This window comes from Falco biarmicus, chromosome 19 (assembly GCF_023638135.1).
Source record: "Falco biarmicus isolate bFalBia1 chromosome 19, bFalBia1.pri, whole genome shotgun sequence".
In the NCBI taxonomy this organism is placed as follows: domain Eukaryota; kingdom Metazoa; phylum Chordata; class Aves; order Falconiformes; family Falconidae; genus Falco; species Falco biarmicus.
Genome location: NC_079306.1, coordinates 2,777,828 through 3,019,094, shown reverse-complemented (window position 1 = coordinate 3,019,094; position 241,267 = coordinate 2,777,828). Strand labels below are relative to the sequence as shown.

General features: G+C 54.3%; 22 protein-coding genes across 40 annotated transcripts; 10 read left to right on the top strand and 12 right to left on the bottom strand.

Annotated features, from left to right (window-relative positions):
• The first annotated feature begins 1,851 nt into the window (after positions 1–1,851).
• EFNA1 (ephrin A1) lies at positions 1,852–5,467 on the top strand. Of its 2 annotated transcripts, none has more exons than XM_056322469.1 (5): positions 1,852–1,983; positions 3,638–3,933; positions 4,016–4,081; positions 4,349–4,399; positions 4,595–5,467. In XM_056322469.1, exons 1-5 carry the CDS (start codon positions 1,883–1,885, stop codon positions 4,711–4,713), a joined length of 633 nt encoding a protein of 210 aa, XP_056178444.1. In that variant the 5' UTR covers positions 1,852–1,882; the 3' UTR covers positions 4,714–5,467. The 2 variants fall into 2 exon arrangements, with proteins under 2 accessions (XP_056178444.1, XP_056178445.1); XM_056322470.1 differs by having other exon boundaries at positions 1,863–1,983; positions 4,598–5,467.
• An 859-nt stretch (positions 5,468–6,326) lies between these two features.
• SLC50A1 (solute carrier family 50 member 1) lies at positions 6,327–9,896 on the top strand. The gene is given in 7 exon segments (XM_056322468.1): positions 6,327–6,482; positions 7,827–7,904; positions 8,037–8,160; positions 8,238–8,283; positions 8,286–8,398; positions 8,473–8,592; positions 9,343–9,896. Coding segments are annotated over 7 exon segments (645 nt in total). The 5' UTR covers positions 6,327–6,420; the 3' UTR covers positions 9,445–9,896.
• Positions 9,897–12,390: 2,494 nt separating this feature from the next.
• On the bottom strand, positions 12,391–13,053 carry DPM3 (dolichyl-phosphate mannosyltransferase subunit 3, regulatory). The gene is made up of 2 exons (XM_056322473.1): positions 12,905–13,053; positions 12,391–12,698 (listed from the first exon to the last, which is right to left on the bottom strand). Exon 2 carries the CDS (start codon positions 12,690–12,692, stop codon positions 12,414–12,416), a length of 279 nt encoding a protein of 92 aa, XP_056178448.1. The 5' UTR covers positions 12,693–12,698; positions 12,905–13,053; the 3' UTR covers positions 12,391–12,413.
• Positions 13,054–13,798: 745 nt separating this feature from the next.
• On the bottom strand, positions 13,799–15,666 carry KRTCAP2 (keratinocyte associated protein 2). Its single transcript, XM_056322475.1, has 5 exons — positions 15,355–15,666; positions 14,754–14,908; positions 14,618–14,681; positions 14,267–14,333; positions 13,799–14,007 (listed from the first exon to the last, which is right to left on the bottom strand). The coding sequence occupies exons 1-5, from the start codon at positions 15,356–15,358 to the stop codon at positions 13,887–13,889; spliced, it is 411 nt and encodes a 136-aa protein (XP_056178450.1). The 5' UTR covers positions 15,359–15,666; the 3' UTR covers positions 13,799–13,886.
• A 238-nt stretch (positions 15,667–15,904) lies between these two features.
• On the top strand, positions 15,905–21,917 carry TRIM46 (tripartite motif containing 46). The gene is made up of 10 exons (XM_056322476.1): positions 15,905–16,037; positions 17,400–17,655; positions 17,773–18,116; positions 18,223–18,366; positions 18,485–18,580; positions 18,700–18,953; positions 19,050–19,171; positions 20,388–20,687; positions 20,776–21,073; positions 21,213–21,917. The coding sequence occupies exons 1-10, from the start codon at positions 15,975–15,977 to the stop codon at positions 21,586–21,588; spliced, it is 2,253 nt and encodes a 750-aa protein (XP_056178451.1). The 5' UTR covers positions 15,905–15,974; the 3' UTR covers positions 21,589–21,917.
• A 2,860-nt stretch (positions 21,918–24,777) lies between these two features.
• MUC1 (mucin 1, cell surface associated) lies at positions 24,778–30,076 on the bottom strand. Its single transcript, XM_056322656.1, has 7 exons — positions 29,586–30,076; positions 27,535–28,688; positions 27,248–27,321; positions 27,003–27,142; positions 26,609–26,724; positions 26,225–26,371; positions 24,778–25,168 (listed from the first exon to the last, which is right to left on the bottom strand). The coding sequence occupies exons 1-7, from the start codon at positions 29,629–29,631 to the stop codon at positions 25,097–25,099; spliced, it is 1,749 nt and encodes a 582-aa protein (XP_056178631.1). The 5' UTR covers positions 29,632–30,076; the 3' UTR covers positions 24,778–25,096.
• Positions 30,077–32,083: 2,007 nt separating this feature from the next.
• On the bottom strand, positions 32,084–40,966 carry THBS3 (thrombospondin 3). The gene is made up of 23 exons (XM_056322636.1): positions 40,023–40,966; positions 38,796–39,002; positions 38,372–38,628; positions 38,186–38,288; positions 37,898–37,924; positions 37,498–37,580; positions 37,338–37,389; positions 37,106–37,254; positions 36,774–36,914; positions 36,516–36,593; positions 36,281–36,433; positions 36,039–36,149; positions 35,808–35,915; positions 35,406–35,565; positions 35,192–35,310; positions 35,011–35,063; positions 34,633–34,826; positions 34,379–34,557; positions 34,220–34,268; positions 33,842–34,038; positions 33,587–33,759; positions 32,560–32,699; positions 32,084–32,360 (listed from the first exon to the last, which is right to left on the bottom strand). Exons 1-23 carry the CDS (start codon positions 40,117–40,119, stop codon positions 32,302–32,304), a joined length of 2,889 nt encoding a protein of 962 aa, XP_056178611.1. The 5' UTR covers positions 40,120–40,966; the 3' UTR covers positions 32,084–32,301.
• Positions 40,967–41,935: 969 nt separating this feature from the next.
• On the top strand, positions 41,936–44,971 carry MTX1 (metaxin 1). Its single transcript, XM_056322602.1, has 8 exons — positions 41,936–42,042; positions 42,137–42,206; positions 42,775–42,854; positions 43,006–43,098; positions 43,460–43,642; positions 43,828–43,904; positions 44,339–44,493; positions 44,573–44,971. The coding sequence occupies exons 1-8, from the start codon at positions 41,962–41,964 to the stop codon at positions 44,797–44,799; spliced, it is 966 nt and encodes a 321-aa protein (XP_056178577.1). The 5' UTR covers positions 41,936–41,961; the 3' UTR covers positions 44,800–44,971.
• Positions 44,972–46,715: 1,744 nt separating this feature from the next.
• On the bottom strand, positions 46,716–50,551 carry LOC130141569 (lysosomal acid glucosylceramidase-like). The gene is given in 13 exon segments (XM_056322592.1): positions 46,716–46,824; positions 46,904–47,029; positions 47,121–47,284; positions 47,364–47,588; positions 47,669–47,906; positions 48,010–48,182; positions 48,358–48,491; positions 48,669–48,815; positions 48,904–49,095; positions 49,253–49,371; positions 50,250–50,458; positions 50,460–50,524; positions 50,527–50,551. Coding segments are annotated over 13 exon segments (1,926 nt in total).
• A 2,123-nt stretch (positions 50,552–52,674) lies between these two features.
• LOC130141568 (lysosomal acid glucosylceramidase-like) lies at positions 52,675–56,133 on the bottom strand. Its single transcript, XM_056322591.1, has 10 exons — positions 56,061–56,133; positions 55,653–55,844; positions 55,423–55,569; positions 55,155–55,288; positions 54,642–54,814; positions 54,315–54,549; positions 53,315–53,539; positions 53,074–53,237; positions 52,866–52,991; positions 52,675–52,780 (listed from the first exon to the last, which is right to left on the bottom strand). Exons 1-10 carry the CDS (start codon positions 56,131–56,133, stop codon positions 52,675–52,677), a joined length of 1,575 nt encoding a protein of 524 aa, XP_056178566.1.
• A 3,784-nt stretch (positions 56,134–59,917) lies between these two features.
• LOC130141190 (lysosomal acid glucosylceramidase-like) lies at positions 59,918–63,269 on the bottom strand. The gene is made up of 10 exons (XM_056321928.1): positions 62,783–63,269; positions 62,435–62,626; positions 62,214–62,360; positions 61,949–62,082; positions 61,694–61,866; positions 61,356–61,593; positions 60,960–61,184; positions 60,708–60,871; positions 60,421–60,546; positions 59,918–60,302 (listed from the first exon to the last, which is right to left on the bottom strand). Exons 1-10 carry the CDS (start codon positions 62,880–62,882, stop codon positions 60,200–60,202), a joined length of 1,602 nt encoding a protein of 533 aa, XP_056177903.1. The 5' UTR covers positions 62,883–63,269; the 3' UTR covers positions 59,918–60,199.
• A 185-nt stretch (positions 63,270–63,454) lies between these two features.
• ENTREP3 (endosomal transmembrane epsin interactor 3) lies at positions 63,455–69,644 on the bottom strand. Of its 4 annotated transcripts, none has more exons than XM_056321924.1 (12): positions 68,620–69,642; positions 67,891–67,947; positions 67,609–67,719; positions 67,315–67,440; positions 67,109–67,216; positions 66,763–66,923; positions 66,541–66,640; positions 66,371–66,455; positions 65,698–66,276; positions 65,342–65,410; positions 64,866–65,128; positions 63,455–64,329 (listed from the first exon to the last, which is right to left on the bottom strand). In XM_056321924.1, the coding sequence occupies exons 1-12, from the start codon at positions 68,827–68,829 to the stop codon at positions 64,138–64,140; spliced, it is 2,061 nt and encodes a 686-aa protein (XP_056177899.1). In that variant the 5' UTR covers positions 68,830–69,642; the 3' UTR covers positions 63,455–64,137. The 4 variants fall into 4 exon arrangements, with proteins under 4 accessions (XP_056177899.1, XP_056177900.1, XP_056177901.1 ...); XM_056321925.1 differs by having other exon boundaries at positions 65,342–65,407; positions 68,620–69,641; XM_056321926.1 differs by having other exon boundaries at positions 63,455–64,308; positions 68,620–69,636.
• Positions 69,645–69,823: 179 nt separating this feature from the next.
• Positions 69,824–73,330, bottom strand: SCAMP3 (secretory carrier membrane protein 3). Its single transcript, XM_056321932.1, has 9 exons — positions 73,196–73,330; positions 73,023–73,100; positions 72,788–72,928; positions 72,575–72,695; positions 72,357–72,485; positions 72,003–72,162; positions 71,632–71,733; positions 71,406–71,523; positions 69,824–71,259 (listed from the first exon to the last, which is right to left on the bottom strand). The coding sequence occupies exons 1-9, from the start codon at positions 73,241–73,243 to the stop codon at positions 71,113–71,115; spliced, it is 1,044 nt and encodes a 347-aa protein (XP_056177907.1). The 5' UTR covers positions 73,244–73,330; the 3' UTR covers positions 69,824–71,112.
• Positions 73,331–75,270: 1,940 nt separating this feature from the next.
• Positions 75,271–84,040, bottom strand: CLK2 (CDC like kinase 2). 2 transcript variants are annotated; one of them, XM_056321929.1, is made up of 13 exons: positions 83,835–84,040; positions 82,059–82,228; positions 81,658–81,892; positions 79,808–79,904; positions 79,394–79,460; positions 78,890–79,006; positions 78,490–78,656; positions 77,920–78,014; positions 77,429–77,558; positions 76,991–77,073; positions 76,677–76,756; positions 76,366–76,456; positions 75,271–75,932 (listed from the first exon to the last, which is right to left on the bottom strand). In XM_056321929.1, the coding sequence occupies exons 2-13, from the start codon at positions 82,226–82,228 to the stop codon at positions 75,750–75,752; spliced, it is 1,515 nt and encodes a 504-aa protein (XP_056177904.1). In that variant the 5' UTR covers positions 83,835–84,040; the 3' UTR covers positions 75,271–75,749. The 2 variants fall into 2 exon arrangements, with proteins under 2 accessions (XP_056177904.1, XP_056177906.1); XM_056321931.1 differs by having other exon boundaries at positions 79,808–79,901.
• Positions 84,041–84,170: 130 nt separating this feature from the next.
• HCN3 (hyperpolarization activated cyclic nucleotide gated potassium channel 3) lies at positions 84,171–94,535 on the top strand. Of its 2 annotated transcripts, XR_008818999.1 has the most exons (9): positions 84,171–84,787; positions 87,435–87,864; positions 88,013–88,174; positions 88,638–88,856; positions 89,320–89,466; positions 89,571–89,811; positions 90,421–90,585; positions 91,140–92,392; positions 93,955–94,535. XR_008818999.1 is itself a non-coding variant. In XM_056321923.1 (8 exons), exons 1-8 carry the CDS (start codon positions 84,477–84,479, stop codon positions 92,273–92,275), a joined length of 2,811 nt encoding a protein of 936 aa, XP_056177898.1. In that variant the 5' UTR covers positions 84,171–84,476; the 3' UTR covers positions 92,276–94,535. The 2 variants fall into 2 exon arrangements, 1 of the variants encoding a protein (XP_056177898.1); XM_056321923.1 differs by having other exon boundaries at positions 91,140–94,535.
• A 2,055-nt stretch (positions 94,536–96,590) lies between these two features.
• On the top strand, positions 96,591–99,271 carry FDPS (farnesyl diphosphate synthase). The gene is given in 12 exon segments (XM_056321933.1): positions 96,591–96,802; positions 96,804–96,900; positions 96,977–97,117; positions 97,194–97,274; positions 97,375–97,497; positions 97,734–97,788; positions 97,791–97,826; positions 98,099–98,166; positions 98,311–98,388; positions 98,468–98,602; positions 98,877–99,024; positions 99,027–99,271. Coding segments are annotated over 12 exon segments (1,053 nt in total). The 5' UTR covers positions 96,591–96,761; the 3' UTR covers positions 99,077–99,271.
• A 131-nt stretch (positions 99,272–99,402) lies between these two features.
• RUSC1 (RUN and SH3 domain containing 1) lies at positions 99,403–106,747 on the top strand. The gene is given in 11 exon segments (XM_056321922.1): positions 99,403–99,477; positions 100,004–100,504; positions 100,506–101,632; positions 102,306–102,407; positions 102,913–102,989; positions 103,137–103,311; positions 103,421–103,526; positions 103,616–103,662; positions 103,917–104,934; positions 105,262–105,390; positions 106,027–106,747. Coding segments are annotated over 10 exon segments (3,381 nt in total). The 5' UTR covers positions 99,403–99,477; positions 100,004–100,073; the 3' UTR covers positions 106,196–106,747.
• A 1,670-nt stretch (positions 106,748–108,417) lies between these two features.
• On the bottom strand, positions 108,418–172,674 carry ASH1L (ASH1 like histone lysine methyltransferase). Of its 5 annotated transcripts, none has more exons than XM_056322512.1 (28): positions 172,516–172,674; positions 164,222–164,744; positions 151,108–155,857; positions 144,562–144,663; positions 140,533–141,274; positions 139,219–139,398; positions 132,316–132,410; positions 129,582–129,655; positions 127,963–128,008; positions 127,615–127,723; positions 127,040–127,246; positions 125,886–126,032; positions 124,829–124,937; positions 124,483–124,644; positions 124,163–124,257; positions 123,746–123,903; positions 122,108–122,260; positions 121,583–121,637; positions 121,348–121,480; positions 120,639–120,887; positions 120,112–120,198; positions 119,826–119,916; positions 115,160–115,298; positions 114,375–114,547; positions 113,726–113,892; positions 112,525–112,565; positions 111,495–111,796; positions 108,418–110,744 (listed from the first exon to the last, which is right to left on the bottom strand). In XM_056322512.1, exons 2-28 carry the CDS (start codon positions 164,642–164,644, stop codon positions 110,653–110,655), a joined length of 9,081 nt encoding a protein of 3,026 aa, XP_056178487.1. In that variant the 5' UTR covers positions 164,645–164,744; positions 172,516–172,674; the 3' UTR covers positions 108,418–110,652. The 5 variants fall into 5 exon arrangements, with proteins under 5 accessions (XP_056178487.1, XP_056178491.1, XP_056178492.1 ...); XM_056322516.1 differs by having other exon boundaries at positions 152,266–155,857; XM_056322517.1 differs by having other exon boundaries at positions 155,794–155,857.
• Positions 172,675–172,760: 86 nt separating this feature from the next.
• On the top strand, positions 172,761–187,653 carry DAP3 (death associated protein 3). Its single transcript, XM_056322532.1, has 14 exons — positions 172,761–172,860; positions 174,300–174,378; positions 175,045–175,091; positions 178,563–178,682; positions 181,873–181,974; positions 182,760–182,868; positions 183,326–183,418; positions 183,927–184,057; positions 184,450–184,530; positions 184,939–185,097; positions 185,490–185,549; positions 186,244–186,333; positions 187,012–187,129; positions 187,536–187,653. Exons 3-14 carry the CDS (start codon positions 175,050–175,052, stop codon positions 187,619–187,621), a joined length of 1,191 nt encoding a protein of 396 aa, XP_056178507.1. The 5' UTR covers positions 172,761–172,860; positions 174,300–174,378; positions 175,045–175,049; the 3' UTR covers positions 187,622–187,653.
• Positions 187,654–187,688: 35 nt separating this feature from the next.
• MSTO1 (misato mitochondrial distribution and morphology regulator 1) lies at positions 187,689–192,053 on the top strand. The gene is made up of 12 exons (XM_056322590.1): positions 187,689–187,840; positions 188,160–188,274; positions 188,360–188,668; positions 188,865–189,003; positions 189,110–189,227; positions 189,316–189,450; positions 189,551–189,703; positions 190,255–190,386; positions 190,538–190,722; positions 190,955–191,053; positions 191,149–191,267; positions 191,526–192,053. The coding sequence occupies exons 1-12, from the start codon at positions 187,766–187,768 to the stop codon at positions 191,762–191,764; spliced, it is 1,818 nt and encodes a 605-aa protein (XP_056178565.1). The 5' UTR covers positions 187,689–187,765; the 3' UTR covers positions 191,765–192,053.
• On the bottom strand, positions 191,751–223,895 carry LOC130141518 (GON-4-like protein). Of its 8 annotated transcripts, XM_056322520.1 has the most exons (32): positions 223,872–223,895; positions 222,991–223,360; positions 221,027–221,188; positions 220,086–220,282; positions 218,575–218,649; positions 218,189–218,239; positions 217,748–217,798; positions 217,001–217,096; positions 216,649–216,753; positions 215,943–216,113; positions 214,909–215,101; positions 214,034–214,135; positions 213,303–213,343; positions 212,909–213,012; positions 210,471–210,669; positions 206,499–206,585; positions 205,803–205,974; positions 204,951–205,095; positions 204,586–204,736; positions 203,791–203,907; positions 201,060–202,802; positions 200,236–200,479; positions 199,051–199,232; positions 198,335–198,532; positions 197,652–197,795; positions 197,030–197,173; positions 196,593–196,712; positions 196,194–196,307; positions 195,494–195,701; positions 193,786–194,572; positions 193,220–193,322; positions 191,751–192,621 (listed from the first exon to the last, which is right to left on the bottom strand). In XM_056322520.1, the coding sequence occupies exons 2-32, from the start codon at positions 223,346–223,348 to the stop codon at positions 192,472–192,474; spliced, it is 6,714 nt and encodes a 2,237-aa protein (XP_056178495.1). In that variant the 5' UTR covers positions 223,349–223,360; positions 223,872–223,895; the 3' UTR covers positions 191,751–192,471. The 8 variants fall into 8 exon arrangements, with proteins under 8 accessions (XP_056178495.1, XP_056178493.1, XP_056178494.1 ...); XM_056322518.1 differs by lacking the exon at positions 223,872–223,895 and having other exon boundaries at positions 222,991–223,805; XM_056322519.1 differs by lacking the exon at positions 223,872–223,895 and having other exon boundaries at positions 193,786–194,569; positions 222,991–223,805.
• Positions 223,896–223,961: 66 nt separating this feature from the next.
• On the top strand, positions 223,962–235,785 carry SYT11 (synaptotagmin 11). Of its 2 annotated transcripts, none has more exons than XM_056322531.1 (4): positions 223,962–224,123; positions 227,543–228,366; positions 231,014–231,134; positions 232,706–235,785. In XM_056322531.1, the coding sequence occupies exons 1-4, from the start codon at positions 224,090–224,092 to the stop codon at positions 233,014–233,016; spliced, it is 1,290 nt and encodes a 429-aa protein (XP_056178506.1). In that variant the 5' UTR covers positions 223,962–224,089; the 3' UTR covers positions 233,017–235,785. The 2 variants fall into 2 exon arrangements, with proteins under 2 accessions (XP_056178506.1, XP_056178505.1); XM_056322530.1 differs by having other exon boundaries at positions 232,703–235,785.
• Positions 235,786–241,267: the final 5,482 nt, after the last annotated feature.

Genomic DNA, 241,267 nt, shown 5'->3' with positions numbered 1-241,267 from the left:
TGCTCCCCCCACCGCTGCTCCCTGCCTCAGTTTCCCCAGGCACACAGCCTGTCTCTGCCGGTGGTACCGGAGCTGTGCCAGGACGCCGAGGAGCAAAGCAGCTGTGGTGCTGCCCAGCTCCCACCACTGTCCAGCTGCGCCCATCCCTGCGGGCTGCGCGTGCCACGCTCCGGCTCTCTGATCCTGGCAGGCTGCAGCCCCACGGGTGTTCCCGGGAGGTGCTCCCCTGTGCAAGCCACGGCAGCGCCGGCTTCCTGGGAGCAGGAGGCCTCGCACAGTCATTACGGCGCAGGGGATGATGTCAGGCCTGGCCGCAACCAGGGAGGATGAAAGGGAAGAAGCGGGTTCCCCTCCCGCAGGAGCCGAGTGTGGGGAGCGAGGCCGGGATGCGGGGAGGACGTGGGGGATGCGGGTGGGATGCGGAGTACCCAGCCCCATAGCTTTGACCCTGTGGGAGCCTTTCGGAGCCAACAGCTGCTCTCCGGTTCCAGCCACGGTGCCGGCGCCTGCCCGAGCCCCTCCAGCGTGCCAAGGGAGCGCTCCTCGCACGGCTGCAGCGGCGGGCATGCAACATTACCCACAATCAATGGATCATTATGTAATAAACAAGAGGAAAGTTGTTTTGCAAATGCGGCTGAGTTATCACTTCACAACACGGCGGCGAAGCATCTCTCTGCCGGGCTTAACAAGGATGGATCGGTGTTGGGGGCAGATGGGAGCAGATAGCGAGCCGCCGCGCTCCCCGCCAGGCAGCCGGCAACGCGCCCGCTGCACCCGCTGCGCCCGCAGCCCCCCGCCCTGTGCCGGCGGGGGTCACGGGCCAGGGGAATTTCACAACATGGAGCAAACAGAGTAGGGTGGGGGGGTGGGAGCGAGGTGGGGGGTGCGTGCAGGGTTTGGCCAGTGCTGGAGCAAAGTCTTGGGCAAGCAGCGGCAGCTGATAAGGGCAGGGAGGAGCGAGGGGGGTGGGGGGTGGGGGGTGTGTGTGCTGCCCCTGCTGCCACCAGCCCCTCCTGGCCCCCAGCCCCTTCTCAGCAGCCGCTGCGGCTGCCCAGGCCCCACTCACCCAGCAGAACAGATAAGGGGGTCCCATGGCTCGGGCTGGGAGGGGACAGGCCTGCAGGGTACCCCCTCGGCAGCTGTTGCACCCCAGCAGGGAGGGGACGCCCACAGCTCCAACGCTTTGCCCCGACCCCCCCGGGGCTCACACCGCCGCGGTGGGGAACAACCCCGGCCTCACCCCATCATCACCCCACTGCTGCAGCGGGGGGGGGGGACCCCCTGCCCACACCCAGGCAGGATCACGGGTGCCAGTACCACCAGGCAGGACCACACTGCTGCCATTGACCCCTCTGCATCTCACTCCCCCGGTGATGGGCTGTGGGGGTCCCTGGCCCTGTGCCGCTGCCACGTGGGGGTGCCGCCCCACATCTCGCCCCCCGTGATGGGGTGCGGGGGTCCCCGGCAAGTGTCACTCCAGCGTAGGGCCGCCCCCCCGCATCCCAGTCCCCCGGTGCCGGGGTGTGGGGGTCCCGGCCCGGTGCCTCTCCCGCGTGGGGCCGCCCCCCCCCGCATCTCGTCCCCCCGGTGACGGGGTGTGGGGGTCCCTGCCCTGGGCCGCCCCCCCGCATCTCATCCCCCCGGTGACGGCGTGTGGCGGTCCCTGCCCTGGGCCGCCCCCCCGCATCCCGGCCCCCCGGTGCCGGAGTGTGGGGGGTCCCGGCCCGGTGCCGCTCCCGCGTGGGGCCGCCCCCCCCGCCCGTGTTGTTGTTGTGTCGCGGCCCCGGGGCGCGGGGCGGGGCGGGGCGGGCCGGTGGCGGGGCCGTACTTAAGGCGGGGGCCGGGCACGGTGCCCGCCCGGCGGAGCGCGCCCGCGGAGCGCATGGAGCGGCGGTGGGTGCCGCTGGCCCTGCTGGGGCTGGGGCTGTGCTGGGCGGCGGCGGCCGACCGCCACACCGTCTTCTGGAACAGCTCCAACCCCCGGTGAGTGCCGCCGCCTCCTCCCGGTGCCGCGATCGGGACCGGCCCCCCACCCCCCCCACCGGGATCGGGACCCGACGGCGCGGACGGTGCCGCTCCCCCGGCGGCCTTTGTCCGGGACGGGCGGCGGGGCCGGATCCTCCGCAGGGTTGGGCTGGAGCGGGGGGCGGCGGGGCTGGGGGGGGGGCCGGTGCTGAGCCCCGGTGCGGGGCCGGTCCAGGTGCGGCCCGGGGGGGCCCTTCCGTTCCCAGGGCCGAGCGGCAGCGGGGCCTCTTCCTTCCCCGCGGGGGTGGCGCGGCGCCAGCCCCGGCGCCGGGCACAGGGAAACGTGTTGACAAACACCGGGCTGGCCGCGGCCCCCGCCGCCCGGGCAGGATGTGCGGGGGGGGGGGGCTGGCCGGGGACCGGCGCCCCCCAACCCCCTTGCTGCCTCGGTGTGGGCTGGCGCTGCGGGGTGGCCCCGTCCCGGGCCTTAGAGCCCCCCTTCCCCGCCCCGCCGCCCCCTCCCCCCCGAGCTCTGACCCCCTGATTGTACGAGTGCCCCCCTCACCTTGGCGGTAGGGCTGCCCCCCCCCCACGTTCTGCCCCCCTGGTTGTACGAGTGCCCCCCAGGGCACACCCCCTCCAGACTGTAGGAGTGCCCCCCTTGGCTTTAGGGGTGCCACCTCCACTGGGCACCCCCCCTTCCAAACTGTGGGGGTATGGATGTCCCCCAGACCATGCCCCCTAGACTACAGGGGTGACCCCCCCTATGTGGGCCATGATCCCCAGGCCGCGTCCAGCCTGTATCCAGCAATGCCCCTGTATCCAGGCATTGTCTCCCCAGGCTGTAGGGGTGCCCCCCCCCACCCGGGCGCCAGCTCCCCCAGGCTGTCGGGGGGTGTGTACACCCAGGCCATGCCCCCTAGACTGTAGAGGTGCCCCCACACCCAGGCCATGCCCCCCAGCCTGTAGGGGTGCCCCCCCTGCCATGGGCCATGATCCCCAGGCTGTAGGGATGCCCCCACACCCAGGCACCAGCCCCCCAGGCTGGAGGGATGCCGTGTCTCCCTACCTGTAGGACCCCCCCACGTTGTAGGGCTGTGTGTCCTTCCCCCCCTCCGCCCCCATCCCAGGGTTTCCAGAGCAGGGGCTGGCCTGGGGGGTGGCCATCCCTTTCAGAGGCCACTACAGCCAGCGAGGTGAGGGGTCCCTGCGGTGGTCCCCGGCCGGCTGCCAGCCCCCCTGCCATGGGTGAGGTGGGGGGAACAGCAGGCGCTGGAGCCAGGCTGGCTGCCCCACGGGCGAGAGCTGCCGACGCCGCCTGGCTCCGGGAGCGTTGGGACGGGCAGGGCGCGCGTCCCAGTGGGTCCCCTCCCTGCTCCCAGGGAGCACTGGGAAGGGGGTTGCGCTTGCCAGCTGGGGGGGGCGGGGGGCTGCTTTGGGGGGTGGGGGGGCTTTTCTTCCCAAAGCCAGCCTGGGCAGCCTGGGACTCAACATGGGGAAGGGTGGACTGAAGGTTGCCCTGTTGTGGGCTCCGAGGAACTACTGTGGGCTGGAGGCTGCGCTCCCTTGACCTTGTTAATCGGGGGTGTGTGTGTGTGTGTGTGCAAGGGAAGGGACCCCCCATGCCTCTCCCCGCTGGAGCTGACCCCTGCCTCCCTCCATCCTGCTGCAGGTTCTTGTGGAGCGACTATACAGTGGAGGTGCGCCTCAACGACTACCTGGACATCATCTGCCCGCACTATGAGGAGGGGAGCGTGGACCCCCGCACCATGGAGCGCTACACCCTCTACCTGGTGGAGCTGGAGGAGTACCAGGCCTGCAAGCCCCGCTCCAAGGAGCAGATCCGCTGGGAGTGCGACAAGCCCAGCGCCTTGCACGGCCCAGAAAAGTTCTCGGAGAAGTTCCAGCGCTTCACCCCCTTCACACTGGGCAAGGAGTTCAAGGAAGGGCACAGCTACTACTACATCTGTGAGTACCTGGGGGTCTGCCGTGGGGCTGGGGTCCCTGCCAGGCTTCCCCCACGCCCCCTTACCCACATTCTCCCTTGCAGCCAAGCCCATTCACCACCACGGGGAAGCATGCCTGAAGCTGAAGGTGATGGTCGCTGGCAAAGGCAGTGAGTATCACATAGACCCCCACACACCTCCAGGTCCCACTGGTGCCCCCCCGGCTTCTCGCTCACCACGTCAATGCCCAGCTTGGCCTTTCCTGAGCTGAGTCACGGCCGGGCCGTGGCCCCCTGCCAGCCCCGGGCTGTGGGCACACGCCTTTGGCCAGGAAGGTGCCAGTGGCTGCCGGGGGGGCACACAGCCCCCGGTGGAACCTGGCTGCTGGGGCCCCGGGAGGTGCCTTTCGCTGCTCTGACCCCGTGTTTGTTTTGCAGCTCCGGCACCGCCTGTCCCTGCCTCTACCCAGAAGGGGAGGATCCAGGCAGGTAGGTTGGTGGCTGCAGGCAGGCAGGCGGGTCTGGGCGGCCATGGGGCTTGCAGGAGAGCCGGGCTCAACCCGGCTGCTCTCCTTGAGGGGGGCATGGGGGACCGGGCTGGCAGCAGCCCCCGCGTGGGGTGATGTGCTACTGGCTTGGGGCACGGCACCTCCTGCAGGGATGCTCACAGCTCCTCTCTCCCAGCAGATGATGCAGCTGCACATGTGCTGAGGAGTGTGGGGCAGAACTCGGCAATGCGGAGCAGCAGCCCCATCACCTTCATCAGCTTCCTCCTGCCACTCCTGGTGCCGCAGGGACTGTGAGCCGCCCTGCCGTGCCTGGACAGACCAAGGCTGTCACCGCTGGGGACAAAGCTAGGATGCTTGGGACCCCTGTGGTCCTCACGCACACCCGGGGGGCGGTCTGCCCTGTGCACACCTGGGCGAGGAAAGGATTTCTCAGTATTACAGGGCTGGAGGGCCCAGAGCCAGCAGAGCAACCAAAGCCTGGAGCCGCCTCTGCTCCCCCGGCCCTTGCAGGCAGGATGGTCTCAGCAGCTGGAAGCTGAGCGCGAGCCTGGGGCCAGAGGGTTTCTGTGTGTCCCGGACTGGAGGAGAGCAGGGGGCTGGCACCCCCTGCCCCAGAGGCTGAGCTTGCCCATGGATGGGCCTCGGTGGGCTTAGACTGTGGCATGTCCCGCAGGCGGGGATGCAGTGCTGGCCCCGTGGCCGGCCGGGTGCCACTGGTGCTGGCTGCGGCAGCACCCTGGGGCTGCGGTCCTTCAGTGTCACTGGCTCTGGGAGCCTGGATGTCTCGGGATGCCCAGCAGCCAGCGGAGCGGGGCTGTAGGAAACATCCCCCTCCACACTGTGCTGTGCCCCTTCCCCATCCTTCATCCCACTGCACGTGGGGGTGGCGAGAGCAGCCCCCACCCTGGACCCCCCATCCCCTCTGCTGGGTGCCAGAGGGGCACCCGCAGTGGCACCCTGCGCGGGGTGCTTTGCCTGCCCCAATTTGTACAGCTTTCTAACACAGGAGTTTTTATACGATTGTCTTGAATAAATAACCAAGACCATGTGGAATGTGCATGGGGCTGGGGGTGGGGGGGCATGAGGGGCTGTCCTCTGCTCTGTGGGTCTCATTTCCTCTGGCCTTGGAAAGAGGAATGGCCCATGCAGGGTGTTTGTGCTGGTTAATTAATTAATTGGCTGGTGTTTGCAGAGGGCTTGAAAGTGGAAGAGTGCCACAACGTGCTGGCACTATCAGGTGTTTTATCTGGTGACACAAAGCCTGGCTGGGGGTGGTGGTGTGGTGCCCCTCTCTCCTGGGCACAAGGGTGAGGGTCCCCGCCTGGGCCAGCAGCTGTTCCATGGGTGCAGAGACACACGTGCACACACACCCCCAGCCCCAGGAGGGGGTTGAGGTGGGCCCAGAGCCCCTGGGGCTGGGCAGGGGGCACAACCTAGCTGGACCCTGTTGGGGGGGGGGGGGGCCTGGAAATGGGGCGTCACAGGGCAATTGGAAACCCCCACCACCACCACCAAGGTGTGAGTTAGTGGGGTCACAGGGATGTAGGGGTGCTGGGGAATCGGGGGTCACAGGGATGTGGGGTGGTGCTGGGGAGGTGGGATGGAGGGGGGTGGGGTAGGGGGGTGGGGTGCTGGGGAGCAGGGAGCATCCAGGGATGCAGGGTGCTGGGGAAATGGAACCTGGGGGGTGCTGGGGAGGGGGAGTGGGTGTGTGTCCAGGGGATGCAGGGGGGGGGGGGGGTGTCCCTGCACGGGAAACCGGGGCTGGGGGGTGGGGTGGTGTCCCCCACCCCGCTGTGGGGGGTGCCCCATGGGTTCGGACCCAGCCCATCGCGGTGGTGTCGGGGCTGCTCGGGCCGGTGCGCCGGGGCACGGCGCTGGCCGCCCGCTCGGTGCCCGCCCGGTGGCGCGGCTGGGCCCGCCCCGGTAGTGCGTCCCGCCCCGCCCCGCCCCGCCCCGCCCCCCTCCCGCCGCTGCCGGGGCCCGGTGGCGCGGCCCGGCATGGCCCCGCTGCTCGCCGCCGCCTGCCTGGGCTGCACCCTGGCCATGTTCGGGACCGGGCTGTGAGCGGCGGGGGCGAGCGGGGGGCACCGCGGCCGGGTTGGGGGTGCAGTGGGGTCATGGGGGGGTGGATGGGGTGCAATGGGGAGGGCACCGGGGCCAGTTTGGGGGTTCAATGGGGGCCATGGGGGCGTGAGGGGTGTTGCAACAGGGAGGGCACTGGGGCCAGTTTGGGAGGTGCAATGGGGGGTTTTGGGGGTGCAATGGAGAGGGCACCGGGGCCAGTTTAGGGGTGCAATGGGGAGGGCACTGGGGCCAGTTTGGGTGTTCAATGGGGACCATGAGGGGATTTTGCGGGTGCAATGGGGAGGGCACCGGGGCCAGTTTGGGGGTTCAATGGGGGCCATGGGGGCGTGAGGGGTGTTGCAACAGGGAGGGCACTGGGGCCAGTTTGGGAGGTGCAATGGGGGGTTTTGGGGGTGCAATGGAGAGGGCACCGGGGCCAGTTTAGGGGTGCAATGGGGAGGGCACTGGGGCCAGTTTGGGTGTTCAATGGGGACCATGAGGGGATTTTGCGGGTGCAATGGGGAGGGCACCGGGGCCAGTTTGGGGGTTCAATGGGGGCCATGGGGGCGTGAGGGGTGTTGCAACAGGGAGGGCACTGGGGCCAGTTTGGGAGGTGCAATGGGGGGTTTTGGGGGTGCAATGGAGAGGGCACCGGGGCCAGTTTAGGGGTGCAATGGGGAGGGCACTGGGGCCAGTTTGGGTGTTCAATGGGGACCATGAGGGGATTTTGCGGGTGCAATGGGGAGGGCACCGGGGCCAGTTTGGGGGTTCAATGGGGACCATGAGGGGATTTTGCGGGTGCAATGGGGAGGGCACCGGGGGCAGTTTGGGGGTGAAGAGGGGGCCATGGGGAAATTTTGGGGGTGCAATGGGAAGAGCGCTGGCGCCAGTCTTGGGGATGCAGTGGGGGGCTGGTGGGGTGGTTGGGGGTGCAATGGGGAGGGCACTGGAGCCAGTTTGGGGGGGTGCAGTGGGGGCCATGGGGGGCTGGTGCAGAGGGCTGGGGCTGCAGTGGGGCAGCACAGGGTCTGATGTGCAGTGGCAGGGGAGTTGTGAGGTGCAGTGTCGCAGCCACTGGGGCCGGTTTGGCGGGGCTGGGGTTGGGGGGGTGACAAAGCTGAAGGCAAAGGACAGGGAGGGCTGGGCGTGCAGGGGGCATTGAGGGAGTAGGGGCTGGAGGAGGGGTGGTCACAAGTGCAGTGGGGGGGCCTGGGAGCATTTCAGGGTGCATGTTTTGGGGGTTGCCTGCTGTCCACAGGGATTGTAGCCCCCCCAGCACTGCATGACCCCCCCGCCATGGCACTGGCACCCAGGAGACTGTTCCCTTCCACTCTCCCTAGGTCCGACCTCCGCCAGATGTTGGCAACCAAGAGCGTGGAGAACATCCAGTTCCTGCCCTTCCTCACCACCGATGTCAAGTACAGTGGGGTCAAGCCCTGGGGGGGTGGGGTGGGGGGTGGTGTCACATGCAGACATGCAGGCTGGGGGGGTTACATGGCAATAGGGGAAGGCAGAAGCCCCAGGCGAGCGCCCGGCTGTTCGCCCTGCAGCAACCTGAGCTGGTTGGGCTACGGCTGCCTGAAGCAGGACTGGACGCTGATCACTGTCAACGCCATCGGCGCAGCGCTGCAGACCCTCTACATGCTGGCATACCTCTACTACAGCCCCTCGAAGGTGGGGGCCAGCTTGCCTGGGTCGGTGGGTGGTCAGGGGAACCCTTGCCCTGACTGTCTACCCCCTCCCCACCCCAGCGCCCCGTGCTGCTGCGGAGTCTGCTGCTCTTGGCCGTGCTGGCTGCTGCTACGGCTACTTCACCCTCCTGATTGCTGACACGCAGACACGCCTGGTGCGCCTGGGGCTCTTCTGCAGCGTCTTCACCATCAGCATGTACCTCTCGCCGCTGGCTGACCTGGTGTGTGGGTCTGGGGGAGCCGCAGCAGCACCGGGGCTGCCAGGCCAGGACCAGCCTGACATTTGCTTCTGCAGGCTAAGATTGTCCGGAGCAAGTCAACGCGGTGCCTGTCCTTCCCACTGACTGTCACCACCTTCCTGGCCTCCACCAGCTGGACGCTCTACGGCCTGCAGCTCCACGACCCCTACATCACGGTGGGTTGGGGCAGCGGGTGACCAAGGGACGTTCTCCTGTCCTGTCCGGTGCTATCCCGTGTTATCTCATCCCATTCTATTCCATCCCATCCCATGCTTTCCCATCCTATCCTGTCCCATGCCATCCCATGCTATCCCATCCTGTCCCATGCCATCCTGTTTTATCCCATCCTGTTCCATGCTATCCCATCCCATTCTATCCCCTCCCATCCCATCCTGGCCTACCCCATGCCATCTCATGCCATCCTGTCATGTTCTATCCCATCCCATCCCCTCCCATCCGTCCCATGCTATCCTATCCCATCCATCCCATCCTGAACCATCCACCCCATGCCATCCCATCCTGTTCTATCCCATCCCATCCCATCCCATCCCATCCCATCCCATCCCATCCCATCCCATCCCATCCCATCCCATCCCATCCTGTCTTACCCCATCCCATCCTGTCCTATCCTGTGCCATCCCGCACTATCCCGTGCCATCCCATCCCATGCCATCCCGTTCCCCACCCCGTGGTGTTCAGCCTAGCGCTTGGCACCGGGCCGACCCCCATCCGGCGTCGTGTGTGTCACACAGCAGAGCCCGTGACTAGGCTCAGCGAGATGAGTATTGATTTTAATTAATTAGATGGTATAAGGCCAATAAATCTCCCCCAGCAACGCAGGGCTGGTGGAACGGGGTGGGGGAGGGCAGCAGTGCCATGAGCTGGGTGGACCCACCCCCTGCGCCCCCTGCCACGTCCTCCTGCAGGTCCCGAATGTGCCGGGGATTGTCACCAGCGTTGTGCGTTTCTGGCTCTTCTGGCGGTACCCGCCGGGCCAGGACAAGCCCTACAGACCCCTGCACGCCTGAGGGGGCCCCGCTGCGCCCCGAGGAAGGAGCCCACACCATGAAGGAATCCCCCCAACCCCTGCCAGTCTGTTCCAGCGTGGACCAGCCGCAGGCACCGAGCTCCAGGTGCCACCGTGGCACTGCTGTCCCCCTCGGCTAAGGGCTACCTGCTCCCGGCAGGACTGGGGCCCTGGGAGGGCACCTCCTGTCCCTGCCGCCACAGCGCACCCTCGCCACCGTTCCACCAGCCCTTGGTCCTTTGGTGATGGTTGGGTTGGTCTCAGGGATGTCTTTGGGGTGCCAGGAGCCCCCACCCCCCCCATCCCTGGGCACCCCGCCTGTCCCTGGGGACCCCTGGATGATCTTCCATGCCCATGGCTCTGCCGCAACGCCGGGCTGGGCTGCCGGGAAGCCCTGCATCTCTTTTGTACGAATTTAAGTGCCTTTTAATAAATCAGAGACTCTTCCCAGTGCCTGGTTGTTGTTCCCTCCCTCCTGGTCTGCTGGCTTTGGAGTCCGGGATGGCTTTTGTCCCCACATCTGCTTTGTCCCCAGGATGGTGGGGGCTCATTCCGGCACCCCCTGGGCTCTAGCAAACCCTCCTCCAGCAGCACCCACTTTCTGGCAGCGAGGAAACAGCATCCCAGGGGAGAGCCAGCACAAGGCTGAGTTGGGGCAGGGAGGGGGCACCCAGGACAGCAGCACTGCTGGGGGAGGCTGTTCTAACCCCCACCCCACCCCCAAAGCAGCAGCCTGGGGATGCTGGTCACCACGTGGCAAGAACAGTCATTCTGCAGCTTCGACACGAGGCTTGCTACCGGCCATCACGCCAGCAAATTTATAATCAATTAAAATCCTCACTAAAACCACGACAATTGAGTGTGCACAAATCAGGCAGCCATTGGCATCGACCCAAACTCAATTAGCAAATTGACAATGATCTGGAATGAAGATATCAGGCAAGCGCATCAGCAGAGGGATAAGAGCGCATTTGGGTGACCAAATTACACAACAGACACCGGAGCCTCATGAAAGGCAACCCCCAGCGGGGCAGGAGCCCCATCCCTGCGGCTCCGTCGTGCGGGCAGGTCCTCCAGCCTGGATGACGCAGGCCGGATTAAGGAAGCGGTGACGAGGACTTTGGCAGAGCCTGTGCTACGGCTCAGACGCTCGTTTACACCTTGCAACGCGGCCTGGGAAAAATCAATAGGGAGGCGAGCGGCAGGAACGGGGCTGGGGTGAGAGCGGTGGCTGGAGGGGGAAGGCGAGCTCCCGCTGCGCTGCGGCACGCAGCCCGAGCTGGCGTGGCTGCCGGGCTTGCCTGGCATGCTCCATCTTGCTGCCACGGCCGCGGAGCTGGAGCTCCCCTTACCTGCACTGGCTGCGCTTGCAGGTGTCTCTGCCGCAGGGACTCGCCCCGGGCCCACGCTCGCCCCCCCCCCCACCGCAGCACCCGCGTTTCCCAGTGGTGAGGAGCCCCCCAGCAGTGGGGTGCAGCTCCCAGCCTGGGTGACGGTGCTGCTGAAGGACCGACTGCCTGGGGAAAGGGCAGCTTTCTCCGCTGACGCACCGGGCAGAAACTTGGCTGCCGACCGGTCACTCCGGCTGGCATGTGCCGCAAGCGGCTGGCGGGAGTGGCCACGATGTGGCCCCGTGCGCGAGGCCAGAGGTGAGCAGAGCATCCCCCAGGGATGCAAGCGCTTGCAGCAGGCATGTCTCCATGCAGGGAGAAGCTGCTGCCTTGCTACTGCCTACCGAGCTGCTGGAGGGCTATGAGTAGCCCCTGGATGGTCCCGAGTAGCCTGCAGAGGGCTGTGAGTAGCCCACACAGGGCTGGTTGCCCTTGCCCTGTGCCCAGGCTGCGGTCCCTGCCCCAGAAAGGCACCATTTCGTCGAATCCAGTGTGGTGCCACCTCACAAACAGCCGTGCACAAGTGAGACCACGGGAGCTGCCCACCCCTGCTCTGAGCTGCCATTGTTGCTCAGGAAACAGCTAATTAGTTGCTCCTGCTAATTAGCTGAGTCCTCCCTCATGATACCAACTGCTCCTTTTTGCAGAAGGATGCGCAGCCGATAATTAAAAACAAGAAAGTCCTTTGGCTGGTATGCGAAGAAGCCGGGGAGGCTGCCAGGAAGGCAGGCCCTAGCATGTGTCACCATCAGCCGCGCAGCTCTTCCAGCCGGGCCGGCAGCGTGGGTCTGGGGCCCCCCAGGACAGAGGGGCACCCCCGGACAGAGCCCCTCCTGCCCACAGCTGGGACGCCTGCGCTGCAGGGCGCCCGTCCCGGTGCTGCGGCGTGTCTGCCTGCCACTGCCCACGAAGGTGAGGGCAGAGGAGTGGCAGCTGCAGCCGCTGCGCCGGCAGGAGCGGGGAGCAGCCCCCCGGCGTGGGCTGAGCCACCCCAGCAGGCTGGGGGAGACCACAGGCTCTGGGCACTCTGCATTTTAAAGGCTGCGCTGCCTGCTCCACCCAGCCAGCCTCTCTCCTCCTTCCCCTGGAAACCGGCCAGCGAGACCGAGATGAGTTTTCTCCAGCTCCCACCTGACGGGGTGAACCACATCTGAAGGGCAACCGGGAATGTGCTCTGCCCACAGTGCTACCCAGCGCCACAGGCCTTCGGGGCAAGGCCCAATCCTGCCCTCGCCACCTCGCATCCCTGCCTCTACAGCCAAGCTCCAAGAAGCCTGGAGAGGGAGAGGCCAGGCTGGGCTGGGGGGGGGGGGCTCCCTGCAGGCTGGGGGGAGTGCTGAGAGGGGACCCGGGCCTGTGTGGAGACCCCTCCCTTGTGTGGAGCTTCCCAAGCACCAGTCTCATGCTGGGGAGATGACTGATTCCCCACGAGTGTGGCTTGGGGTGGTGTCCCGAGGTCTCTGGCTGCCTGCGGCCCCCAACCCGAGCAGCACCGCCCAGGGGAGCCCCAGCCCGGGCCCCCCGCCCCCCCCGGGAGCACCAAACATGGCAGCAGCCACGGTCCCTCAGCTTTATTGGGTCAGAAGCGCAGCCCTCGCCGCCGCAGGTCAGCCCGCGCCGCGCTGATGTGCTCCTGCAGCTCAGCGGCCGCCTCCTCGCAGTCGTTGAAGGTGGCCAGGCGGTAGCCCACGGTAGCCAAGGAGTAGCAGCCAAAGGCCACCAGCAGGTAGACAGGCAGGGGCAGCAGGGCCTGCCGGCACGGGGCGGGCAGCCGCAGCCCCGGCGGCGCCAGCGCCAGCGCGGCCCAGGCCGAGCCCAGCAGGGCGAGTCCACACAGCCACTGGCCCAGCTTGGTCATGGCGGCCTGCGGAGAGAGCGGCCGTGAGACGGGACCGGGTCGCGCCCGCCCCGAGCCCCCCGCCCCAGCCGGGCCGGGCCCATCCGGGGCCTCCTGTACGGAACCCGCCCCGAATCCCACCGGGCCTTCGCCCACCTGCCCCGGACCCCTCGGAGCCCTCCTGAGCCAGCTGAAGGGCTGCCCCGGCCCCAGGTACCGGCCCCCGCCCCCACCTGAATGGCTCTCGCGCCCCGCGCCCGCTCAGCCCCGGCGCGGCGATGACGTCAGTGCAGCGCGCCGCAGCGCGGGGGCCGCCGGGAGCTGTAGTGCCAGGCAGTGCCACGTCGCCCCACGCAGGCGCAGTGGGAGGCGGCGGGGCTCCCCCTGGCGGCGGGGCGGCGGCAGCCCCGGGCCAAGGCTGGCCCCCGTGCCGCAGGAAGCGCCGGGCTCTGGCGGCGGCAGCCGGGCGCAGGAAGCATCTGGTTTCCTCCGCGTCCGGCCTTGGCGGGTGGCGGGGAGCCGGCGTGGGAGCAGGCCCTGCCGGCCCTCCCACGGCTCGCGGGGCCTGGGCCCTTCCCACGGCTGCCCCTGCCTGGTGCAGCCCCGGTGCCTGGCCGTTGCCCCCTGCCTGTCCGGGGGAAGGCACGGACAAACTGGGCTGCACCAGGACGGGGGCCCGGGGGCCAGCTGGGGCCAGTGCTTGCCCCTCCTGCCACAGCTCCCCCTCCCCATCACTCACTGGAGCCCCGAGCCACGGGGACCCCCCAGGCCCCCACCAGCTCACTCCAGCCGGGCCAAGCCCCTGTGGCATCAGAGCCTGCTCTGACCCGCCCGGCTCTGCTGGGATTTTCCTCCCTTGCAGGTCCAGGCAGACGAGACGCTGTCAGCACATTTTCCCTGCAAAGCGGCAGGGGGGGTCGGCAGCTGCTTCCCTGCCCTGGCTGTGCTCCGCTGGCCTGCACCGAGCTCCCCCGGGCACCAGTGAGGTGGGGAAGCCACCCCAGGCTCCGCTGCAGCTCAGACGAGTGAGCAGGAGCACTCTCAGCCATGCTGGAACACAGCGGTGCGAGGAAACCAGGCTGAGAGCCAACAGAGGAACCAAACCTGCGACAGCTGCGGACAAAAAGTTATAAAGAAATGGCTTTATTGGGCAGCTGAGAGCCACAGTCCAGCCTGGTGGGGAGGGGGCTGCCCCACAGAAGGGGCAGCAGGACATCAATTCCTCTTCCTGCCTTTGCCAACAGCTTTGGCGGGAGCAGCAACAGGCACTGTGGACTGGTAGAGCGTGGAAGAGATCTTGTTGATGTAGTAGAGCCCAATCATGGAGAAGATGAGGCTGCAAGGAAGGAAAAGGAGAGGCTACTCAGCTGCTGACAGACAGGAGTACGCTGGGGTCAAACCAACCCCTTTTCCCCCTTGATCCCACTGCACTGTGGTTTCTAACACTGGCCACCCTGGGGGTCCCCAGCCAGCCTTGGCCCTGCCTGGTGCTCTGTTTCCCTCCCCACAGCAAGCACAAGCCATCAGGGTCCCCAGCAGCAGCCAGAGCAGTGCAACTGCTGCTCCCTACCCTCTGGGGCAGGCTCTGGACTTACCAGGTGGTCACACAGACTCGGTGAATGAGGCCAGAGGCAAAGAGAGCCAGCAAGAGGCAGGTGAGGACTGCAGGGAAAAACCAGGAAGAGATAAAAGATGCAGCCACGCTGCCCCAACACATCAGCCTCTGAGCAGCAGGGCCCAGGGCCGCAGCAATGCAGCACAACATAAAAGCTCAGGGGAACTGCCAGGGTGGACCCTTCCTCCAGGGCAGGGCTGGGACCCTTCAGTCCCACTGACAGAGCAGGGCCCCACCGCAGGCCCATCGCAGACCCAGCCCTGCCGCAGGCTGGCACACCTGCTGCCTTCAGCTGATGGCACACACACCCGCGCCCTTCTGCAGTGCTTACTCTCAGGGAATATCTTGGCCTGGAAGCCCTTGCCAAAGACGAGGTTCTCCAGGTTGTTGAAGGCCTGGCTAGAGGGTTAAGGGACAGAACAGTGCACTGCACCCCTGGCCCCACTCCCTGCCACCCCAAAGGATACGGTGAGGGAGCAGACAAAGAGCGCGGAGCCCAGCAGCCCGCCCTGGATGGTCAGCCACTCGGTAGAGGCCAGCTGCCGGCTGTACATCTGCATCCCAGCGAAGAGCAGCAGCGAGAGCAGCGAGGAGAGCGCCAGGGAGGTACCCGTGCCTACAGCTGGGGTCGCAGGGCCGCCTCAGCAAGGCCACTGGGACCCCCGCTGGCACAGTGAGGGGCACTGCTGGGCTGTGGCTTCACCCCAGACCCACCCCACAGCCCCCAGGCCCGGGACCCTCCCCGGATCAAGGTCCGGGTCCAGGCCCACCCCGCAGGCTCGGCGCGCCCCCTGGGCCCGGGCCCACCCCGCAGCCCCCGACCCCGGTCTCCCCCTGGGCCCGGACCCGGACCCACACCGCAGCCCCCGGGCCCGGACCTCTCCCCGGGGCCAGCTCCAGGCCCACCCTGCAGGCTCCGAGCGCCCCCCGGGCCTGGACCCATCCCACAGCCCTTGACCGCTGTCTCCCCCTAAGCCCACCCCACAGCCCCCGGACCCACCGCGGCCGCCCCCCGTTAGATGCCAGGGCCACCTTGGCCACCCGGTACCGCCCCCCCGCCCCCGTTACCCATGGTGCCCCGCGGCGTCGCCCCCGTCCCCGTCCCCGTCCCGTGCCGGTGCGGCGCGCCCGCGCAGGCGCACTGCGGCCAGGCCGGCGGGACGCGGGGTGGTGTCAGTGCGCATGCGCGGCGGCCCCGCCCGCCCCGGGGGCGCAGCGCTCCGACGGGTTGGGGCGCCCCCTGGCGGCCGGGCTTGGCGCGGCGCTCCCCGCTGTCTCGCGCGCCCCCCGACGGCGGGGAGGGGCGCGGCGGGCGGCCCCGGGGCCGGGGCCGGGTGGGGGGGCGGTGCGGGAACCCCGGGAGCTCCAGTACCGGCTCCGGTCCCTCTCCTAGCGCTTACGCTCAGCCCGCCCGGGGTCCAGCCCGGGCACCGCTCCCCGCGCTGCCGTTCGCACGGACCCGGCGGGGGGTGCCCGGGGGCGCGGCGGGACCCTCCCGGTGCCGCCCCCCTGCCCCCCGCCGCCCCCCCGCCGCCGCCGCCGCCGCCGGGGAGGGTCCCGCTGAGCATGCGCGCCACCGCCCCCCGCCCTCCCCCCGGCTCCGCCGCTCCCTGCAACAGACCGGGGCGTCCGCGGCCGCCGCTGCTGCCGCCGCCGCGGGGACCGGCGCCGGGAGCGGGCGCGGAGCCATGGCCGAGGGCGAGGACCTGCAGACCTTCACCTCCATCATGGACGCGCTCGTCCGCATCAGCGTGAGCGGCGGCGGCGGCGGGGTGGGGGGGCACGGCGGGGCGGCCGGGCCGGGTCGGGCTCCCCCCAGGCCCGGTGTCGCCATGGCAACGCGGCGGGGCCCGGCGGCGGGTGCGGGCGGGGCGGCGAGGGTGCCCTTGAGCGCCGGGCGGGCCGCGGACCCGCGCCCCGACCCCCCGCGCAGCCATCGCAGGGGAAGGCCGGCACCGGCCCTCCCCCCGTCGGTGCCACAGCCGGGGCCCGGAGCACCGGGAGCTGCTGGCACACCCCGGGGCGGGGGGGCTGGGCCCCGGCCCTGGTGCCCGTCCTGGTCCTTGCCCAGGTGCTGGTCCTGGCGCTGGTCCCAGTGCCGGTCCCCATCCTGGCCCAGGTGCTGGCCCCAGTCCCCATCCTGGTCCCAGCTCTGGTCCCCATCCCGGTGCTGGTCCCAGTGTCAGTCCCGATCCTGCCCCTGTCACTGGCTCCAGTCCTGGTCACCATCCTGGCCTTGATCCTGTCCATGCTGCTGCTCCCAGGCCTGATCCTGGCCCTGATGCTGGTCCTCATCCTGGCCCCAGCCCTGGTCTCCATCCTGGCCCTGGTGCTGGCCCCAGCTCCAATCTCCATCCCAATCCCAGCCCTGATCCCCATCCTGGTGGTGCTGCTGCTCCCAGGCCTGGTGCTGGTCCCGATGCTGGCCCTGGCCCTCGTGCTGGTGCCAGGCCTGGTCATGGACTTGGTGCTGGTCCTGGCTCTAGTCCCAGTGCTGGTCCCAATCCTGGTCCTGGTGCTGGACCCACCCCCAATCCCCATCCTAGTCCCAGTTCTGGTCCCCACCCTGGTGCTAGTGCTAGTGGTGGTCTTGATCCTGACCATACTGCTGCTCCCAGGCCTGATCCTGGTCCTCATCCCGTCTCTGGCCCTGGCACTGGTCCCCGGCCTGATCACAAATTTGGTGCTGGTCCTGGCTCTCGTCCCAGTGTCAGTCCTGATCCTGGCCCAGGTGCTGGCCCTAGCCCCAGTCCCCATCATGATCCCAGCCCTGGTCCCCTTCCCCATCCAGGTGCTGGTCCCAGTGCTGGTCCTTGTCCTGGTCCTGCTGTAGGCTGCGGGCTTGATCCTGGTCCCAAGGCCTGATCCTGGTCCTGCTGCTGGTCCTGGCCCCAGCGCTGACCCCAGCCCCAGTCCTCATCCCAATCCCAGCCCTGGTCCCCATCCCCATCCAGGTGCTGGTCCCAGTGCTGGTCCTTGTCCTGGTCCTGCTGTAGGCTGTGGGCCTGATCCCGGTCCCAAGGCCTGCTGCTGGTCCTGGTGCTGGTCCTGACCCCAACCCCAGTGCCCGCCGTGCCCCCGCTGGCAGGTGACGCTCCCCCCTCTCTCCCCAGACCAGCATGAAGAACATGGAGCGGGAGCTGGTCTGCCCGGTGTGCAAGGAGATGTACAAGCAGCCGCTGGCCCTGCCCTGCGCACACAATGTCTGCCACGTCTGCGCCAGCGAGGTGCTGCTGCAGCACGGCTACCTCTGCTGCGACCCCACCTCCGAGCCCTCCTCGCCTGCCGCCACCCCCTCCACCCGCAGCCCCCGCCTGGGGCGCCGGGCCGTCCCCAAGCCCGACCGCCTCGACCGCCTCCTGAAATCAGGTGGGGCAGCCGCAGGGGGACGGGGATGGCACCTGCGGGCTCCCCCTGCGCGAGGTGGAGGGGTCTGGGGTGCTGTGTCCCCCCGCCCCTGATGCCCCCGCTGCCTCCCTCCCGCAGGCTTTGGCACCTACCCGGGGCGCAAGCGGGGCACCGTGCACCCCCAGACTGTCAGCTTCCCCTGCCCGGCCTGCCAGCGCGACGTGGACCTGGGCGAGCGGGGTCTGGGCAGCCTTTTCCGCAACCTGACGCTGGAGCGGGTGGTGGAGCGCTACCGCCAGACCATCAACATCAGCGCCGCCATCATGTGCCAGTTCTGCAAGCCCCCGCAGCTGGAGGCCACCAAGGGCTGCACCGAGTGCAAGTCCAGCTTCTGCAACGAGTGCTTCAAGCTCTACCACCCCTGGGGCACCCAGAAAGCCCAGCACGAGCCCACACCCCCCACCCTCACCTTCCGCCCCAAGGTACGGCCGCCCCCGGCTCAGGATTTTGTGGGTGCTGGGGGGAGGGATCCTGGGGAGGGGGGCAGGAGGCACGGAGCCCCGCTGAGCTCCCCCGTGCCCCGTGCAGGGGCTGATGTGCCCGGAGCACAAGGAGGAGGTGACTCACTACTGCAAGACCTGCCAGCGGCTGGTGTGCCAGCTCTGCCGCGTGCGCCGCACTCACACCAGCCACAAGATCACCCCGGTGCTCAGCGCCTACCAGGCTCTCAGGGTAAGGGCTGCGGCCGCGCCGGGAGGAATCGGGGGCACCGGCGGAGCCCCGGGGCGGGGGGGTTGCACGTGCATGTTGGGGGGGTTGCCAGCACCTTGCCTCATCTCCTCCTCTGCAGGAGAAGCTGACAAAGAGCCTCGCCTACATCTTGAGCAGCCAGGACACGGTGCAGACCCAGATCGCTGAGCTGGAGGAGACGGTGAAGCACACGGAGGTGAGGGCGGGAGGTGCCTGCCTGTCCCTGAGCTGCCCCCAGGCGCTGGGTGGCACTGCCAGCCCGGGCCCCTCTCCGCCCCAGGGCGCGCGGTGTGCTGACCCTGCCGCGCTCGGCAGGTGAACGGCTCGCTGGCCAAGGAGGAGGTGTCGCAGCTGATCCAGGGGCTGTGCGCCATGCTGGAGGAGAAGCGGGCGACCCTGCTGCAGGCGATCGAGGAGTGCCAGCAGGAGCGGCTGGCCAGCCTGCACTGCCAGATCCAGGAGCACCAGGCCATGCTGGAGAACTCGGGCATGGTGGGCTATGCCCAGGAGGTGCTGAAGGAGACCGACCACCCCTGCTTCGTCCAGGCTGCCAAGCAGCTGCACAACAGGTACCGGGCTGGGGGGACCCTCAGGGGTGCGGGGCTGATCGGAGCCAAGGTGGCCACCGTGTGCCACCCTGATGTCCCTGCTCTCCCGTGCTGCAGGATCCTCAGGGCCACTGACTCGCTGCAGAGCTTCCGTCCTGCGGCCACAGCCTCCTTCAGCCACTTCCAGCTGGACGTCAGCAGGGAGCTGAAGCTGCTCACCGACCTGGCCTTCATCCGAGGTAAAGGCAGCAGGACCGGGCACCGGCTGTGCCCTGTGTGGAGGTGCAGCCCCTGCGGGCAGAGCGGCTCCCTGCCCGCCTCGAGCCAGAGCTCAGCCACGGCCGCAGAGCGCTGGGCGGGTGCTCGCGGATCTGCCGGTGCCCCCTCCCCGTCAGGGACGGCCCCCGCCCCAGCAGCCCCCAAAACAATCCCTGCCCCTGCCCTGCCCTGTGCCAGGGTGGCCGGGCGAGGGGGCAGGACAGGCAGGGCCGTGGTGCCAGGTAAGGGCAGCAGGAGCGCCGGAGGGTGAGTAGAGCGGAGGCTGCCCCGCTGCAGGGCAGGTGCTTCCCCACAGGGCAGGAGCCGCGTGGCCCTGCCGGACCCGCTGGCAACACTTTTCAGACCTGCTTCTACCTCTCTTTGTTTATAGGCTGCGGCCGCTGCTGAGTCGTCACTGAAGTAACTGAGGCAAGTCACATCCCTGCCCCAGAGCCAGCCCCGCTCTCTCTGTCCCATCCCTCCATCCCCGCTCCCGCCCCATCCCTCCATCCCCGCTCCCACCCTGTCCCACTCCGCTGCCATCCTCCATCCCTGTCCTGCCCGCTGGCAGTGGCAGGCAGCGGCTCTGCCCCTCCTCCATCTGCTGCTGCTCCTCCTGCCCTCCTGCTCCCTCCTCGCCCCATTTCTGCCCCATTTCCGCCCCCCCTCCTCACCCCATTTCTGCCCCCCCTCCTCGCCCCATTTCTGCCCCATTTCTGCCCCCCCTCCTCACCCCATTTCTGCCCCCCCTCCTCGCCCCATTTCTGCCCCATTTCCGCCCCCCCTCCTCGCCCCATTTCTGCCCACCATCCCCTCATCTCTCCACCCCTCCTCCCCACCCTGCCTCTCTGCTCCCACTGCACCACCAGCATCTTCACACCACCCTGCCATCCCCATCTCCTCCCCTCCTCTTCTGCTGCCTCCATCCTCTCTCTTTCTCTCTCTCTCTCTCCTCCCTCCTCGACTTGCACTCAGCCTGTCTGGTCCCTGGAGCCTCACAGCAGCGAGCTCCTCTGTCTCCCTGACTCTTGCTCTCCTCTGGTGCCTACACACGGTCTCCGCAGTCAGATCCCCCTAGACTCCTGCTGGTTGTGCGTCCGTGCGTCCGTCCGGAATGCCCCCTCCCTGCGTCTGGCCGCCTCCCTGCCTGCCGGGGGGGGGATGCTGCCTGATGCCCGTCGGTGCCTCTCCCCGCAGCACCCGAGGCCCCCGTCATCGACACGCAGCGCACCTATGCCTACGACCAGATCTTCCTGTGCTGGCGGCTGCCGCAGCACTCGCCACCCGCCTGGCACTACACGGTGGAGTACCGCAAGACGGACGCCAAGGCCAAGGGGCTGAAACTGTGGCAGCGGCGGGAGGAGGTGCGTGGCACCAGCGCCCTGGTGGAGTACCTGGACACCGACAGCGTCTACGTGCTCCGGGTGAAGGGCTGCAACAAGGCGGGTTTCGGGGAGTACAGCGAGGACATCTACCTCCACACACCGCCCGCCCCAGGTGAGGAGCGCCGGGGGCTCGCAGCACTGATCGGAGCACCCGGCCGGCTGCTTGTGCCATCCTTCTCACCCTCTGCTCTTCCCTGCAGTCCTCAACTTCTTCCTGGACAACCGCTGGGGCTTCAACCGGGACCGGCTGGCCATCAGCAAGGACCAGCGCGCCGTGCGCAGCGTCCCCGGCATCCCCATGCTCTTTGCTGCCGAGCGCCTGATGACCAGCTGCCACCTCTCCATCGACCTGGTCATCGGTGACGTGGCCATCACGCAGGGCAAGAGCTACTGGGCCTGCTGCGTGGACCCCAGCTCTTACCTGGTCAAGGTGGGCGTGGGGCTGGAGAGCAAGCTGCAGGAGTGGTTCCAGGTGCCACAGGACGTGGTGAGCCCCAGGTGAGCGGGGGCTTGGTGGGCGTGGGGGTCCTCTGCCTGTTCCTGCCTCCCCGCCAGGCGCTGGCTCTGGGACGCATAGGGCAGCCCCAGCCTGTCCCTCCCGCGTTGGCGCTGGGACTCACCCACGCCCCTGCCGCAGGTATGACCCCGACAGTGGCCACGACAGCGGGGCAGAGGACACGACGGTGGAGGCACCCCCGCCCTATGCCTTCCTCACCATCGGCATGGGCAAGATCTTGCTCTCGCACGGGTCGGCACTCACCTCTCGCGACCCCAACGGCTGCACTGTGCCCTTGCCTCCGCGCATCGGCATCTGCCTGGACTACGAGCAGGGCAAGGTGAGCTTCTATGATGCCGTCTCCTTCCGCGAGCTCTGGGAATGCGGCGTGGACTGCTCGGGGCCCGTCTGCCCTGCCTTCTGCTTCATTGGAGGGGGTGCCCTGCATCTCCAGGAGCTGGTGGCCAACAAGCAGGAGCGTAAAGTGACCATCGGGGGCTTCGCCAAGCTGGACTGAGCTGTGCCTGCGCTCCCCGTGCGTGTGCCGGCCATGGCCCCCCATTGCCCAGCGAGCTCCAGGGCCCTGGGGGGACATGGGCCAGGGCCAGGGGGAGCAGAGCACAGGGCAGCCCCGGCCCTGCCGCCACTGGGAATGGGCCAGTTGTTTGGTTTATGGGATGGGTGGGGATGGGGACAGCTCTGCCGTCCCCTCCTCTCCCTGTCACCTTGCCCCTTGCCCCAGCTTGGCTGGAGGTTGCTCTGAGCTGGGGCCTCGGGCAGGGCTGGGCAAGGGGTCAGCTCTAGAGATGGGGAGCGCGAGCGGGATGCGGGGCTGTGCAGGGAGGGGGGTGGCAGGTGACAGTGGGGGTGACGGTGGGGGGGTAGAAGCTGGGTGCTGGCTGGGGTGGGGGTGGCAGCTGGGCTTGGGGAGAGAGGGCGGGGGGAGGCTGGGCTGGAATGAAGTGTGAAGACTTTTTTTTAAAATGCCTCATTTTCAACGTGGCTCACCCGGCTGCAGCGCCATGGCCGGGCACAGCCACCACGGCCAGGCACAGCTGCCATGGTCTGTGCCGCGGGCTGCCAGGCTGTGGGATGCTGGTGCCTCCCCCCTGCTCTCCCCTGGGGCTGCAGAGTGCCGCTGGCTGTTCTGCCTTGTCCCCAGCTGAGCCACGTGCCTGGCCAGCCCTGCCCGTGTCCCTGCCTGCACGTGCTCTGGCAGGACACGCTCGGCCCCCGTTACACCGCTCAGTGCCAAACCGCGGGCAGCCGGGGCTGGCTGGGGCCGCGGGGTCGGGACCTGACCCAGCCGGGAGCTGTGCCGCGCTGCCATCCACCACGGGGGCCCGTGCCAGCGGTCCCATGCTGGGATCTGTCCGAGCTGCTGTCATTTCTCCTGGGTTCTGTTACAATTGCTGTATTTTCATGGTTTCCTACAATAAACTGCGATGCCAGACTCCTCTGGAGCTGCTCTGCGGTGGAGGGCAGCCGCCCCACAGACACTGGCGCTGTGGGGTGCTGGTCGGTCTGCGGTGTGGCCATGGGGCTGAGCTGTCCTTCGGGCCATGGCCAGCAGGGGCCAATCCTGCCCAGGGAAGGGCCTGGGGCAGCGTGGGCAGTGCTGACGTGTCTGGTCCCTGCCCGCGCCCTGCCTGGCCACGTGGCTGCTGCCACCCGGTCTCGGGGTGTCAGTGGACCAGCCGCCAGTGGGGTCTAGAAAAACCCCGCTAGCATTAGCGAGGGGTCCTAAGGGTGGCTGGTCCAGCCTGGGGGGCTGCTGGGCACTGGGGCATCCTCTCAGGGTAAGGGGGTCTGGACCCCCACCCGGGTACCCCCATCCTGCAGGGGAGCAGCGTGGCAGGTGGAGGAGCCAGTGACTGTCCCCGGGGGTGGCTGGGCCGGGCTCCCCGTGAACAGGCGGCTCTTTGTGGGGCTGAGCCTTGGCGCTGGTTTCGATTCCTGCGGGCCCTGCCCAGGGCTGGGGGGGGCTGGCACAGCCCTGCCTTGGCATGTGACCCCATCCCTGGGGGGGGGGGGGGGGGGGATGTGATGCTGTGCCACAGCTGACCCTCAAGGCTGTGCTTAGCTTTGCCCCTTCCTCCTGGCACACGACAGCAGAGCCCGGCAGGCTGTGGGTGTCCCCCACATCATCCCGCTGTTCATGTGCATGCAAAGACCCCCTCCCAAAGCCCTCCCTGTGCCAAACCCCCCAGCTCCTGCCCTAATCCCCCATAGGGTGCACCCGATCCATGCAGCCCCCCGCATGCAAAGACCCCCCAGAGCCTTCCCCGTGCCAAGCCCCCCCAGCTCCTGCCCTAACCCCCCCATAGGGTGCACCCCATCCCTGCAGCCCCCATCCCCGCAGCCCCCCCCCTGCCCCCTGCCTGCCAGGCTGGAAGGCTGCTGGGTTTTACTGTTGCTGTTGGCAACTCTGGCTATCGGCAAAGCGTAAAGGAAACCAAAAGCAGCAACTACACACCCCCCCCTCCACAGACGCACGCAGCTGCACACACCCTCCCCCCCCCCCCAGCCTCCAGCCCCTCTCACCGAGCAGCCCCCAATCCCCCCCCCCCAGCACAGCCCAGACACATACTGGGGTCCGCGGGCACCCAGCACGGCCACGTCCCCCACCCAGAGCCCACGTGCCGCGGCCACAGCACCCACCAGCCACACGCTGCCGGGCTGGTTCCCAGCAAAGCGGCTGGCTCCGCGCCTGAGCTCACAAGCAATTTCTTTCGGGAAGGTTTGTTTCCTTGTTTTTTCTGCCTTTTTGGTAGTTGCCAAAACCCTCCCAGCCCCCAGCATGGGCCCAGTCCAAACTGGGGCTGCCAGGGGAGCCGCCCTGCGGCTCAGGGCACAGCAGTCCCAAAGGCATGTGCCTCGGCACAGCCTGGCACGCGGCTGGCCCCATGCTGGGCACGGTCCTGTTTCGGTCCCCGGCCCCCACCCCGCTGCCCCTCAGCACATCCACAACCCCTTCCCCCTGGCAGCCCCCAGGGCCCTTTTGGGGCTCACTTGGGGTGTGGAGGATCCTGAGCCTGGACCAGGCAGGGGAGGGAAGTGGGACCAGCAGCGTGCGTGCCATGCGGTGATGCACATGGTGATGCACATGCAGCCTTTATGGCCCCACCGTCACCTTTACACTCTGCCTGTGCAGCCGCACCGCAGAAGAACCGGTTGCGTTGCCTGAACCGTGTTTGTTCACAAGACAGAAACCGAGAGTGCGGGACAGGCGGGTGGGATGTGAGCGAGAGGGACAGTGTCCTGGCAGGGCACAGGCACACCCTGGGGAACGCAGCGGATGGGGACGCTTGCCCATGCCCAGGCAACTGTAGGTGCAATGGCAGCGAGGGCAAAACAACCCCAGCACCAACCCTAGGTCTGCTCAGCCCCAGAAAGGAGAGCAGCCCCCTCAGCTGGGGTCCCCTGGGTGGGTGACAGCCGTACCATGGCAGCCACAGAGCCAGAAGGGGAGGCACCCGGATGGAGCGCTGGGGAAACCCCCGCAACATCACCAGGGCTGACGCAGCCCTGTGGGACACTGTGCCCGACTGCGCCCATCTTTTTATTGTGAAATAACGTAAATATACTGCGGCTGAGGACCCTGCCACCCTGCTTCCCTGTCAAGCTGAACCCGGCACCGATACCCTGCACACACACACATATATATATATATATATTTATTTATATAAAATAAGACCACAAAACCAGCAATTGAATCCCTAGGGGTGAGCGCAGGGGGAGCACGAGTCTGGACACCCCCCCCCAGCATGGGGATGGTTGCAAAGCCAAGCGAGCGCGGGGAACAGGGGGTGTGGGGGACCCTCCCTCCCGCCACGAATCTTTGCTCATCCAGTTCTGTCATGCGCACGAATCCGGCTGCTCCAGAACCATTCAGCTCCCGCTGCCCGTGGCAAGGGGCCGAGCAGCACCGGGGGACGTGCCCAGGGCCGGTGCTGCTCCCCCGGGAGCAGGGGGGCACGGCCACCCCCTGCCCTTAGCAGCCACCCTCTGTCCCAGCATGTCCCTCAGAGGTTGTCGGAGGTGGCAGGGTTGGTGTAGGTGAAGGTGCCGACCCCCGCGCCATTGCTGCTGGCCACCTGGGGAGGGAACAGTGAGGGGGTGTCAGAGCTGGGCTGGGGAGAAGCTGGGCTGAGCCCCCTCCTCAGCCCCCGCCGGGAGCAGTGGGGGGACCCCCACATCCTCACCACAGGCACCACGGGCATTCCCGTGTGCTCAGCTAAGAAATGCATCTGCCCTGCATGGTGGGCAGCTGCCCCCAGCCATGGGTAATGCGGGCACCCACAGCCCCCTTGGGCCCCCCCCGAGCACCCCGGGGTGCAGGAGCTGGTGGAGGAGCTGAAGCGGCTCTGGCCATGTTCCTCCCCTGCTCGATAAGCCTGCCCAGCAAGAGCAAAGGTAAATATTTACCCAGGCCCCTGGTATTTGAACAGGGTGAGCTGCTCGCACACAGCCAAGCAGCTGGATAGGGCCCCAGCCCACAGCGTGCAGGGGAGTGCAGTGCACCAGGGACTGGGGCTGAGCCCCCAAACCCCACATCACTTGGAGGACCCATGCCCTTTGCGCATGTGAGCAGCTCCTGATGCTGCACCTGCAGCTCTGGCTTCAGAGCCACTGGTGTGGGACACGGGGTGCAGGATACGGGGATCAGCACCCCCGGCCCCAGCTCCAGCCCCAGCCCCACTCCCCATCCACGGCAGAAGGATTCTCTGATGCCAGCAGATGCAGGGGGCCGGCTGGGATGCAGCCGAGCCTGAGAAGGGCCAGTGCGGGGCCGGCAGCAAGCCCCCCACCCGCTTCCCAGGGCTGGGCACGGGGAGCCGGCATCCAAGGTCGTGGGGAGCTCCCCGGAGCTGGGCCAGGTCTGCCAGCGCCGGCCACGCGCCCAGCGCCGCTGCTCCATCCAGGCGTGAAAGTTACGCTCACCTCCCAGCTGGGAGGGATTGGTGTGGGGCGGACACCCAGGGCCACCGTCTGTGCCCCACTGGTTCCATTAGCCATTAACCCAGCAGCCAAGGGACCTGCCCAGCTTCCCAGCTGCACCGAAAACCACCTTCCCCTGCCCTACCCCAGCCCTGCAGTGGCTGGGATGCCAGGCGCAAGCCGCCGCGGGGACAGTGGCACCCGGCTCTCACCTGGCTGTAGGGGTTGGGTTTGCTGTTGGGTGAGACGTAGCGCCCGTGGCTCTGGTACAGGGCGTACTCAGCCATGGGGTGGTAGGAGTCCTTCGTGCTGAACAGGTCCAGCTTCCCTCGGCTTTTCCGGCGGCAGGTGCAGGTGGCCTGGGTGGAGAGGGAAGGGGTGAGGGGCCTGACGGCAAGGGGATGGGGACAGGGCACCCACCAGCAGAAGGCAGGAGAGGACAGGGATGGGGATGGGTGATCCACCAGCAGAAGACAGGCGAGGACAGAGATGGGGACAGGGCACCCACCAGCAGAAGGCAGGAGAGGACAGGGATGGGGATGGGTGACCCACCAGGAGAAGGCAGGTTAGGACAGGGATGGGGACAGGAGACACACCAGCAGAAGGCAGGCGAGGATGTTCAGCAGCAGCAGGATGCAGACCAGGACCAGCAGAGCAATGGCCCAACCTGGGACTGCAGGCACCGGTGCCGGGGACATCACCTCCACAGTGCCTGAAAGAGGACCAGAGCCATGTCTGCACCACTGGGCAGAGCCGTGGGGCTGGCTGGGACAAACAGCCCTGAGAGACCCCCCCAGGATGGGGTGTAAGGGGATGAGCCCACCTCCTTGGGGTCCACTTGGTCTTCCCAGTGCTGCCCGTCACAGGCACTGGGAAACCACATCATCTCCACCGGCTGCAAGCCCTGAGCCTGTTACACTGCCAAGGAGCCTCCCCACCCTGGCGGGGCTCTGCCCACCCTCGTGCCCCCAGCCCGAAGCTCCCGCTCACTCTGGATGTCGGCCAGCTGCAGGTCCATGATGAAGCCCTTCGGGTCCAGGCTGCTCCTCAGCCGTTGCTCCATGGCCTGGCTGGTGGTTTCATTGCCATGTGCAAAGATGAGGGTGGACTGCACCTGCACCGAGCCTGGGCTACCCACGAGAGGAGGCGTCAGCGCCCGGATCACCGCCCCCCGCAAGGGGGTCTGCCCTGTGCGGCCAGGGCACACCGGCCTCGGCAGCCACTGGCCCGCTCACCTGAAACGGAGCTCGCTGCACCCCTTGTAGGTCTGCCTGCCCATGCAGCTCGCGCAGCCGAAGACATGTTCGAACTGGAACAAAGCACAGGGGTGACAGCCACCTCCCCAGCAGACACCTCCTCCCTCCCGTCCCCTTGTCACTCCACCTCACAGGACTGCCAGGGCTGCTGAGGCAGCTGGCAGAGAGGATGCTCGGGGCACTTTCACGGGAAGCCTCCACGGGCAGTGGCTCCTTCCCAGCACAAACTGGGGGTCATCACTCGCCCAGGCAGGGCCACGACTCACCATGGTCAAGACAGTGTGGCTCAGGCTCCCGTACTCCTTCGACGTGGGGTCGCGCAGGCTCTCATTGAAGCTCCTGTTGAGGATGTGGAAGGACAGCTGGACGTGGGTGAGCAGCTGGACCATGCTGGGGTTGGGAGCACCGCTGCTACCCAGCGCAGCCATGGGGGTCTGTGTGGGAGCCGTGCTGCCCTGTGTGGTGGCAGAGGTTTTCCGTGTGGGGACAGCCCGAGTGCTGCTGCTCCCACTGTCTTTGGTGGTGGAGATAGGGATCACTGTGCCACCACCTGTGGTGGAGGTGGGAGCCACAGAGCTGCTGTTGGTTGTGTTGGTGCCGAAGGAGGGGACCGAGTTGCTGCTGTTGGCTGTGGCATTGATGTGGGAGATGGCAGTGCTGCTTGGGGCAGGCACCGTGGTGCTGTTGGCAGTGGCGTTGATGATGTGGGAGATGGCAGTGCTGCTTGGGGCAGGCACCGTGGTGCTGTTAGCAGTGGCGTTGATGATGTGGGAGATGGCAGTGCTGCTTGGGGCAGGCACTGTGGTGCTGTTGGCAGTGGCGTTGATGTGGGAAATGGCAGTGCTGCTTGGGGCGGGCACCGTGGTGCTGTCAGCAGTGCTGTTGATGATGTGGGAGATGGCAGGGCTGCTAGTGATGGGCACCATGGTGCTGTTGGTTGTGGCATTGATGATGTGGGAGGTGGCAGTGCTGCTAGTGACGGGCACCATGGTGCTGTTGGTTGTGGCATTGATGATGTGGGAGATGGCAGTGCTGCTAGTGATGGGCACCATGGTGCTGTTGGTTGTGGCATTGATGATGTGGGAGGTGGCAGTGCTGCTAGTGACGGGCACCATGGTGCTGTTGGTTGTGGCATTGATGATGTGGGAGGTGGCAGCGCTGCTCAGGGTGGGCACCGCAGTGCTTTTGGTTGTGGCATTGCCTCCAGAGCTGTTGCTGGACTGGAAGTTTGTGGTGGTGGGGACCGTGGCATGGGAGAAGACAGAGGATTGGGTCCTCTTCATACTTGTGCTTTTGGAGTTCATTGTGTTCAGAGTTGTGATCGTGGGGGTGATGGTCGTCTCAGTGGTCATCGCTGTGTCAGTCGTGTCAGTCATGGCTGTCACTGCAGCAGTTGTGTCAGTCTCCATGTTATGTGCACCTAGAGGAAACACTAGGAGTGAGCAGCTGGAACAGCAGCGCTGGTTTGGGAAGGTTTTACATAACACAGCTCCTCAGCTGGATGGTCCCCTGGGCCACAAGGCACCAAGAAGGACCATGACCTCCAGGAGCCGACCACTGGCAGCTCCCACTGCCCACAAGGCTGACAAGACCTTCAGGAACATGTTGCAACCAGGGCTTGTGCTGGGCACATATGGCACCACTGAGGTTGCAGGCAGTGCCACCTGGGCGGCTGGCACCGGCCCCATGCCCAGCCCTACAGACCCCCCCTCATCCTGGGGTGACCCCACCACACCGGGGGGCTCAGGCACAGCCCTCCCACCCCAATAAAGCCTCCTTTGCCATGGGTTGCCAGCTGGGAGAGTGGGGTGCCATGCACCCCACCAGACACGCATAGCCTGGCCGCTGGCCAGCGCAGGAGGCTGCCGGGCGGTTTCCCAGCAGGTGCCACCGGAGCCAGCGGCACTGGAGGAGAGCCCGGGGTCCGGATGGCTCCATGAGACACACCTGCATACCAGCCTGCAAACCCCGGGTGCAGCCTGCTCTAGCTGGTCCCAGCACAGCCCGGCTGCCTGGCCCCAGCCGAGCCTTTCGGACACGGCTGAGAGGGGCCACAGGCTGAGCGAGGTCCCCAGACCCCAGCTTTGGGGGGGACAATCTGCCCTGGGACACTGCACTCCAGGGCCAGACCAGGAGGGACAGCGAGGTCCCTGCCACTGGGGTGCTGAGGGCCACCAGCTCTGGTGTCCTCTGGTCCCCGCTCAGAAAACAGCCCAGGGGACCCTGCCCTGATTCCCCCTGTCCTGTCACCTCCCCACCTGCCCATGTCCCAGCCTGGTCCGTCCAGCTCAGGGTGCCACCAGCCCCAGCCCCTCACCTGTGCTCAGCAGCAGCAGCAGCAGCAGAAAGGCAGTGAACGCCATGGGGGTCGTCCTGGGGGGTCCTGGCACCTCTCAGGGCTCTGCGGCGGCTGCTCTCCCGTTAGCCGGTGGCACACGCCGCAGCCCAGGGACCAGGAACTGGCGGCTCGACAGTGGCCGGAGCTTTATAGAGCACCTGGAGCAGGTGGGGACGCCCCACCCTGCTGCCGGCCCCAGGAAGGGGGGGTCCTCTGCCCCACTTGGCACTGGGCACAGGGGTGCCGCCTCGCCGATGGGGCCCTTGCAGCATCCTGCCCCCACGCTGGGTCCCCCATGCACCTCCAATTCGGGGGGACATCGCCAGCAGCATCCCCACGCCGCGGGTGGACACAGCCTCAAGTGGGGGCACCAGGAAGGGGCAGTGGCTGGGCATCCCTGGGCAAGGGCGGGGGGCAGCGTCTGCCCGGCCCCGTGGGCTGAGCCACAGCCCCCAGGACCTGGTGGGAAGCACGGCGGGGGGGGGGGGGGGGGAGGGGATGGAGCCCCCCCAGCTCCTCGAGCAGGGAAGGGGCCTCATCCTCTGGCTCAGCCTGGGGTTAATCATTACCCGCCAGGCACCGCCTCGCCCTACATTCAAATAAACGCTGGTGTTTCCCCCGCGAAATGCTTACGCAGGTGGGGTCCAGGGCCCCATGAAACCCCAGCACCTCCCAGTAACCCCCTTCCCCAGGTCCCAGGGTCCCCACCACAGGCACGAGTGCCCCAGCAAGCACAAGACCCTCTTCCCACTCAAGACCAGCCCCTGGCCCAGGCTGACGCCCGCTGCCAAACCCAAATGCCGATGCTCCACCCCGGAGATACCAAGTGCCACCCATGCCGGGGCACCGAGCCCCCGTCGTCCCCCCCCCCGGTGACGTGAGCTGCTGGCACGGCCACACCTCACCAGCCCTTCCGCCTCCCCCCCGCCCTGGGGGATGCGCCCCAGTTTTCGGGGAGGGCTTGGCAGCACCGCATGCCCAGCATCCTGCCCAGTCCTGTGTGGAGCCAAGCGGGGGGGTTCCAAGGTGTCAGTGCAAAGGGGAGCAGAGAGGAGGGGACCCCCCCTCACTGCGGTGACAGCGGGGCAAGGGATGCATGGCCTGGGCGTCAGCACGGGGTGCAATGGGACCCACAGCACCCAACACCCCCCTCCCCCTGTGGGGGTCCCCAGCATAGTGCCAGCCAGGGGCTGGGCTGCAGGCTCTGGGTGACCGTGGCCCCACCGGGAGCCCTCAGCCGTGGGAACGCTTCGGCAATGCTGACCCCCCCTGCGCCCCCCCAGGTGGCTTCGCCCTCCCACACCGGCCATGTTCTGCCCTTTGTGCCAGCCACGGCGCCGGGTTCGGTTTGGCACCGGGGATGCAGCTCCCGGCCCGTGTCCCGGGAGCCCCCCCGGTCCACGCGGGGTTTAGGGCCTCGCAGCAGGGATCCACGGAGGTCGCGCTGCGTGGGGGGAGCTCAGGAAGTGGAAGGGCCAGGACGTGCAGAGGCGCGTCCCCATCCCCCCGAGGGCACCCCACGGCACCGGTCCGGGGCTCGGTGCGGCCAGTCCGGCGGGTACCGGGCCCCACGCGTGCCTGTAGGGCTGAGCGGGGCCGCCCCCGCCCCACGCGCGGCGCCGCTTGAGCTACGGCGCCCCCTGGTGGGCGCACCCCCTCACAACGCTCCCCCGCTCCCCGGCTCCGCCGAGCGGCACCGGACCGGGACCGGGAGCGGAGCGGAGCCCACGAACACCGCTCGCAGCTGCGGGGCGGGGGGGGGCGCACGGTTCCCGCCCCGCCGGGCACCCCCCGGAGGGCTGGGGGCGGGAGGCTTTCGGTACCCGAGCGGGGATTCACCTGCCCCAGCACCGCCGGGATAAGCCGGTACCCCCCTGGGCAGCGGCCGCCCCGGTCCCGCTGCGGCCGCCGGGGTGGGAACGGGCAGCGCTCACCCGGCCACCGGCACCGGCACCGGCGCGTTGCCCTTTTAAGAAGGGGGCCCGGGGCTGCCCGCGCCCATTGTCGCCGCCGCCGCCGCGGGGGGGGGGCCGGGCCGGTGGCGGCCCCGCGCGCTCCGGGGCGGGAGAAGGAGGGGGGGGGGGGCACATTCCGCCGCGTTGCCGGGACACCCGTCGCCATGGCGACCGGGCACTGCCGCCGGGGCTCGGAGCGCGCCGCGCAGTTCCCACGGAGCGGGCCCGAGCGGCGGCGGCTCAGCTCCGGTTCCTCCGGGGCGGCGGGAGGGACGGGATGCGGTGCAGTGTTGTGCTCTCGCCTACCAATATTGCACTCGTCCCGGCCTCCCGCCGCCACGGGCTCCCGCCGCCGGCACCGGCGGGCACCGGCTCCCCCGCCCCACCCCCGCGACGGCCACCGGGAGGACGGCGAGGGACGGAGCCGAAAGCACGGGACGGGGGGGGGCGGCGGGCAGCGCCTTCTCGGGGCACCGCCCCCCCCCCAGGAACCGGGCGCGCAGGCTAGAAAACACTCAAAACTTTATGGCCAGACATGGGGCAGGGGCCGCAGCGCCCGGGCGGGGCGGGGGAGCAGCCCCCCACCCGCGGGGCCCCGCTCGCCCCGGTACCGGCAGTGCAAAGTCCGCGGGGGGCCGGGAGAGGGGCCCGGGAGAGGGGCCCGGCCGGGAGCGGCTGCGGGGCCCGGGGGCACCCCGGGGTGCCACTGGCTGGGGGGGGCCCGGCCCGGGCGCGGCCGCTCACTCGCGTCCCTCCAGCAGGAACCGGCGGAACGGCTCGAAGTCGGCGGGGATCGTGTCTGCGGGGGGACAGCGGGGGATGGGGGGGGGTGTGTCAGGAGTCGGGGGGGACCACACAAGCCTGGGAGACCCCCCCCCCTCCGGCCCAGGAGCGACCCCCCGCAGCGGGGGCTCTGGAGATGCTCCACGAGCCCCCGGTTCCCAGGCCGGTGCGGGGGTCCCCGGGCCGGTGCGGAGGTCCCCGGCGGCCCCGCTCACCGTTGCAGCGGTACTGCAGGTTGGACCAGATGATGTTCTCCTGGGAGAAGCAAAAGACCCCCAGCCGCCCCCCGCGCATGGTGGTGTCGATGATCACCCCGGAGTCGGCCACCAGCCGCGGGCCCTCGTACAGCCGCACCCTGCGGGAACGGAACGGCCCAGTCGGGCCCGGTCACCGGGGAAGCAGGGCCCCACCGGGGCCAGCGCCGCGCATCCCGGGCCGGGGGTGAGGGCGCCGGGCTGGGGACGGGGCATCCCGCCCCGGGGGGAGGGGATGAGAACACTCGGGCGGGGCACCCCCCCGGGGCCGGACCCCCGGAGCGGGGCCCCCCGGCGGGGACAGGATAAAGCCCCCAGCGCCGCCCCCGGCCCGGCCCCGCCGCCTTTGTCGGGCGCTTTGCATGTGAAAGGCGCCGGCGGGGTCGCCATGGCGACGGGACAATGGCCACGGGGGCCCGGCGGGGCGGACGGGGCGGACGGGCCCGGCCCGCGGAGCCCCCCCGCGGCGGCCGCCCCGACGGGATCCTTAAAAGGGAAACGCGCCCACGGCCCCACCGGGGCAGGAACCCCTCCCCAAGGCCAGCATCCCCCCACCGGTGCGGCCCCACCGCGGCAAGACCCCTCCCCCGGCTTGGCACCCCCCCCTCCCAGGGCTGGACCACACCGGGGCTGGATCCCTCCCAACGACTAGCATCCTCCCTACCAGGGTGGCCCCACCGAGGGGGACCCCCATCCCAGTCGCTGGCATCCCCCCACTGGTGTGGTCCCACCAGGCCAGGACCCCTCCCCACGGCTGGCATTCTCCACACCGGGCTGGACCACACCGGGGCTGGATCCCTCCCAGCAGCCGGCATCCCACCAGGGTGGCCCCACCGAGGGGGACCCCTATCCCAGTAGCTGGCATCCCCCCACTGGTGTGGTCGCACTGGGGCTGGACCCCACCCAACGACCAGCATCCACCCCCTGCGCCGTGGCCAGAGCAGCCCCCCCCTAACCCTAGCAGCCTCCATGCCGGACCCCCGCTCACCTGATATAGCCCACCTGGGGCCTGTGCGCCAGCTGCCAGCGGTACGACGTCTTGTCCCGCCAGCCCACGTTACGTGGGTCCTTCCAGAGCAGGCGGACATGGTCGGGTGTGTGGCCCGTGTGCCACAACGCGTTGCGCAGGTGCTCCCCAGGGCCCGTCGAGGACTTCACTGCCTGTGGGGGGACGGGGCATCAGGGGGGACCCAGCTGGGGTGGGGTGGGGTGCGACCCAGCCCATTGGGTGGCCAGCACCCACCTTGAGCTGCAGCCCCGGCTCGGCCACGGCACGGAAGGGGGTGGCCTGCCAGTATGTCTGCTCCGTTTGCTTCCACATCACCACGTAGAAGCTGGCGCTGTCCTGGTAGCTGAAGATGAAGCCGGCGTAGTCATCATCGGTGACAGTGTTGACGTGGAAGGTGCCCTCGAAGTCCACTCCGTTGAAGGCTGTGTAGCCTAGAGGCAGGCAAACGCTGCGAGAAGCCCTCATCCCCAGCACGGGACCTCGCACCCCAGCTCCCTCCAGCCCACCCTTCACCCCTCTGGGAGGCAAAGAACAGCCCTCGCCCCCCAGCGCAGGGGGACAGGAGCAGGGGGGCTGCCTCAACAGGTCTGCACGTGGGCCAGCATCTCTTACCAACAGCCAAGCCTGGGTCACTGTTCATGGTCTGCACGATCTCCATGCCCTGTGGGGGACGGCTGGGTGAGGGGCAGCCCCAGGGACCCAGCCCCCCTCTGCCTCCCCCCCCGCCCCCAGCAGCACAGTCCCCAGAAACATGGGGGGCAGCACCCACACCTGGTTGAGGACAACCCAGTTGGGATCAATCTGGGCATCTCCCTCGGGGTCCAGGATGACGGTCTGGTAGGCGCGGAAGTCAGTCAGTGTCACCTCGGCGCTCTCGGGGCACACGTCCAGCTGGTCCACCACCGTGTCGTTGTCGAAGTCCTCCTCGCACACGTCACCCACGCCGTTCCCTAGGGACACACGCTCCAGTCAGGACCAGGCTGAACCCACATGGCTCTGCCTCCTCCTGCCTGCCCCACGCTCACCGTCCGAGTCCTTCTGGTTGGGGTTGGGGATGAGGCGGCAGTTGTCTGGGCCAGGCGCTGTGTAGTCAGGGATGCCATCGTTGTCATCGTCATTGTCACAGTCATCCCCCAGCCCATCGTTGTCTGAGTCCAGCTGGGAGCTGTTGGGGATCTCAGCGCAGTTGTCCTTGGTGTCCTGATGCCCATCCCCATCGCTGGGAGCAAGAACAGGGTCAGAGCAGTGCCGCAAACTGGGGACCCAGCACCGTGTCCCAGCACCCCTGAAGACCCTGTTGTCGCCCTTCCTGGGTCCCTGAGCTGGGAACCCAGCTCTGCCCCTGGGGATGGGACAGGATGGGACGGGATGGGGAGGTGACCCCACAGCAGTGTGGTCCCCACCTGTCCTCGTTGGTGTCACAGATATCTCCTACCAGATCGCTGTCCATATCTGTCTGGAGGAGACCAGAGCCCGAGTTCAGTGGACACCCTGGGGTGAGCGGGCCCACCGGAGCCCCTGCTTCCCACCGAGCAGGGCCCTGCGTGCCCCCAGCCCCCCGCCCCAGCCTGGCCCCAGCCATACCTGAGTGGGGTTGCTCATTTCAGGGCAACTGTCACAGGCGTCCCCAACACCGTCCTCATCCCGGTCTGTCTGCAGAGGGTTGGGCACCTTGGGGCAGTTATCCAGCATGTTGGGAATCCCTGCAAGGACAGCGCTGGGTGGATGCCCTCACCCTCCCAGCATGGTGTGACAGCCCCGGCCCCGTGCAGGCGGGCCAGACCCCAGAGCCGCTCACCGTCCCCATCGATGTCGTTATCGCAAGCGTCCCCCTCGCCGTTGCTGTCTGTGTCCCGCTGGTCGTTGTTGGGCACGTTGGGGCAGTTGTCACAGGCATCCCCAAAGGAGTCAGTGTCTGAGTTCTGCTGGTCCTTGTTGGGGAAGAGCCGGCAGTTGTCCTGTGGGGAAGAGGACGGGGATCCTGTGCTGCAGTGGCTGGCAGACGGGAGGCCACAGTCCCACACGGCTCAGGGCAGGACACCTCCTCCGGCATGCAGAGCAAGACCACCCCAGAGCCACAAGCCTGCTGCTCCCCAGGAGAAGCATCTTGAGGGTGTCAGCACCAAGTCAAAGGCAGAAGCCCTCTGCTCAGCATGGCCCCCACAGCCACAGGCACATCCCGCCTGCCCAGCACAGCCACCTCCACATTCTTGATGCCATCACCATCAGCATCGTCATCACACTGGTCCCCAATGCCATCATTGTCGGCGTCCTCTTGCCCTGAATTCGGTGTCAGGCGGCAGTTGTCCTGCAAGTGCAGACAGCATTAAAGGCAGGGAGGAGGTGAGGTCTGCAGCAGAGCCCTGCCACGGGCTCCCTGCGTCCCAGCACCCCCTGCCTGAGGATGCTGCCCTCCCCCCTGGGAGCCCACCTGCTTGCAGTGCTTGTTATTGTCGATGCAGGGCAGGGGCTCATCTGGGTAGCCATCGAGGTCTGTGTCTTGCCCGCACACATTGCCATTGCCAGCCCAGCCCACATTGCACTGAAGACAGAGTAAAATCAGGGGCTGCGAAGCAGGGAAGGGCCCCGGGTTGGGCAGGACCAGCTGCTGCTTGTGCCGACACCTCCTGCACCCCCTGCTTCGCCTTCACCTGGCCCCTGGACCCCGCTCACCGCGCAGGAGATTTCACCGTTCCTCTCGAACATGCAGAAGCCATTGATGTCGCAGGGGTTGGAGGTGGGAGTGCTGCAGGACCTCTGCGGGATGCAGCCGGACGTTTGGTTCCCCACAAACCCTGACTTGCAGGGACCACACTTGTAGGAGCCCTGGGAGAGAGAGGGTAGGGGCAGGATTAGGGGAGCAGAGTGGCCCCCGATGCCAGGCAGGGGAGTGGGCAGCTCTGCTCACCAGTGTGTTGGTGCAGATGGAGTTGGGGTCACAGCCCCCGTTGTTCCCATCGTTGCATTCATCGATATCTGTGCAAACCTGTGAGCAGTGGGGGAGAAACCATCACCCGGTGCCTTTCCCTGCCTGTAGCTCTGCCCGTCCCTGCCCCAGGAAAGCGGCCCTCCTCCGGCAGGCACAGCATCCTCCGGCTGTCCCCACAGCTCAGGAGCCCAGAGCACCCACAGGGATGCGGCCAAGTCCCCTGTGCACTGCCCTCACCTGCTTGCTGGCCCTCGCATAGTCCGCACCCACACCAGAGACGGTGTTGCCCCGATAGCCGCGGGGACAGGGCTCGCAGCGGAAGCCGGGGGCCGTGTTGATGCACTTGGAGCCAGGGAAGCAGGGGTTGGCATGAGCGCACTGCGGCATGAGGAGAGAGATGGGCTTCACCCTCGGGCACGGCACCCCCCACACCAGGGTGGCCACTGGCCCGAGTGTCCCGGTGGGGCCTTTCCTGGCTCGGGGATGCATCCGGAGAGAGGAAGCATCGTCTGCCCACACTGCTCTGGCAGCACTAGGACTGCCGACCCCCACCCCAGGAGTGTGCCCACCTCGTCGATGTCGGCGCAGTGTGTGCCGTTGCCCTCCAGCCCCGGCGGGCAGGGCCCACAGCGGTACCCGGGGTACTCGTACGTCTCCATGCAGTCCACGCCGCTGAAGCAGGGGTTGGGGTTGCAGCGGGACCGGTGCTCGTGGAAGCCTGAGAAGTGGAGGGCCAGGCAGGGGGTGAGACAGGGCAGCCCTTGCCTCCTGAGGTGGGAACGGAGCTTTGCCAGCACTCACCGCAGACCTGGCACTCCATGATGGTGTTGCGGATCAGAGACATCTCCTTCACCTGCGAGGCAGCAGAGCATGGCGTGTCAGGGGGATGCAGCGCACTGGCTGGCACTGTGCCTTTAGGAAATCCAGCCCGGGGAGAGCTGACGCTGCCCCACCACCTCACCTGGTCCCTGATGTCCTCCCGCAGCTCGGTCAGGACCCGGTTGAAGAGGGTCAGCTGTGTGACCAGTGCCTTGGTTTGCTCGCCTGCCAGGGCGCAGAAGGGACATGGTCAGCCCCAGGACAGACACAGCCTGCCAGGGCCGTGGGCTGGGACTGCTCTGCCCTCTGGCACTGAACCGGGAGGATGAGACAGCCAATGGCCCATCCTCATCCTCCTCCCTGGTCCACACAGTGTCCCCCCTCTGTAGCGCATCCCATGCCCTCTGATCCTCCCCATCCTGGGACCCTGCAGGTGCCTGGGGCACTGGGGTGGGCAGCGGAGGGTTTCCTGCCTCTGTAGAGCCCCGGATGCTGCCGTCAGCCTCGTGCCGGGGAAAGGGACAAAGAGAGCAGGGACTTACCCAGGATGGAGGCCAGCACGCTTGTCACTGCAAGGAGAGAGGCGAGATATCACCAAACGCAGCCACCAAAGCCCAGTAGCACCACCTTGCACGGCTGCTCCCGGTCAGTGTGCCCACAGCACAGGGGCTCCCACCCACCCAGGGCTCCCACCCACCCACACCTGGGCTGGGAGAGGCAGGAGCACCCCTCTGTGTGGCACGCTGTCACCTCCTGCCGCAGACACATGGGTGACCACAAAAGCCCCCCGCGCTGCCCCTGCTAGGCACAGACTGTGGCTGTGCTGTCACCTGCACTGTGAATGGACTCGTCTCCTTGGAAGGGACACTCGCTCAGGGCCCCGACGCGGCTCATGGAGCCTCCCAGGATCAGCTTCATCGACTCTACGTACCCCTGAGGTATGAGGGGAGACAGAGTCAGTTGTGGGGGGCTCTGCCTGTCCCTGAGGGTGCAGTGGGGGGGTCTCCAGCACTCACCTGCATCCTCTGGTAGGCCTTCTGCCCCGTGCGCACCTCAATGGACTCCACCTCTGCCAGGGGGATCTCCGACAGCTCGGGCAGCCCCACGCTGGAGTCTGTCTGCTTGCAGTCGATGTAGAGCTCCACGCTCAGCATGTCCCCGCGCAGCCCACTCAGGCGCACGATGATGGTGTGGCTCTGCCCATCCGCCACGTGCGCGTGCTGCAGGTTGACCGAGTGCAGCTTGTTGTCTTCCCGCAGGTAGCGCACCAGGACTGCGGAGGAGCGGGAGGGGGCCATCAGCTCTGCCCCCTCCCAGCGCCAGCAACCCCCTGGGTGCCCCCGTCACTGCCCCTTGGATGGCAGGAACTTGGTCCCCCGTTTCTCCCTGAGCATCGGGACAAGAGTGGGGCCAGCATGTCCCAGCGCAGCAGGCACCCACCTTTGTTGATTTTCCCCACTATGGAGACCTCCAGCCACCTCGTGTTGTCCTTCTTGGAGTAGAGCCCGAAGAGGGTCCCCCCTTGCTTGGGGGGCAGGCGGAAGGTGGAGAGCAGGTAAATGTCGTTAACCGTCAGGAGCTCCATCCGGATCTTGTGCGTTATGCTGGCCATCTGCCGGGCCTCACTCACCATCAGCAGGTCGATGACTGCAGGAGCCAAGCACGGGGGTCGCATCCTGACCGGCCGCAGCACAGCAAAGGTGCCCAGTGCAAGGCGCTGCGGGCCGGCCCGCTGCAAGCCAGGCCGGAGCCGGGCCACGGGGCGCTGCGCGGTGGGGTGGGTGGTCTTGGGACTACCGGACCCGGGGGGGGGCCGGGGAAGCCCCGAGGGCTCCGGCCCCGCCCAGCCCCGGCCCCGCGCGGTGGCGCTCCAGGACCGGCAGCGCCGCGAGGGACCGGTGGAGCCGCCGCCACCGGCGAGCCGGGCAGCGTAGCGGGGTCCCCGGCCCGGTTCCCCCGCGGGGGCGGCCATTGCGCCCCGCCGGCCCCGAGCATCCCGCAGTGCGCCGGGCCGGCCCCGCAGGATCGCGGAGCAGCGCGGGGACGCAGCGGGGGCAGCGCCCGAGCTCCCCCCCCCCCGCGCTCCGGGGCCGGCCTCGACGGACGGCGCGGAGCAGCCACCGGCGGCCGCCCCGCCGAGGCGCAGCGGGACCAGGAGCCGCCGGGGCGCTCCGGGGAAGCACGGAGAGCCCGGTCCCGCCGCCGCACGGCTGCCTGCCCGCTCCACACGGCACGCACCGGGCGGACCGGGAGGAGCCCCGGCCCGGGGCGAGCCCCGGCAGCCGCCGGTGCCTCGCGTGGCGCGAGCGGAGCCCTCCCGCCGCCCCCGGGAGCGGCGTCCAGGCGGGGCTCCCTGCCCCGAGCTGCCCCCGGGGGGTGCCGCCGGCCGCCCCGGCGATGAATGTCCCTCTGTCCCCTCCGCCCGCAGCCCGGCTGCCAGACCTCCCAGGGCGAGCCGAGCCCGCTGTCAGCGGCCCCGCGCCGCCGAGCGCAGCCGGGAACCGGCACCGGGGGCCCGCGGCTGGAGACAGCGGGGCCGGTCCCGGAGGAAGGGGGGCTCCCGCCGCCGCCTCCCGCCTGGCAGCGGGCCGGGCGCCCCGTCCGCCTCGCCCCGTCGGGGCGGCCCCGCCGCCGCTGCCCCGCGGCCCCGGCCGGCAGCAGCCTTACCGTGCAGCCCCGGGCGAGCCGCGCCGGCGGCGGCCAGCAGGAGCAGCGCCAGCAGCGCGCCCAGCGCCGGGCCCCCCGCGCCCGCCGGTGCCCCCATGCCGCCGGTGCCGCCGGTGCGGAGCGGAGCGCGGCGGGGCGGGGTGGTGCGAGCGGGGAGGGGCCGGCGCTGCCGGCGAGGAGGAAACAAAGAGCCGTCAATCACGGCCGCGCATCCCGGGGACCCCGGCGGGCGCTCGGCCGCGGTGCCCCGGCTGCAGCCCCGCCGGCCGGAGCGGAGCGGAGCGGGACGCGGCGTCCCGGGCCCGGGGCTGCGGGTGACCCGCCGGCCGCCCCGCCGCTGCCGCGGCTCCCGGTCAGAGAAATGGAGTGTGGCAGGCGCCGGTTCACCGGGAGGTCAGGCAGTCTGGGGCCGCCTCCCTGCGAGCCAGAGCCGCCCCAGCAGCGCCGGAGCATCCCAGCCCGGGGGATCCGGGGATGCGCTGCCGGGGGTGCCCCCGGCGAAGTGCCAGCCGCCGGGCCGGGCGGCGCTGCCCGGGCAGGCGGAGCCCCGGGGCCGGGCGGTGCTCCCGGGGCGGGAGAGGGGCGAGCGCAGCCAGCCCGCCTGGAGGGCGCTCAGCGGCGTAAATCAGCGCCGGGACGCGGCCCAAGCGCCGCAGCAGGAGTGAGCTCATCCCGGGAGCTCCTTCCCCCCGCCCCGGGCCGCGGGGAGGGGGAGCGGGGGTTCGGGGGTGGGGGGGCTGGGGATGCCCCGGGCCGGCAGCGCGGTGCCCCGCGGGCGCTGCCCGTACCGCAGCCTCCCCCCGCCGCCCGGGATGCTCGGGGCCGGCCGAGCCGCTCCCCGCTGAGCCCCGGCCAAGGCGGGCGGGCGGCCCGGGACGGCCCGGCCGTGTTTACTCCTGTTTCCCCCGGCTCCATAACAACGGGCCGGGCCCGGCCCCGGGGCCGCCCCAGCCCCGCTCCCCCGGCCTCAGCCCCGCGCCAGCGGCTCGGCGCGCGCCAGCGGCCCCGGGGGCCGGGGGGAGCGGGGGGGCGGGAGGCCGGGGGAGCGGGGCTGCTCCCCAGCCGCAGGCGGGGTTTTCCGTCCCTCCGCTGCCAGCGGGCTCCCGCCCCCGTGTTCTTTCCATGGAAACGTGCGGAGACGGGGCTGTGGAACCAGGGATGCGGGGATGGGGAGCTGGGAATGCGGGGGTGGCATTGCGGGGTGGGGGTGTGGGGCCGGGGATGGGGAGCCGAGGCTGCAAAACCGGGATGTGGGACCGGGGATGCGGGGGTGGAGATGTGGAACCCGGGATGCGTGGACCGGGATAGGAAGCCGGGCATGCGGGACTTGGGATGCGGGGGTGAGGATGCGGGACCGGGGATGCGGGGCCAGGGGTGCGGAGGTGGAGATGTGGGACCGGGGATGCAGGGACTGGGATGGGAAGCCGGGCATGTGGGACCAGGGATGCGGAGGCAAGGATGCGGGACCAGGGATGCAGAAACGAGGGTGCCTAGGTGGAGATGTGGGACCAGGGATGCAGGGACGGGGATGGTGATCGGCGGCTGCAGGGCCGGTGCTGCGGAGGCAGAGATGCAGGACCAGGGATGTGGAGACAGGGATGGAAACCCGGGCATGTGGGACCGGGGATGCGGAGGTGAGGATGCGGGCCGAGGGTGCGGGAACGGGGATGCGGATGGAAGATCCAGAGCGTGGTGCGGGTCCGGGGGTGCGGGACCGGGGATGGAGATCCGGGGCTGCGGGGGCGAGGATGCGGGCGGGGTGCAGAGCCGGGGTGCAGGGCAGGTCTCGGCCGCAGGGCCGCGGCGAGCGCAGCCACCCCCGCCCGGGCTCTGCTCGCTCGGGCACGGGGCCGGTGCGCCCGGTGCTGCGGGGGGGCGGGCGGGGCCGCGGGGGGGCGGGGGCGGGGCCGCCCCGTGTGGTTCCGGGTCGGGCGGGAAGATGGCGGCGCCCATGGAGCTGTTCTGCTGGGCGGGGGGCTGGGGGCTGCCCTCGGTGGACCCCGACTGCCTGGCCGTGCTGGTGAGCGGCGGCGGGGCCGGGGGCGGCGGCGGGGCCGGGCCGGGCCGGGGGGTCCCGCCGGGCGACCCCCACCTCCCTCTCTGCTCTCCCGCAGACCTACGCGCGGTTCACGGGGGCGCCGCTGAAGGTGCACCGGGTCAGCAGCCCCTGGCGCAGCCCCTCCGGTAAGGGCCGGCACCGGCGCGCCCCGCCACAGGGCACCGGCAGCCCCACGGCACCCCCCCGCCCCACGGCACCCCCCCGCCCCATTGTCCCCCCCGCCCCACTGCACCCCCCCAGCCGCATGGCACCCCCTCTGTCCTATGGCACCCCCCCCCCCCCATTGCACCTGCCCGCTGCACGGCACCCCCTACCCCAGCGCACCCCCTGCCCCATTGTGTCTCCCCACGCCATCGCTTCTCCTTGTCCCATGCCCCCACTGCCACACGGCACCCACCCATCGCATGGCACCCCCAGCCCCACTGCACCCCCAGCCCCACTGCGCGCCCCCTCACCCTGTTGCACCCCCCTCATCCTCGCGCACTCCGTGTCCCGTCACACACAGCTTTCATCCTCTCACCCGCACCCCGCGCATTGCCGTGCCCCCCTGCCCCACCTTATGCACCCCCCACCCCCCCCACGTGTACCTCTGCCTCGCGCCCCCTCCCCGGTGGAGCCCCCCGCACCCCTCGCCCGTGGCAGGGTGGCATCGCGGGCACCGCTGCCTGCAGCCGCCCCTCTCCCTGCCCTTAGGGCGCCTGCCTGCGCTGAGGACGCGGGATGAGGGCACCATCTCCAAAACGCAGCAGATAATAACTCACCTCAGGAAACAGGTAAGGGGGGTGGGGGTGGGTGAGGGGCATCCCCTGTCCCAGGTTGGGGCTGGAGGGCACTGGAGCCCCCCTGGGAAGGAGAGGGAAGAAGAGGCGCAGGTGGGATTTGCCGCTTCCCTGCCGGATCACACCCGTTGCGCTTGCTCTGCAGAAGTACAATGCCGACTACGACCTCTCAGCTACGCAGGGTGCAGACACGCTGGCCTTCGTGTCCCTCCTCGAGGAGAAACTGCTGCCAGTGCTGGTGAGTCTCCCTGCGGAAATATCTCGGGGGGGCACGTAGGCAAGGTGGTCTCACCGAGAATGGGACCCGCTCCCCAGAGCTGTGCCGGTGAGCTCGGGTGTGCACCCACCTGCCCGGAGAGCCAAAGGACGTTGCAGGCAGCAAAATCCCGGTGGCCTGGAGCATCACCAGCAGGGATCAGGGTGCTGAGGGTCTTGTGTGGCAGTGGTGGGTTGTGCAGCCAGGGCTGGGGTCTTGCCTTGATCCTGAGGCTCCCCCAGCCCCTCGTGACCTCTGGGGCAGCCAGCCCTGTGCTGGGCACCTGCCACAGCAAGAGGCTGCGCTGGCGCCGTGGCCTGGGTACGGATTGTTCTCTGTGCAGATCCACATTTTTTGGGTGGACGCAAAGAACTACGTGGAGCACACACGGAAATGGTACGCGGAAAACATTCCCTTCCCCCTGAACTTCTTCCTGCCCAACTGCATGCACAAGCAGCACCTGGAGCGGTTGCAGCTCATGTGGGGAGATGGCTACATGGAAGATGAGGAGAAGCTGGAGAAGGAGGTGAGGGGATGTGGTCTGGGCACGGCAGGTCCTTGGCAGGTGCCCATGGGGGCTCACGTGAGGCCGAAATCTTAATTGGAGTCCGGGGTTCTTCCTGGCTGAGCACCCCCTTCCCACTCCCCTTCACACCATGGCAGTCTGCCACGTGGCTGGGTGGGTGACAACCCCCTGTCCTTCTTCTCCAGCTCTACCGGGACGCTCGGGAATGCCTGACACTCCTGTCCCAGCGCCTCGGCTCCCAGAAGTTTTTCTTTGGAGACTCGTAGGTGGCCGTAGGGAGAAGGTGCTCTGGGGTCTGCGAGTCCCCTGCACCCAGGCAGGACTGAGACCCCCTGGTTTGCAGGGAAGCTGCAGCCCATGCACGTCACTTTGGGGTGGAACAGGCTCGCAGGGGACAGGGCTGTCCATGCAGCATGGAGCTATGTGGGTGGCAGGAATTAAGGCTGCAGGAGGTGCCACCAGCCCTGGAATCTCTTCCCTGTCTCCTGGAGCCGGCAGAGCTCCTCTGGGCTGGGATCATCCTGCTCCCCCTGTCAGGGGCTGGAGGCAGAGAGCCCCCCCAAGGAGGGGTAGCCACTTGCCATCCCCTGGGGCACAGGGGGCTGGGGGTGGATGATGCATCTGGGTGGCTTTGGGTGGGGATGGTGGGAGGAGGCGGGAGGGACCGTGACCCAGTCGCAGGTCTCTGTGCCCCAGGCCGGCCTCCCTCGACGCCTTTGTCTTCAGCCGCCTGGCGCCGCTCCTGAAGGCGAAGCTGCCCAATGGGAAACTGCAGCAGCACCTGAAGTCCCTGCAGAACCTGTGCAACTACTGTACCTCCATCCTCAGTCTGTACTTCCCCTGGGACGGAGGTGAGATGTGTTCCCCTGCCTTGCCCCGCACGCTTAGGGTGACCTGTCCCCCCTGCACACCCTGGCTCTGCCCCCCCAGGTGAGCCCCCAGCCAGCGCCCCACGGGCTGCAGGCACCAACGGCAGCGAGGTGGAGGAGGACCCCCACAAACGGCGCAACCAGCTGCTGTCAGTGCTGGTGGGGCTGGCAGCCATGCTGGGCTATGCCTTCCTGAGTGGCATCGTCTCCATCCAGCGTGGTGGTGCGGGGCCGGCTGGCCGCCAGCCCATCGCCCTGGAGGAGGAGGAAGAGGAGGAGGAGGAGTGAGGAAGAGCTATGCAACTATTCCTCCTATGGTCCCTGGAACTGACTTTTTTTTATGCCAGGAGCCTGGCAGCATCGCTCCCTGTGGGTGCTCCGCTCTGCATCCCGCTGGGAATCACAGTCCTCTCCACGGGGAGCGCGTCTGCCACGCCAATAAACGTCTCTCTCTCTGCCAGTGCGCTCTCGTCCTGCCAGCAAGCTCAGGGCCCTTCCCAGTTTCCCCAGTTACACGGGCTGGAGGACTGCAGTGGGCACTGGTGTGCCGCCCTGTTGCCTGTCCTGCTCTGCCCTGGCACCACACCCTGCGTCCTTCCTGCAGCTCTGCCCCTCATCCCCAGCCTCGGGGCTCCCTGGGGGTGAGGCCAAGGGGACACTTGCAGATTTTTAGGTTCCTTAAAGCATCTGTGCGTGTCTCGCCAGCATCCCCCATCCTTTTTCCAGCAGCTGTGGGGCTGAGCCTTGGCATCCCTGCCCTCCAGCTGCCAGGCAGAGCAGGAGCAGGTTCTGTGGGGCTGGTCCCCCTGCCACCATGCTGCTGCCAGCCCGGCTTCCCCGAGAGCCATGGCATGGCCGGGGATGGTCCCTGGCCAGCTGCAGAGGACATGTCCCCAGCACAGGAGGGCACAGAGGACACGAGCACTCCCCGTGCTGGAGGGATGCCTGGAGCCCAGCTCCCGCAGCGGCACAGGCAGGGTGGCGAGCGGCCATGGCTGCAGCAGGAATCCCTCCAGCGCTGACAGCTGTTTGCGTTCCTCCGTGCCTGCTAGCGATGGGGAGTTCCTTGCAGCTGGCACTGCCAAAAGCGCACTGCGCGGTCAGCGTGGCTTCACGGTGACGGCCGAGGGCACATGGGCTGCAGAGCGGGACCAGGGGCCGAGGCAGATGCTGGGGGCCCATGTGCCCCAGCTGCACCACGGTGCTCCCTGGGACACCCTGGGAGCTGGCTGCGCCGCCGCGGTTTCCTCTGGCCGCTGCTGGTTTATGAGCGCGCAAATGGAAAAGCGGCGCCTGGCCAGGCTCGCCTGCGCGACGGCTGCCGGCGACACACAGCCCTCGCTTGTTCGGCCGCTGGCTGCTGCTGCCACCGGCATCCTGACACTGCTGCTGCGGGCACCCTCGGGGCTGGCTGTGTCCAGTGTCCTCAGGCTGAAATCCCTGGGTGCGTCCCCCCTCCGCCCCCCGTGCCCCCTGTGTGCGTGTGATGGTCAGGGGGCCCTCGTGTTGTGCTGGGAGCGGAGCCACGGTGCTGGGCTGGGGCCGGCTACAGAGCCTCCCCCACGCTGGCCCCCACTGGGAGGGGGATGACTCAGTGCAGCCCCCCCACCCCCCCCCGTGCCCGCTCCCCCATAACGTCACTCGGGAAGTATGTGCCCGATGCTCCCGGTTCCCATTAGCTGGGGGGGGCTGATGGCTGCTCCGGCAGGAGAAACCGCAGCACGTGGCCGCCTGCTCCGGCCGGGGAGAAGCCGCGGCTGCTGACACCACGGCCCTGCGCTAAATCCCGGCTGCGGGTCCTGGCTGCTGCCGGCCCCGGTCCCTGCTAGATTCTGGCCCCTGCCCTGCGGGGGGGCTGCTGCAGTGAGCGGGGCGGGGGGAGCTGCCGCCCCTCGGGTACCAGCCCCCTGCCTCCCTGCAGCACAGATCCTGGGCACAGGCAGGATGGGACCCCATGGGGCTCAGCAGGTACCACTGCCCCACAGCCTGCCTCCTCTGGCTCCTGGTGTGGCCCTGCCCGCTGAGTGGGCACGAAGGAGGGCAGAGGGGCCGCAGGCGAGGCTGTAGAAAACTGTTTATTTTATGAAAACATCTAGAAAAGAGCAGGCATCGCAGCCCACCGATCAAACAGGTCCCTGGGGTGTCACGGGGCCGTGCCCGAGCCCTGCACCAGCACCATGCTCCCGGTGCCGGCCACGGCTGCGCTAGGCTGGCTGCCTCCACAGGAACGTCTGGATGGAGTCGCTGGGAGCTGTGGCCTCGATGAAGCCCACCCGTGGGTCGGAGACGCCGAAGGACACGTCCACGGGGGAGCTGTGGGGAATGCAGGAGGGGCTGCGGGTCAGGGGGGGCAGCGGGCCTCTGAGCTGGGGCACAGGGCTGAGCCACTCACCGGTTCAGGACCACCAGGACGATGGCGCCATCCGGGCGCAGGAAAGCTGAGTGCTCCAGGTCACACCGGCGGCACTTCTTGGAGACAGCCAGCCCCACACGCTGTGAGCCCTCGGGGATGAACTTGCTGCGGGACAAGCAGGGAATGAGCCTGGACATGCCCAGGACTGCAGCAGGAGCCGACAGCCTGTTGCCGGCCACCCCCGGCCCCAACCCACCTGAAGTGCCCCAGGTGGTAGAACATGGGCTGCTTGTAGAAGACATCCTTGCTGCTGTCCACGATGATGGGGCTGTCCACGTAGTTCTTGCTCCAGTTGGGGCCCCCCTCCAGGTCCAGCGCCAGGTTCCAATCGGTCCAGCCCGTCACGTAGTTGTTGAGGTTCTGGGGGGCAGGGGATGCCGCTGAGCTGCGGGTGGGTACAGGGGTGGCCAGCGTGTCAGCGGCCCCTGCCCAGCCCTACCGTCAGGATGCTGTGGCTGTACTTGCTGCCGCGGTCCCAGCCGCCCAGCACCACCCTGGGCTCCCAGAAGTAGGAGCCAGTGGAGGCCTCCGTGGAGAGGAGGAAATAATCCGGGAAGAGGTGGTGGGTGATGGAGAGCGTGAGGTCGATGGGTGCCAGGAAGTCCAGGTACCAGTGGATGCCGATGCCGCTGATGTAGCTGGCAGCCACGGGGTCTTTGAGAACCTGGCAGGAGAAAGGAGTCACCAGTGCCCAGGGCTGGGGGGAGCCGCAGTGGGGCTGGGAGAGCCGCCGTGGGGACTCACCACCTGGGCCCAGTAGGGCAGCATCACCCTCTGGTCATCCAGGATGATGAGCTGGACGTTGCGGTGGGAGCTGTTGGCCAGCGCAGGGCCCAGGTCCTGTGCGATGAAGTCCCGCTGGTGTTCAGGGGAGAAGCCCAGGCACTGGAAGGGGTAGAAGATGATCTCACCGGCCGTGGGCTCATTCCCTGCCGTCACTGCCCAGAAGGTCAGGTTGTACTTGGCGTATTCATCCAGGAACCTGGGTGCGGGGGCAGATGGTCAATGGCCCCGTTGTGGCACCACCAGCCCCGGCCCTGGGCATGGTGACCCTGGCGCCACACCGCGCTCCCGCAGCTCCTCACCGGATGAAGTACTTGGCCCAGGCCTGGTGGTACTTGTCCCCGGGGCTGCCCTTCAGCGTCCCCCTCCCCGTCATCGCGCCGTTTGTCTTCATCCAGACTGGAGAGGTCCAGGGGCTGGCATACAGCGACAGTGGCCGCTTGGCCACCGCCTGGGCTGCCCGAAGGATGGGGATCTGGGGGGAATCAGGATGGTAGCAAGCTCTCTGGGTCTACCCAAGCATCGGCATCGCCAGCAGCAGGATGAGTCCTCTCCTTCCCCATCAGCAGGAAGGTGGTTCCCGTCCCCAGCCCAACCCGTGCTAGCCCGGCTGCAGCCCTGGTGCCTCGGGCTCATCCCGTGGGACTCACCTTCATCCGTGTGTCCTCCTCCGTCAGGTTGAAGTGCTTCAGCTCAAAGTCGCCCTCCGCATCAGCATAGGTGTACAGGCGGATGGAGAAGTCAGTGCTGGCCATGGGGACGCGCACGAGGTTGTACTCAATGCCTGGGGACAGGGTGGGTGGTGATGGGTGTCCCTGGGGTGTATTTGGGGGTACAGCCCCACGGCTTCCAGCAGCCTCCCAGCCCCTTGGCACAAGTCTCAGTAGCCAGATCTCAGCAGCAGGGGAGGCTGGACAGACCGGCCCCACCAGCCAGCAGCATCGCCCTGCCCCAGGCTCACCTTCCTCGGAGAAATAGGAGCGGAGCAGGTGGTTCTGGGCATCCTTGGACAGGGACTGGATGTTGATGGCAGCCGAGTCTGTGACAGAACCGCCAAAGCCCTTCACCTTCTGGTATCGCTGCGCCGTGTCCAGGGTGAGATGGAAATCTGCAGGGGACAAACGACATCGCAGCCGCCACACGGGGACAGACCCTGCTCCCTGGTGTGCAGGCAGGTGCTCAGCTGCAGCGGGTACCTGGGGTCTTGGTGTTGTGCTGGAAGCTTCCCTCGCTGCGCTCCAGCCGCTTGCCAGCCTTGCTGCTCTCGTACTTGACGTAGGTGCCCGGGGCCGGCAGGACCACGGGGTCCAGCGTGTCGCAGTACGTGGCGCTGCAGGCGCACACCAGCGAGCCGTGGCCGAAGTCCTTGGCATCGCAGGGGCGGCCGCCTGCAGCAGGAGGAGGGACCGGGCAGGCACCCAGGGTTGCAGCAGGAACCCAGCTCACCGCTTCGACCCACCACCGACACCGAACCCCTGGCTTTGCCATCCCGAACCGCTGACCTCTGCAGCCCCCTCTGCTCGAGGACTTGGTGCCAGCACTTACCTGCTACCCGCGATGCTGCCTGCGCCAGCAGGAGCCAGCCCAGGACGCTGGCACACCCAGGCCCCATGGCACCTCCGCTGCAGCACGGCTCGGACGGACGCCGACGGCAAGCACCAGGGCTGGGAGCGGGGCCGTGGTTGTCAGCAACCAGCTCCTCTCACCCTGTCTCAGCCCCACACCAGGCCACAGACCCAGGGCAGGGACAGCCCCAGCATCCCCCTGCACGGGAGCCTCGGGGAGCAGCAGGACCCTCCCAGCCAGGGCTGAGCCCCCGCTGCCCTGCCTGCTCCCCACAGCCCCAGCCCAGCGCTTGCCTTCCCTCCCATGCTGCCGGTGCCCACGGACAGCTCAGGCCGCGTGCTGGCTGGGGGTGCAGCTCCCCGGGCACGTGCTGCCCCACGGCCACCAGCCTGGCACTCCCAGCCGCCCACGCCACTGTACCCAGCAGCTCGGTTCACTCCCATCACCTCCCTCCCACTCCTACCCCCTCCTTGCTCATCCCACAGCTGTGCTGTGCCGCTCCACAGGTCCCTGGTGCCTCCCGAGCCGTGGCTGGGAGCAAACAGCTCCACACTCCTGACCCCACGAGCATGGCAGTGGGGGCTTACCCAGCCAGAGTGGTTTGGGGCTGGAGCCCCCTGGGCAGAGGGGTCCCGCACTTCCCTGCTCCCACCCTGCCCTGTCCCTTCTGTGATGCTGAGCAAGGAGCTCCTTGACGAGGGCATGGGAGGACCCCCCCCCAGTGCCTCGGGACCACAATGCCAGGCTGCTGCCCCCAGGCAGGGGGAGGTGAGGGTTGGACAGTGCCAGCTCGCTGCTCCCCGACACCGTACAGGACAGGGACCAGGGCCAGGTGGGCTGTCTCGCACATATCACCTCCCACTCCCTGTGCGGGGATGATGCCCAGCACCGTGGGCATGGCCTCAGCATGGTCCTGCTGGCTGGGCCCATCTCCACCCTCCAGCTGGTGAAGCTGCTCAGGACCCAGGGTACTCACCCGCTGCCGAAAAACCCTCCTGCCGTGTCTTGCTGGGTGCAGGGCAGCGGGGCGGCAGGACCTGCTTTCTGGGGTGCGTGGTAGGAGGTGACGGTGTCTGGTGGAGCAGGAAAGGTGAGTCCAGGAGAGGACAGCTCATGGGACTGTGCAGCTGAAGAGGAGCCTGAGGAAGGTTTTGCAACCTCGCTCCAATGAGAGCTTTCTGTACTCACCGCAACATTTGCAAAACTCTCCTGAAACCTGTCCCAGTGGCCAGAGGCAAGCTGCAGGGGGATGCTCACCAGTCCCCCAAGTGCCTCCATCACCCCAGACAGGACCCCTGCGGCCCCCTCTGCCCAGCCACAGTGCAGTGCTCCCCTTGAGAAGAGCCCCGTGAAAGCAGCCTGGTCTCCCCAGGGCACCCTCGGGCAGGGGTAGGGTTGGCCGTGCCCACCAAGGTGTCCCTGCTGGGGTCCCGTGGCCACTTGGCCTTGAGTCCCAGCTGGCAGCAGTTCAGCTCGCCGCAGGCATGGGCCAGAGCTGCCTGCAGCTGGTGTCGCAGCTGCGACCCCTGCCCCACTTGTGGCTGCACCAGCAACTTTCCTGGCAGAGGCTGCCAGGGCAGAGGCAGAGGCAGAGCCCGGGCAGAGGCTGCCAGGGCTGCGGGCGATGCCACGAGCAGCTGGGCACGGCAGGGGTGACTGCAGCCCATTCCTCGCCACCCAGCTGAGGAGGCGATGGGCACAGTGGGGGGCTGCAGTGCTGCCCACTGGGACCCCGCTCACTCCTGCCGTGGGGCTGTGAGCCCCACGCCTGAGCCCCACGCTGGCAGCTGGGCTGGGTGGAACAGGCTGCCGCAGTTTATCATCTGCAAAACAAGTCTGGGCTCTGCACCTTCTAATTTGGGATCCTTCCTAATTGCAAGCACCTGCCCGTCAGGAGAAACAGGAGTGGGGCAGAGCCATGGGAGAGGCGGCATCTGCCCAGCCTGGCCCCGGTGTCCCCCCGATGCCACTTGTGTGGGTGGCCAGGGAGGCAGCCCCTCACCCAGGGACCACTCCTCCTGCTGTGGCCAGAGCAAGGACCCCCCAGTGGGGACAATGGGGGTGACTCCTCCAGTCCCCCACCCCGGCCCCCCACCCCCACTGCCAGGGATGTTGCATCCCTCCTTTTCTCTGTCCGCTTCTCCGCTCCAAGGGAAGGTACCAGCCCTGGCAGATGTGTTTCCAGATGGCCAGGGAGCACGGAGCCCACCCAGAGGGGCTGTGCTGATGCATGTCCTTGCACATGCATCCCTCGGCGCTGCTGAACATCTGGGGCTGTGGGCTCTGTGTGCACCTCCCCTGCCCCGCGGAGCTCTGGTGTTCCGAGCTGCCACTTGTGCTCTGGGAACAGGGCTGAGATGGAGCCCGGTGCCACCTTTATGCTGCACTCCAAGGAAACAGCTGTTAAACCTCTTTTTTTTTGGTAAAAACTTTTTTCCCCAACATCAGCAACTCTGCAGCTCACACACGAGGGGAGTTTGCCAAGGAGCGCTCTGGCTTTCTCATTCCAAGACTTCAAAGATGCTGGTAACTTTCCCGAAGGCTGGAGCAAGCAAATACTGTAACTGGTATTTAAAGAGAGCAAACAGGATGGCCAGGTAATTGCGGGCTGCCAGCTCGGTGTCAGCCACGGCAGAATAGAGGGGACTCTGTCCGGAGGCCACACCGGCAGAGGGTGGCTGGATGCTGCCAGCACTGTGAGCCCTGGAAGAGATGGGATCAGCTTAATTTGTCTGTGAGGTTTGGTGGACGGGGACATCGATGTAATTTACTCGGCCTTTTCTACAGCAGCTGCCCTGGTGCAACAGGACATTTTGATTAAAAAAAAATAACAAAAATGGAAAGAAAAATTAAAAAAAAAGTAGTTTGGGGAAAACCAACGGCACATATGAAACGAATCAAGAGCTGGCGAGCGGCTGAGGCTCCAGCTGCAGCGATAAACAAGGCAGCCACATGTGGGCCGCGGGGCTGGAGCCCTCCGGGGCACCCCTCGCCCTTCGCCGCCTCTCTGAGGAAAACCGAGCAATTTCCGAGAGCGTAGAGGAAACACTGACGGGGATGGCGCATACCGGAGGGAGCACGTCACAGCTTTACTTGGCGCCCGAGACACACGCGAATGTTTCAAGGAAGCCACGTGTGGAAGCGTGGTCCGGGAGACGGCACAGCAGGAGCTTTCAGGGGGCTTTCAGGGGGTGCCAGGGAGGGAGGGGGGAGGCTGGGAAGCAGCAGCAGCCCGGGCGAGACCCCAGCGCTGGGAGCGCACGCAGCCCCTTGCACGGGGGCAGGACCCCTGGTTCCTCCCGTACCCCCAGCAGGGTGTCACCACCCACTTCCCCCACTGAAGGATGCTGGAAAGGGTGGGGGAAGCTGAGCCCTGGGGACGCCCAGCCCTGCCCTGCCCATCAATGCTGGCGCCACAGGTAGGTCTGGATGGAGTTGGCCGGAGCCACAGTGTTAATGAAACCAACGGCGGGGTCCCGGATCCCAAACGGCACGTCTAAGCCAAACCTGGAGGGGAACAGGAGCTGAGCAGGTCGGCAGGGCCAGGGCCAAGCATCCGCCCACATCCCCCCACCTGGGCTGCCCCATTGACCTGTTCAGGACCACCAGGACGAGGGTCCCATCAGGACGCAGGGCGGCCACGTGCTCCAGCTGACACAGGAGGCATCGGCGGCTGCTGTGCAGCCCCACGCGCCGCGAGCCCTCGGGGATGAACTTGCTGGGGGGAGAGGAGCAGGAGAGGGGTCACGCCCCTGGTCTCAGGCTGGTGGCAGCACCCGAGCCCCCCAGCCCCAACCCACCTGAAGTGCCCCAGGTGGTAGAACATGGGCTGCTTGTAGAAGACGTCCTTGCTGCTGTCCACGATGACAGGACTGTCCACGTAGTTCTTGACCCAGTTGGGGCCCCCCTCCAGGTCCAGCGCCAGGTTCCAATCGGTCCAGCCGGCCACAAAGTGGTTCAGGACCTGGGCAGGCAGGGAAGGGGCTGAGTGGGGCTGAGCCAGGCCCCCAGCCCCGGGTGGGCAGTGTCGGGGGGCCGTACCGTCAGGATGCTGTGGCTGTAGTGGTCCCCTCGCTCCCAGCAGCCCAAGGACACAGAGGAGCGGAGGGTGAGGAAGCCACTGCAGGCCTCCGTGTAAAGGAGAAAATGGTCAGGGAAGAGCTTGTGAGTGGCATCCAGGCTGCAGCTGGCTGGGACGATGCTATCCAGGTACCAGTGAACCCCCACGCCAGCCACATAGCGGGCACCAGTGGCGTTGCCCAGGATCTGGGGGAGCAGAGGAGACACCTCGCACCAGGGCCACCAGTGCCCTGAGCCCTGTGGGGACGCACACACAGACCCCACACACCAGTGGGGTCTCCCAGGGCCACTTGCCTCCCCTCTTGTCCCCTCCTGTGGGCACCGCAGGCTCCCGCACCTGCTCCCCAAGCCACGAGCAGCGCCCCAGCATGGCTCCAGCACCCTGATGGGTACAGCGCTGTGGCTGAGGGTGGGCTCCTCGCTCCCCACATGGCTCCTGCTGCTGCCTCATCCTCCCTCCACATCCCCCTCCTGGGGTGGTCTCGCACCACAGCCCCGCCTGCTCGCTGGGCGCTGCGTTCGGGGCGAGGGAGGGACGTGCTTCGCCCCCCACAGCACCAGCCTCAGTCGAGGTGGGGGCAGGAACACCGTTTCTTTTCTTTCCTTTCCCTTTAAATTAATTCCTACCAGCAGCTCTCCAGCATTGCAAAGGGTAAACCACATCAGCCAAAGCTCTGCCTGGAGAAGGTGCTGGTGTGCCGCCAGCAGCTCTGCGTGCAGGAACCCGTGCCACGGATGCCACCTCCCATCCCTGCTTTCGCCAGGCACACGCGGAAGCGGCTGCTACCGAATTAGCCGGCTCCGGCATCCCCGCCAGCAGACCCGGTATGCCTCCTGCTCTGTCTAGGGCTGGGAGCGGCTGCTGGCTTCGTGTGCAGCTAAAACCCAAGGCGTGGGTGGGATACGAGGTGTAGGGAGAGGAGCCGGGCACAGTGATGGGCTTCAGGGCTTTGCTCCTCACCGCTTTGGCCCAGTGTGGGAGGTGGATGCGCTGGTCGTCCAGGATGATAAGCCGGGTGGGGTGGGGGCTGCGGGCCAGCGCAGGGCCCAGGTCATGGATGACAAAGTCCCGCTGCTGCAGGGCGGTGAAGGCGATGGTGGGGAACTGGGGAGGGGTGAGGAGCGCTGCAAGGGGCTCATTCTGTGCTGTCACCGCCCAGAAGGTCACATTATGTTTGGCGTATTCGTCCAGGAACCTGGGTGCAGGGAAGGGGGGGCAGAGTCAGTCACCCCTGCCCAGCCCAAGCCCCCAGCCCTCTGTGGTCCAGCCCAGCCCCAGGGACGGTACTTGACGAAGTAGTTGGCCCAGGTCTTGTGGTACTTGTCCCCCGCCTGCCCCTTCAGCGTGCCCTTCCCGCGGACGTCCCCGTTACTCTTCATCCAGGCCGGGGAGGTCCAGGGGCTGGCATACAGTGACAGCGGCCGCCTGCTCATGGCCGAGGCTCGGTGCAGGAGGGGGATCTGCAGGAGGGGGCAGAGGGACCGGCTCAGCTCCAGCTGCAGCCCCCTGAAACCACACAGCCCAAGGTGGGAGGAAGGGCACTCAAGGGACCTCTGCCGGGAGCAGCAGGCTGCCAGCACCACCCCATGGCACAGTGCCCTGGCTCCGTGCCCTGCCAGTGCCAGCCGGGATGTGCCAGGACGTGCCCTGGAGGAGGTGCCAGCTCCCATGGGCTGGCCCCACGCAGCCTGCCACGATGTGTGGGACTCGGCAACACCTGGTTGCGGGGGTCCTGGCATGCACAGGAGCTCTGGTGTGAGAGGGGACAAGGTGCTGATGGCAGTGGCTTCAGCCTCCCACCTTCATCTTCACGTCCTCCTCTGCCAGCCTGAAGTGCTTCAGCTCGTAGTCATGGGGCACATCATCATAGCTGTAGGGACGCACAGAGAAGTCGCTGCAAGCCATGGGGAGCCGGACGAGGTTGTACTCAATCCCTGTGGAGCATGAAAGGCATCAAGCAGCACCGGAGCAGATACCCAGGTGATGGGTGTCCCTGCAGCAGGGGTGGGCACAGCTGGATTAGGGACCCCACGAGCCGCCCCATGCTGCTGGTGCCCACAGTGCTCACCACTCTTGGAGAAGTAGGAGCGCAGCAAGTTGTCCTGGGCCGGTGGCGACAGCGCCAGGATATTGAGGGCAGCAGCGTCAGAGAGGGACCCACCGAAGCCCTTCACGTGCTGGTACAGCGAGGAGACATTGAGCGTCAGCAGCAGGCCTGCGAGGGAGACCGCGGCTCAGCTCACAGTGCCCGGGGGTCCCGCAGTGGCACCTGCCCCCCCACCCGGCCGCAGCGGGTACCTGGGGTCTCGGGGTCATGCTGGAAGCTCCCCTCGCTGCGCTCCAGCCGCTTGCCAGCCTTGCTGCTCTCGTACTTGACGTAGGTGCCCGGGGCCGGCAGGACCACGGGGTCCAGCGTGTCGCAGTACGTGGCGTTGCAGACGCACACCATGGAGTCACTGCCAAAGTACTTGGGGCTGCAGGGCCGGGCACCTGGGGGGTACGGGCAGGGTGGGGGGCAGCTGCCAGCTTGGGGACGGGTCCCTGCCAGAGCTCCACTACCTGCCCTGGGGTGCTGCCGCTGCCCCCGCACCCCATCACTTCCCCGGGCCCCCTGGCTCCGGCGCTGCCCCAGGCTGACCCTGTCCCAGGGCACCTGGCGCCCAAGCCATGCTGTCATTGCCACCCCCGCCAAGTCCCGGCGCTCACCTGCAGCCCAGGGCACCGCCTGCAGCAGCAGCTGCAGCAGCCAGCCCAGGATCAGGATGCTGACAGCCCCCATAGCCTCTCTGTGTCCCCGCAGCTCCGGTGGGTCACGGGGAGCAGAGCCTGCAAGCGGGGGCACCCTCAGCCAAGGTAGGCGCGGGTGCAGGAGGGGACGGAGGGCCAGGCTGTGCTCCCTGGTTGGATCAGCGCTGTCTCCTCTACCCCCGCTCCTCCTGCTGCTGCTCCATCCCCCCTCCGGCAAAGACCCTCGCCTTGCAGGAAGGTGAGGTGGGTCCATCCCTCCCGGGAGCCCGCAGCCCACCCACCTCTGCCCCGGCTGCTCCCTGACCTGCGCTGCTGCCAGCCCTCCTCCTCCTCAGGCAGCTCTAGCCTCCCCACCTCACCTTTACAGGAGCCACTCGGAGACCTGCCTCCGCAGCACACCCCCTGCCACCCCCACAGCTCCTCCTTGCTCTCCTCCCGGCCTGTACTGGCCTTGGACCCACACTATCTTACATCTCCTCGCCACAGGGCTGGGGCCGGGGAGGGCTGCGGTCCCCCCACCTTCTGCTGCTATGCAAGGGTGTCCTCCAGGGAGGAGAGATGGGGGCATCACCGTGGAGCTCTGGCCACGTCAAAGGTCCCACCAGCACAGGGAGATGCAGCACGGGGCAGCTCCCAGAGCCCACTGCAATGCCCCAGAGAAAGAGCTGATTTCTTTCCTCTGTCAGGGAGGTCTGGATGAATCCCCGGAAGCACATCAGAGCCCACAGGCAGGCTCACGGGCACCATAGTTCTGTCCTGCTAATGAGCTCTAACAGCACCGCGGGCGATTCACCCCAGCCCATCATCCCAGCTGCCCCATTCTCCCCCGAGCTGCTGTGGCCATGCACCCATGGGGAGCACCCAGGACCCTCAGGCAAGGATGGCAAACGTGGCTGCACTCCCCGCTGCAGCAAAAGGACCCACCCGGTGCAGCCACACGGGAGCTGGGGCCGCTGCCGTGCCCTGCCCAAGCCCTTTACATTGCTCACCCCACCTCAGCACGCATATGGAAAGCGGCAGCAGCAGCCACAGCAGCAGCAGCTACAGCAGCAAGCTGGCAAGTGCCCCAGCTCCTGCACAGCCAGGGCTGCGCGGCTGAGCCAGACCCATGGAGGGAAACCTGCTGCCCCCACACCAGCTCTGTGACCAGGACAGGCCGTTCCCGCGGACACAGCACCATCGCCGCAGGGATGCCCTCAGCATCTCTCTGCAGGGGTGACCCAGTGGGACAGAGCGGCAGCTCCCAGTTTCCCTCCACAGGGTTAAACCACTCCGTTAGCTCTCCCTCTCCGGGTGGAGCAGCATTTCATGACTAATTTTCTCCTTTTCTGGCGTATCAGATGCAGCTGTGGGGCAATTCAATCCATCAATGTTCCTCCTACCTTCCAGTGCTGCCCTGCTGGGTCCCACACCGGGGTGACACGTGGGGCTGAGCCATGGGGCACCCCCACACCTGCACTGGGGAAGGGGCAGATGGGACCCAGCAGCCCCCAGTTACGACTCATGGGGCAAACAGGCAGCCTAGAAGGAAGCTGCTGATCCCATTGCTGTGCCCCACGGCTCTGCCACCCCCAGCTGTGACTAAGGTATCAGCTGGCTGCTACACCCAAGGCTAATAACCCCAATTTTGGGAAAGGGTTGATAGGTCGGTCCCTGCTGCCCCACGGTTAGCAGCTGCCTCTGGCTTGCTGCCAGCTGCTGGGGATGCTCCATACGTCCCTTCTCTCCCTGTTTTTGGGGTCTGGCTCGGGTCCCCACAGCCCCCACAGCTCCTGGGAGCAAAAACACTGCGGAGGCTGCTGGAGCTTGTCCCTATCAACGCCAACTGATAAGAGCTTCCTGCTGAGCAGGAAAAGTGAGACCCAGGGGAAGGGTAACGCCTCGGAGCGGGTGGCATGGGAGATGCTGGGCAGCCCCACCAAATCCTCTCAAAGCTGCTTCTTGCTGCCTCTCCCGGCACACAGGTCTTCTCCCAGCATCGCAGACCTGCCCCGCAGCAGGCAGAGGAGCCTGGGGGGTGAATTTTATTCTTTGGCCAGTGGGGATGGGGAGCCCAGGACCACGGAGCTGGGGCTGAGCTGCCTTTACTGGGACCACGACTCCAAAACTACCGATGCCAAGGCAGGAACTGGGCATGCAGAGCCTCAATGCAGCATCGTGGCACCAGCTCTGGCTCCAGGGCCCTGCCAGGCAGCTGGACCTCGGCCCTTACTGGTGGTCACTGGTTCCAGGCCAGATGCTAGGAGGGTCCTATCCTGCCAGTCCCAGCAGCCGGTGCATGCCCCAAAATGAGCCAATGCTTTGCACAAGAATTAATGAGCCAAGCCCAACGCCATCGGAGGGTTTGCCCCTTCTCCGCTGAACCTGGAGCTAATCAGCCCTTCGGAGCCAAGCGGAGCACAGGGACAGGGGCACGTGTCCCGGGATGATTCAGCATCCGGCCACTGGCTTTTACTACCGGGGCCCCTAAAACGTTAAAGGAATCCGGTAAGTGAGAACCTGGGAAAGAAGCAGCAGGTGGAGGAGCAGTCCTGCGCCCGGGTGCAGGGATGCTGGGATCACTGCGATTCTGGGGAAATATTTCCCTCTTGTGGACAAACACAAGGAGCCTCCGGGCAGGATCAGGATGCTCCTGCCCCTCTGGCAGCCAGCTCTCCCCAGGACTCAGGCACCCCCGGGTGCTGCAGGGTCCCAGGGCTCCTGCCTCAAGAGCAGTGTCCCGGTGGCACCGCAGTGCAGGATGTGACCCTGTCACACACCTACCCACTGCCCTGGGCACTGCCAGAACCGGTGCTGGGCTGTGCCCAGCCCACACAGCATCACTGCTGTCAGCCTTGACAGCATCCTTGGGCTGCATCCTGCCTGCCTTGACCCAGCTGACCCGGCTCAGCCCAGCAGCCTCAGCCTCCCTTCCTTACCCTGCCTGCAATCCTGACCTCCCTGCCCTAATCTTCCGCTCAGCACACCCTTGGATGTGATGGAACCTCCATCCCTCCTTCCTGGGTGTGCCCGTGCTCAGCGCCCACTCCTGCCCACACCCACTTGCTCAAGCTGCCCTGGCTCCACTGCAGGAGCTAAGCCCCTGCTGCACCCCGAGCCTCCCCGTCGCAGCAGGGGCTGCTCTGCCCCATCCCCGCAGTGCCAACATGCTCCCCTGTGGGGCCACCATGCCTCTCCCCACAAAGCTGCATGAGAAGCTTGTGGGGGCCCTGGCCCCATCCAGCGCCAGCTCGTACATGGAACCCACGGTACTGTGCTGTTCCTGGAGCTGGTTTGGCCTCCAGCCCCGACTCGGGGAGCACCCAGCACCCTGGGCCGGGTGGGATGTGATCCATACACCCCCAGCCCAGCATCGGGCTGTGAGCAGCTTCAGCTTGGTGGGAAAAGCAGGACAAGCTGAAGCTTGGCCACAATCCCTGCCCCGGGCTCCCACCCAGGTGGGTGTCCAGGCGCTTTGTCCCCACGCCTGCTGCAGGACCCAAAGCATCTGTGTGTGGGATAAATCCCGAGCTGCCTGCCAGCTCCCAAACCTGCCCGCAAAGGTAGTGGGACAGCACCCGGGCTCGGCTGACCCCCCTGCCGGGCAGCACATGCCTGAGGCTGGGAGCGGACCGGTGCCTGGAGCCCCCCCCCCCGGCAGGGTAAGCCCCGCTGTGAGCTGGAGGGGGAAGCAGCACGGGGGGGGACAGGGAGAGTGGCCACCCCGCAGGGCTCCAGCTCTTGGGACTCCCACGGGCTCCGTGCCCAGGCGGCACCCAGCCATGGCACCCGGGAGCAGGGGTGGGACCTGGACGTGTCTCTTCCAGCCGCAGACATAGAGGCAGCATCAGCGTTTAATGTCGGAGCAGCAGGAAACAGCGTTCACAGCCTGTGGGATCTCCACCCCGAGGGGCACCGGTGCCCCCGGCCCTCCTGCACACACATGGTGCTCCCCGGCCCGGCTCTCTCCTCCAGCCCAACCGAGTGCTCGGCTCCATCGCGACACGGAGAGCGGTGAGCCACCTCCTCACGCGCCCAGGTCCGAGCCTGTGGGCAGCGCGGAGCTGCTATCCCGGCTCGGCTCCGTCCGGCCCCTGGCCATGGGCATCCCAGCCCTGTCACTGCCGCTGCCACAGGTAGGTCTGGATGGAGCTGGCTGGAGCCATGGCGGCAATGAGGCCAACCGTATCAGCCAGCCCGAAGGTGATGTTCTGTGGGGACCTGGAGGGCGAGGAGCAGGGTCAGACCCGCAGCAGCACCCCAGCACCAGCGGGACGAGCCACATGCAGGGCCTGGCAGGACAGAGTGCCGTGCTCACGGGTCAGGCTGCATCGCTTACCGGTTCAGAACCACCACCACCATGGCACCATCGGGGCGCAGGAAAGCCGTGTACTCCAGGTCCGTCTTCTTGGACTCTTTGGAGGCAACCAGCCCCACACGCTGGGAGCCCTCAGGGATGAACTTACTGCATGGGCATGAGCAAGAAGCAGCCCCAGGAAGGAAGTCAGACCCCAGAAAAGCTCCCCTCCTGACAAGCCTGCCCTGCTCCCCTCCTGACAAGCTGCTACTGCAACCATGGAGCTGGAGCCCAGGCAGCTGAGAGCGTGTCGGGGGGCCCTGACCCACCTGAAGTGCCCCATGTGGTAGAACATGGGCTGCTTGTAGAAGATGCCTTCACTGCTGTCCACGATGACGGGGCTGTCCACGTAGTTCTTGACCCAGTTGGGGCCCCCCTCCAGGTCCAGGGCCAGGTTCCAGTCGGTCCAGCCAGCCACAAAGTGGTTCAGGTTCTGCAACAGGACAGCCCAGACGTCTGCCCAAGGAGTGGGGTGCCAACAGGAGAGGGAGCACACCGGCAGGGTGATGCAGGAGGCTCACCATCAGGATGCTGTGGCTGTACTGGTTCCCTCGCTCCCAGCAGCCCAGGATCACATCTCTCTCCCAGAAATGGGCCCCGATGCATGCCTCCGTGGCCAGGATGAAGTAGTCGGGGAAAAGCTCATGAGTGGGCACCACCGTGTCCTGTATGGGACCAATGAAGTCCAGGTACCAGTGGATGCCGATGCCATGAACATAGCGAGCTGCCTCTTCATCCTCCAGGACCTAGTAGGGAAAAAAGTTGGCTACCAGTGGGTCCCGAGGGGCAGAGAGCCAGCGCCCCAGCCCTCGTGCTGCAGGATAGAGCAGCCAAACCCTCCATGGGGACATGCTGCGCCAGCAAGATGGGGTCTCTGCTCCAGCTTGCCGTGCTGGTGGACCCCACGCCACTCTCACCACTTTGGCCCAGTGTGGGAGGTGGAGCCGGTTGTCATCCAGGATGATGAGTCGGATGTTGCTGTGGGAGCTGTTGGCCAGCGCAGGGCCCAGGTCCCGTGCGATGAAGTCACGCTGCTGCTCGGCTGTGAAGCCCAGGCACTGGAAGGGGTAGTTGTTGATGAGCCCAGCCGTGGGCTCGTTCTCTGCCGTCACCGCCCAGAAGGTCAGGTTGTGCTTGGCGTATTCGTCCAGGAACCTGGGCACAGGGGAGAAGGGTGAGGCGTGGGTCCTCCCCAATGCCACTGCTGAGGGTCCCTGGGTGCCTCCCCCATCCCTTCGCCCCAGGTGCTCCTTACCGTATGAAGTAGTTGGCCCAGGTCTTGTGGTACTTGTCCCCTGCCTGCCCCTTCAGCGTGCCCTTCCCTACGAAGGACTCACTGGTCTTCATCCAGGCCGGGGAGGTCCAGGGGCTGGCGTACAGGGACAGCCGCTGCTTGCTCATGGCCAAGGCTCGGTGCAGGAGGGGGATCTGCAGGAGGCGGGCAGAGGGACCGGCTCAGCTGGGCCCCTGCACCTCCCCACATCCTACCCCGCTCCTTCCCACCACTCACTTTCAACTTCGTGTCCTCGTCTCGCAGGCTGAAGTGGGTGAGCTCATAGTCAAAGGGAACATCGTCGTAGGTGTAGGCATGGAGGGAGAAGTCGCAGCTGGCCATAGGGAGCCGGACGAGGTTGTACTCCAGCCCTGCCAGGCACAGCGGGATGGGACGGGCAGAGGTGGGCAATGGGACAGGAGGTCTCCAAGCCCTGCCAGTGCCCAGGCAGAGGCCTGCAAGGTCCCTGTCACCATCCCTCCCACCTCCCCGACATTCTCACCTTCCTCTGAGAAGTACGAGCGCAGCAGGTGATCCTGGGCTGCTTCTGGCAGGGAAAACACATTCATGGCAGCAGCATCAGTGACAGAGCCGCCGAAACCCTTCACCTTCTGGTACCGCTGCGTTGTGTCCACCGTCAGGACGAGATCTGGCAGGAGGGAAGCGGTGTGACGGCGGGTCGCAGGTGGGGTCTGGCCCATTTCTGCCTGCCACAGTGGGTACCTGGGGCGCACAGGCTGCGCTGGAAGCTTCCCTCGCTGCGCTCCAGCCGCTTGCCAGCCTTGCTGCTCTCGTACTTGACGTAGGTGCCCGGGGCCGGCAGGACCACGGGGTCCAGCATGTCGCAGTACGTGGCGTTGCAGACGCACACCATGGCATCACGGCCGAAGTACTTGGGGCTGCAGGGCCGGGCACCTGGAGGGATACGGGCAGGGTGAGGGGCAGCTGCCGGCTTGGGGACGGGTCCCTGCCAGAGCTGTGCTGCCCACCCCAGGGTGCTGCTGCTGTTCCCGCACCCCATCACTTCCCCGGACCCCCGGCTCTGGCGCTGCCCCCACCCCCCCTGCTCACCTGCGGCCCGGGGCACAGCCAGCAGCATCAGCAGCACCAGCAGCACCAGCAGCATCAGCAGCGCCAGCAGCCGCCGGCCCGGGGCACCGGCAGCCCCCATGGCCCCGCCACTGTCCTGTAAGCGCTGGACCTGTCAGCGGCGGCACCGTCGAAGCCTCTCTCGTCCCGGTGGCACCCCGAGCCGAGCCGGGCCGCGCTCCCCGACCTGCCCCGCAGCACCGGGCCCACCGCCAGCCTCGCCTTTAAGGCCGCCCAGGCTTCCCGTCCCGCCCACGCCCGGGGCGCCGGTACCGGCAGGGGGCGGGCCGGGCCCCGGTGGGGCAGGGCAGGGGGCGCGGGCCTGGCCCTACCCTGGCCACGGTAACGGGGCCGCGGGGCAGGGGGACACGCGCGGGCACCGGGAGGCGCAGGCGGGCACCGGGCACCGCGCCGCGTCCCCGCTCCGCCCGCGGCAGACGCCGGTACCGGCCGTCCCGGGCTGCGACCCCGGCGCCTCCCCGGGCCCCCGGCCCCGCCCCTCACATGACCGGTCAGCTGAGCGCGCGCCCCGCCCCGCCCCGGCCCCACCGGCAGCACCGGCCCCACGGCCCCGGCGGGCGGCACCACCTTTATTCGGTCTTTAGCGAGGGGCTGCGAGCGCCGCGGCACCGGCACCGGCCCCGCAACGCGGCCCCGGGCGCAGCCGGGTGCGGGGGGAGCGGGCGGGGACGGGGACAGGCACGGCCGGCGCGGGGCACCGGGCACCGGGCACGGCCGGTGGGGGGGCGGGGCTGAGGGGCTGGGCAGGGGACAGGCACGGCCGGTGCAGGGGACAGGGCATGGCCAGCGAGGGGGACAGGGCAGGGGACAGGCATGGCCAGCGCAGGGGACAGGACAGGGGACATGGCTGTCCTTGGGGCACAGGCACAGCTGGCGCAGGGGACGAGACACGGCCAGCACAGGGGACAGTCACAGCTGGCACAGGGGACGGGGCAGGGGACAGGCATGGCTGTCCCAGGGTACAGGCACAGCCGGCGCAGGGGACAAGGCATGGCCAGCACAGGGGACAGGCACAGCCATCCCAGGGTAGAGGCACGGCTGGCACAGGGGACAGGGCAGGGGACAGGCATGGCCATCTCGGCCCCCAGCGGATGCCCCAGGGGACCAGCCCCTCGCCCTGGTGCTGCCTGGGGAAGGGGCCCAGCAGAGACCCCGCGGCAGTGGCGCAGGACCCAGCCCTGCTGGGGCAGCAGCAACGTCCAAGCAATGTCCACAGGCCCTGGCCCAGAGCGGGACCCCCTCTCCACAGTGGGGCACCCACACCAGGCCACTGGGAGGGTCCCAGTAGAGGCTGCGCCGTCGGTGGGGGTATGCTGTCAGAGGATGCTCTCCTTGCAGGTCCCGCTGAGGCTCCGCGGGCGGCTGCGCTCCAGGCGGCGGGCAGACAGGAGCCGTCGCAGGGACGAGGTGGAGCTCAGGTCCCCGCAGCTTTGCAGGTGGATGCCTTCATGGGGCCGCTCTGCTCCCGGACAGGCGCTCCAGGGCACCTGCAACACCGTGGGGACAGGCTGCAGCCACGTGGGTGGCACCCCGCGTGCCAGGGGGAGCTGGGTGGGCACGCAGGGCAGGAGGGAAGGGGTGGCAAGGGGTGGCAGAGGTGAGCATCATGCGCCTATGCTGTCATTAAGGACAAGCCATGAGGGCCTCCTGGGCTGCGCAAGGTCTCCAGCATCCCATAAGCCACAGCAAGACATCCCCGTGACTGCCTGCAGGCTGCGGCGACTCGGGGACAAAGCCAAAGCTGTTGTGACACATATGATTTTCCCACATGCATGATTTTCCCACTGGTGGCTACGGTGGGGACCGAGGGGAAGGGGCTGCCGTGCCAAAAAGGGCTGGGGACAAGGACAGTGCCGCAGGAAGGAGGCTCTGCCTGCAGCCAGGGTGCCGACACCATGAGGGCACGGCAGGGGAATGGGGACCCTGGAAGAACCAGCGTGGAGGTGCTGGTAGAGAATGCAGGGAGGGAGAGGGTGTGTATGGGGCTCCCTGGGAAAGGGGGGCTGCCCCCATCCCCTGGGGCACCGTGGCTGCCGGAGCCCACCTGCTTGTGCCCCTGGAAGCTGTGCCCAGACACCTCCACACCGGCTGCCGGGCTGCGCTTGGGTCGCTGCAGGAACCTGGCCACCAGCCCGCGGGTGCCCCGGCAGACCTTGAGGTCCCCCAGGGAGCGGGTCGTCGTCTTTGACAGCTGCTGCGGCACCTTCTTGGAGGGCAGCAGCTTGCTCTTCCCCACAGATCCAGCCCGGAGCAGCAGTGGGGAGTCACAGTGTGAATGGCGGAGCAGGCAGGCCTCCGAGCACAGCCCTGCGGGGACGCTGCCATCAGATGCCAGGACACTGCTCCAGACACTGCCCCCGCAGCCCCTGGGGGTCCTGCTGTCTCCCCTCCCCAGCCACCGGGAGCGGTACCACTGTGGGTCCTCCTCGTCCCAGCCCCGACAGGGTGAGCCTGACCCCAAAGGGGTGCAGAAACACCCCCTTCACCTCTTTGTATTCCAGTACATCCCAGTGCTCTGACCTGTATCCGCAGAGGAGTTGGACGTGGTGTCCTCCAGTGCTTTGGTATAAAGTACTTCCCTGAAATCTGCTGGGAGCAGAAAGAGCACTCAGGCTTCGGCTGCGCCCCGTGCCACTGTGCAGACCCCCAGCACCAGCCCAGGCAGCATGACCCACCTGCCCCCGCCCCGTCCCGCCAGCCCAGCAGCCCCCACCTGCTCCCCCCACTCCCCTGGTGCAACCACCCACCTCAGGCCTGCTCTAATCCTGCCCCCCCCCCCCGGAGAAATGCAACCAAAACCCGCAGCGCATCCCAGCTGCAGCATGGACAGATGCTGCTGCGCGCATGTCCCTGTCCCGGCAGCCACCGCCACCTACCAGTGTGGCTGGCCATCAGGACGCCGGGGTCACTGTGCGACCTGACGAGCGGGTGCTGGCTCAGCCCCGGGGCCGGGGATGAGGGGCAGGAGGTCTCGCTGTTGCGCCGCGGGTGGCAGAGACGCCCGGTGTTGGGCCCCGCAGTGCGGCCGCCCCCGCGCCCCTGCAGAGAGCCCTTGTCCTTGAGCCGCACCTCGGGGAAGCAGGGCCCCATGCAGCGGGCCAGCCCCTCCAGGCGATTGCAGCTGTGGGTGACGGCTCCCCCCACCAAGATGCCGTCGTGGCCGGGCTCTGCCGTGGAGCAGGAGTAGGAGCGCTCCCCCCGCACCCGGGGCTGCGGTGTCTCCTCGAAGGGTCCCTGCAAGCCCAGCGTGGGGCTGCGCGCGTGGTGGCTGCACTGCACGCAGTCCACACTCAGGCAGTAGTCCGCGCGGCTGCGCTGGATGGAGCGGAAGAGGACGTAGTCGACGGAGCGCATGGAGCCCTGCAGCTCCAGCAGGCACGAGTCCTCCGAGGGGCTGCTGTCCCCAGGGATGTCCATGATCTCGGACATGATCAGGGACCCGCTGTCCATGGACACTGTGAGAAGCGGGGCAGGCGTGAGCGAAGAGCTGCCGGGAAGGGCTGGTCCCCTCGTGGCCCCTCTGCTGCCCCACCGATGGAGCACGCTCACCTTCCCCACTGAGCACGATGGAGGGGACGCGGTCGCAGGTGCAGGCATGTGAGCCGTCCGTCAGCTGCGAGTCAAACAGGGTGGCCTGCGGGGCAGCACGGTCAGCGCAGGCAGAGCAGGAGCCCAGCCCTGCCTGGCTGACCCCAGCCCCCAGCCCCCCAGCCTCCCACCTGGCTGTCTCCCCGCAGCCCCATCACGGTCTCGTAGGAAGGGGGGAAGTCAGTCGGGTAGAGGGGCACAGGGCTGTCCATGGAGCCGTTGTAGGTGATGCTGCGGAGGCAAGACCAGAAAAGCCACATCAGGTGGGACAAGCCCTACTTAGGGGCAAAGGGCCCACCCTGCTCCTGCGGCACAGTGGCCCTGCTCCACCAGCCTTGCTCCCAGCCAGGTACCTCTGCGCATCCGTCTCGGAGCTGCAGGTGTACTCGGGGGGGTAGTAGGGGGGCGGCGGCACTGGGGGCACAAACTCCTCGAAGTCCATCATGTTCTGCAGAAAGGTGTCAGGGGGGGACGTGCATTCCAGTGTCATGGAGCTCGAGCGCTGGGGGACCAGCTGCAGGGAGAGCGAAGGAGGGAGAGCTGGGACCCCCTGCCCAGAGATCCAGCGAGGGATGTGCATCCTGGGCCTTAATCTGCACCTGGCTGGGCCCAGATCTTGCCCTGGCACCCCAGGACCTTCCCAGTCTGGGAATGCTGCTCCTCAGCCCTGTCTGCTCCTGGGCCAGGGCTGGGACTCACCACATGGACTATGTCAAGGGAGAAGATCTGGATGCAGCACACAACAGCGGAGAGCGTACAGATGATGGTGGAGAAGACAGTCAAGCCACAGACACTGAAGAGGAGGTCCTGGGGAGGAGTGGGGTGAGCTGTGGATACCTGCAGAGCATGGCAGGGTACACAGCCACTCCCCCAGAGAGATCTTGACCCCCCCCCGGGCCCCCCACCTTGAGTGCTACACGGATGCTCCGGCAGTTGGGGTTGGGGAACATGGTCAGCATCTCGCTCTGCTGGCTGCAGGAGGCAGGTGGGGGCTCTGAGCGGGCCTGGCAGCAGACACACAAGTCCTTCTCCTGGGGACAAGGAGCACTGTGAGGAACCTCGGGATGCTGTGCTCTCCCTTAAGAGCCACTGGCACATCCCACCAGTAGACCCCTCCCCACAGCTCCCCATGTCCCCAAAGCCCTGCAGCCAGGGACCCAGGTGCATGGGGGGCTGCAGCAGCCCCCGGCCAGCCTCACCCTCTCGCAGGCCTCCAGGGACTTCACCAGCTGCGCGTTCTGGCAGGACAGGATGGACCCGGCAAGGCTCAGCATGATGCCCAGCACTGACAGCAGCGTGAAGAAGGTGATCTGCAGCAGGGAGGAGAGGGGCTGCCAGCTGGGCAGGGCTGTGGAGCAGGGAGCCGACATACACGGCTGTGTGTGCAGGAGCACGTGGGGCTGCTGGGCCCTCTCACGCTGCCCTCCCCACCCTGGCCCCCTCCTGCAGCCGGGTATCCACCCCCCCCCCCCAACACCTACCACCAGGGTGAGCGGCCGCTTCCAGGAGACGATGCCGACAAGCCCAGACAGCGCCAGCTGCAGACGCACAAGCCCAGGGGTGAGGATGGGGAGGGGTCTCTGCCAGGCAGTGAAGCCCAGAGCATCCCCCGCCCTTGAGCAGAGCCCCCCGAGCCCTGCGGGCCCAGAGCTGGCCCAGGAGCACCAAGGCCGGAGGGGCAGCCCCGGCACCACAAGCCAGGAGAAACTGCTGATTCAGGGCACTGGGGAGCCTGGGACTGCGGGCAGCTCCGTGCTGGGCAGCGAGCCGGGCCGGGATCCGTGCCGCAGGGTCACCTCGGGGGACCCCAGGTCCTGCCCACACCCCACGCCCGCAGCACCCCACGGTGTGGCTGGGGAGCAGGGTGGCCCCCACCCTGCCACCACCGCAGCGCCCCCCGCATCCCCCCCCCGCGCCTGCGGCCGCACAAACCTGCCCGCCTCAGTGCGCCCCCTCCCCGCCTCAGGGGTCCCCATCCCTCACCGAGTGACCCCGGGGGAACCCTTGGGATTCTCCCACAATGCACCGCGGCGGCCCCAGGCAGAGGGTGGGGGGAGCAGCGGGGCCACACTCCCCTGGGACTGCCGGCAAATTCAGCATCCAGGGAAAATTCAGCACCCGGGGAGAACCGCTCGGCAGGCGGGGAGCGGCCGGGAGCCGCAGGGCAGGGCCCCCACCCCCTCCGCGCACCGCCCCGACCCCCGACTCACCGAGAAGCCGGCCCAGGACGGGCAGGAGTGGCGGATCCTGGCGGAGGGGGTGATGGTGGCCGCCACCAGGCTGAAGGTGACGATCAGGACGCCCAGGATCACCTGGACAAAGCCCAGCACCAGCAGGATCTGCAGCCAGGTGCGCTGGAGGCGCAGGCGGGTGAGGCTGCGGGCCGGGCGGCCGGACAGCGGGCGGCCGGGGGCAGGCATGGCTGCCGGGGGCGGCGGGCGGGGGAGGCCGGGCCCGGAGCCCCGAGGCAGCCGGCGGCACCGCGCCAGGACGGGGCCGGCCAGCGAGAAGCAGGAACGGACGCTCTGCGGGAACTGGCCAGGCTCCACCTTTCGCCTCCCGGCGGGGGCTGGCGACAGCTTCTCCCGGCCCCCCGGGGGGACCGTGCGGGACCGGGGGCCGACGGCGGCTCCGCGGCGGGTCCCGGGCGCAGAACCAGCCTCACCGGTACCTCGGCGTCCCGCAGGCGGAGCGCGGCCCCGGGGCTTCCTCCTCTCTCGCCGTCCCTGGAGCGCCGGGACCCCGCCGGGGGATCATCCCGTCCTGCGGAGGCCGAGAACCGCCGCCCGGGACGCGGCGCCCGGCCCAGGCCGCTGGCCCCCGGGGCAGCACCGGCAAGCGGGAGCCGCGGGCCGGGCAGCGGGCGGGGGGCCGGCCGCCGCCCAGGAGCATCCTCCGCGGGAAGCGGGCGCAGGGGCCGGGGCGCCCGCGGTGAGGGTCGAGGGGAGATCCCGCTGCCGGGAGCGGCGGCGGCGGGGAAGGCTACCGACGGGCTGGCCGCCCCGCGGCCCCCAGCCCCGGCGCCGCGCAGGGCGGCTGGCGGGGACGCCCGTGCGGCGGGATGCTCCGCGGAGCGCTGCCAAGCATCCCCCCCCCCCCCGCCCCGCTTCCCCGCGGCGGCCTCCGGGATCCCCGCTCCGCCGGGGCCGCAGCCCGGTGGCCGCGCCCGGGGCAGGAGGCGGGCGGCGGAGCGGAGACGCAGGGCAGCTCCGGGCTCGCTCCCGCCGCAGCCCGGCGGCAGCTCCGGCCGCGCCCGCCCCGGGGCCACCCCTCCGCTGCACGCCGGGAGCTGTAGTCCGGCCCGCCCCACCGAGAGGCAGCGACAGCAGCCCAGGGCCCCGGCCCCGCCGCCCGCCCCCGGTTCCTACCGCTCCCTGCCCGCCCGCGGCTGCCAGCGCACGGAGACGGCGGAAGCACGGAGTGAAACTTCATTTATTCCTTAAATAAAACCTGAAGGCGGCTTGGCAGCGGGCAGGGCAAGGGGGCCACGGTGGGGCAGGGACCCCCCGCCAGCCCCCAGCACAGCAGGGCAGGGCAGAGCCCTCGCTCCCACCGGCCCCGCGGATGAAGGCATGGACCCCCTCACTGGCCCAGGAGAAGCAGGGACCAACCTGGGAGATGGGGCAAAGCAGATGAGACCTGTCCCAGGGAACGGCAGGGAGCCCCAAGGACACTGGCACAAGGGACAGGGGGACACCAGGGGCTACTGGGGGCACGTACTGGGCAGTACTGTGCACGGGGGGGGTGGCTCAGCGCCCTGAGAAGGGGGGCAACGGCCCCCGGGGGAGGCACAGGCTCCGGGTGAGGAACACCAAGGGGTGGGAGGAGGCACAGGCTCCAGGGCAGGTGGAGAGGAGGGAGGGAGAAGCTGTTCAGCCCCTGCTGGGGGTGAGGAGGGGGCCCAGGCGGTACCAGGATCCCTCCTCAGCACCCAGCCCGGCTTTAAGGCTCGCCGTGGCTGAGCGTGGGTGCAGGCTGAAGGCAGGAAGGCCCACCAGCAGCACCAGCACCCCTGGTGCCTGTCCCAACCCCACTCTCCTTATCCCTGCACCCGGAGCCGGCTCAGCCCAGCAAAAGAGGACAGGGAAGGGACTGGAGGAAGGGGCTGCCTCCCAGCTCAACACCCCGAGGGCAGAGCCAGCCCCTGCCCCACCCCAGAACAAGCCCCTGGGGGAAGAGGGGGACGATTTTCTTGGCAGGGAATTGGGTGCCATGTCAAAGGGAAGGCAGGCAAAAGCCTCCAGGGAAGAGCTGGCCTCTGCACACCCTGGCACTGAGCACAAGGGGAACCCTTCACTTTTCTGGGCACACAAGTGGCATCACTAGTCGAGGAAACAGGAGAGCCCAGGGAAGGAGAGTGGCCATTTCGGTCCCTGTCACATGTCTGGAGGAGGCTCCTGCCCCCAGCAGCCAGTGCTGGAAGGGAGAGCGATGACAGGCGCAGGGCTGGGCCACAGCACCCCCCCATCCCACTCCTTCCCCAGTCCGCTGAGGGGAAGGGACCAGCACAAACCAGAACAGCCTCCATCTGTGAGGAAACGGGTTAGAGCAGCAGACAATTCAGGCACCAGCACTTTCAAGCTGGGATGAGGCAGCCTCTGACAGCTGATGCAGACACACGGGGATCCAATGAAAGTGCAACTTGGATTTCCTCTTCCTCAGAAAGAGCCCACGTGCGATGAGAAGCTGGGGGCCCTGCCTGGCTAGGGTGCCCGGAAGGCATTGGTGGCGGCACCCGCAGCAGCGTTGGCCGCTGCGGTGCGCACTGCCTGGTTAGAGAAGACCCCGGCAGCAAACTCCTCCTGCGCTTTCTGGAAGCTGGCACCTGTCCGGCGATACAGAGAGTGGATCTGGAAGAGAGGAGCAGGGTCAGGGTCAGGGCAGCAGCCCTGTTCCAGGCTGCCAGTGAACAGAGCTGTGTCCCTGCCTGTGCCAACACCACCACCCTCATCCTCCCCAAGGGACACTCCAGCCCCGAGGTTGGATCCAAACTCACCTTTTTGAGCATAATGATGCCCAACACAGCCACTGCTGTGAAGACCAAGGACACCAGAATCATCATCACAGCCACGGCCGTGTTCTTCCGCAGCGCTATCAGGCTCAATATCCAGCCACTGCAAAAGAAGAGGTGGTTGCCCACGGGTTCCCTCTTCCCCACCCACCTCCTCTCTTTCTGGGGTACTCAGCCAGCCAGGGCTCCTAGCGGTCAATCCAACACACACCTGAATCCCCAGTTTGGTATGCCGATCGCCTGCAGCACATACATCACATTCTGGGCAAAGAAGACGAAGAAGAAGACAAAGAAGTTGAAGGAACTGTCACTCCTGAGAGAAAGAGACAAGTGCAGTTAGGCCACAGAAAATTCTCAAACCTTCCTCAAAGTAGGGGGACACAAGGAGAAGATGAAGCTCAGTACAGGATTACCACATCCCCCAGACCCAAAGGCCACAAAGGAGCCAGGACGCTGTCGATGCTGCACTTGGGGCAAGGGCCTGTTCAACTGAGCAGCCGGTTCTCCCCAGCTTCAAGCACCAGCCATGCAGTCCCCCCACCCCGCTGCTTTGCTGGCCTCGGAACTGAAGCAGATACACACCTGAAAGCTTTGTACATCGGCCTATACCAGCAGACAAAGGAGCAGGGCGTGTAGAGGAGAGCCCAAAGAATGGAGAGGCCGAACCCAGAGCCAGACGAGGGCTCCACACAGAACCAGGCCAGCGAGGACAAGAAGTTCAGGAAGAGAGCAATGGTGCTGGCTGAGAGAGAGGGCAACGGTCAGGCAACCCGAGCGAGGGTCCCCCCTCCCCACACCAAGGGCTCAGCCCCCCCAGACCTGGGCGCAACATCTTAATGGTAACTTCTCCCAAGCAGCAGTATTTGCTTGCATGCCGGACACTTGTTGCTCTACCTCCTCCCAGGATCTGCCCTTAGATTTCCCCCTGGGACTCACCCATCCAGAGGTAATACATGGTAGAAACGGTTTTCTGGAAGTCAGCAGGGATCTCCACGGGGATATCTTGGTAGAAGCAAGGCTTCACTGGGCAGAAGGACGGCAGTGGGGGCCAGTTGTTTGGCCTCGCTGTAGAGGGAAGGAGAAGGCAGCAGTGCCCGTGCAGGGGGGCCGAGGGCAGGCTGCCGCCATCCCGGCCCTGCCCGCAGGCCACTCACTTGCCGCACCGCCCAGGGCCGCGTTCTGCAGCTCCCGCTCCCGCCGGTCCAGCTCCTCCGCCTTCCGGTTCAGCTCCTCCTGCCGCTTCAGCAGCTCGGCTGTGGCGGCTGCCGCCGAGGCCTAGGGGGACACAGGCCCTGGGGCTCCCGCCTTCTCCACCGGCCCGGCTCGGCCCACCCCGCGGCGGCCAAGCGCCTGCCCGCCTCCCGTACCTGCGTGCCGTAGGAGCCGTAGTTCCGGGGCTCCGTGGGGCTGCCTTTCCGCGGAGGCTGCGCGGCCCCCTGCGGCGGGGCCATGCCGGCCGGGGACAGGGGCACCGGAGCCGCCGACGGGGCCTGGTACGGCGGCGGCGGCTGCGGGAAGAAGAGGGGGATAGTGAGGCGCCGCTCACCGTGGGGCAGGCCCCGGCCGCCGGGAAGCGGCCCCGCCGCGGCCCGCCCGCCTCACCGTGCCGCTCTCGAAGGGGTTGTAGGCGTCCAGTGCCGATCGCTCAGAGCCGGGCCAGGCCTGCACCGCCGCGGGGTCCTGCAAGAGACACAGCCCGTGTGAGGTGCGGCCCAGCCCAGCCCGGTACCGGGGCCCCCAGGGCCACCGCCACACTTGCCCCGAACGGAGCGCACCTGGAAGGGGTTGTCCGGGAGCACGGCGGGACCGCCGCGCTGGGCCATGGCCGGGTCAGGACCAGGACCGGGACCGGGGCCGCCGCCGCCTCAGCCCCTCAGCCGCCCGCCCCGCCCCGCCGCCGCCGATTGGCTGCCGCCCCGTGACGTCACCAGCCCCGCCTGCGGTCCGGGGAGCCTCACTGCAGGGGGCCTCCGCGCATGCGCGGGGCCTGGGCACGCGACGCGCTCACGTGACACTTCCCCCGCGCAGGGCCCGCCGGGAAGTGCGTTCCCATGGCAATGCCGGGACCGGGCCCGTCCCTGCCGCCCCGGGCCGGGCCACGCCGTCGCCCCCCGAGTCTCTTTGGGCCTCCCACACCCCCGCGGGGCTTCGAGGCTCCCGCCCAGTGCCGGCTTCGCTGCCCAGCGATGGCTCCGTTCAGCCAGGCCTACCGCCACAGCAGGCCCCTCCCCGAGGCCTCGCATCTGAGCCCCTCGACTGGGCCCCCGCCTCTTACCAGGGCCGTCGCGGTGCTGCCCGCCTCCGCCTGCACGGAATCCCCTGGGTTTTGCCCTCGGGAAGGCCAGCGGGCACGCGGTAGAGCAGCTGTTCCACTGGGCCCACCAGCTGTATAGCTGAGCCCATGCAAGTAAAAGACTCAAGGAAGAATCCGTGGCATGACGAGCAGCGTGGGGAATTTAACTTTTGTGACTCCTGGACCAGTTATTTATAGGGATCTCTGATTCCATCAACTACCAGCTGCATATGGACAGCATGCCGACACCCACTCTGGAGCAGGGATTCTGCAGCATCCAGAGCGCGGCACAGGACACCTATCCATACCTGCCCCTAGCTCCTAGGCCCAGCTCTCAGTGCTTAGCAGCAACTGCTCCTCTCTGCTAAAAATATTCCTTAGCCTCTGAACAGAGTCTTACAAAGTTACACACAGATCTGTGAGCTCCCACTTCAACCCAGGCAGCTGGCAGCTTGAGTTGTGCTCTCTGTGGGGAAGGTAAGAGCTGCGGAATCAGGTTTGGGGCATGGGTGTGGGTTATTGTTTTTTAAGTCTGACACAGACCACAGGTGTGTTATTTGGTCAGTCTGGCTCTCCTCCAGACTCACCTGGGGGCTGGCTATACACGCAGCAGGACATGGTCTTCCCCTGCTCCATTCCCTGGCACACAGCACTGGGCTGGCTGCTGCCAAGCCAAGTGAGACTGCAGGCAGCAGGTGAAAGCTTCCAGCCCAAGCTCATGAAGATGACTCAATGTCACCCCTCCTGAGACTCCCCCATGCTAACTCCCCACAAAGCCAGACTTTTTCCTTTATCCCTCTGGCATGACAACAGTCTGCCAGAGCCAGGACAGAGCCTGCCACAGACTGTGCCACAGCAAAGCGATAAGCTCCTGCAGAATGTATCATGTGTGTCTGCTCTGTTACTGACACTATCCCAGTGAGACCCTTCCAGACATGCTGACAAAGCATCTATGCAGAGCTGCCATCAGGTCTGAAACATCCCCAGCAATTTCCATGGGAAAAGCCAAGCCAAGGCCCCAGCCTCACTGCAGAGCTGGTGAGAGCGAAAAAGGCGCAAAGACACCGCATATGTGTTTGACAGCTGAAAGCAGGCACTTGGACACCCCTTTTCCAACAGCCATCACCAGTAGCCACTGTTCCACCCCATCCAGGGAGCAAGAGGTTTCTCTCATAAAGAGAACATGTATCTTGAAGTACCCACTGTCCTCCTGTTTCTACATCCCACTTCAGCGTTGATCACAGGGCACAATGAAGGAGACAGCCTGTGTTCCGCTGCCCCTCACACCAGAATCTGCTCAGGTCCAGCTGCAGCCCTCAGATGGTCAAAAGCAGCTCATACCTGGCGCAAGCTCAGGCACTAGGCCAGCATCCAAGCTTGGGAGAAGTGGTGGAGGTGGACTGAGCTGGCTTTGTTACTGAAGTTTCCTGGACCACAAAGAACCTCTCATCCCAAAAGGGAATGCACCTTCCTTCCCTCTGCAGGGCACACAGAATGTAACCAACCACCAGATCAGCCCCAGGAGGGGCTGCTGCTGGTCCAAACCCAGACCAAGTGGTTTATTCACTTCATATTTATTTTTCACAAAGACTGTACAAAATTCTTATAAAACTCTGGTGTGGGGATGGGCTATGACATTGATCCAAAAAATAATTCCCATGCAGTCCCACCAGTTTCATAACTTACAAGGAAACAGATAAGCTACAGAGCGCTGCAAGTTCTGGAGTATTTACACCAAGGAGGGCAGGAGAAGAACAGGAGACAAAGCAACACGTGAACAGAGGTATTTACAATATGGACATACAGGCCCCCTCACCTCACAATAACGGCAGCAGCAACAGCAGGAGGTTGGGCCCACGGTGCTCAGAGGCCAATATAGAATATGGGCTATTTACAGTATCTCACATATTAACAGCTTTACAAATGTGTCCAGGGAGTTCTTCTCATGTATAAAAAAAAAGCACCAAGTGTCTGAATAGAAATCACACAGGCCTCCACGGGGGCTAGAATCTGAGGGCAGGCTGGCACCTGTGGCGTCACCGGCTGATGTCTCTGCTAGAGTCCCACATTTTTGTGCTCGGCTCCACCTCCAACATGTCAAAGAAGGGGTGCTTGAGGGCTTCGGCCAGGGTGATCCGCTTGGACGGCTCGTACTCCAGCATGCTCTCAATGAGGTCAAAAAGGCGGTGATGGTCCTCAGCCTCAGAGGTCAGGTATCGCTGGAGAAATGGAGGGGAGAGGTTAGGGCCAAGGATGCTGTGCCCTGTCATGGTCACAGTAAGCTCCCTGGGCTGAATGGCTAAGCTCGGGGAGGACTGGTTTGCTCAGTCACTCATCCTAGACCTGAACCCTGGGCTGCTTTCCCAAGCATCAAACTGCTGATTTTTCACACCCTCCTGCCATCTTTCCCAGGCACTTCCTGAGGTCTCCATGCCCTCCTCCTCCTCTGCTTCAGACTAAGCTCAGGCTGCTGCAGTCTTCCTAGTTTACGTCTGGGACAGCCAAGACTCCTTCAGGAAGACACTGGTCTAACCCTTTCGCTGGCCTAACCTTGCCCACAGGAACAATCTTCACAAATGGGGGCAGGCACTATAAGACTCTGCAATGAGAAAAGGATAAAGCAACCAGGTGCTCTTGCCCACCCCACCTTACCCGCAGCGGCTTGCAGTTTTCCCTAACGTAACGGCCAGCGGAGGTGTTCTCGTCCCAGTCCAGGCGGCCATGGTAGAAATATTTCTGTTTCCTGTCAGAGCAAGAGGTGGGAACAAGTTACACACAAGCACAAAATGTCTTGCAGCAAGAGCAACGCACCAGCCCTGACAGTGCACGCTACTGAGGACGATGCAGCAGCACAGGCAACCGGCTCAGCAGGCAGCTTCAGAGCTTGACCCCTCAGAGAGAACAGCTACACATGAAGTGGGAGAGCACTGGAAAGCCCATGGTGCCCAGCCAGCCTTGCTCACCTTGTCTTCCGGATCATCCGAGAAGGAATTGGCCCCAAGATCCTCTCCATCATGGCCAGGTGCTCCCGGTTGTCATGTGTCTGAGAGATAGAAACGTAAAGGGAAGGCATGGAAGAGATTCTGGTCCTTCAACTTCCAGCCCTGGGTACTCCCCCACTCAGAACCCCTGGCTGGGCAACACCTCAGTCATCTCTACAAGACTGCAGTGATGGAGGGAACCCCATCAGTCCCAGAGGCTCCTGGCTGTACTGGGACACAGCCAGCATCCTTTTTCACAGCAGTTGTGAGGTAGCCATACAGCACACAGTTCTCACCTGAAACAGGGTGAAACCCACATAATACTCAAAGATGATGCAGCCAATGCTCCACACATCACAGGGCTGGCTCCAGCCAAGCTCTAAAAAACAATGTTTTTTAAGTAAAAGATCCAGTTATGGCCTAAGATTCCACACCTCTCTCCCTTACCCTTTTAAAAATGTAACAACTGGAAAAACAGTTCTCATTCCAGCCAGGCTCCCCGATACGCCAGTGGCAATATACTTCCCAGCTGGTAGTAATGCCAAAACACCAACTTTTAAACTGTTGGCCCTCCCAGAAAATAGCACATTAAACAAAACACTTCTCATCTCCCAGGGTAAACCCAGGACAGCTACTGAGTGACGTGGAGGCCAAATGCTCCTTAATCCAGCAGGCAGCACCCAGTGCCCTCGAGGTGAACACCTGCCTCTGCAGAAAGACAAAGCGGTACCTACCCAGTATGACTTCTGGGGCCCGGTAATGCCTGGTGGAGACAATCGTGCTGTGATGTTCATGATCAAATGTGGCACTGCCGAAGTCCACCACTCTGATGGCTGTGCTCTTCACACTCCGCTCATCCCGCTTCTTCGCGAGGGAGAATGGCACGTTACTCAGGGGTTTTGAGATGTGGACTTAGCCCCTTCCTTACACAACTGAGGCTTCCCCACAGGGCACCGTGGGAGGGAAAGACTTCAGAGGGTACATTAGTGCTGGCACAGCCCCCAGACAAACTATCACCATCAGCCAGGTAAGCCTGTGGTTCCTATGGCTTACTTACAGATTACACAGGCAGGTCATGCAAGATATGGGCCCTGAGTAAGTGCAGGAACGTAGTCGGTCAACCCCGTGTCTCCTGGGGCCTTGTTCCGACTCCTCCCACCTGCTGATAAGGTCAGGAATACCAAGAACCCAAGAGAAGAACTCTAACACAAGGCAGCGCTGTTACCTTTTCCAGGTTATAGGAGAGTTCGTAGTCAGAGTTGACAAAGAGGATGTTCTCTGGCTTGAGGTCAGTGTGAGTGAGTTTATTGTCATGCAGAACTGAGGAAGCAAACAAGAGTCGGGGTGACCGAACAGAATCAAAGCAAGGCTGCACCCACCCGCAGAGCGGACGTCGTTCATTCAGTTTGCTCATACTGGCACCAGTTTAGCCCACATTTAGAACTGGGTGTGAACAGTTAGGCTAGTCCAGGCCATGATGCTTCAGCAGAAGCATGAAGATTTATTGTATTGATCACCAGAATGTGGGGGGACGTGGATGCTGAAGTGCCCTGAGCTACTGCCAGCCCACATGCATCGGAAAACATTAGAGTCAGGAAAATAAAAAGGATTCATTCCAAACACGCATTCACTGCTGGAGGGGCAGGAAGGCTCAGTCTCAGAATTGGCACAGCAGCACCGCAGCAAAAACTCACTGCTTTGGGCCACCTGTCGCAGAACTGGCATGGACATTGGGAGCTGCACAGCTCTCCAGGTCAGTCAAGGACCAGTGGAGAGAAGAGCAGTGAACACTTACATTTCACAGCCTGGCACACCTGGTAGGCCATGTGCCGTACTTGGTGGATGGGGTAAGGCAGATAGTTGTTGTCCTTCAGGAAATCAAAGGTGCTGAGCCCCAGCAGTTCGAAGGAGATGCACATGTGGCCATGGTAGTCAAACCAGTCAAACATCCTGACACAAAGACTGAGAGAAAAACTCTGATTCGGGACAGATCTGCACGCACCACTCGGCTATGTCATCCCTGCGTCAGGCTCCTCCTTTCCTCGCTCAGTCTGTATCCCACAGCAAGCCAATACGCCTCAAAAAACTAGCTACGAACAAATCTGGTCACACAACAAGTAACTCTCTCATCCCATCCCTGTAACTGCGCTAAGGTGATCCTTGCCCTTCCATTTTAACACCAAAAGCACACTCACTTTGTGTTCTCAGGATCCTTCTCATTGATTTTCTCCAGCACATTAATTTCCAGTCGAGCAGCCTCTTTGTATTTCTCCACATTTTTAATGATTTTGAGAGCAACACGTGCACCACCCCTGCGGGAAAAACAGGAAGAAGGTGTAAGATCACCCCACGCCTGCTCAGATAGCCTGTGCCCTGCAAGAAGGACTTTCCAAACCAGCTTCACCCTCTGCAGCACAGCCTTCCGCCACCCTTGCTCAAGCCAGAAGGTGGCTGTTAAGGGATGTCCACCAAAGCAGTGCCTTTCCCCTCCCTATGAACAGCCCCGAGGCTCCCCCCGACCCCTCTCCAACGTGCCCAAACTGAGGAATTCTGGAAAAGGACATCCATTTTCACCCCCAGGCTCCCACGTTAAGTGTGAAAGGCTCCGTCACCAGCTGCGGTCTCTCCTTTTCCCTCACCACCATGTCGTCCGTCCCGTCCCCGTCCGTCCCCCCCCCCCATCCCAGGAGCAGACATACCTCCGGTGATCGATGCACTGCACCACTCTGCCGAATGTGCCTTCCCCTAAGGTGCTAATAATCTCATCTGGGAGGGAGAGAAAAAGAGGAAGGCAGATGAGAGAGTGAGCACGACCTGGATGCAGCGCATACACAAGGCAGAAGAGAATGCATTGCAACACCTAACCTGCACACAGCTTGAGAGACCGGAGCAGCGGAAGGCTGACACCGGCTGCACAAGGCAACTGCCCTAGTTCCCTGGCACTTCAGTAACAATACAAAATATAAACGTAGCTTTAACAAAAGGGGAAGGAAAAGGAGAGGGTTTCTCTTTAATAAACAATGAAAATAAAATGAAACAGAAAGATAAGACAGATCTGCGACTGCGATGGGAGCTTAACTAGAGAGCTAAATTATGTTACGATTTGGCTGTACATCTTTCTTGTAGCCAGTCGCCGACGCGATAGATCAGATGCCCCTCGTCGTCGTCCTCCACACTCTTGGCCCTTCTGCTGCTCTGTCGACTCCGCTGCTGGCCCAGGCAGACAGGGAATTCATCATTCACCAATCAGATTTTCAAACCAGCGCAGCAGCCAGCGTCACGCATTGGTTGGTTTGGAAATTCACATGGTTGTTTGAGGAGGGGTTGCAGGAGGAGATTCCCAGCCAATTCATACGGCACAGAGGAATATATAACGATAGGGATATTGCAAGGGAACATGTCAAGATACAACACACTAGCTCAGAAAAGAAAAAAACAGTTTGCTTTTCGTTGTAGCAAAAAAAAAAAAAAGAAAAAAAAAGAAAAAAAAAAGAACCTACAAACAGCCCCACCCGAACCAGTGTGAGAGCAGAGATGGTCAGAACAAGGACTAGCGGAGGGGCAGTGGAAGGGGCCAGCTGCTCTCGCTCCTAGGGGGCTCGGAGAGGAATGGCACTGGCCTTCAGGTCCTGGGTAAGGCCAAGAGAGCACACCGAAGCACAACTCTGCAGCCGGGTGCTCAGTGGCCGCAGGGAAAGGCTCACTTCAGCCCCACGGCAGCCACTGAGGAAAGGCAGCAGAACGCAGGTGCTGGGAAGTTCTGCACAAGCAAAGGCCCAGGCTGCCCCACACAGGCACTCCCCATCCCAACAACCACCCACATAGCTTCCCCCAGCCCCAGCACTCAGGAAAAGATGAACTCAGAGATTTCAGAAGCAACTCTTGGTACAATGATCCATCCAAAACCAGAGAGAATTTACGAGTGACTGCCTGGGGGAAGATGTGACACCTCTTCCTAGACCCTCACCCTGCCAAAGAACCTGATCCTGGAAGGACTGACTTCCAGGAGAGAAGCAGAGGCCCAACAGGGAATAGGGACAGCCTGGGATGAGGCAGATAAGAGGTTTATGCCAGAGAAGAGAAAATTCCTGCCTTCAGTTCTTCAGCTAAGTATCCCCACACCTAGGAGCAACTGGCCAGCAGACCTGGGACCCGAATCCAGCCCACATTCCCATCCCTGGACATACAGCCAGAACAGACCAGACAACACTGAGCGCTCCACACACAGAGCAGAGAACGTGTCTGGGGTCTAACAGAAGTGGAAGGTGAACAGCAGAACAGACAAGAAGAGAAAGGCAGGGAACACTGCTGGGAAGAGCCCGTGATGGCTGCTGCCTCCACCTGAATTGACCAGTCCGCAAGCTCTACTTCTTTGCAAAGCCCCTCGCACGACATCCCATGTCAGCTGGGCCCACCCAGAAGGAACCTCCTCTGACACAGGACCTAACCCTCAGGGACTGGAGGGGTTCCTGCCACAGAACACAGGCCCCAGCCAGGGACCACGGGGACCAAGCTGCCTGTTGCAGGCAGACCGAGCTCTCTGGGACCAGGATCAGCTGAACACTTGCTGTAGAAACCTCGCACAAAAGACTGCTTGGCTGGGGTTCCTGGACAGCTCTTAATGAGCGTCACGGAACAAAAGCAGCACTCTGCAGGGATAAAGGAGCTGAGGACTGCAGCACCACCCCGGGGGACACGCCAGCCTCGCAAGGCACGCCTGTCCTCCTCCCACCTCCAAGCCGGCAACACTAAGAGAGGGTCTGAGCTGCCTGTGCCCAGCTGGCACAGGGCAGCCACAGCCAAGGCGCATCAGTGGACAGGAACTGCTGTCTGCATCAAAGGCTTTCTACGCATTTCTCAAGCTCAGTCCGAGAGAGCGTTAGAAAGTGAGTTTTCTACTTACCCAGCTCGCCACCTGGGAGAGAAAGGTTACAGGGGAGGCCCAGCACAGCAGGATACTCACCGATGAAGAGCGACTAAAGGACCGGCTGCGGCGCCGCCTCCGCCTGTGCTTACGCCGGCTGCTTTTGCAGCTCCGGTAGCTGCCCTCACGGTCCCGGGAGCGTCGGTACTCATAGGAATGACGGTACTCGGGTTCATAGTAGGCTTCCCCTCGCTCACGGCTGTAATCGTTCCGCCGGTAGCTGTCACAGTAACGCCGGTCATAGGCCCTCCTGTCGGCTGAGTGGTCATCGTAGCTAAGGAGGGGAAGCAAGCCAAGGGGATTCAGTTATGAACACCGCCTGGGGAGTTACAGCTCAGAGCACACGAGAAAGAACCAGGCCCAGGCCACGCAGGAGCTCAGCTCCAGCCAAACTGGAGAAACACCTCAGGGTCTGAGGTCCCTCATCTTTGCAGACTCACCTCCTGGATCGAACATGGTAACTGTCTTCCCGACGGTGCCGACGGTCACGTTCGCTGCTGCTCGATCGTGACCGTGTCCGCCGTCTCTTGTGTTTGCGACTTCTATAGCGCTCATGATAACTGCCTCGGCTGCTGCGCTCCGACGAGCGGTACCTTCTAGAGTGAGGCATCTGCATGGACAACAGACAGTAACGATTACACGAGGCATTTGCAAGGGAGAGAAACCAGCACAGATCATCAGTGGACAAGGAGCTGCTAGGGCAAGGTGCAGGGGAGGCAATCAATAGCATGTCTGAGCACGCGGTGGGGGCTGAGAGAGAGATGAACTTCTGAGAGATCCCAGAACCCCATATGAGAGAGAATGTGATCACACACACAGGCGGTGCTTGGTGCAGTTCTGTTTTCCAGGTTACTTTCCTCTCTTCACACCCATCCCTACTACCCACCACTCCAGGAGTGGCATTTCCACCCTCAGGGCTTCCACCTTCTCTCTTTAAGCTAACATACTCCCCAGGACCAAGGAAAACTGAAGTGAAATAAAGCTGAGGATATCACCGGTGCTTGGCCCAAACTCCTGCACCGGTGCTGGAGACACCTAAGCGGGCAGCTTCTGAAGAGATGTCTTTGCTTTACTACCAAGGAAGCAACATTTATGCTTCCCACTGCAAGCGGGAAGAGCTCTACAGAATCAAGGGAGCAATACCACCCTTTCCACGTGGAGATGAGTTAACAGAGCCTTGTAGACCCTGCCTCAGAGGAAAGGAGTGCTCTCTGGTGAGACGTGAGGATCGAGAGCAAGGAGAGAACGCCTGAGCAAGATGGCACACCAGGTCCCAGCTCTGCCGAGCCAGCCCACGGGCTTGGGCTCCCACCCCCACCCCTCACTCCACAAGTCTAAGACATTCCCCGCACGTATTTTGGTTCTGAAGCATCCAGCAGCTCAACTTGCCTTGCCTCCACAGACAAGCAGCCGGGGCTCCCTTTGTCCACAAACCTCTCACCGGCAAGTTTTCCCCTCCCCGAAGGGTTCGCTCCCGCACCCGGCTGCCTTCCCACACCCGCACCTACGCCAGCACTACCGGCAAGGCTACCAAAAGGTAAACCCGCCCCCGGCGATGCGGTGACCCCCGGGGGGGCTCGTTACACCGAGCCAGCTTCCCCCGCCGGACCACGGGCGGGCTCTGCGGGGGCGCTCACGGTTCGCCCCCCTTCGGCGGGTCTCGCCGTGCCGGCGGCGGGCGCCGAGCGCAGCTCCGGGGCGTCGCTGCCAGCCACTGATTACAGGCGGCGTGTGAAGGCGACGCTGGCGGCCGGCCAAAGCCGGGCACCCGCGCCGCGAGCAGCCGGAGCCCGCACCGGGGCGTTCCGCAGCCGGTCTGGAACCGGTTTGGGGACGATGATGGCGGCCGCGCCGGCCGCCCTGCTCCGCGGCCGCCGGGTGGGGCCTCCGCCGGCCGCGGGGCCGCGCCGAGCGCCAAAAGCGGAACGAGCGGGCCCCGGCTGCGGAGCAGGGGGGGACGGGGCCCGGCCACCGGGAGTGACCGGGATGGTGGTGGGGAACCTCCCGCCCTGGTGCCCCCGGGCCCGGCCGCGGCCTCCTCGGGCCATCCGGACCCGCCGGCCCCCCTACGCCTCGCGGAACGCCCCCCCCCCGGGCCGCAGCCCCACCAAGCACCCACAGCCCGGGCCTGCCTCACACGGCCCCGGCCGCCCCCGCCAGCCACGGAGGCCGCGGCCTACCCTCGCCCCGCCACGCCCCGCCGCGCCCCGCCGCACCGTCCTCGCAGCCAGCCCGGTGCGCTTGTCCCACAGGAAATCCGTGATGGCGGCCGTGGGCCCCCGGGAATCCCGGGCCCCGCTCCAGCTGCTCCGGCTCCGCCGCTCGCTACTGCCGTCGCCGCCGCGCCCCGCCGCGCCGCCGATCCGGGTTACCCCCAGGCCGCGCGCAGCCCGCCGCGGCGCCGCGCACGCACGCACGCACGCACTCACGCACGCGCGTCACAAGGAGCGGAATCGAGGGGCGGGGCCAGGGGGGCGGGGCCGGGGCTGGGCGCTCCGCCCGCCCTGGCCCCCAGAGCCCCGCCCCTCCCCGCCCCGCCCGCCGCGGGGTCCCGCGCCGCCGCCGCCGCCGCCGCCGCCGCCGCCCGGGCCTCGCTGCTCGGCGCGCCGCCGCTCTGGTGCCGGCGGTGCCTCCCCGCTGGCGGCGGGGCCCGGCCGCCGCGCCCGCGCCAGTGTGTGCGCAACAGGCGGGCGCCGGCGGAGCTGCGGGCGCCGGCGAAGGAGCGCGACCGGTGACCGAGAGGCCGGGGGCGGTGAGCGAGCGCCCGCCCGCCCGGGGCCGGGCATGTGCGGCGGGGCGGCGGGCAGGGCGCCCGGGCAAGGGCGTTTGAAGGAAACGTGAGGCGCGGCGGCGGCGGCATGGACGCGGCGCCGGGCCGGAGCCCCGAGCCGCCGGAGAAGCCGCCGGTGCTGGACGGGGAGGCGGCGAGGGCGCCCGCGGGGGCGGCGGGCGCGGACACGGCCTCGCCGGCGGCGGCGGAGCAGATCGTGGCGGAGGGCGAGGCGGCGGCGGCGGGCACGTTCGTGCAGCGGCAGCTCGGGGCCATGCTGCAGCCCGCCGTGAACAAGTTCTCGCTGCGCATGTTCGGCAGCCACCGGGCCGTGGAGATCGAGCGGCAGCGGGTGAAGTCGGCCGGCGCCTGGATCATCCACCCCTACAGCGACTTCAGGTGGGACCCGGGCCCCGCGCCCGCCCCGGCCCCGCCACCGCTGTCCGTGGTGCTGAGCGCGGCCCCGCCGCCGCCGCCCGTCGGGGCAACAAGTGACGGGCCCCGGGGCGCCGCCCCGGGCCGGGGAACGCGGCCGCCCCCCGCAGCCCGGCGAGCCCCCGCGGGGCACCGCCGCTGCCCGGGGCCGCGCAGCCCCTTCCCCAGGCTCTGCTCCCCGGCGTCGGCCCCACGGGCAGCGCAGGCAACTTTCTTCTGCCTCAGCCCCCCACGCGCCTCCGCGGCCCCGGGCCCTCGGGGCTCCCGCTGGGGTGGGGGCGGCCCCGCCGAACCGGGGACCTCCGCTGAACCGGCTCGGGGCGTGCGGCGGAGGCTGGGACTGCCTGACCGCCTCCTCGCACAGCCAACCCCCACCCCCCCCCCCCGACCCCCACCCCACTCCCCCTTTTCTCGCTGCTGTTTTTAATTTCTTCGTCTGGCGAGGGGCCGCACCATCCCGACGGACCCCCGGGCTGCCCACAGAGCCTGCCCCGCACGGGCTCCATCCTGCCCCGCATGGGCTCCATCCCGCACGGGCTCCATCCCGCCCAGCATGGGCTCCATCCTGCCCACCACAGGCTCCAGCCCCCGGAGCTGGAGGAGGGCAGGGCACCCAGCGAGGAGCTGGGCCTGGCTGATGGTGTCACCGGGATCACAGGGAGAGCTCAGGGACAGATGATGTGGGAGGAACTGGGTGTCACGGGGATGTTGAGTCATATAGGGTGGGCTTTCTGTACGGGGGATGAAGCTGCCAGGCAGTCAGCTCCCACAGCAAGCTGTGACACCACTGATGTCCCCAGCCTGGCAAAGCACGCCAGAGCAGGGCCAACACCCGCCGCAGGTCCCCGGCACCTGTAGCCAGCTTCCCTCACTGCCGAGCCCCAACCTCTGCACACACCAGCTTCCCTGCGCTGCTCCAGCGCAATGCTGAGGGCTACAAGCCCTCCAAGCCCTTTTCCCAGGGAAGCTGCCCCAAAGTTTGTAAGCCTGAGCGTGGCTGGAGTGGCTTGTGCAACCGGTGACACAAAGTGAGCTGGCAGGTAAACAGCCGGTGGGGATTACACTGGTGTTTATCACATTATGGGGCTACATAAACGCCATTGGGATCAGGGCCCCACGTGTTCGGCCTGACACAGTAAAGGACAGGGCCTGCCCTGCAGGGCTTAAGCCTAAATCTGAGCAGAGAGCTGGGGGGGCTCAGGCAGCAGCGGGGGCAGGCAGCGTCCCCGCTCAGTGTGTGCCATTCCCCGGGGCACAGCGTGGGGCGGTGGGAGGTGACTGCTTGGCCAGGTCAGGCCCCTTCTGCTTTGGCTGGCGTTTGCTCGCCTGCCCCAGCAAACCTCAGACGTGGGCAAGAAGGTGTTAATTTCTGCGATGCTCCTGGGCCTTGCGCCCCCCCCCCTTCTCCCTGAAGGAGCCTTCAAGTAGTGCCATGACTTCTCTTCCCTCCTCTTCCCCATCACCTGCAGAAAGCCCCGTGGCACCCGTGCCCACCCAGGACGCAGAGTGGGAAATGCCAGCAGGCCTCGTGTCACCTGCAAAGGCCAGTTTGCATCCACAAGGCACCAGGAGTGCCCCGAGGTCACCTTTGGAGATTTGGGCCAATACCTACAACCAGGGCTGGGGCTAATGGAGGCACCTGAAGGTGGCCTCGCTTTTCCAGGCACCCATAAAGACTTTGAGCAGGGAGCCTGGGAGCCCACCAAACTGTTGCAGGAGCTGTCACAAACCTTGAGAAGGCATTGCATGCGGTTTTCCTGAAGAATGAAAACATCCCAGCGACATTTGCATGTGAATGGGGATGCTGAATTTCAAGGCATAACTAAACACGGCTGCTGCCCGGGTGCCTCTTGGCATCTCCTCCGCAGCCCCCAAGCCTGTCAGCTCTCGGAGAAAGGAGATGGATTTGAGGGTCCTGCAGGCCCAGGGCTGTGTAGCTGGTGAGCAGCCCCTTTGGGGTTATACCTGCTCCTTCCCCCTTTTGCGAGGGGATGCCACTCGTCTGTCCTTGCTTGGCTGCTGCCTGGCTCACCTGTCCTACAATCCTGACAGCCTCCCCGGTCCCCAAGCCCCCTGGCTGCCCCAGGAGCCTGGCACTCAGTTTGCATAACCAGCAAAGCTTATTGTAAATCCCGCTAAGCCAGCCCGGGTGGTGAGCAGCAGATGACAGGGAGCTCCAGGGAGCAAAGCCCACGTCCTCTGAGTTTTCCTCAGGGCGGATGTCAAGTTTGGGGCGGGGAGATACGTGTGCATGCACTGTCATGCCACGAGGAGAGGGAGGAGCGACAGCCAAGCTCCTGGAGCTACAGCCCGCTGTGCCTGCGCACACAGGGTGGCATTTGCTCCCCCAGAGCCTTGGCCCTGCTCTGCCTCCAGAGCCGGTGCAGAATCGCTCCTCTCCACACACACGTGCTTGCATGTGTCCCGGTCAAGCAGCAGGGTCTTCGTCATGTGTGTGAGCAGGCACGTGTGTGTGTGCCCTGAGTGCCTGGCTCTCCACGATGTGATGGACTCTCTAACTTTGAACTCGGGTTTGCCTTTTAACCGGTTGTGTCCTGCCTCTCCCCACTTCTCCCTGCCCCGCTCCATCCCCTGTGCTCCCTCCCTGCAGGTTTTACTGGGACCTCATCATGCTGCTCCTGATGGTGGGGAATTTGATCATTCTGCCTGTGGGCATCACCTTCTTCAAGGATGAGAACACCCCTCCCTGGATCGTTTTCAATGTGCTTTCGGACACTTTCTTCTTGGCTGACCTGGTGCTGAACTTCCGGACAGGCATTGTGGTGGAGGACAACACAGAGATCATCCTTGACCCTCACACCATCAAAATGAAGTACTTGAAGAGCTGGTTCCTGGTTGACTTCATCTCCTCCATCCCTGTTGACTACATCTTTCTCATTGTTGACCTGGAGACCCAGGTGGATTCTGATGTCTACAAGACAGCCCGGGCCTTGCGCATCGTCCGCTTCACCAAGATCCTCAGCCTGCTGCGCCTGCTGCGCCTCTCACGCCTCATCCGCTACATCCACCAGTGGGAAGAGGTGAGAACCACTTGGGGGTCCAAGGTCAGGGTCTCAGGCCAGCTCAGGGATCCCTGGCTGTGGGGTACAGCCAGCTGAAGGGGAGGGGTTCAGAGGGCTGTTCTGGCCAAAGAGTTTCTCTTTAGCTCCTCTCCTGTCTCTTCCCCAGATCTTCCATATGACATACGACCTGGCCAGTGCTGTGGTGAGGATCTTCAACCTCATTGGCATGATGCTGCTGCTGTGTCACTGGGATGGCTGCCTGCAGTTCCTGGTGCCCATGCTGCAAGACTTCCCGCGGGACTGCTGGGTCTCCATGAACCAAATGGTGGTGAGTGCTCCGGGCACTACCTGGGAGAGGGGGGGCAGGTTGGGGGAGAGGAGAGGATTTGGTTACGCATGTCGTACTCTGAGGCTGGATCCATGTGCTGCGGAGCAGCGTCTCTCTGGCCACAGCCCTGCAACAGCAGTTTGGGTGAAGGGAATCTCTGCATCACCTTCCCTGCTCAGCCCATCGTGTCAGCGCAGCCAGGGGAATCCCTCGGGCCCTGCCAGGAGGGAACGGGGCAGGGGGGCTTCTGCCTCCTCCCCAGCACAGGGGCCGGTGCAGGCTCAGGGCTTTGCACAATCCCCAGTGCCTCCTCCTGGAGCAGAGCTCTGCACTTTGGGCTCGGACACATCAGAAACCTTTTTCTTGCTGGGGCTCTGGATTCCTTGGAGAGTGGGAACTGGAGTATTCATCCCAGCAGCTCCTTCCAGCAGAGCCCCCAGAACTGCTGTTCGCTTGTCTGCAGAACGACTCCTGGGGGAAGCAGTACTCGCACGCCCTGTTCAAGGCCATGAGCCACATGCTCTGCATTGGCTACGGTCAGCAGGCACCTGAGGGCATGACTGACGTCTGGCTTACAATGCTGAGCATGATCGTGGGGGCCACCTGCTACGCCATGTTCATCGGCCATGCCACCGCCCTCATCCAGTCTCTGGACTCGTCCCGGCGCCAGTACCAGGAGAAGGTCAGCAGGGTGGGGTAGGGAATGCCTGGGTACTTGGGAAAGACGCCGTGGCACGAGTGGGTCCAGCTCCAGAGCCAGCTCAGTGGCTCTGGAACCTGCAGATTCCTGCCCTGATCTATACCCTTGCCACTCACCTGGGGGGCAGGGTGTGTGTGTGTCAGGATGCCCGTATGGATAGAGACACCCCAGTCGTGATGCTGGGGTTCACCCTAGTGTAGTGAGGCCCTGTCCTGGCCTCTGCTTTGGGACCCTCTGCATCCTGAGTGCATGGGGGTCCCATCCTTGGCCTCAGAGGTGGCCTTTGGGACAGGGCCCTTGAGCGGGTGTGCCTGGATCCCAGCTCCAGCAGCAGATGCTTCTCACTGCCCAGGAGAGAGGAGGCCTTGGCTGGCTGTGCCACTGGCCTCCGGCACGTGCGGCTTGTTTCAGCGCAGCCCTGTGTGGCTCTGCCCTGTCCCCACAGTACAAGCAAGTGGAGCAGTACATGTCATTCCACAAGCTGCCTGGGGACACGCGCCAGCGCATCCATGAGTACTACGAGCACCGCTACCAGGGCAAGATGTTTGATGAGGAGAACATCCTGGGGGAGCTCAATGAGCCGCTCAAAGAGGTATGGGCAGGCACCCCAGTGCTGGGGACTTGAGGGAGTGGGGGCCAGTGCTTGCTGGGGTCAGGCTTGGTGATGTCTCTGCTGACCTGCTCCTCACCCCACAGGAGATCATCAACTTCAACTGCCGCAACCTGGTGGCCAACATGCCCCTGTTTGCTAACGCAGACCCCAACTTTGTGACGGCCATGCTGACCAAGCTGCGCTTTGAGGTCTTCCAGCCTGGGGACTTCATCATCCGTGAGGGCACCGTAGGCAAAAAGATGTACTTCATCCAGCACGGGGTGGTCAGCATCCTCACCAAGGGCAACAAGGAGACAAAGCTGTCTGATGGCTCCTACTTTGGGGGTGAGGCTGGGCTGGGACACCTGGAGAGCAGAGGGGAGTGCGAGCTGTTTGGGGGGCAGGAGCTGGGGCATCGTGATATTTCTGCCTGCTGCACCCTCTGCCCATCCCCTCTTGCCCATCGGCATCCCCATCGCACTGGGCTCAGCAGTCCGCCGCGCCTGTTCTGACAGGGGACCTTGTCCAGCAAACAGAATCAGAGGGACCAGCAGGCAGAGCCCTGAATTCTGGCTGGCTTGGGCAGGGGGGGGCATCCACCCACCCCCACCGCTGGCTGGAGAGGAGGGTGGCATAGAGCAGAGCATCTGAGCCAGTGTATAGGCTACAAGCACAGGTTTGGGAGAGGAGCGGGCTGGGCAATCACAGCAGTCGCACCCAGGGGTGTCTCCATGGTCAGGGGAGGGAGGAAGAGGCTGTGCCTGGCTGCGGGCACGGCCGTGGCTGTCCACACTCCCAGGTCTGCCCCACCTCACGGGTCATGCCCTGCTTCTGTGCAGGCTGTGTGAGTGCCGGGAGGTCCTGTCCCCGCTCTGGCTGCTGTTGTCTGGGGAAGCTGTTGGGAACGGGATGGATGGCTGCATCACCCTGACACCCATATCTGTCTCCCTGCAGAGATCTGCCTGCTGACGCGGGGCAGGCGGACAGCCAGTGTGCGAGCTGACACCTACTGCCGCCTCTACTCTTTGTCAGTGGATAATTTCAATGAGGTGCTGGAGGAGTATCCCATGATGCGCAGGGCCTTTGAGACGGTGGCCATGGACCGGCTGGACCGCATAGGTGAGGAGCACCCTCTGGGCCCAGCACAGCTGCCTCTGTGCCATGGCACCCCAGCCCTGTGGGTGATGGCATCACACACTCCATGGTGATGGCATCCCAGACTTCACGGTCATGGCACCCCAGCCTGATGGATGCCCAGTAATGAGGATGAGGGGGAGCACAGGGAAGGAGCCTGCCCCCAGGCTCCCTCTTTCTTCCCAGGAAATAGCTGGAGAATGCTGTATGACAGACTTCCCAGGGGGCTGTCGCCTTATCCCCCCCCCCCCCCCCCCCCCCCGTTTATACTGTCTGGCACTGGCCAGCTGCTTGTCCTCACCCCCCATTGCCTGTGGAGAACAAGCAGGACCACAGCCCCCAGCCTGGAGCCTTTGGAACCAGGATTCCTCGATTTTGTCCCTGTTTCTCCTTCTGCTGCAGCCTAGACCCTCCCCAGGGTGTTGCTTCCCTTTGGCACCAGTGAGGTTTTACTTCCCTTCGCCGCTGCCACCCTGCCCTCCCCAGTGCCCCTGAGAGCCAGTGCTCCCAGGGTGGGTGACACTGCTGCCTCCTTCCAGGGAAGAAGAACTCCATTTTGCTCCGCAAGCGAGCCGAACACAGCTCGGGGCCCATGAACAATGAGATGATCCAGCAGATCGTGAAGCACGACCAGGACGTGGCTCACAACATCCAGGACCTGCAGCAGATGGCGATGGGCCGGGAGCTGAGCGGCAAGCCGGTGATCTGGGAGCCGCTGGTGCACGCGCCCCTGCAGACGGCTGCTGCGACCACCAACGTGGCCATTGCCTTGACCCACCAGCACAGCCTGCAGGCCCACATCTTCCTGCCGCCCTCCTCCATCTCCAGTCCGCTCTCTCCTGAGGCCACCCTGCTCACCAAGCAGGTGCGCAGGTCCCAGCCCAGCCTGGGGGGCTCCCGGCCCTCCTCCATGAGCTCCCCATCGGGGGCGCAGTCCCACCTCCAGACGCCCACCGCTGGTTCACCTTCCTCCCCCATGGTGCAGTCCCAGGCACCCCTGGAGAGCGGGGGGCAGAGACCGAGCGCTGGGGCACCGCGCACGGCGCAGAAGGGGGAGCCGCCAGCAGCAGCCAAGCAGCCCCTCGCCGGCCCCCAGCCCCAGCTCTCCAAGTCCCGCGGCGCCTCAGTCTCCACCTCCCTGCTGCAGCAAGCAGCGGGGGCTCCATCCCCCAGCTCGGAGCAGGCGCTGCCGTCGGGGAGAACGCTCCACTACAGCCTGTCCCGAGCCACCGGCTCCCACATCTCTCTTCTGATGCAGCCTCAGCAGCTGGTGAAGCACAGGAGCATCCAGGGCTTGCCAGTGGGGCGGCTCACCCACGATGTCCGGCTCCTCTCCGCCTCCCAGCCTTCCCTTCCCAATAAAGTGGCCCAGCAAGCTGATGTGGGCTCCTTGCAGCAGGGCAGGAAATCTGCCGGGAACCTGGCCCGCAGATCCTCTCCCTCAGTAGCCGGACTCCTTGCCAAGCCATGTCCGGCGATGCCAGGCCAGCCAGCACACTCGCAGCAGATGCCTTCAGGATCGCTGGCGCAACCCAGCCGCTCCGTGGCGGGAACATCCAGCCCGCAGTCCCCGGTCTCCACGTCCCGGCAGGCAGCAGGTCCCCCCCGCAAGGGCTCCGTGGCCTTCAGCCCCGAGGTGGAAACAGGGAAGCCCAAACTCCCATCAAACATGTGAGTCCCCGGCGGCACCCGTGCGCAGGCAGGAGGGACCCAGCACCCCGGCGGCGGAGGCGGGAGAGGCAGAGCACCTGGTGAAGGACCCCAGCCCCAGCTGCGTCGGAGGGCAGGCGAGGTGAGGGGCAGCACCCGGGGCCATGGGCTGGCTGCTGCGGGCATGGGGGCACAGCAGGGACGGGTGCGGGGCAGCGCCAGAGCTGGTCCAGCTGGATGAGGAGGGGGCTCTTCTGACTGCCCCAAGGAGGGGACCCTGCCCAGGCTCTCCCCTCCTTGCTCCACCACCATCGGTCCTGAGCCCTGCTCTCCTCCTGGAGGCAACAGGATGGGTCAGAGCCCTCACCCAAATGCCAGCCGCCCTGGGGAGCCTGGCTCCCCGCAGCTGCTCCGCGGGGGCCAGACCCTCGCGCCCCACAGCCTCCCCCTGGGGCCGGTGCTGGCAGCTCCTCTGTTTTCCTCTCTCACCGCCGCACGCCCACCTTGATCCCCAGCAAGCTCTGCCCAGCACCTTCGCTTTTTGGGGGAGGAGAAAGGGGCAGCCCCCCGGGACCCACAGCTGAGATTTGGGGGGGCTGGAGCCCACGGTGGGGGTCTCCCTGGAAAGAGAGCGTGGGTACCCAGGGGCAGCAGGGGCCAGGTCCCCCCTCCCTGAGGCCCTGGCAGGTCCTGTGGGCTGTGGTGCCAGGACCTTGGAGGGGTATGGGACAGGGTCCCCCAGTGTGACGAGTGCCGAGTGGGGGAGCCGGGGTCAGAAGCGTCTCCCACTGAGCAGCCCCCAGGTGGCTCTCCCAGCTTGGGGGAGCATCTTGCCTCAGAGGTGCTCGGTCCCCCTGGGGTTGGGATGTGCCTCCGGGCAGGGCTGTGCCCCACACCTGGGTGCTGTGGCCTGGACCCTCACCATGCTCTGGCAAAGGGGGCAGCCTGGGGCGGGGGGGGGGGCAGCCCAAGGGTGACCCCACTGCCTGCGGCTCTGGGAGATGCTCAGAGGGGGCAGCCCAGGGGTGACCCCACTGCCTGCGGCTCCAGGAGATGCTCAGCATGGGCTCTGCTCCCCCCTGCCCTGCATTGCGGTCCTGTTTCCAGACTGCCTGGAGATGCCGGTCACCAGTGCCACAGAGAGCAAAAGGTTGGCACAAAGAGTTGCCAACCTGGGCAGCGCCTGGGTGATGTGCGAGGCCGTGGGGCTGCCTCCCCTTGCCCTCCTGGGTCTCCTTGTGGGAAGGCAGCAGCCCGGGGTCCCCGCAGCCGACCCACATTGCCCCTCCAGAGCCAGTAGTCAGCAATGTGTGTTCGAATCGTGGCTCTGCCGAGCAGCTGAGCCCTGCTTACAGTGTCGCTTTGGGCCAACCGTGTTAACAGTCCTGGTTAGAGTAGTGTCCCCTCCCAACCCTGCCGCGCTGGTGCAAGCTGCTTCCCACTCCCGGAGTCAGGACCCGTGGCTTGTAGTCATGCTCTGGGGCTTGGCTGCCGCTGCGCGGGGCCCGCCAGACCCCCGGTGCAGCAGGTGAGGGTCTTGTTCCATGCGGTACTTCTCAAAGTGAAGTCTTCAGTTCTCCCCCTTCGTGTTTTGGGATGTCGGGACCAGTCCAGACTGCAGGGCTGCTCGGGGAGCCCAGCCTGCGGGGCACAAGCGTGTCCGGCAGAGGAGATGTCCAACACTGCCTTTTTTTTTTTTCACAGACTTCAACTCCCCTTCCCCACCCGCCCCCACGTCCCGCTCCATCCCCATGGTCCGTGTCTCCCCTGCAGCCCCTCGGGAAGGGGTCTGCAGCTGGGCCGCATAGTCAGACATTCCCGGGCTGTGTTTACACTGCGTGATGTAGATGTTTTAGCCGTCATCCTAGGTGTCCCCTGCAGAGCATGTGGGCCAGCTCGGACGGCACCGCACGGCTCTGCTTCTGCCAGCTCACCACCGGTGCTGCCCGCGCTGCAGCCCCGTGGCAGGAGCCAGAGCCACCCTGTGCTCCGGTCGCCGCCGTGGCAGACCCCTTCCACGAGCCACGGTGGCCCCAGCGCCCCATCCCAGTGGGGAGGCAAGAGGGGGCGGCCGGAGGGGCCGGGGATGCCGGCCGCGCGCGTGTCTCCGCAGCGTGCGTGGGCGCAAGTCTAGCCACCAAAGACCACGATCCTTCACTCTTGCACTCACGGCAGTCGATGTACAGAGCTTGTAGTTTTCATATCGCAGAGAATTTAAAAGCGTTTTTTTATTTTTGGTTGTTGTACATAATGGATTTAAATAATAAAGAGAGATTCTGAGCTGGTCTGGGGGAGTCTCCTTCGGCGCTGGCCGCCGGCACTCCCAGCACCCTGCCTACAGGGATGGGACAGGTCAGGGGGCCACACTGCTGACCCCCTCCTGATTAAAAGCCGGATCTGATCCCGGCCCTCTGCAGAGGCAGGAGCATCCGGAGCATCCTTGGCTTCGCAGGCAAGGGGCCTCTCCCCAGCCTCACCAAGCCGGGCAGCACAGTGGGAGCCCAAAGGCAACCGGTCCCCTCCTGCCCACCCCTGTCCCTTTAGGCTCCGGGAGATTAATGTTTAATCTTTGGTTATTTTCCCCTTCCATCTCCCTTCCTTTATTAACCAGCGGGGAGGGGGAGGTTCGGTACTGCCTGATTGCAGAGCAGGCTCTAGGCATTAACTAGATTAAATGAAGGTCAGGCAGCATGAGACGGGCTGGGGGTGCTCCTGCCACGGCAGCTGGGGCGCTCGCTGCGCACAGCCCCAAGCGGCACTGCGGCACAGCTCTGGGGGCACAGCTGCCCCCCCAGCACCATGGGCATGGCATGGGCAGGGTGCGAGCAGAGGGGGCCACCCCGCTGTGTCCCCCCACCAGCAGCCCCACCCGGGGGGGCTACATCGCTGGGGCAGCCCCTGCCCGCAGGGCACCGGTGGTGGCCCCACGGCAGCAAGAATTAGGCTCTGTGACACATGGTGAGATCAGAGCTGATTAACGGTTTCTTTCTAATTTGATTATTTTAGATTACACCAAAGTCAGCCCTGATTAAGAGCGCATGTTGGCTAACAGTTCCCTGTCCCAGCATCCTGGGCCTGGCTCTGCCGGCTAGCGAGCCGCCTGGCCAGCCAGCTACCCAGCCAGCGAGCCACCCGGCTGGCCAGCCATGCAGCAGAGCACACGAGGCTGCTGGACACAAAAGGAGCATTTTCTTGGAAATACAATCCCAGCCTGCATGTGTGATGCCCGGCCACGATTCGCCCCCTGCCCGCAGTGCCCGGCTGCTCGGGCAGTGATGCGGCCGGCGCTGGGGAGGGGGCAAAGGCAGCTGGGGCTGCCGCAGGGCAGAGCAGCCCCCACGCTGGGGTGGGGGGCACAGCTTAGCACTGGGGCCGGCAGCCTGGCCCCCCGCTCTGCGAGGGCACCCAGCCGCAGCATGGGGGGATTCTGCCCAAGCCCCCGTGTCCTGGCTGCGGCAATGGCGGGTGGAGGATTTAGCAGGCAACAAGGCAGAGATTAATTAAACCGGGTTTAACTGAGATTAGAGGATTAGGGTGGATAAACGAGAGATTGCCAATCAGCAGCCTGGGCACGGGAATGGAGCTGGGAGGCCCCCGCAGAGCTGCGCCCACCCCACGAGTCCTTGGCCCAGTGGGGTGACAGCTGCGGGGATGGCGGGGTGCCAGGGACCCCCGGCACCCAGGGTCTCACCCACACGCAGCAGCATGTGCTGCCCCCCCCTTCACCACCCGCCCTGGCATCTGCCTCCCCATTACCCCGCAATGTCCCGTTCCCCCGCACAGCACCCCTGCACCCCCTGCTCCCCTGCACCCCCAGCTGCACAGCACCCCCATTACCCTGCACAGAACTCCTGCACCCCCCAGCTACACAGCACCCTTGCATCCCCATTACACTGCACAGCACCCCAGTACCCCCCCCGCTGCACAGCACCCTCATCACATTGCCCAGCATCCCTGCACCCCATACCCTGCACAGCACCCCTGCACCCTATACCCCGCACAGCACCCCCCAGCTGCACAGCACCCCATCAAGTTGTACAGCACCCCCGCCGCACAGCACCCCTGCACCCCCTGCCCCGCACAGCACCCCCATCCACCGCGTAGCACCGCCCCGCGCCCCCGCCGCGCCCCGCCCCGCCGCGCCCCCGCGCCCCGCCAGGCGCTGGTTCCATTCGCCCTCTCGGCCAATCCGCCCGCTCAGCCCCGCCCCCCCCGCGCTCCTACTGGCTCAGCCCCCTTGGGCTCATCCTCATACGATGGAGCGGGCCAATGAGCGCGGGCGCCAGCCCTGGCCCGCGGCCGGCTCCGCCCCCGCGCGGGGCACGCCGGGAGCCGCAGTCCGGCGTCGGCGAGATGGCGCCTGCCCCCGCGGGCCCGCACTACGCTCCCCGGCGGGCCCCGCGGCCAGGCGGGGCGGGGCGGCGGGGCCCGGGGCGGAGCGGCGGCCTGGGGTGCCCGCGGTGCCCGGGGCACTGCGCGGCAGCGGCGGCAGGGCCGCGCTCTCGGTCACCATGAGCGGCAGCGGGGCGCGGGGCGCGGCGGCCGAGCGGGAGGAGTTTCCTGGCCTTCTTCCCCCAGATCGTCCGCGACCTGACGGAGGGTGGCCTGCGGCACCCGGAGGTTGGCGACGCCGTGGCCCGGCTGAAGGAGGTGAGGGCGGCCCCGGCGGGTGAGGGCCCGGCGGGGGGCCCGGGGCCGCCCGCTGCACGCTGCTCTCTGCCCGCAGGTGCTGGAGTACAACGCGCCGGGCGGGAAGTGCAACCGCGGGCTGACGGTGCTGGCGGCCTTCCACGAGCTGGCGGCCCCGGAGCAGCGGGACCCCGAGAGCCTCCGCTGCGCCCTGGCCGTCGGCTGGTGCATCGAGCTGGTGAGCACCGGGGCGGCCGGGGGCCCGCGGGGGTGTGCCAGGTGGCCCCCCGCCCCCTGACCCGGTCCTCCTGCAGTTCCAGGCCTTTTTCTTGGTGGCCGACGACATCATGGATGCATCCCTCACACGCCGGGGGCAGCTCTGCTGGTACAAGAAGGTGAGGGCGGTCAGGAGGCCCCTGAGTGTGGGGGGAGTGCAAGGGGGGTGTCCTGTGGGGTCAGGGTGTTTTGTGACACCTCCCTGCCCTCCCGCTGCAGGAGGGGATCGGGCTGGATGCCATCAACGATGCCTTCCTCCTTGAGTCGTCCGTCTACAGGCTGCTGAAGAAGTACTGCGGGGAGCGCCCCTACTACCTGCACCTGCTGGAGCTCTTCTTGCACGTGAGCCTGGCCCCTGCACCCCCTTCCCACAGAATTCCCTTTGGGTCATCTCTGGATCTTTGATGGCATGTGGATCTCTTTCCGTTCCTTAAGTTCCTGGGCATCCTGCCAGACATGCCACCCTTCCTTCAGACTCTGAGAGGAGCCAAAATGGATGGGTCTCGGGTTTGGGATTGTCACTGCGCTGGTGGGACTTCCCTGGGGGACTGTGAATAAAGCCTTTTTTCCTTCTTCAGACTGGCTACCAGACTGAGCTCGGGCAGATGCTGGACCTCATCACTGCTCCTGTTTCCGGGTGGATTTGAATCGCTTCAGTGAGCAGAGGTAAAGACACGGAAGGGCACAGAGATGCCAGCCCCGCTGTGGCCGGGCAGCTCTGCTTGCAGTCCCTTCCAGGCTCTGTAAGAGAGACAACGGCTTGCTGAAACGCTGCTGTTGCCTCCCAGGCTTTGCAGGGCAAGCCTTGCTCGCGCTGGCAGAGCGTGGGGGCTGGTTTGGAGGGAGATGCTGCTCTTCTCCTGCTGGCCCTGAGCTGCAGAGCCCTGATGGGAGGGGAAGGCCTGGGCTTTGTCACCGAGCGTGGTTCCTCTGCCACAGGTATAGGCAATTGTTAAGTACAAGACGGCATTCTACTCCTTCTACCTGCCTGTGGCTGCTGCCATGTACATGGTGAGTTTTATAGAAACAGCCTCAGGAGGGGCCTAACCTTCCTGAGGTATGAGGCTGAGGAGGAAGGCAGGGGGGTTGGGAGACTGGAGCAGTGATGGTGGAAGGCAGGGACTGGAAGGCTTTATTTCTTCCCCCCCTCCTCAGACTGGTATTGACAGTAAGGAGGAGCACGACAATGCCAAAGCGATCTTGCTGGAGATGGGTGAATTCTTTCAGATCCAGGTAAGAGATGGCTCTCTGTCCCTCAGTGGCTTTTGCAGGACGCTGGTTGTGGTGCTCACCTGTTGCCATCTTTGTCCAGGATGATTACCTGGACTGCTATGGGGACCCGGAGCTGACGGGGAAGGTTGGCACTGATATCCAGGACAACAAGTGCAGCTGGCTGGTGGTGGAGTGTTTGCGTCGGGTCACACCAGACCAGAGGCAGATCCTGGAGGTAATGCCACCAGGCTTGCTGTCCCCTGCAAGGGGGGAGAGGTGGTGTGGGCTCCCCTCCTGAGGGTGGGGTGTGGAGGGAGCGTAGTGCCCTAAGGTACACCTGAAAAGCCACCTGCCACCCCTGCGTAGCTGCGCTGTGCCGCTGCCTGCCTGGGAGGAGGGTCGGGGGTTGTGGTTAGTAGGAGGAGACAATGAGAAGGTGACTCCTGCTACTCTTCGAGCAAGCGGCTCTGGCAGCGGCTTCCACCTGACTTGTTCTGGTGTTTTCTCAGGAGAACTATGGCTGTAAGGAGCCCGAGAAGGTGGCAAAGGTGAAGGAGCTCTACGATACCCTGGGCATGAGGGCTGCTTTTCAGGAGTACGAGGAGAAGAGCTATCAGCGCCTGCAGGAACTGATCGAAAAGCACGCCAACCGCCTGCCAGGGAGATCTTCCTTGGCTTAGCTCGGAAGATTTACAAGCGGCAGAAGTGATGGTGGGCCTGGCTTGGGACGGAGAGGGCCCGGGGGCGGTTTGCCCCCTTGCCTGGAGCTGTTCCCTGCCCGCCCTGCCCCCGCGGGTCTCCTGCCCTGGGCAGGGGTCCGGGTGCAGCTTGTGGTCGGTGTGATGGGGCTGGGGGGCTGTAGGTCACCGCCAGCCTTTGTGTCAATAAACATAAGTTATTGCGGGGTGCGTCGCTGCCGGGTGTTGCGGGGGCCGGGGCGGGAGGTGGTGCCAGCCCCGCGGCGGTCCCGGGGGCGGTCCGGGCCGCAGCACCGCCCCTGCTGGCTCCCGGGAGGGGCGGACCGGGGCGGCTCCCGGGCGGGGCGGCGGCGGCGGCGGGGCTGGGGCTCCTCCCTCCCGGCAGCCGCATTCGCCGCCGCAGCGCGACGAGGTGAGCGGGGCGGGGGGGGGCCCGGCGGGCGGAGGGGAAGGGGCGGCTGCACCCCCGCCTCATCGCGGGGCCGGGGTGCCCGGTCGCTGCCCGTGGCCGGGGGGGGGGGGGCGGGGGCGCGGCCGCCAGCCCTGCGGCGCGCTGCTGGGCCCGGTCCGGGGGTCTCCTCGCCCTTCGGCCGCCCGCCCCGGCTGAGGCTTCACGGGCGTTTTCTCCTGAACGGCACCTGGGAGATGCTCCCGGGGCTGGCGCCCGGCAGAGGGGATCCAGCCCCGGAGCCCCTCGCAGCGCTCGGGGTGCAGCCGGCAGAAGCCCCCCCGCCCCGGCCGGGCAGCCCCGAGCGTGGCAGGGCGCCGTGGGGCAGCCCCCCCCGCTGGGCACGTTCCCGGCTGCGAGCCCCCCGGCCCTGGCGCTGCTCCGGGCGGCTGCTGCAAGGTCACTGCTGTCCCCTCGCCCTGCCCTGTGCCTCGGTGGGTCTGCGCTGCCGCCGCCCCCCCGCCGACTGAAGGGTGTCTGGTGTTTGCAGGGGGCTGCATGGTCTGAGGGGAGCTGGGGGGCTCTCGGAGGAGCCCCGGCACGACCAGCGAGGCAGCATCATGCTGGCTCCGAAGAAAGGCCTGCTGTGCAACCTCAACCACATCCATCTGCAGCACATCTCCCTGGGGCTGCACCTCTCCCGGCACCCGGAGCTGCAGGAGACCTCGGGCTCCATGGGTGGAGAAGACCAGACTGGCTGCAGCGCCTGCCCGCAGAACTGCGAGCAGGTGGATGCCAATTCCAACAATCCCTCCTTGAAATGCCGGTGCTGCGCATCCCATACCCAGCAGCCGGTGACGTTGGGTCTCCAGAACCAGGTGGCTCAAGAGGATTTCCCCTGCCTGCATGCTGGGGAGGAGGTGGCTTCCCCTTGTGATCTGGCCTCCTCCTCCTCCTCCTCCTCTGTCAGTAGCTGCTCGGATTTCAGCTTGGATGACTCCCCGGTCTCTGTGTACTGCAAGGAGTTCCCCAGAGAAGAGTCCCAGTCCCCAAAATCAGCCCGTCGTCGTTCCCACAGAAGACACCCGGGATGGCGGGTCGCTGGCTGACCAGGGTGGTACATGTGATGGAAGAGATGCCAACCTCAACCCCCTGGCACTCCAGAGACCTGGCACCCTGGCCAGAGAGAGCCCGGACAGCCTCTGCAGTGGCAGCTCCCTCGACTTCCAGTGCGATGAGACCTCTCCCAGCGTGGCAGTGCAGGAGACCACCAGCACCTGCGCTGACCTAGACCCTAACTGCAACCCCCTCCCTGCCCCTGGCGCTGCGCCTGCGGCACCACCTGCGCCAGGGCGGTGGGATCCCGCTGGGAGCAGGGCTCCTGAGCCACGGCCCCGGGCTGGCAGCCTCCCCCCACCCGTGCCCCCCCGGCCCCGCAGGCGGCTGCAGGTTCTCAGCGGGCACCGAGCAGAGCAGCCGCCCCTGCCCGCACGGCTGCCGGAGCCCGGCGCCGGTGACCTCTGCAGGGATGCTGGCAAGAAGACCATCACCTCCTTCCATGAGCTCGCCCAGAAGAGGAAGAGGAACGCCGCCGGGCCTGCTCTTGCCCAGGCCAGGGCTGACCGGAGCGACTGGCTGATCGTATTCTCGCCCGACACGGAGCTGCCCCCCGCCAGCGAGCTGCTCTCGGGGGCCACGGGCCAGGAGCCAGCCCAGCCCCAGCACGACTGGCCGGCGCGACCCCCCAGCTCGCAGCAGAGGGAGGTGACGACGTTCAAGGAGCTGCGGTACCGCAGTGCCGCCAAGGCCAAGGGCCACCCCGGGGGCGAGCGGGCAGAGCCGGCGGCGCCTCAGCACCCCTCTGCGCCCCTCGAGATGGCCGCGGGCGGTGGCGGCTCGGGCTGGCTGCCCCCCGCGCCCCTGGGGGGACAGGTGCTGGCACCTACGGACAGCCACCAGCTGAAGAGGAGGAGGTCCCCGCCTGCGCTGCAGCCCATTGCGGAGGGACAGCCGGGGGACACGGAGGACGGGGGGCTGCCGCCACGGAGCTGCCTTCCAGGAGGGACTGGGCTGGGCTCTGCCCGCGACGCGGGGACCCCGGTTTGGAGGCTCGGGGACCCCGGTGGAGACCCCTGGGTGCCAGGGACGGTGCTGAGAGGAGACGAGCCCTGCAAGGAGGGTAAGGGTCGGGGTGCCCTGCGGGGTGGGTGTGGGGCTGTCACCCCCGGGGGGCTGCGGGCAGGGGGGTGCGTGCGGCAGCTGCGGGTGAGCCGGCATGAATGGAGCCCTGGGGCGTGCTGTGCGGGGGGGCGCCCGAACCCGGGGGGCACATGGCCTGGGGGTGCGGGGGGCTGTGGCCAAGCACAGGCAGGGCACACGGGCCGGGGGCTGCGGCCAGGCTGGGGGGGGCGCACGGGCGGGGGGGTATGGCCGGGGGGTGCTGGGGGTGCGGCCGAGCCGGGGGGGAACACATCGGCCGGAGGGTGCCGGGGGCTGCGGCCCCCGGAGCTGCCCCGGTCGTTCCCTCCCTGGCCGCGGCCGGGCCGGCCCCGCCGAGGCGGCACCTCCCCCGCCCCCCCCGCCGCCCTCGCCCTGCCCCCGGGCCCGGCTGGGCCCTGCCCCTTCCCGGGGCTGCCCCGGGCCCGGCCCCGCCCGCTGCCCTCGGCTCGCCGCGGCCCCATGGGCGAGCGCGGCCCGGCCGGGCCCGGCCCCGGCGCTGCCTGCGGTGAGTGCGGCCGGTGACGGGGCGGGCGCAGCCTGGGCCTCCCGCAGCACCGGGCCCCGGGCCGCGCCCCCCGGCCCCGCCGCCTCCCGGCCCCGCCGCCCTGACCCCGCCGCCCCGCTGTCTCCAGCCAGGCCCTCGCCGCCCGCCGCGGGAGCCGCCCTGGGCCCGGCCCGGCCCGGCGGGGGCAGCACGGAGGGAGCCCGCCGGCCCCGCGCAGAGCAGAAGAAAGGTAACGGCCCCCCGGGGGCGGACCGGACCGGACCGGACTGGACACCCCACCGGGAGCGGAGCGGGCAGCGCCCCGGGACGGGAGCGGGCACGCCCCTGGGAGGGGACCGGGCAGCCCCCCCGGTACCGGGCAGCCCCCTCGGCAGCGGGCAGCCCCCGGTCCGGCCCCGCCGCCGGGGGGCCCCGGGGGGGGAGGGGCAGGGGCGGGCAGCGCCGCCGGGCCCTCGACAGATGGTGCTGTGGGTCTGGGGATCGGGGCCGCCCCGGCGTCCTGCAGCATCCTGGCCTTGTCCCCTTGGAAACGGCGGGTCCTTCATCCCTGCAGGTTCCCATGGCAACAGCCTGGGATGCTCCGGCACCCTGCGCCTGCCCGCTCCTCCCCGGCTCCTCCAGCCTCAGCGTGCGGAGCTGCCGCTCGCTGTAGCCGTGGCCGGTGCGGTGCCGGCAGCCCCGCGCCCGTGGGTCGGTGCCGCGCTGACACCTCCTTCCCTTCTGTCGCCCCGCAGCACTGCTGGTCGCCGTCAGCGTCGCCGTGGATAAGATCATCGCCCACTTCAGCACTGCACGGAACCTGGTGCAGAAGGTGGGGGTCTGGGCCGAGGGTCTGCCCGGGCGGGGTGGGCAGGGGCGAGGGCACGCTGTGTGGGCCTTGGGAGCTCCAGCAGGAGCATCCCACCACCCCTCCCTGCCGGCTCGGGGTCAGGTGCTGCTGTTCCCCTCCCTTCCTCAGGCGCAGCTGGGCGACAGCCGGCTCAGCCCAGATGTGGGTTATCTGCTGCTGCACACCCTCTGCCCTGCGCTCTATGCCTTGGTGGAGGACGGGCTGAAGCCGTTCCAGAAGGATGTTATCACAGGCCAGAGGAAGAATTCCCCCTGGAGCGTGGTGGAAGCCTCTGTGAAGATGGGTCAGTGTGAGGAACCTGCTCCTGGAGAGGCTGGCATCTCCTTCTCCAGCCTGGGCTGGGGGAGGATGCGCGCCCCGAGCCGTGACTGCCTGTGCTGTGTGTTCCGCAGGCCCCAACAGCCGCTCTCTCCACTCCCTGTGCTGGCACGTGGCCGGGCTGGCCCCCCTTGGCAGCACCAGGCAGAAGTTTCATGCCTTCGTCCTCGGCCTTTTGAAGTGAGTATTGGCCCCGGCTGTCCTTGCCGCTGTGGCAGGTCGCAGGAGCTGCAGCAGCTCTGACGTGGGTTCCCTTGGCCTTGTTTTAGCACTAAGCAGCTGGAGCTGTGGATCTCTCACCTGCAGAGGAGCCCAGGTAAGGACACGGTGCCCAGAAACTCCCCACCCAAGCCCTCTCCTGCTTGCCAGGCTGATAATCCCACACCTGTTCCGCCCCCCCAGTGCTTGGCTGGGATTTCTGTGGTGGAGAAGGGCATCGTTTTCTGTGGGGCAGCTTCAGCACAGACAGCTCTCAGCAGAAGCTTGCCTCACCTGTCAGGGCAGACCAGCTGGCCCGGGGAGGGCGCGTGGGCCAGGGCAGCGCGTTTTGCAGCCGTCCGTATCTCCTAGGTGTGATCTCTGTGCTGTACTCACCCATGGCCTTCTTCGCCCTGAGCCAAGGCCCCTTTCCCCACCTCGCTGATGAACTGCTGCTGCTCATCCAGCCCCTCTCGGTGCTGACTTTCCACCTTGACCTGCTCTTTGAACACCACCACCTCTCCGTGGATGTAAGACCCTTGTCCCGTCAGCTGGAGTCCCCTCTGTCTCCTGCCCGTCGCTCTGCTCGGGCTCGAGGGGCTGTGCAGCCTGCCCTGGAGGGGCAAAGCAGCGCTGCAGGGGCGAGCCTGGGCAATGAGACCCCCCCCGATACTCTGGGGAGGGCAGAAGGTGGCACAAGGTCCCAGTTGCCAGCAGCCGTGCGTGGGCTGCTCCCGGCCCCTCAGGTGGGGGCTGCCTTGCAGCAGACCTTCCAGCACGTGCTGCGCTGGGGCGACCAGCTCAGTCGCACTTTCCTGGGAGCAGACAGCTCCCCGGAGACCCACAGGCCCGCGGTGGGCCCTGGGGGGGCTGGGGCTGGCCTCGGTGGCTGGTGGGGCCAGCTGAGCCAGGCCTCCAGGGTTTACGCCGCTCCTAGCAAGGAAAAGTTCCCCTTTGTCTGGTGGACAAAGCTGCGGACGGCTGCGGGGGATTCCAGCCCCGGCCAGGCTGTGCGACCCCAAACGTCCGTGAATGAGCCTCGAGGCACGGAGCTGCAGCTCCTTCAGACCAAAGCTGTCCCTCAACTCTCCGGTCCCAAGCCCACCAGCAGCGCTGACACCTCCGGCACCTCTTCCCCTGAAGACCTCGTCCTGCCTGCTGGAGCTGCAGCACCCACCAAGCCAGATGATCCTGTTGCCGGAGAGAAACCCCTGGCTGTTGCCCCAGAGCCTGGTGCGAATCGGAGCCGGGCGGCACCTTCTGACCTGGAGGCGGCAGGTGGTCCCCCCGGCCCCAGCAAGGGCGGCTGGCTGGGCCGGCTCTTTGGAGCCAGCAGCCCCTCTGCCAGGAGCTTCCCTGCTGGTCCTGTCACCGTCTCCACCAGATCCAGGTAAGACCCAGCCTGGGCAGGCGGGGGGGGAAGCGGCGTGTGCTGAGGAAGGGGTTTTCTCCCTGGCAGTGGAGGGAGAACGTCCGTGGGGCTGGCCGGCCTCACGGGGTGTCTTGTCCTGCCCCTTATCCACACAAATGCGGCGCTCCGGGGCTTAGCGCGTGTCCCACCTGCTCCGGCCCTGTGTCCCATCCATCCCTTAGAGCAGCGGGAGCTCGTGGTGGAGGCTCGGTGGTGCCTGGTGGTGCCCTTGTCAGCTCCCAGGTCACCAGCACGGTCTGAGCAGGATTTCCAGAGGGGCCTGTGGCTTCCTTTGCTTTGTGGCAGGAGACCTTCTAGCTGGCTGTCCCCCAGCGCGCGTGTGCTGGCCGTGGCGGTGAAGGGGCTGGCCTCCGAGAAGACCCACGCTCAGGAGCAGCCAGCGAGGATCGTGCCCGACTCGGCCCAGCCCCGCAGGTGACGCAGGGCACGGGGTGCTTGGGGCTGGGGGCTGGTGGTGGACGCTCCTGGGTGGGGGCTGTTCCCAGACAGCCCTGAGGGACACGCTTGCGTCGCTCGCTGGTGCCGACTTGCACCCAGACTGCTCCCCTCGGGATTCCCCATCTGCTGAGCTGTGGGTGAACCTCTGTCTCTGCCTAGCTGTGCTCAGTTGTTTTCCCAGACATTTTTTGGGGGAATTTTGAGCGTTTTCTTTCTCTTGCGTGCTTTCTGGATTTGTAGTGGCTTGTTTGGAGCAACCCTGTGGCAGCTCTGACCAAAGTGTCAGGAAAGCCGCGGTGGTCCGGCATCTGTCCGAGCAAGCCCAGGGGGCGAATGGTGGGGCCATGCCGCGCTCGCTGGCTCTGGTTCCCTCCTGCCCAGGCCTCGCCGCCGTGTCTGTGCCGGAGCCGCTCTTGTTCCGTGGCTGCTCCCGGGGGCTGCTCGGTGGGACGGTTTTGGTGATGTGGCTTCTTGGTCATGTCCACTGGCAGCTCTGCCTGGGGTCGCCGGCCCCACACTGGGCATCAGCACCTGCCCCGCGCCCCGTGGGGGCCCCGCTCGGTGGTACCTGGGGTCCCGGGCGGCCGGTCTGCGACGGTGCTTGTTGTGCAGGGCAGTGCGGGCACTCTGCGACCACACGGGCACCGCCGATGGTCACCTCAGCTTCCAGAAAGGGGACATCCTGCAGCTGCTCTCTACCGTGGATGAAGACTGGATCTGCTGCTGCCATGGAAACAGCACTGGCCTAGTTCCTGTCGGTTACACATCCCTGATTTTGTGAGGAGGCGGAGGAGACCTGAGGAAGCGGCTGTGCTTGCTGAAACAGGTGCCACCTCCGGGAAGGACCATCTCCTGCTGCCTGTTCACCGCCTTTGGGGCTTCACCACATTTGGGGCTTCACCGCCTTTGGGGCTTCACCACCCTGGGGCTGGCAGTTCTGCAGGGGACGCTGCCCTGGTGCCCGTCGCTGCTGTTGTTTGCATGACGTTACCGTCTGCCGCGGGTGCGTCCCCCGAGCCACCGCCGTGCCCGTCCCCGCAGACCTGCTGGCACTTCACCGCGGCTCCCGCTCGGGAGCTGCTCTCGCTCGTGTTTCCTCAGCTGCTGCCCACGCCTGTGCCGGGAGGGAAGGGTCCTGTCCCTGCGTGGTACCACAGCCCTGTATGTCGTCTCCTTGCCGTTGTGTCTTGCCACCGCCGCCACCTCCACGTGCCCTGCTCTGCCCTGTGGCCAGGGCTGGTGGCCCGGGCCGGCCCCAGCACTCTGTAAATACTTGCAACCACAGGAATGAGCTTATTCCAGAGGAAAAAAGCTGGGAATAAAGGTTGTGACTCACGTGCCGCTGTGTGTGAATGGATCATGGTGGCCGGGGGGGGCTGGCAGTGGCCACGTGGCCCGTCCCTGTGTGGGTGGCCCGGGCTGCTGCTGCGTCTTTGGCCAGTAAATGCTCTTGCGGGGGGAGCCGGGGCCGTGCCGGTGCTCAGCACTGGGCACAGCACCACCCGGTACCAGCCATGGGGAGCCAGAAATCACCCTGGGGAAGTGTCGGGGTGGGAGCTGCGCGGCACCGGGGGAGGTTTGTGTTATGTGGTTATTTCAGTTAAACTGATCTTTTTACCAAGACACAGGCTTTCCGTAGGGACTGGATGCCTTGTATTTTTTTTCCAAGTTTTTCTTATTGCTTGTGACCATAGATCCCGCTGGTTGCATTTCGTACTGGGTGCCCCAGTAAAAGGGAACCACGGGCATACTGGAATAGCCAGCGAAGGGCCACAAGGCAACAGCAGCTCGCCTTGGCGGCAGCCTTTGCACCAGTGCTCTCTCCTACGGCCCCAGTTCATCCTCCAGCTCCCACTGGCTTCTGCTCCGAGGAGAGAGCCGCTCTCCTGGTCTGTTCCTCTTTTCATTTCTCTCCCTGGAATTTTTACTCTCAGACGAGGGACGTTATATCTTAATGGGAGTGTTAGTTGGCTTGTCTTAAGTAGGTTTGATTGAATTCCACAGCTGCCTCTGGACTCTGAAATGGGGTCAAGTTGGCAGGAGATGAATCCAGGTGCTTTTTCAAATTATTTCAATAATAAAAATCCCTACTGCAATCCTTGGCGTGGTACCTCTAGTTTAAAAAGAACAAGTGTGTGAGTCAAACAGGGCAGGTTTAATGCCCACAGGTTCAGGCGAGGAAATGGAAAAAGGCAAATTAAAAGGGGATGGGGGTGGGCATCAAGAAGCCACTTCATTCCTGGGTGCCCAACGCAGAGTTACCAAACTGACTCCCAGAAACTGCTTTGGAACCCAAGGAAGTTTAAACCCTGAAGGATTTGCCAGACTGTCTTGGATCTCCTTGGTGCCACCCTTGAGAGGGGACGGGAGGGAGCATCAGGCTGGCGAAGCCCCGGCAAAGCTGAAGGGGCACAACCTTCCCCAGGTCTGTGTTCCTCACGTCCCGCTGTGGGATGAGGGTGGGATGAGGGGACGTGATGGGGCTCACGAACGCCCCTCAGCCTCTCACACTTACCTGCCTTTCTGCTACCGGAGGGGTCTGTGCGACGTGCAGCCGCCTGCCGCCAGCCGTGCCCACGCGCTGCCGTGGAGAGATGCCGACAGAACCGCAGCCGCTGTCTGTGCGGGCAGGGAGCAATCCCCTGGGTACCGGAGTTACGTGCTGGCAACAGGCACGGGATGTGTAGATTTACTGGTTCACGCAATGACCTGCCATTCTCTACCCGCCGTCCCCCCCCCCCGACTACCCAAGAGCGGCCGTCTGTGCCGACACTCCCGCCTGCACCGCTGCCATCACCCCTCCTGCCAAGGTCTGACCGGGGGAACCAGCAGCAGCAAATTAAATCCTCGCAAGATGCCATCACCCGTCGGGCGGTTTGAAAGAGGCAGGACAACAGCCCTGGAAAAGCGGCTGCGAGAGTCAGGACACAACAGGAGCGGCTGAGACAGAGGCAAGAAAAGAAAAGAGAATCGAAGCCATGTCAAAGAAAACCCCACAAGTCATCGATAGGAAAAGATTTTCCATTTAATACTAGACTCTCTCAGGATTGAGATGCAGGCTTTTTATGCAATTACATCCAATGTTAAAATTGGTAATACATAATTTACAAAGATTAACATCAAAACAATGATCTATTTAGATATGCTTTGTAAAAAGGAAATATATTAGCAGCATTTATTTTCAGCAATCACACAGCCTACACCCATGCAGACTAAGAGTTCATATCTATTTGCAATAATGTAGTGCTTCCTGGTCTTAAAACAGCGATCCTGGTGACACACTGGTCTTCTCATTATTATAAAATAACCGAAAAATAAAAAAAGTCATTAATTTCTACACCAGTAAGAAAAACAATTCTTTGCACTTACCTAACATTTGATTGTCTAAAAAACATTTTGTTTAGTCTTTCAACAAAAGAAAGATAAAATGACAGAGCTAGTGTCTCGCTTCTGTACGCACTTTATTTTTTAAAAACTTTTTTAGTGTTTAACACCATTTGAGACAATGATTTCTGTTTTAAACTAAATGAGACAACTCAAGATTTTGGACATGCGATATTCCTACTACACGCACGAGTATTTTATACTCAGGGTTCCTGGTACTGTACAGTGCTTCTCTACAGTAAGAAAATATTCCAAACTATTTTCTTATTTCTTTTTTTTTTTTAATAAAATATTTTTTCTCAAAGGGTTTTTTCCTTTCTTTTTTTTTTTTCTTTTTAAATCAACACATAAAAGTTAATGGAATGAGTCATGTTCCACTAAGAGTAAAATAATTATAATAATAACAAGAATGTACATTAGGACAAGCTTGGTCCATTAAAAAGGAACATGTAACTACTGTATTGCTTTACATCCACGCAGCAGATATATACAACTTGGCACATTAAAAACTGGTTTTCTTATAAGAACATCTAAAACAGGACTGTATATGCATATGTACGTCTGAAAGACAAAAAAGCAAAGCCATTTTAAAGGGGCAGCGTATGCTGACCACCCCCTCCCTTTGCCACAGCCTGGCCCTGGCCCGGAGACAGGCGACAGCGTCGTGGCTCCGCGCGGGGAAGGTCGTCGGGGGCGGCACAGGGGGTCCTGCGGCAGCACCGGCTCCTGGAACGCTACGGCAGTCGCAACCTCATGCAGTGAGAAATCAGTGCCTCGGCTGTTGCTTTCGGGAATAATACTTTTCATCAGGGCAGAGAGAGAGGGCGGTGCGAGATACACTGTCTCTTAATTTAAGAGACGGACATTTTAAGCTGTACAACCAGAACACAAGAATAGTGTTAGCAGTTGATATATTCTACAGTTCACAACAAATACTCGCTCTGAATACTGCTTGACGGTTCATGTAGTGAAGGTTTCCTTTTTTTTTTTTTGTTTTTTTTCCTTTTTCTTTTTAACAGATTTTAATTTGCACAACACACTAGACACACAAGAACCACAGCTTATCAAAAAAACCAACAGCAATGGGGTTGTCAGGATTTGACTTGCTTTATAAAATTTCTCTGCAGAAAAAAGTGAAAAAAATCACACCCCGCTCCCTCCCCCCTCTACGACGCAGAACAAGTGCCTCAACCAGCCAACTCCTGCTTTGCTCCAAGGTGACTTTGGAAGTTTCTCCTTGTCACAGACCAAAGGTACATGTGTGCACTGGCCGTTCCACGGTGAACCTTTCGCACGTTTGGGTACGTTTCTCTCTTCTTGGAACTTGTGCAAATCAGAGGCCACAACTTCGGGGCAGCCTTTAACTTTAAGCCACTGGGCCTTCACCCTCCCATCTGGATTTCATTCACTGGCATGGACCATGGTGGTGCCAACAGTATCTTCTACAATCACAGGTTAATTGGTGAACATGGGGAACATTCTCATCAGAGAAAGTCAGTCCTTATCCTTCTTACCTCCCCATTTTTTAATTTTTTTTTTTTTTATTTTTTTCCTCTGAGTGGGAATATCAAGCAAAAATAAATTAAATTTGACCATCCTGGACAATAACCACGAGGTTTTTCTCAGTACCTAACATCAATACAAGGCACGCCCAACAACACACACACCATAAGAGCACTGCAGAGCAGGGCAGGGCAACCTGCCAACCCAGACATCTAAGTGCTAACTGTTTGTATATTTGTCAGTTTTCTGCTGCCCTCTTTTCCTTGGCTGGTACGGAGGAAGTTGGGCTCCTGCCCTCAGTCCTCAGCAGACCTTGTAGCAGACTCCAGACCACAGCTTGCTCTCGTGGCGTCACTTCCTGAAGCTGCTCTCTGGGATGGTGAGCGTGCGCCGCCTCAGTTTTCTTCCTGATCCTTCCTCCAGCAAGTAAGTGACATCAATAGCTGCAACAGACCACAGCCTTTTGGTAAAAGAAGGCGAAACCAGTAACAGTTTCCCCGTTCCCCTATTCACGGTTCTTTCCAGGATGCTTCCACCCATCGTGTTATTCAAAACAAGGCAACCTGAGCTGAGCATCAGGTGCTGAGCAACCTGATTTAAGTCTGAAGTTAGCCCTGCTTTGAGTCATGTTTGGGACAGATGACCTCCAAAGGTCCTTCCAACCTAAATTATTCTACAAGTCCATGATTATTTTGCACTAACTCCCAGAACATGGAAGAGACCGGACAGAGCTCAGCCTAGGCTTTAATTAAAAGCAGAGACATACTCAACCAGTGCAACCACCGTACCCTTATTCTACACAGAAGTTACTTAGAACCCAATGGAAAGCTCATTAAAGGTCAAAAAAGACTTTCCAGATTCTCTTCAGTCTTTCTTTGCCTGTCTGTTAGATTTCTCAGTTGTGAACACAGACTGGTGTGTGGGGGGGAATCTGTCTCCAGTAAAGTTTTTGTGGTTACTAAAAATGTTATACAAAACGCAGCGTCAGTCAAAAGATGCTTCATTTGGATTTAGTGGAAATTGCTACTGTTGCAAAAGAAAACGCTGCTCCAAAGAAAACTAACTATTAATGATGTCCACTAGCGAGAAATTCAGACAAAAACATTTATTTTATCGATACGGTCTGCAGTGAGCCGAAAACAAACCTGGTTTTGCTAGAAATGCTATTGTGCAATCATCGCATAAAATCTCACCGTTTTTCCCTGGGATTTTCTCTAGGAGGTTTAGCAGGATTTGATTAAGTCTCTCTCTCTGAATATTCCGCCTTTCCTCTGGAGTGCACAGCTGCCTTGTGTCAGAATTGCTTTCTTCCACCTTTTTATCAGTTTCACAGGTCTCACCAGAGACTGCCTCTTTTTCTGGCTCCTCCAGGCTAGGTATCTCGCTTGAACTTTGCTCTTGGTTTCCTAATACATCCTCAATAAGTGGAAGTGAATCTTCTTCTTGGTTTAAGTCTTTAATCTGTGGTTTTGAGCGATCTGTTTTCCAGGACGATCTAGCAGGAAAAGAAGGGTTTAAATACCACAGTCTTTCAGACACTCACCAATTACTAGTGAGCCCAGGACTTCTCAGCAGGTAGAGGGTTTTCTGGAATTTCAGTCACTTGACTTAATACATGCGTTCACACCCACCAGTTCCTACCTACGGGAGGCTACGCTCCTATAACCTTGCTTGCATAACATCAAATGCAGTCCTTGAAAAACAAACTGCATTTTTATTTCCAGTTGTAAAGCTTTTTATTTTCCAAAAGAGCGGAGCTCAGCACTTAACTGATGTTTTTCTGCAATAGTCATGGCTCTTCATGGGTATATTTTTTAAGTCTCGAACAGACCCGAGCGAGTGCAGTGGCCCTGGCTGTTACCACGATGCCAACACCGGGGGTCTGTTCAGGAATCCCACCCCCCTTCGTGCAGGGAGGCTGGGTGCTCTTGTCCTGGGCTCTGCCATCTCCCACGTTTAGCTGCTTTTGCTAACTTCCAAAACGGTTCTGTACTCTTCCTTACACACATTATTAAGGAATGCGAAGGCTGCTTTTATACTGCATCCCGCCCTCACTTGTTCCCCTTTAACTCTTTGAAAGTTTAGAGGATTGCTTTAAATAATTTAAGCTTACTATTTCTGCAGCACCCAGGGGAAACGGGTAGGAAGAAGAGTGGACACTTGACAAACAAACAGGGTTATCTCATCTCTTCCCAATAAGCAATCTGGGAGGTTAAGACTCACCTGCCTCCATTTCTCTTGTAGTTGTCTGGTACATAATGAGGCTGTAACAATAATAAAGATTATGGTTAATACCAAATAAAATTTGCAGTTGAAGAAAGCACTGGTTTATCAAATATTCTGGAAGTATTAATAAGGACCCCCCTAACCGATGCTTTGGAAATGCCAGTGCGTGGCTGGCGTATCTCGCACATCAGATGAACTCAAAGGAGATGGCATAATCAAGCAATAAGGAGAAATTAGAGCCAGACTTATTATCTGATCCTTCCTATCTTCTAAATAAATTTCAAGGCACAGACCATCACGATAAAAATCAACTTTGCTTTCTGCACAGCAGAAGTCTGGAACCACTTCTGCACTCACTACAAAAATCTCTCTGCTTGCAGGCAGAGGAGCGCTTCCTTGCAAAAGATGTGCCAGATCTGATACCTCTGTGCTCAGAGACAAAGCAGTTCTGTGGGAGGACATGCGCAACGCAGAGCTGCTACTTCCACCGAACAGGGGAAAACGAGACAGTGAGACAAACAGATATTCAGATGGAGGACGTTAGGGGAACTGTACTCTCTGATTTTGCTGCCTGTCTGCTCTTTTTTGCATAAGACATCCATTTTCAGTGTTAATTACAGACATGAAGTAAACAGTAGGTCATTTGATAGAGTAGGGAAATGGAAATAGGAAAATACAGCTTTTCTGTCTTGGGAATCACAATTCAACGGTACTGCTGAAAACCATTTCTGAAGCAAATTGATTAAGACACAGAGTAATTACACCAAAGGAAAGAAAGCCTGACACAGACAGGGTAACAAACACACGCTGGACTACATTGTGTGATTCTCTAAACCATGCACAATTATTTTACAGCTGCAGAACAACGACCAAAAAGTGAGTTTTAAGATTTCCTTCACTCAGGAGTGAGTTAAATGAAATTAGCATCTAGATTTCAGTCCGAAATCACAATCTCTAAACTTATACACCACCATTCGTTCAACACCTGTTTGCCTTTGAACTGCATATTCTCTGGCCACACTCAATTTTACTTTCCAAGCTTTCTTTCCAGGCAACTTTTAATCCAGACTGTGTATGCTTGTGTGTCAGCTTCTTTCAGTTTACCAAGCTTCATTCATAAACAGAGAGCCAGGGACTTTCCAAAAATATGTCCAGCCTTCTAGTAAAAAGTAAGGAAGCTAAGAGAACAAGCACTTACTGAAAAATCTCTCTTGGGTGTGAGTTTCTTGGGGAAGTGGTCAAAGGCATAGGGCTTGGTGCAGACAGGGTAACGATTCCGGTGGATCTTGTAGAAGAGATGAGCTGATTTATCAAGGCGGTAATCACAAATATATACATCCTGCTCCTTCACCCCTTTTGGCCTCCCTGCGGTTTCAAAACAAAGCATGCAGGAAAAAATGTGAATTAGATTCAAGAGGAAATACACGGTACAGGAGAACAAGACCAAGCCACACGCCGTGTCAGAGCTGTTCAGTGAGATGGCACGCGTTCTTGTCTGTTTTCCTTTACTCAGAATTGCAATAGTGGACACACTGCTGGTTTAATTTAAGAGGAAAACTTGTATAGTCTCATCAAATACTATCCAAACTTTTAGAAAAACTGTACTCAGCTGTCATCACTTTCTCTTCCCTGCCCAACACAATCCCACCCAACTTCTGCCTCTTTAGTACGGGCCCTCTTAAAACAGAAATCACTGTCCTAGTGCTAAAGCAATAGCACTTCCTCAGCTCCAATACCCTGTAAACACTGGCTATGGCCTTTTTACAGCGTTAATTACCCTAGCGTACTTCCCAATTTATTAGAAAGGTGTGTTATATTTAATTTCTCATCCCATGAAGTCTCCTTACCTTTGCAGTAGGTGTACAGGTCAAGAACACAGCACGTTCCCACCACAGCTTCTAAGGGGATAATTTCATACAACGGCACCCGGAAGAGCTCATTGTGATAGAACTTTCGAGAAGGGGAATGATGTGTTTCATGCGGACGGAAGTAATGATGACCAAATGCAAAGCGCTCCTCTCTGTTTGAAGATGTGAAGGTAAGAGAAAGACAGAAACACAAGGGGAGGAAAAAAAAAAAAAAAAAAAAAAGACTATTTCTATAAGCCTGTGATACAACTTTACTTAATGCCCTCCACTTAGTTTTGAATTATCTATCTTGCACTTTTGCAATGACTGTGATGAAAAGCGAAGTCACATAAATATTACACGTTCAACTGTATGCCCTCCAGTAAGTGGAAATACTTCTAGGGTGATTTTTAGGAACACAGCAGACTTACTGTGCTGCTGTCATTGGGGCATATGCATTTAATCACGTTACAGTGGCTTAGCCAGTCAGTGGTCGTTAGCTGAGCCAATTCAGCTGTCAGGGTGTATTCTCAGCCTATTCCAACAGCGAGGAAAGCACATAAACTTCTACCTTTTATCCACTGCTTAAACCTCCAACCTCAGAAGCTTTTCCTTTGCAGTTGTGGAGCACAAGCAGAGACAAGGGGGAAAAATCATCAAGCCTTTGTGACTGAACCATGTTCAGTCCTGCGTTTTTAAGCCATGGCAAGACTTCCACAAAATTACTGTGTTTTGACAGGTAGGTATATGGAATGTCTCAAATTCAAAAGATGCCTTGAACATACTTCTCATTTTTCCAGAGTTTTTCAATGCGGAAAATATCGAGTTTCTCCCTGTTGATGTGGGACAGCAGCCGATACGACTGCCGGACAGGGTGTCCATCGGGAGTTCTACGGCTGTCTCTCATCAGGTAAACACAATCACCTGGCAATAGGCACAAAATACACACCTGTAAAGAACTTTTCATGAGTCCAGCACACCAAAAAAAGCGGAGTAAATGGTTTCATTAAGACTACTATGACAGAGCTACCTGATGTTGAATCGCAGAGCGATGCAAAACCAGTGCAGAACCCGCAAAAGGAGGAAAGGTTATCTTGATCATTTTCACGAAAACTTTGTAGCAAGAACTAAACGTAACTTGAATTGTATGCCCAGACTGAAAATACTAACATGAAATGAATCAAGATAAATTATGACAGATCGCAGGATATGTAACAAAATAAGTTTTGGTTAGGAAAACGTGTAGAAATTAGTGGTAGTTGCAATGTTTAAAGAATAAATCTTTAAGAGAAAAGATACTTATAGAGAGATTGAGAAAATACATCACCAACCAAGAAGCCCCAAGCCTTTGATTACTCCAGCAGAACTCAAATAAGATGCATATGAAAGCAAAAGAGAACTCAAGAAGGGCTGAACAAAATGACACTCCTGGCAACTAAAAAAAATATTTCCCAAGTGCAACCCCTAAACTTCTATTTATTAATTTCATCCCATGAGCGCATTAACTCTCTGTTAATTTCTCTGTTCCCATCTGTGAAATGGCATTAAAAGCACTCCCCCTCCACCCCCAGACCTGACTGCCATTCTTACTTGTATACTGCCCTTTTTTTGTGACAATGACTATCACTTGATAGGGTGAAAATACACTGCACCATTCAAAAAACCTTTCTCCTTTACGGAAAAGTTTTAATCCACGATGGTCACAAAGAACCTGAAGAGTCTCAGAGGGAGAACATGTGGGAAACTCGAAGTATTACTGAAAATACCGCTGGATTTAGTATACAGTATTTAAAACTCAATTCCATCTTTTCTGTTTATCTCACAATGAACAAAAACCTGGGAGGTCCCAAGTTATAAAAAGTTAAGGAAAACTACGCCGGGTAAGATCAAAGGTCATATAGTGTAGTATTCTAGCTGGAAAAGTGGGCAGTAGCAGATGGTTAGGAGGACAAAGCACAGGAATAAGGCTCGCACAGGGAAAGCCTTCCCCTGGTGTCCCCTTAGGCTTCCTCCCATCTCTGTTTTACGGACTTTTGGAGCTGAAGGCTATACTGGGCCACTGCGTATAAACAGGCAGCGATTAATCCCTCCTCCAAGAATCTATCTAACCTTTTTGGAACCATTTTGGTACCTCTCCAACTTCCTGTTACAATGCTTTCCATAGTTCAGTTATGGTTTTATAAAAAAAACAGTCCCTATTGTTTAAATATGTTGTCTGCTAATTTCAGTGTTTGTTCCCCAGTTTCTACATTGTTGCACTTCCCTGTGCCACTCTGGATTTCAGACTGTTACCCTTTCACCCTGCAAATCATGTGGGTAGACTTTGTTCACTGAAAAGATGTTTCATAGCTGATGAGGTAAAAACGCTTGTTTTCACAAGCAGTAAGATACTCTTTTTGAGATGGAATGACAAGAACAGTCCATAGCATGCAAGACAGACACATGACGGCACAATTACTTTTTCTATTTTGCCCATAATGATTTCTAGTACTCTGTTTGCCTCTTTGACTCGTGCCAAATATTTCTCTTATGTTTCCATTAAATTGCAATGACTCCAAGAATTTTTTCCCCTAAGCACATACCTACTTTTGTCTACATGCAGTTGTGTTTATTTTCCTTGCATGTACGTTGCTGTTATTTAATTAGCAGGTCTGGTCTCTTTTACTTCCACAGCTTAGTAAAAAGATGCCAGGGAACCACCAAGTACAACGTGGCCCCATGTTCATGAACACCTCAGTTCTGCTCTCCCTTAGCTTACAAACAAATTCAGGATGAAAGTGAAGGATGTGTAATTGTATTTTCATAAATATAATCTCATTTATCAATCTTAAGTATAAAAGATGCTCCTAAGGACTCCTCATAGGCAAAAAATGCTTTAAGGTTTTATGCTGTCACCTGTCACTGTAACAGTGGAATTCCACTGCACTATTAAAAAAATCCTCTGATTTAAACCAGAGATGACATGGGCCAGACATGGGCACTGACATCTGTCTACAAGCACGAAGCCATACCGGGATTCCTATTAAACAAACAGAAGCTGTAGCTGTAGGAAGGGAAGAGATTTATTCTAGCTCGGTTAAGTGAAAAACAGACTGAAGACAGAATGACACAGGCTTGCACGTAAGCTAGCACAGCGCCAGCACTTCAAGGATTCTGTGTGTATTTTCTGGTGATTAGCAAAAACCCTCACCCATTTGATTAGCTCTCCTTGCTATCTGAATAAAAGGTGGGATAATAACATCTTTATTTTACTATGTTAAGGATTACTTTTAAGGAACCCACCTCCCTAATTTATTTAAAAGACTTGCAGAGAAAAAAAGTAAGGTACGTGCTGAGAGCATAAAACCACCTAATTTTGGCTGTTATTTTAAATGAGCTTCTGTACCTCTTCAGTGAGAATAAAGCAACTGTAGTACTTATTGTACCTGACTAAAAAAGGAATATTCAGAAAGAAACATACCCAGATACTCTCCTGCCCTAAGGATCAGGAAGCTTTATTTCAAATTCAAGTTTATCCAGATGTTACTAACTACTGAAATAGCTAACCCTCAGTCTCAAAAAGGAAGTTTATAATTTGGTGTTTTCTAGGCAGAAATGTGGCTGCTATTGCCGGTGCGGCACAGATAATGATGTATGATAGTTTCTGGCTATATGGGTTTTCCAAGATCCATTTTGATTTCTGTTAATTAACTCACATCTGAGGTAGAACTCCTCGTGCACTCTGCAGGATGTGACAGATCAATTATTCAGATCTATTTGCATAATCTCCTGGTTTTATGTGTTAGGTGATTTTTGCAGAGGAAGCACATCTGTAAACCTCAAGTATTATCAAGAAATTAAAAAAAACAAGTCCTCTAACCAGATGCTGAAGTGCCCTCACTTATTTAGAGGGATTTTATTACAGCCAAGTGTGCGTACTCACACAGTTAAAGCTTTTCAGCCTTGTTCCTCAAAAATGTTGAGTTCTCAAGCTTGGAACTGGAAGCCAAACTAATTCAATGTACAGACACCACCCCCCAGCAGCGAGGGTGGACCGATTTATAAAGGCAGGCAATGGGCTCAAAAGCCCTTTCAGCCTTTACCAGCCTCTTTCTAACACACAACACACAGGGACAATGTCATAGTCTTTGCATAGAGCGACTGTGGGGCTGAAGATCACTGCGGTCTCTTTTGCCTTGAAAACTGGAGATTACATGACCTTGTAGAAACCAGAGGGAGGAAAAACATGGTTCTTCTTCTGTCTCCAAGAAAACTTTCTTCTACTGTTTCCCGGATGCCTTCTATGCCTGTGTGCCTGCATCACAACAATTTCTATAGGCAGGTGTCATGCCTCAGAACTTTTGGCAGAGAACTTGAGACAAGTGATGAAACCACAGATTTTCCCTTTTTCTACTGTAGCTGTGCGTTCCATTGCACCACCTTCTGCTTATATACCTTGCCTGATCTATTCCCTGGAACTGTAGAGGCATTTGGTGCCTAACAGCGGCAGTTTGGTCTCCTTTGTCCTCTGCTGACAGTACGCAGAGTTTAGCCACTTAAGGACTAACATTTCTCTAATTAAAGTCACCAAGATCAGATGAGAGGTAAGTGACTGAAATACGTGCCACAACAAATATTACCTTAATGCTATGAATGACTGGAAGATGCTACAAAACCCAGCTAAAATGTAATCCCTTTTAACAGAAAACATAAAAGCAAGTACCAATATAACCCTAGAAAGTGAGTTACTCTCCAGCAATGAACACAGCAAGAAACAAGAAATGAGAAAACCAAATGGCTGAGCTCTAGAATGAAAATGGAGGACTGAATGCAAATTCTAGAATCCTGCAGAGAGCATAAAGAACACCCTGTTCTTTGACCTTTTTCTTCTTTTTTAAAATTCTCCATTTCCTGAAGACTCTCCCATTCCTCTCTAGCAAACACACCAACTGGTTTTACTCATTCAAGAGCAGTTCTCTTAATTATTATATAGGCTTCTTTCTAACCTTGCATGTATCTGTAGGATGAAATAAAAAAAACCCCAGCATTCAATTAACTAGGATATGTGGCTGTGTAACTGCCTCTGAAAGACTCAGGGCTTTGGAACAATGTCCAGAAAGATACACTTCAGGGAGCAAACAAACAGTAAGCTGGATGTTTTAATGACTGTTCTACACTAAAATACTGAAGGTCTATAGGCTTCTTTACCTTTACTTCCAAATGTTAACTACCAGAAGTTGGCTCAGCATCTTTTTCCGGCCAGCAGGAGAGCCCTATCTGTGCTAGAAGTAATTAATGTTTCCTCATCAACCAGCCTGTGAGAACTCTTACTATGTGTCACTCCCATAACAGCAAAGAGTGCAGCTTTCTGCTTGTAAAAACATAAAAGCGTTTTAAACAGGGTGATGCCAGAAATCTCAGTTACGCTCTTATCTGATGGAAATCACACCAGCCACCAGAGTTAGCACATACCTTGGCGTAGCAGCAGATCATCCCGTAATAAGCATATATAATAAACACAGCCAGGCTGGGCATAATGGGGACGAGGAATCATGGGAACCTCCTGGATGAAAAAGAAAAAAGGAAGGAAATTCTGAGATGCCCACCATAATCAGTGCAAAAAGGGGGCTGATATCCTTTTGGAAATAGGCAGAAGTGGAGAGAGGAGAACTGACACTTAATGTCATAAATCTAAACCAAGGAATGCAAGAGCTGCTTTAGTTTCTAACTGTAGTAATGAAGAAGAGACTTTTTTTACCCTGTTCACAGACCGAGGTTCACACTGCTCACACAAGTAGTGTTCAACATCAGAATTCACACCCATGCAGTCACAGTGCTGCCAGACCTAGAAAAAGATACATCCCAGTTAGAAATTCCTGTTATAGATTTTATTTACAAATTGGATTTTCTCAAAAAATATTAAGGCAAGCAGGAAAACAAGCTTCCCAAAGAAAATTCAAGATTTTTTTTGAACTATTTCACACTATGTCAGAAGAGATCCCCACGCAACCTTTTGAGTAAAAGCCCAAAATTCCTGAAATTAATTCTGCTTGCCTACAGACAGGAGCTGTTGGCAGTTTCAGGAATGTGCTAGCTCCTCTATATAGAAAAGCAAGTTGCATCTCCTCTGTGAAAACAGAATCACTCAATTCTTTCGGAGAGGAAATTAAGGTCTGAAGAGGTAATTAATGCTACCAGCTACATGCAAACTGCTGGTAAAAGTTCCACGGGTTATGAAGAATACAACAAGAGCACCAGGCTCCATTTTTGTTCCCCCTGCCTCACCATGCACTTTTCACACTGGATCATGAGTCCTTCATCTTTGTAAAGGCCACAAATGCAACGGATCACATCCTCATCCTTCTCATGCCCATTTTCTTTTTCACAGACTGATGTCTCGCTGCTGTCAGCTTCACTTGCTGTTTCTCCCACAATTTCATCAATTTGGGCAGATGCCTCATGGCGAGCATTGTAATATGCTTTCCGTAGCCGGCATACATCACGCCCAGTCGGAGATTTTCTGCCATAGTATTTCTGAATAAAAATAAAACAAAGAAACAAAAAATAGTTTTTTCCAGGTTCCATGTTTTTGGTGCACTCCTCCTGCCTGCATCCACCCTTACACAGGTCTTCACTAAAGCTGTGGCCACAGATGTGGCACACACCTGTCCAACCTCCTCCTTATTCTGAACAGCAGGTCCATGTATCTTACACATGCCACTGAGTAACAAGGTACTTCTTCCAAAAGGAACTGATATTTCTTTAGGTTAGCTGTGTTCTTGACCTTCTATTTGTCTAACCTAAGGCAATCAAAAGGCACTAAGAGTAAGCTGAAGCCCACAAATTACTATCGATGTCTGTTCATCAGAAACGGATCATCACAAGTTCTCTTTCTCTAAAATATTTTTCTCATTACTGGAAGTCAGTAAAAGCATTAAACAAGGGTATATCCCCAATGTCTATGCAACAGCTTTAAGGCCAGAGAGCACCTCACCTCTGCATTCCGGAAGACCTTCAGCATGTCCCCATCAAAAGCTTCCACAGTTTTATAATAGCCAGTCAAGATCTGTTTCTCAATTGTGGCAAGGTCCAACGGGTCAGAAATCTTTTCATAATAGTCTGCATTTCTAAAATGGGAATGTAGGCACAATGTCATTTTCACTAGCAACTCAAAGCTGTGCAAATCCATTATAGAGAACAACGGGTTGCTCTGAGAAGCAAGTACTTACTTTTTCTTTGGGGGTAGGTTCAGGAGGGGAGCTGCAAGAGCCTGCCTGGAGGAATCTGTAACAGGAACACACAGTTTAGCAACATTCACTTGAGTAAAACTTCAAAAGACAAGCAACTAACAACATCCAGCTAGGCTAAAAAAAGGCTCTTCTACTATCTGAGGCACAGGGAATTGAAATGCTTTTGCATTTCTAGAGGTTGGTTTCTGTAATTGGGCTACACGTATTGAAACAGAGGATAGCTTCCTTGCAATTCTGTCAATTGTACAATTTTGCTGAACTACTGAGAAATCAATTTAAAAGGACAGCAACATCTACAGATTCTGGTGACAGAGGAAGGGGCTGAGGATAAAGCGAAGTGATTACTGGTAGCAGGAGAAAGGATAAAAAAAAAAAAGGGGGGGAAGGTTGTTTAACATCCTGAAATAAACCCTTTTCCCCCCTAGTATTTTCTATTCAGAGAGTCCATTGTTCCAGAGGCTGAAAAAGTCTCCATGAAGATTTTTTTAGGAGTGTCACCTTCACCTTTATAGGATATGATGCTATCACATATTTCCTTGAAGATTTGTGCTAGGCGGGCAGCACGAGCTACTTCAATATTCTCTTCAGCTGCAGCCAAGCGTCGTGTTCTCACAGAGCGGGAGGTCTGAAGGGCTGAAAACTGGGTCATGAAGACATCTGAAAGAGGGCAAAGAATTATCTCTAAGCAAAAAATTAAAGGTCAAGTTACAGCATTTTTTCCAATACAGCAACTCCACCACCACTGATTAAAATTAGCGTGTTTTCTAAGCTACTACAAAAGGCTTCAGTTTCACATTCTCAAGTCATCTCTCACTGCTTATAGCTCACCTAAATGGTTAAGGTGGTTACCAAAATATTGTCCATTGCAGGAGCAAAACCAGCATGTCACTGAATTTACCCAAAATACCCACTTCCCAGCTTCTCCTATACCTGACAGTGGGCACCAAATCCTGCATGGCTGTGAAGATTATGACCCTACGAACAGTGCTATTTTTGCAGCAGGGTTAATACATCTTCTTGATAGTCATATTTTGTCCCATTCCCATAACTGACTGCATGCCCAAAAGCTTTGTTCTCTAAAGGCCTGAAATCCATCACATTATGAGGGTAAATAACAATTTTCAAAGTCAATGCAACTGCTTCTGGTTTAGGGATACAGAAAGGGAAACCCAGCCCTTCTCTGTAAGGGGCCAATCATAGAATATGTTAAATATTGTCTTCCTCCTCCTCGGAGAAACCACTCCTGATGAAATGCAAGACATGACAACTTCTGCCAGGACCCAAGAGACATCAGGGCTGCAGGGCTGCTGAAGGAACACAAACAAATCCAGCAACCAGACAAATGGTTTATATAGTACTAAATTCTCATTCTGAAGAAAACAGCATTACGTTGTTTTCAGAGGAAACGGCAGAATCCCATAATGCAAACAATACACTGAAACAGTAAGAGCTTCTGTCTTACCCTGCCACGTAAAGATAAGGGCACTGACACACGAATACATACATATATAGGTATTTTGTCTGTGTAGCATTCCCTGTATTTATTACAAAACGTGTATGGATCTTGTAGTAACTCTACATTTGATTTATACACAGAGCTTACTTAAACTCTTCATAGCTATGCCATACAAAAGACATTGAGGTGCTGGAGTGTGTTCAAAAAAGGATAATAAAGCTGGTGAAGAGTCTAGAGAACAAGTCTTACGAGGAGCGGCTGAGGGCACTGGGGGTGTTTAGCCTGGAGAAAAGGAGGCTCAGGGGGGACCTTATCGCTCCCTACAGCTGCCTGAAAGATGGCTGGAGGCAGGGGGGTGTCAAGTCTCTTCTCACAAGTAACAAGTGATAGAACAAGAGGAAATGGCCTCGAGTTGTGCCAGGGAGGTTTAGACTGGATATTAGGAAAAATTTCTTCACTGAAAGCATTGGAACAGGTGGCCCAGGGAAGTGGTGGAGTCACCATCCCTGGAGATGTTTAAAAGATGCATAGATGTGGCACTCAGGGACACCGTTTAGCGGTGGACTTGGCAGTGCCAGGTTAACAGTTGGACTCAATGATCTTAAAAGTCTTTTCCAACCTAAACGATTGTATGATTCTATATAGGTTCTCCAAGTAGCAACCTGAGGAACCTGTGTTGGCCTCACCAGATTTGATGTTGCCATCATCCCGACAGATTCCATTCCAGCGGTTGTACAGCGATGTGGTGTGGATATTGTCACTGACATGCTTCACTTCCTCTTGTTTTTGTCGAATCTTTTCCCAGTTTCGTACCAAAAAGACATGGTGTTTTAGCACAAAATTCCTACAGAAATTAGAAAAGCATTCAAGAATCACCTTCTTACTATAAAATCCATTACTTAATGTAGGGAAAAAGACAAGATATTGAGGTACAATTCTGTACCTTCTCTCCTCAGTGGAGAGGAATTCTACCCTAGCTGATTAAAGAACTAAGAACTGCTTACTCAGACCTTTCATGATACCCTATTTTACAGAAAAAAATAATTTTGACATTTGCACAACACTCCATTTCTGAGGAAAATCCCACGGAAATCATCTCTTACCTTTCTCTGTTGGACATGGGCTTCATCTGAAGCTGTGGTGTCAGCCTTGTTGGTGCATTCACACTTTCACTGGGTTCCTCTGGGATGTGGCCCCTCTGGAAAACAGATCATTCTGATAGACAGGAAAAAACCTGTGCCAAGAACTTAGCAAAGCAGAAAAAACAGTTCCTGAGGCAGGACCTGTAGTATTTCATTAGCTATTTCTCTGAGGAGACATACTGTATATTTACAATATACAAATACACAGGTTTTCGGTCTGATGGGACAAACTGATTGCCTATTAAACTTTATTCATGAAAAAAGCTGTCTTTACTACTTACTCGCTTCTTTAGTTTGTGCTTCGACTTCCTTTTCTCTTTTGACCGCCCGGGCCTTCTGTGGGTGCTCACAGGCTGATTGCTTTTGCTTGAAAGTCCATTCATTCGCTGACTTTTACCCCCAATTATTCCTCTGCATTTGTCAAAACCGCATTTGCAGAGTTGCTTGGGGAGGGAAAGAAAGATAAATTATTTTAAATAAACCCCAAAACATTTAGATTATCTCTCCATACTATAAAGAACCTGTTCTGTCAAATACGACCCAATAGGTTTTGTTATTCAACTTTCAACCTTACGGAACTGTTTGTCCTTCGTGAGTTTTTTCAAGGCCTCGCACTGTGATCCTTACCTGCTTTTCAACATTAAACGAATGAAAGTTGTAGTCGTAGGTCAATTCAGTACCAGCAGGCATGTCTTTAAGCGCATACAATCCAATCCGGTAAACACCATTAACAGACCTACAGGGAAAAATACAACAAAATATTCACAATAATTAAAATTATCTTTGTCCACAGTGGAAGTGTTAAGAGACAGGAAGCAACACTTCTGCCCTGCTCTGGATTATGCCTGTTCTTCATTTTTTACTGTTCTGTTTATCTCTTACAACAAACTCTGAAAGCTAAAAAAGTGAATACCATATTCACAAAGAGCAGGCAGCTTTGCTTCAAATACAGAAGCTGCAAACTATAGTGGCCATCACGGCAGTTCTACTGATCAACCACCAAAATTCAGGCCCTCACCCTAAATCAAAAGCTTCCACTGAACATCACACCTCATTTGATGAGATGCACTTAAACTAGCTGCCTCTCCAATTCTTGTACTTCTTTTTTGGCGTTGGATTTTAAAATGTAAAACTTGATTACTATTGCTTAAATCATCTGAGAATCACAAGCTACTCGGCTGTACTGCCACCACAGCTGATTCCTATTACGACCATCTGCTGCTTCACTGCAAGCCCTCCACTACACATTCCTCAGAAGTACTTCCTACTAGTCTGGCACTCAATTTCTTCTGATAACATGGTACTGATAAGACACAGGGTGTGCTGAAATCAGACTACTTCCCTATTTGCCTGCTTTACAAAAATAAAAATAAAAATCCAATTGCCAGAAGGAAAGACTACATACACATACATTATTTTACAGCATTACTTAGGATTCAGACTTTATAGCAGGTTAACAATATGACAAACGACGCTGGATTTGCCTTGCCAGAAAACTTACATCCCACCTCCAAAATGACCAACACCTGCAAAAATTACTTCTCTTGTGCAATGCAAGTATGACAGTAAGTATTATTTACACTGCTCAGCTATTTTTAGATCAGTTTCTCTTAGATGATGTGGTTATCTCTATCTTAGTCACTGGTATACCAGTCTTCCAGTAAACAGAATATATTTTTCTTACCATTTCTGCATCTCACAGTTAGGATTACAGCTGTGGTTGATAAAACGAGCCTCATTGCCCATACGATAACTATCTATCACCATTCCACTGTCTAAATTCAGGCAGTAATGATCACTGTGATTATGGTACTGTTCAATCATCCGGTTCCTAGGAAGCAACACAGGAAAGTTAGTTGTGATTCTGCTTGCTGCTGCAAAGCAAACGGGGAGTAACATAATAATAGCACATTCAAGAATTCTGAGAGAGGGTTTTGAAGAAAAAGCAATTATAATCTTTTATATTTTATAGAACCATACACCTAGAGATGGAGGAAAACCATTATTATACCTATTTTTATAAGTCAAGGCCACTGACAGAGCTTGGATTAGAATTTAGAAATCTGCTCTTCTGGAATGCTCCCTTTTGGGTTCTGCAGATTATTTGTATACAATTCATGTTGATAACCTGTGTATGGAAGAGAAAATGCAGGTATACATATTCTTTGGTGTGTTTATGTACGCACGTGTACAACAATCAGCTTCTTCCTTTCATTATCTGGGATTGGACACAATTTCTGGATTTACATCCATGGATTACAGCTACCTCTTTTTAGCAAGAGAGCAACAGTAACAAGAGTCGGTTGTGTAAGCAGTTAATCTCTGTATGAGAAGATTGCGTTTGTCTTCTGATGTAGCTCTAAGAGTAGCAAGTATGTCTCTCCAACTTCAATTATCCTATGATGCTACGTAGTACAAGACTACAATTCTTTCATTGGTGTTGGTGCTCCCACTTGTTGTTTTTTCATCATACCTATCTGCCAAAGCTCACTTCCCTTCCTGCCCCGTTCTGCCCTTCAGCTGTGTCTTGCACAGTTCAGATCCCACATGGTACTCATAATTATATCAAATTCACATTCACTTGTGGCATTTGGCATTTACAGAGCAGATGTGGCAGATGATGCATTCCAAACGCTAATCATTCCCCTCTATTTGACTGAGAAAAACTTGGTTGATCAAAAAAGCCAAATTCTAAGCCTTCCTCCTGGTGGCTGTGACCAGAAAAGCATTCTTTCCCACTCCCCTTCGTTCCTATCTAAGGATTTCCCAGCAATGATAATAGATACTAAAATCATTTATTGAGCCTTCCATGCTAAAGCAGCAAATAAATATTTCTACCTGAATTCTTGCTCACTAACAACTTCTCCCAGATATTCAATGATAAACTGTCCTGCTTTCAGGGGTTCCTTGGTACGAATACCCCATCCTTTCTCCTCAGCCCGGAACCTTTCCAGACACTGCACCCATTCATGCCTCTGTATCCGCTGGTTACAACACTGTTCACCACAAGGGCAGGTGTTTGGTGAACACTCCGCAAATATCATCCTGAAATAAAAAAACAAAGAAGTTAAAGGAAGGTGAATAGCATACTTTTAGATCTATCATACAAGGAAATAAAAGATCACTCTGTTAAACAAAAGTTATTAAAGAACTAAAATGCTTCTTATTTTCGAGGTGTAATTCACACGAGGATTCAGAGCCTGGCTCTCACTGCTATTCAAAGCGCAAAGTGGAGCTTTCAATGGGACCCTCCTCTGAGCGGGGGAGCGTACGTGCAGCAGAAAGTTACCCTGTATGCTTGTAACAATGACCTTTGTTACTGGGGTTGCATCCTTCTTAAGATATTATTAGGTGATGTGAAATAATACATTTGTTGAAATTGTTTTATCATAGTCAGTCAATCTATTTCTAACCTGTTAAGACAGTCTTCCACACAGCCCTTTCCATTGTCATCATCCGGTTTCTTACAATTGCAGGTAGTCGCCTCATAGCCAGAGAGAGGCTTGACATCCACATACACATCTGGAGAAAAAAAAAAAAACAACAAACCAAACACAAAAACCTAAACCCAAACAGGGAAAAGAATTCTTTCCAGGTGAAAAAACAGAACTATTTTCATCCTACAGTATTTTCATTCTAATTACATAAAGCAAAAAAAGACAAGGTGGAAGCGTCTCTGGTAGGATGAAGAGTATGACAGAAAGGAGGGGTGTCATGGAAATTCCACAGTTAACACATTTTAGTAATAAGATTTTACTTACTAGAACGGATTTTTTTATAAAGTGGGACATCTGGCTTTTTATACAACTAAAAGGAAGAGAAAGAAAATTTTAATACATTACATAAATGCATCTATTATTCAAAAGAATCAGGGAAATTATGTTCTGTACATACATAACAGTTTTGTAATCGTTACTAGAAAATACATCTGCATTCTCCTCTTTAGGCTCAGACTACCTTAGCAAACAGGTCAAAAAATAGTACCTGCATAAGTAGAACTTAGGCTTAGTGAGTTAGCTGAGCAGTTTTGCTAACTATCTGAACAGAGCAATATGGCTAGCAGGACAGGCTATTCTGAACGATGCTGTCCCTTTCAATACTGAAGAGTAATTTAAATCTGCTTTGGAGAAAGCATCTTTAGTGGAATTACCATGTGCTGACCCTTTAAAAAATGAGGAAGAGAAATTCAGGTGCGTATCAAAAAGGTTGGGCTCAATGATCTTAAGGGGCTTTTCCAAGCTAAACCATTCCATGCAAACGTGACTACAGGTAGGAGCCAAGAGAAATGCAGATTCATCTTCCAAGTAAAGAAACTTCCTCTGCTGATGGAGATGACTGGAGGGAAAAGGGGAGCTTAGATCACATGTCCTAACTTCATATATATTCCATTCTTTCAAACAAGCTTTATGGAATAATTTCAAATTATTGCATATTTAACACGCAGGTACTACATTAATAGCCTTCCCTCTGTAACTTCTGTGGCAGACAAACCAAACACCCTACACAGCCATGGTACAAGCAAACTCACTCTGCAAGGGTTTTTGATATTCTAGGTAGATAAGAAAAATATCAAGGAAATAGATGACATATATTTATTATTTATGTAATGCTGAATAGGTAAAAATAGGCAGATGTAAGCCAAAACTGTCCTCAGCTGAAATGTCAACAGCGATCATTACTTTAAGATTAGATTTTGGTGGTATTACAAACAGTAGCTGGAGCCACAACCACCTGGGAATTTGTCTTGCTCATTTACATGCTTAAGTTACATGTTTGAGAGGGCTTTCTTGCTGTAGAGCTGGGGACAGATTTACCCTCCAGCTTAAATCCTGTGTTAAATCACTTGGTGGAAACTTCTCAGAGGGGGGGGGGGGGGGGAAAAAGCGCCTATTTTTAGGTTTGCACATATTTAAAGCTCTTTAAAAAGAATGAGACTGTTAAACGGCTTCTCTTCTTTCCTCAGTATCAAAATTTCAGCTTGCAAGTGAAAAATAAATTCCACTCTGCTGGGATTGATCCAAGAAAAATAAGGCCTGAAATTTCTCAGTGCTGTTGGCAGTACATCTGAATTCTCCTGAGGCGTGTCTAAAACAAGATCATTGCAGAAAGCAGGCACACTACCAAAATAAAAGTCTGCAGCAAAATTAGTGACTTTTTTCAGCAGAAACCCACAGGATTGCTATTTTGCAAGAGACGGAATAATGGGAATTATTCACATTAAATACATATGCAAATCCTTTTTTTCCTCATACAGTGGCAGCAATAAGAATATTCATCAATACACAGGATATACAAACATAGCTTTCATGTAAGAATCCTGCTGTTTTCTTTCTAAGACTTCTGATCATAATCTTGGTAACGCGGTAACTTTATCTTGTACCTGATTGTGTTTCCACTGCCAGAGGATGTCGTAAGGCAGCTGAAAGTCAATTCTCTTTTGTCTGAGATACTTTCCTGAAACAAAAAGGTCTGTAAGTTGCACACATTCATATTCACATATATCCAAGAGCAAAAAAGAGCCGTTCCCAGGCACACCGCCAAATTCTGATAGGGCCTCTCGACGTCTGAAAGTCAAAAAGGCAGAAGAGCAGAATGCTCCCGGAACATTCTGTTTGTCAGTGGCAAGCACAGCGACGAGCCCTCCATGACACTGCCTTCTGCAGCCTACTCCGCTGTTGCAGCCAGGTTTAAAGCTTTACTGACGGCGTGGAAAGCTGCTGTCTTAGCTACAAGCTGCCTGGTGAGGGAGGTGGCAGAGGGGGGCTGCCTTCTGTGCCGAGCGGTAGGGATGCCACTGAACTCCAACAGCCGCAGTTAAACCTTAAGAGCAGTGCCAGGAACCTCAGGTGTTTGCCCAGGAGGGGCCACCGAACGTGAGCTCCTGAAGGGACAACAGCAAATAACTGACACGACCGAATACAACTCTGTGCCTACAGTACACGGTGGTAACTTCTGTGCAGAAATCTCAAAGTTGACACCTTCTCCTGAGCTTTTCTGTGTATGCATGAATACAATGATTTAGCACAGGGAAGCAAATCTGCATGCACAATTCACGCAAGACGGTAAATCACAGTGTTGTACTCAAAGAAACCAAATTAGTTTTGAAAATAGTATCCCAGCCTGTTCCTACGACCTTTACCAGAAGAGACTTAAGAATGAATTCAGACTTGGCAAACACATGCCTGAATGTTTCAGAAAGACTTCAAGATGATCTCTATTTTCAGCAATAACTGAAAATCATTTTATATAGGAGTTACTGCTTTCATTAAGGGTTCTGTCCATGTTCTAAAATTTACTGTCACCCCTAACCTCTTCCCAAAAGAGGGAAACCGATCCATTACATCCTTTGTTAATATAAGACCTCAGGTCTGACACAAGGGCTAGGTTAGTTCTAGCCAAAATGTTCCCTTATCATTTCGTCAGAATAGTGTGTCACAAAATTGCAGTGAGAAGAGTTACTAAGGATGAGGTGTCGGTCCCATGTCTGATTTTCCCAGCTTTTCTAGATGTTAACAAGTGCCTTTACATTCCTCCAGCAGGTCTGTGGTTTCATGTAAATTCACACACATACCCTCACCACTGGAAAATAAAAATTGTAATGTTTTCCTTACAATTTACTCCCAAATTACTGTTCCATCTTCAATGCTTTATTCATCCATAACAGGTTCCAGGAAAGAGCTAAATCTGCTGGGAATTTGCTTTTACTTCTATGACCTCAGCAGGCAAAACAAAAGGCTCTTTCAGGTGCCCTGGCACCGTGCCTGGAGCGCATGGAAGGTCCCTCCAGCCCTCGTCAAGTGGGCACTGGTGCGGTCATCTGGCAGAGTCCTAAAACTCCTCACTCTGCCCTGCAGCTAAACCACTCTCCAGCTACCTGATACGGGGTAATCAAAGCAGCTTTATCTTCAGTGCAGGAGCTGGTGCGGGTCTGCTAGCACAAACAAATGTGGGGTTGGGGCCTCGTGCAGAGAAAAGAGAACAGGATCGTGGGCACTGCAAACTGAACCCGAGCATCCCGACAGATGGATCGGTCATGCAACAGAGTTAGATGACCCAATTCAAAAAGGAATGGAGAAAGGTCATGTTTTTTACAATTTAAATTAACACCTTCAGTTCTGAAACCTGTTTCGCGGCCAACGATCCACAGATCTGTCAAACTTCACCTGCTACTACCTCTCTCCAAAAGTCAAAGTTGCACATGGAGCAAAAAAGTTCAGTTAAAGAAGACAAAACAATTACACATTTGTATTTGATGGGAGAAATATTCCTACTGAACAATGTGGAATTTCCCAAACTCTCTTCACATGACAGCACTTGAAGCAAGAAATCACAGCATTTTAAAAGTTGAAACGATTACCTGAAAAAATCAATCAGCCCTGGTTTATCCTGGGAAATGAGCTGCAAAAACATCAGCCTGGGAGTTCATGATCAATCCCCTCCAGGCAGCCCAGTCCAGTGGACTGGACATGTGAACAACATCCTGGACCTCCATGAGCTCTAAATGCTCATGCTTGCCTGTAGGTTATGGCTTCTTTCTGCAGAAGGCAAAGAGAAGCCCTAAACCTCATTTCTGTTCTACCTGAGACCTCAAAATGAGGATGAAATAAAAATTTATATAGTATCTAAGTTTTTAATTCTTCCTCACTTTTAGCCATGCTTGAAGACAGACACCATTAAGTGCATGGGGGCATGGAGGAGTTTATCATTGCATGCTTAGTTTTTGAGATTAACAAACAGTCATAATTGCCTCTGGCTATTCCACTGTAATATTAGTTTGAAAGGAGACTATTGTACTGCATTTAAGCACAAGTATTACGGCAGTTAAAGCAGGTTTTAAACTAGACTGGTATTTTCTTATGGTAAACAAAAAATGAGAACAAAGTTCACGTGGAAAAAAAAAGCCTCTCCAGTCACACTTCTGCACTGAAGAACACAGACAAGCATGACTTTTGGCAAAGTTCATATGCTGAAGGACATGACTAATCTGGCAAAGTGATAAAATAAAAGAACAAAAAAGGGAAAGGGGCAGAGGGATTGTAAAGTCCAGACTACTTCCATGTCACCTAAGTGCAATACCTGTTTCCCAACAACTAAAACACACATGAAGTACCCACCAACATGAATAGGGGCTGGAAACAATCCATGCTCATGCTCTCCAGGAGTGTACTCCAGCTTTTCTTTCTTTAATTGTATGAGGCGGCTCTTTGGACTGTAAAAATAAATAAATAAATAAATCATCAGAATGAGGAACACCTGTCATTTGCAAAAAACACATTTTCTGTTTTCATTAAGGCACAAACATCTAGAACATCATCACGCAAGAGAATAATAAGGAACAGCCAAAAAAATGGATTAAAAATTGATTTCCAGGTTGCTTGCCAAAGACATTTACCACATCCATTTCAAAACTTGGTGATTTTTCTCCATAACTTCTTTTCAGACAACACCTAATGGGACACTATAAATTTGAAGTGCCTAGTATGTGATACGTAAGTAATAACTAAAATTACAAAAATAAAAGAAGATCAACAAATTGTATCTGATATTGCTTGCTTAGGTATTTGACACGTTATACGAGCATACTGTCTGCTTTCCTAATTTGCTAAGAGTGAACATTCACATGTGCTACTCCTCTAGAAAGCTGTTCATCAAGAAAAGCAGGAAAAGAAGAGTGTTAAAAAAGCAATGAGATAACCCCCTTACAGAAGAAAAGGATAGGAATATGAAATAAGAATGGTTGTCTGGGTCACGCAGATGTCAAACCACCTAACGCAGTAACCTGTCTTTTATAAGCATCTCCTTTTGGCTACTGACAAACTATGGAAAGAAAAAACTGATGCAGTTATATTTAGTAGTGCAGCCCTGCAACATTCAGAGGAGACTTCTACATGTTAAATACACCGAAGATTAAAATTATGTTGACGCCTATTAAAGTTTACTGAAGTTTTTAAGGGATTTATTTTAATAACTGGACATACAACTGAAAGCCGACTCAATAAAAAAAGTCGTATTATTGTTTAACTAGTGAATGGAAAATGCAAGTTAAAAACAAATTTTGAGATACAGGTATCAACAAGTGACAATAATTACCGAAGGTCAGAAACAGAACTGATGGAAGGCAATAATTTGTGGTTCATATACTCTTCTAACCTTTTCTGGATTTCTGGTACTTATTTCACAAGCGTAACAGGTTGCTAAATTTTAGATAGCGAAATAAAAGCTAAGGCATACTGCTGAAATGAGGGCTCTGTTGAGCTAGACACTGTATATACTCTTTAAACAACCCTCCTTTTAACAGAGATGGCAAGGCTCTAGTTATTACGATACACTTGCATTTAACTTCATGTTTACAGCTGGACACACAGTTATCCTAATCAAAAAGCAGTAACATTCTCTCAGACCGTAAAGGTTAAGGTTTTAAATTATTATGACCCTTTGTTTAATGATGACAAGAAATAATTTCATTTCCTTTGGCAAACAAGAAGCTCCTTTGCCCACCAGGCAAAACCGATGTTCTAGAGGATTAAAAAACCAAACCAAAACCCCCTCGCCCAACAAACACTCCCCCTCCCAGCTCACGTCTTCTATCCTTCCAAGTCGTGCTGCAACGAAACACCAAGACTTGCAAAGAAAGGCCATCAAGTAACTGCTCACAAGACCTGGAAGGCAAGTTCTTCTCAAGAGGAAATAGAAAAAGGTATTTTCAAAAGGCAAAGTGTGAACTTCTATTTCCAAGAGCCAAGCAAATCCTTAAACCAAAGGCAGAGAAAAAAGGGAAACCATTCAATAGAAAGGTGACTTAATTCAAGCGAAATGTGCATCCTTCAATGCCCACATATTCAGCGTAAAGGATGCCAAAGGAAAAATAAATTATGGTAAATAAACTGCAAGGAGGAAACCAGTGTGGAAAGGAAATGCAGAAGGCAATTATCTAAACCCACAAAATATAACATGAATTCCTTCGGGCACTGCAGGCACACCCGCCCCAGCCCCAGTCCCAGAGAGCACTGGGGAAAGCACCTACCCTGCTTTCCTTCCAAACCCAGCGATGAAGTATTGTTAGAGGCATGTAAAAACCTGTTATGACAAATCAGTAAGCTGAACAAAGGCCATCAATAATTTAGGGACTTCAGAGGGAAAGGCTGAGATGTCAAAATAAAGCATAATTATTCATAGAAAAAGGGGATATACTAACACAATCAAGTATAAATACATGCAGTTTTATAAACAAAAATATGTTTGATTCTATGATAAATGCCATGCAAAAAAAGTCTCATGAATCAAAGAAGGCCCCTCTACACAATGAGGAACAGGCCCACATATTCTCCCTAGGAAGACGATGAGCTATTTCAGCTGGGGTCTCTGGGCAGGCAAGAAAGGTTCTGCTTCTGTGTTTAGCTGCTACCTGTGTAAGAAGACCGCTGCCTCTCGCTGTACTGAGGCACGCTGCCAGCCTTGCAGAAGCTTAAATTTAGTGTCAGGGCCCCCGAGCGCCACTAACATGCCTCCATGACCCTGAGCAGCCTCATGGGGGGCCTCCACAGATCCCTTGGTGCTCAGCCCTGGGCACTCGCTCTGGGGTACCTCCTGGGTGCACCGATCTCCGGCTCAGCCGCAGCCACAGCCGCTGTGGATCTGCTGGTGAGCCACGCGCTGGCTTCCTGGCTTGGTCCTGGCCCTGCCTGGCAATCCTGGCGCGTGGCTGACCCCAGTTCCCATCACCAGACCTGATCCTGACCTGCCTCGTCACCGTCTGGCAATCCGGACTCTTGGCTGACGCCGGGTATCGCTGGCTCAGGGCTGTGGGAGCGACAGCACGTTTCCTTTGCCGCTGCTCGGGTCCCGTCCCGTTCACGTCAATTTTTAACTAAGCTGGAACACCGGCTCGCCAGGTACACCTCGCTGCAGATGGCACTGGTCGCAGCAGTTCCCAGGACGGAACCGACTGTCCTCGCAGCCTCCCAGGATCAGCCGACTCTGCGCTGCTATCAAGGACAAGCACCTGCTCCTTTTTTCATACCACACTCCAAGATGTTCCTCTCAATAAGCAGATGCAACGATTGCTGCAGCTGAAAAGCAGAAGATCTCTCCAGAAAGCCAGGATCACTCTCTCCCCTTTCCAAGCAAGCCAGTTAGAACAGGGTGAGAACTCACCAGTAATCCCAAAGAAAGGACAGCTCCCAACATCTCAGGTTAGCGTACTTTCAACAGTAAGCTGGGGAGTACATTTCTGATCGCGTGACAGGCTGAAACATAAACCTGGGTGGATGAGAAACGCTTCCCTCGCTATAATCCGCTGCCTACAGTTGCCTGCTTCAGTTTCTGTAGGGACAACTCTCAAACACCCGTTTTGTAAATGGTCCACCTACCAACAACGGACTAACTGGCCTCCTTGCAAGCTCCCAGTAAGAGCAATGGCAAAGTTATTTCTTTGCTTAAGAGGAGAACGTTTTGTACCACTCTGCAAAGGCTGAAGGCCAGGACGTCAGAATGTCACTCTAAAGTCTCAGGCAAATCAAGAAAGTAACAAAGACCAGAACCACAGTCGCCTTTTCTGTACCTCCATTTCTCTGTCCCTCTCCTTCCTTTCCTTCTGATGGAGTGTTCCATTCCTGTCCTGCCTCTTCAGCTTCTCCTTCTCCCTACGCTCTTACCCCCTTGGCTGGGATTAGTTCTCTGCAGAATGCACAGCTACATTTTTGAGGCGTGGAGCCCCGTTTCCTCTCACAGGCCATCGCTGGACAAACATTTTCAGTCAGTCTAAGCTGGCTTTGACGTTCCCTACCTTCTGCTGGTGTAACTGCTGGCATAACTGCGACTGCAAGGGTAACTGCACCAGGAACCTACAGTGGAAGGTGAGATTTCACCTGAATCACTATCCCAGCCTGGTTCAGTTGCCCTGGTCATGACGATGAGACATGAAAGGAACAGGAATAAGCTACAAAGGTGAGGAGAAAGTAAAGCTGATTCTTTCAGTGCAATGTTAGCATATACCAACTTAAAGCATTTGCTGAACTGCAATTAATTTTCAGTTCATCTGCACCATCATTTTAATTCGTCTGGCTGATTTTTCAATCAATTCGAAATCAATTCAATTCGAAAATGTTCAGGTGCCAACCCTTGAGTCACCCTGCAGCTCCACAAACTCTAACATCATCAAAATGGAGGCACTGTGGAAGCAACGTGCCCATCACGTAGAAACGCCACGTCCCAGAAGAGCAAGAGGCTGCACGAAGCTGCACCGTTGACCAGCCGTGGATACCTAACCATGTGTGGGATGCAGGTCGGTGTCCGTCACAGCAAATTCTATAGGTTATGCTTCCACAATAAGGACTCATATTTGTTATTACTGATAAAAATAACATCTTATATAAAAATATGGTATTTCCCTAAACAATATGCAACATTTAGCTTAACCTACTAATTTACTAATTATTATTTCATTTCTTTGGTGAACTAGACTTTGCACTCCTCTAGGAAAGGTGCTGCTGGGTAAACAGATAATGACTCCTGCACAGAATTTCCCTTTGTTTTCAAAGCTGCAGTCTTGTGCAACCACACGCTGAACTTTTCAGCAGAAGAGCTGTATAATTCTTCCAGTGGGAGCTGAGGATTCTGGAAAATTCGTGTGGAGGTTAACGTCAGATCAGCTATGCTGTCTACAAAATTACATTCAGAAATAGAGGTAGAACTGAGAGTGACTCCAGAAACCATTCATTTTATTCGTAGTTCATTTGCAAGGAATCAAAATCTAAGCTTTCTTCACTGTGTTTTAATAAAGTTCCTAGACCAAGGTGAGCTGCAGTGAAATCCTGTTGTGGCAAACTACAATTCAAGTGGCTGCAGAGAAATAATGCTGCCTTCTCTCTTTTGACAGTAGACCAACACTGGCAATGACAGGGCAAACATTTTCTGTGCTCTTGTTTAGCAGCTGGATGTGACTGATGTAGACAGAGGCTGTAAACAGTTAACAGTAAACCTCAGTAAAACTTCCACTACTTCCTATGACCTACTGGTGTTTAGGAAGTATTTAAGAAAGACAAAGCAGAGCAGACAAATGGTCTTTAAAGCAAAGTGTCTGCAAATGAATACTGCAAACAGAAATACAAGAAAAACAGGGAGTACAACACCCATTAATAGGGAACAGAGACTGTTTTAGTGGAGACAGTGATCGACGCTTAACTGTACCATCACTAGAGGGTGCCCTATGATTACAGTTGCATTTTTGTTCCCAACTAAGATCACTTTTCATACTCGTATAGCAGGAAGTTACATAAATAATGGGGTAACAACATGAACTTCTGCTCTCCTCTTGCACTGACATATGTCTGACTGTAGTAGAACTGGAACAGCAAGTTAAATCAGCAGAAAACCCAATTATAAAAAGGTGACTATTGTTCTGCTGTTTAGGTTGCTGAACCAACTTAGTAAAGCAGTGAGCCACTGCCAGCACAAAGGAATGGTGAGATCAGCCCTTCAAGCTGCACCTTTGCTGTAAGACAAGACACCCAAACTGAGATGGGCACAGTTCTGTCCTTGCCCAACTATGCATTTCCATGCCTTGTTTCAGTATCAAACAAGTGTGCAGAGCAGCAGTACAGACTGTGCAGGCAGCATCTGCTTCCTTGGTAGGGTAGTTTCCTCAGCGTTCTTAAGCCCCTCAGGACACACATTAGTATCAGTGCAAGGGAAGAACTCGGCATGTAGAGCACCAGGCAAACGGGGAGACCAAGTCAGAGCTCTTCAAGCTCCCAGGGAACTGCAACACGAAAAGTGATGGCGAGGGAGGGCTGTAGCAGAGCTCAGCTACAGGGTGGTGAACTTGATTTCCATCATCATCTGCAATACCTACAAACCTTGACTTTCACTTTCTGTATTCATACAATTTTTCAAATGACATGTTTGCTTACTGTCTATGAAATAAAAAGATCTTCCCTTGGCTCACTAGGACTGACAATGTAACTAACGTTTTATAATAAAGAAAAGAAGACTCTCTCCGGTCCTCTCCTACGGCAACAGACCTAATTTTTATGATACAGTATTTGAATGTTGCACGACTGCGTACAGCAGTGAGACCATCCAGATGCTAAAAAATTTAGCATATCTGCTTTCAAACTATTAGAAACACAAGCAGTCTCACTTTGATCAGACCTAGACCTTTGTTTCTTCCTTAGAGTCTTAATCCTTTCATTGATGCCTTCATTGTACTATGGAGAAAGAATACACCAGGAGCAGCCGATAAACTATACTAGCAGTCTCCCAGTGGTCTCTGCAACATTTTTAAGTGGTCTACAACATAGTGAGAAGGTGCCAAATCTTCTCTTTTTTTAATCTGTCAGATCACATTACAAGAGAAGCACTAATTCCTGACTTCAACACATTTGTTCAAATGGCTGTGGAAAACTTACGTAACTACAAACAAAAGCCAAAGTGGGCTGGTATCAGAAACGGGGAGATGTCCACTTTCTAATGTACACTAGGTTGTGAGCCAGCCAGTGGAACAAAAGAAAAAAAAAAAAAAAAAAAGAAAAGTAATAAAAAAAGAATGCTGGATTTTTATTCTATCTCACAGAAAACGAACTTCACTTAACTGTGAAATGAACAGAGTGCGTATCTGAAATTCCTTCACACCAAAGATGACCAGTTGTCATCGGTCAATGAAAATAGAAAACTAATGGCCCCTTTTATGTAGACACTGTACTCAGCACCTGAACACCTCAAGCTCTCCCAGCACATTTACTGCCATAATCATTAAGATTGTCGAATGAAGCTCTCCTACCTTCTTCAAGGTCGATAATCAGAAACGCTTTCAGATTGCTTGAGGCTGCTTTCTGACTGGGGTTACATTTTAAACCTTCAGTGGGTCAGACTGATAATTACCATGCATGTAATGTTTTCACAGGCTTGAATTAAGTTGATGGTTTTATTTTAGCTACTCATTAGTAGCAGCTCTTTATGGCTCTAGTTGAAAAGAAACGGTTTCCACTGGAATATCAGACAGCAGCAGTATTACTTACTCTGTTGTTTTGTACACATCAGAGTAGAGCCCTGCCTTCTGGTACTTCTTCTTTGGGGGTCGAGGGGCTTTTTTCTCACGCTGGGCTAGAGAAGGCAAAGGCTGTTCAGGATTTTCAGATTCATGTGGTTTCCCAAGGGTATCGTGTGGACTAGGAGGTTCAGCTACCGTCTCAGCAAAACTGGAAGAAAAAGTAAAGATTAAAGATTATCTCGCCATATTTCTTACCAAAAAGATTATCTTTCCATATTTCGTTATTCCTCTCTATAATCTGGTCAGTAGGAAAAAAGAAGTCCATGCTTCTGAATTACTACATGTTGCAGCTATTTAAAAAAAATGCAATTCAATGATCATGATTGAGTGGTGGTTAAGCATAATTAAAAGAAATGTATGATCTTTTTATAGTAACGTTATTATTAATTATTGCAAAAATAATGTTGTTTGTACTGCTAATGTTTATCCCTTGGAGCCTCAGCTGAGTAATTTAGAAGGCGGCTTATGCTATCTGCTTTTGTACTAAAAATAGCACGTGGTAAACCTTTTCTTAGCCTTCAGGAGAGCCATACAATATACTCTTCTGAATGTGTGGTTCCAGGAACTTTCTGTGAATTTCAATGCATATATTACAGTATTCATTTCTGAAACACCAATAGTTATTTTTCAGAACTGTTCTGAAAACACCCAAAGGAAGACTTCTGGAAGAGTTTGATCTGTTTGCATTGATGATTTTGGGGATAAGCATATGAAGATTAGACCAGAGACAGATTTCTGGTGTGGTCCTTTACTAGCCAGTCATTGCACAGGCACACACTTTTAACTCCCCCTTGCTGCTTTGGTTTTACTCTTTATTTGCTCTCAATCAACTGACCTCACCTTACATTCTGTGTTGCTTCTAAGTATTTGCTTGTAATGCATATGAGTAACACCCTTTAAGATCCCCAAGGCACATACAACTCTTACAGTTCCTTATTCCGCACATGATGAAGGAACAATCTTTGCTGTGGCATCTCATCAGTAAACCCGTTACCAACTCATTACTCTTCACTGAGAAAACCATAAAATTTGCTTCGCTTGGGACACAAGCACAAAACCAACAGTCTTCAGTTACCTGAGACTCCATCCCACGCTGGGGTGCGTTCAGTAACTTACGAAGAGCCTAAGCTTATTTAAAACTGACATGCTGGTTCCCTCTAAACTGAACTCCTTAATAAAAACAAATGCAACAAGCAGAGCTTGTTAGAGTGGGATTCTTTCACCATTTGAAAAGTTATAAAATCAACAATGTACCGAGGGTACAAAATTGTAAGGAAATTACCTCTTATTGCTCTCCTGTTCATCTTCTGGTAAGGACTTTTGCCGCTTCCTGGCTTGCTCCTCTGCAAGCCACCGCTTTCTCTTCCAGCCTTTTCGGTGATCTGTATTCAAGTTCACACTCTGCACTACAGCTTCAATCACATCTGTGATGGTATCGGGTCCAAGGTGTAAGGGACTGCTGCTTTCTTCTCTTTTATCTAAGTCCTGACCGACCAGTCGAGCCGCCTGGAAAGCTTGCATCGAAACGACAGCCTGCATTGGGTATTTCCGGGGCCTGCCTGGCCTGCGCTTCACGAAATTATTCCCTGTTCGTGACTGCCTTTGCAGCTTTTTGGCTTTCAGAATTTTATTGACGTGGTCAAGATTTTTTTTTGTTGCCAAGATCTTGTTATAATTGCACATCTTCCTAGCTTGTCGCTGCATGGCTTCAACCACGCTTCTCTTGAGATGCCGTGGGGAATAGCTGTTTGGTAGTCTGTCTGACAGCAGGGAGATGCTATCGCTGCAGGAGCTGCTGGGAATCGCTGGAGCTACGAGGCTGTCCTGTTTCCCCAGACCTCTCTCTCTGTTGTGGTTTCGAGCAGGACTAGCTGACGGGGGCGCAGACACATTTGCAATGACTGACTCTAAGGTTTTGTCCAGAGTAGCTTGGCTGTCATGCTGCGCCATGCGCTGCAGTAAGCTATCCACTGAATCGTCAACCGCGGTGGCCAGCCTTCCTCCCCGGGCCGGTACTCCGATCACTGGAACACAAACAGACGTACATACACTGTAACAGACTCAAGATACCATCAAATAAAGCCAGAATTAAAATACAGTAGTTGGACAGACTGACAGCCTTTTATATCCTGTAACTGTCCGGAATGTTCAGCAACAAGAAACTAATTTCTCTAACACAAGTTCTAATGGCAAAGGTTTCTAGTGATGTAAGTACGTGGAAAGTTTACATTCTGTATCATCAGTTTTAACATGTAATTGTTTAATCTTTATTCACACGCAGTCCCCCACGTAATAGCAAAGAGCAACGAGGGCATTTCCTATGCACATACAGTCCAGAACTCTTCTCAAGCTTCTTTCTATTCAACACAAATACTCAACAACTTCAACAAATTCAACAAAACCTCAACAAATATTCAACAAAAACAAAAATAAGAAAGCTTTTGTGCACAGAAAAATTAAATACTGATGAAAAAACTGAGCAACATCTGAAATGCTTTTAAACTATTTTTTCTTTTTTTGAGGTTTGGCAGTACTGAAACAACTTCTTCATTGCTCTTGAAGTTTCTCTATCAAAAAGACAAACGTAATGATGACAGAACTGATCACTGCAATAAAGTATAAGCTTGGATAAAGGTAAATCAAAATATCTGGACAAAAGAGAAAGGCTAATTTACACAGAAAGTAAAGTTAGATCTCACTTTTTAAACTAAGTACTATATGCTTTAGAGCTGTGGACTGGTATTTGAAAAAGAGAACTTCCAGGTCAACCATATAGTTTGGAACAAATCCCTTTTTAATACAGCATAATCTAAGAGCTTCCTAAAGCTGCCTTGCTGGTTCTTAGTGATAACATTTTATTAGAAGAAACCCTGTTCTTTCTGGAATAAAATGGGTGCTGTCTTCTCATAAATATATCACAATTTCACATTAGCATTTACAAAACGTTACTGTAATTGTGGCCAATTATTTAGATTAGATCTACTTAAACTTAAACTAGGCTGTAGACTCAAAAGCATGTACTAGTGTAAAGGTAATGTTGAAGGAAAGGCAACAAAATTTTTTTATAAAAGGGTTTCTGTCACTTGACAGGAGGGAGATTATGCATTAGCTGACAAAGATAAAGCACAAACAGTTTAAAATAAATATTTTCTGTTCCTAGTTCTTACTAGTCCAAGTGTGGTACTCTGGAGAAATAAATTCCTCATTAAGATTCCAAAGTCATGAATTTGCAAGTGCAAATGAAAATGTGCTTTAGAGACTGCACAATTTAAAGAAGGAAGAATCAGCACAAGTTCTAAAAATCCTCCTATGAACAATTTTTCTTCCTACAGGGTGAAAAACGAACAGAGAAACACACTTGTCAGGTCACTGCTGTAAACCTACTTTAGAAAACCTAGCAACCTGAACAACTTCCAAAGAACTGGAAGGATTTACACTTTCGGCCTTCAATTCTAGATGAAATAATAAATTACCCTTTGTTTTCTTATGGTCTTTAAATACACACTGGGATGGAGCTGCGGGTTCCTCACAGAAACACCATCTGCTTAGCACAGTGAGCTCTGCAAACAGCTGCATCATCCAATGATAACCAAACTATACAACACAACGCATTTGGACACAAAGTCTAATGGATGTCCTTGAACTAGGATTTCTGTTTGGAAACTGATCCAAAAGGAGGGGACAACTGAAGGCTGAGATCCCCAAAACAGCTGCAGCCCCGGTCAGGCACACTCGCAGCCCTTGGTAACAAAGGAGCTCTCTGACAAACGTGCTGAAATCCCACATGCATTCCAGATCTACGGAAAATATAACAAAGACTGGTCTTTTCAGCTGCATCATCAGTTCAATGACTTTGAAGTTGATAAACTTGTGATTCATTTCATTCCTATGCTCTCCTGCACAAAATAGGCCTGAACTTTTAACACCTTCCTAGGCACAGATTCACACCGATGGCAGCTGCCCCTTTAGAATGAGTAAGTAAAAGAAAGTTAACAAGACAGAGAGGAAAAAGAGAGAATGCTTCTTCACTGCAAAGGACCTTCTTTAGTACAGGCTGAAAAAGCATCTGTTGCAAGTATCTGTTCAAAGGCAGGAGGAAAAGCAGTTTGGGCACATTCTTCCTCTATGGAAATCATAACTAGTTCTGTAAGTACCAGCCCTAAGCATGTTTACTACAAATCTGCAATCAACTTCAGTGTCTAAGAATGTTTGAATGCTGCTAACAGGAGCTCTTTCTACAACCGGGCTTCTTACAAAATTAGTCAATGTTACAGACTTTTTTGTGTCTAATCGTAAGTAAGTTCACATTGCGTTTTCCTCAGAGGGACTGCAGACAGAGTCTGGTTTTACTACACGGCTGACAACTTGCTGGGGACATACAGGAAATGAGGATTTTCACATCTTCCCCCTAACAATTTTGCCAATGGATTCGACAGTTTTGTAGGTATGAAACCGTGACAGATAGCAACACGCATGCATTCACACACAGTGTGACTGCACAAGCCTGACCTTCTTAAAAAACAAAAGCTCAAAATGCAGCAAGAGGTGCATTCCCTTCCTCACGAAGACGGACTTCCTCAAGCAGCAACCTGCACAGTACATCACCCCATAGCTGAGAAAGCCAGCTCCCTCAGTATCCTGTTGGCGGCAAGCAACTTGATGATGCTTTTGTGCATCTGAGACTTGGTCCTCATTTGACAGAACTGATGAGAATGCCATCAGAGTTCCCAGGCTTTTCAGTACTTCCGTCTCTCTCCTACCATATGTTTTGACCTGCCTAGGTTCATTCACAACTGTATCATTAGCGCTGACTGGGATGAGCTGCTTGTCATCCTCCATCACCTTAGCAGGATTCACACATGCTGCGAAGAAAATGTAACAGCACACCCCGGTTTGATCCTAACAGTTATCTATCCAAGGGCAGAAAACCATCTGCCTTCAGAACACTGCAGAAGTCAAGCCCTTCCCCATGGAGGAATTATTTTATAAATCTAATTCATTGACTAACTGTAGCATCACAGTCTTGCTAGCATTAAAACACTGAACTTCATGAAGACTAATTTACCCTGCTGAGGAACCAAACCCCATTCTGCCTTAGCTATGCTGCTGCTTCTGTACGCGCCAGCTCAAGCTTCCCTATTCTACAATCCAATGTGCAGCGCTTGTAAAACTTATGTGAAAAAATTCAGTATCTCCACGAACATATTGCCGCTGTTAAAGTTCTTGTAGCAATGCTGTCTCAGCTGTCTGCAGTAGCACAGATTTTAGAATAGCAGTGGTCCCAAAACCGAGGCCACCAAATATTACTTGCCTGTAGAAGACGTGCTCTCAGATGTCGATCTCTTTCTGGAAGGGCTGCAGTTTGTGCTCTCTGACTGCCTCTGGGAAGGTTTGTCCTGTGTTGGCAAAGTGCCTGAAAAACAGATCAGGGAAGAGGAAAGCACAAAAAAAAAAAAAATTCAGTCTGGCAGCGCCAATACAACACGCTGTAGATACTAAATACTCAGACTAAGATTATTCTTCTTTTTAGGAACACTTGCTTGCTATGATGCACATAGGTCGAGAAGGACAGAAATGGACCATCAAGAAGTAGTTTCTTAAAGGGTAATGTCATAGGTAGGACAGTAAACAAGCCATGAGAAAAAGCCATTTAGTATCACCAGAGTGTTAGTTTTTATGTAAAAAAACCCAGAAAAAATCCCCATATTTCCTACTCTCATATGAACTCCCTAAGTTCATTCCTTCATTTTCACAGAACAGTCGACTTTGGAAAGGACCCCTGCAGATTACCAAGACCACAAACACTCTGCTCAAACCAGGGTCAACCTGGTTGCTCAGGGCCACCTCGTTCAGTTGGGTTTTCAGCATCTCCAGAGATGGAGACTCCGCAACCCAGAGTTCAGTCACCCTTACAGCAAGACACTTTTTTCTTATGTAGGAACAGATTTTTTCTGTACTTCAGTGTGTGCTCACTGCCTCCTGCCCTGTCCCTGGGCACCACTGAGGACAGTGTGGCTGCTTCCTCTTTACTTGCCCCCATCAGGCATATGCACACATCGGTAAGATCTCCCTCGTGCATCCTCTTCTCCAGGCTGAACAATCCCAGCTCCCCCAGCCTCTCTCCGTATGACAGATGCTCCAATCCCTTAGTCAGCTTTGTGGCCTTCCACTGGACTCACTACAGTGTGTCCATCTCTGTCTTTGTACTGCGGAGCCCAGAACTGTATGCAGCACTCCAGATGTGGTCTCACCAGGGCTGAGTAGAGGGGAATAATCATCACCCTTGACCTGCTGGCAACGCTCTTCATAATGCAGCTCAAGTTGCCATTGCTCATAGGAGTCTTTCCAGCCCATTCCGCCAGCCAGTGAAGGTCCCTCTGAACAGCGGCACAATCATCTGTGCATCTACCACTCCTCTCAGCTGTATCATCTGCAGACTTGCTGAGGGCACACTCTGTCCCATCATTCAGGTCATTAGAGAAGAGGTTAAATAGTATTGGACCCCGTATCGATCCCTGGCGTACACCGTGAGTCACTGGCCTCCAGTCACTGTGATCACGACCCTCTGTGCCTGGCAGATCAGCCGATTTTCAATCCACCTTGCTTTGTAAAAGCATTTCTCTTCCACTCCTCAAGCAGAACTGCTTCAGGTAAAGCACTACAGAAAGCTGAAAAGCTAGAAAAAAAATTCTTAAGAAAAAGTACTTCTTTAGATTTGTCTCTTGCTATGTTAACTTTTCCTTTTTAAGATCCTGTCACAAAAAAAAATAATTCTGCTTCGGTCAGTCATGGCAAATATGTAAAAACCGCCAGGTCTAAACAAATGCTGGAGATGATTATCTACACACAAACAAGTGTAACACATTACTGGATTTTAGGCACCTGCAAAACATGTTTCACTATATGTTCTGAATGCACGGGGCTTTATATTACTCGTTAAATCATTAGATATTGGCTTATCACTGCAAGGTATCATCAGGCAGCGGCAATCACAATTTTCATTAGTTAAGTTAAAAACAATTCTTGAAAGCTATAGAAATCTGATGACTACTGAAAGATTAAGGGAGAAAACTGGGAATGGCATCTTTGTTGGTAACAAGTAAAGACCTGTTTCTGTTTTCTTTCTTACATATATGCATTTACTTACTGTAAATTGTTGTACTTCCCTACAAGTTAAACTTTTAGAGGATCCCAAATACTCTTAAAAGCAAAGACAGTGGGATTTGTTAAAATTTCGTAGAAAATTCTGCATGTTGAAATTACGAAAATGTTGAGATATTAAAAATCCAGATACTAGTATAAAAAACCACGTAGGCAAGAATGCATGTGGCAAGTGCGGAATGAGAATATGCACATCATTAAAATCTCTAGAAGATAAAATCTAATGCATACTCTGAGATATCATTTGTGTTAAATAAGCTTAGTGCTGCACATTTTGTCCTCATCTTTCCTTAATAACAGACTCCAAAGAAATGAGTGGGCCACTGAAGTTATGCTCTAAATCAAGGCCACAAATTAGCAACTCTGCAAATGACCATTTGCTTCAATGCCTGAATAGAGACCCTAAAGTACAAGATGATGGGAGAATCTTATAATGCACCAAACGGACTCACCAGAAGTCTTTAGGAAAATCTCTTCTGAGACCCTGTCCTGCCTCAAAGGTTGGGTATTTTTTTTTATCATGGGTGTTACTGGCTCACAGTATGACACCTAAGATATGGCTGACTGATAGAGGAAATAATATCACTTTTCCAAATACTCTAACTTCTTGACAAGGTAGAGGAATAGTTTTCTTTTTCTTTAACTCTTCTCAACACAGGCACAATCGTGAGGCTGCTGGACATTGTCCCAAGTCGCAAATCATGTTTGTGGTGAAGATTTTCTGATTTTCCTGCATGGCATCCTGATGCAGATATGGTGCTGGTGGGCTCTTAAAGAGGGCTCCTGTGCTCTCTGTTTCTACAACACGCCGGTAAAAAAGAAGCAGCAGCAGGGCTGTGCGGGGAGACTGCACGTGGTTGCTTAGTACTAGAAAGAGCAGTCACCTGGGGTTTTATTCCAGAATGAATTTTCCTACTGAGAAACTACAAGATGCATTGATTTCATAAAGTGTAGATTAACACAAATACCCTGGAACCTCAAAGAGAAAAAAAAAAAAAAAAAAAGAAGGAATTATACAGCAAGAATAACTGTTCTAAGCAGAAACAGGCTATAACGGGGGGTAGGGGGGGAAAGAATGTGGGGGACCGCATGGCAAAGCTGTCGGTAACTGCCTTTGGGGCCAGATGATGTTCACGTCCTAGAGGTCTCCTTCCCGTCGCAGACGTAGTGCTCATTCCCTCGCGGACTCCAGCCCACCCCGGGTGGCAGCTACCGCTGCCGAGCTCCAGCCAGCGCTCCGGGGGGGCCCTGTGGCACCGGCACCCCCACCCCGAACCGCGCCGCTACGGGCAAGGGCGGCCGCCGGGCCTCGGCCGCAGCGGCTCCCGCGGCACAGGCAGCGGCCGGCAGAGGGCGCCGCTGCCCGACGGCGCGGCCCGGTGCTGCCGCCCCTGCAACGGGCCCTGCTCCGGGCCGTGCCCCGGCTCCATGCTCCCGGCCCGCGCTCCCGCCGGCCGGCCCCGCCCGTGGCTCAGCTCCCATCGCCGGGCCAGCGGCCGGCAGCGCCGAGCTTCACCCGCGTCGCCGCGGGGCACGGGGTCCCACCGAGACGGCTCCGCCCGCGTGGAACAGCGCCGCCTGCCCCGGCCCGGCCCTACCCTAGGCCTGCCCCCGGCCCTGCCCTGCCCTGCCCCGGCCCGGCCCTGCCCTAGGCCTGCCCCCGGCCCTGCCCTGCCCCAGGCCTGCCCCGGCCCGGCCCTGCCCTAGGCCTGCCCCGGCCCGGCCCTGCCCTGCCCTAGGCCTGCCCCCGGCCCTGCCCTGCCCTGCCCCAGGCCTGCCCCGGCCCGGCCCTGCCCTGCCCCAGGCCTGCCCCGGCCCGGCCCTGCCCTAGGCCTGCCCCCGGCCCTGCCCTGCCCTGCCCCAGGCCTGCCCCGGCCCGGCCCTGCCCCAGGCCTGCCCCGGCCCTTTCGCCTTCAGATGGAACGACGGCAGTAACGACCTCGGCCCCTGCACCGCTGTCCACCGAACGGCTGCCCGTGATTTTCTTTGCCTTTCCTTCCAGGAACTGTGAGCAGCACACCCAGACGGGTTTATAATAATCTATCCGTAACTTGAAATAACCCGTGGTGTGAAGCTGCACAAATTTACTGAAGACCACTGCGAACATCGGATGAACAGGTAACAGCATCCTACGAAAACCTTAAAGACGAAACATCAGGGCCCGGTGACCTTCGCTGGCACAACGCGTGTGCACACCACCTGCACGAAACGCCTACAGCATGTAAACTTCTGTCTCTATGAAATACCGGCTTTCGCTAGAGCCCTGTTTGCCAAAAGATGCACGTTTCTAATAACATCTTGGACACGGGCTATCTCTGAAAAGCACCACCTAGTACCATAGAAAGAATTGGTTGAGTTCATTCAACCAGGCAAGGTTCACAAGTCTATGGAAAGGAAGCGTATTTTCCATATGGGATACTTTGAAATAAACTATCATGAATATCCCCTACATATCGCTCAACACAATTTCAGAAGGTATTCTCCGATGCTGGTCTCTGACTGCTCGTTGTAACTGCTCTGATTCAGCGTTCTCTCCACCATGCACCTAAATTGCATGTGGTTTAATAAATAAACAATCTTTGATGCATCGCAGGTTTTTTCTCCATCTGTGCTATTTTCTGAAGTGCACAAAAACATCTGAAGTCTTTCATGGTAATAGTTTCAGAATCACAGTTCAGCACTACAGTTAAAAACAAAAAACCAAAACACAACATGCAACTTGACACCCATCTTAAAAAAAAAAAAGCCAGTCTTTTTACTTTGCTGGGGCCTTTTACTCAATGCAGTTTTAAGTTTTCAGATGCACCGCATGCACATGACGCAGGGCATTAGGAGCTCCTTGTGAATGCGATGAATACTGAGCTGAAAGCCAGCCTCACAATGAACACAGCTGGTTTCCATTGCAGGAAATGGACTCACTGAAAGCGATACACGGCATCTGAGGAACCAGTCAAACAGACTGTGAGAGGGAGAGCGATTCAGAACCTCCACCAGCAGGTTTCAGCTTAAAACATCTCTGCTTTTTCCCTTAATTAGGTTGTTCCTCATAAAAACCCAAGTCAGATCATTCACTGTAATGGAAATCCTCAGGAAATTCCCAGAACTGCACAAGCTACCACAACCAATTCTTCACTTCTCTGAGCCAAATTTAACCCTTTTGGTGACCTAGTGCGCTTTGAATTTTTCTTTCCATGGCTGCAGGAGAAGCAATCTCATGGCTTTATTGCTTTCTCCTGACTGCCCCCTGCCCCAAGCAGTTTTAGTAACATGAAATAGTATGAAGGAATATGAACTTGTAGAAAAAACCAGCTACATCCAACTGCCCTTAAAATAAAGAACCAAAATGCTACCCCCTCAAATGCCAAAATAAAAAAAAAAAAAAAAAAAAAAGAGAAAAACCCCTTCCATACATATGTGGCCAGAGCAGGGGGGTGGCGAGAGGCATCAGAGCAGGAGTATCACAAGAAAAGGAGGAAGATGGGAGTAAGGAATGTGAGGAGGTATTTATTCATTACTGGTAGCTGGTTTTTTGCTTGGCTCTTGCTCTGTGAAATACATCACAAGTGCTTTTTGACAAATGATATAAATTTCAAGGGAGAGTGTAGGTATGTGTTGGAGGGAGGGGAGAGAAGCTATCAGACTTCCTTCACACATCAGAAGCAAGCAAGTCAGAGCACAAGCCACACTTTTATCTTTCGCAGGTTATCTTTGTTATGTGGTCTCACCAATGTGTCCCTGGCAATTAAAACAGAAGTGGATAAAATGTGAAAACTATTCCCACAAACATCTGTAATAATAAACTACAGCATGAAGTGACACTTAAGGCAGAAGGGAAAGCAATGTATAATATAGCTTCGTCAAGTCTTGAATTTCACATTAAATTTTTTTTCTCCTTAATATTATGCAAATAATTGTGATCTTACACAGTTTCAGAGTGGAGGTCTTTTCCTTAAGCAGCAACCCTCTGACAGCATCACTGCAATGTTCTGCATATACAGACTGAGCTAGCTCTGTTTCAGTTTTGCTTGAGGCTATGTAAGATGAGTTTCCCAACTATGAATAAAGCAGTTATTACAAGGTTTGGTCTTAGGCATTCCCACCATCATTTAGCAACTGTTCTGAGGTACTGCTAGAGGCCACAACTCAAGGATCAAAAGCTATGCTGTAGCAAAGATTATCAAAATAACTAAAATGGAGATACAAAAAGAAAAGGAAACATTTTCTTAAATGGAAAGGTTATTCACAACAGTAGCACCAACAGCTAGTCTAAACCAAATCAACCAAACTTCAAGACAAACAGAAACAAGGCTCTTAAAGTATCAAAAAACACACAAAATTTTAACTCATTTCTCCAGAAAGTTAAAATTGCAAGGAAAAAGACCTTTTCATGAGAAAGCATCCTTAGCATAACTTTATATACTGCTATAACAAAGCAAGGAAAATCTGGTGGGAAGAGGTACTTACACAATCCCATAAGCAGCTCTGGAGGAGACACGATGTTAATCTGTACCAAATGCTGCATGGAACAGTGCTTTACCAGAATAGAGACGCTTGCGAAAGCAAGAGTAGTACTGAAATTCAACACTGAAAGAGTCCTACCAAGCCACAGCTACACCTGCCATCCCTTTCTAGCGCATGTTTGGTAGAACAAAATAGCAAGATTCAAGGGAAGTACGCGCAATGAGAGCTCCCTTACCTGACAGCGGCTGTAACGCCTTTTCAATAGAAGGCAACGGTTCCTTTCTGAGAGGTCGATTTAGCGAGGTGTCTTGTGCACTGAAGAGTCCAGGGCTGTCAGTTAATTTTTTACGTCCATTGGTGCTGGTAGAGTTTGTGACTCTGCAGCTGCCTATTGCACTTGTGAAAAGATTTGTGTGTTCATCGCTGCTGGCTGGCTCAGAGCTTGGAGTAAATCCCCCCAGGGACAGACCTGGGGAATTTTCTGAACAGTCTATCTGTAGCGGTGTCTGCAATCCCAGTGCTAAAGAACTAGACTCTGAAGGCTCTCTCCTGACCCACTGTTCATCTCTGCTTAGCAAACCCTTTGAAGGTGACAGGTGTGGACAAGACATGTGACATCTGTGTTTCTCTTTATGTTTGTACCTCTCACCAACAGCCTCCTTCCCAAATCTGTAGCGCTTCAAGGACTCCAGAACTGTTCTAGAAGAGCTATTAGCTGTTATAGTGTCCATGGAAACCTGTGGTTGTTCAGAAGAACGATGTTCTCTGTGTTTGTGGCGATGTCTATGCTTATGTTCAAGCATCCAGCCATAAGCCATTTCAGGTGGAACACTGGGGTACGTGCTCATTGACAAGAGCGGAGTCCTACTTGTCGTGAGGAAAGCCTCCTGGCGTAGCAGTTTATGTTTCTTCTTGTGATATTTGGTGGGATTGAGAAGCAAATGGCCTGTATGCATGTAGGAAGGTGGTGGCAGGGGGGTAGTAAAAGAAGGAGAAGGCGGAGGAGGATAAAGAGTAGGAGGGTACCTTCCATAATAACCTAAGCCTATGGGAGCAGCTGCAAGGGGAGAAGGAGAGTAAGGCATGCCATAAGAGGGATAGAACCCAGTACTGGAGAGAGGAAAGCTGAGACTATGCATAAAAGGCATTTCTGCCATAGCCTCCCGCATTTTTGGAGGCCTGCCTCTCTTTTTCTTTAAATCGGGTTTTCTAATGTAGTGCAAAGGATCTAAAGGAAAAGTAGGATGGGTATAGAAACTATTGAAATTTATCCTAAAAATGGTAGGCAGTAAATCTCGGGGTATAAAATGGTGACTTCTGTGGGTTATTCTAATTTCACTTAACCGACTTATTAATTCTTCTAATTCAGCAAGGAAATCTGGGTCCTGCCTACCTCGAAGCTGAGGATACTTCTTTTTCCTTTTTCGCTTCTGTCGCTTCATTTTGTCATAACTAAGGTAATCATGACTGCGGCGCTTACATTTGTGTTTATGCTTTTCTTTTAGATTACTTAAAACGGTGGAAGTTTCAGGTGGAATAAGGGAAACATGATCAAAGGAATGCCTTTTCTTCTTTTGCCCACAAAACTTCTCCGCTCGATCTGAAGTACTGTTGTTATCTGTTCCTATTCCACTGTCGCTGGGAATCGTCTCATCGCTGTGAGACTCGCTTACCGGGGAAGGAGTGGCTTCTTTCAGGGATGTCAGCTCACTCAAGTGAGAAGGAGAGTTTGGCAGCAATGTAGGTGGAGATAATCTCCTCCTTCCCTTAGCAGCTTTTTTCATTGCAAGTGTCTGAACAACACTTCCTTGTCTGGAGTGTATGTGTAAATACGGCACTGAGCTGGGCTCAATAAATCCTGCATCGCTGCTGACAGGGCTCTGTCCCCCGCTCACTGCAGAAGACTGGGAGCAGACTGGAGATGGAAGAATCTCTGAATTATTAGCTGTTGAAGGCAGCAAATGGGGAAGTACTTGTCCTAGTGATGTACCAGGAGCTTGTTGAGCAGACTTCTCAAGAACTGTCAAACTGGCAGAGCTGCTAGTTAAAATGCCGTTCAGCACAGCTTTAGGTTTCCTTCCTCTCCTTTTTCCTATATAAATTGTTCCTTTCTTGCTGACGTTTATTTGCTGGCCTAATTTTGAACCAAATGTGGCAGCAAGAGTTGACACTGTATTGTGGAGTTTAGATTGCACTTTCCCTTTGTTATTTGGTTCCACTGTACTAGACAGAATCTGATTCAAAAGCTTCTTTCGCTTCAGAGTTTTCATTTTATTTATTTTTCGAATAATTGTTTTCATTAACTGTCCATTATTTCTCTTGGCAACTTTTCTGTCTGAGTCTACTTCCAAATCAGTCATGCTACAAATATTAGGTTTTTGGACTTCTTCTGGCCCTCGGAGCTGGTCCTTTCTCTCAAAAAAATCCCCAGTTCGATGCTGATCGCTCTCAGACCCTATCTTGCTCGAGTTATCTGTTCCAACAAAAGGTGCCACAGAAAGAATAGGTGGCTTCATTTTAATTGATGACCTGATCTGTCTTTTAGGTCTCCCTCTCTTTTTAGGAAAAGGTTGTCCTGATAAGCTCTGTTTTAGGGAGGGAATTTCTACTTCAGGCTGCAAAATGGGAGGTTCTTGCTCTTCTTTTGACTGCACTGAAAAGACTTTTGATGCTGGGATCTTTAGAGTTCTTTTGGGGGGACCTTCGAGCTCTGGCATCTCCTTGGATTTAGGTCTTCCTCTTTTGGGTTTATACATGTCAGGTAAGAAATCATCTGACATACACAAACTGGAGGGTTGTTTGTGAGTACTGTAGAACTTTTGAGTTTGCTTTTCAGTCTCAGCTAACAGCGCAAGAGACTGTCCATTAGCTTCATTCAGTTTTGGCAACTGATGTTTGACAAATTCATGCTCCACAAATGAAGAAGATCCTATGTTTTTCAAGAATTTGGCCTGCTCCAAATTACTGCTTGATAGTGCACTGTATGAAATGTTTTTAAAAAGCTCTGACCTTTCTAGTTCTAGACCCTTGGGAGGTCGACATGTGCTTCTTGACACCACCTTAGTCCATCGTGGTTTCCTTCCTTTTCTTTTCTTTAAAGGTTTTGACTGCTGAGAAGTGCTCAGATTTTTCGCTCCTTGGCAGGATTTATCTGATGCAGCTATTGCACCAATCTTTAGGAACTGCTTGCTACTAAACAAGCTTGTAAAGCTAACCACTGAAGGGGTGACAGTAGCATGAATGCTTGTTTCAGCTGCCAAAATGGGCTTTTTCCCTGTAGAAGGACTAGTTCTTGAAGTTTCTACGTAAGTAGCTTTTGAATCATTTAAATCCTTATCAGCACCTTTAAAATCGGTGCTCAGCGTATGGTTCAATGTTCTGTTTATATTCAGAAGTGTACTGTCAGAAGAAAACTGAGTTTTGCCAATCTGATCTGAAATACCTTCCAAGAGATCTGCTGTGGAACTTAAATGCAGCGGGTTAGATGCTAACTGTGAAGACGTTGTTGAGAGGCTCCTGTTTAAGGTGGTAACAGACACAGTGGGTGATGGCGATGGGAGATTTCCCTCTCCTACTGCACTAAATGGGGACTTTGCTGTCGATACATCTGAAGCACCTCCTGTTCTGAAGTCTGGTGAAGTGCAATATACGGGAGGCTGTTTTTCATGCTTAGATGTTTCATAAATCCCTTTTTCACTGGTTGAGTAAGCATCCTGTGGAACGCAGATTCCTTCATTAAACATCTCTTTGCCTACATCAGCAATTTCTTTCCGAATCGAAAATTTGTCCAAGATACTTTCTTTATTCTGTCTCATAATATGCTTCTCAAATGTTTTGCTAGCAGTATTTTCCTTCAATAAATCTGTAGTCTCATGGCTTTCAAGGCTACTGAGGTTTGAATTGCAAGGAAGCTTAAAGGGCTCCGCGGCAGGCGCAACAGAGTCTGCTTTCAGAGTTCCAGAGTCCTTGTTAACCAAACCAACCGGACTGCCGATTCCTGCTGGCTTCTTTCCAGAGTCCTTGCTAACCAATCCCACTGGACTGCTAATCCCTGGCATCTTCCTCCCAGCATCCTTGTTAACTGGCCCCACTGGGCTGCCAATCCCTGGTGTCTTCCTTCCAGAGTCTTTGTTCGTCAGAACTGTCGTATTGCCAGTCCCTGGCATCTTTCTCCCAGAATCCTTGTTAACCAATCCTGTAGGACTATTTATTCCCAACAACTTCTTCCCAGCATCCTTGTTAATCAATCCTGCTGGAGTGCCAATCCCTACTGGCTTCTTGACAGACTCCTTATTAGTCAATCCAGCTGGAGTGCCGATACCTGGAAGTTTCCTCCCAACATCTTTGCTGATCAATCCAACCGCAGAGCTGGTCACTGGCTGTTTCTTTCCAGAGTCCTTGCTAACTAACCCAGTCGGAGTGCTGATCCCTGGTGGTCTCTTTCCAGAGTCCTTGTTAACCGATCCAATTAATGGGCCGATCCCTTGTGGCTTCTTCCCAGAGTCTTTGTTAACCAATATGGCTGCACTACCAATCCCTAATGGCTTCTTCCCTGAGTCCTTGTTAACCAATCCAACGGCGATACCAGATCCTGGCAATTTCTTTACCAAATCTTTATTAACTAACCCACTCGCAGTTATGGTTCCTGGTAGCTTCTTCCCAGAGTCTTTAACCAAACCAGACGCAGTTCCATTTCCAGGCTTCTTCTGCTTTGTTTTGGAAGACTTTGAAGGAGGACAAGTTGCAATAAGTTGAGCCAATTTTTCTGTTACCGTTGTTGCTCCGTTAATTTGTGTTCTATCCTTTAAGTCAGAATTATGGCTACTGGTAAGAGTCGGAGGAGATGACTTTATATAATCTGTCATTTCAGAGTGCAATGGGGAAACTTTCTTAGATAAAGGATTTGTTTCTACTTGTATACCTTCTTCCACATGTAATTCAACTGTTGCAACTTCTCCAGCTTTCTTGTACGACTTTGAAGGGTCCTAGAAGTTAATAAAAAAAATAAACTTTAGGAACAGAGCACAAAGACTCAAGAGTAACACTGTTATCTTTTTATGTTGAGGTGATGAATACCTGCTTTTGATAATATGGTGACTATATAAACACATGCTTCATGATCCTATTAATTTTAAAACAAATATATTTCAGCGGACACGTTAAGGCTTTCCTGATGTTAAATCAAACTTGCTCCCAGTCCTGAAATATAAACCATTTAATCTGTCCCCCAATTATAAACATTCTCTAAAAATACTGTTGGTGTTTATGAAAAAAAAAACCACCAAACCAAAAACCCCAAACAAAACACTAACAATTATGTATGGGGCTAACTATATATAGTGCGATAGCATGTGAAGATCTCACATGCTCACAAGCAGCTGAGCAACACACTGCAAGGGCAGGCATCGTGTAAACCTGTCCATGCACAGCTCCACCAGTGCTTCTCAGTCTTGTCCCACGATATCCTCCAGCCACTGTAGTAACAGGTTCTCCTCACAGCAGACTGCTGACAGTACTAAAATAAGTCAAATTCTTCTGTGGTTTGTATGGGACGGGACGGATGGACACACACCACGCATGGCCTAAATGAAACTTGTGAAGTCATGTTCAGTTCTGACCTAACCGGATTTGAGATGTATTCTGTAAAGTTTAAGAAAACCTGCAACACTCAATAAATCCTATTAGGAACATCTCAATAAATTAATCTTTTATTTTGGAAGGACATTTTTCCATACATACAGTGCCCAGCACATCTCTGAAACGCATGGGATACACTCACCCCAAGCAGGGGCTAAGAAAGGAAGACTGATTGCTTATGGGATAATTGCATATGCACACTATTTGAAAACCTACTGGGATCTACTTTCTCAAGCATAAAGGGCAAAGGGCATCAACGCCACACCTATTTATCCCTCTGCAGTAAAAATTAGTAAGACAATTGGATGGCACTGTACTTGATTACAGTCAGCATAAGATTTATCAAATTTTACAAAACGGTAACTATGGTTGGCCATAGCTATGCTGAAGAAAGATATAGCCTGGATTCCTTTGAAATCATTTGATAAACAGCAAACTTTGGTGCTGATCATGAACAAAGTACTTGTTCGGTAAGCTACACCAGCATGGCTTAAACAGAAGGCTGCAAGCTGGATTCAGTCTGGCAGTTTCCTGGAGATGGGAAGTAGCTGCTTGGCTAATGCGCTGCCTCAGCTGTCAGAGCCTCTGCAGCGCACAGCCAGGCACTCCAGACCTCGAGCGGCTGCCTTCCCGCAGGCATGGAGCAAGAGGTGTGTTCCCTGCTGCCCACATCCAGGCCTGGCACTTAGGTGGAAACTATCGAGTCAGCAGGACACACAACCTGACTCCAAATCTGGAATCTGACCAATTCTGCTGATGCTCTTGGACATACCTGGAGTAGACTCCGAGTGCTACAGATATTAACTAAATAGTATTAGTCTTTCTGATCAACCTGAATGAAAACCTCCATAGAGTTACATCCTCTTTTCTATGGTCTTAAGTTTTGAAATGAACTTTGGAACTAAATTTTAATCTTTGTTCAGTGGGCTTCAGACACATTTGAAAAATTCACCAACTGACTTGGGAATTCAACTCTTCGTTCCTGTATTTGCTGAGCCACCTGTGTATACACTCTCTTCCTTCTTCTTTCTCCTAATTCTCCTGTATAGTCTGCTACCTTACTAGACAGCTTCTGTTGTCTTCTCATATTTTACCATTTCTGAGTATCAAATGCTTCATGTTAGGCTCCACTTTTTCCTAACCACTCTTGCTTCCAAACAAAGAGCTTGGAAGCTTTATTAAGTATTTAAATAAATACATACATGCATACATAAGAAAACCCTTCGGAACACTAGCTTTGATCTAAATAAGATGCCAAGATTTTAAAAACATGACTTCAGCATCAAACAAGGATTCTTTGAAAGCTGAAGGCATTTGCCCTGGAAAATTTTTTTCTCGTCTAGGGTGAGTGAATTTTCCAAGCACACTGAAAATTATTTCAAAGAACATGAAAAACAAACCAAGAAGAGTCTATTTGAGATGACAGACAGGAAGTCAAAAAAGTTCGTAATTCTCTCAGCATTTTAACCCAAAAATTTTTATATGAGAAATCATTTTTTTCCCCATAAAGCCACTTAATAATCAGTATGATTAACAGAAGCATTTTTGGGGATGGTGGTGGTGTTAATATAGACATCTTGATCAAAATACCTAATCTTCAGAGAAAGCTGTGCTCATCTGACTGCTGCAGTAGCTGCAAAAGCATTATAAAAACCAGCCAACACAGAGCATAGAGTCAGAATTCCTTCTTGCAATTCCGTATTACTAAGAATTTCAAATTTTCTGTTAAATTGAATGGGAGGCATTGGTATCACTGAGAAGTATCATACAGAAAGAATAAGACTACTGCAAACAGATGATAAAAATTAAACCTAAGTAGTGCACAACCACAAACTTCAGGAATAACAAAGACATCTTCTGCATGAAGGCGACAATGGAAGAAAAGAATTTGAATACACTGCTCACAATCTGACGAAATCCTCTCAGCTTACACCAGCATCAGTACAAGCCTACCAGCAACAGCTGTAAGTGGTGGTACACTCCAACTGCAAGCATTTTTAATAAGGTTATGTAAAAACGAGTGAAAACAGATCACCCCACATGTCTCAGCCTAGCCTTGATCACTGCCTATTTCTTTACCAGGTCCACGCTAAAATCCTTGATGTACGAGAAGCTAAATTCCACCAGCTGTTATGATCGCTGCCCTACCAGCCCAAGTATGTTTCCAGAAAGTAAACAAGATTTCACAAGAGCAGTGATATGTCACTGATCAAAGTTCTTATCCTGGGGGAGGGTGGCCCCGAGCATTGGTTGGGGTCACATCGGTTGGGGCTGGATGTCTCTGAACCTGCTGCAGTTGTAGAACAAAACCCACCAGTCCTATCGGTTACTGGTTTTAAAGCTGTGGCGTAAAAGAGACTGTGGTCTGTGGAGAATAGTTTGGCACTTAGCCCAGCTTTTCTGTGGCAGCTGCAATCTTATGTAAATTATGCTGGAGCATCACATTTCAGGAACTTCCCCTCAACTTAGCCACCCTCATACTCACAAAACATACAGCTGGGAGGCGGGGAGCAGCCATGATACGTCCTACTGCACTGGAGACAAAAAAGGTGCCACGCTTTCCTGAAATAACTTCTATTGCACAAACAATCACTCCATCAGATGGGAAGGAGAGATGGTGAAGTCCAAAACAAGTTACAGAGTGCTTTCAGTGCGCACAGCACTTCCAAGCTTCAGCAGCTGCCGTGGCCACGTTCATGCACAGCTCTACAAATGCCTATCTAGCCTCTTGTTTTCGTTTTGCTCCTGGTGCTGGAAGCTGGCCTTAAATGCAGCGCATTCTCGTTTCAATCTTGCGGTTCCAGGGAGCACAGCGCCCTGCTTCACTGTTTGACTTGAAATGCACAGTTTTGTATCAGAGAAAGCGTCAGAGTTTAATGCAGATAGGTCTGTGAGGACTACTAACAAATCACTCGCAGAAAAAAATCAAAACCTGCCCCCCCCAAACCCTAACATCTTCTAGATGTTTCATCCATCCGACTCACCTCATACGTCTGCAAACAAGCACACACTTCAAGCTTCTTCGCTGATGCCTCTATGTTGCAATGCCAAGTTGACAATGACCATATAAGTCTAAAACAATTTTTCTTGGATTATACACGTTTTCAGTCAAGACTTCTAGACTCATCCTACATTACTCTGGCTTTCGGATGGTAGGTTTCCTCTAGGTGCAAAGCTGTTTAAAAAGGTCTAGATTACATTACAATAAAAACCATTTTGTGCTTTAAAAATGAAAACATTTATTCCTGTGCAATCTTTAACTGGCTGCCCTAAATATATGCCCTAAAAATAATAACTGGCTGCCCTAAAACTCTATCCAACAAAAGAACTGCCCAAAGCAGTTACATAAAACATGTAAGTTTTTATAAAATTGGTATTATTGTTAATTCTGCACTAAGCTGAATCTAAAATTTTAAATCTTCTATGCAGACATATGGTTTCTAGATCTGCATCACTAATTTGAGGAGTAAAAATTTCAGGTTATTTCAATATAAACTATTAACAGGTTATAATCAATCATTCCAGAATTATCACAGGCACTAACAGCAAAAAACTGCCTTTACATCTAAAAAAGGCATTCATTGCTACACTACAGCATGTTCTCAAGGTTTATTACTACCAGATTATTATTTACTGTTATCATTATTGGTACTTATTTGCAAAATGCTTAGGAGTAAATAATCTTTCACAAGAACAAGTCTATTGTAAAATTCATACTTCTAACACTACAACCAAATTAGGAAATGCAAGATAGTCTCAGCTTCCAAAAGCTGAAATAGAAGAAAACAGATTGTTAATGAAAATTTTGTTTGTTAATTCTCTTGAGAACTACCAGCAAGCAATGAGGGTTTTTTATATGTATATATAGAGAGAAAGACAGAGAGAGAAAGACAGAGAGAGAGATTTACCCATTATTATTTTAGCTATTGTACTTCTGGCCAAGGCCCAGGCTGTAATTCAAATGAGCATTCAGAAGGATCACAGAAATTGTTTGTGTAGTTGTGGCATCAATATATTCTATACAAGTTCCCCAAATAATAATGACTGAAAGTGTTTGCTGTTGATTTTTCACCACCAAGACTTTTTAGTCTTTTCTAAAAGGAAGTTTTAGCTAACCACCAGGGAAAAAAAGACTTTGTGCAATTAGTCTGAGACAAAAAACTTATGTCCCAGATCCTGCAGAAAATGTTGAGCTACTCCAAAAGAAAACAAACCACTTATTTAGCTTTGTTACTTTTTTGCTTGAAAATCTGCAGTTAGTGGCTGTGATTTCATCAGCAAACTTTCCTGTAGAGTTTCCCTACATAACCAAGGGCAATAGAAAGAACTACAGAATACCGCACTCAGCACTTTTACACAGAAATAAGGAGATGGAGCAAAAGACATGTTCCAACTTGCTTCACTGTTTTACCATGACTATTTTAGAATTACAACAGGCTGTTACTACCACTTTTTGCCTTCCTATTTTCTAAAACTTAACAAATGCAACTTTGCTGTATCACTGGCTACATTTACCTTGCAAGCATAGGTAAACCATTCACACGTTCTTGTGCTAAAACTAACAGAAACAAAATTTGTATTCAGGGCTTAGGTTTTCAGGCTTAGGAAAGGTACACTGGGCATATAGCAAAGTCTGTCTGTCACAGGACACTCCTCTGAAAGCAAGAAATCTAGTTTCTTATTCAGTGTCAAAAAGCCAACTGAATACTGCTTTGCCATTACAGTAACTTCTAATGTTGTTTCTCTTAACACCTGGGAAACTTGGCCATTTCCTGGTCTCTCTGTTCTATGATTTTCTCTTCAGAAGACTATTAACTGTTTTGCGTACACATTTCTGGAGGACAAATTGTTAATATACAAGTTACCCACCTCACCTACTCACTCACCTCTCAGAATTAAGATAAACCCTCTATTAACACAACTGAAGACATTCCCCAAGTTTTAAAGCGTCCTTTTGAGCACTAAGCTTGAGAAAGAGGCATAACTGCCACAGATGGGAGTGCGAAGTATCTCCCTACTATTTTAACTTTTACACTGATATTCCCAGGTGAAGATTTCCACTACTTCCCTTTATATCTTGGTGGTTAACTGCATATACTGCAAATACTAAATTTTTGTTCAAATTCTTTATTCCTCCTTTAAAGGTACAGAGAGCTGAGGTGCACAGCTCAAAGTATTGCCACACCTTATTCTGAATTGGTCATATGTTTGTTTTTTCCCCCCCTCTTCTCCACCAAAAGGAAAGATTAAGTGATCACTTTTATTTTCTGAAGCGTAATTTGCAGCGCTAAAACCTGCTTTATTTCATTGCAGTATGAAAAAAAAAAAAAAAGTCCTTCAGGTATTATATTCAAAGCATGCAATAGTTTTAAACCATGTTTATAATTTCTTTCTACAAAGACACTTCTAAATCACACTTGCTCACTATCAGTAGGATGCTGCAAAGCATCATTTCCAGCAACCCAAAGTGCCGGAATGGCAGGGAACATACAGAGTTAAACAACTTGAAAACCATTTCAGTACAATTCGAGTGAGAGAGCAGAGTATCTGAAGTGCATTACCCTTAGTCAGGGATTTGAAACTATTTTAAGTAATGCAAATCTAATGCAACAGATCTGCGCTTCTCTACACTAAACATTTAGGTTGTTCACCAGACAAGGAGCAGGAGTAACTCCACTTAAAATAGCTGGAATTAAAAAGTTATATGGTACCACATACAATATCAATATTATTTAATAATATCAGTCCTATTTGTTTCCCAACTTTGAATACCATTTGAAACATGATGGACTTCTTGAAGAAAAACTTAGTATGTAAACAAAGATATCAAGAATGAAGAATCCATGCTATCACCATCTGAGTTTAAATACAAATTATTCTCCCTGGTAAAAATTCCCAGAGCACGATCTCTTGATGCAATGGGAAAGTTTCCATCACTCAATGGCTCTTTGATAGTAAAACATTTTCAGTTGCAACTACCACCTCAATTCAGACATCAAGAGAGATCAATGACTGGATATTCCAGATTGGCCCAATACTCAACTCATTGCAATATATATACATATAAAAAAAAGGGCTTAAAAAAGAAACCACCACCAAAAAAAAACCCAAGCCACAAACCAAAACAAAACCAGAAAGTCATCAGTATAATCTGGACAAATTGTGATCTACTCTTCCAGTGTTTTTCAAGATGAAGTTAGAGAATAATTAGAAATAATAAGCTTGTTCTAAAATGGAATAATGTCAAATAAAGGCCATTGCCAAAGTTTTAAATTATATAAGGCATCACTTGAGAGTTTCTTGTTTGATAGGCTGACTAAAAACACCTTTCTGTTTATAATGGAGAAAAAAACCCAAAGCAGTTGCATGCTAGAGTCTGGGAAAAGTAATTTTAGTCATTACACGTAACATACAGAACACTTGTTCTTTCAGAGCATGAGTTATCATTTCTTTGAAGATCCTCTTCCTCAAGGAAAATTTAAGTTTGGGTGTGCTGGGGGAAAGAAAAAGGTTTGGGTATGTCAGACACCATCTCTGTACAAGATAACGGAATCTTCCTTTCCTTTGGGTAGGCTCTACCTTATGAGATAGGCCAGGACAGATTTATGGACAGACAGAACAGGACACAGGCTAGAGGAATGACAAGCCTTTGGCCTTGGGAACCTTTGAAACAGGAGCCCCATGAACAGACAACCCATGCGAAGGAAGGACTTTTAACTTCCAGGGACTCATATTCCCTTGCTGAACCGCCTGGTATTGCAAAGTTGAACAAGGCTACATAAGGAACATGCAAGGAAACGGGGTGAATAAATATGTGCTCACAAGGAAACACAGATAGCTGCAAGCAAAACGGGAGTGTAGGGAAAACCTCTGGCTTTAGATCAGCAGGCATGGACTAAAAGTGGACAGAGTATGGAGGGTATATTCTAACAGTTTACTAGTTAGCAAAACTTTTATGCGTATTGGAAAAAAAAGCATGCTGTAACAAAACACTTAAAAAATGTACCATCTATGCAACTACATTTATAATTCTTGCCATTTATCCTATTTTCCCTATCTGTTACTGCTGCTCTTACTTGTTACATCATGCAGATCATAAAAACAAGACATCCTCAAGGCAGGGCTATCTCCTTACATTTGGAAAATACCTGGCACATCTCTCAAGCCACTGCATTTATATGCAGTTTATCACTGGGCTGTTCTCTCACATACCTGGAAAAGTATTTTTTACTTTTCAGACACTGCTTGATACATTCATCGCAGAGTTATCAGTTAAGACACACAGTGAAAACAAGGGTTCTAACAGGTAAGGGAAAAAAAAAAAAGTAAAGCCAAATACTAGATATAAGCACAGCAAATACACAGCCCCATTTAAATAGAGACAAGACACCCCCACTTTCTTCTATGCAGGAGACTAAAAATAAAGGTGCCATTTTTCAGAAATTTACCTATGATGTTCACTTCAAGTTAACATGGGAATTATCTTTCATTACTGTTAAAAACCCCAACGTTGGCAAGCTGTGAAAGAGCAAAAGCATTTTTTCCTATCGATGGAAACTAAATCAAACCATTTCTAACTTCAGCATCTACAGTATCAGAGGTTACATGGAAAAACAGTTAGTAGAACAGGATCGTGCAGAGATGCCGGAAACTTTTAGAAACAGTTTAAATTTACTATGACTTGCAAAACACTACAGAACCACACTACTCACCTGTTTTGAAGGACAGTGCTCACCCTTCTCATCTGTCATCTTCCCACTCTTCGGTGCCCTTCTTGGTTGCTTGATGCTGGTTTTTATAGCAGGCCGGCACACATAATTCTCAAGGTTCTTGGGAGGCTTTTTCGTTCGCTTTGCTTGAAGACCAATCTTCAGTTTCAAGTTTCCCTCTGAAAAGTTTGTTTCTTTCACTGAAAACTGTTGCTGTGCATCAGTCAGAGCCTCATTCTTCCCATTCTCGGTACTGTTCCCCTCCCGATTCTTCTTCTTACTGTCGTCTTCTTCCTTGGTGCAACTTTCTAGCTCTACTTCTCCTTTACCCACCAACGTGCCAATGTTTACTACAGAGGGGCTTTTCCCAGAAAACCCTTCAGAATCAGAACCCAAGCCTAACATAGCAGTATTCCGAGGGTCCATCACAGGCGGAATATATGCCTTCAGGTAATTTTAGGGAAGATTTAGAGAGATATGTTCCACAGAAGATCTGTTCTACTATTGGCAGCCAGCATCTTTTACTCTGTAGAAGGAAAAGAAAGACAGAAGTAAACTTCAATTTTTCTAGCAGAAATGAAATAAATATTAAGAACCGTCAGAAAGCAGACAATCCTATTTCAGACAACCATAATTATGCACCAGCCCTTCCTGTAGCCTACTACAAAAATACAATTTATCTGTAAAACCACTTTTAAATGATAGGTGAAAAATCAAAAGTATGTGAATATTTTCATTTCCAATTCATCCACAGGACACTTCAAATGATGGTTAAGGCTTTTAATATTGATCACCTGAATGTTTTTATTTAAAAGCAGGGCCCAACTACTCCTAGTACCACCATTCTTAGTCCAGACCCGGTGAAACAGTCGCATCTAAGGAATGATGCAGCTAACGAAACCTACGATAAAGCATCCAAAACACAGAGACAATCTGATTTTAATCATCTGGGCCACTAGGAAAGTTGAGCTTAACCCAAGTATGCATTGGTTTACAAACACGCCACAAAATCTGCTTATTAGTTATGGACTTTCCAAAATTCAGGAAGAATGATGGGAGAAGAGAAAAAACCCCACCAAACAGCCCCACCAAACACATTCACACACTAATTTGTAATTCCTGGAGCATGGGAACAGAAGAGTCCACACATCTACCAGCAGAGACACTGTTATGTATGCATAATTAACCTATTTATCATAAGAAATCAGAGGGAACTTTTTAATCTTAACTACAGGGAAAGTTGATTGGGATCAACTCGCTAATGCAAGGGTTTCCAGTCCCTGGCTGGCAGGCTCCTTGCGCAGCGTGCCAGCACTGCCTCCCGGGCTCGCACACAGACCACCACTGAGCCCTACACTGCCCTTTCCCCCACGGCCAAAGGTCAAACCTGTGTACCCCATGACATTTTTATCCATGCAAACAAAAATCATCACAGGAAGAACCTGCAGAAGACACAAACAGGGTCTATTGACACCTACCAAAGAGGGCAAAGGAGAAGTTACACATATACATTTCCATAGGGTCAGATATTGAGAGTATGATGTAGGCGAAGGGACACGAGCAACTTTTACAGAGCTGGGGACCTGAAAATCAGCAACCCTCAAAAGAAGCCTGTGTGTAGGATGAATGGGGACTCCTGGTGAAAAGTGACAGCCGCAAGGACACGCACAAGCCTTGTGGTGGACTGAAAAAGTATCAGGTGCTTTTGACACTGCTATGGCAACCCACTGCCCATATGCCCATCCACCCCCTGGACAGAGCACACCAAACTGCTCCACATCAGACCCTGCTCAGCCTCCACAGCAGCTCAGGAGAGAAGTTCTCCCTTCTCACATTCCAGGAGCCAAACCAGAACAATCCAGGTGGACCTAATTGTTGTAGGGGCATTCTAAGCAAAAAACGTTGAAGTATCTTCAACATTTAAATATATTAACCATTTTGAAAATTAAATGTGTCAGAAAAAAATATCAACGCACTGAAAAGAGCATCACGGGAACTAAACCAGCATCATTTTCTGTTCTTATCTTCCGTACAGTCATTAAGGCTGAATTGTAAGGAATGCCATGAGAAGATTTCAACAGTTTCAATGAACTTCAGAATAAGTTTCAATGGTTTCAAAAAGGTTTCAATGAGCTCAGCAATTATCTATGACATTTGGCCTCCTGGCAGGTCAGCACATGCATAATCGAGCCCATCAGCACATGGCAGATCCCAAAGCCATATGCCTCTTGTCCAGACAATAATTAGAAAAACAGCAGTGGGGAGGTGGTATTTTGAGGTGGCTCAGTAAACACAAGCACTGCATAAAAAGGAGGAAGAATAAGGAATGTGAAAGGCGATACTGAAAGAGGACTAAGGCAACTGCAGTTGACACAGGTTGGAAGGCAGATGCCAGGATTAGTGGGGACAGAAGAAATGCTGCTGAGAACATGAAACGCCAGTCGTTAGAAAGCTAGGCTTCCCTGGCTACATTCTCAGAGAAACCAAACTTTATTTTCACGAGTTCTGTGCACATTATTAAAAGGGATCTGTAGCTGCAGCTATGCCTTTTCAACTGAGAACATCCTGAAAAATCAAAAAAGCTATTACTACTCGTAAGACCAGAGGTAATTAGATAAAATCTCCATTTTAAAGCTAGAAAAAGTAGGTAGAGCAGTGTGATGCAGAGGGCTAGAAAGCAACTCAGACAGTTCCTAGTGCAAGGCCCAATGTCCATTAGGCTACACCATGTCACTGAAAAGGGGTTTTTTCGTACATGCCAATGCACGAAGGAGAACTGACCAGCAGTAAAATAATGGAAAAAAAATATTATTCAAGAAAAAGAGAGAATCCTACAGGCCATCATGCAACTCTCAAATTCTAGGTTCACACAAATGTTTCCTTCTCTAGTGACTACAGTCCAGAAGAGCTACAACACTTCAGTCATCTTCTTACAAATAAAATTAAGAAGTTTAAATCTGAAGCAAAGTTAAACTGGAACAGCATCTATACTGCTGTATTTGGCTCCGCATTTAGCTCATAGCAGGACCTGAAGTAACTAATTACACTCATACACTGACCTTAGAAACCACAAGACAAAGTGCACATTGAGAATTAAAGGAGAACAACTGTGTTAAAATCTTACTCTGTGGTAACACAGAACCCGTAACTGTCCTAGAAACAAAGTCACAAAATTGGTAGCTCTCAAACACATCACAGGTCATTTTATTTATCCATTAATTCCTCTCTACACAGACAACAAAAATGCTAATCCTGGACCTAATCATCATTTTGCTTCGATCACTGTAATCTTCTCCTCCCTGACTCTCCAATTACCCCACTCTAATTCACAGAAAATGCGTCTGCCAATTTGATCATTTTCATAACCATGAACTGATTAGACTTCATCTCTTTGAATTCCAAGGATGCTGCTTCTCCCCTACCTCATCAAGTTCAAGCCCCCTGTCGCTGTCTTCAAGGTGTGCCTAACTGTGCCTTGGTCCTTCACCTGTTCCTGTTCCTTAGCGCCTGCTGTTTCACCAGTGACAACCATTACGTGTGCTCTTTTATTTTCTTTTTGTTTTCCTTTTATTTAAGTAACACCCCTGCTTTCTCTGAGCTACGCTTCACACTCCGTATGCCCCTCCTGCACCAGTCTACAGGATCTTTACCATTCTTCTTGCAGGTCGTGCCTTCAAATCTCCTTCTGGATGTCAATGTAAATGAGCAGCCAAGAGGCAGCTATAAAAGCTTGCATGAATTTAACCCTCAAAACTTCAACAATTTGGTACTTTCAAGACCTCAAACTATCATATTTGCCTGTCTGATACAAGGTTCTTATCTGTGTCTTTGCTTTCCGCATCTGTTCCGTTAATTTGCAAGTCTTGTTTTTAATTATACCATAGGCTTCTTCAGATCAGAAAAATGGGACTATGGACTTGCAAAGTACCTGTTTCAATGATACTGATCCCTGAAAGAGATTTTTGCGCGTTTTCATTACGAAGACCTTCACAAGAAAAGCACTCTCCATCTGGTGCACCCTGTCAGATTCATATGAAATTAAAGCAGTGGGGTCCGACTGTCCATGCCTACAATTAGGTATTTTCCAAGCTCGCACAGTCATTTAACCAAACTGCTTCATAACTTCTAAGACAAGGTACCGCTGTAATCAAGCAGCATGGCATCCTCCATCAGGCCAAGAACTCTGCTCAGCAATTCCTATCCCACTGCTCACATTTTGCAGACCCACTGCAGGTCTTTCCAAAGCAACATCAACATTTTTTATTTAAAGACTTTTATGATCCTAACCATCTCCCTAAGAAGCAAAACACATCAAACTTCCAGTCTCTCATCCAGTACATTCTGTAGATCTCAAATCCCTCCTGTAATCGTTCTTCCCAAAAAAGATTAACTAGGAAGCATTTTAACATCCGTTTTGACACGTGCTACCTAGAAGTAAATGGTGTTCACTAATGATTTTTCTAATGCCATCTACAGTTTTAATTCCTATTATTCATTCTTATTCCCCTGTTGACACATCCAAAGCCTTTTTTGCCCATCATCTTCTAAGATGTCTGTTCTGATCACCTGCTTTTCCAGAAAAAAAACACAGCTAAAGGTTGACTTCTACTACCAGCTCCTAGATACGCTTTCCCCTCTGCCCCCTTAGCAGTATTAAATGAGATTTCCCCCCTCCCCCTCTGTCCAATTTACTACGTAACTGTAATTTCTGCTACTGCTTTTGTTGACGAGAACATATTTGGATTTTAGATTTGGAAGGTGGAAGTATTTTTCTTCTGGTTCTTTCCATTGCTTCAGCTCCAAGGGACCTTTAAAAAATTCAGGTTAGTGTCTGAAATCCCAAAATATTAGCAGCCACTCTATGGCCTCCCACAATCCCTTCTAATATTCCTTGTCTTCATTCCTCTGCTACAGAAGACATCTACCACACTCAGAAGTTCTTTCTTAAGAATAAAATGTGTCATAAAACCTCAACTATATTTCTCCACATCACATACTCTAAACAGCATCACAGACCACTGGAGGTCACTGAAATAAGATGTTCAAGGCCCTTAGACTACCTTGGGAGTATTTTTTAAATGTTTTGAGATGGAGACACTTATCAGAAATAAAGTTGCTGTTTGTATTATGAGGTGACAAATATTTTACAAATAGACTCTCTTAGATGTGTTTTTGACAGCCATAAACCAACAAAAGTACCTGTCTCGTCAGGAAGAAGACCCTACAGAAGTGTTCATAGCAAAGCTAGCACAGGCCAAGTGCTGGGAAAGCAAACTGTAGCAGGACACTGATTTTGCAGGAAGAAATGCAGAGGGCAGACATGATGACACTTTGCAAGTATGCTCCAGTGGGAGCAAAACTTTGCAAGCAGCTAAAACATCTCCTCTGGTTTCTTAACTTTACTTCTCCTGATAATTGCACCTTAACTGAAAAGTCTGGAAACAAAACATGGAATTTTGACTTGCCTGATAATTTCATTGTTTCACTATTCATATGCAAATTAATATGAAATTGCTAAACACTGCGTAACAAAACCTGTATTTGATCAGACCAAAGATTCCTTTAGCCTTAGGCTGTTAGTCCCAACATTAGCCAATACTGATTGCCTAGGGAAAAGCATAAAAACCTCAATGTATACTGTGGTAATTCTGCTAAAACATTCTCCTGGCCTCTGAATTTGTGATTCAGGAACTTCCTAAGAGGTATGTCTCTATGTCTAACGCCTTTCAATGGATTTTTCGGGGGGGGTGGGGGGGTGGGGGGTGGGGTTGGGGAAAAAAGCCCCAACCAAACCCCCAAAGCTCTGTTATTTAGACCCACCTAGTAAAAGACAACGTAAGGGACATAGTAAACCACTATTTCACCTTTTAATTCCTGACATAATGTGCAGACAATGCCTTTGGTTATGCCAAAAACACCCCAGTGCTAGGATGGGCATACACACCATGTGAGCCATGCCGCACAACAGGTAATGCTGTGACAGAGAAAATTAGGAACAAATACAGATTTTGCTTTCACAGAATAATCACGTTAGGTCTGTTTATCAGATATTTTTTTTTATCCTTTTTGAAAGCTGCGAGATTGAAACACATGACCTCGCTGGAGTGGAAGAAATGTGTCCACAATGGCAAAAGTTGACCTCTTGCCAATGGCAGCACAAATTAAATTTGTTTTAAAAAAAAGTCAACAATCCATTTGACAACAATACCTATTTTAAAATAACTGTAATTCAGTAACTACACGTGCTATTTCCATTTTTCTCTTGTGACAACAGTGTTATAATTTACATCAATAAGCCCGTCTATTGCACCAAGTGTTTAAACTGCTTTTTGCATCCTCAAGGACAGCTTAAACTTCTGAAAACAACTGAAAGCAAGCTGCTTCGTTTTGTAAATTATGACTCAAATTATTTTATTGTTTACTATCACTCCAACATTTTAAGTGCTTTTTAGATGACTGTTGACTGCCTGTAGCAATCAAATGTAACTGATGTCCAAAAGAAGTTGCGATCATTTTGTCTTTTAAACCAGATGTACTTAGACCCCCTTAAAATAAAGTCTGTCTTGTACTCTTATACAGTTTAGAAAAGCTAATGATTCTTTAATTTTCGAGTAAGAATGCTTCTTAAGAACTCAAGTAGGCAGACAGATGATGATTTTAGAGCCCATCTCCACCCATATGTTCAGCCAGCTGCTAGAACTTCCCCATTCATGCAGAGGCAGAAGCACCGGGGATGGTCTCAGGGTCCTCAAGGGTGACCACGTGAAGCACAAGCCTTCCAGGTTACACCCAAACCCCCTCACATTCTGGGAACACGCTGCTTTTGCAGGTGCAATCTGCAGAAACGCCAGGAAGGTAATCAAAACAAACAACAAAAGATGCAAAAAGGGTACGCTGCTCCTGAAAAAGAAAACTAAGAATATTTAAACGTGTGAACGTAAAGTCACAGATTTTTTTTACCACGCATCTGTCCCGCAGTCCCGGCTCCCCAAATCTCCCCTACCAAGACTGGAAAGCCAGCGTAAGAACCCAGTATCTCCCGTCTCCCTAGCTCCTGACAACAGCTCCTGGGAGAGCGAATGTGTGTCCCGCAGCCATCGGATGGAAACCCACACGCCAAGTAGTTTCTAGTTCCCTGCGAGGTAATTAACAGGGTGCAGGAACCACAAACCAAGGGTAAAAAGAGAAGTTAGAAAGTCAGGAGACTGTCTAACAGAAAGAAAAGGACAGCACCACATTCTGCCTTCTGACCTGAGAGACGGGTGAGGCAAAGGCACGTTAGGCTTGGCCACCTACACCCAAATTACCTGGTAATAAAAGTGAAACAGGATTGAAAAGTTAATTTTCAGAATTGGGGGTGGGGGGGTGGGGGGGTGCAAGCAGGAAAGTCTACAAGCCACTGACCTAGAAAACTAGCCAACATCCCGACAAGCAACAATAATAAAAAACCACTGTGTGCCGGCGGAGCCCGGCGGCCCCGCGCTGCCCACCGCCGCCCGGCAGAAAAATTAAAAGTTCCGGGGCCGCGGGGACCCGCGGACGGACCCGACCACCGGGAAACTTCCTGCAAGCGGCCGTGCCCGGCCCGCGCCCCCGGGCGGCGGGGGAGCCCCGGGAGGGCTGCCCGGAGCCCCGGCCCCTGCCCCGGCCCCTGCGGCGCGGCCCCGGGCCGGCTGTCAGGTGACATCCCGCCCCCCTCCCGCGGGGCCCGGCACAACGCATGAGCGCGGCTGTCAGGCTCCCGCCGCCCCCGCAGGGCCCGCGCCCGGCCCGGAGCGCCCCGCCGGTCACGGCCCCCCCGCGCCCGCCCCGGGACCCCCCGCGCCGCCCCGCACCCCGCCGGCGGGGATACCCCGCCTCCCTCCCGGCGCGGGCCCGGCTGTCAGGGATCCCCCGCCCCCTCCCGGCGCGGGCCCGGCTGTCAGGGATCCCCCGCCCCGCCTCGCGCAAGAGCCCTGCCGGGGTCCCCCCCGCTCCGCTCCGGGCTCCGCTCCGGGCTCCGCTTCGGGCGCCGCCGCGCCCCGCCCCACCCCCCCCCGCCGGGGATCCCCCCCGCCGCCGCCGCCCCGGCAGAGCCCCACCACCGGGAATACCCCGCGCCCGCCAAACGGGGCCCGGTGCGGGCGCGGCGGCCGGCGGCGCGGCGGGGATGCGGGGCAGCGCGCGCGGCTCGGCGCCGGTGCGGGGCGGGGCGGCCCCCGCGGCGGCTCCCCGGCCAGGCTCCCCTCCCCCCGGGCTCCGGGCCTGAGGCGGTCCCAGTCCCCGCCCGCCGCCCCGCTCGCTCGCCCGCTCCTCACCGTGTCAGCGACAACACGGCCGGGGCCGAGGGCGGGCTCCTCCGCGCCGCATCTTCCCGGCCGCCCGCGCGGACGGGGCCAGGGCGGGACCCGGACCGACCGGCCGCCGCTTCGGCCCTGCTCCGAGCCGAGGCAGCGAAACCAAAATGGCGGCGGCTCCTGCTCCACCGCGAGCAAGCGCCCGGCGCCCCGCCCCCCCGCGCCCGGCGCCGCCCCCGCTCGGCCACACCCCCCGCCCCGCCCCGCCGCGCGCCGCCTGGCCCTGCCCGGCACCCGTACCGGCCGCTTTGCGCCCCGGCCTCCCGCGCGGCGGATCCCGGCAGCGGGGTGGGCCTGCCGCCCGCGGTGAGTGCCGCCTGCCCGCCGCGAGCCCGGGGCATCCCGGCACAGGCCCGGCGCCTCTTGGTGTAGGCCTGAGCCGTCCCGTCCCGTCCCGGCGCGGGCCAGGCCCATCCTGGCGCAGGCCTGGGCGCCTCCCGCCGCGGGCCCGGAGCATCCCAGGGCATCCCGGCGCGGGCCCGGGGCACTGCGGGGGGGGCGGCTTGCGTGGCGGCGGCCGCTGCCCGCGGGTCCCGGCTCCGAGGCCGCCGGCGGCCCTGCCTGTGTGGGGGCTGGGGCAGCAGCCGTGCGAGGGCCGGGCCCGCGCCGGCGGCGTGCGGGGACGCGAGGCGGAGGGAAGAAGGGAGGGAGAGGGGACGCGAGCAGCTGCCTGCCGCGGGCAGGGTGGGGGGGCAGCGCCTGGTGGCCCTTACTTGCCCTCCGCAGGTTTTACAAACAGATTTATGGCTTTCCCGGTTTTCTCTAGTGGCCCCCCTTGCGAGGTCGGGTGGGGTGACCTGTTATCCCGCTCCGGGGTGTGCCTAGAAAAAGAGAGTACTGGGGTACAGGGGGGAGGGAATGTGGGGAGGAGGAAGGTGGGGGAACAGCTCCCTGAAACAGCAGCGGCGGTGCGGGCGTCCATTGTCCAAAGCCGGTAACGCTCCGGTAGCTCAGAGTTTGTTTCCATCTTGTGTTCCTCAGTTTCTGGCACTTCAGGAACCTGATGCCGCTACTAAATACACAGACAGCCAGCAAGCTGAAATTGGCTTTTAATTTAGTCTGCAGAGGTGATAGGTTAATGATGTCTGCAAATGCAACTTTCAGGGTTCTCTGCATAATTCTTACTAGCAGATTACATTCTGATCTATAAGTCCTTCCCTACAGACCACGTGCAGTCAGTATTTTTTCTATAATGGTACATTGTGCTGTGTTGGACAGTTCTCTGACTTGATCCAAACAAATCAGTGAAGTGGCCGCAGTTTTAATTTATTCTTTGGCTAAAGCTCCTTTCCCACGGATTGACAGTCCCTGGAGAAAAGGGCCCTGACAACTTGTGTTGAAGTAGTCATTCAAGAATTGTTAGAATATTAGGGCTGCCCAAAATAAACAAATTTTCAGGTTTTTGTGACTCCTTAATTTTACGAGGTTTGTTTGAGAAAACAGCTTTCCCATCCCTGCTTTCTTTACTGTTAAAACTGTGATTTGAAAATGGAATGCATCCTCACATGGAGCAGAATTTCTTCTGCTGCTGCTGTACGTGCTAGCATGGCAAAGTGAAATGTCTCAATAAGCCTCCACAGGCCGATATCTTCACTTACTCTTGAAACAGCAAAACTGGGGCTTATTTTTCAAGTATGTATTGTGTGATGAAACGGTGTAAAGCATCTTTACAAAATTAGCATCCTTTAGCATGGAGTTATTTTCTCATTCTATGCAGTAACAGTTGTAAATGCTGTTCTATGCAGGTAAATCATCTTTGCCTTGCTTAGCTGCAGTTAACCGTTGATTCCACTAAGACAGCTATTCCTCCCAAGGAATTACAAGGTAATTATCTTGCTTTGAATGGGCTTTGTGACGTATGGCAACCAAGAATTCGTAAAGCATCTTCCTTAGGTATTGTGATTATTTTCTCCTGAAGGATTGGTATGAAGAGGACCTTGAATGCTGCCAGAGTTGACAGATTTAACTAACTGACTTACCTTTATTTTTGCATCATAACTGTTCAAGTGTTTTGCTTTGGGGTTTTTCTCCTGTTGTAATCAAAGACAGCTGAGCGGTAGATACTAATATATGATTAGGATGAGCCAGAAGCACAGAAGCATCTTCACACTCTGCATTATTCCCGTTTCTTTAAAATAATCACTGTGTAGCCCTTGCTCTTATGTCTCTTAACAGCTGCAGTCAAAACAGATGACCTTCCCCAATAAAAGAATCTGTCCTCCTCACTAGGCGAATGAAATATCTTGACTTAAAATTTTTGTAAACATCTCTCTGAAAAAAGGCAACATCATTAGTGGAGTGGTGTTTTTTATTAGGCAAATGATGCTGATTGCCAGTAGTCAACTGTATTGCTGCAGAGCATTCTGACAGTTTGTCTGAATTATATGTGTGCCTAGACTTTGAGTTCTTTAGGCAGGAATGATTCCCTCCCAGCGTAAGGTACATTAAACGTCATGAAAAACCTAAAAAAATCCACTTATGTCTCTGCAGAAAAAATGCTGAGGGGTTTGAAAGGACTTGTCTGCCATCCTCTAAAGGTAAGTCCTGTAACAGAGTGATGCTGCTTCCAATATTTCAGCCGTCCTGAAAACTGGAATGACAATTTATAACTTTAAAAAGTGAGATTCTTCTTACATCTGTCATCTAAAAACTTAGTGTCTCCCATAAGCTGGTTGTGTAAAGTCCCATTACAGGCAAAGCAAAGAGGGATGGCTCATGTGTGTTAGTCCCACGTTTCTCTCCGTTGGTTGGCGAGAGAGAGAGAGAGAACGTGCAGGCAAGCTTGGGTCGTTGGCTTAAATGAAACGTTTGTTAGAATACTAGAGTTTAGCATTCTGCAACATCCAGAATGCTGAAATTCTGCATCCTTGATGCAAATGTTTCTCAGAAAACAGAATCTACTTGCTCTGCACTGCTGGAAAGTAGAAGGAAGAAGCCCTTTATACAGAACAGAACCAGCAGCCTCTCACCTGTGTTGCTGGTGGGAAGATAATTTTGCCGAAGCTCAGTGCTTCAGGTGCAGCAGCAGCGCTACTTTATTAGTAAAGCTTCAGTGTATTATAGACAGCATAATGAGTTAATGTTGCATCTCTGGAACAACTTCCTAACGGTAAAGAATTTGTTTTGTTCACTCCTGTCTTTTAAATGCTTTTTCACTAGTACATAGTTAGATGCAGCCGTTAAAGAGGATGGCTGTGTAACTACTTGTTTCCAGAGATGAGGTTCTGATTGCGCGGTGCAGTACTTATGATGGCAGCCTTTATGAAATAAAGTCTTTTCTAGAGAGTCAGATAAAGTGGAAACATGTAGGAACAGCTCCACCTTATGGCACATGACTTTGTGATTAATCTCTGTGTACCACGTGATAGTTTGCTGCCATTTCAGGGATCCGAGTTAGACTACTATGTCCTTTGGTAGATGGAAACTTACTATAAAATACACTCTATACTACTAGGGTAAAAAGCATTAAAAGATGGTGTGAGAACTTATGTATATGTTAGGATTTAACTATGCAGCGTTCTGCAATGAGCCAGAAAGGTGTATGTGTGTGTTTCTGGCATTTTGCATGAAGCCAAGGGCATCAGTGATAAGCCACTGTCATTTTTGTTCAGGAGGAGGGACCAAGTGACATGTTGCTACTGTAAAGTCAGAATATATAATGCATTAGCAGTTGGTGGTCTAGGTCACTCAAAGGTCTTGTAGCCTGTTAAAGTGCACCATGCAGATGCACTTCTGGGTAAATTTTGTAAACAGAAACACAGTAATTCTTAAAATGCAAGTCTGCATCTCTCAAATTCAGGATAACTGTGAGTAGTGTCGTATTCGCTACTCTAGGAGTTTGTGTTGGTTTTGTAGCACTTCAGAGAGTTAGGATTTCATGTTTCCAGGTACTTAGAAGCTGCTTCTACAGCCCAGCACAAGCTACAGTCCACAAAGGAAAAGTTCCAAAGCACAACAAGGCTACACGGTGATTTTGAGGAAGACTTACTGTGCTAAGGCTCAAAGAAGTGGTGTTGTAAACAGTGTCATTCCAGGAGAAAGATGTAGTAATTTACAGACGGGCTATCTTCTGCTGATGGAAAACCAGAAATTCTATGCACTTGGCTGCAAGAACAGAGGACGGGAGCTCAAGACAAAGCCCTCCTCACACTTGCTCCCTGTCTTACCGTGGTGTCTTCTGCTCCCCTCACAGAACTTATTAGGAACTGGCTTTTGTACCATAGAGAATCCAACTCCTGCTCTTCTGAGATTGTGCTTTTAAAAAAAAAAGTGGTATTGATAATCCTGGTTTGACTAAGTATCATTCAGGTGAAGTCTTGAGCTGTGTCTAGACACATGTGAAAACTGAACAAACTCAGAACAAGTAAAAATCCTTCCTTAATTTTCATTCACTGTTACACAGGTCAGGGACAGGGTACCCCGGAGAAAGGATGCCCACAGGGCAGTAAGCTTGCCTTTTCTTCTAAGTGAGCAAAGCTCACGGCCCCAGGACCTTCACTTGAGAAAGGAGGAATGCAGGATGTGTAAAGAAAATGAGAGGGACTATGAGTCCATGCTGGGAGTGACTTTGGGCTGGCGTTATCTACGTGGACCGGTGATAGTAGTTGCACGCTCTAGTTATTCATGTCTGAAATGAGCATCTTGGTGCCTTGCTCTAGGCTGTAAACTGAGTCACTTCTGTGGACTTAAAACTAAGCATAGCCAAATAAGACACCCTAATTAATGGTTTGGATTTGAAAAGAACATCGTGGGAACAAGAGATGAATGTGGTGACCAGAGTGAATGTTCGGTGATCTTCCGTATGGACGCCGTAGTGGTCGGTTAGAGGTCTCTAGCATTGAAACTTCGAGCACTGAGACATTTGAGCATTAAAACTGGTTTAGTGCCTTCCCTAGAAGGAGAGTGAGTGCTGAAGCGCTGATTCAGGAGTCCGTTCTGCGTTTCACACGGGATGTGGGGTAATCCGCTGTTACACTTTCTTCTGAGCCCTTGTGGCTTTTAGATGACCCCCTGAGGAAAACTGGGATGGCAGCAGAATTGCATCATGCCAGGGGGAACTGAAACAGCTGTTTCTGTCTCTGAACTTTAGTTTATGGCTACTCTCCTCTGTGCAGGCAGACGGAATAGGAAACTACTCGCTCTCTTAACAGTGAGAGCCTGCAGCTATTCCAGTCAGTAATATGAAGGGTGGCTTTCAGTTTTGCTTGCTTTGGTCACCACCTCTGGAGTAGACACTTTTTTGTTCATTGCCAAATGATTATATTTCCTTTTGCCATAACATAATAAAATGCTTGTCCTTCTACTCCTCACTTTCTTGCCTATTTTGGCTAGGCTTTACAGGCATGCTTCAGCAGTCTGTCTGTGGAAAAAAGAATTAATCAGCTTAGCTGGCTGTTTCAGTTTCTCAGCCCTGTCTGTATTATAATGAAAGAGTCTGTATGCAGGGACACAGTTAGGAAAACCAGTGCAGGGAACGTAATTATAAATATCAAATAGTGGGCAGCACTGCACTAATCCCTCAGTAATTGAGGTGATTATGGATTACTAGACAGCTTGAATTTTCAAGGTGCTAGCTACTGTTCATCAGTGGAGGCAGAAACATTGTGGGAGCATCCCAGCAGTAAGACCTTAATGGCTGTACTTGTGCTCCTAAGCAGCCCCCAAGGGGATCGCTTTCAGGTACAAGGCTTGGCTCTCCGGGTGGCTTGAAGTGGCAGCCGACCTGAGTGAACGGAGGAGGTTTAGAACCAGGCATCGAAATGTGAAACCTGGTTCTGAGGCATGTGGGTTTTCGTTACGAATTTACATACTAATGATGAATTTTTATGCTAGTGGCAGAGAATTCTATTCTGTATTGCAGGCTGCCTTGACCCAATCGTAATGTGCATCCTGTTGGTGTACAAAAAGAACTACTTAATGGATTTTTTTTTATTATTACTAATTTTTTTAGTGGTAATCATTGACTGCTGGGAAGTTTGTTGTCTGTTTGCCTTTTTTTCTTTCCTTAGCTGGACCATGGGTATGCCCTCCATACAGCAGCCAAGCGCTTAAGCTCCCCGGTCAGCCAGGATGTCCAGGCGCCAGCAGAAGCATCCAGAGCAGTGTTCTACACCAGCCAGAGCGACCCGGTGAGTTACCGCCACTGTCAGACAGCAGGTGCCTGGATTCCATCAGTCTGCCTGTGGGCACCGCGCAGCCGGGAGCACTCGCTGGGATTTCGGTGTTCCTGTGAACGTGGGGGGCACAGCGGCCTAATGATGGGCATCGAGGGCACGATCCCCAGCCCGAGGGCGAACAGGCCGCGGCGGTGCAGTGCACCTGCCTGGGTTTAAACAAGATAGGGCTGGTCTTCCGCCTGCAGGCTCCCGGGAACGAGTATTGATTCCTTCTCTGTAGTTGCAGGGGTGAGATAGGCTGCGTATTGTAGAAGCTCAGATGTGGCTTAGCTTGTCATCAGACACCATTAATTTCAACTCCAGGATTATTCTTCCCTAACTAACCTCCCCAAATTGGCAATGAAGGGGAATAAAAAACACACCCTGGATGACCTCAGCACAGCACAGCTCTCCAGCATCATAATTCCAGCCTCACACTCTACGTCTCAAGCAGAAAATGAAGTGGAATAAATGAATGGAATAAGCCTTTGAGGTGCTTTTCTGCTGCCTCTGTAATTGGAGTCTTTCAATACTGATTCCTCTGGGGTCTCTATGGAAACAGCAGCATGCAGATGATCTTCCTCACGTGATGCGAGTGTCTCTATAGATTGCACAGAAGAGTCCAGATGGCAAGGATTGTCCCCACTGTCCTGTGCCTACCATTTACGTTGCCAGGCAACTGGCTTTGGCATTCTGACTTCATGTGCCTGATGTTTGGCGACAACCGCCATTGCTTATTAATTTATCAGATTGGCGTTGCTCGGACTTGCTGTACTGCAGATCGTGTGCTGCAGCAGAGGCTGCGCTGGCTCGCTTCATCAGCAAACCCGATGGCTCTGCCTGCGCCCGTACTTGTGCACCATGAAGTCCCATTAAAAATGGATTAAGAAGACAGATGAAAATGCAATTTTTAATAAGACTTAGCTTTTAGATACCTTCCCATTCGCAACACTCGGAGTGACTAAACATGAGGATAAAGATACTGACCCACTTCACGGGTGTAGGAGCTGAAGAGTGAAGGGATTTGCCCAAGGTTATGCAGCAAGTCAGTCATGAAAGCAAGAATGAAAATGGGCTCTGGAATACTGCTGAGTCCATAGATAACGCTGCCATGCAACAACACGGGGGCTGTCAGTCCAACACATGCAGGAAAACTAGGGAATCGAGCCCAGCACCTGAGATACAGCTCCGCTTGGAAAAAGACTGGAGAGTCCTAATAGGCCTCCTAATTAGTCTATCTCCAGGTAACATCTCCTTAGAGCAGAGGAGCCACTGACTAACCAAGTTTTAGAAATTCTTCTCCTGTTCCTAAGATTTACTGACCAGTAAACACCAGATTGGCAACTCAGGTAGCAGTTCACTGAAGTTACCACGTGGTTTCTTCCTATAGTTTGGCAAACCTCTGGGTACCTGCAATCCTGCTGCTGTCCCAAGGTAACCACCGAGTCCAGGGCGCATCCACCTGTCCTGGGAGTCACCTTCCCTCAGGAAGGTGGGGGACAGGGGGTGCAGGTAAGAGAACGGGCATGTTGCTTGCTGAACAACTGAAAATCTGCTCTGAAGAAAAGGAGAGAATGCTGACATGTAGCAGGAATCCTGGGGCTAGAGAACTCATGAGTCTGCAGGAGTCACACGTGAAGTGTCCATCAAGGAACTGGGAAAAGCAAAATATAAACGGGAAAAGCCGGCAGCAGACAAACCCGTAGGTACGGCTGTTTGCGTGGTTCTGTGTGAGGAGTACAGCAGGCAGCCAGGCCAGGGTAGCAGTACTCATCACAACTCTCTTTCTTTTTCTTTTTTTTTTTTTTTTTTTTTTTTTCCCAATCCGTTCATTCTGGTCAAACCTTTTCTCAGCCAGACCACGCAGGTGAGCAGCGGAGCCCAGCCCAGTACTGTCTCATCTATTCTGGGCCTCGGTAAATTAAGCCCTGGGTCTATGCCGAAGCTAGTAAAAGTACAAGGCTAATAAGTACAATAGATACAAGCTAATAAAAATACAAGGAAAGTCTGGCTCAGCCCCCAAATCTGCTAAGGCTGGCAGAAATGATGACTACTGCTTTTTCTTTCTAAATAGTAAATAAAACTACATTTCCTGGATCGTTATTATGCAAAATAAAGGAAACAAGGAAGTTGTTATGTTCCGATTCCATCTCAACTAAAACCAAAGCAAGAGATTGGCATGCACAAGGATAAGAATAAAGAGAAGAACTTTTTTTACTTTGAATCAATGGAAAAGTGCGGAAAGTGTTAGAGGAGGACATCATACAAGCTTCAAGGCTTGGCACAAAGCTGCTGAAAAGGCCAGACGAAGCTTGGCACAAAAGTTGCTGAAAGTCACGCAGGAAGTACTGCGGACTAGTGTCTCTATACACTGTCCTAATTGTACAGGGCACAAAACCTGATGACTAGACCAAGATTGCAAGTATTGCGTGGTAGGAGAATAGAATAATGAAGGGGAAAACTAAGGATGTGTAAGAAGGTGTGAAACCGGTATTAAATTTTCAGATACCAGTAACAACTGGTTCTTGGAGGGCGTAATCGGAGATCTTCAAGTGATCACTGTAAATAAACGCAGAACGACGCATGTTTGCTGGAGGAATAAGACTGACCACTTATGTCACAACAAGGACTTGGAATTCTTGCCCCAGAAAACAGATTGTGAGTTCTCAAGCGGCCCGTACCAGTTAATGAGACAAATGGCATGTGAGGAATTTATACTGAGAGACAGCAAAGAGCAAACCGGGAAAAAATTTTGTTGCAGTAAAGTAAATTTGAATCCAGATGGTAACTCAAAAGGGATCCTAATGCTGTTAAGATATTGTGGTGACCAGAAATACAAGTGGTCTAATGAAAGATTAGATAAATTCCTGAAGCATAGGGCTGCTGGTGCCCACAAAGCATAGTGGTTCATATAGAAGCTCAGGGCATCCCGTTATTGTTTATTGCCACATGGGATATCCTTTCTTTAGACGCTTCCTGCGCATCTGCCAATGGTGTCCTGGCACTGCAATTCCTGCTTTGATATGCCAGTTCTTCAGACCCTCAGTAGATACTCAGGTTGATTGAGCATTCCCTCCCTGTCCCATTCTCACAAGCCACCTGTATCCAGAACAGAGGTATCCGACTTCCCCTGAGTTTTACAGCTCGTGTTGTGCCTTCCCAGGCCAGCCAGACGGAACGCCATGAGGGTCGTCACTACAGCATTCCGCTCGAGGAGGTGAAGACTGTGTTCCCGCACGGGCTGCCCTACCGGTTCCAGCAGCAGGTACTCTGTCTCAGAGCAGGCGTGTGGGAGCGCGCTGGTGTGTGGGAAGGACCAGATCCATCGGGTAACTACGATGCTTTCCCGTTGGAATAAGAGTGATGTGCTGCAAGAATGCAATTATTCCTGGTCCTCGCTGTTACTCTCTGCATCTAGAAGAGATGAGTCAACCTAACCAGAAGAGTGGTAGAAGGGTGTGAGGATTCTGCCTTAGGCAACAGTCTATCCAATATTTTTCATCTCTAACTCCCGAGTACGTAATGAATTGCAGAAATGTTTTCCACAGTTACATTTCCATATGAAGCAGGCTGTCTCGTGAAATGAGCTTATATCAGCAACAAAAAAATACTGCCTTTTATTTCTGTTGTGAGACAGATCATGCTGTGACTGCATCAGGCTTCGTGAGCAGCTAACACGAAGTGCCTGCTTGAGCTGGGGAACAGATTTCTTGTCTGTTAGTAATTGTAGGGGATTGACTTTCAATTCATTGACAGGCTGGTCAGCCTCACTGAGATCTCTGAGAAAGTGATGGAACAGCTAATCCTGGAAAGCATTTCCAGGCGCACAGAGGGCAAGAAAAGTCATCGGGGGTAGCCGGCATGGCCTCACCAAGGGGAGGTCACACTGTACCAACCCGATAAACTTCTTTGACGATGTGACCGGCCTGGTAGATGAGGGGAGAGCAGTGGACATTCAGACCCTGCACAGCACCAGGGACGGAGTCACACCAGAGGAGCTGCAGTGTGCCAGCACCTGGCTGCTTGTTCATTTTCTGTCCCTTTTCTCAGATTAAGACCTTCAACGAAGCCTGCCTGATGGTGCGAAAACCAGCTCTGGAACTTTTCACTTACCTGAAAAACTCCAACTTTGCACACCCAGCTGTCAGATATGTGATCTGTATCTTTTTGTCACTTGATGATTGAACGCAAATTAAATACAAGCTGGTGAGTTTATGCAGAGGAGGGTGATGTTTTGATCCTCTGCTGACCACTGTGGTTTAGTCTTCAGGATGTGATTCTGCCACGTGTCTCTTGCCAGCAAAGCTAGTCTGAGAAGCTCATGAAGCTTGTATACTTCTATTCTAAGCCCTGTTTGGCTCATGCAACAGATCTACAAACAGGGCTATCAGCACAACTAAGGGGATGGGATTCCTCAGCTCTGATGTATTGGGGTGGGGGAATATAGAGAGAAGAAACCCTTTAGGCTTTGTGTTTGCTGCTGAACAGGAGCGTGGTGAAGTGCCAACCTGCTGTTACGACCGTTGAACTTCCTTTGTGCCTTTTGCAAAAGAGTTATGGTCAAGTGTAAGTGGAAGTGGTTTTTCAGAGACTTTCCTTGACAGTCCGTGTTGGAGATGGTGAGAAAGGAACAGGGAAAACCATGACACTGTGCCACGTGATTCACTACTGCGCAAGGCAAGGGTGGCTGGTGCTGCACATCCCCGACGGTAAGGACCCCGATGCTGCCTGTGGTACATCAAATACACACGTGTTGCATCAAATACACACGTGTTGCACCAAATACACACGTGTTGCATCAAATACACACGTTAGTCCAGGAGATGCTGCTTCAAGAGGAAGGTCTAGGGTAGGCTGCAGCAAACCATTTTTGTTTTTCCATAGAGAAGGCTTATAAACCACAAAACCCCGAAGTAAAGTAGAACGTAATTACAGTTATTTTCACCTGCTCTCACGTGCTTATAGTCAGTCTTCTTTCCCCGCTGTTAATGAGTGTGAGAGGAGCCTTCCCGTGTGTGGGTCTGTGTGACCTCCTCTGTCCTCACGGGAGTCTTCTCCATTAAGGATAGCGGACTTCTCTTACCCAGTGTAGCAGAATGAGGATAAGAGATACAACTGCAAATTATTTTTTTAATTAACAAATTATTAAATAAATCATTGTATCATATAACTAAAAACAAACCAACCCCACTCGCCACTGTTTTACTTTGCTTACAGCTCATCTCTGGGTGAAAAACTGCAAGGAGCTTATACAGTCTTCCTACAACAAAGAACGGCTTGATCAGCCTTTGCAAGCATCTTTCTGGCTCAAGAACTTCAAAACCTCGAACGAGCGCTTCCTGAAGGAGGTTTGTAGAGCCTGTCAAGTTGTCTGGGTTAGTAGCTAAGAACAACCCACAGGATCGTCTCTCGGGGACTGCGTGTGCACGCGCTGCCTGTCGTTGAGCACCTTGACACACATTCCAGATTAGCTCATTTTTGAGAAATGCTTCATGTATTAATGCATCGCTCATACTTCACAGAAACCCACAAACCCCACCCTTCACTGGAATTCAACTTTTGTAGAAAAAGAAGTACGTTAAATCCCCCCTGTGGAGATGGCTATTCGCGATGAATACTTCTCCCAGATTCTGCACTCCTCTTTAACACTGGCAAACAACCAGGAATTTTGCCATCCAGACTTGACAAGCCGTTTCTGCGCTACTTGGTTCCCAATCTAATTGTAGTTCTCTTACTGCAGATAAAAACGACAAAAAAATATCTGTGGGGCAAACAAGAAAGCACTGAGGAGGGCAGACCGCTGGGTGAGGTGGTGGAGCAGGTGAGTAACAACTCTTCTGGCTTTGTCTCACCTTTCATTAGAAGAACCCATCACTGTGTATGTAGAACAAATTGCTTCTAAAGATCTTAACGAATATGAGTTCTAGGAAATGGAAGGCGTTTCCCTGTCAACAAGGTGGCTACAAAAAACATTGTGGAAGATGTGATCGATCTGTAAAGGAAGTTGTACAGAGAACTTGGGCAGAAGCAAAAATTAGAATTTGAAAGTTCCTACATCTGTGATGCTCAGTGCCTTAGCCCACACTGCTCCTCTGAGAGGAGTGAACAGGCTCTTGGCTGTCATTTTATCTTCCTTCCCCGTTGGACAGGGCAGGCAGTGCCCAAAGTTGCCAGCACTATATAGTAATAAGAAAACCAAGCTGAGTTCTGTGCCTTTTCCTACTTAAAGGGTTTAGCTCGCGTGAGAAATGCCAGCGATGCTGTAGGGGTTGTGCTGAAAGAGATAAAGCAGCAATGTCATCTTGGCTCCTTCCACCTTCTTGTGGCAGTGGATGGCGTCAACGCGCTCTGGGGAAGGACGACATTGAAGAAGGAAGACAAAAGCCCTGTAAGAAGTTATCTGCTCTGGTGATATTTCTGCATCCCTGCTGCAAGGGACGGCAGGGGAGGGTGTTTTGTTCATTTGTAAGTTTTCTAGTAATCCCTGAAAGATGTACTTTGCTAGCTTGGAGGGACCTGCAGCATCCATATTGTGCTGTAGACCATTTTTATTGAAGTTCAGTGAGAAAAAAGTACATATACATCTTGTTACAGCAGGAGAGCTTTGGGCGTTTCTCTGTGTGACGTTAACTCGGGTTGAATGCTACGGTGCTAAGTAAGAGCAAAGAAAAAAATGCACCTAAAGGATGCAGATGGTCCTTCCATCTTACTTAAAGTAGGGGAGGGGAATTTGTCTGGGGTAGAAACTGCTGGCAAAAGAAGTGATACAGTCTTCACCAGGTTTCTCCAGAGGAGCTGACGCTTGTGTACAATCTACGGAAGATGATGATGAATAATTGGGTGAGTTCCAGTCTGTACCTTCGTGCTATTCTCAGCAATTAACGCTACATGCTGGTACGCGTAAAGCTACAAACCTGCATCAGGCTGTTCCTTCAGCGAAGGAGCGACTGAGCATCGTGCAGCTGTTCAGGGTTAGTATCTCGTCGGTGTTTCTGACATCGCCGAGGAGAGTAAGAAGGGGTCAGACATGTAACAATGCTTTTCGTGATTACTGTGCCAAGCTCAAGTTTGTGACCCTGAGCTGGAGGCATTTGTAAACCTTATGGCACTTCATGATTTTTTGAACTATTGAGAAATTTTAGTTGCTAAACGTTTTGCTACAGGGGGTTCTTCTGCTTTATTTTCAATCCCCTGGATGCTAATAGCTCGTAACAGGTAGTCTTCAGATTTGAAAGTATCTGGAAAAGTCCTTTTTAAAGTATTTCAGTTTCAATAAGAAACCATTTATAGGCAAGAACGACACGTTTACATGCCAGCGCTGGCAAGACCAGCCGTGCATTCCCTGTGGCTGCACGTGTTCTTGGGGTAGCCAGGGTTAGTGAAGGTAGGCGCACTGTAACAAGTCCCTCACGCAGAACTTTGGAATTAACTGTAAGGTCAAAGAAGAAGAAACCTCGCTTGTTTAGAATCAGGCCGTAACTGTTTCACAGATAACGATGCTTGTAGCCAATAGGGTTTCTTGTCTACCTTTTAGAAGGGAGGTGCCATTGTGACAACCCTCAGCCAGACCGGCTCCCTCTACAAGCCCAGTTCTGCCTATTTGCCCCAGGAATTGCTGGGAAAGGTGAGGAGGGGGGTGGGGGATGGGGGGTGGGAGGGCTTTGGTTTGGGGTTTGTTTTTTCCCGTTCTCATTGGGAAACAAGCAGAAATGCTGGTTTGGAAGCTGTGTTCAGTGCAGGGTGGCACGTTGCTTTAGTCTCTCCTCAGATCTAGATCTTGGTTCTCCTTTGACTGAATGTTAACTGTGCGGAGGAGGCCACAGAGACCATCCGAGGGCTGGAGCCCCTCTGCTGTGGGGGCGGGCTGGGGGCTGGGGTTGCTCAGCCTGGAGAAGAGACGGCTCCGGGGAGACTGTGGAGCAGCTCCCAGTGCCCGAGGGGGCTGACAAAGCTGGAGAGGGGCTTTTAGCAGGGCCTGTAGCGATAGGACAAGGGGGAATGGCTTTAAGCTGGAAGAGGGGAGGTGGAGATTAGATGTTTGGAAGAAATTCTCCCCTGTGGGGGCGGCGAGGCGCTGGCACAGGCTGCCCAGAGCCCTGGACATGCGCAAGGCCAGGCTGGATGGGGCTGGGAGCGCCCCGGGCTGGTGGGATGGGTGTCCCCCTGCCCGGGGCGGGGGGCTGGGTGGTTGTTGAGGTCCCCCCCAACCCAACCCGTTCTGGCACTGCACGGAGTGCACGAGCTTGCGGGCAGCCGGGGAGCGGGCGCTGCCGTGGGGTCTCACCCCAGCACTGCCCCCCAGGAGGGGTTCGATGCGCTGGACCCCTTCGTCCCCATCCCGGTGCCCAACTACAGCGCGAAGGAGTTTGAGAGCTGCTACCGCTACTACCTGGACCGCAAGTGGCTGCAGCACGAGAAAGGTGAGCTGGGGCTGGGGGGGCCGGGCTGGGGCCGGGGGGGCCGGGGGGGCCGGGGGTGCGAGGTTGGGGGTTCTGGGGCTGGGGGGTATCCAGGGGTGGTGGGGGTGCAGGGGCTGGGGGGACAGGGCTGGGGGTGGCAGGCTGGGGGGCCAGGGGTGGTGGAGCTGGGGGTGGCAGGGGAGGGGGGGTGGGGGGTGGCAGGGTGGGGGGGGCGGGGGTGAGGGTCGCGGGGGGTGCTGGGGCGGGGGGCTCTGGCGCTGGGGGTGGCAGGGCGGGAGGCCGGGGTCAGGTCGGGGCCGGGGGGGGGGGGGGGGGGGGGGGGGCAGGGCAGTGGGCCGGGCCGGGCCCGGGGGGGGGGCCGGGGGTCCCGGTGCGCGGAGCCCCGGCCCCACAGACGCTGTCGCAGCGCGCACGCCGGACGGGCAGGAGGAGCTGCGGTTCCTGAGCGGCTCCAACCCGCGGCAGCTGGAGCGCCTGGCCGGGCCCCTCTAGCGCAATAAAGGCCGGCGCGGCCGCTCCCTCCACCTCCGTCGCTGTCGCTGTCGCTGTCTCTGTCGCTGTCGCGGGCGGGGGGCGGGGCGGGGGGCGGTCCCGTGACGCGCTTCCTGCGCGTGGCGGCGGCGGCGGCGCGGGGCGATGCCGGGGGAGGCGGTGACGCTGCAGCTGGGGCAGTACGCGGGCTGCGTGGGCGCCCACTGGTGGGGGCTGCAGGTGCGGGGGGACGCGGGGGCGATCGGGAACAGCACCGGCGGGGAGAGACTGGGGCGGTGGGGGGCGCTGGGGGTCGGGGCCGGGACCGGGAGCGGGGGGGTACGGGCGGGGACAGTGACGGGCGCCGGGGCGAGGAGTGGAGAGGGGCCCTGGGCGAGCTGGGAGGGTGGTCGGGGCCGGGGCGGGGAGGGGGAGGGCGGCGCAGCAGGCCTGGGGGGGGGGGGGGGGAAGCACCGGGGCTGGGGGGGGGGGGGGGGGGGGGGGCGCCGGGGGCGGGAGAGGCCGGGGCATAGGCCTGACACCCCCCGCGCCCCCGCAGGCCGCCGCGCTGCGCAGCCCCGCTGATGGCGCCGAGCTCCGCGCCGCCGCGCTGCTGCGGGCCGGGGGCGGCCGGGAGGCGGCCACGCCGCGGCTGGTAGCGCTGGAGCTGAAAGGTACCGGGGCCGGGACCAGCACCGGGGGTGGGAGTGGCGGGGGCGGCACCGGGACCGGCCCCGCCGTGACCCGCCCTTTTTGCAGGCGGCGTGGGCGCGCTGCGGCCCGGGGGGCGCGGGCCCGGAGGCGCCGGTGGCCTGGTGAGTGCGGGCGGGGGGGCCGGGGGACGCGGGGGGGGCCGGGGGCTGCCGGCAGCTGCCGCCCGTTTGCCTTGCAGGGCTGGGCCGGTGGCCGCCTACCTGGATCGCGCCTCGGCCGGGGGCTCCGCGCCGCGGGACACCGGCAGCCACACGGCGAGGACCAAGCCCCTCGGCCCGGCGCCCCCCCGTGACCCTCTCCCGGTGACCCCGCAGGACGCCGGTGCCTCGGGAAGAGCGAGCGCCGCGGCCCCAGGTGCGGGGGCGCCGGGTTCTGAGCCACGCCGAGACCAGGCAGGGCCGGACGAGGGGCACGGGGGGTGCGGGGCCGCAGGAGGGTGGGTCCCCGAGCCGCGAAGGGCTGAAGCCGCAGGCTGGGACCAGGAGCTGGGTTTGCTTTATTCGGGGGGTGCGCGGAGCTGGAGACCTTCGCTCACCCCATCTCCTTCCAGGCGTGGCTCTGGCCCCTGCGCCCCTCGTCGCCCCCGGGGAGGTTTCCTCGGGCGCCTGCGTGCAGCTCTGGTCTGATTACCTCAACGTGCACTTGCATCCCCGGAGCCTCTACGTCATCCGCCAGTACATGCACGATGGGTGCGTCCAGGAGCTTTGGGCATCGCTTCCAGAAGGATCTTGCCTTTGCCTTCAGGGAAAAATCAGGAGGGGACACAAGCTTTTCCCCCCTTTTTTTTCCCCTTAGGGACTGCGGTTGCCTGGAAGCCTTTGGACAAGGTGAAAGTCTCCTGCAGGATCCCAGCTGCTTGGAGGAGCTGGAAGATCGGTTGCACTTTTATGTTGAAGAGTGCGATTACCTGCAGGTTTGACACGGCCCGAACAGCCGTTTCTCTCAGGAACCTTTCGGCTCAAGATCAATTGACTCTCTGATGCTGCCTTCATATTACACAGGGGTTTCAAGTCCTGTGTGACCTACACAATGGATTCTCTGGAGTCGGTGCCAAGGTGACAGAACTGCTCTGCGATGAATATTCAGGAAAAGGAATCCTGACCTGGGGCTTGACTCCCGTCATGAGTAACATGGGAGTAAGTAAACAACAAGGAAAACCAAGAACCGGTGCCGCTTTTGTGCCCAGTGCAGATTCGACCACGGCTTGGTTGTGTCTTTGACTCCTTTTCCCTCCAGGATGCTCAGAAGAATTTGTACAGACTGATGAACACAGCCCTGGGAATTGTCCGTCTCTCCAGCCACAGCTCGCTCTTCTGCCCCCTGTCACTCAGTGGGAGCCTTGGGATCAAGCCACAACCTCCCGTTGCATTTCCATATATAAACTACAACGTATGTACCACATACAGTGGCTTTACCTGGAGCCACCACATGCCTTGGCTGGCTTTCACCTTTTTCAGATGTACTGCTCCAAGTGTTTTCTGCAGCTGTGTGTTTTTAGCAAGTTTTTTTCATGAGGGTGTTCTGCTAAGCAGAGGTTTTCCTCCCTGCTTTTTTCACCGAGGCTTAACTGCCAACTTCTCATTCCCATGTTTTTTTCATACTTCTAAAAACACTAGCACGTTCCCTTTTTTGCAGCCTTTCCGTTGGTGCGCTGTCTTCGCTTTCGGCACTGAAAAAAATGCTTTACCGCAGCGTTTGTCACATGTGGAGTACGTAACTCCAGCCTTGTCTGAGCGCTAAGAAGCTGCCAATAGGAGGACTAGAAACAGATCATTTGTTAGCAAACGGTTGACTTGCTTACCCCACACCTGAAAAAACCATTAAACACAACCTGCAGAAACCCCATAGTTTACAACGTGCATCAGTTAAATATACAAAAATCTGTTAAGGAAGATGAATTTAACTTGTCCTGTAAGTCTTCCATTTTTCTCACTCCACAGGCATCGCTGAACTACCACAGCAGCGCTATTTTGGCGGCAGCGCTCGATACCCTCACTGCTCCTTACCGGCTCCATTCCTCTCAGGGCTCTATGATGCACCTTGCCGACACACTGAACTTCTCTGGGAGAAAGGTAATGGCACAGACAACCCTGATCCTTTCGGCTCTCCCTGAACTACTGCTCTGAGCAGGAGCTGGTGTTCTGCTCCACATCCACGCACACGTAACGGGATATGGGGAGCGTGCTCTGGATCGTGACGTGTCACCTCCTCTCCGACTCGTAGGTTGTAGCTGCGTGGGCTTCAGTTCCCTTTCCTGCCCGATGTGGTTACTCGCTCCCCGATACTTTATGTGCCTACCAGCAGGATGTGCCCTGGAAGCTTCTGTCTTCATGTAGGGAGCAAAAGGTCAGCCACTGTTTTGCTCAGTCTGTTGTGCTACGAGGAATCTGCAAAGAAAGTCCCACCAGGTAATCGGCGCTCGAGCTGCATGCTCCCCTTCAGAGCTCTGGCACTCCCAACAGCAGCGGTTTCTTACAAAAGTGAATCGTCATCCTTCTGTTGGGAGTGTCAGCGGAAGGGCCAGGGTGAAGTCTGGCGATACACGACCAGCTTTGCAGCAGAGCAGCTAAAACGCAGCTGACACTGACGTTTTCAGTCAAGTCCCCAGGATAAGCCATGAATTGCTTTTCTCTGCAGCAGCCGTCCAGGAGAGCTGCCCCCTTCACCGCTGCACGCCTGCGGGAGCACCGAGCAGATCCTGCAGTGTTACCTGCATGCAGCGTTCCCCGGGGCATTCAGGTTGGCGACGGGCTTTTTTATACACCAGGGAACGCGGCCTGGAGAATGAAGGCAGAGCGGCGTTCGCATAACTCCACTTGCCTTCTCCCTTACAGCACAGCCCACGTGCTTGAGCAGCCGTGTCATACCCTACCTCCGTACCCCCAGTTTTTTTCTCCGCTTCTGACCAGACAAGGCTTCCTCCTGAACAAACCTCCTGGTTATTCCTCAGCAGGTAAGTACCCCTTAATCTTACTTTGCAAGAGGAAGCAATCACATGAGGGCAGCAGGGTCTAACACAGGTGAAGAGAAGTATTTTAAAAAAAAAAAAAAAAGCGCAAAAACAGTTGAGTGTTTGTAGAGCAAAAATTATGAGTGTTAAGCAACTCTTAAGCTCTGCTGAGTTCAAGTAAAGCAACTGCTTGTAAAGTAGGATAGGGCAGGGCAGCAAAGTTTGATCAATTTATTTACAGAGAGATGTTTTTCCCTGCAGCTGTTGAAAGCATCCCTGTGCTCGCAGCCCTGCAGTCCTCGCCGGTTTTGCACACGCTGCTCTACAGCCTGTACAAGGATGTGCGGAAGCTGAACATGGGGCGATGGGCCAGCTTCTTCTCTGCTGGGGTGGAGCCAGATGACTTCCAGGAGGCCTTAGAGGAGCTAAGAACTCTATCCCAGTGCTATGAAACAGGGTTGGAAGCAGATGAATCTGAAGATGAAGCAGATTCAGACTAACATCTTTATTACTAAAGAGTGGAAGGAGGAGTATCGTTCAAGTCATTTCCAAAATAAAGGGACTGGCTTTAAAGGTGGCCCAACTGCTACTTTCTCTTAGTTTCTTAAAAGCCCTGTTGCAAAGGCTGGCTTAAATACTCCAGCTCCTTGCAGTTGTGTTGTAAAGGAAGAAAGCTGCTTTTTGGAGGTTGTTTTTGTATGTTTGGGGTTGTTTTTTAAAACTTTGCAAAGTGAATTTACTCTGCCTGTTAGAGTAAGACCACACAATAAATACAGAATTTGGATTGTACGTGGGAAAGTCACAATCAACACAGGGGGAAAAACTTACAAAAAAACCATGTGTTTGTCCCACATGAAAACAGACATCTTATGATACAGTATTTACATGTTCTTTTCAAAAGCTGGTGGCCCAGTCTTCACTACAGAGCAAGGTCAGTGTCCACAAGCATCAGTTCTGTCAAAGCTCCCCATGCAGGCCCTAGGGGACGTTACCACCCTAACACCATTCTTCATTCCTTTAGCTTGATGCAGATGAAGTGCAGCTTGTCAAAAGTGTAGCAGGAAAGTGAAGGGGAAAAAAACCCAACAGGTGCTATCTTAAGTACCTGGGCAAGCATTTTTCCTTTAGGCACAGCACCTGTCTAGCAGCAAACTGGCAAACAACTCTCCTTCTGATGCAGTCGGTAGCTTATCAAGCCAGAAAAACCTTAGTCATCAGGTTCTTCCTCAGAAAGCAGAAGATCTTTATCTGACAACTGGTCTGTGTTACTGGTACTAGTTGCATCCTCCTCATCTTCAGAGCTCCCATCACAGGATGTATGAAACAGCCTCATCAGTTCTCTGAACCTGTGGGATACCTGAAGAACAAGGGAAATGCAACATGAGTAGTGACCTAAAAGGTGGTAGGAAATAGAACTTGCCTATTATGAAGTTCAAGGTGTTTTGTGCCTTTACATTTAAAAAAACCCCCCACAATCACATTTTGTGCGAGATTCAGTCATGAAGGGATAGAGAAAGAGAAGAGCACTGGGGGGTTTCTGTTTTCTTTGGAAGAACAGTTATACTCCCCTGACTTGCAGGGAGAAAAACTGGCAGTTTGGAAAGGTTCTTAGGCAGTGATGTGGAGAAGGTGAAGAGACCAAACCCAGTGGATGCCTTGTACTGAAGCAGGCGGCTGAAGACCCAAGGAGCGGTCACTGAAGCTCCCCTGGTACCAAATGTAAGGCTGGAGTTACCAGTGGTAAATGTTGTACAAAGGACCACGGCAGTCACGATTTTGGGCTCCACCAGAACAGATCAGGGTTGGGTTTGGGTTTGCTTTTTATTTGCAATTGGGATTATTTTCCTCTGATGCAGCATCAAAGTGAAGTCTGGGAAATGAGCACGACAGCAAACCTCCACCCCCTCTGCCCGTTCACTGCAGCAGCTGCAAGCTTCTCCACACCAACCCCTCACCTCACTAGCAGTCTTGTTGCCCAGTTTCTGCGAGATGGCATGGAAGGTTTCCAGATGGGCTCCTTTCTCCTGACAGGTGGTGAGGATGACTCTGTCAGCCTCCCTGCAAAACGGTACAGTAGCTATGAAACTGCTGAAAACAAGTGTTGACGCACTTCAACCACCACAAGCCCGAGAGGCTTGTTCCTGGGTAAGGGTAACGATCACAGAGCAAGCCCTGCAGGCTGCTCCCTTGACTGCTACTACGTGCCAGCAGTCACGAGACACAGTTCTAAGCAGAGCTGCATTTAGCCTCTTTTTAAGCTTTTTGAAGGAGAGAAAAAAATAATTCTTTCCCAGCCTGAAGTACTACAATAATTACAGTGCCACAGACAGACAGAATTTCTCACAGGCCCAGGATGGCAGCTGTCAGGCTGCGGTTAGAGGAAATGAGGCAGGAACATTCAAAGAAAGGGCAGATCACATTAGGAAATGGGAATACAAAATGAAAATAAAAGGATCTTCTTTAATATGAAGACTGAAGCCAAATACCGAATGCATGAAGGATGCAGTTCAGGCAGATGTACCTGGTCCAGAGGACAACCTTCTCCCCCGTCGAGCTGACCTTGCTGTTCTTAGCGCACACAGTTGCTTCTGTGATTCGCTGCTGTTGCTGTTCCTCTTCCTTCTGCCCCAGGGAGGCAGTAACCACTCCGTATTCCAGCTGCTCAGAATGCTGATGCACCTGGAAGCAGTTGTTTGCATTTGACTTTAACCTGTTCTCCAGAAAATTTCCAGTGCAGCCCATATCATCTGTTTCCAACATGCAGTTATCAGGGGACTGAGAGCTGCAGCTCTTACCCAGTGTCGGTTTTCTACCCGGTGTTATCCAACCCTGCTTTGCTTCAGGTTTTCCTTCCAGAGGCAAAGGCGGTCCCTCAAAGTCTTTCATACCTGATTTTGAAGCGTGACCAAAGACAGGGAGCTTATCTGATGAATCAGAATGAAGCCCTTCAGTCTGACACAAACTCCTTCCAGAAGAGGAACTAGGTCCCGTTAAACCTTTCACTGCAGCAGAGCGAGAGGACAGCAGATCTCTGCTCGGCCCAGCAGAAACAGCTGCGTTTCCTGGCTGCTGCTGGCTTAGTCCCTCACCTCCCGCAGTGCAAGGGCAGTCTTTGGTTTCTTGAGGTAGTTTTAGAGTAGGTTTTTGTAGATGTGTCCACCTGGGGCCAGTGGCAGAAGAGTCACTGTCCTGTGCAGCATTCACAACAGCACCGACACCTGCTTCTTGAACCTGACTGTCAGGCAGTGCAGCTTTTTCAGAAGAGGCATGTCTGCTGGAGACGATCTTTCCTTCCAGGTGAGATCCTGCTAAGAAATCCAAACAAGAAGCATTTGCTGTTAGCAAGAAAAACTTCTGGAGACTTCATTCATTTAATTTTTAGGGGATTTTTTTTAAAAAAATACGATTCTAGAGCATAATGCTGTAAATGAGAACAATATTTAGGAGCAGCTTTGTAATTTTATCTGCAGTTTACCCATCCTGTACTTCGAAGACAGTACTCTGCAGTCAATTTTCTTCACCACTGTGGGTTTCTTCACCAGCTGCTCCGTGAAGAAGTGATGAACACACGAAAAAGCTTAAGCACATTGCCCAGAACAAAATTCTCAAGTGAAACAGATGTTGGTGCTCTTGGCACCCTATTTACAAAACCACTATAAACTAGATGTCAGGTTGCATCGCATTTAAACCGCTCCATTTAACCTGTGCGGCGCCTCCAACAGTAGCATTAACTGAGAGATTGTTACTGAAGGAAGGAAGAGATCTCTCAGGTTGTTTATCCGGTAATAATTATATTTCCTTTTGTCTGTACCAGACTGAAGGAAAAACAAGTAGCATGAAGGAGATCATTTAAAGGAAGATTTGAGAGATGGTGATTTTGAATTGTAGTGCTAAAATGAAAACTGGAATAAAAAAACCCAGTATCATGGACTGGTAGTACTGGGAATCAGACTAGTATGTTAGCAAGAGAAGCTTAAATGGACTGATCATCCTGAAAAGGGGAGAATATATCGCTAGTCAAGAAAGCTTTTTTTGAAGGGAATCCTCTGGATATATGTGTGTTTACAGCATCCAGAGTGGATGAACACAAGGGGGAAAATGAAAAGAATAGTATTAGAAGTTCTCATTATCTCAATGAGTTTGCATTGGGAAGTCCTATACCTATTTTCATTTGTGTGAACCAGTTTGGAGATGAACGACCTACCTGCCCGCACACGACTTTCACATACCTGAGGCCAGAGAGTCCACTTTCCTAGACATGGGTTTTGTTTTGCTCTGGAAATCCTCTCCCTCATTTCTGTTCTCCAGGCTTTCTTCTGCAGGTTCCTTAGACATTCCAGAATCCTTCCCTTCAGGCTGAGGACTTGATTCTTGCTGAACAAGGCTTGCAGTCAGCTCTGGAGAATCTTTATTTTTATAAAATTTGTTTTCACACACCTGCAAATCAATGTATAGGCATATAGTTACAGGTGTGGTGTACCAGCCCAAACCTAACATCTCGGCCTTTGCTTCCCAAGCGTTCCTTGACCCTAACAAAGGCTTCAGTTTGGCAATATGTTTGCATTTAAGAAAGCTGAATCTTTTATATTCTTATGAACAGGCACAGTTCTTTTCACATAGTGGCCACGCAAGCATCTTCCACTTAAAAAAAGCCTAGTCTTAAACTCAAAAGAACATAAAACACACTATTATTTAGCACAGCAAGGAGGGGCAGCAGGAAGTGAGCACGAGATAGAGAGGGGAAGGCCAGGTAGTGTGGTCAGGGCTCCAAAGAGGGAGACACCACTGGTCACCTTTTGATTTAACTTGCTTCCTCAGCACATTATTTCGGAGACATGAGACCCAAGGCTGGGCAGATCATCACAACGTGGGGACCCTCAGCGGGACTCCTTTCACTCACCACTCCAGTGACTTGGCCTATCAACTAACCTTACTACTACAATGGCTGCAGGTCCTCCTTTTGCTTTTCTTTAGCTTGAGATCGCTACTCCCTTCATGGCAGGAACATGAACATTCCTTCATCCCATCTACCCACTCGACCTCCTGGAAACAGACATACTGCAGCTGACAAACGTGCATGTACACAAAGACAACAGTCAGGGGAATGTTTACCCCAGAGGGAGCCAGGAAGGGCTGAGTGGCGCTCTGCGTACACCCGGAGAAGTAAAGCAATTATGCTGCTGGCAAGAAAAGCACAATGGAAACATTTCAATCCCCTTTCTTCAAATCCTTCTGTTGTCATGCCTCTTGATAAGACACATTTACCCTCACGGGCATGCATTTGTTCAGAGTCCAGACATGTGGACTAATGAGATACCTCAGGCCCACCTTGTCATTGTTCTGGCCTCCGATCTCCTTCCGCTTCTTATTTTTCGAGGCTGCATGCATCTTGGGGGGTTCATCCTCCTCTTCTACATCTGGCAAAGACACCTCTTCAAACCCATCGAACTACAAAAAAAGGAAACACACAAAACCTGCTCTTATCATGACAGCTCTTCAGCAGACCAGACTTTGTTTTCCCCATGAATTTCTGAATACTGAGCATAGTTCCAGGACAAGACAAGTTCAATTATGTTAGAAGAGACATAAATGCTGTAAAAAAAAAAATAAAAATCTGAAAACTCTGCTTCAGTCCACCAACAGTTATCTAACTGTGCTGCTTCCCTCTCTCTGGAAATGCAGCCTCAATCAGAGTTCTTCAAGTTCCAACATGTCTAGTATTTCTGCTTTTATCTTTCCTGGTCTTGGGGAAAAGATTGCTCCACCTCATACTCCTTCTCTTCTGTCCAGTTGATCTCCTCAAAGTCTCCCATGCGACTGGCTGAGGGACGCAAGTGATCAAAGAAAATGGAGAACTCATCCTGCAAGTGGTCATGTCCTTTCAACAGCTGCCACATTTGGGTCTTCAGCTGAAAGAGAGAAATCCAGAGAAAATGAGTGTTTCATTCCATGTTGTCACGTTCTTCTCAGAAGGATTTCTGAAAGCAAGTGGAACATCAAGGCTTATCAAACCTCCAATATGGAAGTTTATGCTTGCATTGGTACTATTTCATGAGTATTTTGAGATCATTCCACATCCAGCTATCAAATTACCATGGAAATATCCCTCCAAAGTTCTAGGCAGGCTCTGTGAGAGGCACTAAGGTAAAATTTCACCTGCAAGACGGTAAAAGCAAGGTGGAGGTAGGAGAGAGGAGGCACACAGGTCAGTTAAATGTAAAGCCTCTTGAAGAGACAGCTTCGATTTTCTACCATGCCCCACAGAGGGACATAGCACACCTGATAAACTCCTGGGTCTCAGAGCAGCCCGTGGGAACAGTGAAGCAGGCCAGCTAATTGCATTCCCAGGGTTTTTGCGGGAAAGGAGATACCTGAATGCCCAATTACCTCTGCAATCTCCTGGGGAAGGCAGTCTGCACAGCTCTGCAGAACTTTGATGATCTTTTGATGGTGGGCAGGATTTTCAGCAAAACAAATCTCCAGCTGCCTGAGGAACTTCCGGCTTTTTTCAAATGCTTGCTGCTCTTCAAACTGACCAAAAGAAAAAGATTCACCCCTCACATTCAAGAACATATTTCCAAGCATCTCTAGCTGGCTTCAGCAAACTATAAAATGCCTGTCTTGCTTTTTGTTTTCCATTTGTATTGATGCCCGCTGCAAAACTGGGAAGAGGCTGACAAAGAGAAATAAGACTTTGTACAATCAATACTTAAGTGAGCTATAGAGTTTTGCTTGAACCACTTGCACATAAGGTAAGAGAATCCAGAAAGAAAGTAACAGGTGAAAACCTCTGTCTCACAAAGTGGAAGGCTGATCTGAGAGAGACTTGCAGTACCTGCACACCGTCTCTGCAGTCAGGTTCTATGACCTAACTGGGAAAGGCCAGTCCTCCACAGTAATACTTCGTACGAGACTTAAAACAAACACTTTTCAATTCTGATTAATAAAACAGCAAGGTAAGCAAATGATTTACCAGCTGTTTACCTTCCTTGCCCTAGAAAGAATTCCTTATTCTTTCACTCCCACACAAGCCTGCTTAAAATTTGCTCTCCTTCTCTAATTCTACCTACCAATCCACACTCCAAAGCTTGTTCTGGTAAGAGAAAGGCAGCAAAATCTGTGAGCAACTGTGGCCAGTCATGCAATAGTTTCTGTAAAGTGGAATAGAGATCCACAGCTGTTCGCTTGTCCGTGCTGATCTCAAACTCATAGATAACGCGAAGAAAGTCTTCGTACTTCCCAGGAACATGTTGCAAGGCTTCACGCACCTGGAAAGAGCAAGACACTTTCACACGACTACATAACATCCAGGAAGAAAGCAAGTTAATTTAGTAATCTTTGATCTCTTGCTACTCAGAATTTACACAGTGCTTCCAGTTTTGTTGAGCCAACCAAGTCTCCTCCTTTAAGATATATTTGAACTGCTCACAAGAGAGAGGGGAACAAAATCCAAGACTGAAATTCTGAAATTAGGAGGCCAGTGTTGTGGACTGACTGCAGCCAGCAGCTAAGCGCCCCCACGGCCACACATTCCCTGCCTCCCCAGAACAGGACAGGGGAGGGAAGAGGAAAAGCAAAAGCAAGAAAACTCATAGGTCAAGATAAAGACAGCTTAGCAAGTCAAGAACCGCCATTTGGGGTGCTAGGAAGAATGATAACTCGATCCTGACCAGATCCAGCACACCCAGTTAGGACCGGCAGTTATGCGGCTCAGGCATGAACAGAGTTAAGAGGACTCAAAGTATCCGATGTTCCTGCTTCTGGGTTACAAGCCAATCTGGCTTACCCTGGTTAGATAGGCTTGTGCAAATGCCAGATCTTTCTGTTCCCGCAGGGGATCTCTCTCCAGGATGTCTTCATCATACAAGAGGAGCAGTTTAGATGTATCTTTGCTAGCACGAGCCCGTCCCCTCTTATTCCTGGTTCTGTGGGAGCTCCTGCTCTTCCCAGGGGCTTTCATGTTTTCTCCTGTGAAGAAACACAAAGCAAGTTGTACAGGTGCTTTTCATACATTCCCTGGGCTGGCAGACAACTACTCTTCTAGACCGATATTGCAACAGAAAAGCAAGTTTTCAGAGCTAGTGATGAGTTAGCTGCTTACGCTCTCCTGTAATAATAAAATAAAAAAAAAAAAGCGTGTGAGCAATCTGCTTCTCGTGAGTCAGGCTGGCTAACGTATTTTAAATTGGCTGTTTATAGCATCTGATGGGAAAAATCTCTGGATACAGCAACAAACCCATTCTGTTTCTCAGCTAACAATCTACTAAGAACTAATAGATACGTCTACTGCATACCAGGGGCAAAGAAGTCGCGGTGGGTGAACAGAGATACAGTATAAGCATGAGAGCTGGCTGTTAACACTTGCAAATTATTCTTTTAGCTTATTATTTACACAAAGAGAGTTAACATCATAGATAAGTAACTGGTGTCATGTAATATGGAATGTAATAGTGTACCAAGAGTTGCTACATCAAGATTTTTATGTCTTTAGGTTAGGAATCTGTTGGTCTAACGGGCTGAGGTCCACCTCCTCAAGGTGCACTGCTCAAGTTCATCTACTTGCTAGATCCTGTTAAGGTATTATTTTGTTTCATTTATTTTTCCCCCAACATGACCTTGTAACACAAAATTCAATTTGGCAAAAATTTGACTATTTAATATTGTTCTTATATAGGTGTTGAGGATTAACTGACACAAACCACAAATGTTAGACCTGCAAATTTTCGAAGCATAAATGCATTACGATGGACTAAAGACACTCTCTTCACATGCACAAGGGCCTCTGGTAAGAACTGTTTTTACAGAATTGTGACTGTGTTGCAAAATTCGACTTCCAGAGGGACAGCTTAGTGATGCTCAGATACGCTAAGTGAAATTAAACCCAGATAGTTTTCCCCATTGTTCTGCTTCTAACGCAGAGAGCAGCTCTATTTCCCCTTGCCTTCTATCGAAAGAAACGCACGGAACTTACCTGCTGGGATTCTGTGGGCTTCCACCTGCGGGGCAGTCTTTGTCAACGTGAAGGCAGATTTAGGTTCCTCTGATATATCTCCACATATTTCATCATCTTTCTGTGAACTCTCTATTCCTTCCCCTTCCTCCTCCTCCTCTTCCTCAGGCTCAGAGTTGTCTTCCTGGGAATTCTCTTCTTCAGAATCTCCTTCTTGGCTTAAACGTCTCTCTGTTGCAAGCCAAGTAAGTTTTTCCATTGTCTCCTTAGAAAGCAACAACAAAAAAAGTCACATTGTTTTCATCTAGTGTTTGTTTTCATGTCATTCAGTAACTAGCTCGCTCCATTGTAATTCTAACAGCCAATTTCACAGACTGACATCTGACCAACTAGAGGATTCCACTGAAGGGACAGAATTCAGTAATAACCAGAACAGCCTATTTTTGTATCACACACAAAATTAAATTTCAGAATCTGCCACTTACAAAAGCCTTAAGTTAGACGGAACTCCTTAATGATCATCAGGCTTAGAGCAACTGTGACCTGGAAAATAATTTTCCCTTGAAGTACTTCTTATTATAGGACAGCCTCCGTTGAGGAAGTCCTTACAACTGAACAGAATTTAGAACTGTGTATTTGCATGATATTCCCTTAGCTTGGCCTTAAAAAATCTTCCCAGAAAAAACGGTGTCCAATTTCTCTGCAAAACAGCACAATACTGTGCTACTGTATAGTTAACAGTCCAGCCTTTCAACTGGATCCAAAATGCGATTTGCCCTGACTCCACTAGGGTGTTTCAGACATTTGGCATTAGCAAGATTTTTTAAAGTTTTGTTTGCTTTTACCTGAAGTTCTGGCACTGAAAGAATAGATTCTTCTGAGGCTGATGACATTTCTTCATCCTCATCTTGTGTAAAATCATCAAAATCATCTTCTTCCTCTTCTTCTTGTCCTTCTCTTTCTCCTGCAGCTTCAGGGCCAGCTGGTGTCCCAACAGACTGGCCATCAATACTGGACGAATCCTCTGGTCTTCCTAGCGGACTACTAAATTCAGCCTCAACATCTGCTGCGTAAGAAAGATTCTTTGGAGACTCACTGCTTACTTGTGGTCCAGCAACAACACCTGCATCCATCTGCTGTTCACCATGGGGAGTCGACTGCAAAGCCCGTCGTTCTTCTTCTCCCTTCTCCTCACACAAAGCGTGCTGCTCCTTCTTAATTTCTTTCAGGTCATCTGAACATGAACATTCAGCCTCCATGTTCAGCTCCTGACCAAGATCCAGCATGAATTCCTCCTTCACTTCAGCGCATAAGAGATCCCTCTTCTGTACTGGATTCACTTCCTTGGTAGCATCATTGGACTCTTCGGGCTCGATTTTCACCGTTTCATCTGGATCTTCTAAATGAGGCAAAAGGTCCACAGACAAGGGCTCTGAGACATTCTCGTCTCCTTCCACCACTGTCCAGCTACAGCAGTCGCTCTTATTTACCTCTTCCTGACTGCTGTTATTTGAAGTGGAAGGATTTGTACCACACTCCTCCTTGGGGGAGACAGCGGAGCATGAAACGTACAGCTCCGGGGGCTCTGCCTTGGGCTCCACCGTGGGATAGGTACTTTTGTTCTTTCCAGCCAGGCAGGAAGGAACCAGATTCAGCTGTTCTTCGTTTTCACCAACAGATGATGCAGAAAGACCAACAGGGTTAGGAGAGACAATCAACGAAGGGATTGAAGAAGTCACTAGAGGCTGATTTAATGGACATGGGAAAGTGGATGGATTTACCAATAAGGTTGTAACTGGAATAGCCTGAGTGCCTCTACCAACTGTTGTATTTATGGGCTGAATCATATTGCAACCGTTGCCTATATTAACCACTTTCACGGTGGTAGCGGGTACAGTAAGGATCACAGGAGATGGCTGAATCAAAGCCGAAGCCTTTATCAGTGGGGCAGATTTTGTCCCTTTTTTCTTTTGGTATCCCTTACGAACACAAGGTTTGCGTATTTTTGCTCCGGCCAAAGCTGGCAACATCACTTTTGGCTGAAAAGTTACTGGATTTGAGGACACTAGAGCTGGTGGTACCGCAGCTGAGAAAGCTTGTCTGGAGTCTGAATGTGAAGTGGAGAGCACATTCTGGAATTCCAAGCCATCCCCGCTTCCTACCACTGCTGGAACATTTAAAGGCTGCACTCCCGGCACAGTCTGCATAACCGTAGCCGGCTGGATCAGCCGAGGAATCTGAACCATAACTTTGCTGGGAGGAGCTTCTGACTGGGACAACTTCACAGTTTTCTGGATGTTAATAGCGTTGGAACTGGGCTGCAGGCAAGGACTCGGTCGAATGAGAACAGGCTTCAAAGCTGAAGACCTCTGCCTCCTCCATGCTCTCCTAGAGAATCGATTGGCAAGAGGCTTTAGGGTCAGTACTAGTCCCTTTGGCATGAGTAGAGGGTATTTTTCATCACGTTCTGTGTCTGCAGTGTCCTTTCCTGTCCCCAAAAAGACAGATTCTGCATCAGGTGAACCTGGCATCTCCCTGGCATCTTCCGCTAATTGCTTCAGTTCCCTCTGAATGGAGGGCAAGCTTGCCTACAGGGAACAAGAGTTTATTAGTCCAGTCCATAGGCTATTTCTCTATTACAGCCTCCAAACAGCACCACAGAAGGTGACACACACCATCTTGCTTCTAAAAGTGAAGTATTTACTTTCTACTGCTGTATATTAATTTATATTTGCCGTATATTACTTCATATTCATGAGTTTACTCCAAAGCCTTCAAAAGAATCTGAGAGCCAGAAAGACACAACAGAACCAAATTGCTTTGTAAAGGTTCCCTTAATAAATACAAGATTTCGTGGGAAGGAAGCTTCACTGTAACAGTGAAATACAACGGGCAATTAGAGAACTGGATTTCATGGCATCTGGCTCCAATTCTTTCCTCAGATACAGTCCTAGACTGACTCGCAGGCATGGTCACTATACCTCCAACTTAAAAACCCCCACCCCAAACCCCCAGATTCCTTCTCTTCTCTTAGAGGGTGAGGTTTTTAAGGGGGAAGAACACACCCTCTTCTCATGGCTGTAATACAGTGACTGACTGGTAAAGATGGCAACACTGCTAACCGTAAGGCAAGGGTCAGACTACGTTGATTAACAAATTCACAAAGCCAAATAAAACCAACACATCAAACCAGAAACGTTAGAAATACACCCATGTAGCAAAACGAGGATGTGAGACCAAATGCTGGATGTCCCTGGTAAGTTCAATCACGTACTGCAGCTGGGCAGACAAGCACCAAGAGCAGTGTGTAATGCTTGTAATGCTTGCACTTGCCAAGTGCTGCTGGCTTTGCTATGTTTACTAGCTAGACTTGGGGTAACACAGGCTCCCATGCAATATGATCAGACTACCTTTTGACATCAGAGCTGCAGGCTTATCAAACAACTCACTGTGGACCTAGAGGCTGCAAAGAAAAAGAAAGAAACCAAAACCCAAACAAAGAAACCTGAAAGAAAACCAACCAACAAAAAACCAGCAACCACCACCCTGTGCTGGATGAGTAATAGCAGAAAGTACCTTTAGCCAAAAAGGCAGGCGATGTTCTTCTCTCTCCACAGGTGGCTTCCACTCATTAGGTTGGATTTCCTCACAGCACTTGAACAGAATGGGCAGCTGTTTTGTCTTTTTGTAGTACTGTGTGGAGAGAACACAAGACAAGATGACTGTGGTCAGATCACCTGTCCAGTAACTGCTGGGATGCAGGATAAGGAATGTGCTCTGTAAAAGTGTTCATGTCAATAAAGCGACTCTCATCACTACTATTTTAATAAGGTACTACCCACAGAAACATTAAAAAAAAAAAAAAAAAGGCTGAACAAGAGCTCACTGCCATCTTGGTTTCTCTCAAAAGCAAGCACGAAGTTATAGCAGATGTGCAGGCGTACTTGCTTTAAGTGTTTCTGGTTCTTACTCTTTCTTCAGCAGTGGCCATTAGCTTATGTGATGGGGTATTTGGCCAGCTGGACCTTCACCCTGACTGCAGACAGCACTTTTGTTTAAGCTTCGCTACTTGAAGTTTATTTGTATGAGTTTGTCAGGATTACTGAAGCCACAGTTGTACTAGGACTGCCTGCAAGTGCTGGGCTCTAAAGAGTCAAAATAGTAACATAAGTACTCGCAAAGTACAGAGGACAAGGTCTTTTTGAAGAAATTCTCATTGCTAAGGATGACAGACATTTTATTTTAAGAAAGTGTCAGCACACACACAAAAAGGTCCTTGGAACAAACAGCACATCTCCTCTTGTGCAACAAACGCCAACCAGACACACAAATATGAAGAACACCAAACCATAATCTGAACGCGTCACTTACTCTGATGATATTATCAGGGGCTCGATTCATATTGAGATTCTTGATTCGTACTGTAAGCTGGTGGGCAGTTTTTGTTGGCAAGAGATACTTGCTGATCAAAGGCTTTGGAAACTCTGTCCCTTCAAAATGTTTCAGACCTAAAGCTAATAAACTGAAGAATGAAGAAACAAGGAGACGGGGGGGGGGTGGGGTGGGGGGGGGGGGTGGGGGGGGAAAGACAGTAAGTCCTTTAGACAGTACAGCAGATTGCTATTTGGATGTGCTGTTGCACAATACACAGACATCCCAGAATCTGCATCCTAGAAATTCTCCTTAACAAAGGAGTCTTGTTTATATGCATTTTATTCAATAATTCTAACACCTACTTGTCCTCTGCCTTGGTGAAGATAATCTTGTCCCGGGGAGGGTTTGCTTTCAAGGCACATATTGGCAGTAACTCTGGATACATAAAGACTCTCCTTGTTGCCAAAATCCATGCTACTTGCTTTGGCAAACATGGAAATTCATTGGCTGTGAAAAGAATTAACAGATATGAAAATGAACAAACAATGTTTTTTCACAACCGACTTCTCAAAAGCACTGTTTCTTTTACTCTCTTCACTGCATCAAGAGAGAGATTTTCTCCCTGGTTTTTAGAATTTGCGTATTTCCTGTGTTTTGCCCATTAAGTTTATATCAGCAAAAGGTACAATTACGTGCCCCTTCCATCTTTTCTTTTGCTCTGTATGAGAAAGCACCTGTAAAAAGCTCTGTTTATTTCAAGGTTCTGCCATCCTCTAGGTAGCAGAAAAATCACAAACCAAACTATTTGGAAGACACAGGTTGGAGCTTTTTTTTTTTTCACTAGCATACTCCAACAGAAGGAAAATTTCCTTGATGTGTGTTAACCAACACATCTGGCACAATTATTTCCAGTTTCATAGTTTCTTGATGGACTTCTGCAGCTCAAAACATCATCTGCAGAACAATAAATGGCAGGATTATGATGCCAAAAGTCAACAGCTGATGTAACATGCTTCACTGTCTTGCAAGTTGAAGAAGCAAAAAGGGAGTCAATAAGGTGGATGGGTTTATCTAAAAATGTCACAAAATTAACAAAAAAATAAAAAGTATCGTTCTGAACAGCAGTCTGAACCATATTTCATCTGGAGGGTGCAGAGCATGAAATAATTCTTGCTGCAAATGCTTCCCTGCCTCTTGTCCCTTCAAATACATACCACTCTTCTTCACAGCTTTGCGAGGGCTCCAGTCAACTTGGACTTGGGCATGAAAATCTTCAATGAGCTGCAGCGCTCCCTTCAAGTTACATGGCTGGAACATTGTCTGAAACTTAGGATTGAACGACAGACGAAGGAGTGTAGAGCTTCGAGCAAAGTTACCAAGCTCACTCTGCAAAGTCGAACACAGAAAAAGATAAAAGAACGTGCCTTCAAATGGAAGGTAAAGAACAAATACATGCAACGCAATAATGCAAAAAATAAAAGCTGGTGAAGTGACAGCCATAAAAAAAAAGTAGAGTGTTACAGATCTTATTTTTGAGCATTACAAATCTAGGAACAGAGGAATTTTATTTTTTTTTTTTTATTCCCCAACTTCCCAGAAACTTTCAAGGTCACAGAATATTCACTAATTGCAGAAGTTGTGGTTTTTTGAGCTTTGTTTTCAGTATTTCCAAGAAAATAATAAATAAAAAAATACAAAGACATGCCAATTCAAAGCACTGTTAGTCAGCACAATGTGAATTATTTGTCTAAATATTGAGCATGTTCATAGTAGGCTAACAACATCAATCCCTTACTGAGTGGTAGTCTGTCTCAATTTCATGGGACCAATTAAATAAATTAAGTTCTCTAAATATCTCAGTGACCAGCAATCACTAAAATTAATGCAGCTCAATTTTAGAATAGCCTTACCAAAAACATCCTGGTAGTACCAGCCTCTGAACTTAAAGCAGGGTTGGAGCTTGCGAGAAGATGGATTTGAGTCAGAAGCTGAACATGCTGGAAGAATAAAACCAGACAAATTATTATTTTCAGTGTTATCAGATATCCAAGAACCTGGAAAGCATAAGTATAGAGGCACAAGAAGTATCTCGCGAGCACCCAAAAAATCACATCCTGACTTCAAAAAACCTTTTAAGCAACAGAAAACTGAGGGGAAACTTTAATATCCACTGGCAAGAAGTTTATGACACAGATTTTGAATACGCCGTCTGTTTAAGTCTTAGGGCAGATCCCTTTTGTGCCAAGTCTCATACCATAACAATCAATACACAAAGGATGTTTTTTTCTAATTAAATACTAAAGTTTTTCTTCAGAAACAATGCCTTCAGCTATCAGAACTCCCCATTATGCACACAAACACCGTACATCTTGCTTTGCAGCTCAAAAATTAACAAGGTCACTTAAATCTACCTGTACAATGCAAGATCCGTTCTTTAGCTCATATCTGAGAGGTCTGTGCTCTTTCCTTGCTGCCACAGACCAAGACATGCCACTCACGAAGTACGCAGGATATCAAAACAACTACTCAGCAAACCTTGTATCAAGTTCACACAAAACTTTGTCCTCCCCGATTCAGTTGACAGTAAGTTTGAAGTTTTGCGAAGTCCTCTTCAACTTTCTACGGACACGGAAAAAAATTCTCGAAGTACAGCTTCTCATCGACGCTGCTGACAGCTTTTAAAATGTTCAGACTGTATTTCTACACAGTTTTGCGTGGTGGGAGGAGAAGAAAAAAAATCCAAACTACATCAAGAGCAATATTAGAATCATATAATGGTGTGGGTCAGGAGGGACCTTAAAGATCATCTAGTTCCAAGCCCCTGCCACGGGCAGGGGGACACCCATGCCACCAGCCCGGGGCGCTCCCAGCCCCATCCAGCCTGGCCTTGCGCATGTCCAGGGCTCTGGGCAGCCTGTGCCAGCGCCTCGCCGCCCCCACAGGGGAGAATTTCTTCCAAACATCTAATCTCCACCTCCCCTCTTCCAGCTTAAAGCCATTCCCCCTTGCCCTATCACTACAGGCCCTGCTAAAAGCCCCTCTCCAGCTTTGTCAGCCCCCTCGGGCACTGGGAGCTGCTCCACAGTCTCCCCGGAGCCGTCTCTTCTCCAGGCTGAGCAACCCCAGCCCCCAGCCCGCCCCCACAGCAGAAGGGCTCCAGCCCTCGGATCATCTTCATGGCCTCCTCTAGACTCACTCCAACAGGTAGGTCCATGTCCTTCTTATGTTGGGAGGCCCAGAGCTGAACACAGTTAGGTTCACCTCCGACCTCGTGACAGCAGGTGATTCATGACAGAGGGGCAATTCTCCCCCCCGGCACCTGCTGGTCACGCTTCTTTTGATGCGGCCCAGGATTCAGTTGGCTTTCTGGGCTGCAAGTGCACATTGCCAGGCCATGTTGAGCTTCACATCCATCAACACACCCAAGTCTTCCTCCTCAGGGCTGCTCTCAATCCATTCTCTGCCCAGCCTGAACTTGTGCTTGGAATTGCCCCAACCCAGGTGCAGGACCTTGCCCTTGGGTTGCTGAATTTCTATGAGGTTCACACGGGCCCACCTCTCAAGCCTGTCAAGTTCCTTCTAGATGGTATCCCTTTCCTCCAGCACGTCCACCCTGCCACACAGCTTGGAGTTGTCAGCAAGCTTGCTGAAGGTGCACTCAATGCCAGTGTCCATGGGACTAACAAAGATGTTAAACAGCGCTGGTTCCAGTATGGACTACTGAGGAATGCCACTCGTCACTGGTATCCACTTGGACATTGAGCCGTTAACCACAACTCTCAGTGCAACCATCCAGTCAATTCCTTATCTGTTGAGTGGGTCCATCCGTCAAATCTGTGTCTCTCCAGTTTAGAGACAAGGATGTCACACGGGACAGTGTCAAATGAATCGCACAAATCCAGGTAGGTGACATCAGTTGCTCTTCCCTCATACACTGTGGTTGGCTGACCTCAGCTGGATGCCAGGTGCCCACCAGGCTGCTCTATCACTCCCCTCCTTAGCAGTACAGGATGGGAAGAAAATAAGATGGAAAAACCCCTTGTGGGTCAAGATAAAGGCAGTTTAATAAAGCAACAGCAAAAGCTGCACATGTGGAAGCGAAGGAAAACAAAAGACATTATTCTCTACTTCCCATCCGCAGGCAATGTTTGGTCACTTCCCAGGAAGCAGGGCTTCAGTATATGTAGCAGTTGCTCCAGAAGACAAATGTCGTAAATAATGAATGCCCCCTTCTTCCTTTCCCTTAGCTTTTATATCTCATCAGACGCCATATGGTATGGGACATCCCTTTGGCCACTTTGGGTCAGCTGTCCTGGCTATGTCCCCTTCCAAGATGCTGCCCACCCCCAGCCTACTGGCGATGGCCGGGGTGGGGGAGGCTGGAGAGACAGCCGTGATGCTGTGCGAGCGCTGCTCAGCAGTGGCCAAAGCACTGGTTTGTCATCGCCGCCTTCCCAGCGCCCGGTACAAGCACAGTGCTGTGAGGGCTGCTGCGGGCTCACCCAGACCCAATACACACCCCAACACCATAGTCCCACCATAGAAGGCCACCAAATTTGTCAAGCGTGATTAGCCCCTAGCGAAACCATGTCAGCTGTCACCAATCACCTCCTTAGTTTCCATGTGCCTCAGCACAGTTTCCAGGAGGATATGATCCATGAGCTTGCCAGGCGACAAGGTGAGACTGCCCAGCCTGTAGCTTCCCAGGTCTTCTTTATTTCCCTTTTTGAAAATGGGGGTTACATTTCCCCTTTTCCAGTCACTGGGTACTTCACCGAATGACCATGACTTCCCAAATATGATGGAGAGTGGCTTAGCCACTTCATCTATCAGTTCCCTCATCAGATGGACTTGTGCACCTTCAGGTTCCTTAGATGATCTCAAACCTAATCTTCTCCAACAGCGGGTGGTTCTTCCTTCCCCCAGCCCCCGCCCTTTTCCTTCTGCGACCTGGGCAGTGCGCGGATGGAGCACTTGCTGGTGAAGACCAAGATGAAAAAAAACCATCAAGTACCTCAGCCTTCTCCACGTCCTGGGTAACCAGGACTCTCATTTCTTTCCAGAGAGGACTCAAGTTTTCCCTAGTCTTCCTTTTATCATTTTTATTAATTTTATTTTATTAAATATCCTTTTATTTACCTGTAGAAGCTTTTCTCCTTGCCCCTGATGTTCCTGGCCAGATTTAATTCCTGACCTTAGCTTTCCTCCCCTGATTCCTAGCTGCTAGGACAATTTCTCCATATTCCTCCTGTCCTTGCTTCCACCTTCTGTAGACTTCCTTTTTGTGTTTGGCCAGGACCTCCCTGTTCACCCATGCATGGCATTTTTGCCCGACTTCCTCGTTGTTGGGATGCATCACTCCTGAGCTGGGGGGGGGGGTGACCCTTGAATATTACCCAGCTTTCCTGGGCCCCTCTGCCCTCCAGGGCTTTATCCCAGGGTACTCTACCAAGACAGATCCCTGAAGAGGCCAGTCTGCTCTCCTGAAGTCCAGGGTAGCGATCTTGCTCTGCAGCCTCCTTGCTGCCTTAAGGATCTTGAACTCCGTGTATTAATATTCTCAGAAAGCAATAAAGTAGTTAGTGAAAACAGGATTTTGACAGATTACAGTCAGAATTCAAACATGCCAAGGCAGCTAACTCACATGAGAACAATACAGATGCCAAGAAATAAGCTCTACTTTGCACAATCAATTCAAATTACCTTTCATTGTTGAATCAGGCATGTGAGTATCACCTATTAAAGCTCTGGCTGCAAATGTAGCTTCTTCAATTAATTTCTTTAAGGAAGCACACCAAAGTGCTTGCCGTACCATTGGCTCTCCCACCCCCTATGGTATACAGCAAATATTCACTGGGTCAGACCAAATAACGTTTTATTACCTGCTGCATTTGCTGCTGGAGCCTCTTTCTTTGCACACTGTCCAGAACAAGGCTCTGGAGAGGCTTCTCATTTTGAGGTTTTGATTTTTCTATCTCCTGTGGTGGCTTTATTGAGGATTTTTTCATTCTCAGCTGCTCAAGCTGTTCCTTCACTGTCCGGTGTTGTTCATTCAGTAAATTGGCCAGAGGCTCTTCAAATCTGTTTGAGATCAGGCAGACCAAAATAAAATAAGCGTATGATTTAATAACCATTCACATTCATTTAGAACATTTTACTCTGTGTCTGGAATGCACAGTTTCAGAATTATCATCCCTGTACTACTCCACACTTTGACAGCATACATACAGTTGGTTTATACATAAATCTTTTCATCTACCACAGCACCGTTATAGTTCTGGGATGTAATGCTTCAACTGTTTATTCCAAGGACAGTTAACAGTCTTGTCCACTGTTCCCAATCATACCCCATGTCTGTTTCACTCAAGTGCTCAGATACCCTCAACAGCAGTCAGGATCTAAGATAATGTTAGAATGTTAGAACGAATCTTATTTAACTTGTATCATCAGGCAACGTCTGAACCCAAAGTATTATGGGTGGCATTTTACCACAAGGATCTCCAGAAAGATCACACACTGACTCAAATGCTGTTACTTAAAAAAAAAAGCAAAACCAAAAACAAAACCAAAAAAACCCCCAAACATTACCTAGCTTCATGCAGAATACTCTACTAGACATCTGCTGATACTATAGTAAGAGCTACTCCTATCACAGAAAAGAGGATATACATATTACAATCCTTTCAAAACCAGCTTTGACTATTCCCTGCTTTTTGACAGATTCTTACTTTATTTTAGCTACACCAGTTAATACTCTGATTTCTACTAGTGATCAGCTTCACTTCTGTAATAGGCCTGAAGTCAGCTATAAGTAAAGTTGTTCCATGATGCTACTAATGCAAGGTGTCATAAAAACAACTACCCTAGCAAATGGGTATTTTACCAAAAAACAACTTCAGAATCCTGTAGATAGATATATCTATGTATATAGATAAAACTGGGGAAGAAACCACTGGGAGAACTGCCCACCGAAGACACATACAACCCACCATCAAAGACAAAGGCACACAAATAGTAAGAGAGAGATAACGCTTCCCTGCTTTTAGTCTGTAGCTGGTTTAAGAATTGCTGCACTCCCCTCTGGTACTGCTCATCCCAGAGAGAGTATTAAGAAACTCCAGCCTTCATTTTAGCTCCTTTCCCAAACAGAAACAGCTTGATCTTGAGCTGATCTGCCCCATAAACAAGGAGACACCACTCATACCACAGTTCCCCTTTAGCCAGTTTCTGTAACTGGTTAGAGCGGTATTATTACCTAGAATAAAGGCCTTAGACTCTCCTCTTGCGGGCACTGTTTCAAATATAACCCATACCAAAAATCATCAAAAGCCAATTTCCAAACATTTTAGTCATGTCAGACCTAGGTCTCAGCCATCTTATGCAGTCTTTTTCCTTAGAAAAGGCCACTGTTACATCCAAGATATTTACTTAAAAGATAAGGTGACACACTTGGCCAAACCAGCTCCTCAAGTGTTTCCTGTCATCAAATAAAAATTTAAGAGCGCTAAGTGACCCTTACTCCACCCCTTAACAATAATAAACATTTTTAAAGGCAAGAAAAGTATTATTTTCTTGAAATTACTCCAGAACGTTACACCCACCATGACAGTGTAAAGCACAACAATTAAGACAGCTAAAGTGGCTATCACTCTGAGGTTGGGACCTTCTTCGCTCAGGTCCTACACAGCTTTGATCACATGCAGCACCACCCCAGTACCTGCTGTTCCTCTACCCACTGCCTTGAAGCATTATCGCCAGCCATGCAGTATCCTGCTCCGCCAGTGTTAGTTTAACAGCTGAAGTGACTTTGCAGGTAGTGAAGCTATTTTTTCAGAAGAATTAGCCTAATAAAGGGGGGATATGTGGATGGACTTGAGAAATGAACACAATTTAAATACACAGGCACAGTACCTATAGCATGGAGATTAAAGAATCCTCTACTAGAGACGCTGGCTTGTTGGAACAGATCACCATTCTGAAAAACCTCAGCTGTTTATAGCTACGGTACAGAATAGCCAGCACCAATCTCTCAGTACAGGCATTCTTGCTGTCTTTTTGAACAGTTACATTTTCATTATCATCGTTTTCTTTAGATGCATCACAATCAGTAAAGTCAAATGTGGCAGACAGAAAAAAAAGGGTCAAGTGTTCGATCTCACCAATCAAAATGACTCAGAGCTTTCAAAACAGTGGCCTGTGCTGAAAAGGCATTATTATCTCTTTGGCGGATGGCATAGTACAGCTGCAGGTAACCATAGGCTTTTTATCGTAACAGACTTGTAACTATTTAATTGTACAACTGTAACCAAAATTATCCTACCTAAGTGCCTGTGGCGTATTAAAATTTGGCCGTGACTCTGTAACATTATCTTCATCTTCTGGACCTTCATCTTCCATGTTTGAGAAACCCATCTCGTCCTGAAACTGACAGCAAATGTGTAGCAACAGTCAGGAATAGAAAGCTCAAGCAGTGCATTTACCATCATCTGTCTTCAGCTAATAAAGCTCATGATGATCCTTTTAGCATAGACATTCACCTCTGCAGGGACTTACAGAAGTTCCTATGTATGTTCTTTCCAAAGGCTAAAATTTACGCTTTTATGGTGGGGCCCTTTGCACTAAGCATCTTACAGAGACCACCCCTTTATGGCTTTAGGGACTTCATGTCAGATCCAAGATCTATTCTTCAGTGCTATACCAAATTTATCACTTACTGTCTCAAACAGCTCCTCCATCAGTTCATTCACTTCCTTTTCTGCAAGTAAAATTAAAGAAGTATGAAGATTCCTTTTCCAAGAAACACTTAGCAATCCTGTCATAATATCAAGTCATTTAAGGAATCTCTCTTGCAAAGAGAAACCTTCCTCTTGCAGAGAGAGGACCAAGAAGGAAAGGCTCCTGATACTATATCCCTTTTTAATGCTGGGCCCCAAAAAACTTCAGCCAAGACTGTTTTGGTTCAAAAACGTAATATAAAAACTAATTTTCAGAATTAAATTTACAGTTATGTTACCTTGTAATAAGACCTAAACCAAGTGCACTTTGCTGAAAAGATGAAAAGCAGTATGTTTATAAAACGAACTCAAAGATTGTAAGGACTTGGAGAAAATTTAATTACACTCAAGTCATAAGGCAATCATTCAATTCTGAATTGGCTGAAGCTTTATGAAAGACTGTACTATCACCTATGTATTATTCTTCAGTCTTTGCTACAGGGTGAAGTTGCATCTGCTGGCACAGCAGCTCTGGCTAGATCCTTTCATGTATTCACAGAAAGCCAGCTTTGCACAGAAAAGCTCTTCAAGTCAGTACACAGATTTATTTATTTTTTTAATTAGCCAACACTGCAAAATCTTCGCAACAAAACACTCACTTTTCAAAATATATTACTAATCCTAACAAGGAAGAATGGATCCAAAGAAGGTGGGATTCCCAAAGGACTTACTGGTAATTCTCACAGCACGATCATTTCTGAAATCTTCTGTGTCTGGTTCATCCAGATCTTCCAGGAAGTTGTACTCGGGGTCATCATCATCATCTGCTTCATCTAGTAAGAAGCATGATTTGAAAAATCACTACCCTGCCCCAAGACCAATCAGTTACCAGGAGCAGAAGCACTTCATTTACTACCTGACCAGGCACAAAGAGGGCTACAATTACTGCTTGAAACTGTATGAATGTTCCTTTTTATGGAAGTGATATCAAGCCCATCTTCTTTTCAAACCGAGCTACTAGCATCCTTATTTGTAGCCATCCCCATTCTAAAGAAAAGCTAGATTCATTCTTTGTGACCTGAGTTTCAGCTAAATTTAGGATTGAAGTGGTATTATTTCACTTTGTGTTTTATATTCAATTTGCAAAACTGTAAGGAACTAGTAAATTCAGGACAAAAGGAAGTCAAGCCCCAAAGCTTGTTCTTGTTTCTCCTTGAAGAATAAAATAGTTGTTTCTACCAAAACAAGTCATGTCCCTAACAAGGAGCATGACACACTCAGATTCAGGTATATCAATGCTACCAGCTTCAGGACCCAGCACAATGGATTAAGGGCTAAAACACGTAACTTTTAGTTTTGGTTACCAGTTACTGCATGTGCTGGCTAATAAATATTTACAAGTGAGACACCTGAAGTTTAAAAACCCTCACAAATGTCCAGAGAGAAGATGAGGAAAGCTGATGGCATGCAAAACATGCATATTACTAAACAAGATAATGGCTACAGCCAAGAACATCATGTATAAACAGAAAGAAAAAGCTCCAGGCTTTCAATGTAACCCCTAATTCCAGTGAACAACAACAACGACAATGTATCTGTTGTATACCTTCATTCTCCACATCATCGTTCATGAGTCCTCCAAGCCACCTTTTCCATTCTTCATCATCTGCAGTGTTGGGATCATACATATCAGGTGTGATATCTGGGGCTCGGAGCTCAGCCTCCAGCTGACCCAGCGGAACATCCTTCAGCGGTCTCTTTGATCGGGTTCGGAAGGCAATGAGGCTGTCTTCCAGAGACTAAGAGGTGAAGGAAAAGCACAATGGAATTACAACAGCTCTGCTTTCCTCAGTTTCTCCAGCAGTGGGATTTTCACCCCAGCCGAAAAAGCCCAATACCAAAAATGTTAAGATTCCTGCCACAAAGCATCATTTACTTTGGTAGCCTGAGAAAAGTAAACTTCCATTACTCTTGCTATTAAACCACTATTGTTTATAAATATATTATTGTTCATTTATCTCATCCTAAACTCATATCTGCTACCATGGAAGCAATCTCCATTTGCAGTATTTGATTGTTTCACGTATGTTTTACTGAGTTTGCCCTCTTTGCTATCCGACATTAATCCCGAGCAGCAGCAGCACAGGACTGTCTCTTCATGACCCCTCACCCTTGCACACTAACACAGACCAGTAATATTTTTCTGATTATTAATATGAAACAGTGGTTCTCTTTACAACCAAGCTTCCTCAGGTGCTAATCTATACTTGTCTGCAAAACACAAATAAGCTGACAGGATATCTTCCAAAAGGAAAACTATTTTCCTCAATTATGTAAATGTCATAGAATTACATCTAACAGCCAGATCAATGGCAGCGAGAGACCTATGAGCATAAATAGTGCAGTTCCAATACAAGAAACTAAAAGCACAGGTCACTAACAACACTTTACTAACAGCTACCTCTGTTCTCTCACAAAGCTAGCATCCTACACAATATGGAGATTCAACTTCTTTGAAGTTACAGAAGGAGAGCAAGATGCAGCAAAAGTGAGAGCAGAGAACACCAGAAAGCTACCTTCCTTCCAACAAATTTTATTCAAATTAAAACCACACGATTACAGCATCCCCCAAACCAGTACCTGGTAAGAATCCATGCACACTGGGCTTGAAGCCAATTCTTCATCCACTGCATGCAGCTTCTCCATGAACGTGCTGTCTTTGTTTTGCTTTGGTTTAGGAGGTGGTGGAGGTCCCATGGGAACTACTTCAGCACTAATATGTCTAACAACAGATGTAGTAACCTTCTCCATCTAATTAAAAACACCTTTGTGTTAAAAGGTTTTATTTAGAACATAAATTTCCAAGGACAGAATAAATCTCCTTTTCTGCTTGACCAGTGTCTAGCACAATAGAAATGAAATAAACGCTTCACAGAAGGAAATGGATTCTTCATATTACACTCAGTTTGGTTTTCAGAGTACAAATAAATTTACTATTCAAAAGACTTGGAGGAAAGGAGACGTTTGGAACATTTGAGTATCAGTGTCAACATTACTAGAGCTGATAAACCTGAACACTAGTAACTGTGGCACACCCCCAGCCCTCCGAAAACCAAACCCATGACAAGTAGAACATGGAAAAATCACGTTTATTTTAGACTAAGCTCTTTCTGCAAGGGATGCACTTCACTACTTATGCAGGAACCACTGGAGTGGGACCCTAAAGCCACATAGCACCTGTAATGTCACACAGCTTTAAGCAATAACGTGTATTTTTGCTTTTGCATTAATAATTTAGGACTAGTGACTGAAAGTTTTTTCTAAAGGCAGCAAAAAACAAGTTCACCTCGCAAAGCGTCCCGCCTTCTTCATCAGATGATCGCCTTGTCCTAGATCGTTTTGCTCCCCGAGGAGAAGAAGCAGTGCTCTCTACATCACTTTCCAGTAAGCTCTGTAGCACAAAAGATGCAAAACGCAATCAAACAATCATGCCACAATCAAACACTGCTTCAACTAATATTCCAAAGACTCCTTTTTAGCCAAATGAATAAAGTAGCACTGAAGAAAGATTACTAGAATGTCCAGGACAACTTAAAAGTTTTCACGTGTTAAAATAAAGCAAGCATTCTACTACCTTAAACACACAGGTAAGTCCATGCATGCTGAACGAAACAGGTCTTTGTACAAGCTGCATTTACCTCTTCTGCAGTCTCATCCTCATCCTCATCATCAGGCTGGTACTCTTCATCAGAAGAATCATCTTCCTCAAGAGGAATGTCCACAAACTGAGGAGGCTGCAACAGAACAGAAAAAAGGCGTCAACTTTTTAACGGTGGACTGTCTTGCCTGTAAGAGTGCATGTCTATCAGGATCAGAGATTTCCAACTGAGGAAAATCCCTGAAGGTCAGAGAGGAAGGAGACTACTGACAAAAGCTGAAGAAACCAAAGAAATTACTAAAGTAAGATTGGTTAAGCAAAGGAAGTGATTTGAAAAGGTGCAAGAAAATTATTTAGCATTTATATGACGGAAACACTGCATGAGCAGACACTATTTCAAAGACATGTTTCTAGTACTTGAATGGCCATTCACTCCTGCTACACTGCTGAATCCTGCCTACACCTAGGTAACAAATCTTTTGGAGCAGGCAGAGCTCAGGAAAAGAACCTGAGACCAAGGCCACATTTCCAGGCAGTCCTACAGCGTATAAAACAGTCCCAGGGAGGAGCATGTCATCACCTCCCCATGTTCTGTCTTCCCCTGAAGGCAGCTCTTTTGGGCCACCTGCGCTCCTGCTGCTACGTTAACTGCATTGCCCACCCTGTCTGCAATGCTCCTGGTCACCAATACTCCCAACAGGAGTCTGCTCCGCCCCTCCAAAAAATTCCTTGCTCAGCAAGGTGCCTTTAAGTATGGTCTCCGATTTCCCAGCAGTAGTTCACTTACCTTCACCTCATTTGCCTTCTTAATTGGAGATATATTCCATGTTGGAATCACCTAAAGATAGCAAAACCACTTTAACTGTCTTTGAAAAGCACGGTGTTGCACAGCTTACACAATCTATCAAATCACATGAGTACTTGAGCTTGAGCTCTCATTCTCCAAAGTAGCCAAGTAACAACAAACTTCAAACAAAGGCTTTCTAAACTGCCCGCATGATCTTTACAAGCAATAACGTTAGTATAATGGATACTGTCAATTCACTGCATTTTCTAACTCTCACCTTGTTCTATTCTGCTCATCTAAAATGAATTCTATTTTACATTAACTTATTTTTTTCATTTTAAGAATAAGTCACTTAAAAGTGCACTTCACACTTCTTTTACAATAATCAAAACCATTCACATAAGAGGAGGGTGCAATAGTAAAAGCAGATGATGTACTTACCACTCCTTTCTCCACAACTTCCTTCAGTTTAGAACGAGTCATTTTGGGCTCCTGAGAGTTTAAAACAACACAACAGCAACCTATTCAGCTATTTTCCTTAACTGCAAACTTTTCCCCAGCAACTCTTCACTACAAGACTTGTCTCTTTTTTTCAAATCCACTACCTTTTAGACATGATCAAAGCAGCGTCAAAAATAACCCCTCATAATTCTGTTTCATAATTTAAACTCATACAGAGACACTACTCAATTCATCCAGGTGGCAAATCTGGTAATGAAACTTAAATTATGGTACCACCTATTCTCTCCATACCACATCACGGACCAAGAAGATAAACTGCTGAAGATAGCGTGCATTTGGAACAACTGAAAAAGCTTTTTACTTACAAACAAAGGTATATCTTCTGTCTCACTGATGGCTGCTTTCATCATGGCAACCACATGCTCATTTGTGATTACTTCCTACAGGGACACACAAAAAAGTCTCCTTTACATTCAGTTTGTTTAAAAAGAAATCTACTTAAGGAAAGATGATGGATAAATACTCAGCATACAATATACTTTGTACGATAAATTATAATAGAATTATATTAAATATATATTATATACATATATTACATAATATATAACATATAATATTATAGAATTGTATGATAAAAAGATTGTTCAGTGATTAGACAAGAAAATATGAAGCACAGCAGCGATAGAAACATTTGCACTATATATCTGTGAGTGCTCCACAGAATAAATCTCCAGCAGAAGAAAACAGGCGCAACAAAAGCCCACGCCAATTTCCCTTCCCCCATGTCATACAACCAGTAAAATCTGCCTACCCCAGCCACATGAAAAATGCTGCTCTGAACCTGCAACAGAAAACTCACAAGCTTTCAAAATAGCAAGGCTCTAATTCTCCGGAGAAAGTACGTAATAATCTACTCTTTGAAACCTTGTGCTACATCATTTCAGAAAGCATTCTATATATCTGAAAGAAACAGGGGAAGGCAGAAGAGACCCCGGTATCCATGACTACATTTTCTGACTGACACCATAAGGTTCCAGGGAGGGTAGGCGACAGATATTTACAGCCCTTCCACAGCACCGTGTGACAGAGAAAGGCATTAATTTACAGCACTTGCACAAAATCAGCTGATGAATCTGCCTGAAAGAATCATGGCAGTCTCCAGTTTGTTTGCCACAGGGATGGCAAAAAGGGAAACATATCTGAGATCACCCGGATTAGAACATCACTAGCTGCAGGGGAAAAAAGAAAAGCACAACTTGCGATCCTGTGGGAAAATAAATACTACTGCTCTCCAGACCCTGCTTGTGAGATAAACCAAAATCTAAACCTAATATAGGTGTAGAATTAAGAGTTTCACTACACAGCTGTGACAACGCGAATACTCTTCTTGCAGTTCATTTATAACTGGAAATTCTGTGATGTATTTTGATGTTGGTTTGGGTCATTAACCAAGAGTAATGCATTTCTGTCAACACCACTAGAATTCCGTCAGGACTTTATGATGAAACAGTTCACTCAAAACAAGAAACATTTGAGTTCACAGTGTTACACCGCCTCAGCTGGAACCAGAAGCATGCATTTTAGTTCAATTATTACTGTACTGCAGTACAGTAAAACAGACCCATTTGCCATTGTAAATAGATGGAAGTCAGGGATCGATACCTATTAACAAGGCCAGGTCCAGGTAACTTACACAGACACCACAGGATTCTCTCTTTACAGCTTTTTATAGCAGAGGTTAGGACACGGGTGCCTACCAAGTCTTCCTCGTCCATGAAATCAAGTGCTGCCATTGCTACCATACTCAAGTCTAGCATGTACTTTCTCAGAAAGCTGGGCACTTCTCCACTCCCCGTGACAGTCCCACCGCACTCACATGCAGGATGTTTCGCACGTTGACAACTGTCAGGTTATGTTGTTTAGCTCCATCTTCTAAGGTGCGGTCAAGGGTATCATCCAGCTTGATGTCACAAGACAAAGATCCTTCCTCTTCTTGACTTTTCCCTTCTCTTTTCCTTTTGGTTGCCTTCCTCCTCCTCTTCCTTCTCTCAATATCCTCTCCATCTTGCTCCTCTGAAAATGAATAAAAATGGAATCTAAAAATTCAGGTACTTCACACTCAGCACATTCTGACAATGTAAGTATTTTTTTTTAAAAAAAGCTAAAATTCTGCAGCTACTGAAGTGGCAGCAGCTTTCCAACAGCTGATAAGGAGATCACCCAAATGGAGATGGCTGTAAGAACCAGACGCAGTTTTTTGAACAATGGCTTCACATTCTGTAGGACCTGAGTGGGTCACGTTAGTCAAGCAAATAAAGGTTATGTATTTGCCGTTTCTAAAAGTGATTTGACAGAATGGTCTCAGCAGCCTTTTTACATCTTTTCCAGGAGGTGTTTTAAGTATGCCATCCAGATTAAAAGTTGCAAAACTCCAGGGGCCATACAGCAAGAGCAGATGACAGTTTCTAGGACTTAAAGTGCTCCTCAGTTGGTGCTGCTCTGCTGACTCAGGAAAATTAAAGAATTGTAACTTCCTCCAAAGGAAAGCAGTGTTTTTAGTAACAGAAAATCACAGAGGTCAGCTCCACCAAGTTTCATTGGATACCTACAGTTTATTTAGCCACTGAATTACAGGAGCATGGGGTGAAAACTTCAAAAAAACATCGCACCTAAACAGCCTCTGCTGTAGTGCACACATTTCCAGAGTTCTGCATCTACTGCATCAAGTCACAGGTCTGTCCCTTGCACAAAGCTTATGCAATGGAATCAACTGCCCCAAATCCTCATTTTTCTCGTCACTCTGCTGGGGCCACTCACCAGCTCTAATGTTCTTCAGTGGCTTTACCATGGTAGGACTTCTAACAGCCAGCTGCGAAGAACTTCTCACTGGAGACTCTGGCACTGCAGACTGGTTTTCAGTCAGATACGGATCTCTCTGTGAATTCATTTCCACTTCTGTATACAGCTTAGGTGTTTTCCCTGTAAACAGTATACGCTAAATTGTAGTCAGATATGCCATACAGACACAGCAGAGTTAAGAGGCTGCTGCAATTACAGAAGTTTATCACGACCCATTCAAAACTGCACAAGTCTAACCCAGCTTGTGAAAGTGATGCAGGCAGGCTGAACACTGCAGCAGCAGCCCCATCTTGCTGGAACAGCTCCAGGTAAAGAGATCTCCAGCTATTTCAGTCTTGTTCCCTCCACTACCAGTTCTGCACAGCTACGCTCAAAATTGTTCCTGTCAAACGATCCAGTCACAAAAAGATGATTTGTTTAAAACATGGTTGTACTCCCTGTTGTATAAATGCAACCACAGCAACAAATCGACAGCAGGCACTCCTTCACCCAGACAGGTTATTCACAGCTAGCCCAGCACAGCTGACTGCAACCTTCAGATGCAGTTTCACAGCCCCCTTGGGCCACTTTCAAACTACACTACTGCTGACAGCAGTGGCTACGTGCCCTTCTCACTCCTGCTCTGCAGAGTCCTAGAATACAGCTGGGAACGGAATCCTGTTCCATGCTCCTTTCTCCTGACACAAAAGTAGCTTTCAGTCAAATCAGTGAGCTGATCACAGCAGCAAGAGAACCAGAGATGACACTTTTCACAAGGAAACAAGGAAGCGCCGTCCCTTTTGCTGCAGCCTGTAGTTACACAGGTATACGATTATTAAAAACCAGCTGAAACCTAAAGTTTCACGAACACCTTAATCCAGTAAGAAAACACACTGTCATCCAGTAAAACCAGCTCCCCGACACTGCAGCAGCTGCTGCTCTGGGCTGGCACAGCTGTTGCTGTAGCTGCACAGAAAATCCGATCAGGGAGTTGATCCAGATGGAGAGGAAGAAACACCACCACCCCCACACTTCCCTCACACCCCCACTTTTTTTGCCAGATCCACTCTCCAATCTAACTGAGCTCACTCAAAGATGTATGTCAGAAGAGAAAAAGATTGGGACGGGCCATCTGAGGAAAGAACCACTCACTTCAGTAAGGTTAAAGACAGCTGGAGATACAGAATTACTATCACCTTGACCGTGAACACCTCTTGCCTCCCTTGCCAGCTCACACTTCCACTGAGCAAACCTCAGAGAACACAAAGCTCACCTGGGCTTTCCACAGACTTCCCAAATACCCATGTTCTGCACCAAACCCGCGCCTCGCTATTAACCCAGGGGCTACTTGCATCGCCTGTTGCAGGGGGGCTCAGCAGGGTCCCCCTGGACGTCTACTGCAAACGCCTGAACTATCTTCTGAGAATGATAGCAAATATGGACAAAAACCTCTGAAAGCCAGTATTTCTGGAAGCAGCAGCTCATGCTTTTGCCAGTGTCACAACTCACTAGCCAAACATTTGTTTTGAAAAACCAAAGGGCAGGTGGCCGCTCCACAGCGAAGCCTGGGCTCGCAGAGCCCTGCCAGGGCCAGCGGGAGCCACCCAACACCAGGGCCCACCCCGCTGCCCCCCCCGGAGACCAGCTACCGGGCGCAAGGCCGGGGGGGCAAGGCCGGGGAGCGTGGGCAGGCCTGGAAACCTGCGCATTTTAGTTAGGAAAATTGGAAAAAAGCGAGTTGCAAAGCGCCTGGTGCTCGGCGGCACTAGGGGTAAGCGGCTCCCCAAGTTCCCCGTGAGGTCTGGCCTGTGCTGAGGCCGGCGCCCCCCGGCTCTGCGAGCTGGACGCCCGCCGGCTCGAGGTGCGGCGGAAAAAACAAGCCAGCCACCGGAGCAGCTCGGCCCACCGGGCCGGCCCGGCGCGAGGCGAGCCCTGAGCGTTACCTTCCGCCGCCGCCGAGGGGCCCTCGGGGAGCGGCGGGGACGCGGAGGCCTCCTTCGCGCCCGGCGCCTCCGGAGCGGGGCCCGTGGCCGGCCTGCCCGGGAGCCTCTTCCCGCCCTTCGGCGCCGCTTCCCCGGGCCCCCTCCACAGGGCCGCGCCGCAGGCGGGCTGCCCGCCGGCCCGGCCCGGCCCCGCTCTGGCGGAGGAGGCGCCGCCATCGGCAGCCCCCGCCGAGGAGGAGGCGCCGGTGCCGGGCAGCTCCCCGTCCTCCCCGGCGCCGCCGCGCTCCCGCGGGCTCTGCGGCCCCGCCACGGCCGCTCTCCTCTTCTTGCAGGGCAGCATCTTCAGCGAGAGCGACATCCCGGCGCCCACCTGGAAGAGAGGAAAGCGGCTGGCAGCGGCACTCCGCCGCCCGGGCCGGGCCGCGCCGTCCTGTCCCGTCCCGCTCGCTCCGTAGGAAGCGGAAGCGCCGACCCCCCCGCGCAGGCGCCGCGCCGCCATGTTACCCGGCCGCGGAGCAGCCGCCGCCATGTTGGCGGCGCAGGGGCCGCCGGCGCCGCCGTGACGACGCGGGGCGGCGGGAGCGGCGAGCGCAGCCGCGGCCATCTTGGCTGGGCGACCTGCCCGCTGCCTAGCTCCGGGTCTCCCCCGCCCCCGGCCGCCGCCGCCGCCCCGGGGGGTGATCCCGTGAGGGAGGGAGGGAGGGAGGGCCTGCCCAGTGCTGCCTCCCGCGCCCCCCGCCTCCGCCCGTCAGCCCCGCTGCCGTGTCCCCACGGCGGGGGAGCGGGGGTCACCGGCCCCGCCAGCCCACGCACACGCCCCCGCCGCGCCGCTGCCGCCCGGCCGCTGCCCCGGGAGGCGCCGCCGGAGCCCCGACACTTGCCGAGTCACCGCCGGGCGGCCGCGGGGCGGGGCCGACCGCCGGCTGGCGCGGGAGGGGCGGGCCGGGCCGCCGGGCGGGGCCGGGCGGGGCCTGCGCCGCGTCGGGACCAGTCGGCAGCGCCTGCATCCCGGGCGGCGAGCATCCTCCGGGCGGGGGCCGGCAGTGCGGCGCCTCCGCACCGGGCTGCGCATCCCCGCGGCCCCGGCCTCGGCGGGGCCATGGCGGAGATCACCAGTGTCCACCCCGGCTTCGGTGAGTGGGGCCGGGCCGCGCGGAGGGGCCCCGTCCGCCGCCCCGGCAGCGCCCAGGCGAGGCCCCGCGCCTCCGGGCCCGGGCCCCGCTCGCCGCGCGATGAGCCCCCCCCCCGCCCCCCCCCCGCTCCCTGGTGGTCCCGGCTCCCGCGGGCCGCTCGCCTCCCGCCTCCCGCCCCCCCTCCCCCGCGGCAGCCGCTCCCCCCCGCCCGCCGGCGGCGCCTGGGGCGGTGCCAGCGCTCGACCCCGGGGCCGCGGCGGAGGGGCCGGGCCCGCGGCCGGCCCGGCGGGGAGCAGGTGCGCGGCGGCCCCCGCCGCATGACGTGATGGCGGTGCCGGGCCGCGCCGCGCCCCGGCCTTTGTTCGCGCCTCCCCGGGGGCCGGGGCGGCTGCGGCACCGGCACCGGCGGCCCGGCGAGGCGGGGCCTGCCCGGGCGAGGGGCTTCGCGGGGCGGGGGCCGTGGCGGGCCGAGCCGGGGGCGCTGCGGGCCGGGCCCGGGGCAGCAGCCACAGCCCTGCTACATCATCGGGGCTGCGCGGGCCGGCGTGGCCGCGGGCCAGGCGGTGGCGGGGGCCCCGCGGTGGCGCGGCTCCCGGGCCGGCCGCGGACGGACCCTCCCGAGCGGTGGCGGCTCGGTTTTAAGATGCTTTTTCCCGGTAGTGCGGTGGGTGCCCGTGTCGGTTGGGTTTCTCCAGGCCCGAAGATTACAGGTGCTGCCCCTGCCCGGCCTTCGGCAGCAGCCGGCCTTCCCCTCGCTGCACCTTGCCTTTAAATCCTGAAGTACTTAGTAATAATTCTCCATACTACATCCTTTATCCCCTGTACAACACATCTGCTCACCTTTTACCATCTGTCTTCCCTGGGACCCGTGAGCCACGTGCTGTCATAATTTAACCGCTGGCCGCCGTATGGGTATAATCAGCAAAGGCCAGTTTTAAAAGGAAACTTCCGATGAATTTTTTTTGTCAATTGAGAAAGAATTCCATATCCCCAAAACCTGGGTTTGTTTCAGCTAAGTCCTCGGATCACATCAGAACAAAGATGTCTTGTACAAAGTTTGAACAAAAAAGCACGGTTCTGCTCTTTTGGGGAGGGGAGACAGGCTGCGGTGCCGTTCAGAATGGACGTTGTGCGTAGCAAAGTGCATTGAAAGTTGCAGGAGCTTAATTAAAATTGGGTTTAGGCAGCTGTACCTCAGGAGTTTTCGACTGTAACGAGTCATGGAGACAGGACTGATGAATATGAAACAATAAGGTGTAAGTAGGAGCCTTCAGCCAGGAAAAGAGGGGTGTCACAAGCAGCACAGAGTAGGGAATGATCGCTCCCTGTTTCTTCCACCGGCAAGAACAGGCATCAGATGAAATGAGGTGGGGTGGGCTCAAAATAAAAGCCCTGGTTTTCTCGTGCCACATAATTAAGCTGAGGAACTCTTTGCCACAGAATGCGATGGGAGCCAAATCTAAGAGTTAAGATAATTCAGTGGAAGAAGGATCACAAAGACTTGCTAAAGTGCTTTCTAGTGTGACTGCTGGTTGCTTCTTCTGAAGTTGTCCCATCGGATCTGCAGGAAATGAAGGTAGAAGAGCTGGTTCTAAGAAGACACAATAGAAACAAAACACACACACACACACAAAAGAGATCAGAATAAGAACAGAATTTTGGCATTTGTCCTTTTTTTTTGCGTATCCACTGAAGTTGTTAATATCTGTATATGGCTGAGTTGTATTCAAATTCAAAAGACCACTTGCCTCCTTTCAAAGAGGGAACATTAAATAACAAAATTAAGGGGTTTTTTTGGGGGGGGTGTTTTGGTAATATTCCAAATTCTTCTTGCTTTCATTAGTTGAGTCCAAAGCTATACTCGCAGTGGGGTCTGAGAGATTTATCTGTGACATTGGTCACCATTGCGAAAGACTTCCCGTTCCAGGCAGGGAAGGCTTCTCTCTAACCCAAAGCGACTTTGCCATTTTTGCAAAAAGGAGACATATTTGCTGGAAAATCAGAGTTTTCCCTAAGCCTATCAGATATTTAGATTATAGTCCGGCAGTCTCATCTTCTTGCCTGTTAACCTCAATAAAATAGTAATGTGGAAAGAACAGAGAAAATACAAAATCGAGGTGCTCTTTGTAGCCTCAAGTATGAGGTTGGAAGATTGTTTTGTGCTGTTTGTGGTACAGAATGAAGACAGGAAGATCAGACAAGCTTACCTTTTTTACTAGCTGTTCCATTTAGCTGTTGCTATGAGTGTCATGATGATTTTTGGTTTTCCTTTTTACTGTGGAAGCAGTTTGTACAATTTGCGCAGAAAGAGACATAGGGTCAGAGGGCTTTTTTGTTTGCTTGCTTCTCCACATCCACCCACCCCCCTCAAAAAAAAATTGCTTTAATAAGCAGTAGTACAGTAACAAGTTGCAAGAAGAGCCTGGCTCTACCTTCCCTATGACCTCCCACCAAGAAACTGAAGACAGCAAAAAGATCCCTCGCTTTTCCTTCCCTTTTAAGACTGAACAAACCCCGTTCTTTCGGTTTCTCCTCATCTTCCATCTGCTTTCCGTTCTCCATCCACTCAAACTTTTTCATCGTCTTGGTGGCCCTTGACTGGAATTGCTGGAGGATGCCAGTATAATGTACTGGGGAGCTCACCAGTACTGGCTTCGTTCTGTATCTTGGTGATACTTCTCCGAAGTCAGCCGTTACAAATAGAAAATAAATAGCATAGTTGCTAAAAATTAACATAGTGCCTTTTTATTCTGGCTTGTCATCACTGAAGAACCATAGTTGACACAAGCTCTAGAAAATATCAGATAATCCCTAAATCCAAATACAGGATTTTCTGTCTGTTGTTTCTGGACATTGGATTTCCACATGAAATTTTGTGCATCCCATTGGCCCAGGATCTGCCACGAGGGGCTAGGACAAACCAGTCACACATTTCAGGCCAAAGGGATTTTTAAAAGAGTGTTAATAAAGGATAACTCCAGATCCAGTGTTATGGCCATATTTATTGCTCCCTTCTTGTTGTTAAAATAGAATTGTGTAATGTTTCTGAACAGGGCGTTAAAAAAACCAAAAATAATGCTTCCTGCAAATCAAGAAACCATATTCCTGTGGAGCTGTGGAGATGCTGGTAATGCGGGAGCTCGATTTGGCAAGATCAGGCAATCAATCATTTGAAATTCTTAGCACATGAAACACAGGTCAAGCATGCCTTAGGAGTGTAAAACTGGTTCCCACATGGGAAAATATAAATTTAAGGATGTAATTTTTTTTATTCTGGGGAAGCTTTGATACCAAGATGGTTGAATTAAAAACAGCGTGGTGGTATGGTATCGATCTCTGTCCGGATGTGCTTGGCCCTCTAGGGGCATGGCCACTGTGAAGGTACGAGCTCGGTCCTGACTGCCTTGTCTTCTCCGCAGATGTCTCGCCAGTTGTGGCAGGCCTCATTGGTGCTACTGTCCTGGTGGTTTCTGTCTCCGTAACAGTTTTTGTGTGGACATGCTGTCACCAGCAAGCAGAAAAGAAGCACAAAACCCCACCGTATAAATTCATTCACATGTTGAAAGGCATCAGTATCTATCCGGAGACCTTGAGTAACAAGAAGAAAATTAACCGAATCCGGAGAGACAAGAATGGCACTCCTAAGGAGACTGGAAGGGGAAACCTCTTGGTGGATGCTGCTGAATCTGGTTTAATAGGCTCTGATAAGGCTCCTGATGGGCCAAACGCAGCCCCCCATGTCGACCAGCTCCCGATAAAAGTAGATTATGGAGATGAACTAAGTCCAGATCAAAGCCTCACTCCAGGAGGAAGTAAAACCTCCTCCCCATCTTCTCCAGGGGATGACGTCATGTTGGGCGAACTGACTTTCTTAGTGGACTACAACTTCCCTAAAAAAGCGCTGGTAGTTACCATTCAGGAGGCTCACGGGCTGCCAGTGATGGATGAGCATACTCAGAGCTCTGACCCTTACATCAAGATGACAATTCTTCCAGATAAAAGGCATCGAGTGAAGACTCGCGTACTTCGCAAGACACTGGACCCAGTCTTTGATGAGACCTTCACCTTCTATGGCATCCCGTACAGCCAGCTCCAGGATTTGGTGCTTCATTTCCTCGTGCTGAGCTTTGATCGCTTTTCTCGAGATGATGTTATTGGAGAAGTCATGGTGCCCCTTGCAGGGGTGGATCCGAGCACTGGAAAGGTTCAGCTGACCAGGGAGATCCTCAAAAGGAACATACAAGTAAGTCGCTTTGTATAGTGTGACACAAGACTCCTTGCATTGTATTTGATTCCAGTTCTTTTCATCCAGGAGCCTCCATGGTTTAATAAGCAGAAATCCTGGAAATCCTTAGCTGTGAAACACATTTTTCCACAGATTCGTGTTACTAGTAGCGCGATGGCTGTGCTCTTTTAGCTAGGCAGTACTGTGCTTGTGGTTCTGGTGATTTGATAAGGCATGGTCACTATTTAGGCCTAGAAACGACGACTGTTATAATATGGTCTGACCATGTTAAACACCTACACTTGTAATTATCTACATCTGAACTGTTACTGTAAGCTGTAAGTAAGTGGGAATGCACCAGCGGAGTCTGACATGATTCCTCTTGTCCTGAAGCAGATGCCTAAATCAGCTCAGATGAACCCACCTTGGATGACAATTTTTTTCTCACTCAAGAAGACAACGTGTCTAAGATGGCTTTGCCAAATGTAGAGATCTAAAATTTAGGTGAAGTGAATCCCACTCTTAGTGTCTGGTGCTGTAAACTAGAAAGCTGAGCCATCCGTGTAAGATACTGAGGTTACGTTGGGGAAGGTGGCTGCTGTCCTCCAAAAACACATTGTCTTCTGGTAGGAGGGTGAGGTGGTACTTCAGATTTTTATTTTCTTCCTTAGTTTATTTCTGCTACCCGTCGTCCAGGTTCAACAGAAAACGGCGCTTGGGCTCACTTGTTGCCTTAACGTATTGGAAGTTGTTGCTGAGCTCTGTAAAATACTTCATTATGTCCCAGAGTGGCAGTATTTTAATTGAAAAGTTTTTTCAACTATATGGGGCACTTTGGTTTTTTTGTTTTGAAGTTCTTTAAAGGAGACTGTGTGTCAGTGACTTAAAACAAAACAAAAGAATCCCAACAAAACAAGAGTCCTGGTAATTACTTTGCTTTTCTTAGGTTCTTGGGATGCTTTACATTATAATTAATCAAGTGGCTGGTTTAGGTTCTTTAAATATTCTTTTCAGTGCATTGACCGTATCTCTTAGAGGTCATAGACTAAAAATAGAGGAAAAAAGTCACACTAAATAAAAATAGTTTTAATCAAGGATTCAAATTATGTAACATTTATTAGTAATCAGAAATAGATTTACCTTGGTGTCAGGTGTGCATTCTTGAAAACCTGCATAGCTCCACAATGCCAAAGCAGCTGTTACGGAACAAAGTTTTCAATGTCAGGAAATTTCAAAATCCGGAATACAAAGTTGCATTTAAAACCCAGTAAATTATTACACAGATCCAAGCCAGCAGAGGCGTACCTCCCATCCTCATGAATATTCCCAATAATTTCTAACAGCCAGTCTGAGAATGCAAATTACTTGGAAGTAACGGCATTAAATTCCTTTGGATCAAAAGAACCCCCAAACCCTTTACAATGTACGCACACCCCCACCCCGGCCTCCCAATACTCTTTCTGGCTGCCGTATTCAGGTTGATTTCTAGCCAGGGAGCCAAAGTTCTGAATGTTTCCCTTCTGGGGCCAGGAACTTGCTCATATATTTGCTCTCCTCCCAAAATTTTGCATGAGCAGAATTACCCTTCTTTCCTTGCATTTGGAAAACTTGTCTGAAACACACAGGAACCACTCCGATAAGAAGAAACCACCAAAACCATGATGAACATTTTCCATTTTAAAGTTTACACGCAGAACTTTTTCCCAACTGAGTAACAGCAGTTGAAGGAACACCTTCATCTCTTGGGTGATTGCCAGAGCATTTAGTGTGACATTCACCAGTTTGAAGTGAGAAAAATTCCTTTTCTTGGGGACACCCCCTCGAGCCTTTGCTCTGCAGGGTTAGCAGTACCAGGCACCGCTGGGGGCAGGAGGAGGGCCAGGTACTGAAGTCAAGATCTTCAGCAGGCAGCTGCTGGCGTGGTGGCAGGGATGTGCAGCGATGGCAGCAGTGCCATTGGCGCGTTGCTGACACCCCGTGAGTTCATACCCATCGCTAATACCGTTTGCCTTGGTAGCAAATAAACTTAATCTAAATCAGTGCCATCTCAGTGAAAGCTAGCGAGTGCCATCTGGCAACCAGAACTAATTATCTTAGTATTACGTTACTCTTTGAGAGGATACACAGCAAGTTTAACTGAGTAAAGCTGGTTTTATCTTCATATACCTTCATCCTGTACCTTTGCAGGCTATGATGGGGAAGCTGTCAGAGCATGCCTAGGGAACGTGAGGTGCTTGGCCATTGAAGCTCCACCAAAAGTCAATGAAACTTAAGCTCCTAAACCCCACAGATGCCTCTAGCAGCAGACCTCAAAAGGCAGCCACAGCTGCTGTGCTCTGGGAAGGTGCCCACCGGGTTTGCCCTCATGGAAACACAGAATTCCAGGGGAGAGGCTGTAGTGATGCTTGCTGAGCTCAGCAGGTGTGGGGTGAACAGTGCAGCATGATTGACCTGATGCCACTTGCTCCTTCTCCCAGGGGCTCCTCCTGCCCGAGGCACTTCAATGGCCTGCGGCTCATTTTCCAACTTTTTAGGCATTTATTAGCACAAGGAAAGGAAATTCTGGTGACCTCCACCAACATTTGCCCCTATTTATATGACTGTCTTGTCCTAAAAAGTTCTTTCTGTTTTGGGGTTTTTTGTTTGTTTGTTTGTTTTTTCACAGAAATGCATTAGCAGAGGGGAGCTGCAAGTCTCCTTGTCTTACCAGCCGGTGGCACAGAGAATGACCGTTGTGGTGCTGAAAGCCAGACATTTGCCAAAGATGGATATCACTGGCCTCTCAGGTAGAAGCTATTTTCTCCAGCTCTAAATGCATGGGGGGGAGGGGGGGGGGGGGATCCCCAATTTCCTTTTCAGATCTTTTCACCCGTCTTATCTGAAGGATTTCTTTGCGCATTTTTCCTCAAACTCTTTCTAAGGGCGCTGGGTCGCTGCGAGTAATCCGTCCCTCGCCAGCAGATGGTTGTACAAACAAGACCACGTCCTTCCTGCTGTGAGACCAACAGTTGCATCTTTCTGGCATCGCCGGGGTTGTGGATGAAGACAGTGTTTTCCATATTTAGCAGAATCTCCGTGTTGCTTTTGGCCAGAGCGCGCAGGCTCCGTGTCTCCACGCTGCTGTCACTCCTCGCTGCCCTTAGCAGCGTTTTTGCCGCGGCACAACTGCTGCTCGCTGCATCTGCCGCAAACCCTGCCCCTGGAAGAGGAGAGTGAAAGAGGGCAAGCGTAAGAAAGAGGAGTGATAGACTCAGAATAGAGAGGGGCAAATTCATACAACATTAGAAAAAATGCTGCTTTTTTTTTTCTTTTTTGTTGTTTTGGCTGGTTTTGTTGTTCCTCTGTTTGGGGAGAAGAGCAGCTGTTCTGGTTTTCCTATTTTGCAGTTGCGGATTCTCAGACTCCTGAATCCCCTTAGCAAAGTTTCCTTCAGATTATGGGAAAATGGTTAGAATCAACTCGAGAGTCAATAACAGACTGACTGATAACAAATTTAGTCCTGGTTTTGTGGCTTTCTTCTGTACGCCTCAGAAAGAATGCGGACTAGGCTTAATTCTCTATTGTAGGCCTTAATTTTTTTTTTAAAAAAAAGCTTTCTATGTGTGGTCTCCCACTACAGAATAAATTTTTTGGTAAGTGTTCTTCTCCCTGCTGAATCTTGTAAGGTTAACATCACTTCTTTATGTGATCTTTACATTATGCATAAGCTCATCATTTCAGTTGGATAAAAAAAGTGAAAATTAACTAATGTCAGCTGGGCAAAAACTTGGGTTACATGAAAAAACCCCACTGTGTGCGTGGTATCTTAATTTAAATCCTAAACAAGTATCCGCATAAAGAGCGAGCTGACTGATAAAGTGAGGCTGATGGAGACGTGAAGGCTTTATTTTAAACTTTCTTCTTTTTCAGTACCTTCCACTAGAAACGTTTTCCATCTGCAAGTTCTTAAAACTGTTTTGACACTTTGTTGGGCCATTTTCTGAAACAGGGTAAAAATATTTCTTGTTATAGATGACAGCAAAGAGTGAAAGTTTTGGCTAATTAGGCACTAACCTCATCAAAAAGCTGCCCATTTGGTATTTCTGGGAGTAATTACTGCCATTTCACGTGCAACTTGCTTCCCCTCCCAATCCCCATGCAATGTCCATGAAGAACTTGGGCTGCTAACATCAGCTGGTTGCTTTGCAGTGAGAAAATACGCCAACAACACCCCCCTCCTGGGGCGGCTGGAGTGAGTAGCCAACATTCACACCGTTTACTTGAGCTCGCTCAAGTTCAGTGAGCTAAAACCTACCCGTTACTTGCAGGAGCATTGCTGGGCTGTGTTATTAGTTTATTTCTCTCTCTCCTCCAGCAGATCCGTACGTTAAGGTGAATGTTTATTACGGAAGAAAGCGCATAGCAAAAAAGAAGACTCACGTGAAGAAGTGCACTTTGAATCCTGTCTTCAACGAATCCTTCATTTATGATATCCCCATTGATCTCCTTCCTGACATCAGCATTGAATTCCTAGTTATCGATTTTGACCGTACCACAAAGAACGAAGTGGTGGGACGGCTGATTTTGGGAGCACACAGCATCACTGCAGCTGGTGTGGAACACTGGCGAGAGGTGTGTGAGAATCCTAGAAAGCCAGTGGCCAAATGGCACAGCCTGAGCGAATACTAGCAGAGGTGGCGGCAGCGACAGCCGACTTGTAGAACAGACTTAAACCTTGTTTTAGCTGTAGAACTAAACTTTCGTAAGAAGCAGCAGCTGATTGGTTCTCTAGTGATGTGATTTTGCAGGGCACTAAAATTCTAAAGAGCATTAAATGAAAAAAAAAAAAAGATACCACGAATATATATAACAGTGTAATCACGCTATTGCATGCCTAATACAAACTGAAATTAGTATAACTACCAATATCAAGTTGCAGATTTTAATACAATTATCTGTCACTATGGAAGTTGTGTTTGTGCCGAACTGTCTTTGCTGGTATTCACCAAGATTGGCCTGTCTTTATTAGGCTTCTCCCAAAGTTTCTGAATTCTGCTGTTTAACCTCTAGTTTCTTGTTAGTTTGCCTGCCCATTGGTTCTTGCAGTTCTGTTCTTTGCTGGTTTGGGAGTACCAACCGCATTTCCGTATAAAGGTGGTTTAGAATTCTGCACTAGCGCAAAAGGAAAATACAGGGAAAATGGCACTTTCCTTCAGAAAAGAAATAGTTCTGTTGTCAGGTACCGAAATACTTGCCGTTGCAATGTGCTTGTGGAGGAGCTGTAAGGTCACAACATCAAAGATTTGCATCTAAAACTCAAACACCAACAAACTGATCGCGTTGCTTTTGCCAACATGGAAGTTAGCACAGGCATGATCTCAGAGACTATCAGAACTGGGGAAACTCTGCTCCATTGCATTTTATTTAACCCTGTCTGTGCATGAAGGGCTGAAGAAAAAAACCCAAAACCTGCTATGTCATTGATTGGTTAAGGAAGCTCTTGCTGATTCTTCTAAACATTGAATGTGAAATTCTACATGATTGATAAGTTCTGTTATCGCGGTGTAACATACCTGAGACAGGAAAGAATCTTGGGGGAAGGGGTTTTAAGTAGAAAAATTAACAAAGCCTCCCTTCATTCCTGCTTGAGTCAATTTGTGTTGCATATGATCTTGTAGTTACCCAGAGCCAGCTCTTAAGAAAAGGAATAAACACAGGGGAAAGCCTGTCACAACAAAATGTGTCGGGCTCTTCAAGAAGTTAATTTTCAGAGTTTCAAGGCAGCTCGAGTTCATTCTTAAATTGTGAATGACTTCTGAGACTTGGGCTATGCTTACCGTCACCTCTGAAGTGTAAAACCGTTACATGGCGAGTGTGACCTGTAGCACTTCAGGCTATTAACCCTGACTAGTCAGAAGTTTTGAACAGAAGTTCATAGAATCAAGTTCCATGATCACAAGTTTGGAAGTCGCTGCGTTAGATGTGATGGTAACGCCCTCACCTGTCAACTGGCTTTGTACAAGACACCAGCATCCTGGCAAGTAACGCGATTTGGCTTCTTATCACAGTCAAGCCAGGAAAGATACAAGGATGATAATTGGCAGAACATAATCAATTGTAAACGTTGTTGGTAAACCGAAAGAAATAGTTACAACCAGCTGTAGAAATTAAAATTATTTCTGAACTCTCCAATGGAAATACAAAGCAGAAGTGAGCTTGCAAAGAGGCACGTAGGAGACCGCAAATTTTCAGTAAACATTTTGTTGATTCCAGGCAGCCAGTCTGTTCTGTGCCCTGTGGAATGTAAATAATGTATTATAATTAAAAAAAAATCAAGATCACTTATTAATTACTTACAGGACTTGACTACTGAATTTTAAAGCCCTGTTGGAAAAATGATCCTTTCTACCTTCATACTAATGAAAGTAGAGTAATTGAGCAAGGCTTACTCAGTGTCCTCTCCAGCCACCGTGTAAAGCCACAGCTGCTGGGAAGGCTCTTCGTGCAAACAGTCAGCACTTTGTTAGTTGGCAATACTTTGGCGTCTCTTCCTACGAAATTATTTTTGGAAAGTTGAATTTTCTCACCCATAGCTAGTTACTCATTGAAACTTCCTTCCAGGCAGAGTGTCCCTTTAGCAACAGAAGTCACACTGAAGCTGAAGCTCTCTATTTCTCGGCCTTGCATGGCAGGCAGAAGCATGGACTGTGTTCGTGCTTTATCGATCCTGATTACGAGGATTTCTGCCTGAGGTTATTAGATTTTATCTTTGTCTTAAATGCTTTCTAGCTCATGCTGTATTGGTGGCTCACAGCCACAAACCAGAGAACGAGTTCTCCCTTGGAAATTGGTGTAGATCTATTTCAACCCTAGTTTTTGCACTAAGCAGTTGTGTTGCTGAAGTTTAGCAACTGTCACGACTTTTCCTCAGAACATGCTTTCCAGCACCGCTCCAAACATCTGGATAGGACATACTAACAACAACAAAATTCCCTTTTTCCCTCCGGTGTGAAAAGCATGCTTAAGCCTAGATGATCTCCTTAAGATTCCTTTAGTTGAAAAGGAAAGATGAACTTCTTGTCAAGGAAACATGCTCAGGGTAAATAGACTTAGGCTATCGGGCAGATAGGAGTAGCTCCAACACTCTTCTGGAATAATAGGAAACTGAAGATGTGCAGATATATATTTTTTAAAACGTAAAATAGACAGTAAGTGACAGCGGACTCACTGTAAAATCTCCCAGGTGTGGTTATTCTTTACCTTGTGTCTTCTATTGTAAAACTAACTTGGACAGTTACAACTTTGTGTGAAAAAAAGAAAAAAAAAAAGGCAAAAAACCTAACTCAACATGTGTGAAACTGCATAATGCTATAAGCTAATCTACATTATGTAATGCTATCTTGTATGTTGAATTTGTTAACGCACATCGAGCGTGCAAATAAAAATGAAATCACTTTAGCTACTGACTGTGTGCCGTGTTTGACCGTGGGCAACACATCCATGACCACACCGCACACTTTTAAGAATGTGTTTCTAAAAGCATTTATTTCTGCTGTGGCAATCCAAGGGAAAAGCACGCACAAAACGTGCCTCAGAGACACAGAGGAAGGTGACAGAATCCTGGCCAGTGATGTAGAACATCATCACTTAAGCGCTAGCGCATACAGAAACTTGGTACGCAGCGTTACAATTTGGCACGAATGGATATTCGTTGGCTAAGCTGAATCGAAGTGAAAAAATAGGCTCAGGTGGGCAGGAAAAGAGGCCGTTTGGCTCAAAGTTCTGTGATTTAGAAGTGTTCCTGGATTCCTGGTCAGAACTGAATTATCCAGGAACACTTTTGTCCATCTCGCCCTCTGCGAGATGCAACAGTCTCCCTTAGTGCAGCGATCTGGCTCCTGTGACTTGTTTTCCTGCAGCCCCACGTCAGCCCCACACAGAACAATATTGCTGGGCACAAAGCCACGTCTTTAGAGAACGCCAAATAGCGGAGAGCAGCGAGCCGCGTTTCCCCAGCAACACAGACTCCAGCGAGCGCTTCAGCGCCGCGCTTCACGCTTTTGTGGTGGCTTCCCACGTAGCAAAGGGCCCATCTCCAGAGGTGCTTTAGGTGTCCCCCTACTTAGAATGAGCTTCAGGTCTCAGCTTCAAGGAGCCAGACAGTTTCAGCCCAAGCTTTACAGAAACATCGCCCAAGGTCCCGTAACCAGGAATGTGGCTGGTGCTGCGGCTCTCCGCAGGCGGGAGCTTCCCAGCCTTCCACGCCACGTGGGAAGTGCACTCGGGAGTCCCTCCCCTGCCTTCTCCAGTAGAAACGCACCACAGTTAACAGGAGCAGCCGGCTCTCTCCGACTGTACCCCGGGACAAAGATGAAAACAACCTGCAACAGGTGCCTCTCCCATCACCGGTGACGTGCTTGGTACTACTGAGGAAGGAGCGGCAGAAGAGCCGGAGAAGTTCCATGAGCTGGACGTGGCCCCTGCCCTGGTGACCCGCTCCCACATTGCTGGACGCAGCAGTTGGACTCGGCGCTGCACACATAGAAACACTGGCAGCCACCGAGGTTGAGCAGGTAGCGACCCACACGACGTGCACACGCATCCGAACGCGATGCCCAATGACCCGAGACACGGTGGGTTATTTCACACCATTCTCTGCACTGCGACTGACCGCAGCGTTTAACCTCTGGCTGTTATTTCTCATGGTAATAACCAGGGTTATAAGAGCGGTTGGCTGAAACTGCTCAGCCAAAGCGCACAGGCGCTGGTTATTTTCTACTTATTGTGCAAAATGTGAGAGAAAAATCTCTCTTCATCCTTCCCTGCTTGGCTTCCGCGCCTTGTGCTGCCTGCCTCTAACAAACGTCCTGTTTCAGGTTCTTACACCATTCAGCTGAAGCAGAAACAAAAGAATTTGCATAAGAAAAAGGAGGAGGAAAAAAAAAAAGGCAAACAGAATGGGTTTGACAAACCATGAAAAGAGAAATGGTTTTGTGGGGAGCCTGGAAGCTCGGCCCTGACTCCCTTCCCACCTTCCCGGGGCCGGCGTGCTGGTGCCACTGAAACCAGCAGGATTCTGCGCCGCTTCCAGCACAACCGGGTCTCTCCTCCTCCGGCAGCTTCTGCCTCACCTAATTCCCGGTAGGAGCCAGGCACGTTGCCACAGCAATGTGATTCACTCCTGATGGCAGATGCTGGGTCAGGGCTGTTCCAGTTCTACCATTCCGTGATTCCTTTCAGCAGGCAGGGACGGGAACAGCTTTGTCGTCCCCCCCCAAGCCCCAGATACTCAGGGCTGCAGCCGCCGTCAGGGGCTTCAGGGTGCCCTTTCGCCCTCACCAAAACGCAGCAACTGGATCCTGAGTGTTCAACGAGCCGTTCCACCGTGTCAGCCAGGTTGCAGGGCCCCAAGGTTGCTGTCGTTAACTTGCATCTGCTCCGATAACTGTTTAAAGCCAAGCTGGTCCCTTTCAGAGCCTGCAGCACCGGAGGCCACTGCGCCCGCGCACCAGTGCCTGCCCCGGCGTCGGCGTCTGAGCGCCCCGTTGCGCGTCTGTCCTGCAGAACAGAGACAGTTCTTGGGGAGATGCTTTCTCTGTTGGGCCAAATGGGAAACGGGACAGGAAAGGAAAAACATAAGTGAGTAAAACATAAGGAAGTGGCAGAAAAGGCAATGCCCAGGAAAAAAAAAACCATACCAAAAAATAAAAACAACAAACAAAACCACCACCACCCCAAAACCAAAATGACCCTCCCCTTTACCTCTGCTGTATTGCACAACAGTTGGACCCTTCTTCCAAACGTGGATGGGCCCATACTGACAATTTTTAGACTCTACCTCAACACAGAACCTGTTCCATTATATACATTATTACATTAATTCACCTGGTTCTGAAATCAGGCATCTCAGAGGACTCAACAGCCGCTTAGGGACGTCCCATTATCACTGAAGAAGAGCAGCCAGCTGCTGGAAAAAAAAAAAATATTAGCAGTGCACCTAAAATCAATGAGAGTGGGGGGAGCATGATACCCTCCCCTGCCCGCGAAATTCCCCAGTGAAGCTGTGGGGAGGCTCGGGGACACTGTGCACGGCTGGTGTCCAGAGGGTGAGGGATGTTCGGAGTCACTGTGCACTCAGGACACGTGAATTTCAGCTGGGACAGGGGAAGGGCTGGACCCATCCACATCCAGAAAAGAATATAAAACACGGGCAAAATTATTTGGGGAACATTCAGATTACATCACCTTGACTTTTTAAAAATTAACACAAGCAATGCAACCCACCGCAGGGAGCTCACCGCCTGCATTTTTGGTCCTGAGATGAATGTTAATACACAGACATCAACATGCAGATTCAGCTGACACTCAGAAAGGGAAAATGTAAAAAAAGTGTCTGATTCCTTCCTGCTGGTGAATGTAATGAGACGAACAGCTCAGCAAAGCAAGATTTAGCAAATACAAAGTGCCTCACAGTATTACGCTGTTAAAAGAATTAATTACAACACTGAGATCTATGTACTAAAATCTTATAATTAAAAGAACTACATATGTCACACCTTAGGATATATATTTAGGTCTCTGAAAGGAACACCAGGAGTGTAGGCAGGAGAAAAATCCATGTGTTGCCACGCATAGAATCATTACAGCACAAAGCCTAAGCTGATGCTCTCAAGTTAATTTTTTTCTTATAATAATATAGCAGTAACGGGTTTGGTAAAAAAAGTATAAAAGGATTGAATAGCAAAGGTGCCCTCACACAAAAGCTGCACAGCCCAGACACAAAAATCCAACAGCAAGCCTGTACAGAGCATCATCTGATCATGCTGGATGTTGTCAGATCGAACCCACGCTTTGGCCATCACCAACCTATAGGATGGGGCATTTTAAAAGTTGTTGTTACCGATACTCTGCAGAGAACATCTGTATTTCCAAATAACTCCCCTATCGTGCTCACACGATGACTCTAGAGGACTATTCCACCTTTTCTTACCCTGTCTTCCAAGTGCTGCACTGTATTATTTGTAATACAGAAGAGGAAAACAAAACACACACTAACCCACAGAAAAAAACCCACCAAAACCAAAAAGCAAACAAGATAAAAAGATTAAAGCAAATTCATCCAAGTGTTCTCTGAGATCTCACAGCAATATTGGTTTTAGTGGTTTGTGTGGAATAGCAAGACCATGCTCATGCAGATGCTTATCTTCAGGCCATGCCACAAGCTTTGTGCTTTTTCCTTTTCGTCCTTTCTTAGTCATCCTTGGGTAATGTTTCTCAGTACTGAGTTTTGGTAATGTTTTCAGAGGACTTTTTCCTGTATTTCTTGGATTTATTTCTTCATAGAGCATTCAAATTACACGCAGGATTTAAAGCTGATTATTAGTAAAGAAAGCATTTGTCAGAATTAACCTTTCCAACCCACTCAGTGATGATTACTTCTTCCACTGCGGGCTATCGAGTGGCTTCGCCGTTAGAGCGCAAATTCAAGTCAGATGCTTTTTGTGCATCTTCTGTCGATTTAACGCACAGACTCACTGGAAGAAATTACTTCAGCCTATGCCAAGCGAAATGTGCCATTTTCGCTCATTTGCTGGGGCGAGGTGCTTGCTAGGATAGAGTTGGTTTGCCCCGGAGAACAAAGGACAGCTCAGGAGCATCCGCCTGGAGCTTGTAGGTTCACTCGCACCCAGATTTACACAGGTGTAAAACAGACCCCACACCAGCAGCTGCTGCCCATGACCCAGATACTTGACTTGATCATCTGGTTTCTACATAGGATTTTGCTTCACTCCTCCAGTCTTGTGACACAAGTGTTGCTGCTTTAATTCAGCAGTAATTTTGGCATCGTTTGGGGTTGGGTGGTTGGTGGGGGTTTTTTTCACTTCTCAGTTACATGTAATTAACCTCCATGTATCTTAAATTTTACCAATTTTGCACTTTTTGAGAATGACTTCTTGTCCTCTTGACAAGCGGCTGACCTCTATGAACAGCGATTCTGCATTCCCACGATACAATCTCGCAAAGCAAACCTGTACCAGCACCGCATCAAGGATTTTCTTCGTACGCTCCAAGCGGACAGCGAACAGCAACATGTGCTCAACTTCACACCCACACCCACGCCGACAGCGTTAGACCCTCCATAGCTGAGATTCCTTCATTCCTGGTGATGGATACGCTGTTTGGGGGCAGATCTTGGCAATTACAACCTGAAACGCCTTTGAGCCTGCCCTTAGGGAGGTGAAGCACTGCAAAGCTCGCTCTCCCCATACGTCTGACACCTCTGCAAACCCTCACGGACCCAGGCAACCAGGATGCAAAATGGACCCACTTTGCTCCATAAGGTCGTTTTTATTTCAAGGCTCCATTACAGTAAGCTTTTATGTAAGAACTCCACTCCTGTGACTTATTTAGGTGACAGATAAATGGCACTTCACAATCATGTTGGAGGAAGAATTCGAAGAATGTAGTGGTAGGAATTTTTTCATCCCACAGGTTTTTTCATGCCCTGTTAAGAAAGAGGTCACTGCTGGGACAACTGAAACAGCTTCCAAAATTCTACGGAGAAGCCTAAAATCTAAGCTCTTAGTCATCTGCTTCTTAATTAGAGGTCTTCCCCTAATTTGCCTCTAGATCTTATCACAGTACCTACATACAAATTTTTAGTGTCAATGTTTGTGACTTGATTTGGTCTACGCTTTGAAGTCACATAGCCAAAAAGGATGCAAGAACAGCCTTTTCTTCTGGTCTAAATTATGGTTCCTGTAGTTACGGAGAACACAACAGATATGGAGCAAAACTAGTGAAGAACCATCACTGAACACAAGCCAACACGCTGGCTTGGGATCAACTGGCCCAATCTGTAGCCAATAACACGCACAACAGCGCGATCCGTGACAGCACAGCGTTAGAAAAAAGTGTTTCTGCTCTTTACTGGGCGTGT

What these genes read in the sequence shown, in the direction of transcription:
- SCAMP3 (XM_056321932.1), bottom strand. Translation starts at nt 73,243, where the DNA reads ATGGCCCAGCGCGGCGGTCCCGCCGTGCTCCCGGACAACCCCTTCCAG. An exon ending in ACCCCTTCGAGAGCGGCACG is followed by an intron (nt 72,929 to 73,022) that starts GTGAGGCGGGCG and finishes TTCTTCCCGCAG; the next exon opens with CCGCCGCCGCCGTACCAGGC. An exon ending in ATACCAAACTGGGGATTCAG is followed by an intron (nt 71,524 to 71,631) that starts GTGTGTGTTGGA and finishes CTTCTTTTGCAG; the next exon opens with TGGCTGGATATTGAGCCTGA.
- ENTREP3 (XM_056321924.1), bottom strand. Translation starts at nt 68,829, where the DNA reads ATGCCTGCCCCCGGCCGCCCGCTGTCCGGCCGCCCGGCCCGCAGCCTC. An exon ending in CGTCCTGGGCCGGCTTCTCG is followed by an intron (nt 67,948 to 68,619) that starts GTGAGTCGGGGG and finishes GTGCGTCTGCAG; the next exon opens with CTGGCGCTGTCTGGGCTTGT. An exon ending in CCCTTGACATAGTCCATGTG is followed by an intron (nt 66,924 to 67,108) that starts GTGAGTCCCAGC and finishes CTCTCCCTGCAG; the next exon opens with CTGGTCCCCCAGCGCTCGAG.
- MSTO1 (XM_056322590.1), top strand. Translation starts at nt 187,766, where the DNA reads ATGCCGGGGGAGGCGGTGACGCTGCAGCTGGGGCAGTACGCGGGCTGC. An exon ending in AGCGAGCGCCGCGGCCCCAG is followed by an intron (nt 188,669 to 188,864) that starts GTGCGGGGGCGC and finishes ATCTCCTTCCAG; the next exon opens with GCGTGGCTCTGGCCCCTGCG. An exon ending in TGAACTTCTCTGGGAGAAAG is followed by an intron (nt 190,387 to 190,537) that starts GTAATGGCACAG and finishes TCCGACTCGTAG; the next exon opens with GTTGTAGCTGCGTGGGCTTC.
- HCN3 (XM_056321923.1), top strand. Translation starts at nt 84,477, where the DNA reads ATGGACGCGGCGCCGGGCCGGAGCCCCGAGCCGCCGGAGAAGCCGCCG. An exon ending in ACATCCACCAGTGGGAAGAG is followed by an intron (nt 87,865 to 88,012) that starts GTGAGAACCACT and finishes TCTCTTCCCCAG; the next exon opens with ATCTTCCATATGACATACGA. An exon ending in TCAATGAGCCGCTCAAAGAG is followed by an intron (nt 89,467 to 89,570) that starts GTATGGGCAGGC and finishes CTCACCCCACAG; the next exon opens with GAGATCATCAACTTCAACTG.
- KRTCAP2 (XM_056322475.1), bottom strand. An exon ending in TCTTTGTCTGCTCCCTCACC is followed by an intron (nt 14,682 to 14,753) that starts GTATCCTTTGGG and finishes CCCTCTAGCCAG; the next exon opens with GCCTTCAACAACCTGGAGAA. An exon ending in GGCCAAGATATTCCCTGAGA is followed by an intron (nt 14,334 to 14,617) that starts GTAAGCACTGCA and finishes TTTTCCCTGCAG; the next exon opens with TCCTCACCTGCCTCTTGCTG.
- LOC130141568 (XM_056322591.1), bottom strand. Translation starts at nt 56,133, where the DNA reads ATGGGGGCTGTCAGCATCCTGATCCTGGGCTGGCTGCTGCAGCTGCTG. An exon ending in GCATGACCCCGAGACCCCAG is followed by an intron (nt 55,570 to 55,652) that starts GTACCCGCTGCG and finishes TCTCCCTCGCAG; the next exon opens with GCCTGCTGCTGACGCTCAAT. An exon ending in AGGAGGACGTGAAGATGAAG is followed by an intron (nt 54,815 to 55,154) that starts GTGGGAGGCTGA and finishes CCCCTCCTGCAG; the next exon opens with ATCCCCCTCCTGCACCGAGC.
- ASH1L (XM_056322512.1), bottom strand. Translation starts at nt 164,644, where the DNA reads ATGGACCCTCGGAATACTGCTATGTTAGGCTTGGGTTCTGATTCTGAA. An exon ending in GATGTGTACAAAACAACAGA is followed by an intron (nt 132,411 to 139,218) that starts GTAAGTAATACT and finishes TTATTTTTACAG; the next exon opens with TCCAAAGAGCCGCCTCATAC. An exon ending in AACTGTGAGATGCAGAAATG is followed by an intron (nt 124,938 to 125,885) that starts GTAAGAAAAATA and finishes TTTTCCCTGTAG; the next exon opens with GTCTGTTAATGGTGTTTACC.
- THBS3 (XM_056322636.1), bottom strand. Translation starts at nt 40,119, where the DNA reads ATGGGGGCACCGGCGGGCGCGGGGGGCCCGGCGCTGGGCGCGCTGCTG. An exon ending in ATGCGAGGGCCAGCAAGCAG is followed by an intron (nt 36,594 to 36,773) that starts GTGAGGGCAGTG and finishes CACTGCTCACAG; the next exon opens with GTTTGCACAGATATCGATGA. An exon ending in ACGGTGAAATCTCCTGCGCG is followed by an intron (nt 36,150 to 36,280) that starts GTGAGCGGGGTC and finishes CTCTGTCTTCAG; the next exon opens with TGCAATGTGGGCTGGGCTGG.
- EFNA1 (XM_056322469.1), top strand. Translation starts at nt 1,883, where the DNA reads ATGGAGCGGCGGTGGGTGCCGCTGGCCCTGCTGGGGCTGGGGCTGTGC. An exon ending in GATGGTCGCTGGCAAAGGCA is followed by an intron (nt 4,082 to 4,348) that starts GTGAGTATCACA and finishes TTTGTTTTGCAG; the next exon opens with CTCCGGCACCGCCTGTCCCT. An exon ending in GAAGGGGAGGATCCAGGCAG is followed by an intron (nt 4,400 to 4,594) that starts GTAGGTTGGTGG and finishes CCTCTCTCCCAG; the next exon opens with CAGATGATGCAGCTGCACAT.
- TRIM46 (XM_056322476.1), top strand. Translation starts at nt 15,975, where the DNA reads ATGGCCGAGGGCGAGGACCTGCAGACCTTCACCTCCATCATGGACGCG. An exon ending in ACGCGCTCGTCCGCATCAGC is followed by an intron (nt 16,038 to 17,399) that starts GTGAGCGGCGGC and finishes CTCTCTCCCCAG; the next exon opens with ACCAGCATGAAGAACATGGA. An exon ending in CGACCGCCTCCTGAAATCAG is followed by an intron (nt 17,656 to 17,772) that starts GTGGGGCAGCCG and finishes TCCCTCCCGCAG; the next exon opens with GCTTTGGCACCTACCCGGGG.
- MUC1 (XM_056322656.1), bottom strand. Translation starts at nt 29,631, where the DNA reads ATGGCGTTCACTGCCTTTCTGCTGCTGCTGCTGCTGCTGAGCACAG. An exon ending in GCAGCTGGCCGACATCCAGA is followed by an intron (nt 26,725 to 27,002) that starts GTGAGCGGGAGC and finishes GTCCTCTTTCAG; the next exon opens with GCACTGTGGAGGTGATGTCC. An exon ending in TCCTCGCCTGCCTTCTGCTG is followed by an intron (nt 26,372 to 26,608) that starts GTGTGTCTCCTG and finishes CTCTCCACCCAG; the next exon opens with GCCACCTGCACCTGCCGCCG.
- MTX1 (XM_056322602.1), top strand. Translation starts at nt 41,962, where the DNA reads ATGGCGGCGCCCATGGAGCTGTTCTGCTGGGCGGGGGGCTGGGGGCTG. An exon ending in CCCCTGGCGCAGCCCCTCCG is followed by an intron (nt 42,207 to 42,774) that starts GTAAGGGCCGGC and finishes CCCTGCCCTTAG; the next exon opens with GGCGCCTGCCTGCGCTGAGG. An exon ending in AGAAACTGCTGCCAGTGCTG is followed by an intron (nt 43,099 to 43,459) that starts GTGAGTCTCCCT and finishes TTCTCTGTGCAG; the next exon opens with ATCCACATTTTTTGGGTGGA.
- SYT11 (XM_056322530.1), top strand. Translation starts at nt 224,090, where the DNA reads ATGGCGGAGATCACCAGTGTCCACCCCGGCTTCG. An exon ending in TCCTCAAAAGGAACATACAA is followed by an intron (nt 228,367 to 231,013) that starts GTAAGTCGCTTT and finishes GTTTTTTCACAG; the next exon opens with AAATGCATTAGCAGAGGGGA. An exon ending in GGATATCACTGGCCTCTCAG is followed by an intron (nt 231,135 to 232,702) that starts GTAGAAGCTATT and finishes TCTCTCCTCCAG; the next exon opens with CAGATCCGTACGTTAAGGTG.
- LOC130141190 (XM_056321928.1), bottom strand. Translation starts at nt 62,882, where the DNA reads ATGGGGGCTGCCGGTGCCCCGGGCCGGCGGCTGCTGGCGCTGCTGATG. An exon ending in ACGAGGACACGAAGTTGAAA is followed by an intron (nt 61,867 to 61,948) that starts GTGAGTGGTGGG and finishes CGCCTCCTGCAG; the next exon opens with ATCCCCCTCCTGCACCGAGC. An exon ending in GTGGTGGTGGTTCTGAACCG is followed by an intron (nt 60,303 to 60,420) that starts GTAAGCGATGCA and finishes CTCGCCCTCCAG; the next exon opens with GTCCCCACAGAACATCACCT.
- DAP3 (XM_056322532.1), top strand. Translation starts at nt 175,050, where the DNA reads ATGCTGAGGGGTTTGAAAGGACTTGTCTGCCATCCTCTAAAG. An exon ending in GGTGCTGCACATCCCCGACG is followed by an intron (nt 183,419 to 183,926) that starts GTAAGGACCCCG and finishes CTTTGCTTACAG; the next exon opens with CTCATCTCTGGGTGAAAAAC. An exon ending in AGATGATGATGAATAATTGG is followed by an intron (nt 185,550 to 186,243) that starts GTGAGTTCCAGT and finishes TCTACCTTTTAG; the next exon opens with AAGGGAGGTGCCATTGTGAC.
- CLK2 (XM_056321929.1), bottom strand. Translation starts at nt 82,228, where the DNA reads ATGCCTCACTCTAGAAGGTACCGCTCGTCGGAGCGCAGCAGCCGAGGC. An exon ending in TACCATGTTCGATCCAGGAG is followed by an intron (nt 81,893 to 82,058) that starts GTGAGTCTGCAA and finishes TCCCCTCCTTAG; the next exon opens with CTACGATGACCACTCAGCCG. An exon ending in CAGTGCATCGATCACCGGAG is followed by an intron (nt 79,007 to 79,393) that starts GTATGTCTGCTC and finishes TTTTTCCCGCAG; the next exon opens with GGGTGGTGCACGTGTTGCTC.
- DPM3 (XM_056322473.1), bottom strand. Translation starts at nt 12,692, where the DNA reads ATGACCAAGCTGGGCCAGTGGCTGTGTGGACTCGCCCTGCTGGGCTCG.
- LOC130141518 (XM_056322518.1), bottom strand. Translation starts at nt 223,594, where the DNA reads ATGGCCGCGGCTGCGCTCGCCGCTCCCGCCGCCCCGCGTCGTCACGGC. An exon ending in CCCCTCGGCGGCGGCGGAAG is followed by an intron (nt 221,189 to 222,990) that starts GTAACGCTCAGG and finishes TACTGTTTACAG; the next exon opens with GGAAAACACCTAAGCTGTAT. An exon ending in TGTGCATGGATTCTTACCAG is followed by an intron (nt 215,102 to 215,942) that starts GTACTGGTTTGG and finishes TTCACCTCTTAG; the next exon opens with TCTCTGGAAGACAGCCTCAT.